This window comes from Panthera pardus, unplaced genomic scaffold (assembly GCF_024362965.1).
Source record: "Panthera pardus isolate Hobbes unplaced genomic scaffold, ASM2436296v1 HiC_scaffold_25, whole genome shotgun sequence".
NCBI classification, from domain to species: domain Eukaryota; kingdom Metazoa; phylum Chordata; class Mammalia; order Carnivora; family Felidae; genus Panthera; species Panthera pardus.
In genome coordinates this window covers 80,976,925-81,188,097 of record NW_026526821.1, presented here as the reverse complement: position 1 = coordinate 81,188,097, position 211,173 = coordinate 80,976,925, and the positions used below count along the sequence as shown (strand labels likewise).

At 37.2% G+C, this 211,173-nt stretch overlaps 2 protein-coding genes and 2 long non-coding RNA genes across 9 annotated transcripts; 1 reads left to right on the top strand and 3 right to left on the bottom strand.

Annotated features, from left to right (window-relative positions):
• Window positions 1-30,780: 30,780 nt before the first annotated feature.
• On the bottom strand, window positions 30,781-44,966 carry LOC109272912 (uncharacterized). The gene is made up of 4 exons (XR_008417867.1): window positions 44,761-44,966; window positions 39,446-39,576; window positions 35,584-35,645; window positions 30,781-31,034 (listed from the first exon to the last, which is right to left on the bottom strand). It is a non-coding gene; the product is annotated as an uncharacterized LOC109272912 (long non-coding RNA).
• VPS54 (VPS54 subunit of GARP complex) lies at window positions 44,413-182,262 on the top strand. 6 transcript variants are annotated; one of them, XM_053890732.1, is made up of 23 exons: window positions 44,419-44,656; window positions 62,649-62,804; window positions 64,542-64,783; window positions 73,390-73,468; window positions 75,402-75,436; window positions 77,869-78,000; window positions 81,325-81,710; window positions 91,757-91,883; window positions 92,773-92,880; window positions 95,312-95,367; window positions 96,601-96,697; window positions 100,201-100,541; window positions 105,681-105,810; window positions 106,732-106,913; window positions 107,605-107,717; window positions 111,369-111,432; window positions 113,998-114,103; window positions 115,050-115,137; window positions 115,688-115,809; window positions 115,916-115,996; window positions 126,309-126,416; window positions 128,940-129,034; window positions 182,151-182,262. In XM_053890732.1, the coding sequence occupies exons 2-23, from the start codon at window positions 62,669-62,671 to the stop codon at window positions 182,173-182,175; spliced, it is 2,853 nt and encodes a 950-aa protein (XP_053746707.1). In that variant the 5' UTR covers window positions 44,419-44,656; window positions 62,649-62,668; the 3' UTR covers window positions 182,176-182,262. The 6 variants fall into 6 exon arrangements, 5 of the variants coding, with proteins under 5 accessions (XP_053746707.1, XP_053746708.1, XP_019290661.2 ...); XM_053890733.1 differs by lacking the exon at window positions 182,151-182,262 and adding an exon at window positions 129,132-129,230; XM_019435116.2 differs by lacking the exon at window positions 182,151-182,262 and adding an exon at window positions 132,889-134,294 and having other exon boundaries at window positions 44,440-44,656.
• LOC109258905 (uncharacterized) lies at window positions 100,728-110,016 on the bottom strand. The gene is made up of 2 exons (XR_002076511.2): window positions 109,875-110,016; window positions 100,728-101,200 (listed from the first exon to the last, which is right to left on the bottom strand). It is a non-coding gene; the product is annotated as an uncharacterized LOC109258905 (long non-coding RNA).
• Window positions 134,889-198,525, bottom strand: UGP2 (UDP-glucose pyrophosphorylase 2). The gene is made up of 10 exons (XM_019435490.2): window positions 198,169-198,525; window positions 182,226-182,353; window positions 181,298-181,405; window positions 146,156-146,341; window positions 144,860-144,993; window positions 142,698-142,995; window positions 141,349-141,546; window positions 140,527-140,769; window positions 136,855-136,959; window positions 134,889-135,339 (listed from the first exon to the last, which is right to left on the bottom strand). Exons 1-10 carry the CDS (start codon window positions 198,185-198,187, stop codon window positions 135,232-135,234), a joined length of 1,527 nt encoding a protein of 508 aa, XP_019291035.1. The 5' UTR covers window positions 198,188-198,525; the 3' UTR covers window positions 134,889-135,231.
• Between the last annotated feature and the right edge of the window lie 12,648 nt (window positions 198,526-211,173).

The window sequence follows — 211,173 nt, the reverse complement described above, 5'->3', positions numbered from 1 at the left end:
TTTTAAATTAAAAGCTTGAGCCCAGACCATAGGAGATACTAATAGGGTTTATCAAGGTAGGTACAATAGAATGGGGGTAGGAAGTCAGTGGCACCCCTAGTTGTAACATTTCCAAACATAACATTTCCAATACTGTTCATAGTTGAGAACTACTGGTCTAAATTAATCATGGAGATCCCAGCTCCCTTGCCACTGTGATTGGCTCAGGGGTGGACAGTTTAGTATAATCTAGAGCTAACTGAATTGGCACATGAAAATTCACACACATTGTCACCACGATTGGCTCATTCTGTTCCAATTAATACAAAGTCAGGATTGTTATTTGATGGTTAGAGACTTACTCCCTTTCAGTACCCCCCACCCTCCCCCAAAGGGACATAATGAGGAGGTATGTGGGCCCAATTGCTGCTAACATTCTGCCTATAACCAGTAGGGGACCCAGTCCCAGAATGAAGCTGATGCTAAGGGTGGTGGAAGAGAAAGAAGGAAATAGAGTCCTTGGGAACTGGACTGCAACCAACCCCAAGTCCCCTGAATTTTGAGGTACTGATGAATTTTCAGGTACTTGAGCCAATAAACGCCCTTAATGTTTAAACCAGTTAGACTTAAGGTGCCTGTTACTTGCAAATTAAAACATTAATAAGAGAGAGAAGCAGAGGAAGATTGGGTCAAGGGAGTAAAAGTACAGGAAGGATGTAAATGAGAGGAAGGGATATGACAGATGAATGGAGGGGTTTATGTTTTAGGTAAAAACCAAGAAAAATGGGGAGAAGAGGTATGCAGAGTCTAGTTAGATGCAAGATTTTTCAAAAATGAGCCTCTGTTCTCTTGGACTGGGGTTTGGGAGTAATCAGAACGGTTCTAGCATTGTGTTAGGATAGCCCAATGAGGTTTGCATTAACTCCACTGTATGGAAGAAGAAAATCGAGACTTACCCAAGAAACCAAAGCTGGCAGAGCTAACTCCTGGAGAGTTTGACTCCAGAGCCCAAGTTCTTTGCATCATTTCTCCATGCTCTTTGATGCCAAAGGGGTAGAAATGTCCAGAATGGGACAAATACCCCTCCTCAACCCTTTCCATGCCTCATTCCAGGATGACAGGCAAGACTGGGTCAGTAGGATTGTGTTCCCCTTTATTAGTGATGGCCTACCTACAGGATGTATGGTGTGTGTTTGGGGTACAAAGCAAAGATGGCATAGGCTAGCTGGAGAGGTAAGGTGGACAGCTTACAAAACCAACAGCAGTGCAAGTGAACAGAGAAGATTCCTGGCGAGATAAAAAATATTAAATGTTAATTGTCAAGCATTCACTGTCAGATTCTGTGCATCTGCGTTTTTTTTAAGTTTATATTTAAGTAATCTCAGGGCGCCTGGGTGACTCGGTCTGTTAAGGGTCTAACTCTTGGTTTCGGCTTGGGTCATGGTCTTGGGGTTTGTGTGTTTGAGCCCCATGTTGGGCTCTGTGCTGACAGTGTGGAGCCTGCTGGAGATATCTCTCTCCCTCTCTGCCCCTCCCCGTTCACTCTCTCTGTCTCTCTTGAAATAAATAAATAAACTTAAAAAAAAATTTTTTTTAAGTAATCTCTGCACTCAACACAGGGCTCTAACTCACAACCCAGAGATCAAGAGTCGCAAGCTCTTCCAACTGAGCCAGTCAGGCTCCCCTGCATTTTTTTTCATTTCAGAAACTTCTCTTTATCCCACTTTAATTTATTTTTTGAAAGTCAGTGCTTATGCCTTGTAAAAATGCAAAAGGTATAAAAGGTCTACAGTAAAAAATGTGTCTTTCTCCCTTCTCTGTCCCCCAGTTACCTTTCCTGGAGGCAACCGATGTTGACAGTCAACCTCTGCCTTCTTTCGTTTTTCCCCCATCTACCCATTACAGGCTGAGGTATATCAAGCTGAGTTTGCTTCTTCAGTAAAGATACAAACTTTCCTAATGTAGCAATCTTGAAATGTATGCACTAAAAATCAGATACACCAACAAAACAAAACACTTTATTGTCTATAATGACTTCTTGCTGAAAAGCCCCCATTCCTGGTATAGGTGGAAAGCACTTGCTGTTGCCAGTTAAGGATATCTCAGTTTCTTTATGTTTAAAACAGTCCCCCCTTGGAAAACCACTCAGTCTTTCAGGGTTTGTGCTTCATCTGAGGGTTCTCTTTTCCCCTCCCCAGGTAGAATGGAGGCCGCAGGAAAGGTGCAGGGAAAGTCTGTCTGCCAGTATCCAGGCCTTCCTGGCTTCCTTTGGTGAGGAAATTTTTCTCTCCAGGCTTTAAGCCTACATTGATTCTAGCTATTGACAGCCACAGTCCCCACCACAGCCCTCAGGGGTAAAGACGCTTGTACCTTCTTGGTCCAAAGCCAGGCCTCCTCAAGCCCATTCATCCTGTTAGCCTTCGTCACTCTTTCCTACAGAAAACACAACAGGCCACTAGGACCTGGAAGCACTGTCTCAAGGCCTTTTGTTGCTTAACCATAGCATTTTCACTTCTGTGCAGTTGGCCACGTTCCAAATGGAAAGCAGGGTACATACTCTTCTGCTTGAGGACCCCCACTCGCCTGGGCAATACTGTGCTTCTACCCTCTGAATCATCCAACTTCCTTCCTGCTGCTTAAATTTGATTTTCTTCTCATGGGAAAATATCTCTGACATCATATCCTGTGTTCTTCCTGGAACTATCTATGATCTGTTCAGGGGCACTCCTCCAAGCTCTCATTGGTTATGCAATTATATATTTCTTTCTTTCAACACAGTCTGGCTTTTCCGAATCAAAAGCACTTGATTTCAAACTATTGTCTTACTACAAATTTTTTTTAAAATCCTACTTTGAAACTCAAAGCTAAATGATGAGTTATCCATTCTTGGCTGTTGTTGTTGTTTTTTTTTTTTTTTTTCTCTCCCTGTGACTCAATGCATGCCATTGACTCAATGGGTGGGGAAGTCATGGGGACAAGGGTTTACTGGGAAGCCAACATACATTGGTTGGATATCTCACAAACGCTATTTCCATTACATCAGCACAAGGTTTCCGGTGCTGGTCGAAGTGAGACCAACGTCAGTGTGGTCAATGCTACTAAGTTTGCATTTTGTGAAATGAGTACACCCACTTCAGGGTCCTGTGAGTGAACATGACCAAAACTGAACTACTGATTCCACCACTGTCCGCCCAGTTATGCATGGGCAAACCTGAATCATCGGGGCTCCTCTCTTCTCCACACCCCACGTTTCATCCACCTGATATTCAGGGCCAATAAAGGGAAGGGGAGACTTTCTAATGTTCACAAGAACACTGTATGGGCCAGCATGTCCTCTTTGCTGAAAGCCTAGGCCAAGCTGCCAGCATCTGCCAGTGTCTCCTCCCTGCCCTTGTCTGCCCACTTCTATGTTTGACCTCCTACACAGTCCATTCTCCACAAAGCAGCAGACTTATCTTTTTAAACTATAAATTAGCTTATATCACTTGCCACCTTCCCTGCTTTAAATCCTCCAGTAGTTTCCCTTCAGTCTTTGACCCGGCTGTGCCTCCCTCTTCAGCCCCATCTCCTCACGCCTTTCCAAGCCGTCCCTCTTACTCTGCTCCAGCCACACTGTCCATCTCTCTGCCCTCAAACACACCAGGTTCATTTCTACCCCAGATCCTTTGCACTCACTATTTATTTGCTAGCAGATCTTCTCCCTAGGTGGCCCCACTGCTGCCCCCTTCTCAGCCTTTAGGTCTCAACCTAGATGTCACCAAGTAACTATATCACAGCTCAGGTCCCATCTGTCATATTACCCTATTTTATCTTCTTCACGGCACTTAGTGTGGAAATTGTATGTTTATTACCTATCTCCCCCTCACTTGGAATGCAACCACCATGGACAGGGACTGAGTTTGCCTTCTTTAGCACTGTTATTTTGCTCAATAAATAGTGCCTGGCACATAGTGAACACTCAGTAAATATTTGTGGACTGAAACCAACTAATTTCAATCAGATGGGAAAAGAAGGTAGACAATACTTCAACTCCACAAGCACTAGTAGATACCTTTTATTAGTTTACCATTTGGAAGAAATCATCCAGGGGCACCTGGGTGGCTCAGTCGGTTAAGCATCTGACTTAGGATCAGATCATGATCTCGCGATTCGTGGGTTTGAGCCTCGCATCAGGCTCTGCACTGACAGTGCAGAGCCTACTTGGGATTCTCTCTCTCCCTCTCTCTCTGCCCCTGTCCTGCTCTATCTCTCCCTCTCAAAATAAACAAATAAACTTAAAAGAGAAACAAGAAAACTAGAAGAAATCATCCAATTCTATTAGTTTCTTTGCAAGGGAATCATAAGATTAATGTGGCTTTCTAGTGAGAAACTTGGCTGCAAGACAGAACTGGCATCTGTATTTATGCCACAGAAACGCAGCTTTTCCAAATAATCAAGTCAGATCAAAGTATAAATTGTCAGCCTTATTTGCCAGGTACAAAATTTGAATGATTGCATGTGTGTTAGTGTGTGCTTAACCTGCTGTGGGCTGCCTGCTATTTTAGGGTCCCCTGATTGCTAAAAGTTGTTTACTTGATTTCTTTCATTTTAAGTATGGCTGAAGAGTCTGGGCTGATCAGAGGCAAGATGTAGAAAGAGAGGCAACATGAATGATTTTTCTGGCACACTATGAAACAATTACCAACAATCTTTAGGTATTCTTTGTACTTGCAAAACTGAAAACTAGGCTCTCCTTGATATATGCTGCGAATTTTGAAAAACTGATATACTGGAACGTCTTGAACAGCTGCAAAGAACCTGAAGCAGGGACTTCAAAATTCTGCTCTAGTTGACATGTGTTAGAACAAAGATGGAAGAAAATTAGGTCTCATCTTGGTCAGAGTAGATGAAGTCAAACATCCTTCTCCCACCCTAATGTTACAGAGTCTGAAATTTCTACCTGTAGGGCTTCTGTTTTTATCCTGGAGTTCTCTTTCAAAATACATATATTCCTGGAAATACAGTAGACTGATTCATGAAGTTAATGACACTAATTAGATCCATGTTCCTTTCCCTGGGAGAGATTACCAGTAAGAGAGTCTAAAAGAAATAGGAAGACAGGCATGGGAGGAGACTAGAAGCACCAAGTCTGGCTTTTCTGAACATAGAATGGACCCAATGCAGTATCGTAGTTGTTGAACTACTCTGGATGATAATATTGTGGGGCAAGTTATTTAAGAGTGAGTTTTATGATGTGAGTTAATGTGAGAAAATGGGTTTTTTAGACTTTGGGTGTTGCTATGCAATGTGAATTTTGATGGATTTTTTTCCAGTTAGGGTCCCAGCAGGAAACAGATGGCACACTTAAATTAGGATAATTTGACAAAGAGTTTCTTTTCAAAGAGACTACTTACAAAGGACTGCTGGGGTATAATGAAAATCAAAGGGATAGTCTAGGAAGTGGACGTTAGAATCTGCAGAGCGATTGACAGCCTTTGGCCCTAAGAGAGTGATTTTCAGAACTTGGAAAGGGAGAGTTATTTGTAACAGACCACAGTAAGAGGAACAATGACCTTGATGCAGCCAACTAGAGGTAAACCCATTGGGTTGAGCCCTATGGATGAACACTTTGACCTTTCTCTTCTCCCTTCCTCTGGTCTTCTGCCAGGGTTCCCCATTGGCCAAACCCAACTGGAAGCTAAAGGGAAAGGGAATATTCATACGGGCCAGCCTCCCTGGGCAGAGAGGAAGGTAGAGAGTGGGTCTCGGGAGCAAATGGAAGATATCCAGCATAATGATGTTTCCATTCACTTGACAAGAGGTTCTGAAAAAGAGCCATCCAACATCTCTCCCCTTTCCCACTGCAAACTTTCAGAGTGAAGCTGCCATGGAGAGGAAAGGATGTGTCTTTAAAATCAGTTTTGATTAGCATCTTAGATTTATCTAATTTCTGCATGGAGACTGTGTATATAACTGAAGTTGATAGTCCATGACATCAGAGTGACCAGAAATCTAAGAGCCTACCGGAATTTTCATCCTAGAGCAGAGAAAGATGACCTCACTCTACCTTTCAACTACCACCCGACTTTATATACATGTAAAGTAACAGTGGGGACAAAAATAAATAAGGTTGCATTTTGGTTAGGTTAGAGAATTGTGCTTATTCAACGTACCACTCACAAAATCTTTACCAACTTTTTTACTTTATAGGTCTTGAAATTGCATTCCAGAGAGCTTGATTCACATGCCCCAGTTCAGCAAGCCATTTCACACTGAAATTCAAACTAGAGGTATGACTTGAGACATCCAAAGGATATTCAGCTATAGGCTTACACAGGCAGTTAGCACTGGGGCAAATTTCAAACAAGGTCAAAGATGTTGATTAGCTATCTTTGCTATCTTTTGGCTGCAAGTAGCGACGTCTAAATGGCTAGGCCAGGCTTCCTTGTTACAATGATTTGTACCTCTGCTCTGAGGTTTAGACCTTAGTTTTGTGATTCAGAAACTCAATTTCATCTTTTCACTTAAGAATAATCTGTTCCTGATGAATTGATGTATTTGCCAACCTCGCAACAGATTTAAATCAAAACGTTCATTGAATTACCCTAAGAAATATTGTCAAAAAGACAAGACTGATGTCAGCAGATCAATATCCCATGGCTGAATTATTTGGAGAAAGAAAATAGACACATCAGACATTCATTTTTATTCTGAAGAAAATAAAGTCTAAATCCCACTGATTGTGGGTCAAAAGCACAAATTCACATGTAAACGACAATGTATAATATTAATAAGTTGCTTTACGGATGATATGCCCTGCATTTTTACAAATTCCTGAGTGGTTTTGATGTGTATATACCTCCACATAGTAAAACCCTGGCATCATAAAACTTTAATTAGCCAGAACTTAATTAGAACACTTAACCTAAAAGAAATTCTTTTGGGGGCACCTGGCTGGCTTGGTTGGTACAGCATATGACTCTTGACCTTGAGGTCGCGAGTTTGAGCCCAGTTTGGAGGTAGAGATTACTTAATAAATGAGTTTTTTTAAAAAAGAATTTCTTTTGATACATGTTCTAGTTAACTATTTCTTCTCGGCCCCAAATCCATCTTTCACTGCCCTACTTTGTGATGCTGCCGCTGAACCCTGTAAACATTTCTCCTTTGTAGCTGGCATGATGCTATGTCAGTAAAGAGCATTGGAGGGCCACTGCAGGGGGAAAGTGCTTTTCTTCCTTGTTCTGGCATGGTTTTCCTTCTCCTGCAGTGCATGGCAGCCATGGATGCCAGAATTCCAGCTGCGTCCAGCCCCCCAGCAGGTCTCACAGGCACCCTAGTAGGTGATTTCTTGCTTCCCCATCCAACTTCTAACACCTAGGTGAACCTCTCTAACATCGAGTAGGTGAGCCCTATACCCTCTCCAGTGAGGTCAGCATCCCAGTCTTGCGGGAGAAAGGGCTCTTCCCAATGTGTTCCTTCCTTAGGTATGCAGCCTTAGCCCTGAAGCAGGCATCTTCTGTGGGAGGGGCCTGATAAGTGGTGCTGGGGGGTTGGTGTGAAATAATGTCAGGTATTACAATGGTGTGTGTGGCCCTCCTAAGGGCCACAGAACATAAAAACATATACAGTGTATCTGCAGTAGTGAAATTTAATGGAGGGGAGGTACAAAGGAAAAAATGGTCTAAAAAAATCTCCTCAGGGGAGGAATAATGAAAAAAAAAATTAACATTGCCCTAGAAGCAGCAGTGGCTCCCATACCCACTATTACTATATTCTTTACTCTTCTTTACTCCCTGGTAGTTAATCCCATTTTTAGTTGATATAATTTATATTAAACTTTCCCTGTTAAGTTATTGTATGATTTCTGTCATCTAACTGGACTGTGATACAGTGCACTTGACTTCAAAAAAAAGGCAAATAATAATGGAAAATATGCTAAAATCAGAGTTAAAAAAATTTTTAAGACATTTTCAAGAACCTGTAGAGATTAATCTGCAGCTATTCATATCTTGTACGGTAGGAATATATGTTCAGGATGATGATCTTGGGACCATAATGGATGCTGAATGACCAAAGAGACTCTGTTAGTCTAAACTTAGTGAAGCAAAAGACTGATAAAAACTAGGGTTGAAGCAATAGCATTTAAGTAGTACGATACATACTATCGTACTGACCACGTTTCCCACTTGTAACTATTTTATTAAGTGTAATCATGTGATGATGATGATGATGATAATGATAGCCAACACTCACTGGGTACTTACTTTGTACCAGCACTGTTCTAAGCTCTGCCACTCTGACAAGAAGTTTGAGAATGGATAGGAAAAATCCCAGAGAAAGGAGGCCAGTTAGGAGACTACTACAGGCATGAGGTGATGGTGGCTGGGACAAGGGAGACAGAGGGCATGCGGTTGACTCACTGATGTCCAGAGCAGAAAGGACTGTCTAGCCAGTTCAGCCACCAAACATTCTGCACCAGAGTAATCATTCAGTTAACCACCAGAGAAGCAGGACTTGGGATGGAAAAAGAATCTTTTCTTTCTTTGTTAAGCTCCTATCATGTGGCCAGCACTGTGTTACCCAATATAAGGGGTACTGTATAACAATAACACATTCTTCAGTACTTTGTGACCTCATAGAAAGCTATAAAATGATAATGCTAATAGAAGAACATGTAGAGTATACTTGAGACTTTGGGATGGGGAAGAACTTTGTAAATCAGACCAAAAGAAGCACAAGCCATAACACAAAATTTTGGCAGATTTGACCACACCAAAATGAAGGATTTCTGTTCAGTGAAGGCTATTATAGGCAAACTTATGCAGACAGAGGACAAATGGAAAGAAAATATTTAGAAGATATTTCAAACCAATAAAAAATTAAAACCTAGCACATATATGATATCACTCATATGTGGAATTTAAGAAAACAAATGAGCAAAGGGGAAAAAAGAGAGAGAGAGGCAAACTAAGAAACAGACTCTTAACTATGGAGAACAAACTGATGGTTACCAGAGGGGAGGTTGGTGGGGAAATAGGTGATGGGGATTAAGGAGTACACTTACTGTGATGAGCACAGGGTGAAGATGCATGGAAGTGTTGAATCACTATATTGTACACCTGAAACTGATATAACACTGTATGTTAACCAACTGGAATTTAAATAAAAACTTTTTAAGAACTAGCATTTATAAGGAGTTCCAGGAAATCAAATAAAGCAGCCACTAGAAACTATTAAAGAGGTGCCTGCGTGGCTCAGTTGGTTGAGTGTCAGACTCTTGGTTTCAGCTCAGGTCATGATCCCACGGTTCATGGGTTCATGCCCCATGTCGGGCTCTGTGCGGACAGCGTGGAGCCTGCTTAGGATTCTCTCTCTCTCCCTCTCCCTCTCCCCCTTCCCTCCTCACGCATTCTCTCTCTCTCAAAATAAATAAACTTTCAAAAAAAAAGAAACTTAAAAAAAATACTCAGTGACACTTGTTAAAGACGGTGAGGCAGACTTTATTCAGAACCACTGCTATGGGGTTTTACAGTAGAGGGGATTGGGGTCAACTCAGAATACAACGTGGGCAAGTTGGGGGTGGGAGGGGTCGGTGAATGGAAAATTACTAGGAGGAAACATCAGGGGTAAGAAGGCATCTGGCTAAATCCATCTCATAGGATTCTTGCTGAAGGCAGGCCAGGGTGACCAGACATCACCTGGGGGCAGAGGAGGATGAGGAACCTGATCAGATATCAAGGATGATCAGAAAACCGGGGGGAGGGTGGTGGTGGTTCTTGCTAAAACTAGATTTTACAAGGAAGTGTACATATCCCTCAGAGAAGGTTTAGAAGACTGAGAAGTTTGGTCAAGCAAAGAATTTTGTCAAAACATCAACAGAGCATATGAATAACCAGTTCTCAGAAGTGGAAAGCCAAATGACTAAGAAGGGTTGAAGAGAAGTTCAGTGTCACATGTAAACAGAGAAATGCATATTAAGACTAATTACTGGGGCCTCCTGAGTGGTTTAGTCGGTTAAGCATCGGACTCATGATTTCCACTCAGGTCATGATCTCACGGGTTCGTGAGATCAGGCCTTGAGTCAGGCTCTGCATTGACAGTGCGTAGCCTGCTTGGGATTCTCTCTCTCCCTTTCCCTCTGCCCGGCTCGCATGCTCTTTCTCTCTGAAAAGAAAAGAAAAGAGAAAAGAAAAGAAAAGAAAAGAAAAGAAAAGAAAAGAAAAGAAAAGAGAAAAGGCTAATTACTCACACCTGATAGATTTGTAAAATTAAAAGGTGGCAATGAATTGGCAGTCTTAGCAAAGATGTGGGGAAGCAAGAATCCTCATGTGCTGCTGGCATGACTCATTAGATCCGAGATTCTGTGTGCACATGTACTCTCTCATACACATACACATGCAGTGGATGACTCAGGAATCCTTCTTCACACGGTTCGCAAGGAGACGTGTATGAAGGTGTTTATCACAGGTTGTTTGTGGTACTGGAGGCAGTCTGGGGATCTATCACTAGAAGAATGGATATGGTAAAAGTATTGGACACATACTATGGAACCTTATGCAGCAGTTCAAAGAAATAAGCTAGATGTGCATAAAGGAACATGAAGAGACTTGAAAACAGCATTGTGTGAAAAAGCAATAAACAGTAAGAGCCGTCAAACAATACAGATTGAAAACACATACGTTCATGAAACAACATGATAAAATTCAACTCGGGGATACATGGATATCCAGGCACATGTTAAATACATTAGAGTGGCTGCTGACACTGGAGATGAAGTGGGGAAATGAAAAAATAAAATAAGAAAGGGGCACCTAGGTGGCTCAGTCAGATAAGCATTTGACTCTTGATTTTGGCTCAGGTCATCATCTCACAGTTTGTGGGTTTGAGCCCCGCCTCAGGTTCTGCACTGACAGCGTGGACCTGCTTGGGATTCTCTCTCACCTTCTCTCTCTGACCCTCCCTCACACACACACACTCTCTCTCTCTCAAAATTAATACAAAATCTTAAAAAATAAAATAATAAAATAAAACAAGAAAAGGCCTCACATGGATGGTTGTGTACCATGAACTGCAGAGGGCGATTAACTCAAAATTTTGCACTTAAAGTCTAAAAGGAAAAAAAAAAAGGACCTGAATCCTACAATTCTTGAAGTTTTTTCATTCCACAAATGAGATGTGATGTTTGCTTTTTTAGGTAATGCATGTAAACAGCTATGTGAGTAACTCGTCCATCTATCCAGTCCTTCCAGGTCTCAGGGGACATTTGAGCAAAGCACACATCCATGAAAAGCCAGTGGGTGAGAATGGTGTGGAGGATACACCTGTAAACTGAATTCTATAAACCAAAGCCTAAATGCAGCTTTATTTATGAAACTAAAAATACAGTGTGAGACCCATAATAAACATGTTGTAGGATCAGATCAGTGAGCCTAGCTTGGTTATTTTCATTCAGCAAATAGAAAAATTATTTGAGATATTATTTAACTCTGAAAAACAGAATAGAAGAGACAAGTAGCTTCAAGACATCTGCAAAAGCAATTCAGTTGGCAAAGGTAGATTATTTGGCCCCAGCAAGCACTGTAAAATGCATATACATACATATATGTGTGTGTATATATAAACGTTTTAAGTGAATTGATCTCAGGATTCTGTTTGCTTCAAAATCCCTTCAGTCAAACAGGAAACACAAAGGAGCCTGGTTTGATTCCAGGGCTCATCCTTTTTAAGCTGTCAGATCTGTCCTGAAGGGAATGAGAGCCAACAAGCCAAGTATTTCCCTGTTTCTGAGAAGGACTGCATACACCACCTGCGGAATGAATCTATTGACCTTTTTCAGTTTATTCTTTCTCATTTTCAACTGTCTCCCCAGACAGCTGATTGCTGGGAATTCACATGCCTTTTGGTTTTTGTTAGCTTTAAAACTGTAGCCACCTATCTTAAATTACACTCTAAAGTTAGCAGGGTCTGCTTGCCAATGGACGCCTGAGAGATGGGGAAGTGAGGGAAAGAGGGGTGAATTCTTTATTCTTGGGTGCTACATCATCACTTGATCCTGCCTCTGAGTTATCGTTTGTACTTAAAAATCCCTTTATTTGCCATTAGAGGGAATAATTCTATAAAATGTATTCAATCAGGACACTTAAACACTTGACAACATTTTTGGCTACCATTTCATTTGGCTATCGTTACACAGTGGACTCACCTGCAGGTTTAACTAAGAGCATATCAAGATAGCCTTTAGCAGCACACCAAGTGTAATTAAAGAAAATTAACTTTAAAATGTGTATACATGTGAAAGAATATAAGTTTTTTAAAGTATATGAAGATCTACTACTAAAGTACAATTATCACAGATTCTTAGAACTTTGTAGAAGAAAGGAACCTTAGCAATTAATGACCTCTTCTCAGCCTCTTTATTTATTTATTTAATTTCTGACTCCATTGCAACATACTCAGTAACAATAGTTTGATGTAAGGAGTCTCACCTGGGAGGGACAAACATATGTACCATAGCTTAAAAAGATTCCCTTTCTCATTCTTTCTTCACAGCAAGCTCATTCATTTTTAGAGACCATTTAGTGCTAATGGTTGATAAAAGTGATAGTGTGATTTATGGACTTTGTTTTTGTTTTTTTAAATGATTTATTTGTTTTATTTTAGAGAGACTGAGTGAAGGAGAGGAGTAGAGGGAGAGAGAGAATCTTAAGCAGGCTCCACACTCAGTGTGGACCCCAATGCGGGTTGATCCCACAACACTGGATGGTGACCTGAGCTGAAATCAAGAATCAGACGCTCAGCCGATTGAACCACCCAGGTGCCCCAAGACTTCTCTTGTTTTATTGACCAGACTATTGCTTCATCTTGATCTGAATGACAGAAGGCAGCCATCTACAGGGCCATGGAATACAAAACAAGTCCCCATCTGCAGAGAAATTGTGAGTACCTGTACATTGTTGAGTATCATTTTCAACCCTATAATTAAATCCCACACTTCCTCTGCTATTATTATTTAGCATTCAATTAAAAGGTTTTTATTGCCTATTAGTATTAAAGTATTTGCAATATTATCAAAAGTCTAATGGGGCACCTGACTAGCTCAGTCGGTAGAGCATGTGACTCTTGATCTCAGGGTTATAAGTTAGAGCCCCACATTGAGTGGAGAGATTACTTAAAAAAAAAAAAAAAGCCTAAAATACTGTTAATCAATTAACAATTTTTACAATACGGTATCTGACTTTGATTGTTCAAAAGCTACTATCTGGGCTTTTGGTTTTTTAATTTTTTTAAAATATTTATTTTTGAGAGAGAGAGAGAGAGAGCAGGGGAGTGACAGAGAGAGACACACACACAGAATCTGAAGCAGGCTCGAGACTCTGAGCTGTCAGCACAGAGCTCGACCTGGGGCTCAGACTGACGAACCGTGAGATCATGACCTCTTAACATACTGAGCCACACAGACTCTTAACATACTGAGCCACACAGGCGCCCTGTAATTTTCTTTTTCTTTTTTTTTTTAATTTTTTTTTAACGTTTATTTATTTTTGAGACAGAGAGAGACAGAGCATGAACGGGGGAGGGGCAGAGAGAGAGGGAGACAGAATCGGAAGCAGGCTCCAGGCTCTGAGCCATCAGCCCAGAGCCCGACGCGGGGCTCGAACTCACGGACTGTGAGATTGTGACCTGAGCTGAAGTCAGACGCTTAACTGACTGAGCCACCCAGGCGCCCTTTCTTTTTCTTTTTAAAAAATGTTTAGTTATTTATTTTGAGAGAGAGATATCGAGCAAGGGAGGGACAGAGAGAGAGGCAGAGAATCCCAAGCAGGCTCCACACTGTCAGTGCAGAGCCCAACGAGTGGCTCAACAAGGGGCTCAAACTCACAAATGGTGAGATCATGACCTGAGCCAAAATCAAGAGTTGGATGCTTAACCGACTGAGCCACCCAGGCACCCCTGGTTTTTTAAATTTTATCACACATATTCATGTAGAAAAGTTGCAAAATACAGCTGAACAAAAAGAGACAACAATTTTTCATAATCTCATCACCTATAGAAAATAGCATTTTCCCGTATATACTGCTCGTATTCATTTTTGTCTTAAATAAGAATACTTTATTTTAAAATTTTTACCCAAATAGACTTGTTTCTACAAAGGTGAGCTTCTGAGAAACCAGCTTCCTTTGTGCAGACAGCAGATTCCGCACTAGAGGGAAGGAAGTGGCTCATATCCTGGCTAACAGGGGATCATTGTTTCTCTATCAGAACTGGCATAAAGCCTTCTTCAGCCAGAAAGACAATTATGTGACAGAATCCAAGAGTTGGGCCTGCCTTAGGAGAAAATGGCTTAAAGACAAATTTTACTCACATATGGAGTTTGTTTGGTATTTTCCATGCCTTCTTTCTAATTATTAAAAGCCAGAAAAACTTGAGTTTAAATCCCAGCTATTCCTTACAAGCCAGGTAATGGTAGATAAGTTATGAAGCCCCTTTGCCACAGTTTCTTCATCTGTTAAACAGGGACAGTAATAGTACCAACCTCACTGGGTTCTTGTAAAGACCAATGAGCTTACAGAGGTCTTACTGCCTGGCCTGCTGTAAGGTTTCAACAAATGTCGACAGCATTATTGTTGTAGTTGTGGATTGCCATGAGGATTATATGAAATACTCTATTTGAAATTCCTGCCACACTTAGGAATTATTATTACAATCCTTAGTATTGCAGGGAGGACTTGTTTTTAACCACCCACATTTCTTTGGGCAGCACCCTGGTTTTTTACTATACTCTGGTGCTATTCAATAGAACTTTCTATGATCACAGAAATGCTCCATAATCTGTGCTGTCCATTATAGCAGCCATTAGCCAAATGTAGCCATTGAGCTCTTGAAATGTGGCTAGTGCAACTGAGGGTTGAATTTTTAGTTTTAATTTTATTTAACTTTAATTTAAATAGCCACCCTAGCCTCCTGTTTCTCTCTGTTCCTACTCCTGTCTAATCACTTCAATTGCCTTTAGGCACAAAGCAAATCCATCTGTAGGGACTCTAGTGAATGTCTCCACAGTCATATTAAATTTTGAATAACGTCATTTTCTACATAGTGTGTTCTTGATAAATGATAAATTATACTCCCACCATTAATAATGTAAAAACAAACTGGATATGTTTGCAATGTCAAGCTTCTCCACTAAGTCTGGCTTTCCACAGCATTTTGTAAACTTGCATGAGAAGAATTTAATAATCTTTTCAAAAAACATTTGGCAGCTTAGTTTAAAAGGCTGCTTTATCAAGCCCCATGTTGAGCATAGAGCTTACTTTAAAATGAATGAATGAATGAATGAATGAATGAATAGCTGCTTTACAGATCTGGAATGAAAAGGGAGTACTTCTCCCTCACAGTACACAACAGGGTAATTCTTGATCTGTTCTGATTCTGTGTTGTTGTGTCAATTCTGTACTTTCCTGTGGACTTTTGCTCATAGTCACCTCTGAGCCTCAGGCTGACACCCTTCACCCACCACACCTGTTTGGTGTTGAGTCAAAACTTGACTAGGCTCCCTGAGAGCAGCCACTGAGTAACTCAGAGCCAATGGCTCACCCAGAGGTGAGTCCATAACTCATTTTCCAGGTTTCAGGGTCCCTGCTTCTCTTCCCTGTTATAAGGCCAATCTTAACTTCAGGTTCTAGATAAATCACCTGACCCTTAATCAAAGTAAAGCTATAAAACCAAAACCAGTTTTGGTTAGGTAAGCCTGGCTCTTCCCTCTCCTGGGGAAAGGCTGCCACCTGCTGTAATACATCAGCATTGGGCTTTTCCAAGGTCACTGAACAACTACTTCCTCTATTCAAATGAATGTATGCACAACCACACCTGCCTTCCCCTCTGGTGTGTCAAGAATGCAAAGAGGAGGGCAAACCATTAGGCATTCCAAAACTGAAGGGCAACAAAGCAAACTCATCCATATGAATGGTGCCCAGAAGGAATTGGCATCTCTCTCTGAATGTGAGAGCGTTCATTCCTCACCACTCAGCAACACTATTTTTTCAAATTAGCTCATAGCAACCTTCATAAAATCTCTGTTGTTAAGAGCCTTATTATTTCCTCGATCCTTCCAGTTCTATGTATCTTTATCTATTCTTCACAGCCCTAGAAAGTCGTTGGTAGGAGAAAGGATGAGAAGAGAATAAAAATTGATAGTTTACAGGGCAGTATCCCTGAGCCTTGTACTCTTTCTTCAAAAACCCTAAAACTCAATGAAATACTCTGTAGTCACGAGAACTGCTGCTGCTATACATGACATGGTTGAATCTTAGAAGCATAGTGTTAAGTGAAGTAAGCCAGACACCAAACAATAGAATAGATATTTATTATTTATTTGTATATAAACATATATATTTGTATGTAAATAAATATATATTTATATTATATATATATTTATATATAAAGTTTGCAATGTAATTTTATGTATATAAAGTTCAAAAACAGGCAAAATTAAATGAAGCTGATAGTGGTTAACTATGGGGGTGGGGTAGTGGTGGGATTTAGGACACGCTACCCAGAAATGTGGCATCTTGGCGTAATGAATATTTTAAAAGCTGAAAGAATTCGAGAAAAAGACAGAGCAGGAAGGTCACTCTGACCTCCCCCTCATCGCTCCCCCCTTCTCCACTGAAACAGGTCATAAAACTCATGTGACAAGTGCCCTCCCTATACCCGGAGGAAAGATTCATCCTTATCTAGGAAGACAAGGAGATGCCAAGAAGAATTCTAAGAAATAGGCCTTGCTAAGTTTCTCCCAGTTCACTGTAATTACCTCATACTCCTTAACCTATCATAGTCCTCCATAACTGTCCAGTCTTCAGCAAACCCAGCATAAAAATACATAGCTCTGTTTCCTTGGGTCTTTACTTCCTTATGAAGGCTTCAATAAGTCATGTAAAACTTCTATTAAATAAATTTTTATGTTTTTCTCCTGTTAATCTGTCCTTATAAGTTTATCTTTTTTTAATATTTATTCATTTTTGAGAGACACAGTGTGAGCGGGGGAGAGGCAGAAAGAGAGGCAGACACAGAATCAAAGCAGGCTCCAGGCTCTGAGCTGTCAGCACAGAGCCTGACATGGGGCTCTAACTCACAAACCATGAGATCATGCCTTGAGCCCAAGTCAGATGCTTAACAGACTGAGTCACCCAGGCGCCCCTGTCTTTTTAAGTTTAATTTTCAGACCCAGTCAGGTACCCTACTTCTTCACCTTCAGCAGTAATCTGGAAAGGACATAAAGGGACTCCTGGAGTATTTGTAATGTTCTATTTTTTGACATGAGATATAGTTACATGTTTTCATTTTGTGAAAATTAGTTGAGCAATGAATTTTAAGGCATGTATGATACACATCAATAAAAAAATCCTTACTTGTTAAAGAAACTAAAGTATTCATGAGTAAAATAATATGATACCTGAGATTTTTTTTTTCCTTAGAAAACTTCAGAAAAATAACTGGGTATGGGATAGATGAAACAAAAATATAGAATTTAAAAAAAAATTTTTTTTTACATTTATTTATTTTTGAGAAACAGAGTGAGACAAAGCGTGAGTAGCGGAGGGGCAGAGAGAGAAGGAGACACAGAATCTGAAGCAGGCTCCAGGCTCTGAGCTGTCAGCGCAGAGCCTGATGCGGGGCTCGAACCCATGAACTGTGAGATCATGACCTGAGCCAAAGTCGGACGCTCAACCGACTGAGCCACCAGGTGCCCCAAAAGTATAGAATTTAATAATTTGTTAAGCTGTAGGATAGATACATGAAAGTACATTATTCTATTTTCTCTCCTTTTGTGTATTTGAATGTTTTTATAATAAAAAGGTTTTAAAAATCATGGGTGAAATTTTAATCTTAATGTAGAGAACAACATAAAACCCAAAGTCATAAATGGGAAAAAACGATGAGGCTTCCACATCCATTCCAGCCCCTTCCTTCCATTGTAAAGGCTGTAAAATAAAATTCTGGCTTTGCTAACCCCCTGGCATTGAGCCCCTCTGTGACCTAATGCTAGTAACCGAGGTGCAGGCAGAAATCATACATTATAGCTACATAAATAAATAATACAAATCAAAATAACAGTGAGGTATCTTTTTTCACCTGTTGGATTGATAAAGATCAAAGAGATTGTTAATACAAAATATCGACAGTTTGAGAACACAGTAGTTGTTTTTCACTATTGGTGGAAATCTAAGTTTATATAAAATATTATGAAAGGGTAATTTGGAAATATTTATCAAAATTCTCCTGAAAGCAAAAGCAACATTTAAGTGGTAAGAGTGGGCATGGATTTGTCGTGATGACCATCGGATGATATATGGAAGTGTTGAATCACTATTTTGTACACCTGAAACTAATATAACACTGTATGTTAACTAACTGGAATTAAAATAAAAACCGAAACTAAAAAAAAATTTTTTTAAGTGGGCAGAGAGGGGTGCCTGCGTGGCTCAGTTGGTTAAGCTTCCGACCTTTGATTTCAGCTCAGGTCATGATCTCAAAGTTCATGAGATCAAGCTCCATGTCGTGATGACAGCATGAAGCCTGCTTGGGATCCTCTTTCTCTCTCTCTCTCTCTCTCTCTCTCTCTGCCCCTCCCCCTGCTCATATGCACACATGTGTGCATCCTCTCTCTCTCTCTCTCTCTCTCTCTCTCAAAATAAATAAATAAACTTAAAAAGAGTGGGCATGGAAAGGAGGCAACAGTTATAAGAGTGTATGTAGAATCAAAGTTAGTTAATTATATGACTGACTAACTATGGAGAAAAGGCTCCAAAATTCCTAAGGATAGTAACAGAAATAGGGAGTCAGGAGGAGACACTTGTGTGGTGGAGGAGATAAACTTTCTTTTTCTCCTACCTACTGGCAAAGATTTTTTTTTAATTTTTTTATGTTTATTTATTTTTGAAAGAGAGAGAGACAAAGTGCAAGTAGGGTAGGGGCAGAGAGAGAGGGAGGCGCAGAATCCGAAGCAGGCTCCAGGCTCTGAGCTGTCAGCACAGAGCCTGACATGGGGCTCGAACTCACGAACTGCAAGATCATGACCTGAGCCAAAGTTGGACGCGTAACTGACTGAGCCACCCAGGTGCCCCGAAGATTTTCAAAAATAACTTAGTTTGGCAAAGTTGTAGAGAAATGGATACTTGTCATATGGTGTCCATATAAGTGATTACAACTTCTGGAAGACAATTTTACAGTATATAGCAAAAACCTAAAAAATGTTAGGCTTATTAAGCCATCAATTCCAATTCTACCTGAAGAATGTACATAAACATTTCTTACTTTTTTCCCATCAAAGTCCTATATGGACATGCTACTAAAAAAATTAATTATTTTAAAAGACATATAAGGATGCAATGGGACCTCTGCTCCATCTCGTATCCATGCTGCTTTTGAGAGGCTACCACTTTCAACCTCTAGCTACTTTATCTATCATTGATCTCTTTGTGTTTAAATAATTTGTTAGCTCAGCTATTTCTTCTTTCCTTCCTTTTCTTTCCTTCCTTCTTTTTTTGGGGGGGGGGGGAGGATAGTTGATGCACAATGTTTCTTTAGTTTCAGATGTATAACATAGTGATCCAACAAGTTTATACATTATGCTGTGCTCACAAGTGTCCCTGCTATCTGTCACCATACAACACTATTACAGTATCATTGATATATTCCTTATGCTGTGCCTTTTATTCCTTTTACTTTTTCATTCCATAACTGGGAGCCTGTATCTCCTATTCCCCTTCACCCATTTTGTCTGACCCCCTCCACACCTCCCCTCTGCTAACCATGAGTTTGTTCTCTGTATTTATAGGTCTGATTCTGCTTTTGTTTGTTTATGTGTTTGTTGGTTGTTTTAGATTCCACTTGAGTGAAGTCACATGGTATTTGTTTTTCTCATATGACCTATTTTCACTTAACATAATACCCTCTAGGTTCATCGATGTTGTCTCAAATGGCACAATCTCATCCTTTCTTAAGGCTACATAATGTTCCATTTTGTGTATGTATGTGTATATATATACACCATATCTCCCTTATCTATTCGTCTATTCAATGGACACTTAGGTTGCTCCCATATGTTGGCTATTGTAAATACTGCTACAATAAATATAGGGGTGAATATATCTTTTCAAGTTAGTGTTTTTATTTCCTTCAGGTAAATGCCCAATAGTGGAATTATTGGATCATATAGTATTTCTAGTTTTAATGTTTTGAGGAAACTTTATACAGTTTTCAACAGAGGCTGTACCTATTTACATTCCCACCTGTAGTGCCTGAGGATTCCTTTTTGTCTATATCTCTATATCTCTATCTCTATATCCTATATCTCTATATCCTCTCTATATCTCTATCTATATATATAGATATATATCTATATCTCTATATTCTCTATATCCTCTCTATATCCTTTTTCTCTATATCCTCACCAACGCTTGTTTTTTCTTGTGTTTTTTATTTTAGTCATTCTGATAGGTGTGAGGTGATATCTCGTTGTGGTTTTGATTTGTGTTTCCCTAATGACTAGTGATGTTGAACATCTTTTCATGTGTCTGTTGGCCATCTGTATGTCTTCTTTGGAAAAATTTCTGCTCAAGTCCTCTGCCCACTTTTTAATTGTATTGCTTATTGTTGGTGGTGGTGTTGGTGGTGTTTTGGTGTTGAGTTGTATAAGTTCTTTATATATTTTGGATATTAACCCCTTATTGGATATGCCACTTGCAAATATCATCTCCCATTCAGAAGTTTACCTTTTGTTTTGTTGATGGTTTCCTTTGCTGTGCAAAAGCTTTTTATTTTGATGTAGTCCCAATAGTTTATTTTTGCTTTTGTTTCCCTTGCCTTAGGAGACATGTCTAGTAAAATGTTGCTATGGCTAATGTCAGAGAAGTTACTGCTGTTTTTTCCTAGGATTTTTATGGTTTCAGATCTCTCATTTAGGTCTTTACTGTTCAGCTATTTTTTGATTTATCAACTGAAAACATCCTGTTATGATAGTTGAGGATTTAGCTCTTTCCCACCTCCTCCCACTATGGTTTTATCGTAATCTTTAAATGTCACATAGCAAAACTTTTTGGCAAAATCATCTTAAGGTAAAAATGTGATTAATTCAGTAGTCAATATTTACATAATTATGAATATAAAGACTTCCAAGTGTCAAATGGCTAGCAATATATTTTTTCAAACCTACAAACACAAAACCAGGAAACCATTTATTGGTTCTTTTTTTTTTTTTTTTTTCAAAAAAAAAAATCCCTGTCCTCTTTTTTTTTTATTTTATTAAAGTATAGTTAATGCATAATGTTACATCACGTTACAGCAGAGTGATTTGACAAGTCTATGCTATGCTCACCACAAGTGTGATGATGCTCACCATCTGTCCCTCTGTCCCCTTGATCTATCTAATCAGCACTGGCTGTGCCCTTGGCTTTGAGGCTCCAGGACTTCATCTCTCATCCTCTAGCTCAGCTCTCCCATTTTCTGCACTCTGTCTTCTTTCTCAGCTGACTCTTATATCTCTTAAAGGTCTTTATTCCTCCTTCACTCTGTATTAGCGGTTGGATATAAAATTCTTAGCAAAACACAATTTCACTTCAGAATGTTGAAGATAGTATTCCATCATGTTTCTAGAATGGAATGATCCTGTTGAGAACCCTAAAGTTATTGTTTCTCCTTCTTCTTTTTTTTAATGGTTTGTTTCCCCTTCATTTTGATGCGATCATTTTCCCGCCTTTAGAAGCTTTAATGATCCTTAATCTCAGTGCTCTGATATTTCATCATCATGTCCATGTAATAGGCCTTTTTCATTCATTGGGCTGGATATTTCAACCTAGAGATTCATGTTCTTCAGATCAGATCAGTTTTCTTGGATTTTGTCTGTAATTTTTTCCTCCTTCATTTTTGTTCTATACTCTCTGGAACTCTGGATGAAAAATGGAATTTCTGCTTGATGTTTGTTAAGTTTCTTACATTTTTCCCTTATTTTCCATCTCTTTGTCTTCTTGTTTGACTTTCTGGGAGGTATCTTCAGTGTTCTCCTAAACTTCTTTTGGATTTTTTTTTATTTCAGTGGTTATATTTTTAATTTTCTTTTCTTTCTTTCTTTCTTTAGGTAATCTCTATGCCCAATACAGGGCTTGAACTCACAACCCCAAGGTCAAGAGTTGTACTCCCTACCCACTGAGCCAGCCAGGTGTCCTTATATTTTTCATTTTCAAATGCTTTTTTAAAAAGGGTTTTTTTCTTCTACGTCTCACATCATGTCTGTTTCCTCTGAGTTCTTTTTTTTGTTTGTTTGTTTGTTACCTCTGACACTGTAGAGTTTTCTTAAATTTTCTGGTGATTCTTGGGTCTCTGTTCTTTTTGTGCATGAGAAAAATCAACTAAGAAAGTAAATTGAAAGCCCTTGCCAGGATGAGGAGGCAGGTCGAATGGTGGGCTTCTGTGGCTGATCATTTGGTACACTAGCCTTTTTACTGGCTGATTACCAAATGTCAGTATGTGAAAATATTTTTTTCTGAGGGTATTTAGTTTCTCCATTAAAGAATTCTCCATTCTCCTGTCTTAAACATTTTGTGAGCAAAGTATAGAAATGGACTTGAGTAACATTGACGTTATTACTACATACCGAATTTGTTTATATATTTAGGTTGGCGCAACCAAGGAAATTCAGGTTACATGTGTGTAACATGTATACCCACATTAAATAAATCATCTGGAAATCATATACCAAAAATTTAAAATTGTTATCTTAGTGTGGGTTCATAAGTGATTTTCATTTTCTTCTTTCTACAAAATTAAAATGTAATTTTTAAGATTATTTAAGTTAAACTAAATCATAAGAAACAAGCCAAGTTTTAATGTTTATTTATTTTTAAGAGAGAGAGACAGAGCACAAACAAAGGAGGGGCAGAGAGAGAGAAGGAGACACAGAATCTGAAGCAGGTTCCAGGCTCTGAGCTGTCCGCACAGAGCCCAACACAGGGCCCGAACCCATGAACTGTGAAATCATGACCTGAGCTGAAGTCAGATGCTTTACCAACTGAGCCACCAGGCACCCAAAACAAGCCAATTTTTTAAAAGGACAAAACATTTCAACAGATATTTTACCAAAGAAGATATATAGATAGCAAATAAGTACATGCAAAGATACACAATATCTTTGGTCATTAGGGAAATACAAATTAAAACTACAGTGAAAAACCACTACGCACTCACTAGAATGGCTTTTGAAAACTAAACTTACAGTAGGGGCATCTGGTTGGTTCAGTCAGTAGAGTATACAACTCTTGATCTCAGGGTCGTGAGTTTGAGCCCCATGTTGGGTATAGAGTTTATTTAAAAATAAATAGATGCTCGTGAGTGGCTCAGTTGGTTAAGCGACCAACTCTTGATTTTGACTCAGGTCATGATTTCATTGTTCATGAGTTCAAGCCCTACGGTGGGCTCTGTGCTGACAGCGTGGAGCCTGCTTGGGATTCTCTCTCTCTCTCTCTCTCTCTCTCTCTCTCTGCCCCTCCCCCACTCATGCTCTCTTTCTCTCTCACTCTCAAAATAAATAAATAAACATAAATAAAAATAAAAACAAAGCTTACATTACCTAGTGCTGGTTAGGATGCTAGTTAGAGCAGTTCTTTTTTTTTTTTTCTTTTTTTTTTAATGTTTATTTTTGAGAGAGAAAGAGACAGAGTGCGAGTGGGGGAGGGGCAGAGAGAGGGAGATACAGAATCTGAAGCAGGTTTCAGGCTCTGAGATGTCAGCGCAGAGCCTGACACGGGGCTCGAACCCATGAACTATATAAGATCATGACCTGAGCCAAAGCCGGATGCTTAACTGACTAAGCCACCTAGGTGCCCCTAGAACAATTCTTATACATTATAAATGGGGATGCAAATGCAGCAACTTTGGAATGCAGTTTGGCAGTTTTTATGAAGTTACACACTTACCATATGACCACCATAATCCCACTCCTAGCTAGATATTTATCCAAGATAAATAAAAGTATATGTTCACACAAAAATCTGTTCGTGAGTATTTATAACAGGTTTATTCACAATAGCCCAAACCTGGAAACAACCCAAATCTCCTTCAACTGTAATACTTCTATACCGTGGAATGAAACTCAGCAATCAAAACAAGTGAACTATTGATACCTCAACAATATGGATGAATCTCAAATGCATTATGCTAAGTGAAAGATGCCAGACTCAAAAGGCTTTATATTTTCTGATTCCCGTTAGATGACATTCTGGAAAAGGCAAAACTATAGGAACAGAGAACAGATTGGTGGTTACCAAGGATTTGGGGCAAGGGGATGGAATAACAAAGGGACAGCATGAGGGAATTTTCTGAATGATGGCACTGTTCTGTCTCTTGATTATGTGACTCTCTGCTTTTGTCAAAATTTATAATGCTATGCATCGAAAGAGTGACTTTTATTGTGTGTAAATAAATATTTTAAATATATTAAACTATCCCTTTGTGTTGACACCAAAACAAAATAAATAAGGAGGAGTTAAGCATTTCAAAAGGATCCTATACATGCTTCCACTAAATAGCAAGACTCCTCTGGCATTAAAATATAATTAAATGTATAGGGGCACCTAGGTGGCTCAGTTGATTAAGCATCCAACTTTGTCTCAAGTCATGATCTAGTGGTTTGTGAGTTTAAGCCCCACATCCTGCTTGCTGCTGTCGGCTTCAGATCCTCTGCTCCTCTCTCTCTGCCTCTCTCCTGCTCTAAATACATACATACATATATAACAACATACATACATTAAAAAATAAAATATAATTAAATTTATAAAATTAATTCATATGAAGATTTTAGAACATATCTATAGTATGTTGTCTGAATATTAGCAATTCTTAGCCCATGAAGCCGTAAAAATTGCATCTTTTGCCCTTGAAAAGATAAGACGTTGGTCAAAGAGAATCTGGATAAGACACAGTTACATCAATGCAACTCCATCCCTACTCTCTCATTCATTAAATATATGTTTATATGGGGCACCTGGGTGGCTCGATCAGTTAAGTGTTCTACTTCAGCTCAGGTCACGATCTTATGGTTCGTGAGTTCAAGCCCGGCATCATGCTCTGTGCTGACAGCTCAGAGCCTGGAGCCTGTTTCAGATTCTGTGTCTCCCTCTCTCTCTGCCCCTCCCCTACTCATGCTCTGTCTCTCTCTCTCTCTCAAAAAATAAACATTAAAAAATTAAAAACACATGTTTATAATTATTTACAAATATTTGTTGGTTGCTTACTAATAAGGAAGAGATGATAATGTAGAAAATACAGAGACAAATCATAAGTCTTATGCTTAAGGTCCAGTAGGGGAAACAAACCACGTAATGTATACCTATATTACAAAGCAGAAAATGACTAGTGTGGCATGAAGTGTGGAAGAGGGATAAAGAGTAGAGGTTTGTTTTTTCTTAGTAGTGAGGTCAGAGATCACTTCTGGAGTTTGTATATATAGAGCTGGGGGTGGGGAGTGTTAGAAAGGGCCCAGGGAAGGTAAATCAAAGAATGGAGAAAAACAAAACAAAATTAAAAGAAACCCAGAGATTTTTTTTTTTACAAATATGAGAAATAGCTGTGAACACACCAGCTATCATCCTTATCATTGTCATCATCATCTAAACAGATTTGTCATATTAACTGTTTTGCTCACCACACTAATTTGCTGCCAACCTTATTTATTATAATAGCTATTCTTGTATTCTTCCAGTGGAATTTTCAGTGTTAGCTGCAAGTTCCTGTGTTCTAATCACTGGAAACTTGGTTTTGTTGAGTTTGTCATTAAATGTTAATAAGTATGATTACTCAGTTTAAAATAATACATCTTACTTCAGCCTTTTTCTCCATTCCTGCCTTTGCCATTGCAAATGGTACCCCTTAAAAATGCTGCATGAAATCATTTATTTCTCTGGTATTTCCATTATTATTAAACTTCATTTTAAATTATGTTGTTCCTGTCTCTTTCAACCAGATTAAAAGGATGAGCAGATCAATTTTCACATGCCCTCTGTAACTGGAATTTTTAGTACTTCAATCATGTCCCTTTATATTCTTTTCACTTTTGCAGGCTAAGTAATCACATTGTGTCAGTTGCTGCAGTGAAACTTGAAACCTGATCAGTGAAGAAGCTTGCAATTTAACAGAAAACAAGGCATACCAGGATCTTCTGCTCCAGATATACTTTGAGGATTCTAGTCTCTTTTTGAAAATGCCCTGACATTCCTGGTTAGTTTAGTTGTTACAATTCTTGCCCTAAACAAGTTTGTAAAGTTGTTGTTTTTTAAGGAATATTATACTTAACAACTCCTAGGCAACTCACTGTATAGTCTTATAACACTGCTTAACCATACATAATTTGTGGAAAATGACATGTGCTGGGTAAATGACTTTTCTGGTTAAGCCCTTTTATCTTTCTCTTTGCATGACTCGGAATTTTGAGTTGCTTCATTTCTAGAAATGATGCCATTACTGAGAGGAAGACACATGCTGCTAGTTGCTGTTTTGAACACACCCTTGACAATGTTTTGGTATTGTTGTCATTTGTCTTTTTTTACTAAGGACAAATAAGGACAAGTTCCCCCCCCCCCCGCCCCCTGCCCTGTGTGTGTGTGTGTGTGTATATGTGTGTGTGTGTGTGATTGGAAATGGCAGTTAATGCCAGTTAATTGGGTCTGGTTAATTTGAGGTTTCACTGTTAGCAGACCAAATTATCTCAGCTCTAGAAACACCCGAAATAAATTCCCTTATTTTTCTTCTCATAGTCACTAGTCCTTCTAAACTAAATATTATTCACAAAGCTGTATCTTTCAACTCTTTGTGAAACCATGCCATTAACAGCTATCAAAAGCCTCTTCTATACTTCAGTTTGCCAATTCAATAGCTGGTGGTTCTGAATGCGTAAAGTCCCCTTGAATGTCAAGAGAGAACACAGGCTATGGGATATGAGGAGGATATGGGATATGAGGGCACATTTGATAGCGATTTGCACAGTCATAAGCCCTAGACAGTAAGGAAAATGGGTGGCATACCAAAAAGGCACCAGTATCAGCATTAATTCCTCAAAATTCTTTTAAGTTTACCATGCACAAGCCACGGAGAAGACATACCATCATGTAGTAGTCTACTATGGAAACTAAGAGGTCCACTAAAAGGGGTGCCTATCTGGCTCAGTCAGAAGAGCTGTGACTCCTGATCTTGGGGTTGTGGGTTCAAGCCCCACATTGGGTGTAGAGATTACCTAAAAAAAAAATTAAAAAAAAGAAGAAGAAGAGGTCCACTAATAGCTTGAATGGGAGCTAGTATGTCATAAATACCATGTTCATGGTTCAGGAAATAAATGATATGACATTTAATAAAAGAGATGACATCTGAGTTGATTTTTGAAGAAGGGATAAGATTTGAATAGATGAAGGAAAACCAAGTCTGTTCAGGGGTAGTAAGGAAAGATGCATGAGGTGAATAATGACACAAAGGCTTAGACAGGCAGGTAGGATCAAATTAGGGAAAACTTTTGCAAGTCACAGTTTGAACCTCATTCCAAATAAATGAACGTTTTCAACCAAGTCATTGGCCAAGAGCCCAGACTTTGGCATTAGATAGATTGAAGCCCAAATCCTGATTCCACTTACTTTGTGTGATCTTGAGCAAGTCACTTACCCTGCCTCTCCAAGCAGCAGGTTAATAATCTCTATCTCACAAGGCTGTTATCAGGATTAAATGCAATTGAAACATGAAACACTCATTCATTCAGAAAATATTTATTGACCCTCCACCATGTATGTCCCAGACAATGAGCTTTGTACTGGTGATACAGAGATAATGGCCAAAACCCTGTCCTCAAGGAACTCATGAGGCAATGGAAAAGACAGATAAATAAACAGAAAATTACAATACAGTGTAAGTGAGCAAAATTAGAGGAACTAAGTAACTCAGATCAGAGAAGAGGATGGTAAAGAAAGCTTACAGGGGAAGCTGTCCCTTAGGCACCTGAAAGTAGCCTCTTAGAGGTGAACTGAAATACAAGTCATTTTGCAAGGTCTGATTATTTTTATTAATGACATTACATTGTAGTTTCTATCAAAAACAAACAAAACTCTAAATGGATTTTTGTTATTTTTTGTTTAGTTGGTTGTTTTGGGCTTATTTCTTTTCTTCTTTTTGTTATTTAATTTAATTTAATTTAATTTAATTTAATTTAATTTAATTTTATTTTAATCCCAGTATAATGAACATACGGTACTATATTAATTTCAGGTATACAATATGGTGATTCAACGATTCCATACATTACCCAGTGCTCATCACAAGTGAACTCCTTAGTCCCTATCACCTGTTCTATCCATCCCCCCTCCACCTCCCCTCTGGTAACCATCAGTTTGTTCTCTGTAGCTAAAGGTCTGTTTCTTGGTTTGTCTCTCTCTTTCTCTTTATTTCCTTTGCTCATTTTGTTTGTTTCTTGAATTCCACCTATGAGTGAAATAATTTGGTATTTGTCTTTCTCTGACTGACTTATTTCACTTAGCATTATACTCTGTGGTTCCATCCCTGTTGTTGCAAATGGCAGGATTTCATTCTCTTTCATGGCTGAATAATATCCCATTGTATATACATACCACATCTCCTTTATCCATTTATCTGTTGGTGGATACTTGGGCTGCTTCCATAATTTGGTTTTTATAAATAATATTGCTATAAACATAGGATATTTACCCAAAAAATACAAAACCAGTGATTTAAAGGGATATTTTTTGGGCTTATTACCACAGAAAAGTGGTAAGGGAGAGTACCCTATTTCTCAGCTAACAAAAGGTAAGAACAGAGTCCATTTGAATCACATTAGCAGTGCAAGAAACAAGCCTGAAGCATGTGTGATAAAATTAAAGAGATTAAGGGGAAGTTGACCTAACACAAAGTAGCAAATCTGGGCTTTCACTTTTAGGAGACCCATTGTGGAAATTTGCTGGGTTTTCAGCCTATATTTATTTCCTCTTCTGAAATGGTGCCCCAGTTGTTTTTTTTTTTTTTTTTTCTTTCTGGGGAACCACATCTTTGCTCATTCTTATTTTATGTGTTCTGGTTAAATGGACTCCATTTCATTCTGGCTTCAGGATTGGCTATGATTCAGGTCCAGCCAGTTAGAGCCTCACACTGGTCACGGTGTTTGAATGGATGTATCATCACCCAATCAGAGCCAAAGGGAGGCAATCTGGGACTTTTGCTGAGCTAGTGAAAATGTGCCTTGGCTTCTACCGGTTTGAAGGTTGTGGACTGGGAGCTGCCGGCAGTCATCTTCCTATCACTGCTCACCACTCGAAGCCTGAGACTGAAGCCAGATAACATTAGAGAGCAGAGATCCTCACAGTAGAGTATAAAGTCCATGAGGGCAAGAAGCTTGGCTTTATTTTTAAATCTTTTTCATTGATACATGACTCACATGGGGAGCAGGGAGGCACAAAACAAATGTTTGAGTAAAAAATTCTTGTAAAGTGAATACACATATTTACTCCTCCCAATCACTACCCCCTCTCTCCTCTTGACCAATAGCACCATAGATCTGAGTTTTTGGATTTTATATAAATGGAATTATATAGTATACATTCTTGAGTGGTTTCTGTCACTCAACTTTACTGTAAATGTCTTTGCTGAACATACATATACACACCTTTTTTTTTTAACACATGCATTTCTATTGGATATACTTCTAAGAGCAGAATTGCTAGGTTACAGAGTGCACATATGTTTCACTCTAGAAGATATTGCCAAACTATATTCCATGGTAATTGCAACAACTTACTCTTCTACCCTTATATGTACTTGTTGCTCCATATCCTAGGCATCGTTTGGTATTTTCAGTCTTTTAAATGTGAATATGTAGTATATCATATTGCGTTTTTCTAACCAATGAGGTTGAATACATTTTCTTATGGCTATTTGGATATCCTTTTTTGTGAAATGTCTGTTCATCTGGCCATTTTTCTATTGAGTTTAGTGTCTTTTCTTTTTTAATTTGTAGGAAGTTAAAAATTTTTTTATATTTAGTTACTACACCTATACCATACCATATTATACTGGAGTCTTATAATAAAACCTGGTAACTGGTAGAGTATGTGCTCCTACCGTGTTCTTTATAAAAGTGTTTATCTATTTTTGGCCTTTTGCATTTCCACATATATTTAAATTTTTTTAATGTTTATTTATTTTTTGAGAGACAGAGAGACAGAGCATGAGTTGGGGAGGGGCAGAGAGAGGGAGACACAGAATCCAAAGCAGGCTCCAGGCTCTGAGCTTTCAGCACAGAGCCCAATGAGGAGCTGGAACTCATAAACTGGGAGATCATAACCCGACCCGAAGTCAGATGCTTAACCAACTGAGCCACCCAGGAGCCCCTCCATGTACATTTTAGAATCAGTTTACTATTTTCTGCAAATGCACCTATTGGGATTTTCATTGGAATTGCATTGAATCTATAAGTTGATTTGGAGAGATTGACATACTTTACAACACTGAAACTTCTAATCCATGAGCAATGTACAAATTTCCATTTATTTATCTTTAATTTCTCTCAATAAATTTCTCTACTTTTCTGTGCAGGGGTTGGTCTTGCATACTTTCATTAGATTTATTCCTCGGTATTTGGTATTTTTGGGCAATTGTAAATGGTAATATATTTTTTTAATTTTCTGCTTGTTACTCATATATAGAAAAACTATGGAATTTTTGTATAATGACTATATATATTGGTTTTCTATGGCTGCATAAGAAAGTACCATAAATTTCAAAATATCTTAGAAAACAAATTTATTATCTTACAGTTTCCACGAAGCAGTAGTCGAAATGCTAGTTAGCTAGATCTTCTGCTCAGAATCTCATTAGGCTAAAATCAAGGTGTCTGCAGGGCCTATGATCTCATTGGAGGCTGAGGGTCCTCTTCCAAGCTCCCTGATTATTGTTGTGAGGTTCCTCTTTCATGCTGGCTGTCATCTAGCAGCCACTCTGACTCCGGGAGGCCACTGCAATTTCCTGTCATGTAGCCCTCTCTCTCTGAAAAATGGCATTTTAGTTTCTTTAAAGCAGGAGACCAGTTGTTTTGTATCAAGTATCTCTGATTTATGACATCTTTGACCTCTAAACTCTTTTAAAAGTACTTACCTGACTATGTAGGGCCATTAGGATGATCTCCCTTTTAATGAATTCAGGTTCAACTGATCTTTTTTTTTTTTTTTAATTTTTTTTTTTTAACGTTTATTTATTTTTGAGACAGAGAGAGAGCATGAACAGGGGAGGGGCAGAGAGAGAGGGAGACACAGAATCGGAAGCAGGCTCCAGGCTCTGAGCCATCAGCCCAGAGCCCGACACGGGGCTCGAACTCACGGACCGAGAGATCGTGACCTGAGCTGAAGTCGGATGCTTAACCGACTGAGCCACCCAGGCGCCCCAGGTTCAACTGATCTTAATTATATCTGCAAAATTCCTTCACCATTGCCATATACCATAACACAATCATGCAAGTGAAATCTTATCATATTCACAAGTCCACCCACACTTAGAGGGAGGGGATTACATAGGGCATGTACATCAGGGGGCAGGAATCTTGGGGGATGCCTTAGAATTCTACCTACCACATTTTGTATCCAGCAGCCTTACTGGTTAATTAATTCTACTAATATATGTTAGTACACAGTTATATTATCTAAACATTATAACGGTTTTATTTCTTCCCAATTTTTATACTGTTAAAATTTCTTCTTCTTAACTTACTGCACTGGCTAGAACCTCCAGTACAATGCTAAAAAGAAGTAGTGAAAGTGAATTTGCTCATATTTTATATCATTATATTTCCAGCGCTTAAAATAGAGTATGAGGCATGGTAGCTTTTCAATAAATATTCTTAAATGAATAAATGGATGACAGCAAAGCTGGTTGTAGGGGCGGGGGAGAAGAATTGGTTCTTACTTGATCATTTGAGCCTTTAAATCTCATGTCCTAAGTCATCCTTAACCACAGACTTTTTAATGGCATGATGGCAATAAATGGCAATAAATTACTCCCTCCTCTTTTTATTGTTGCCCAAGTCAGATTTTTTGGTCAAGTTCAACCAAAATTTTAATTTATATCAGATCTCTCGGGGAGCCTGGGTGGCTCAGTCGGTTAAGCGTCTGACTTCAGCTCAGGTCATGATCTCCCGGTTTGTGAGTTTGAGCCCTGAATTCAGCTCTGTGCTGACAGCTCAGAGCCTGGAGCCTGTTTCAGATTCTGTGTCTCCCTCTCTCTCTGCCCCTCCCCCACTCATGCTCTGTCTCTCTTTATATTTAGATCTTTATATTAGATCTTTTGATCCACAGAATAACATGAACAAACAAACATTTGGGAGAAAAACAATGATCATGCTTGGAGAAGTTAATTATTATTATTTTTTTGAAGAGCACTTATGGAAAGTCAAACATGTTCATGTATCTACCATATTAAGAAAGTCCTCCCGGGGTGTCTGGGTGGCTTAGTCAGTTGAGCATCTGACTCTTGATTTTGGCTCAGGTCATGGAATCGAGCCCCAACATTGGGCTCCATGCTGAGCATGGAACCTGCTTGAGAGTCTCTCTCTCCTCTCTCTCAAACAAAATAAAAATTAAAAGAAAATCCTCTCTCACATCCACTTCTACCTACCACTTCATCTACCCCCACCTTTTTTTTTTTTTAACAACTAAGCTTCTAGCAACGGTTTATTCATCTTTTATTTTTCTCCATATAACAGTCCTCAACTCATCACAATCTGCTTCCAATTCCACCATCTACCAAATTTATCTTGCTAGGATTAGTAGTGACCTTCATGCTGCTAAATCTAATGGACAGCACACATCTTGTTTGCCATAGTTGACCATTCCTAGCTTAAAAAAAAAAAATACTTCTTTTCTTTTCTGTGACCTTATAGTCTCCTGGCTTTCTTCTTATTTCTCTGGCTCCTTTTTCTAGTTTTCCTTGGTTACTTTTCCTTCTCTCAGAATCTAATCTGTTAACCAGAGAAATATGATGACCACTTGGAATCAAACCAGCACTCACTGACACACATTAGTGAACTAGTTTAATTATAAAGACAAAGCCATTTACAGAAACATGTTGTTTCCTCACTGATTTGATATATGCTGGTATATGCTTATTGTACAGATTTGTGGCCAGTTGCAGGCCCCTTTTCTTTCCATTCTCTTCCCTTCCTTTCCTTTCTCTTTTCTTCTTCTGTCTTTATACTTTCAGGAATCTCATATACATCCATCCTTTCAGTTATTAACTACATGTTGACAGCTTCTGAATTTATATCCTTGGGCCTCCCTTCTGAGGTTCCAGACTCATCTATATGTCTCCTTGATATTTCCAGGTAGCTATTACACAGACATCCCAAGTTGGACATGTCAATTACTGAGCTTATGGTGCCAAATCTTTTTATCTTCCAAGGTTTCCTAACTCATTAAATGGTTCCACCACCCTCCCTGTTGCTAATGTTAGGAACCAAAAATCATCCCTAATATCCACCTATTTCTTAGCCCCTTTGTCCAACCAATCACCAAGTGCTTTCAATTCTGTTTCCTGGGATACTGCTCAAATCTGTCTACTGTCCTTTGTCTTCAGCACTACTACCTTCACCGAACACCTGGACCTCTTGGACACTGTCTTAGTCAGCTTGGGCTGCCGGGCTGCTATAGCACAATCCATAGACTGGGTAGCTCAAAAAACAGACGTTTATCTTGCAGTGAGGGAATCTGAGAAGTGCAAGATCAAGCTGTCAGCAGATTCAGTTCCTAATAAGAGCCTTCTTCCTGGCTTACAGACAGCTGCCTTCTTGCTGTGTCCTCACATGGTAGAGAGAGAGTGACCTCTTTCTTCCTCTTCTTATAAGAACACTAATCTCATCATGGGGGTTTCACCCTCATGATCCCATCCAAACCTAATTATTGCCTAAAGGTTCCACCTCCAAATACCATCACACTTGGGATTAAGGTTTCAGCCTATGAATTGGGGGCAGAGGGATACAAATATTCGGTCCATTAGAGATACATTCCAACTGCTCATGCCACCTTCTCTTGGTTACCTCCAGAAACTCATTCTCCACCCAGTGATCAAACTGATCTTTTAAATCTATACTTGTGTCATCTCCTTGCTCAAAGCCCTATCATAGCTTGCAATAAAATTCAAACTCCAAAATGACCAATAACTCCCTCTATGATCTGACTTTGTTCTACTTTTGTCTCATTGCATACCAGCCATATTGGCCTTTTCTCTGTTACCTAGCTCCATCATGCCTACTTTCTTCTGGCCATTTCCACAACATGGGACTCTTCATGACCACTATTCCCTTTCGCTGGCCAACTCCTATTCATTTTTCAGTTTATTTATTTTATTTTTTTAATTTTCTTAACGGTTTTTTAATTTATTTTTGAGACAGGGAGAGACAGAGCATGAACAGGGGAGGGTCAGAGAGAGGGAGACACAGAATCCGAAACAGGCTCCAGGCTCTGAGCGGTCAGCACAGAGCCCGACGCGGGGCTCGAACTCACGGACCGCGAGATCATAACCTGAGCCAAAGTCGGCCGCTTAACCGACTGAGCCACCCAGGCGCCCCTCATTTTTCAGTTTAAATCCTGCTTCCTTGGACAAGGATTCTCTGTTCACCTAATATTAAATTACATTCACCTTTACAAGCTCTCATAAGCTTCATTTACCTTTCCATGACACGTATTCCAACTCTTGTTGAACAATTCCTGTAATTATTTGCTTAATGTCTCTCTTCTGTACTCCCTCTCCACCCCAACCCAGATTGTCAGTGCTATGAGAACATGAACTGAATCAGTCTTACTTAAGGCTAGCATCTAGGACCCAGAAACATCCTTGATAAAAATTCACTGAGTGTGAATGGTTGTCTACTTGAGAATGAGGATGAGTGCAGGAGTTTAGGTAGTATTGGTATAGAAACATTTTTCGTACCTCTTCATTATAATAAAAAAATTAGTTTTTAAAATTATATTTTAGAGAGAGAGAGGGAGAGAGAGAGGGAGTGGGGGTAGGGCAGAAGGAGAGTGAGAATCTCAGGCAGGCTCCATGCTCAGTGTGGGGCTTGATCCCACAATACTAGGATCATGACTTGAGCCTAAATCAAGAGTTGGACGCTTAATCAACTGAGCTACCCAGGTGCCCCCATAATAAGAAACTGAGAATCAGAATCAGAATATTGGGCCTACCATTAAAAGTAATTATGATTTTGACAAAAATTAACCTCATTCTGGGGGCAAGTAGTGAGTAACTGAGGTAGCCTTTAACTTACTAGGGCAAAACACAGGCAGCACAGGCAGGCAGTAAGGAATCAACCAGAGAGGAGAGCAATTTCCCTCTGGATTCCATTAACCAGAGAGATATGCTGACCACCTGGAATCAAACCAGCACTCAATGGCATGCATCAGTGAGCAAGTTTAATCATAAAGACAAAGACATTTATACAAGCTTTTCGTTTGCTCACTGGTTTGATATACGCTTGTTGTAGGGCTCTATGGAAAAATACCTATCAGTAGTCTGACTTTCAATTTGTAATAGACACAAAAATACTTATGTTTTGCAAATGTGTCCTTTATGCTCACTTTACCATTTCTTTTGCTGTGTAGACTGAACTGCAAAGTAAAGTTAATATAAACTTAGAAGAATGGAAATAGGCTTTTGCATATTTATAAGGGAGGAAAATACAAAAATAAGCTATACATTGTCTAAAATACTGCATTCTTGCAAGCAAATATGGGAACTGTCTCTTGGGGTTGGGAACTAATAATGAATACTTAAAATAATAAATTAATCTACATTGATTATTTCCTAAGTTATTAAATACTTATCACCAGGCAAAACCTTTTATACAAGATGCTTTTTTTTTTCTTACAAGTAATAAGAACCTTCATATTCCATACATTAGAAAAAGTCTTAACTTTTCTTTGGAGGAGAAAGAGAATCTGATATCTTTTGGATTCAAATAATAAGTAATTTCACTTAATGTAAATTTTCACTTTTATGGTACTTTGTTGCTGTGCCATTCCCATGAAACAGTGTGGGACAAAGAGCATGAGACTAGAAGTCTCTGAACCTGGCTTCTGATTTGAATTTGCTACTATTTGAATTCTATTTTGCTACTACTAAACCATGATCTCTTTCAGCCCTTTGGATCTTCATTTCCTCGTCTGTCAAGTGAGAGGCCTCTTCAATTCCAAAAATCCTTTATTTCAACTATGTTTTCTTTCTTTGAGTGTATTTTTTTTTGTAAGTTTATTTATTTTGAGAGAGACAGAGTGGGTGCATGTGTGCATGAGCCCGTGAGTGGAGGAGGAGCAGAGAGAGAAAATCCCAAGCAGGCTCCTCACTGTCAGGGCGCAGAGCCCGATGCAGGGCTCAAACTCAGGAACCATGTGATCATGACCTAAGCTGAAGTCAGAGGTTTAACTGACTGAGCCACCCAGGCACCCAAAGTTTGTTTTTGTTTCATATAGAAACTTAAAACCATGGAAGGGAAAATGGCTTTTCTAAACCTAGAGTTAGATTTTTGGAAATAAGTTTTCCAGATTGAAATCAGATTCTGATTGAGAACTTTTTATTAACATTCAGGAATTCATAGAAGAGAATAGGTGAGAAAACATATATATTTTATTTCCTGATAGAATGGGAACCAGAATGACCAGACAGTGGCATGGGAATGCAATGGCTGTTCTAATATATTTTGGTATTCAAGAAACTCCATTATATAATTGCAATCCATTGTTATGTTAATCTTTTACTTTGGATTATATTGTGAAATTGTCCTGGTTTCATAATACTCGTTTTTTTTTCCTCTCTCTGTTTATTTTGCTTGTAAAATATCTCCTTACTGTTTTTTTTTCCTTTCTATTTAAAAATATTACATAGTGGTGTAATAATGTATATTCCTATTGCTTAAGGGGTTCCTTCTGTGTTGGCTGGTGTTGAGACACAAACCCACTTAATGGAGAAAATGGTTCTTGAGGAAACCTTTGAGAGGCCAAGTATGGCTTCTGTTTCTCTGGAAATGTATGGCTTTTTTTTTTTTTAAATGTTTACTTATTTTTGAGAAAGAGGGTGAGTGTGAGCAGGGAAGGGGCGGAGAGAGAGAAAGACAGAGGATCCAAAGCAGGCTCCATGATGACAGTAGACAGCCGGATGTGGGGCTCCAACTCACAGACCATGAGATCAAGACCTGAGCTCAAGTTAGCTTAACCTCCTGAGCTACCCAGGTGCCCCTGGAAATGTATAGCTTTAAAATGGCCTGTAATATTATGAGAAAGTTTTTAGGTAGAATTTCTCCTTTTCCTAGAGAAATTTTAAATAAATGGTTTTTTCCCTAATAGATGTTTAACCATCTGTCCTTATAGTTCTACTTCATTATATAATTGCATATTTTAAAAATAATTTCATATAGTTATTACTTAAAGTATTCCAATTATAAAATAAGCTAAGACCATCATCTTTATAAATCTAACAAATTAATGTGGCTTACAAAAATCTTGAGTCCTATAACATATTGGTGGCAAATTGTTTTTAAGACATTAGACTAATTGGTTACTGATTCTGCTTAGTGTATAGAAAAAGTGGTTTATGTGTATAAGTACTAGTCTGTCTTCATCTTTTATTCATTATGTCAACAAGTGTTTATTGAATTCTCAACTTGCACCAGGCACTGTACCAGGTGTTGGGGGGTAATGTGGTAAAAAAAAAAACAAAAAAAAACAAAAAAACAAAAAAAACAGACAAAACTCTCTGCCCTCATGGAGCTTACATGCCTGTGGGGGAAAGATAGACGATAAATAAATAAAATGTGTGTGTGTGTGTGGGGGGGGTGTTAGATGATAATAAAGACTAAGGTGAAGAATAAGGCAGAAAAGTATATTGGGCAGGGTGTTGCGATGAGAAATATGGGTGTCATGGAATGTCTTCTTGAGAAGGTAAAATCTGAATAAAGACCTGAAGGACGTGAGAGCGTTAGGTATTTGGACATTTGGGGAAGAAAAGCATTCCAGGCAGAGGAAAGAGCAAGTGCAAATGCTGTGAGCCAGGAGCATGCCTGCCATGTCCCAGAAGGAGCCCAATATGACTAGAGGAGAATAAGATATGGGGAGAGCAGAAGGAGATAAAGTCAGAGAGGAAAGCCTGGGATGACATCATCTATGACCTTGTAAGGACTTTATCTTTTACTATGAATGAGACAGAACCACTGGAGAGTTTCAAGCAGAAGAATGATATGATCTGACTTATGTTTTAGGAGGATCAAGCTCACTATTATGTTGAGAATAGATTGGTAGGGGACAAAGGCTAGGAGACCTTGGGCATGATCCAGGCAGGTGGGATCATTGCATTAAACACTACAGAACTCCAAGAAACATCATTCACACTGCGGTCTCTGAATGGTGCTTCCTATAACGAGCGGTGTATAGTGTAGTTAGGGGCCCCGTGGGCAAGATGGCTTGGGCCAGGGTGGATGCAATGTGAGTGGAAAAAAAATGTTCAGTCAAGATGTATTTTGAAGGTAGAACTAATAAGATTTGCTGACACAGTAGATATGGGATATGAAAGACTCAAGTATGATTTCAAGGTCATCCATTAATTTCATGAATTATTCATATTCATTATGCCAAATACCATTTACTAAGGGGAAGTAATTCACATTTCTTTTTTAATTCAGCAAGCATTTTGTTGAAAGCCTACTACATAGTATATCATCCCAGATTCTGCAGGAATATTTTTTAAGGTACAATTGCAGCAACAACAGAAAATCCTGCTCTGGAAATATTGTAACTTAGTTTGTTAGACAAGGCCTCTATAGTTAAAAGAACCAAATAAAACAATGGAGGAACCAATACTGTATACAGCAACATAAGAAAAAATATGACCATGGGATTAATAAAATGGTATGTGTATATGTGTATGTCTACGTGTGTGTGTATGTGTATATATATATATATACATATAACTACATATAACTATATGTAACTACATAGAACCGTAACTATGACTATAGCTGTACACACACACACACACACACATACACACACACACATATAATTCGCCTCTAGGGAAACTGCCCAATTTGAAAATAATTTTACATTTGTCAGGATATGCCCATTTCTGATTGCTATACTCCTCTAATCTATTCAACAACGTTCACTATTTTCTGATAGTAACATGGCTCATGTGTTTCCTATTCAAAATGCTGGACTAGGTATGCTGTGTAGTTGACTCCTGTTGCAGGAGGAAGTATATAAAAGGCTTCATGTGTAAGATAGGAATTACCTGTTTCATGTGCTCTTCTCTTGCTGATGTCTCTTGCTGTTGCATTACTCATAGTTTGATTGAAAATTCACAATCTTACCTTGGCCCCTAGTTCCTATTTGTCCAATTTCTGACTTGCACATTTTCTTACCTTCTCACCACTAATCTTATTTGTGGCCCTTTGGTTTATGAGGATTTTTTAGATCTTGTGGTTTCTTGTGCCTCACCTCCTCCACCTCATTCAAAGCTATGTCTGGCCATGTTTCCTGTTCTGTGGTTTTCCTAAAAATAATGAGATAGTGAAAATTATAATAATGAGTATGATAGTTAACATTTTTAATATTGATTATGAGCTACATACTAAGCTATACTATTCAAGTACACTTAAATGTAATCCTCACAACACATCTATAATGTGGGTACTATCATTATCCCCATAAGGAACTGAGCTTTAGAGAACTTAACATGCCTGAGGTTACTCATCTGGAAGTGGCAGAGCTAGGAGGCAAACCCAGAACCTATGAATACTATTATGCTACAATATGTCCTTTTGTACCATATGCATATTAAACATACAGAAGGAGAGAAAAGCCAATCCCAACAAAGTTCTCTATGTCTAATAATTATCTTTCTAATGTTACGGATTTATCATTTAAAAACTTTCCCCAGTTCAAGTTGGAGATAACATTTGTAATGTAGTCCTATTTTATTATTTTTTTTTTAATTTTTTTTTAACGTTTATTTATTTTTGAGACAGAGAGAGACAGAGCATGAACAGGGGAGGGGCAGAGAGAGAGGGAGAGACAGAATCGGAAGCAGGCTCCAGGCTCCGAGCCATCAGCCCAGAGCCCGACGCGGGGCTCGAACTCACGGACTCACAGACCGTGAGATCGTGACCTGAGCTGAAGTCAGACGCTTAACCGACTGAGCCACCCAGGCGCCCCTGTAGTCCTATTTTAAAAGGCATTGATACTAGAGTTGGTTTTACATGGCCCTAGACCCAGGTACACACACACACACACACACACACACACACACACACACACACATGCTGGACACAAGCCAAAAAAGTAGTCGTTGAAAGTAGAAATGCCAATGTGACTCAAAATAAAAAAGAGAGGAGGGAAAAGGAAGAAAAGTAACAGTGCTTATTGAGCATTTCATGTTATCAGTTATTGCATTAAAATGCTTATTTAATCCTTACAACAACTCTGCTATTACCCTGGGAGAAAAATAAAAGGTGAAGAGGTTATTACGGTTATTACTCCTATTTGGCAGATGAAGAAATAAAGGACTAGAAACTGAGATCAAAATCATAGCTGAAGTGTCAAAGCTGAGTTTAAAACCCAGAGTTAGCTGAATTCCAAAGCCTATGGAAATAATTACTACAGGTGGAAGATAGATTCTAGGGTAACCATCATGATTTCTACCTCCTGGTACTTACATCTTTGTGTAATGCCCTCTCTCTGAGTGTGGGTAAACCTTGTGACTTGCTTCTAAACAACAGAATGTGGCAAAGATGATAGAATATCACTTTCTTGCTAGCAAACTCATTTTAGAGAGTATAGAGACACTCTTCACTGCTTTGATGAAGTAAGCAGCCATATTGTGAAAACATACATGACAATGAACTGCAGGTGGAGCTGAAGGCAGCCTCCAGCCAGCAAGAAACTAGGGCTCTCAGTCCTACAACTGCAAGAAAAGGAATTCTGCTAACAATCTGAATGACCTTGAAAGCAGATTGTTCCCCAGTCAAGCTTCCAGATGAGAACATAGCCTGACTCATGCTTTAATTGAAGACTTATGAAGCAGAAGACCAAGCTAAGCTGTACTCAAACTACTGACTCACAGAAAATGTAACATAAAAAATATGTGTTATTTTAAACTGCTAAGTTTTGCTAATTTTTACACAGTAATAGAAAACTAATACACCACACTACCTTGGTTTTCCCTGTGCTTGCAGCACAGTAAATTCTTAGTAAATGGTAGTTGCTATTATTATGATAATCAAAATGGAAATTTGGAGTATCAGAGTCAAAGAAAAATGTAACAGGAAAATATAACAAAGTTAATTGTTTCCAATGTAATTATGCAACTGATTTAGGAGATACAAATGATGGTATGTCAAAAACTTGTATATTACTCCCAACAATTATTGAATGTATTCTTATCACATGAAATATAAAATTTCTAGTGGTGCTTATATCCATGCATAGTTTTAATGTCTTACACCATACTCAAAGTAAATTGGGAAGTTTCCTACATTAAGATAGTCCTACTAGATATGAAGACATAGTAAAACCTAGTTTAAGATTCCAGCAATATTGTTATAAATTGTGATTTTTAAACATCTAACATTTAAAAAATGTTTATTTATTTTGGGAGAGAGAGAGAGAGCACATAAGTGAGGAAGGGGCAGAGAGGGAATCTGAAGCAGGCTCCAGTCTCTGAGCTGTCAGCACAGAGCCCAACACAGGGCTCAAACCCATGCACAAACTGCAAGATCATGTTGGACTCAAACCCACGAACTGTGAGATCATGACCTGAGCTGAAGTCGGTTGCTCAACCAACTGAGCCACCCAGGTGCCCCTAAACATTATAACATTTTTAAATAATTTAAATATGATAGAGAAAATAATTCAGGGCATTCGATCAAAAACCTAAACCATAATGAAACAAACTACTATCAGCATAATACTTTCAGTTCATGAGTGCATGTGGATTTTGCTTACCAAGGATAAAATATACTAAACCTATGATGTAATTATACATATTTAACTATAGAGTAGGTTAGAGGACTTGAATGGGTTTCTATTTGATAGATTTAAGGTTTGCCATTGTGGGGAATAAAGAGAGGCTAGTGCTCATATCTAACTAAAATGCAAAATGATTTTTCTGATTGTTCCTTCTACCAATGCCCTCTTTCCCTTCTGTATTTATATTGGCATGTGAATGTATAGTTTCTGTCAAACATGTCATTAAAAATGGTGTTCACTGATTGAATAGACATGTTAACCTCACTACTGCTACACACACAAATATGCACTGAACATATAGTTAACATAAACATAAGCCTTTTATAGGTGTTACAGCAATAGAAAATTTTCTCACTCTCCCTTTAATGAGAATATATGACCCTAATGAACATAATAACTATTCATAAACCTTTTTAAGAAAATTTTTAAAAATTTAAAATTTAATTTTAGAAAGAGAAAGAGAAAAATCTTGCAAGTGGGGGAGGGGGCAGAGGGAAAGAGGCAAAGGGAGAGAGAGAGAATCTTAAGCAGACTTCACACTCAGTGTAGAGCCAAATGTGGGGCTCGATCCCACAACCCTGGGATCATGACCTGAGCTGAAATCAAGAGTCTGCTGCTCAACTGACTGAGCTACCCAGGAGCCTCCATAATTCTTAATGGGTTTAATAACTACTGTGCTAAATATAGTGTTAGTAATATAGCAGCTAAATCTTTCTTCATCTTTTGAGGGCAATCATGATTTCTATCAGTTTTTCTTAATTTTCTGTCATCTGTGTTTTCTGGAAATGAACACTAATAATGCATCTATACACATTTATTATTTTTTTTTTGTTTATTTTTTTAGCATTTATTTATTCTTGAGAGAGAGAGAGAGAGAGAGAGAGAGACAGAGCATGTGCAGGGGAGGGGCAGAGAGAGAGGGAGACACAGACTCCAAAGCAGGCTCCAGGCTTGGAGCTGTCAGCACAGAGCCAGACATGGGGCTCAGACTCAGAGACCTTGAGATCATGACCTGAGCTGAAGTCGGATGCTTAACCGACTGAGCCACCCAGGCGCCCCTATACACATTTATGTGATTTGGCTTTTCTAATAATTGATTCAATGAAATCAATCATTTATAATGAATTGATTCAGTGAAATCATTTATTATGAATTGATTCAAGAGACAAGTGAATATATTAATTTGAAATTTATCTAACTTTAAATTACTGGTCCAGTTAACAGGTTATTTTCTTTTTGTTTTCTTTTGTTTTTGGCAAAGTTTATCATCAGCATTTACTTTTCTGTTTAGATTCATGATTATGAATTGTTCTGTGGCAAGGTAAAAGTCTTGTTAGATCCCTAAAAGAACTTAAGGACAATACTGAATGTGTATTTTCTTCCTATGGCATGTTATCTACAGATGGATAATGAGGAAAGCAAACCAGTTTGTCTTGTTCCAGTGTCTGGGAGACAACTCACGATTATTATTTAATCCAAGTGCCATCATGAGCAGCTTAGAATCTTTTTTGGAACAAAGTGGAGTATAATCGCAAATATTTTTTAAAAGACCAAACTGCCAGGTTTAAGGCAGCTTTTGAACTGTTGTTGACTTCCTGAAACAGGTTCAAAATATGGGAAATTGCTAAATCCATTTCTTAGTATAATCTATGAATCGACTCTAGATTTAAACTGAAATTCTTTTCCTCTCTGGCGTTGGATGAAATTTGAAGCTTTCCTTAATATTTAATAATAAAAACTCATCTGGTTTTATAGGAGATTGGGGATTTAGAAGGATTTATTACTTTCTAGTTAAACTTATTTCACATTGGGGATTGATTTCTTACTCTCTTTACAAAATTGTAGGGAACTGAATTTAGAAAAACATAAGGTAAGAATTTCCTCTTAACTATTTTTGTTGCATCCTTCTCTTTTTTCCTGCCTCCCCCAACTTTATCTATTTAGTGGGTTAAATATTTCACAAAGTTATTTTTGCAGTTTTCAAAGTGACTTCTTGGAAATGAAACTTGCATCGACTTCTTTTTTCAATCCCCAACTGTAAGAGCTACATTTTCACTTTTCATTTGTTAAAACAGACTGTCTTTTAAATGCCTGAAACTTTGGTAGATATTTTTAGGCAAGCAATAGTTTCAAACTGGAAAGAAATCCTCCTAACACTAAGACATAAACACAAATGACTGAGGGCCCTTTTTTCTCTTTTTAAAAATATTCTAAAGCATTTCCTTTCTTGCAGATTTTTTTTTTTTTGATTAAAATTGCAAGTCCTCAGATACCAGGTTGAATTGCATTATTGTTAAGAATCACAGTGAGAAGGTATTAATACACACGCACTTCCAGTATCTCAAAGAGCAGAAATAACCGGCTTAAATGCCAGAATAGTGTGATAGATGTCTGGTAGGAAGGCCAGGAACTAGGGGAAAACTTAGAGAAGTACGCGGTGGGGGAGGCATCAATGGAGAGACAATGCGCTGTTTTCAGAGTCCAGCGTGTCGTGGCGGAGAGGATGACCTTTAACCTTTAAAGGACATTTATTTGGGAAACTCTGAACAGCGTTCACTTTGAGGGGGCGAAAGGCGAGGTGGAATGTTGTGGCAGTATCTACTTTAGTAGGTCCAGGGTGGTTTAGGGATGTTTGGAGTCGGTCCGGGGGTTGGGCGAGGGCCATGTTGAGGGAACGCGGGCCAGTCCCAGGGAAGGCGGAAGCCGCCACCTGGATGCTCCGGAGAACAACTCGGGTGGGGGAAGGGTCGTGGAGAAAAGTAGAGTTCAGCGTTGGTTTCTGTCTTCGCTTGTAGGACGATCAGAAGAGGCGCAGAGGAGCCGCGCGGGGTGTTTCCCACTCCGGGGGAACGCCGGCAGCGCCCGCGGCGCCCGCGCCGTGGCCCCTCTCCCGAGGCGGCGAGCGCTCCCCCCGGCCCGGGCCGCGGCCCTCCCGCCCCGGCGGAGGCGCGCGGTGGATTGTGGGCTGGGGGCTGCGGCGGCCTCGCGGCGGCCTCCGGCGCTGTCTCCCGGACCTAGCCCGGCCGAGCCGGGCCGGCGGGGTGAGGGGAAGCAGTGGAGCAGGGAGCAGAAGCGCTAGGGGTAGTGGTCGCGGCGCGGCGGCGGTGGCGGCGGCGGCGGCTCCTCTGGAGGCCGGGGATGTGGGAGAGGCGGTGGCAGCAGCGGCGGAGGCGGCGCTGCGGACCCGGGGGAAACTGCTGGCTGACAGGACACCCGGGAGAGACGTGAGGGAGCCGCCGCTGCCGCCTCTCACCCGCGAGCGGAGCTGGGCTCGGGAGGGCGGCCCTGTGCTCCCCCGGCCGACGGGCCTGCCGGCGCGGGGCGGGGGCGGGAGGCCGGGCTCCGGCCCGGCGGGGCTCCGGGCGGCGGCGGCCGCGGAGCAGCCTCGGCGCGACGTGGAGGGCTGGAGGCGGCGGCGATGCACTAGGCCTCGCTCTGGGGCGGCTGCCCGGGACCCGCAGGTAGGTGTCGGGCCGGCCCCACTTGACCCCCCCGGCGCTTCGCGGCCCACCCTCACCCCGACCTCCTGTGGAGAGAGGGCCTGAGACCCCACCCCCTGTGTCACCTCCCCGGCCCGAAGCGGACAGAGTTTCGGTCACAACTGACGGGCGCTGAAGCTTCCATTCTCTTCTCCGCCACCACCTCCTCTTCCTTTTCGCTCCCGCTCTGGGATCGGGGCGGTAGCTGCTCTCCCCACTTCAGTCGGCGGCCGCAAACGCCGCTGTCCCCCCTCTCGCCCCTCTCTGGGATCCGGGCTTTGGAACTTCCATCACCCTCCTTAGATGCTGCCCCGAAACTTTCCCTTTCTTTTCTCAGTAGGGCCTTTCAGCCTCCTTTTGAGCCTACTGGAATAATTTAAATATTAAAAAATTGTTTTTCTTCCTGGGGAAGGCTACCCCCCTTCCCCCATTAACTCGGTGTTTTGCAGTTTGGCGATTTAGCTCGCAGTAGTTTGTTCAGTAATTAATTTTCTTCAGTTCTGCTTCTTAACATCTGTGCATTGATACAAAAGCAGGCCTCCCCTGCCCTCCCATCGTTGACAAGGGAACTTTCGGCTGTACATTATAATTAACTACTTGGTCTGTCCATGTGTTGTGAGTTCAGGACGATATTTTTAGAATTTTGACTGACCTGGGGTTGCAAGTTTTGTTTTGTTTTAACTCGCCTTTAACCAGCTTTATTTTTTGTCCTTTATTGAGTGAGACCCTCCTTACTTTCGAATAATTAAATTGTTTGCACTGTTTGTTTTTTTGTTTTTAATTGGCTCTATTTCTGATTTGTCAAACCCCAGGGCGATCAATAGTAAATGATTACAAGGCAGATGATATCATGATATAGTATGCTGAGGAATGCATTATTGTGGTTAACTTAAACTGCAGATTTTGATGGACATTCGAGTTGACTTTTATAAATCTGATAGTTCTAATTGGAAAAGTACTTTGAGAGCCTTGATGATTTCTAAGCAGTTTTGATGGAACAGATGGAATGATTGGGATTTGACTATATTTGTATTGCAGTCAGAGTCTGATTTCCTAGAAATGAGTATTACTTGATGGTTCATAGTGGTCATCATTGCTCATGATAGGTTTTGGTAAGAATGATCAATATGTGCAAATTTTGGGTGGTTGATAGTTGTGGTTTGGGGGATTAAATGTTTGCAGTTTTATTGTGATTTGGCTATTTTAAAATTATAATCTGGTAACTTAAGAATTACTACACTATGAGGACAGACCTTACAGTTGGAGGATCATTTTTAAAAGAAGTGAAAAATGTGTTGATTTTCTTTGTAAAGAACGTATCACAGAACTGTAAAGACTTCACATTTTGTTGATATTTATATATTTTGTTTTTGTTACTTAGCATTTGGCTTTCTGAAATGTTTTCATTGTTTTTAAATTATCCAAAGTTTACTAGAAAAAGATTAAATTTTCATGTTTTTCTGGAAAAGTTAAAATTTATTTCTGGGTAGGTATTAAGTTTTTATGTCAGAATTAAAATCAAATATAACTCATGAAATGGCAAACTTCGCAGAATTTGTTCTTAATCACGTTCCTTTTTCTATCCATAAAAGTTGATTAAAATTCCTTTTTCCTGCTTCTGGCCTTTTACATCTTTGAGTAACACTCATTTAAAGGATGAAATTAAATGATTTATAGTATATTTACAGAGTTGTGAAACCATCATCATAATAAATTTTAGAACATTTTCATCACCCCAGAAAGAAACCTGGTCATTAACAGTACTCCCCATTCCTCCTACCCCACCCCCAGACCTAGGCAACCACTAATCTTTCCATCTCAATATTTGCCTATTGTGATTCATTCATATAAGTAGGTTTTTGAAGTTTTTCTCTGAAAATCAACTTACATGTTTAAAATATTTTGAGTCCGAGAATAAGCAGCTGATCACTGGTGTTAATAACTGATGTTCTAAACAACTATTTGGTTGTATTCAGCATGAAGTATAGAGAAAGAAAAAAGCATAAATGGTTTTTAGTGATCTCAAGAGGTGATCTGGTCAGCTGGGAGTCACGTAAAAGTTAAAGGAGTATTTTTGCCATTGAATATTAGGATATCAGGGTTAGGAAAAAAACGTAAATGTCATCAGCTTGCTTCCTACTTGTTTCACAAATAGATGGCAGGAACCATATGAGGAAATCTGAAGAGTGGAAGCTTGAATCTCTAAGATTGTGGCTAAAGAACCACAGTGTGGCCATGTAAAGCAAGAAATGGGGATTTGCTAGTTAGAATTGTTTAGGTTCTTTTATGTATGCATGTATTTGACATTTTACTAGCATTTACTCATTTTGGGATGGAGGGTTGTCAGGAGACTAATGCATCTGCAGAGATGAAATCCCTCTTACAAAATCCTCTAAAAATGCTTTAACCTAAAGGAGGATGGCATATACTATAAGGTATCTTCTTGTACTTTTACCGTCTTATTTTTAAAAAATTCTATTTTAAAAACAAAATTAATTAAAAATAAATTAAGATTGGGGTGCCTAAGTGGTTCAGTCGGTTGAGCATCTGACTTTTGATTTCCACTTGGGTCTTGATCCCAGGATGGTGGAGTCAAGCCTCACTTCCCCTCAGTTGGGGATTCTCTCCCTCTGCCTCCTTCCTCTGCTGTCTTGCTCATATGTGCTCTCTCTTGCTCTTTCTCAAAAACAAATTAAGATTAACAAGCCTGGTTGGAGGCCTTCTTTTTCAAAGACCTGGGGCCCTAACATCTAAACTAATGGTTCTCAAAAGAGGGTAAATTTACCCTCCAAGGGACATTTGACAGTGTCTGGAAATGTTTTTCATTGTCACAACTGAAGGTGTGGTGCCATTGGCATATAGCCAGGAATGTTGCTAAATTTATAAATGCACAGGATACATCCTATGTTATCCTGCACACCCCTCTCCCCCAACAAAGAACAAAGAATAGCCACCCAAATGTCAGTAATGTTTTAAACCTGTGGTTTGTATTATTCTGGCTAGTGTTCTCAACTCCTGCCAGGTGGGAAAATAACTCTCATTGGGTATATTAGATTAGCCCTTTAGGTCCTCTAGCAACTCTCTCTTTGCAGTTGAGGGCATATGAGGGAAAAATAAAAGGACATCTAACTATGACACAGTGCAGATATTCTTTAGTAAAATTAGTAATTAGAAATAATTAGAATTAGATATTCTACAGTAAAAATTTTTTTACTGGAAATGGCAGATTTGTTTTACTGCAGATCTGAACTATTATGTTTTGAATTGTTCGTTACTGGTGCATAAGTTTTTGAGGGGTAGATTGGGCCCAGGTTGTGGAGTTTTTGAATGTGATAAACTTGATATATACCACTATCAAAGAATACATAAGGAGAGTGACCTATCGTATCTGAATTTTAGAAACATGATTCTAAAATTGAGTGAGGTTAGAACCAAAGAAGCTTTTGCTAGGAGATTCTCACAGCAGTCTAATCTGCAAATAAAATCCTGAACTAGATTACTCGCAATTAGAATGGAGAGCAAGGGATGGATGTGTGATGAATTTTGGAGGTAGAATCCATAGGACAGTCCACACTGGTATAGAAATTAAAGAATGTAGAGAGGTCAGGGAGTCAAGTTGGCTGTAGGGTTTCTAGTTTAGGAAGCTAATAGATTATTGTGCCATTAACGGAGCTAGAGAAGGAATAAACTTTTGGCAGGTGGTGGCAGATAAAGATGGCATAAATAATAAATTTAAGTTTTGGCTATATTGAATTTTAGGTATCTTTGAGACTTGTAGGTGAAGATGCCTAGTAGGCAGTTAGAAATGTGGGTGTGAGACACTGAAAAGAGCTTATAACTGGAGAAAGATCTGAAATCTGTCTAGTTTTCTCTATCTCCACTACCATTATCAGAGTTCAGGCTATGGGCATCTCTCAGTGAGATTAAGCAAGTTTCCTATCTGGACTCTTCTAGTCTTAGTCTTCTCCATTGCATTCTCTGTGCTATAATCAGTGATTTTTCTGAAGGGAAAATCTGATTATATCATTTCTCATCATAAATTATTTCTGTGACTATTTTATCCTCATGATAAAATCCATATTCCTTATTCTTTTAATAGATTTGTAATTTCATTTAAGTTATTTTCCCAACTTACCTCTCTAGCCTTGTGACTCTCCCCAATTCCCTCCTCCCCCTGAATATATAATTTTCTCAGACATGTTGAATTATTTCTGGTTTCTGGCAGAAGGCTTCTTTTCCTGTCCAAGCCTTTGCAACATACTATTCCCTATTCCTGGAGTATTCTCCTTTTCTCATACTTCCTCCCCTCCGTTTATTTGGTCACTTCTACTTACCTTCACTTCTTTGTAAACTTTCATTGATTCATTATTTTTTATTATTATTGAAAAATTTTAAACCTACAGAAAAGTCAAGAATAGTGAACACCTACACACACATAAACACTCGCCCCCCCCCCCAATTTCTTTTGCCAAGTCTGAAAGTAGGCTGTAGATTTCATTACATTTCACCCCTAAATACTTAAGCATGCATCTCCCAATTACAGGGACATTCCCCTATATGATCACAATGCTGTTATGATACCTAAAAATATCAACACTCAACAAGCTTATTAAACATACAGTCCATACCTAAATTTCTCCATTTGTCCCAAAATTTTTTATAGCTGTTTTTTTCTCTACACTATTACAAGATTCAGTTAAGGTTCATGTATTGCATTTGGCTGGTATGTCTCTTTAGTCTCCTCCAATCCAGACTAGGCCCAGTGCCTCCCTCTTCTTTTTTGGTTTATCCTTTGAAAAATAGAGGCATTTGTGCTCGAGTTTATTCCATATTCTGAATTACTCTGTTTCTTCATGATTAGATTCTGGTCAGATATTTCTGGCAAGAATACCACACAGATGATAGGTATTCCTACCACTTTATCACATCAGGAGGCACATAATAGTAGTCTGTCCCCCTGTTGGTGATTCCAGCTTTGATCATTTGGTAAGGGTAGGAACTGACAGATCTCTCTATTATTTTTTTAATAAATAACTGATAGGGTGGTACTTCATGGCTATGTAAATATCCTTTTCCTAACATCCTTTTAAACCAATGGTTTTATCATCCATTAATGATCCTTCCTTGAGTCAATCATTGCATTTGAGGATTACAAATGGTGATTTTTCTATTTCTCTTATTCTGTCTGCATTTATTACTTTTATTGGCTTTTGAGGGCAGTGAGGTCAGATTTGATGAAGACTGAATATAGGCAATTGAATTTAGAAATCAGGTCATTCCTCACCATTTCCAGAGCAGTGAGTGGTAAAGATGGAAGATTGTGCAGGAGGTAGACCCAAGAGAGAATAGAGGTTTGCCAATGAAGGGGAGGCAAGAAGTAGCTCAAGGAGATAGAGCTGAGGGAAAAAACTTTAATTTAGCTCTTGAACTTTTTTTTTTTTTTTTTTTTTGATGGGCTGATGAGATAGGAGAGTCAGGGAATAATTAATAGAACAGGGCTGGGATGAAGTGGGAAGAGGTGAAATCAAGAACAGTTGGTTGGAGAATTAACTCTGGACAAGAGTACACACCTGTATTGTCTATCAGAAGTTAGGAGTTGTGAGAATTAGGTACATTTGAATGTGGAGGGTAGAAGTCCTATCTGAGGCTTTTTTTTTTTTTTTTTTTTTTTTTTGGTATGAAGTAAAAAGAAAATTACTTTTTAAGCATGAGATACATGCAGGTAGGTAAACTAGGGGATATGAAGAGAGTGATGAAAGTTTTTTATAAATACTGTGGGGATTGGGGAAGATCAGTGTTTCAGTATAAATGAGTGAAAGGACTGCTGAGCAGGGTCATATCTGAGATAGGAGTTTATACATTTATAATCTGCATGTTTTATCTAAATTTTCTCCATTGTTTTGCAGCCAGGAACAAAGCAAAGATAGATTGAAGATGGATGAGGGAGGAAAGAATTAAACCTGCAAGGGACACTGTTGAAGTAATTGACAGGGGATAAATCCAAGTCATTTTTGTTCCTTTTAAGAATATATTAATATATAATTTCTTTTAACAGATATTTTTAAGGTAGGGTAAATTATACAGATTTTATTTTCAATTTACTCTTCTTGTGTAGGCATTTTAATGTCTTATGGTTTACACATTTAAGGTATATGCATTACCCAGTAACTTTAAATTAGTGATTTTAGAATTTATTTGCTAATCTTTGGCTGAGACACCAAGAACAGAATACCAACATTTTAATCTGATTCACTTTGACAAAAATTTCACTAGTAATATAGTCATATCAATGGCCCAAAGGAGTAAAATAAGGCATCTAAGTTATATTTGGTTCCCACTGAATTTTTTACATGCTAGAGGCAGATTTTATCACAGTACAGTTTTATCATTCAATTCCAGGCCTGTGATGCTTAGTTAGTTTCAGTGGCTGCCCTATTACGTTTTTTGGTGAATGTGTGAGGGAAAAAAGACATTGCTTTCATTTTGAGTAACATCTAGACTTAAAAAATATATATAGTTTTTTGAGGATATTTATGATTTTTATTCCAGATAAGGATGTCATACATGAAATATCACTTATTTTTTAAATATTTAAATTTAATATTACAAATAGTTATAGTTTTTATCGTTGTAGTCATGATTATCTCTTATTGTTCCTTCTTGTCACTAGATCGAAAGTAAATGAGGAACATAAGGAAGCACATGTATTCAGTTTCCTCCAAGACACGGCCTTATAAATGTCAAATGGGAATATAAGGAAAAAGCAGATTAGTGCAACTTTGTTCTTATTTTCTGGGTTCACTTTGGCTTCTTCCATGCTCCTTTAATACCCAAAATGGGTAGACAAGTACTTATTTATGAGGGAGCCTTAATTTGTTAATTATTTCTTGAAAGCCCACATCTTTCTGTTTAAATTTTAGCTTTATTGTTGAGATCGTTGTGGTTAAAAAATTTTAAGTACTTTAAAAAACTATGATTAAACTAGATTTGGTCAGGTGACGAATCGTATACTTAAATAGTGTAGAAGTATATTGTCATTTGTGTCTAGGTTGTATGAAAGAAGACTATCTATAACATTTAGCAGAAATTGGCTCCTAAAATTCCAAAAGTGTTGTGGAAAATATTTCTTAGAATGTGAGATATTTGAGATATTTTAGATTACTATGATTTAAAAAATAGTCTGTACTGATTTCTGTCATTGATCTTTGGTAGGACATTACAGTATTTTTTTTTTTTCCTTGTTTGTGTCAGTACATCTAAATTTAGGGAAATCAAGTTTGCTATTTTTTTGTTTGCTTTTAGAAAAAATAGGATTGAGTATAGATTTTTTTTTCTTTTTTACTAAACTCAAACCCAAAATTGTATCACAAAATACTACCTCTGTCCAGCTCCAGTGTAAAAAAACTTCCCACTATATCTTCTCAAATTACAAATAGACATTTTATAAACGTTAATTAATAAGTTCATTTATTACTTAGAATTCACAACACATTTCTTGTTGAAAGTGTTGAAATGATGGTCTATAGTAGATTATGTATCCCAAGTTGCAGCTCCAGAATTATCCCTTTGCTAAGAAAAATATAGTGAATTATATGATGAAAATGTGTCTTTTTCCTTAAGGAACTGTTTTCTAGTAGTGCCAGTTTTATAAAGTTCTTTGAACCTAAAACTGCTGTAAAAAGTCAAGCCTTTAAAAAAATGTTATCACAAACAGATGTTAACTATTGCTATCATTTTTAATATAAGATGGATATAAATATTTGTTAGTGTAAGTAATTTTTATTGGATCAATATTGATAGATCAGATAAGGAAAAAAAGAAGAAAGTACTGGGTGCATGAAATAGATGAGAGGCAGTAGTGAAAGAATTTAGGTTTTGTTTGTTTTGTTTTTGGAGAAGCAGTATGGTTTAGAGATAGAGGCATGGAATTTAGAATCAGATCTGAGTGCAAATCCCATATTCACAATTAACTAGCTAAATGGACTGAAACCAATTATTCTTGAACCTGTTCATCCACATAATGGGTATTCATTCATTCACTGATTCATTCAGACATGTTTTTCTAGCAAGCAGTTATGGACTATATAGTGTCTAGTCAAATATTAGTGATAATATAATTCTTTCTTTCCATTGCTTCCCTCTCCCTTCTTTCATTGATAACTAGTGGTGGGAGTGAGGCATTCCAGGTTTGCCCAAGTCCCAGCTGATTCTGCTCCTCCCACCTCTGCTTAAGGGCATTAGGTAGAGGAGTAGGATGCAGTGCAATTTTTCTGGATCAGCTTGCTCATTTTCTCACTGTTGCCTGACAAAGTCCTGCCTTTCTCAAGGTGGGGCATAGTGTAAAGTGCCTCATAGTCCCTGGGAGTGATTTTTGTCTGTGCCTTCACCGCCACACCCCTAATCCCTGTGTTTATCTAACTCTTCTTTCTCCCTCCATCTTCTTGCCCTAGTACCTTTTCTTGTTCCTTTTTAATCTCACCCTTCAGTTGGTTTCTTGCTGTTTGCCTACATATATGCTCAGGTCTCCGGGACCTAAAAAAATTCGTGTTCAACATTTAGTTTGTTTTCTTTCACCACCAAAAAGATGTTGATCTTGTTGCCTTTAGTACTTCATTACTTACTTAACCTTTTGTGGTATGGCATCTGCCCCAACCACTGTCCTAATATTATTCTAATTCAGTATCCTTTCTTTCTAAAAATTTTTTAATGTTTATTTACTTCTGAGAGAAAGAGAGAGAGAGAGAGAGAGAGAGACAGACAGAGCTTGAGCGGGGGAGGGGCAGAGAGAGAGAGGGAGACAGAATCTGAAGCAGGCTCCAGGCTCTGAGATGTCAGTACAGAGCCCCATGTGGGGCTCAAATCCACGAACTGTGAGGGCATCACCTGAGCCCAAGTCGGTCGCTCAAGCTCAACTGACTGAGCCACCCAGGCACCCCTAATTCAGTATCCTTTCTGAAGTTAGTAACCTTGACCCCTCTCTCTGCATCATGTTGACACTACTGTTCACACTTTGCTATTGGACACTTCTCCCTTGTTTCTGTAAGGATGGTATTTCTGATTGCTTTCTTCCTTTCCTTATAAATGTATTTGGTCTACCCCTTTCTACCCATTTCTCTGAGCTCTCATTAGCCATCTTTTTTTTTTTTTTTTTTTTTTTTGTATTTTGTGATATTACTTTCTTATGACTAGAAGTATTTTCTCTTACTCCTGTAATGTAATTGAACTGGAGACAGCAATGGAAAATTCATGGAGGCAGGGTTCTGTACACTACATGAAAGAATTTTCTTCCTAAAGCAATCATAATTATTTTACAGTAATAATCTGCTTTTGAAGTAGTCGCTTCTCCACTATTGAAGGTTTTCAAGTGAAGGCAAGACCCCATGTAGAAAAGATTCCTATATTAGGTAAAAGTTGAGCTAGATGGTCTTTCAAAGTCCCCTCCAACTCAGAGATTGTAATTTTTATCTCATCCACTCTACTCCCATAGATTCAACTTTGACCTTTATTCAGATGTCTTCTAAATCATTATTTCTAGCCTCTCTGCCTTCTCTCCCTCATCTTTCCTCTCTTGAACAGTTTTTGTCATCAAACTTGTTGTTTCTGTTCTAGGCCACACCTTTTCTAGTTTCAACATCATTTTCCAATATTATTTTTTCTCTCTTTTTACTAGCATAGCTTTGAGGATCACTGTTCTATTGTTTAGTTTAGTTTAGTTATTATTGTTTACTTTTCTGATAGTAAATTATATCTGCTCATATTATTTTGCTGCCTCCTCTCCCCCTAAACTAGGGACACTCAAGCAAAGGACACCAATAGGGGAGGCTCAGGGTCCTAAAGTTTAAATTGGTTATAAAACTTTGTATGACACAGTCCAAATATTAATACTTAAGATGTTTGTAATAATAAATAGTAGTAAAGTTGTTTATTGAATGTCTACTGTGTGCCAAGTATTGTGCCATGAGCTTACATAGGTTATGTAAGTTATATTCCATTTAAATTTTATAACATTGCTATGTGGAAGATACTGTTGCTGTTCCATTTTAAAAATGAGAAAACTAAGGTCACACAACTAATAAGTGATAGATCCCTAACTCACTTTATGGCCAGTTTTCTTAAGTATATTATATATACTATGTTTCAAGAATATAGAGAATCTAGAATAAAATTTTAGAAAGTCACATAATGTATGCAAAGAAGAGAATGTATTTTTGATTTTGTATGTTTTTAGATTGTTGAAATGAATATGAACTTATATGAGACATTGTTAGCGGCTTATTTGTGCTTATTACTTCTTTATCCATGATATTGTTCATTCATTCATAGAATATTCATGCATTTTACTGATTGCCTAGACTCTGCTGAGTGTGGCATAGGAAGGTGAATGAAACAAGTAAGTTTTCAGTATAGTGGGGGAGACAAAATTAACAGGTAAATAATCGGTTATAATTGGAGCAAGTACTAAAAAGATCACGCTATAATGCTAGTGATCGAGAATAATGGAGTGTGTGTGTGTGTGTGTGTGTGTGTGTGTGTGTGTGTGTGTGTGTGTTTGGATGGGGGAAGAGAAGGGAGAGGATGTGCTTAGATACAGTGGTCAGGAAAGGCTTGTTATAATAACCACTGTTAATGTTTTGTTGTATACCTTTTTATACATTATGTGTATGTAGAGAAAGTTATGTAAAGTTTTTATATCAAATGTGATTATATATTCTGTTTTGTAATCTCATAATTAAGTCTCTTGAAACAATAGCCATTGTTTTTTAATTTCCCCTCCTGTTCCACTCCAGCTTCTGCAGTCTGGCTTCTGTGCCCACTGTTGAACTTGACATTGTTTCTGATGTAACTGGTCGCTGCCTAATTGCCAAATCTAAATGATGGTTTTTTCCCCCTTATTTATTTGTGAATTCTCAATTGATATTTCCCCCACCTTCTTGGATGTTCCTTCTTTATCACAAGCTTTCCTTTATATCTTTCATTTCTTTCTTCAGAAATGTTCAAGTCCTCTTAGGTTCTGTACTTGGCCCTCCTTACTGATATCTTATAGAGTGATGGATTTAACACCAGTGTCTTTAAGTCTGTAATGACTCACTAGTCTTGTGGATCAAGTCCAAAATCCTTTGTAAGGTTTCACCCAGCCTAAGGATTCTTCATTTTTTTTGATAGAAGGAAAAAAGAAATGAACCTTTATTAATACTTATTGTAAGAATTGATATTAGCACCTTCAGTCAGTTCATATGTTCATTTATCTTATGATCATCTTTATTTTAACTCAGTGGTTATCACTTGGGGTGATTTTGTTTTCTCCCTTCTTTCCCCCACCTCAGCATATTTGGCTTTGTCTAGACACATTTTTGGTTGTCATAACTGTATATGTGGCAGGGGAAGGTACTATTGGCATCAAGTGAATAGAGGCCAAGGATACATCTAAAGATCCTAAAATGCATAGACGGAAAACACCCAATAACAAAGAATTACTCAGCTCAAAATGTCAATAGTGCCAAGGATCAAAAGAAACCTCCTTTAACTGGATTTTAAGTGTTTCCTTTAATTATGAATGTAGATAACCCTTCATAGGGATATTAGGACTGCCTGTAACTTTGTCACTAGTAGAAATTTCAAATATTTTCATGTCACATTAATGTGTTGCAGATACCTTGAAATATTTAAGCTCAATTATTGCTTAGAAATTAAGATAGATTTGCATTAAGTGAGAAGCAAGAAATTACTGTATTACGTTTTAAAAAGTTTATCTCAGTATAGTTGTCCATTGTAATCTAATGTATTTTATGCATTATAAACTAAATTATTCTGGGAAGGGGTCTGTAGACTTCACCAGACTGCCAAGGAATCCATAGGATAGAAAAGCTTAACTCCTGGTGCAGAGGCTTAAATATTTTTGGTGAGAATGCTTCAGAGGTGATGATGTTTATTTTATATTGTCATTTCATGACTCATTAAGTTGTCATACTATTGTCAATGATGCCAAGTTTGATGACTTAGTTAAGGTAGTGACAACCAGATTTTAAAGATACATTTTCCCCTTTGCATTGCTTAGTAATCTGTGGGGTAATACTTTGGCACAAGATGAGTGTTCTGAATCTGAACAACCTTTCACCTAGTAGCTTTAGCATACATCGATGATTTTTGCCTGAATTGGTTTATACCTTAGGGTTACAACTAATTCAGTTCTTCCTTCTACATTTATTACTGGCTTTGTTCTGTAAAGAAGAGATTTCCTTTCTTCATCCCACTCCACCCACTTTTCCTCATGTCTTTTTCTTTCCCTAAGTATCACTGTATATTCATTAATTTTTATTTAGCCAATATGTTACACTCAAGTAAGTTTCTTTTCCTTTTTTTTTTTTTTTTTGGAGTGCTCAAATTGTCCCGCAAGTGGCATTTGAGCACCCTTTTTACTTGGTCCTTTGTCCTTTTGACAGATCCTTCTGGTCTTTGAGCATTTACTTGCTTTCTGACGCAAGAGTTCTCAGGATCCACTTTTTTTTTTTTTTTTTCTTCCCCTGTGCTCCAGGTCTGAACTCAGATATTTCGTCAGTAAACCGTGGTTTCTTTGTGGAGATGGTATAGTTTTCACTTATTCCTTGAAAGTAGAGCATACCTGTGAAATCTTTTGTAAAACTGAAATAGTGTAAAGCAGAGAAACACTTACCATTAATTTATAGGGAAAATGTTTGAACGTTCCCAGACCCCCAAAATGACATGTTTTAGGCTTCTCCTATTTCTTAAGACACGTATTACCAATGGTTGCCTAGAATAAATTGAGAAAAAGCACAGATACTAAGATACATGGTTCAAAGCTACAGTAGCTTGTTGCTGAGGTGCTGAGTGTAATTTCAGGGAGGTAGTTTGGCAGTGCTACACTTGCTGCTTTGGGTGTGTCCTGCCTCTGTGATGGCTTGCTGCAAATGCTGAATGCGGTTTTTGCCTCTCACCTTTTTAAAGAAAAGCAACAATCCTCTTTGGATTTCTTTTGGTTAGTGAAAACAGGTGCTAATGTAGGTCTTTAGTAAAAGCAGACTGGCATAATGCAAACTTTGGAAAAACAGTGTGTACCTACATTTAGAAACCAGTCCGAGCTGTTGGTATGCTGGTGCTTCTGGAGTGACATTGTTTTAGGAACTTTTAATAGAAGCTTTTAACCTAACTTGTAACATAAAAAGATACTTTGAGACATAAAAGAAAGACAATCACATGTTTCTTTTTTTTTTTTAATATGAAATTTATTGTCAAATTGGTTTCTATACTACACCCAGTGCTCATCCCAACAGGTGCCCTCCTCAATTCCCATCATCCACTTTCCCCTCCTCCCACCCCCCATCAACCCTCAGTTTATTCTCAGTTTTTAAGAGTCTCTTCTGGTTTGCCTCCTTCCCTCTGTAACTTTTTTTTTTCCCCTTCCCCTCCCCCATGGTCTTCTGTTAAGTTTCTCAGGATCCACATAAGAGTGAAAATATATGGTATCTGTCTTTCTCTCTATGACTTGTTTCACTTAGCATAACACTCTCCAGTTCCATACACGTTGCTACAAAAGGCCATATTTTATTCTTTCTCATTGCCACATAGTATTCCATTGTGTACATAAACCACAACTTCTTTATCCATTCATCAGTTGATGGACATTTACGCTCTTTCCATAATTTGGGTATTATTGAAAGTGCTGCTGTAAACATTGGGGTACAAGTGCTCCTATGCATCAGCACTCCTGTACACATGTTTCTGATCTTACTCATCCTTACAAATTCTTTTGGAATGAATGAGACTGTTTCTTTCCTTAACTCATACCCATGCTCTTATCTATTCACTTAAGGATTATCAGTAGCTGTCTAACTAACATCTCTCTTCTGATCTGTTCTACATATTACCCATTTAATCCATCTCTAAAGTATTTATTATATATCTATCTGTGTGCCAGGAATTGTGTGAGGCACATAGAATACACAGGAAAATGGAAACATCAAGAGGTTCATAGTCTGAGAAGACCTATATAAAGACCAAATTTTCAGTATGGTTGTTGCAAAAATAGAAATACATAAAGGGTGACTTAAGTGTGAGAAACCGAAGAAGGCTTCAAGAGAATATAATAGTTGAGTATGGTATTGATATAATTATGAAAAGATGATTGTGTAAAGAATGGTGGAGTGATTTACAGATTCTCATTGTAGGTGACCGCTGATTAAATGCCAAATTTGTTTCTAGATGTAAAGTGGAAGTATTAGAAATCAGAGGTTACCTGCATTTAGTGCATAGAGCTTTCTTTTTCCCTGTATTCTGTGTTTTTTGTTATTATTTTTGCTAGTTTTTTTTTTTTTTTTTTTTTTCTGGATAGACAAACTATTCTTAGGTTACACTGAAACTTTCTTACTAGGATGCCTCATCATTTCTGTTCTTTAGCTTTTCAATGAAAGATTATTTTTTTTGCTGAAGTTGTTTGGTTTAGAGGCCACAGGGATTTGGTGTATTTGTTTATGCATCCATGCCTTATGAATAAATCCACAATATTTTATTACTAGTGATTGCACATACTAAGTATCTGCATCATACTTATGTGGCCATTAATACAACGTTTGGTTCTTACTGTGCGGAAATCTTAATAAACTCAGGATGATTGAAAGAAATGGAGAGACAAATGGTTTGAAATTGGGACTCCCCTATATAGGCAGTCCCCTAATTTTACATACTCTCTTTATAGTTAGAGATGTTCCCCCATTTCATAAGAAGAACAAACAAAACCTATATATGTGTCCCAGTTCAGAATCTTTAAAGAGTAAATAAGGTACCACTCCCCCACCACCTCAGATACTGAAATAACTTATAGGAGTCTAGAAATTTTTTCTAGACTAGTTTAGTCTCCATCTCCTCAAGTATTTCTGGCTTCCTGAGATGGCGCTTAGGATTTCTTTTTGCTGTTGAAACAACATGATGGTAAATAGTATAAATTGAAATAGTAGTGTGCTATCAATCAGTATTTGATTTATCTGACACCAAGCAATGGGCAATCAATATAAATACATTTTCCATATATTTGTAGCTTACCTCTACAAATGTCAAAATGTCTTTAATTTAGCCATTTTATTTGATGAAATTAATAAAGTTAAATAGACTTTATGTTAAATTTGGAATTATCCTTACTAAATACTTAATATACAGGATTATGTATTATATACTTTCCTTTAGATTATCTTTTCTCTCTCAAATATGTTTTATATATATATACATATACGTATATATATATATACACATATATACATATATATATGTATATATATATATATAAAACCATACACTTAATGTGTATGGCTATATATGCAACAGGCCAGTGATCCCTTTCAAACCAAGACCCTGATTAATTCATCTGGCCATGTTCTGTGTGTGTGTGTGTGTGTGTGTGTGTGTATTTAAGTATGATTTATTTTTCAGTACTTCCCAATACAAGTGTTTTACTCTAGCCATGTCAGTTTCCACATAGTCTTATGATTATTCCATGTCCCTTAACCTTTGTTCATGTTATTGTTTGCTTTCTGTTCAGGGACCCTAAGGAAGTTATTTATCTTTGTGCATTTTCTTAACAGTTTGTTTCTTACGGTCTTAGTGGTGTAATTGGATTTGTTTCTTTTGCATTAGGAGGACTGTGACAGATAATCAAAGAAGTCTGGGGGGGCGCCTGGGTGGCTCAGTCAGTTGAACGTCCAACTTTGGCTCAGGTCATGATCTCATGGTTCGTGAGTTCGGGCCCTGCATCAGGCTCTGTCTGTGCTGACAGCTCAGAGCCTGGAGCCTGCTTCCAATTCTGTGTCTCCCTCTCTCTCTGCCCCTCCCCCCCACATGCTTTGTCTCTCTCTGTCTCTCAAAAATAAAGAAAACTAATTAAAAATAAAAAAAAAAACCAAAGAAGTTTGGGAAATGTCAGTTTTAGCTTTCCACTAAACTAGGGGAGAGTTAGAGTAGATTAATTTTTTGTCACCATTCTCAGCTTTGTCTCTGCTCTTTATTTCTTACCCTTGGTATATTCACCAGATTTCCTGAGTAGGCTTTTTTTTTTTTTTTTATTTGTTAAAACCCATGTGTCTTTGTAAACCCCCTAGTCTTTCTGAGCCTTGCTATACTTATCTCCAGTATGAGGGAACTTAGACTAGATGATCTCTCTAAGTTCCCTTTCAGCTGTAAACTTCTGTTTATGTTCATTTATTTATTCCTTCATTGAAAAATGTTTATTGAATACCTGTTATTTGATATGTATACTCTGAACTATAAGATTATCTACTCTCCAGTAATAAAATAATACATGTTCTTCAGTATCCAGGTTATGTACTGCTTCATTTGTAAAGTTTTACCTGAAACTGTAGCCTATGTTATGTTGTCTTGCCCCACAAATTCTTTTAGGACCTAGTGAACAATGTAGACATAGGTTAACCTGTGTTTTACTTAGTGTTTTGATTGTTGTCATTACTTAATGTAATTGCAGACACCTTGGAGAGTAATACTTCTTTTATAATTGATAACGGTTGTCACTTGGTCGTAATAATCATGATGGTAACTAACATTTATAAACACTAACTTTTGAGACGAACGTTGTTTTATATGCTTTATATGCTTTATATATATATCCATTCCTTTTACTCTTACAAAATGTTTGTGAAATGGGAGCTCTTTTCATGTCCATTTTTACAAATGAGGTAAGGTACACAAAGGTTAAGTACATTTCCTTGAGGTTATACTGCTGGTAAGTGAAGAATTTCTGCAGTCAGACTTCAAAAACCCATTTGCTTATAATGCGTAATTACTGTATGCTTGCTGAATGAATGGATGTTTTCATCTTTAATATATAATTGGTCACAGCTTTGGTATCTATTTTGCACTTTGGATAAAAGACTGAAGATATTTCACTTCCGGGAGAATACTTTTCAAACAAGGACAAATAACTTTCTTAGTAACTAATTATGAGTGACACAGTTAATAGTATTCAAATTGTATACTTATACCTTGAGGGATTTTTGGATAATGTATCCTTTTCAGAGAAAGTGTGAGACATGCATAATACTTACAGATGAATTTTGATTTGTGTTAAGTATCTTGATTATTACTTGTTACTTATTTTCAGTTGAGTGGTGATTTTATGCAATGGCTTCAAGCCACAGTTCTTCACCAGTGCCTCAAGGAAGCAGCAGAGATGTTTTCTTTAAAAAAGAGGTAGATCCAACAAAACACATTCGACCTGTGCAGTCACTGCCAGATGTATGTCCCAAGGAGCCCACAGGTAAGGCCTTTTTCTGTTTGTTGGTTTGAAGATTTTTACTGAGGATTTGTATTCTCTTTAAATGAGTAGTCAGATTCTGTATACAGTTGACCCTTGAACAACATGGGGTTTGAACTACATGAGTCCACTTATATGTAGCTTTTTTTTTTATAAATACAGTACAGTACTATAACTATATTTTCTCCTTATAGATTTCTTAGTAATATTTTCTTTCCTCTAGCTTACTTTATTTGTAAGGATGTAGTATATAATATATATAACATACAGAATATGTTAATTGACTATTTATGTTATCTGTAGGGCTTCCAATCAACAGTAGGCTATTAGTAAAGTTTGGCAGAGTTGAAGTTAGATGTGGATTTTTGACTACATGGGGAGGGGAGTGGTCTGTACCCCTAATCCTTCCATTGTTCAAAGGTCAGCTATACTTAAAAGAATAAATTTTATAGTGTTAAAACTAAAGAGATAGATAATTTGGAAGTTGATTGGAAAATTGGAATATAGTTCTTTTCATGCATTTCCATAGAAGAAATTACTTGCATAAATGGAAAAAAAAAGTTTTGAAAATGGAAGCTAGAGATTTGAAGCTTTTTAGTTAAACATAGTATAGTCAATTCTTATTATTTGTGGATTCTGTGTTTGTAAGTTTGCCTGATCCCTGAAATTTATTTGTAACCCTAAAATCAATACTTGTGGTACTTTTGTCATTATTTGCAGCCATTTGCAGAGGAATGAAAAATTTGAATTGCCTGATGCACATGTACCTACCTAAGGTTGAACAAGGCAACACTTTGCCTTCTTGTTTTAGCTCTCATGCTATAAACAAGTATCTTTTTTTGTGGTCTAAACAGTGCCACATTTTTTGCATTTTTGAGCTTTTTATTGGTGCTTTTGCTGTTTAAAAATGGTTACCACATGTAGGGCTGAAGTGCTTTCTAGTGTTTCTAAGCACAAAAAGACTGCAATGTATGCACTAATGAAGAAAATTCATTCAGGTATGAATTACAGTGGTGTGAGCCATGAGTTCAGTGTTAATGAATGAACAATATATATTAAATAAGGTGTCTTTAAACAGAAACAGAATAAGATTATTTATTGATTGGTTGATGAAAATTTTGTGACCAGAGGCTTGGAGGTACCTACCCCTGTATTTCCCCTAGGAATAGTGGTTCAGTATTTGCTAATTGTTACCATGACTTTATAGAACAAAACTACCATGAATAACAAGAATTGACTATATATATATTTTTGTTTCCTCTATGATTAATGCCACAGCAGCATTTCTGGCATCTAATCATAAGCCAAACAAAGGATATTAGAACCAGGTGTGTCTGCCATAATACAACAGAAAAGAGGTAAACCTGTGAAAAATATGGAGTATTAAAGGATAGAATATATATAATAAAAAGGTAGAAGAGTTTTGATGTTGAAAAAAGAGAAATTGTACATTAAGGAAAGGAACTAATGAAAGACTTTCTTTATGATCCACCCCACGATGCAAATACAACTCTCAAATTTTGCGTATTCTTTATCTTTTACATGCTTTTCCTTCCCTTGGCAATTGATGCTGAAAGCTGAAGTTTATTTAATCAGATTGATTTTCGTTAAAACGTTTGTTATAAAAGAGAGATTTTGGTGCCTTGGCATAGAGCAGAAACTAAGCAATTTTTATTTTTCTAGGATGTACTTTCAAATGTAGAACTTAGTTTACAGAGTTTTCTTGTTTACTTTTTGCAGGTGATTCAAATAGTTTATGTGTTACCCCATCTCTAGTTACAGATCAACATAGATGGACTATATATCATTCCAAAGTAAACCTCCCAGCAGCATTAAATGATCCTAGATTAGCAAAAAGAGAATCTGACTTCTTCACAAAAACATGGGGATTGGACTTTGTGGACACTGAAGTCATACCTTCATTCTACCTCCCACAGATCAGCAAGGAACATTTTACAGTGTATCAACAGGAAATCTCTCAGGTAATATCTAATCTTGAAGTCAGGTCGAAAGGGATAGAAAGATCTTTAGTTTGATTTATTATAGATTTTTGACCAATAATCTTTGATGAGCTTACAGTATTCTTTTCTGTCTATATTCATTCTACTGTCCTGGGTTGTATTTAATTCTTTGCTTAGATATATGTAAATATATTTCTCTTACTGGAGTGATTTTTCACATTTATACTTTTCTAATAGTACTAAGATTCAACATGCAACCCACCCTGCCTCCCAAGGAGAAAATTGTTCTGTTAGGCCAGTAAAACCCAGATGATTTGTGAAGTTTAAGAAATGAGCAGAATAGAACTGTTTCTTTGTTTCTTATTTACCACAAAGAATTTAATAGAGCATGCTAGCTCTGGCAGATAGTCTTGATACCTTTAGACATAATATATTGCTCTACATTCAGTTCTGAGCGAGTGGTCCTAAGTTTGAGATGGCTTGTTATTCATTTTTAGTGAGTATTTTCAATATAATTTTGGTTACCATTTTAGTCTTTTAAGAAACTCACTTTTAAAATGGAACAGGGGATATTAAAACTTCTTTCTTTACTGAAATATAATTGCCATATAACATTATAATAGTTTCAAGTGTACAACATAATGATTTGATATTTATATATATTGCAAAATGGTCACCATAAGTCTAGTTAACCTCTGTCACCATACATAGTTACAAATTTTTTTTTTTTCGTGATGAGGATTTTAAAAATCTTTCCTAGGAACTTTCAAATATGCAATACAGTGTTATTAACTATAGTGATCACGTTTTATATTACATGTAGAAGAGGGGATATTTATATTTTTATAATATCCTTTTTTATACTTTTTTCATTAGCAAGCCTAATTTGCATTTAGCTGACTTCATTTCACTTGATACTTTGTTCTTTTTATGATTTGGAAATAGGCTAAATATTATTACATTATTGGCATTAGTACTATACAGTATCTGGTTAATTTTTAGTACTACCTACTATTTTTGTACAGCACCTGTAAATATTATTTACTTTTATATAATGTATATTCACATATGGTGTCTAGAGTTTTTGTGTTCCTCTTTTTTTTTTTAAAGTAGGCTCCATGCCTACCTAGTGTGGAGTGCAACATGGGGCTTGAACTCATGACCCTGAGATCAAGACCTGGGCTGAGACAAGAGTCTGATGCTTAATCAACTGAGCCACCCAGGTGCCCCAAGTTTCTGTGTTGTTTTCAACAATCATAGCTGTCTGGATGTTGTTAAGTGGATGAGCTTTAATATGCCTTCTTTTTGATGGTTTGTAATCTCATGCCTTATAACCTACCATTTGGCTTCTCTATTTATCCATTTATTGATCAAATATTTATTGAATGCCTTCCATGTGCCAGGCACTGTTCTAAACACTAGGGATACAACACAGACCAAAACACACTATTTCTCTCCATTAAAAAGTTTACATTTCTAACAAGGATTATGAACAATAAACCCTTAAGCAACCACTAAAATAACAAAACAAAGTATAGCTAATAAGCCAACAGAAGAGATAACATGAAATGAAAAAAATTCTCAATCCAAACAAAGGCAGAAAAAGGGTAAAAAGGGAGCAAAGAATGGATGAGAAAAAAAGAAAAACTTCAAGATGATAGACCTAAACCTAACCCTGTCAATAATCATATTAAATGTAAATGTTTAAGCACCCTGATTACAAGTCAGAGGTTGTGAGATTGGATGAAAAAGCAAGACCCAACTGTATGCTGCCTATAAGAAGTGTACTTTAAATACAGAGACACAGAACATTTGAAAAGTAAAACGATGGAAAAAGATATACCATGCTAACACCAGTCAAAAGAAAGCTGGAATGGCTATATTAATACCAACCAAAGCAGATTTCCAAGCAAAGACTATCCTAGGGGTAGCGATTATTTTATAATGATAAAAGTGTTAAGTTAATCAAGAGGATATATTTCTAAACATTTAGTCTGTAAAAACAGAGCTTCAAAATATATGAAACAAAAAGTAGGAATTTTATGGGGGAAATGGATGAATTCACAATTCTGGTTTTTATGGGGGAAATGGATGAATTCACAGTTCTGGTTGGGGATTTTAATACTTGTCTCTCAATAACAAGTGCTCAATGACAGCACTGTCAATCAACCTGAATTGACTTTGAAAGAACACATTGAAACAACATTCCACCCAACACAGAAGAATACATTTTCTTCTGAAGTGTTCCTGGAACATTTATCAACATAATCTGAACCATAAAACAAATATTAATACATTTAAAAGTCTTCAAGTCATACAAAGTATATTCTTTGACCACAATAGAATTAAATTAGAAATTATTGACAGAAAAGTGTGTGGAAAATCCACAAATACTTGGAAACCAAAATTAACACTTCTAAATAAAAATGTGGGTCGAAGAGGAAAAGGAAATTAGAACCATTGATCCTTGAACAACTTGGTTTGAACCATGCAGATCCACTTATATGCAGATTTTTTTGATAAGTACAGTCACAGTACTGTAAATGTATTTTCTCTTCCTTATGATTTTCTTTTTTTAAAAACAAACTTTTTTTTTTTTTAATGTTTATCTTTGAGAGAGAGAGAGAGAGAGAGACAGAGACAGCATGAGCCAGGGGAGGGACAGAGAAAGAGGGAGACACAGAATCCAAAGCAGACTCTAGGCTCCGAGCTGCCAGCACAGAGCCCAACCCAGGGCTCAAACTCAGGAACCACAAGATCATGACCTGAGCCAAAATTGGATGCCCAACTGACTGAGCCACTCAGGCGCTCCTTCCTTATGATTTTCTTAATAACATTTTTTTTCTAGATTATTTTAAGAAATAATATGTAATGTGTAATATACAAAATATGTGTTAATTGACTTTTTGTTACTGTTAAGGCTTCTGGTCCACAGTAGTTGGTAGTTAAGTGTTTGGAGAGTTAAAAGTTATACTTGGATTTTTGATTATTGGACATTGGTGTCCCTAACCCCTACGTTGTTCCAAAGGCAGCTGTTGTTTGAACTGAGTGGAAATAAAAACACAACATATCAAATTTGTGGCATGCTACTCTGGTGGTACTTAGGGAACAATTTATAGCAGTAGATGCATATATTAGACAAGAAGAATAGTCTCAAATTAGTGACCTCAACTTCCACCTTAAAAAGCTACCACAAGAACAAATTTAAACCAAAATAAGCAGAAGAAAGAAACATCAAAGTCAAAATCAGTGAACTAGAAAGTAGAGAAACAGTAGAGAAAAATCAGTGAAACCCTAAGCTGATTCTTTGAGATCGATAAAATTGGCAGACCTGGGTGCCTGGGTGGCTCAGTCGGTTTAGTGTCCGACTTCAGCTCAGGTCAGGATCTCGCAGTTCGTGAGTTCGAGCCCTGCGTCAGGCTCTGGGCTGACAGCTCAGAGCCTGGAGCCTGTTTCAAATTCTGTGTCTCCCTCTCTCTGCCCCTCCCCTGCTCACACTCTGTCTCTCTCTGTCTCTCAAAAATGAATAAACGTTAAAAAAAAAAAAACTTAAAAATTGGCAGACCTATAAGCAATGCTGATCCAGGAAGAAAAAACATAATCACCAATAACAAGAATGAGAGTGATGACATCACTACAGATTCTACAGTGGTTACAAGACTAATTTGAACAATTTTATGCCAATAAACTTAACAAGTTAGAGTAACTGACATATTTGTTGAATGACACAAATGACCAAATCTCACTCAAGAAGAAATAGATAACCTGAATAGCCTTATACTTATTAAAGAAATTGATGTTAAATACCTTTTCAAGAAGCAAACTCAAGCGCTCATGGCTTCACTGTTGATTTCTACCAAATATTTAAAGAAAAAACAATACCATGTCTACACATATTCTTTCATATTTTCGTGAAGATATGAAGGATAGGGTGAGTATTAGGATGAGGCTGGCAAGGTTCCTGAGATGTAAAATATGAAGGGGCATGAGAATCTAAGAGTAGGTACCTCTTTAAATATTGTACCCTAGGCTCCTTGCTTGCCTCACCCTATTGCCAGCCCTGGTGGAGTAACTCTCACATACTGTTGGTGGGAATTTAGAGTGGTACAAACCCTTTTGGAAAACAGTTTAGCCATTTCTTAAAAAGTTAAAAATACTTCTGGTTCAGCTTAGAAGGAGCTTGGAAGCTTCTACTCCTGTTCTCACAAGAAAAAATCTGAAAAAACTGAAAATCAACAACTTAGAGGCTTTTTGAAGGTAACAGCCCAGGGGCGCAAACTCACTAAAAGACAAAGGCCTAATCACAGAACTCTGGAATGCTTCCCTTCCTCCCACATCTTCCCACCATATCAATAGGGCACCTGTATAATAAGGGAATACAACTAAAAGACTTAATATTGTCTTAATAATGTCTCAGACTTAATATTTAAGAAATCTGTAAAGGCAGCAAGGGAGGGGCACCTGGGTGGCTCAGGTTGTTAAGTGTCCAGGTCTCTCAGGTCATGATCTCATGATTTGTGAGTTCGAGCCCCGTGTCAAGCTCTGTGCTGACAGCACGGAACCTGTTTGGGATTCTCTCTCTGCTCCTCCCCCATTTGCTCTCTCTCTGTCTCAAAGTAAATAAATAAACATTAAACAACAACAACAAAAAAGATAGCAAGGGAGACAAAAACAAGGACACCAGAGGAAATTTTAGCCTCTAACATCTGCAGCTACAGCAAACAGTAAATACAGCCTCATTCCTAGCCAGATAAACAGAAATCTCACACAGAATGCCTGTTTACCTCAGTTCCTTTTATCCAGTACATCATATCTGGCATTCAACAGAGAATTATAGTATATACTAAAGATAAGAAGAAGAAAACCCCACAGTTTAAAGAGCAAGTACTAGAATGAGACTCAGATGGCAACAATGTTGGAATTCTCAGACTGGGAATTTAAAACAACTATGGTTAATATACTAAGACCTTAATGGAAAAGGTAGATAACATGTAAGAATAGATGGGTAATGTAAGCAGAGAGATGCAAACAGTAAGAATCAAAAGGAAATTCTAGAAATAGAAAACAGCAGACATGAAGAATGCCTTTGATGGATTCATCACTAGACTTGAAACGTCAGAGAAAAGAATCAGTGAGCTTAAGGAAAAGTTGATAGAAATGTATCAAAATGTGTGGGTTAGTGAAAGCATTGCTTAGAGGGAAATTTAATAGTTTTGAATGCGTATATTAGTGAAGAAAAAAATCTAAAATTAATAATCTAAGCTTTTACCACAGGAGACAAAAAGAACAAATGATATTCAAAGTTAGCAGAAGGTGAATCACTGTGTTCGTACCTGAAACTAATGACCTCATGTGTCAAGTATCTTACAATAAAACAAGAGAAGAAAAGAAATAATAAAAATTAGACCAGAAATCAGTGAAATTGAAAAATGGAAATCAACAGAATCAATAAAACTGAAAGCTGTTTCTTTGAGAAGATCAATAAACTTGATAATTGTCTGGCCAAGTTAATTAAAAAAAAAAGACATAAATTATTAGTACTAGAAATGAAAGAGGTCATATCACTAATGATCTCATGGACATTAAAAAGATAGTAAAATAATATTATGAACAAACTGTATGCCCACAAATTCTGTCTGAATAAATCTATACTTATTAAAGAAATTGAATCAATAATAATTTTTCAAAATAGAAAACACCAGGGCCAGATGAGTTCACTGGTGAACTGTACCAACCATTAAAGCAAGAAGTTATACCAGTTCTTTATGATCTATTCCAGGAAATGGAAGCAAAGGGGATACTTTCTAACTTATTTATGCAGCATTAACCTAATATTGAAATTAGACAAAAACATTATGAAAAAGGAAAACTACAGACCACTGTCTCTCATGAACATAGTTGCAAAAGTCCTTAACAAAATATTGGAAAATCAAACCCAACAACGTATAAAAAGAATTCTATACCATAACTAAGTGGGATTTATTCCACATATGTAAGGTTGATCCAATATTCAAAAAGCAATTAGTGTAATCCATAAATTAACAGGCTGAAGAAGAAAAGTCGTATGTTCATATCAATAGATATAGAGAAAACATTTGATAAAACTCAGTACCCATTCATGATAAAAATGCAGCAAACTGGGAATATAGGGGAACTTTTTATTTATTTTTTTAATTTTTTTAATGTTTATTTTTGAGAGAGAGAGCGCAAGCAGGGGAGAGCAGGGAGAGAGGGAGACACAGAATCCAAAGCAGGCTCCAGGCTTTGAGCTGTCAGCACAGAGCCTGACGTGGGGTTCAAACTCATCAACTGTGAGATCATGGCCTGAGCTAGTCAGACGCTTAACTGACTGAGCCACCTAGGTGCCCCAAGGGAAACAAATTCAACTTGATAGTATCTACAAAAACCCTACAACTAATAGTGAGAAACTAGATGCTTTCCTACTTAAGATCAGGAACAAGCTAAGGATGTCTGTTCTCACCACTCCTTTTGACATCATACTGGAAACTCTACACAATGAGACAAGAAAAGGAAATAAAAGGTATATAAACTGGGAATGAAGAAATAAAACTGTCTTTATTCACAGATATCATGATTGTCTATGTAGAAAATCCCAAAGAGTCAGTAAAGAAACTCCTGGAACTAATAAGCGATTATACCGAAGTTGCAGGATACAAGGTTAATATTACAAAAGTAAATTGCTTTCTTATATGCTACTGATGGACAATTAGAATTTGAAATTAGCACAGCACCATTTACATTAGCACCAAAGAAAATGAAATACTTAGGTATAAATCTAACAGAATATGATCTATATGAGGATAACTACAAAACTGATGAAAGGAATCAGTGAAGATCTAAATAGAGATTCCATGTACGTGGATAGGAAGACTCAGTATTGTCAAAATGTTCTTCCCAACTTGGCCTATAGATTCAACGCAATCTCAGTTAAAATTCCAGCAATTTATTTTGTAGATACCAAGAAACAAATTCCAAAGTTTATAAAGAAAGGGAAAAGAGAATAGCTAACAAAGTATTGAAGAACCAAGTTGGAAGACTGACACTAATTGACTTCAAGACTTACCGTGAAGATATAGTAATATAGACAGTGTAGTATTTGTGAAAGGATAGATATACAGACCAAAGGAACAGAAGAGAGCTCAGAAATAGACCTACACAAATATAGTCAACTGATTTTTGATAGAGGTGCAAAGGCAGTTCCATAGTCTTTTGAATAAATGGTGCTGGAACACCTAGATATCCACATGCAAAAAATTATTAAATAAATAAATAAATAAATAAATAAATAAATAAAAAGAATCTAGACACAGACTACCCACACCTTTCACAGAAATTAGCACAAAATGGATCATAGACCTAAATGTAAAATGCAAAACTGTAAAACTAGAAGATTACATAGGAGAAAAATACATGACTTTGAGTTTGGTGATGACTTTTTAGATAATGGCATCAAAAGTACAATCCATGAAAGAAAAAATTGACAAGTTGGACTTAGTTAAAATTTAAAACTTCCATCTGTGCAAGACCATTAAAAGAAAGAATACAAGCTAGACACTGGGAGAAAATATTTTCAAAACACATATATGATAAAGGATCGCTATCCAAAATGTACAAATAACTCTTAAAACTCAACAATAAGAAACAACCCAACTGAAAAATGGGAAAAGGACTTGAATGAACATTTCTACAAATGACCAATAAGCATGTGAAAAGATAGTCAATATCACTAATAATCAAATTTAAATGATAAGTTTTATGTATATTTTGCCACAATAAAAAAAATGGGTGAAAGATCTGAACAGGCATCTCATAAAAGAATACATATAGATGTCAAATAAGCATATGAAAAGATGCTCATATGTCATTAGGGAATGGCAAATTAAAATAACAATGAGATGCCACTACACATCTATCAGAATTTGAAATTGAAATCTATGAGAACTGAAATCTATCAGAAATTGAAACACTGATAGCACCAAATGCTGGCAAGAATATAGACTAATAGGAACTCTTATTCGTTGTGGGTAGGACTGCAAAATGGTATAGCCATGTTTGAAGACAATCCTGTAGTTTCTGCCACAGTTGCTATCAGAGCTCTGAACACTACCAGCTCAGTATTTTTTCCTTACCATACTCCACTTCCCTATGGGTGTCTTCCACTATTTATGGTGTCTCTGAAAAGATAGAATTGTTAGTGCTCATCTAATCTAAAGTCAGTGAGGTTTCTTTTCCTTTGAGTCAGAAAGGGTTAACTGATACCTATCTTTCTATCTTAGGTATATAGGTTTTCACATTTTCTTCCTTGTTTTAAAAAGTTATTCTCAATTGATTTATGTTATGTAAATAAGGATCTTTCATTTGTACCCCCACTTCATTCCAAATTTATGGAGGTTTTACTATAATTATATAAAATGGGATGGGTGTAAATAAGCATATAGGTGTTCATAGAGTTCATATTTGGTTTATTAAGCATACTTGTTTAAGTTCAAGAGGTTAGTGATTTCATATTAAAATTTGTACAACTAATTTGGTATATTCTTTTGTGAAATATTTTGATGCTTTCATATTGCTACATAGCATTTATTTTGTTATTTGTCTTTTTATAGAAAGAGAAGACTCATGAGAGATGCAAGAATATTTGTCCTCCTAAAGATACTTTTGACAGGACTCTCTTACATACTCATGGTATGAATATGTGCTATTTGTAGACAATATATAGATGAATATGTGGTATTTGTAGCACAGTGTAAATATCAACAAACAAAATCTTAATTTGGGGATCTTTTATTTCAGTGAAATTTTTATAGCCTGTGATCATAATCTTTTTCAAAAGTTTTTGAGAAAGAAAAATCATGGGTCTCATAGTGTTATCCTTCACTTCAACAAATATTTATTTAACATCTGGGTGCTTGGTACTTTGCTTGTTGCTTAATAATAGTTGAATAAGAAAGAACACTTGTCCTCAAGAAGCTGAAAGTCTCCTGAGTAAGGTTGCAATACTGTATATCAAGCAGTAAGTTCAGTGTGGTAAGATTGTATAGAGCTCCTGATTTGTTAAGCCTTAGAAAACTTCCTAGAGTTGATGATTGCCTGTGTTTTAAAGTAGGTGTTAAGAAAGATTTATGTGGAGAAGAGGCCTTCTAGGAAGAGGGAACAGTAAAAGCAAAGCAGTAGAGTCAAGAGAGAACAGAGCATCTTCAAGAAACTACAAGAGTTGGGTATATTGGCTCTTCTGGGAGCAAGATATGAGGCTGAAGAAGTGGGCAGGGGAGTTGGCCCTAATATGAAGTGCCTTATATGCCATGTTAAGGAATTTTTCTTTTCTAAAAGCAGTACAGAGCCACAAAATATCTTTAACCAGACATGATCAGATTTATGATTATACATTTCACTGTGAAAATAGTTGTAGAAGATAAATTTAAGGAAGATGGTAAAATTGGAGACAAAGAGATAGTAAAAGGCTATTGAAGTAATACAAGTGAGAAATCATGTGGCCCCAAAAGCAGTTAAAATGAAGATGGAAAGGAATTTAGGCATTTGAGAGATAAGTTAGAGATCAAAGCACAGGTTTTGGTCATCAGTTAGTTGTTGGTAATGATAGATCAGTTTGCACACTGAGAAGTTTCTTTGGATTTCGCAATTTAGGAGATCTTGAGGACATTCAGACTTGAAGTGATAGTTACAGAAAACACAATACTATATGTTAAGGAGTGAGTACAAGAGAAAGAAATGGAGACTACCAATGTGGATATGACTTTAGGGTTTGAGATACAGGATATTGGCTATCTAGAACAGAGTGGAAGAATGTTTTTGCATGGTCAACACTAGATGAGGCGGGAGAGGCATTTGCATAACCCTGAGAGTATGTGCTTTCTTAAATTTTGTACTGGAGGTCCTCCCTTGCCTCAGCCTACTCCAGGCCCTGGGTTTTAGCTTTATCTTTATTTGTTTGTTTTAATGGGAGAGAGCTGAGCATGTTTGTATGCAGACAGGAAGAGCTATTAGAAGGCAACAGGTTGAAGATACAGAAAGAGGCAGGGTAATTGAGGATGAAGCAAGCTCATGAAAGAGGCAGGAAGGCATGGAGTCCAACCCAGAAAGGTTACTTTTGAAAGGGTATGTCCTCTGAGATCTAGTTGGTGAGATGAAGGTAAAGTAGGTTCCTTTGCAGGTTTGTTGTTGATGCAAACTAAATGTCTAAGAAGAAAATTAATATGGTGTTAAAATCTTGATCATAAGTTCTGGATGGGATGGTGGGTATTTTGAACAATAAAAACAGTATTCCTATATTAGTATTGAATTCATTTTTTAACTGTATGCCAAACTTAATTTCACCAAAACTTAATAAGATATCAACAAGCTTTCTGTGTCCATTTAAAAAAGACTTGAAATATATTTAGTTGTTTTATTGATACCATGCAATTGATTAAAATTATTCGAAACCTAGGATTTATTCAGTGTTTTGTCTACTACTAGGCATACAGGAAGTACCTGATAGATGTTTGTTGAGGGAATTTAAGTGGTTATATAGTGGCATAGTACAGAATCTAGTCAAAATGTATTTTATGGAATGAAGTGAAAACAAGTTTAAAAAATCATATTTTCCCCTTTTTCATAGATAAATCCAGGACAGATCTGGAGCAAGTACCTAAGGTAACAAAGCTTTAATAAATGAGAATACTGCTTTTTAATATCTTTAATTTTTTATAATCTTAAATATCTTTAATTTTGCCTTATAAGAAGCTTTCATTTGACTTTCTCACACTTTAACCACTTTGCGTCTTCTGGGACTTTGTGCATCATTTTTCTTCTCTCTTGTACATCATCAGTTTCTTCTTCGTTGCTGAAACTTACAAATATAATTAAGTCTCTCCATTCTAAAAAAGAATTTTATTGATCTTACTGCCCCTTCACATTATTAGGAGATCTTTCCTTTGTGTGAAAAATTTTGTAGAGGTATGTAGTAGATGTCCTCCTGTTCCCCCGGGGGAAAGAGTCCATTGCATTAATCAGATTCTCCAAGAGGTCTGTGATAACTGCTCTCTAGGGTGAGAAGACAGAGAAAGACAAGACAGAAGCAAAAAGAAGAGGGCAGTCATTTCTAAAGTTCTTTGATTCCTACAAAATAAAATTCAAACTCTGTCATTTAAGACCCTTAATTATTCATTTCCATCATAATCACTCTCTTAACTTTTGCTTACTAATCTTTACACATTCTTTATTTCAGCCAAACTTTTTTGCTGGCTCTGTGCTTTACTTGTACTGTTCCTTTAGCTGGAAGACTTTTCCCTCAACTCCTCATATCTGATCCTTTCTTTACATTCTCTTGCTGAAATGGCAACCTTATATAAATACATTTCTTTCCAACTGAAGATAATTGGCCCCTGTGCTAAATTTCCATAGCATTTTATGTAGACCTGTGCCTTCCTTTTTAAGGCATTTGTCACTTTTTATAAGATATTTATGTGTGTATTTTATCACATCTAGTGGACTGAAGATCCTTAAGATTAAGACCTATGTAATAATTTATCTTTGTTTCCCCTTTAGTGCCTAGCATAAGAGTTAGATTATCAGTAAATATTTATTGAATTAATAAGTACTTTAAAATATACTAAAGCGGGACTAGAAAATACACTCATGTCCCTAGTTAGATTTTCCCTATCCCTTTATACTAGTTTTTGGATATAGGTAAAATCAATCAGTAAAAATAAAATATAGAAATTAATTAGGTAAGTAGTTAAGTTAAACTGTGTTTCAAGCCTTATGCTAGGTAGTAGAGATACAAAGATTAATTAGCTGTAAATCCAGGAGCATATGGTCTCCAGGGGGCAATACATATATTAAATAAATAATTTTTGTAAAGTATGAGATACATAAATATATGTGGTATATGTACTTGTGTTCAAAGATGGGGTAATGTGTTCAGAGATCGAGTAAGTAATCACACGGAGATAAATTTGTCCTTTTGTTTGGGTTGTATTCTCTAGGAAAATAGGAAAGAGCATTCTAGGCTGAAAGTGCATACAAAGATAACAGCACGAGGGTATGGAAGATTGTTGAGCATTACTACAATGTAACTTCTAAGTAGTGGGAGTGGCAAGATACAAATCACTGAGGGGGTTAAAAAAAAAAAAAAAAAGGCTTTTGATGCCTTTCTAAAAAGTTTGGTCCTGAGGTCATGGGAATCCATTGAGAGATTAAAACAGAGAAATTAATTCAGTTATACTTGTATTTTAAAAGTATATCTGATGGGATGCCTGGGTGGCTCAGTCGGTTAAGCATCCAACCTCTGCTCAGGTCATGGTCTAGTGGTTTGTGAGTTTGAGCCCTGTGTCAGGCTCTATGCTGACAGCGCAGAGCCTGCTTCAGATCCTCTTTCTTTCCCTCTCTCAAAAATATATAAACATTAAAAAGTATATCTGACATTAGTATAGGGGATAGATTGAGGAAGCATATCATTAAATAGCCATGTCTGTAATCCAGAGGTAATGAGGGGCTGCACTGATGAAATGCTATAGACTTAGAAGAGAGAGAGGATTCAAGTATTATTTAGAAAATATAGTGGGTAGGACTTAGTGCCCAGATGAATGCAGTATGTAAAGGAAAAAGAGTAGTCTTTCATAAAATTGAATTTGTTTTGGTTTTAAAATTCAGTATATATCTAATCTACAAAGTAATTTTGAAAGCATTTTAAGCAGGAGAAAATAGAAATATAGAGAAATTGACATTTGGGTTTTTTTAAAAACTACTATCAATGGGGGAAATAATATAGAAATTTTTGGATAAAGAGGATGTCTCCCTTTGGTATAAGCTTAGTGGGACTATATTAGTGAATTTGATCACATAATAATGGAATGATTATCTCCATTGGTAAAGACAAAAAACATTTTTCTGTCTTTTATGAGTATTTTAAACTTGATGAAACTATACATGTTTATACAGATTCTTGTGTAAATCAGCATATCACTTGCTTTTCTGTTTATGCTTGAGATCCAAGTTTATTATTAATGGTCTTATGATGTTTGAAGGGATAATGGATGTAAAAGAAATGTTTATCTAATCGAGGAAAATACATTTTTTAATAGATTTTTATGAAACCAGATTTTGCCTTGGACGATTCCTTAACTTTTAATTCAGTTTTACCATGGTCTCATTTTAATACTGCTGGTGGAAAAGGAAATCGTGATGCAGCTTCCTCAAAGTTGCTACAAGAAAAGGTAATTTCTTTTTTACTTTTCCCATGTAGAAAACTTTATTATAGTTAAGTAGTACCTTTTGTGTGGGTTCAGATTTAGTTATTTAGTAAGGGCTAATTTAATTTCATTTTTATTGTTACTGCCTTCAAATTTTAACTGATAAAAGTAAAAACATTTGATTCAATGGAAAACAAGTTGTACTGGTGAAAAAGGAAAAACTAATTGTTTGAGTGCTTCTTATCCAAAATAGCAGTTGCTAGAATTTAGGTTGGAAGGTTATATTAGACAACACAATTAATTGCTTTACATTTATCTCCAAAAATACATTGGCAAATTTTATATTCTTTATGATTTAAGGCATGGAAAATCAACTTTTGCAAAGGTGCTATTTTTCCTTATTTATACATAGTAAGGATGATTATTTTGAAGCAAAAGTATAGTTAAAAAATATAGTATTTTTAGCTTTGCAAAGCCTGATCTTTTACATATTAGTAGTCAGCAGTTTTTAAAAATTTTTACAGTGTTCTCTAAGGGAGAAATCAGCATCTTGAAAGTCATTTAAAATGTAGAATTTTAAACACATCTTAACTCCTATATCAAGAATCTTTTAAAACTTGAATAGGAAGTAAAGGTCTTTGATTCCTATTCTTTCTCAGCATTCAGTTTAGAGCATTTCTAAAACTGGTTCTTAAACTGAGAAGAAAGCATTTTGTTTCAGGTTAGTGACATCTCTTGGCAGTCTGGAAACTTGTCTCAGGACTATTATTCAATAAATGAGGTCCAGTAACTGAAGAGGAAACTAGTTTGGGGAGAAGAGGAGAAGACATGTAAGGAAAGAATCATGAGTATTCTTTTTCTTACAGTTGAAAATAAAAATGAAGTAATTTTTCCTTTGGCAACATTTTCACATATAAAGGTTTTCCTTGAGTAGGAACAAATTCATAAATCCAATGAAAAAGATGGGTTTATGGACACAGGCTCATTCTCAAGACTGCTTTTTTTCACATTCCAATATATGCCCTGCTAGACTAGTCACCTTAAAAAACAACAAAAGCTAATGAAAATCTCTTCCTAAATACTAATACTTCCTAAATACTTTTAGGAAGACTAAAAATTGTTCCCTTTATAGAATTTTAATAGGAAATGAATTATGAAAATATTATGCTGTTGAAAAGAATAGATCAAAGGAATATTGATAACTTGCAGAAATCTTTGAAATTCAAATGAAAGAATTTTCTCATGGTAAATGTATAAAGTGACTAAAGTAATGGAATTTTATTTTTTGGTAAGTTGCAGAATTAAGATCATTATATTTACATTTGGGCTTCATCTTATTCTACTCTTGTCTTAGAAAAGGAGTGGAAGAAAGGATCCCAAGAGAACGCTTTCAAACTCACTTTACGATTGACAAACAGCTGTTTATATCTTGCTATGTTTTAAGAGAGGGAATGCTACAGCCAGGGTTAGATAATTTGTATTTTATTGTAATGCTACCCAAAGTGCTGGTTTGTGATAAAACCTAGTGGTTTGCACTAGAATGTAAATCATTGCAGTGCTTCCTTTATTAAGAAAGTCTTTCTATGAAAAAACAGTTTAGTAGACTTAGTGATATAGTTGATTTACTTTCCAGCAAAGTTCCTTATTTTATCATGGACCTCTTAAATAGTTCACAGACTGGCAGCAGCATATAAACTGAATTCTGAGTAGCACTCTCCTAAAGGAGTTACTCATTCTCCATTTACTATTCTGAAAATTGAGTCTACTTTAGCTTGCGATGTACCCAAGTACCTTTGTCCCCATATTGCTTTTTAGGTAAATAAGTGCACAGACGTGTTGAAGATGAAAAGAACAACAGTAAAAGGGTATAAACTCAAGAGATTTAAACTATGGAAAATTTTCTTGTTTGTAACCTATTATATATTATGATAGATTACTGAAGGAGCTTTGTTGAAGATATGTGTGATCTTGCATGGTTTTAAGGAAACAATCTTGGTGACCAAATAATCTCTTCTAATTTTATGAGTCCTACATGTTGAAAGCCCATTAACCTTTTAGCACTGTGAATTCTTGTGAGATGTTGAGAGAGAATGCCTAGAGCTTGAGCTATAGGTTGAAGAATCTAAAAGTTAAAAAGTGGGAGAGAAGTAGAAGATAATGTAGCCCAAAAAAGCATATGCAATTAGAAAGGAAGAAAAGACAACTCAAGTGTTAGAAGCCCATATTTGAAATTAGAAAGTATTTTTAAATATATGTTACTCTAGGAATTAATCTTGGTTGTGTTACAAATAAAATGTGAATCCATTTAAGGCATATTTTAAAAGGAAAATATATTGGCAATAAACTGAGTTTTACAAATTGATAAAAGAATAATCTTTTAAAATATTTTTAATGTTTATTTATTTCTGAGAGAGAGACAGAGCATGAGTGGGGGAAGAGCAGAGAGAGAGGGAGACACAGAATCCAAAGCAGGCTCCAGGCTCTGAGCTGTCAGCACAGAGCCAGATGCGGGGCTTGAACTTGTGAACTGTGAGATTATGACCTGAGCCGAAGTCGGACGCCCGACTGACTGAGCCACCCAAGTGCCCCAAGAATAATTTTTGAAATGTAAGATAAGCAGCCTTGAAAAAAATGTCCCAGTGAATTCTACTACTTTCCATAATTTGTGACTGGATCATGAATTCTTTAGTATTTTGCGGAAGTGTGGTATAATAGAAAGAGCTTCAGTTTTTGAGTCAGGTCTGGATTCAAATTTTAGTTTTGCCACTTACTAACCACATGACTTTATTCAAATTATTTAATGTCTCTGAGCCTCAGTTTCCTCATCTGTAAAAATAAGAATACAAATAATACTTGTACTCTAAGATTGTTAGAACTAGAAAATTATGTGTATAAAATATCAGTGCCCAGTATATAGAAGGAGGAGGTCAATAAACAGTAACTATAATAAGCTTTTAGTCAGATAAGTGATGTGTGATGGTGTGGGGGTTAAGGAGATCATTCTGTCTCAGATCTTAGAACTTCTAAAACTAGATAATGATCTCAGATGACTCTTACTTTCTAGAAAGTAGTTGGCATTTGGAGGGCAGTAATAGCAGGAGCAGAGGAAGAAGGTAAATCAGCTTCTTCTACTCTTTTGTCTTAAATTTATTAATATTTGGGCTGTTACCTTTTGTCTCCCTTCTGTTCTGTTATGCTCAATATCAAGAATTCCATAATCAAATAGCTCACACAATGGGATTTAAAATACATATAGAAATCTTGTATCATTTTCAGAAAGTATGTGGATAGTCAAAGAAGGTATACTTACAATACTCTTATGATTTTTTTTTTTTCTTCCCTCTTAAGCTGAGCCATTATCTGGATATTGTGGAAGTAAACATTGCTCACCAGATCTCTCTACGTTCAGAAGCATTTTTTCATGCTATGACCTCTCAACACGAATTGCAGGACTACCTCAAGAAAACTTCCCAGGCTGTAAAAATGCTTCGAGATAAAATTGCACAGATTGATAAAGTAATGTGTGAAGGATCACTACACATTTTAAGACTGGCACTTACCAGAAATAATTGTGTTAAAGTGTACAATAAACTCAAGTTAATGGCCACTGTACACCAAACTCAGCCTACAGTACAGGTGTTGTTATCCACTTCTGAATTTGTTGGAGCATTGGACTTAATAGCAACAACACAAGAGGTTCTACAGCAGGAACTTCAGGGCATTCACAGCTTCCGGTATGTCCTTTAAATAAGCTATTGGAAATAATGTTAGAAATTTAAAAATTTTAAAGCTGAAGAAGTGTGAATGTATTTAGTTACATGAATAGTTTTTCTTCTAGACTGATCTGCTTAGTAATGTTATCATTGTGCTGTTTTAGTCTTAGCAAATCATAAGGACTAATATTTACAGAAACATTTGGATGGAGAAACAAAATTAAATTTTCCGGTAGAGGATGCCAGTCAATGAAAGGCCAGTCATAGCTTTGAAAATAACATTTTGAAAATGTTAAAATAGTTTTGTGTCAAGGTAGTAGATCAAGGTGCAGAAGGAATACCAGTATATCTCAGAATAAGTTCATTTTATGGTCCCTGGCTGGCTCAGTTGGTGGACCATGTGGCTCTTGATCTGGGGGTTTAGCCCCACATTGGGTGTAGAAATTACTTAAAATCTTTGGTATGGTCCTGGGTGTTTGTGAGTTAAGATGGTGGAGTAGTAGAGGGACCCTATGCTTGCCTTGTCCCTCAAGCACAGCTAGATAAATACTATATCATTCTGAACATTCAAGGAATTGATCTGAAGACTGAGCGAACAAACTGCACATCTAGAGAGAAAAACAGGCACATCGTGGAAGGTAGGAGCTGTGGAGAGTTGACTTGGGGGAGAAAAGAACTGCAGGTGCTGTGGAGGGGAGGGAGCCCTGGTCACAGAGACAGTGAGAGAAAGCAGTGCACAGGGTTGCACAAGAAAGTCTTCCCCAAAACCCTTGACTGGGAGGAGGTGAGGGGCTGATTATTGTAAGTGCATACAAGCATGAAGCTCAAAATCTGAAGTTTTAGAATTCTGCACCATTGTTCGGGTCATGCCTGGCAGACTTAGGGGTGCTCCTGTGGGAAAGGAGGGCAGAGGCCCCGGAGTGGACAGAATGGTCTGAGGATCTCCTGGGTCTCACTAGGAGAAACAGTTCCCCTTCTTGGAGTGTATTTGGGAGAGGTGGTACTGCCTCTCAGGGGACAAAAGAGATGGCAGACACCATTGAGCCACCTCAGTAATTAGCATTGCAGTAGAGGTACCTGCTGAAGGCAGCTAGCCAAGAAACCAGCTTTTGGCTGTGTTTTACCATGAATTCCAAGCCCCCTGCGTGGGCATGTGACTGCTTTTCTGGAACAAACTGGCACCAACTGTAGCGTGGCGAGACCCTTTTCCAGAGGATCAGCATAGATTTGTGCTGTGCTGGGTCCCTAAAATTTGGAGTTTTTGAAACCCAGCTGCATGCCTGAGATAAAACACAGGAGGTCTGTGCCACCAGACAGGCAGATGGCTTGGGCACCAGATGAAAGCAGAGTTCTGACAGAAGCCTGGGACATAAGAGAGGAGATTGTTTGCTCTTCTGTGAAGCCTTCTTGAACAGCAGCAGATGCGAACTCCCCTTTTTGGGGATGAGAGAGTGGGATGACCCATTTCCCCCCCTGCCCATCGGCACAGAGAAACTTCAGTGAGCAACACACTGCCCCCAGTGGAGGCTGGAGCTGCTTACACCAGGCCCCACCCCACTGTGCCCTGTGGGTGCATTTTTACTATAGCAAGTTGGCCTGAGAACCAGCACAACAGGCTCCTTCCCCCAAAGACCAGCACAAATCCTCCACACGTATCAATTCTTCTGAACTTGATAGAGTGTGGCAAAGTTTCAGCTCTAGTGGAAATAGGATCAGGCTTATTTTAACAAGCAGACCAAAGCACACCTAGTTAAAATGCCACACACTGGACAAGGTCCCAACACTCCCCAATGCAGGCAAGGAGAAACACTGCAAAGAACTGACCTGAGGGAAAGAGCAGCCAAAACACAGCTGCAGAGTGCACACTCTGAAATACTTTCTGACGTGCCAGGCCCTGAACAGTATAGGACCTCTTCTTAATACAGCCATTACACTCAGCAGGACATATAAGTCTTTCCTAACACATACACAAAAACAGTGGCCTAGTCAAAATGACAAGATGGAGGAATTTGCCCCAAAAGAAACAAGAAGAGGTCATGGCCAGGGATTTACTCAAAACAAATATAAGTAATATGCCTGAATTAGAATTTAAAACAACAATCATAAGGATACTAGCTGAGCTTGAGAAAAACATAGAAGACATTAGAGAAGCCCTTACTGCAGAGATAAAAGAGCTAAAAACTAGTCAGGCTGAAATAAAAAATGCTATAACAAAGATGCAAAACAGACTGGATGTAATGAAGTAAGGATAGATGAAGCAGAGGAATGAATCTGATATAGAAGCTATGGAAAATAATGAAGCTGAAGAGAAGAAAGAAAAGTATTGGATCATGAATGTAGACTTAGGGAACTCAGCAACTCCATAAAGTGTAATAACATTTGTATCATAGGAGTTCCAGAAGAAGATAGGGGAAAGGGGGCAGAAGGTTTATTTGAGCAAATTATAGCTTCCAACTTCCCTAATCTGGGGAAGGAGCCAGACATCCAAATCCAGGAGGTACAGGTAACTCCCATCAAATACAACAAAAGCCAGCCAACACCAAGACATCATAGTGAAATTTTTTAAATATAGAGGTAAGGAAAGAATGCTGAAAACAGCAAGGGAAAAGAAATCCCTAACCTACAAGAGAAGGCAAATCAGGTTTGCAGCAGATGTCTCCACAGAAACCTGCAGGCCAGAATGGAGTGGTAGGATATCATCAGCATGTGCAATGGGAAAAATCTGCAGCCAAGAATACTTTATCCAATAAGGTTGTCATTCAGAATAGAAGGGGAGATAAAGAGTTTCCCAGATAAACAAAACCTAAAGGAGTTTGTGAACACTAAATCAGCCCTTCAAGAAATGTTACAGGGGACCCTTTGAGTGGGAAAGAAAGATCAAAAGCAACAAAGAATAGAAAGGAATAGAGAAAATCTCCATAATCAGCAACTTTATTGGTAATACAATGGCACCGAATTTTTATCTATCAGTAATTACTCTGAATGTAAATGGACTAAGTGCTCCAATCAAAAGACATAGGATATCAGAATGGATTGAATAAATAAATAAAATAAATAAAGCCCATCTATATGCTGCTTAAAAGATTCATTTTGGTCCTAAAGACACATGCAGATTGAAAGTGAGGGATGGAGAAACATTTATCATGCAAATGGATGTCAAAAGTAAGCTGGAGTAGCAATACTTATATAAGATGAGCTAGATTTTAAACCAAAGACAAGATGAAGAAGATCACTGTATGATAATAAAGGAGTCTGTCCATCAAGAAGATCTAACAATCATAAATATTTATTCCCCCAACTTGGTAGCACCCAAATATATAAATCAATGAATAACGTAAAGAAACTCATTGATAACAATACAACAATAGTAAGGAACTTTAACACTCCACTTATAGCAATGGATAGATCATCTAAGCAGAGAATCAACGAGGAGACAAGGGCTTTGAGTGACACACTGAGCCAGAAGGACTTAACAGATATGTTCAGAACATTTCATCCTACAGCAGCAGAATACACATTCTTTTCGAGTGCCCGTGGAACATTCTCCCAAATAGATCACATACTGTGGTCACAAATCAGGCCTCCACAGAGTATGAAAAAACTGAGATCATACCATGCATATTTTCAGATCACAACACTATGAAACTTGAAGTCAACCACAAGAAGAAATTTGGAAAGACCACAAATACATGGTTAAAGAACCTCCTACTAAAGAATGAGTGGGTTAACCCGGAAATTAAACAAGAAATTAAAAAAAAAAAAATGCATGGAAGCAAATGAAAATGAAAACATGACAGTCCAAAACCTTTGGGATGCAGCAAATGTGGTCACAGGAGGGAAGTATATCGTAATACAGGCCTATCTCAAGAAGCAAGAAAAGTCTCAAATATACAACCTGAGCTTACACTTAGAAAAGGAACAGCAGGGGTGCCTGGGTGGCTCAGTCGGTTGAGCGGCTGACTTCAGCTCAGGTCATGATCTCACGGTCTGTGGGTTCGAGCCCCGCGCCAGGCTCTGTGCGGACAGCTGTGCTGACAGCTCAGAGCCTGGAGCCTGTTTCGGATTCTGTGTCTCCCTCTCTCTGACCCTCCTCCGTTCATGCTCTGTCTCTCTCTGTCTCAAAAATAAATAAACGTTAAAAAAAAAAAATTAAAAAAAAAAAAACCTGAAGCCTCAAAAGAAAAGGAACAGCAAATAAAGCCTAAAGCCAGCAGAAGGGGAATAATAAAGATTAGAGCAGAAATAAATGATATGGAAACATACAAACCAAAAAGGCACAGTAGAACAGATCAATGAAACTAAGAGCTGGTTCTTTGAAAGAATTAATAAAATTGATGAACCCCTAGCCAGACTTACCAAAAAGAAAAGAGTAAGAACTCAGATAAATAAAATCACGAATGAAAGAGGAGAGATCACAGCCAACACCAAAGAAATACAAACAACTATAAGAGGATATGATGAAAAATTATATGCCAACAAACTGGGCAATCTGGAAGAAATGGATAGATTCCTGGAAATATACAAACTACCAAAAGCGAAACAGGAAGAAGTAGAAAATTTGAACAGACCCATAACCAGCAATGAAATTGAATCAGTAATCAAAAATTTCCCAACAAACAGAAGTCCAGGGCCAGATGGCTTCACAGGGGAATTCTACCAAACATTTAAAAAAGAGTTAATACCTATTCGTCTCAAACTGTTCCAAAAACAAGAAATGGAAGGAAAACTTCCAAATTCATTGTATGAGGCCAACATTACCTTGATTCCCAAACCAGATAAAAACCCCCACTAAAAAGGAGAATTGGAGGCCACTATCCCTGAGGAACATGGATGCAGAAATTCTCAACAAGACACTTGCAAATTGAATCCAACAGTACATTAAAAGAATCATTCACCACTATCAACTGGGATTCATTCCTGGGTTCAGTATTCACAAATCAATCAATATGATGCACCACATTAATAAAAGAAAGGATAAGAGCCATATGATCTTCTCAATAGATGGAGAAAAAGCACTTGACAAAATACAGCATCCATTCTTGATAAAAAATCTTCAACAAAGAAGGATAGAAGGAATGTACTTCATCATCATGAAGGCCAAAACGGAAGACATACATCTAATATCATCCTCAATAGGTAAAAATTGAGAGCTTTTCCTCTACAGTCGGGAACAAGACGGGGACGTCCAGGCTCAACATGATTATTTAACAGAGTACTGGAAGTCCTAGCCTCAGCAATCAGACAACAAAAAGAAATAAAATACATTCAAATTGTCAAGGAAGAAGTCAAACTTTCATTGTTCACAGACAACGTGATACTCTATGTAGAAAATCGAAAAGACTCCACCAAAAAATTATTGGAACTGATACATGAATTCAGCTAAGTCATAGGATATAAAATCAACATGCAGAAATCTGTTGCATTTTTATACACCAGTAATGAAGCAGCAGAAAGAGAAATCGAGGAATCAATCCCATTTACAATTGCACCAAAAACCGTAAGATACCTAGGAATATAGAGGTAAAAAGATCTGCACTCTGAAAATTATAGAACACTTATGAAAGAAATTGAAGAGAACACAAAGAAATGGAAAAAACATTCCATGCTCATGTATTAGAAGAACAAATATTGTTAAAATGTCCTTATTACTCAAAGCAGTCTACACAATTAATGTAATCTCTATCAAAATACCACCAGTAGTTTTCATAGAGCTGGAACAAACAATCCAAAAATTTGGAACCAGAAAAGAGCTGGAATAGCCAAAGCAATCTTGAAAAAGCAAAGTAAAGCTGGAAGCATCACAATTCCAAACTTCAAGTTATATTACAAAGCTGTCATGATCAAGACAGTATGATACTAGCACAAAAACAGGCACAAGGATCAATAGAACAGAATAGAAAACTCAGTAATGGACCTACAACTATATGGTCAACTAATCTTTGACAAAGCAGGAAAGAATGGCCAATGGAAAAAAAGCCTCTTCAACAAATGGTGTTGGAGAAACTGGACAATAACATGTAAAAGAATGAAACTGGACCACTTTCTTATATCGTACACAAAATGAATTCAGAATAGATGAAGCACCTAGATGTGAGACAGGAAACCATCAAAATCCTAGAAGAGAACACATGCAGTAACCTCTCTGACTTCAGTTGTAGCAACTTCTTACTGGAATCATCTCCTGAGGCAAGGGACACAAAAGCTAAAATAAACGATAGGGACACATCAAAATAAAAGTCTGCACAGTGAAGGAAGCAATCAACAAAACTAAAAGGCAGCCTTTGGAATGGGAGAAGATATTTGTAAGTGACATATGTGATAAAAGGTTTGTATCCAAAATGTATAAAGAGTTATCAAACTCAACATCCCCCAAACAAATAATCCAGTGAAGACATGGGCAGAAGACATGAATAGACACTTTTCCAAAGAAGACATCCAGATGGCTAACAGACAAATGAAAAGATGCTCAATATCGCTTATCATCAGGAGAATACAAATCAAAACCACATTGAGATACCACCTCATTCCGGTCAGAGTGGCTAAAATTAACTCAGGAAACAACAGATGTTTGTGAAGATGTGGAGAAAGGGAAACCCTCTTGCACTGTTGGTGGGAATGCAGACTGGTACAGCCACTCTGGAAAACAGTATGGAGATTCCTCAAAAAGTTAAACATTGAACTATATTATGATTCAGCATCTCATGGGTTACCTATAATGATATTATGATTCTGTACTTCCTTATTCATTTTAATCAGAATGTTTCTGTAAGTGATATTTCTCCGTAATTATTTGGTAAATCTGAAGGACAGCTCTTATAAGGAGAGGCAGAATAAATTCTAGATTCCTTTATTTTTTTCATTTAGCTGTTTTAAAAGTAACAAATTGAAAATCTTGTATCTTCCAAAGTTAACTGATGATTTAAAAATATTTTTGTAAGCATGTGGATTTGTATATATTTAAGATTTTTGCTGTTTTTATTCTTGTCAGTGTTCATAATGTTCTGTCTTTTGTAGAAATCTCCTCAGGTTCATTCTTGTGGCCTTTTACATAATTCCATGAGCTTTTGCTTAATAGTTTTCTTACTTTGTGTTATGATTAGATGTTCATATCATACATTTTTTCCCCCAGACTTATAATCCACTATATTTCTAGGGAGCACTAGTTTCTTTTAGTAGGAAATGGTATTGAGAAATTATGCTCTGGATACCAGAGATATTCCTTGCTACTGGATTGGTCATTATCTCTAGACCTTTGTAGTGGACAGAGCTAGAAAATAGATTTTTCTTTTTAAAGAAAAAGTAGGAGTTCATATTGATAGTCCTAATTTAAATTCAGGACCATAAAGATTTTACTTTTTTAATCTTATATATGTAAGTCCTTTAAAACAGGCTGAAGGTGAAAACTGTGGCTCTCGATGACACTAACATAATTACTCATTTATTTCATCCCACAGTATACATAGAATGCTCTCAGAACTAACAGTATTATTACTACAAACATGGAGGATTTCTTTCTCTTCTTTAAGCTATATCCTGGTGGGATGAATAGGTACATTACGTTTTAAAGTCACTTGAAATAATTCTTCTTTGTGTACATTTGCTGCTAACTTGATGTGTATTTAAATTCATTTGTTTCATTGCTTTTGATATTTAAGGATTGAATTTATTAAATGTAATCTTGTACTATAACTATGTTAAGTAGTTATGTGGTTCTGAGTCAAATCTCTGAAACAAATGATATTCAGAAAAATTTAATTTCTATCTTGTTCCTTCCTTCCTTCCTACCTACCCTATAAGTCACCCTTTTAAAATGTTTTAGTTTGTATTTATCCATCATCCATCCAGCCATTTCTGTCTTTGTTCTTCATCTTAGATAAGCATTAGTAAATTGTATATACTTTTCTCCACCTTGCTGTTTTAACCTTACAGTATACCCTGGAGATCACTCTACAGTGTGTATTCTCAATGGGAGGCTATCACCTTAAGGGGGCAAAAGTTGTTCTTGAGGGTGAAAGAAAAACTTGGATATTATAATGACTTGTGACCCTCCAGGGGGCCAAGGTATATAAACAGATAATACAGTATATATGTGATATTAGTGTGTGGGGGTTGGTGGTGGTGATTAGGAATTAAAAGGTCTAAAAGGACTTCTTGGGACAATACTGAAAAAAAGAAGACTGAGAAACTGTAGCAGTATATAGTATATTACTTGGTATTCCTCAATTATTTTAAAAGTGTATAGTGTCTATTACGATACAGTCAACTAACCCTCTGTTTTTTAGCATTTGAGTAGTTTGTATTCCTTTGCAGTTATGAACAGTGCTGCAATGAATGTATATGTTCTTTTGTATTTTTAAGAGTGTATCTTTGAGACAGATACTGAGAAGTGAGATTCCCAGGTCAAAGGTTAATTGCCTATGTAATTTGCTAGACATTGCCAAACTTCCTTATGGCAGTGTTTTAGTTTGTACTAGTGAATATGTTCTAAGTTAGCTTATTGTGAGACACTGGTGTCATTTATGAGAATCTTACTATCTTCTAATTGGCTCTGAGAAATATAATTTTCATATTACAAAATGCAAATATATACATTATTTCACCATTGGATTTTTTTCAAAATTATCACTACACTGCTTACCATATGTTGTTTAGATGAGAAAAATGGATCTATCTAAAAGGTCACATAGTTTATTTTATTTAAAAATTTTTTAATGTTTATTTTTGAGAGAGAGAGAAAGACAGAGCACATATGGGGGAGGGGCAGAGAGAGAGGGAGACACAGAATCCGAAGCAGGCTCCAGGCTCTGAGCTGTCAGCACAGAGCCCTACATGGGGCTAGAACTCAGGAACCATGAGATGATAACCTGAGCCATAGTTGGATGCTTAACCACCTGAACCACCCAGGCGCCCCAAAGGTCACATAGTTTAAACTAGTTTTTAAAAAATGTGCTGTATCTGGTCTTAATAAAGATAGTTGCTGACATTAGTTTTTCAAGTAAATGGTGAGTATATGTATTTTTAAATGTTTGTTTTTTATTCAATAACAAATGTCTAAATTTAAGGTAAATTTTAAATTTAGACATTTAAATATACATATTTTGAAATTATACCAAAAATAGAGCTTAAATTTTTTTATATAATATATAAACATTTCTCGTTGGCCCATTTCACTTAATTTTTGAAATACTTTGGCCAACTACATCACCTAGTTTTCTTTAATCCATTGTTTTTGTGAAGCTTTTAGTTTGTATAGTAAAGATCTCTTTGTATGTGAAGGTAGTGATCCTTAGTTCCCTGGTGAGCAGACTGCATGCATCAATCTTGTCATTTGGTTACTGCATGCTTTCTTTAGGGAATTGGTTCCAAATCCTGTTTGCAGTATTTGCCTTCACCATCCCCACAACTGCTCATCTGATTAGAGTCCTTCTCGCTCTAATCCTATGTAGGATCTATCAATATTAGAGGTAGATTAAAAAGGAACATTATATTTTATGAGAAAAAGTTCCATGGATATACTATTTCTTAGTAGTTTTGTTTTTTCAGTTTTGTGTTCTAATGACTTTCAGTATAATGACCTGGGGGAGATTGCACAGTAACTCAGACTATTCATAACAGAGATTGAATTGAGTCAGTCTGTCCATGTGATCCGTTAGGTATTTATATCTCCCTGACAGGGCTGTAGTAGGCACTTGTATTTGTATTTGTGGAATAAATGAATGGCTGGGGAGCTACTGGCATTGCCATGCAGTAAATGGTTAATTAGGAAAGGACTTAGAATAGCTGAATATTTTGTCTGTGAAAAGCGGACAAAAAAAGCAGTCATGAAATTTCTAGAACTATGTGTCCTACAACACATTTAAGTGTTTGGAGGTTAAACATGTAAGAAGAAAAGAATATGGGAGATGATGTGAAACTGTTGCAGTTATTTTTGTTAAAGGATTCCATTTTACATTACATTGTTGCACAAAATACTGCTGCTAGAAAAGTTTTGCCTACTAGTTTCCTTGACTGTGGAGCGAATTTGGGTTTTTAAAGAATATATGTCACATTTTCCTCTTCCTTTGTAGGCATTTGGGATCACAACTTTGTGAATTGGAAAAACTGATAGATAAAATGATGATTGCAGAGTTTTCTACTTATTCTCATAGTGACTTAAACAGACCACTGGATGATGACTGTCAAATTTTAGAAGAGGTATGTGTCTTAAACTGTGGATGAAATTGGTGTCATTGCTTAGTGTTAATTCCTAATAGTATTAGTTTAGAACACATTCTTCTCAGATTATAATGAGCAGAAAAAAATTTCAAGCTCAGTCAGTCCTCTGTGAAGTCCTTCCCTAACTATGTGATTTTAGCAAACACCGTAATTGTTCATTATCCTATGAAGTTAGAGAATAAAGTAACTTTATAACTTAATTAGAAATTGGATTTAAAATGAGGTCTTATATATATCTTATAAACCAAGCTTAAAATATAGATATAGGATGAATTAACATATATCCATGTGTATGCATGTACTGGAGTATGTTTGTTATAAAAGTGATCATTATTATATAGTAACTTATCAGTCATTAACAGTCACTGAACCCCTGTTATGAACATGTTTTATGCATATGCTTATACATAAGATCCAGGCTTCACTTATCTGCTGACTTTTCAATGCTGATTACCACCAAGAACTAGGAAAGGATCCAGAAGCCCTGATAGCAGCCTAAGTAAAGAGATTTTTGTATGTGTTAGCAGTTAATTCCCCACAAATAGTCCAGGTCATCAGGATTTGAGAAGGATACTTTCTACCTACTTGTTAAAACTATGCTAAAATGTACTCATACTGTTTTGTCCCCAAGACAGCTTCATTTGATCCACTGTAGTGCATTAGGATTTATCTGTTTTTAAAACTATGACTCCAATAATCTGATGACAAGATTGCTGTAGAAGGGGTTTTTGGGGGCTTCTAGAAAATACCACGTGCAGGATAGAGATCTGAGGATCAAATAATGAAACGCTTGATGTTGAATATTTCTACTTCTGAGTGACATTATTCTGTATTTAAATTGTAAAATTCCATACTTTTATTTTAATAGGAAAGACTTGTATCTCTTGTATTTGGACTTTTAAAACAAAGAAAACTTAATTTTTTAGAAATCTATAGTGAAGAAATGATTATTACAGCAAAGAATATCATTAAACAGGTAAATGTACATTTTTATTTGATATATTTTGGTCTAGAATCTTTTTTTTAAATTTTTTTAATGTTTATTTTTCGAGAGTGAGAAAGCATGAGTGGGGGAGGGGCAGAGAGCAAAGGAGACAGAATCCGAAGCAGGCTCCACACTGTCAGTGCAGAGCCCTATGTGGGGCTTGAACTCATGAATTGCAAGACCATGAAGTCAAGAGTCGATGCTTAACTGACTGAGCCACCCAGGTGCCCCTAGAATCTTTTTATCAAATTTATTTTTACATGATCTAGTAATATATATGCAGTATAATAGTAACATTTTCTCATTTATTTAAAAACTTAGAATATAGAAAAATAGAAGAAAAAATAGACCTACTAGCCAAAAGATTATCACTTTAAGAATATTTCTAAGTGTAGGGGGATCTGGGTCGCTCAGTCGGTTGAACATCTGACTCTTGATTTCGGCTCATGTCGTGTGATCCCAGGACATTGAGATCAAGCCCCAGGGTCATGGAATCAAGCCCCACATTGGGATCTGTGCTGAGTGTGGAACATGCTTAAGATTTTCTCTGTCTCCCTCTGCCCCTCCCCTCAGCTCGTGTGTGTGTGTGTGTGTGTGTGTGTGTTCTCTCTCTCTCTTAAAAAAAATGTATTTTTAAGTGTAATTCTAAGTGTAAATTGTTACTGATGTTTTTCATTGTTGCTATCATACTGTATATATGATTGTGAATTGTACATACATTTCAGAATCATAACATAAGCATTTTCTCTTATAAGCCTTCAGACACATCATTTTTGATGGTTGTATAAAATCCTATCCACATTTTATTAGTTATGCCTTTCCTCTGTGTTGAATATTTACATTTTTTCAGTTCGGTACTGTAGAACACTGTGACACACATATTTGGTGTAAAGTTTTGTTGGGTTTTTCCATAGTTAAGACTATTTTCTTATAGCTGATTTCTAGATGTGGAATTATTGGTCAGAGAGTGAAAAGTATTTTTAAAGCTATTTGATAGAGTTGAATTGCTTTCTAAAAAGATTTTACCAAATACATTCTCACCTGCAGTAAGTAAATGTTTATTTCCTCTTATCCTTATCTTTAAGAAATTATTATTGTAAACTAAAACCTTTTTCAGTCTCATCTTTGTTTTGCTGTTTTACTCTGATAAATATCATTAAACATTAAACTTCAGTTTTTCTAAATATGAGAAACAATAATTTTAAATATACTTATTAGGCTTAATGATCATCATCAGGTTGAATGTACATTTCTGAGTTTTTAATGTTTAAATAAAACAAGCAAAAAAAGATTAGTAATCATACCACCTTTTTTACTTCTTTTGAATACTAAAACACTATATTTTAAAATTGTTATGACCACTTTCAAAAATTGTTGGCAATAGCTACTAGCACTAAATGTACACATATATTGTAACTCAGCAATTCTACTGCCAGGTATTTATCAGCAGAAATGCATACATAAATTTACCAAGACAGCATAATATTTCATGGCAGCACTATTTGTAATAAAAACTGGAAAAACCCAAAGTTTTCTTTTTTTTTCTTTGAAAAACCCAAATTCTGTCATCAGTAAAAAAAAAAAAAAAAATGATCGAGTTGTGGTATATTTGTATGAATACTGTACAGCAATGAGAATGAATAAATCACATGGAACAAATGGATGAATATCACATATATAATGTGGAGCCAAATAAACCAGACACAAAGGAGTCACAAAGGAGACACACTTTTGTAATTAATCTATGATATTAGAATTAATCTGTGGTATTAAAAATGAAGATAGTATCTTTTCGGAGAAAGTAGTGACTAGAAGGGAAGCAAGAGAGGTGCTTACTGGCAGTGTTTAATTTCATGATCTGAGTTTTCATTACACAAGTGTACTCCATTTGTAAAAATAGATTTGAACATAATTTGCGTAATTTTATGTATGTATGTGATACTTCTAAACAAATTTTATGAAACTGCTGTGTTGTAATTCCCAGGATTCTCCTGAAGTCTAAGCATTTTTTTAACTTAATCTGTTACATATATTGCAAGAAAACATAACCTCCAAAATGAACTTTTTTTTGGAATTTTAATATGGGGCTTATACCTTATTCCTAAGAATTATGGTTCTGGGTGTTGTTCTGTTTGTTTGGTGTGTGGTTTTGAATAGTTTTAAATAGTAGGGGATTTTAGTTAATATAACAGTTCAAGCATATCCTGGAATAATTATTTAATAGGGTAAGGATATAATGCTACAGTGTTTTATACACCTTGACGTGTGTATAAAAGACATAAGAGACGTCTGGTAAAATGATCGTAGTCATTGAGGTCATTTTTTTTTTTTTTCCGTGGAAGCCATTTTTAATATGTAAATGAACCACAAAGTACTTAGAATTCTAAAGATGTTAACTGAATTTTTTTCTTAAAATTTGCAGTGTGTGATTAATAAAGTTTCACAAATAGAAGAAATTGACACAGATGTTATTGTGAAGTAAGTATAAATATTACGTTGGGAGTTATCAGTTAGGGAAAAGATGACACATTAGAATAATCTGAGGAGGATTTAATTAAGGAATTATTTACTAAGGTATGGGCAGAGTGTAGAAAAATCACAAGTGACAGTGCAGTACCTTTAAGGGCCAAGAGAAGAGAACAGTAGGATTCAGGAGAAGGCCACTTAGTAGTAGGGAAAAAAAAGGCCTGTAGTAGTTGAAGTGATCTGCAGTGCTGGAGGCAGTCTTCCTGAGACAACCTCTCAGGGAGGGAGGTGGAGCTATCAGTACCTTTCTTCCTTCCAGTGTTTTGTAAGGGCTCCTCCTTGGCCACGCCCAGCAGGTCAGCCTCCCAGGGCAAGAGGCTACAACGTAGGTATGGAGGAGAGACATTGAAGATGGTCCATTTCAGAGGAATCACAGTGTTATGTTTAAATTATTTAGCTATCTGATTAAAACCCAGCTTCTAATTGACTTTGAGGAATTTGAGTACATGATTTTGAATTGCCTCATGTCTGTAATTTTTTGTTTTTGCCCTTTAAATTCCTATTTTTTTTCATTTTGAGATTAGTGATAAATATTTTATAACTGAATTTCTAGTTCATATAGATATCTAAACTCTATTTATTTATTTATTTTTTAATTTTTTTTTTCAACTTTTTAAATTTATTTTTGGGACAGAGAGAGACAGAGCATGAACGGGGGAGGGGCAGAGAGAGAGGGAGACACAGAATCGGAAACAGGCTCCAGGCTCCGAACCATCAGCCCAGAGCCTGACGCGGGGCTCGAACTCACGGACCGCGAGATCGTGACCTGGCTGAAGTCGGACGCTTAACCGACTGCGCCACCCAGGCACCCCTAAACTCTATTTATTAAGTAGCCCAAGATATGAATAGCAATATGAATCACTGTGAAATTTTTCCAGGCCAAATTCATAGAATAAGGATTGAGAGGTTTTAATTTCTACACTATTACCTAGTGAAAACTCTGTTTCAGAATTAGTTGAAGCAACCGTAACAATGCAGGAATCACTAGTAGTTGGAAAAATTAAGTTACTGGTATTCTGTTAAAAGCTCTATGGACCTGGAGAGTCACTTCTTTTAAATTTTATTCCCTAGGAAATTTTCTCAAATAGAAAAATTCCAGTATTGCAAATATAGAAGTATCTTTTGAGAATAAACTCCTAAGTGCCCAAAGACAAATATTTTTTTCTTTGAATTTTTTTTTTCTAGGCTTGCAGATCAGATGAGAATGTTGAATTTTCCTCAGTGGTTTGATTTGCTGAAGGACATTTTCTCTAAGTTTACAATTTTCCTACAAAGAGTTAAGGTAAGTTTATGTGATTTTCAGTTTATCCAGAATATCGCTAAAATTAAGTCCACTTTCTAGATATATACATATAGAATCGGATTAGAAAAACATAATTTCTTTGTTTTTTGTAATTTTTTTACTGTTCGTTTATTTTGACAGGGGGTGGGGAAGGGGCAGAGAGAGAGAGAGGGAATCCCAAGCAGGCTCCATGCTGTCAGCACACAGCCCAATGCAGAGCTCAGTCTCACGAACTGTGGTATCATGACCTGAGCCAAAATCAAGAATGAGCCATTGAACTGACTGACCACCCAGGCACCCCTGTTTTTGTAATTTCTCTAAAGAGCCTTGGTTTCAAATAAGATTTGAAGTGCTTCAGAGTATTTTAATACTCAATAATTTAGGATAAGTTTTGTATTAAAAAATATAGTGCTTACTTGGCATTAAATATTATAAAAATAATACTTCCTCTTATGATTTTGTGATTTTTGAATCGCTCTAGATTATCTAGAGGCACAGTATGTGAAACACTCAAAAATCTGTTCTAAACCACTAATGTTTTCTAGAAATATTTAATCCTGATATAATGGTATTTTTAAAAAAAAATTTTAATGTTTATTTATTTTTGAGAGAGAGGGAGAGACAGTGTGAGAGCAGGGGCGGGGGCAGAGAGAGAGGGAGACACAGAATCTGAAGCAGGCTCCAGGCTCTGAGCTGTCAGCACAGATCCCAACGTGGGGCTTGAACTCACGAACTGTGAGATCATGACCTGAGCCAAAGTCAGAGGCTTAACCGACTGAGCCACCCAGCTGCCCCAATGGCATTTTTTAACATATAATTCATATTTAAATTGCTCTACTAATGGCCTTTATTGCAGGCTTTTATTTCACTTTTTAATCTGAGGTCCAATCAAGGATTATGCATTTACATTTAATTATTCTGTCTCTTCGGTATAATCACTTAATTTTAAACCAGTCAATATAAAGAAAAGAACATATGCCACAGAGCATTTTTCAGAAGAAAAGATGTCACAGACTAATGCATTGTAGTTAGAATCATTAACATGTCACAGCCGTGTTTTAATAAGACAATGCTTAGGAATTACTGAATGTAACAGTTTGTGAAATTTGCTATTCTTTGAATTATCAGATGTCAGTATTGTGTTACCTGTGCTAGTTAACATCCCTGGCATCTCCTTAGTATTCTGTTAAATGGCCCAGGGGACTTTGGTACTTAATCTGTGACATGACTTTATCAACATTGGAGTGATGCTAAGTCATGTGTATAACCTTTCTGAGTGGGAAAAGTTTTTAAAAATGTGATTCACTGTACTTTAGGCTCCTACCAAAATGTTGGTCCCACTCATTTGTAGTGACGATAGCAAACCTATAGATGTGGATTGCTCAAATAACTAAGCCATGTTTTTACTTTTTCTCATATTCCCGCCATGACTTCATCACACATACTTCTATTATTGTATGTCTGGATGTATATAACTCTTACACTGCAGATTGTAGAATTGACCAACTTTTTGCCAGTATTCTTTTTTATTTAAGTATAATTAATATACAGTGTTCTAGGGGCGCCTGGGTGGTTCAGTTGGTTAAGCGTCCGACTTTGGCTTAGGTCATGATTGATGTCACAGTTTGTGAGTTCGAGCCCTGCATCAGGCTCTGTGTTGACAGCTCAGAGCCTGGAGCCTGTTTTGGATTCTGTCTCCCTCTTTTTCTGCCCTTTCCCCACTAGTGCTCTCTCTCTCTCTCAAAAATAAATAAATATTAAAAAATTAAAATACACTGTTCTGTTAGTTTCCAGTGTATAATATAATGATTCAGCAGTTCTATAAATTACTCAGTGCTCATTACAATAAGTGTACTCTTAATCCCCTTCACCTATTTCACCCTTCTTCCCACCTCTCTCCTGTTTGGCAACCACCAGTTGTCTATATGTATGAGTCTGTTTTTTTCTCTTTTTTTCTCTGTTTGTTTTGTTTTTTATATTCCACATATGAATGAAATCGTATGGTATTTGTCTTTCTCTGACTTACTTCATTTAGCATTATACCCTCTAGATTCTTCCATGTTGTTGCAGATGGCAAGATTTCATTCTTTTTTTATGGTTGAGTAATGTTCCGTTGTATATATATACCACATCTTTATCCATTCATCTATGAATGAACACTTGGGTTGCTTTCATATCTTTTACCAGTAATTTTTTTATAGCTATTTCACTTTTAGGTTCTCTATCAGTTAAACTAAGTCAAATCTTTATTTGATATATATACAATATGGGAACAGTGATTTATCATAGTTGTAGTTTCTCATTTTCACATTTAGACCCCTTAAGCTAATACTTCTGTAAAACATCTTTGAAGATGATATATAACCTATAAATATGGTACTTTTTTCTTTGAAAAAAGTTTATGATTCTGTAAGGGTATGATTTCATTGAAAAATAATGTTAATTACAAGCTGTTCATTTTTAATTGAGAATTTTCAAATAACTGCAAATTGGAAAGAACCCAGATGTCTAACAGTAGAGGGAAGGGTGAAGTAAATTATGCCTGGTATATTCATTACCATGGAATATCATGCATCTGAGGATTTTTAATGTTGAAGAAAATGCATAGATTATAACATTAAGTGAAGGGACAGTATAGGCCTATTTATATAGTATGTTCTCAGCTATGTTAAAAAGATTTATTATCTCTTCATCTTCATACAATAAAGAGACATTTTGTCTTTTTGGTGGTTATCTTTTGGCAGTATAATTTAAATTCATTATTCATTTCTTTGTTTTTCCTAAATATTTCTACAAAGAGAGGTATTACTTTTATAATCAGAAAAGGTTGTTTTGGCTTTTACTAGTGTTTACCACATTATAGAATAAACTATTTGAAGTTCATAATTTAATTTACCAGTACACAAAAGCTCCAGTTTCTTCATATTCTAATACTTGTTTTTCTTGTTTTGTTTTTTGTTTTTGTTTTTGATAGTAGCCATTTGAATGGGTGTGAGGTGGGATCTCATTTTGGTTTTGATTTGTATTTTTCTAATGATTAGTGATGTTGAGCATCCTTTCATATGCTCATTGGCCATTAGTATGTCTTCTTTGGAGAAATACTTTCTTTGCTCATTTTTTAATCAGATTTTTTTGTTGAGTTGTAAGAGTTCTTTGTATATTGTGGCTATTTAACCCCTTACTAGATATATGGTAGGCAAGTTATGTTTAGTGTAACCTATTTAAGATACTTAGAATATATGCAATGTACTCTCAGGAGATTGCTACTTAAATCAGTGAAAATACAGAACTCCATTCTTAAGCTTTAGGGAACCCATTTCTCTTGAGTAGTTCTTTTTCACAAAGTCACCTTTACTGTGATAAAAGATTGGTATAATTATGACATGCATGACCTTGACACTCATTTATAAGATTTTAAAAAGTACATATCCAGAATTCACTTTTGGGGACTTTAGATACATGTTATTTTAAATCCTTTAAAAATATATCCTGTTTTCTTATAGGCAACGTTAAATATCATTCACAGCGTTGTTCTCTCAGTTCTTGACAAAAACCGAAGGACCAGGGAATTGGAAGAGATTTCACAACAGAAGAATGCTGCAAAAGACAATTCACTGGACACAGAAGTGGCTTATTTAATCCATGAAGGCTTGTTTATAAGTGATGCATTCAATGAGAGTGAATTAACACCTATAGCAATCGACACTACCTCTCAAAGAAATGCATCTCCAAATAGTGAGCCCTGCAGCAGTGATTCGGTATCCGAACCAGAATGTACTACTGATTCTTCATCCAGCAAAGAGCAGACATCATCATCTGCTACTCCAGGAGGTGTGGATATGATGTGAGTATGCTGACTGCTGCCAACTTTATATGATTTTGAGTAAGACTGATTTTTTCAATTTATTGAAAAACCATATGAACTTTGGTCTTGGAATTTAATTTAACAAAAATAAATTAATTTTACAAAACACATATCTTTTTGAAAATGTAAGGAGGTGAGCATTGGAAGTAATTGAAAATTACAGAATTTTAAAGCTGGAAAGGAACCATTTAATTAAATGCTCTTATTTCAGAGCATTTATTTGACTTATTTAAAGTCTCTAGTGGCAGAACTTGTCCTGAAAATCAGGTCAGCATTACCTTGTTTATTTTTCTTTCTTTTCCTATAACGCCTTTGTATTTTGTATATAGTGAAGATCTGTTTGATTTAGTTTTTCAAAGGCATGAATTTCCAAGCGGATCATACCATTTTTTCAAACATGACTTTTTAAAACTTACTTTGAGATAATTTCAGATTTACAGAAAAGTTGCCAGAATTGTACGAAAAAGTCATTTGTTGACAGTTTACCACGTTGCCTTCTTTCTCCCTTTCTTCCTTTTTCTCTTTCTTGCTCCCTTCTTCTTTCTTTGTCTCTCATGATAATATTTTTTTCTGAATCATTTGGCAAAAGGTTGCAGACATGATGTCCCATTATTTCCGTATTCTTAAGTGTATATTTCCTAAAATACAAGAATACTCTCTTAAATAACTACAGTTAACCAATTATAATGAAGAAAACATTGATACATTACCTTGCAATCCATACATCCCATTCACAGTTCACCAGTTGTCCCAATAATCTCTTGTGTGGAAAAAACAAAACAAGGCCAATAAAATCTTTCTGACCCAAGAACGTAGTATGGATTTAATTATTGTTAAGAATAATAACTCAGCATGTACTTTTATTTTTACACAAGTCAGCCTATGGCCAAGGAGTTTATGTAGGTTGCAGTTACAGCATAAAGTCAACTGTAATACCTTCCTCTTCACCAAAAAGAAAACCCTGAACTACATATTAATAAAAATATTTTTTCTCTGTTCAGGCTAACATTTCACATTTACTGGTTAGGGTGCAGTCTAAAACTTACAAGGGGTGTACAAATCCTATAGCTCAAACAGCGTAGAATTTTGTTTCTGTCATGTAACAGTTCAGAGATGAGAGGTCCACAGTGGAGAAGGCAGCTCTGCTGTCCTCATTTTCCAGCTTTCATCTGTAAAGAGGCTGCTTCAGCTTTTATCATCAAATCCGCATCTTTAGCAGCAGGATGGAAAGGACAAAGGGTGGTACCTTCCTTAATTTTTTGTTTTAACTTTTTACTTGGAGTATAATGCACATATAGGCCAATATATCGATTGTACGTGTTCACCTCCATGATTGTAAAGTGAGTACGCTGGTGTAATCACCACCCAAATTAAGAAATAGAACATTACCAGCTCTCTGGAAACCTTCCTTGCAACTGTGTTTTCACTCTTTCCCAAGGAAAACCACAAAAACTGTTGGTTTTTCTGGTTTTTAAACTATATAAATGGAACCATAAATGGAATCATGTTCTTTTGTCTCAAATTTCTTTCCCTCAAAATTATATTTGTGCTATTCTTCTAAGTTGTTGCATGTAGCAGTAATTTTATTTGTGTACAGTATTCCCCTTTCTGACTACACCATTATGTATTCTACTGTAAATGAAATTTGTGTTATTTCCATTTTGATTGTTGTCATCATTCTTCTAGGTGTCTTTTGTATACGTGTTAAAAGCATAATATATACCTAAGAATGATTGAGGTATATGAATGGTCAGTTTAGCTAATAAGAGTTTCCCATAGTGATTGTACTTTTTTATAGTCCCATCAGCAATGTGAAAGAGTTCCTGTTTTTCTACATCTTCATTCAGTCTTGGTGTTTACATGTTAGCCATTGTGGTGGGTATGTTGCAGGTATATTAGTTTTACTTTTTATTTCCCTGATCATTGGTAAGAGATCACTTTTCATATATTCATTGACTATTTGGATGTTCTCTTTTGTGAAGTGCCTATTCAAGTTCTTTGCCCACTTCTCTGCTTGGCTGTGTTCATTTCTTACTGATTTATGGGAGTTCTTTATGTAGTCTCAGCACAAGCCTTTGTAAGGTAACTGCAGTGCAGATATGGGCACAAAAGAAGAAATAATTTCCCAGGCAGGAAATGGGAAAAGAAAAATAATGGAAAGAATTAGACAGTTTTGTGGTTTTTTTAAACATTTATTTTAAATTGTGGTGAAAAACACATAACAAAATATACCATCTTAACCATTTCTAAATGCACAGTCCAGTAGTAGTAAGTATATTTATATTGTTGTGCACCCAATCTCCAAGACCTTTTTCATCTTGCAAAACTAAAACTCTATACCCATTTAGCAACAACTCCCCATTTCTTCCTCTACCTGTCCCCTAGAAGCCACCCTTCTACTTTTGGTCTTCGTGAGTTCAACTACTTTAGGTACTTCATATAAGTGGAATTATACAGTATTTGTCCTTTTGTTATTGGCTCAATTCACTTAGTATACTGTCTTCAAAGTTCATCCATGTTGTAGTATGTGTGAGAATTTCCTTCCTTTTTAAGGCCAAGTAATATTCCATTGTATGTATACATCACATGTTTTTATCCATTCATCTGTTGGTGTACTTTTGGATTACTTCCATCTTTTGGCTATTGTGAATAGTGCTACTGTGAACGTGGGTATGCAAATCTCTTTGAGATCCTGCTTTTAGTTCTTTTCTGTATGTACCCAAAAGCAGAAATGCTACATCATCTTTATAAAGTTTTTGTTTTTGTTTTTTTTCCTGTGAATGTGAAAGAGATCCAATTAAACTTAAAAAATTAAAATTCTTTTTAGGGGCACCTGGGTGGCTCAGTCAGTTAAGCATCTGACTTTTGAATTTGGCTCAGGTCATGATCTCATGGTTGGTGAGTTTGAGCCCTGTGTTGGGCTGTGCTTTGACAGCTTGGAGTCTGCTTGGGATTCTGTCTCTTTTTCTCTCTCTGTCCTTCCCTCCCTGCTGTCTCTCTCTCTCTCTCTCTAAATAAATAGACTTAAAAAAAAATTCTTTGTAAAAAGCAACATTACAAATAACTAAGTTAAATGATTTTCTTAAAACACCAAACTTCCCATCTTTTTGGATGGTCACCCTACTTAAAGATATGAGAGTTGTTTTTATCTGCTATTTTTTGTTTTTAAAAAAAATTTTTTTTTAATGTTTATTTACTTTTGAGAGAGAAAGAGAAAGAGCGGCGTGAGTGAGGAAGGGGCAGAGAGAGGGAGACACAGAATCCCAAGCAGGCTTCAGGCTCTGAGCTGTCAGCACAGAGCCTGACGTGGAGCTCGAACCCACGAACCATGAGATCGTGACCTGAGCCGAAGTCAGACGCTCAACTGACTGAGCCACCCAGGCACCCCTGTTTTTTTTAATCTTTGTGAATTGCTAGCATATTGCCAAGAGTTTCATGTTCTTAATCTTTCTATTACATGGGGGCAAATTTTAAACATCCTTCACAAAATACAGTTTTATTTCAGTAGTAAATTTGAACTGTATTTAAAAAAATTTTTTTTTTAATGTTTACTTATTTTTGAGAGAGAGAGAGTGTGAACAGGGAGGAGCAGAGAGAGAAGGAAACACAGAATCTGAGGAAGGATTCAGGCTCTGAGCTGTCAGCACAGAGCCCCACATGGGGCTGAAACCCACAAACTGCGAGATCATGACCTGAACCCAAGTCGGACACTCAACCGACTGAGCCACCCAGGCGCCTTGTAAATTTGACCTTTAAAATTTAAGCAAACAGTTTTGTGGGAGTTGGTATTGAAATAGCATTGGACTATTTATATAGAAGTAAATGTTGGAGTGGAGGAAGCTTAGCAGATTAGAAACGGAATTAGACTGATTCTAGGTTCTAGTCCTTTAACCTGTAACCTTGGGTAGGTCATTTAAACTTTCAAAGATTCAGTGTCCTCATCCTTAAAGTAGATATTTATTTACCTGTCTTGGGAGTGTGAGAACCAAATGAGTTGCTTTTTCTGAGAGTAAGAATATTAATCCTTTATTTTATTATTTAATTTTAATTTTAATTTTATTTTTTATTTATTGTGAGAGAGAGTGAGCATGAGTTGGGGAGGAGCAGAGGGAGACAGGGAGAGAGAACCCTAAGTAGGTTCTGCTGCTGTCAGTGTGGAGCCTAAGGCATGCTTCAGTCTCATGAACCATGAGATCATGACCGGAGCTGAAATCAAGAGTCAAATGTTAACTGACTTAGCCAGGCGTTCCTCCCTCTATTACTTTAAAACATCGGTAAATAAATTTAATGATATTATAATTTTGAAGGATAGCAGGCAATAACTTCCCTTAATACCTTAACCCAGTTAGGGTAGTGGTTTGCCTCAAATTAACATACATCAGATTCTCTTTGTAAGACCTTTGAAAATTATTTTAATTCTATTGAAAGGGAGAGAAATGATGCAAAGGCACTTAAACTTGGTTCATAATAGCACTGCATTGAATTGTTGGTATGGAATCAGTGGTCTTTATACATGCCTCAAGAAAAACAAATGTTTAGAAACAGGAAGTCTTCTCAAAACTGGAAAAAAATACAGTTCATCTTATACATATTTCTGTTTGTCAGTTCTTTGAGGACAGCAACCTGTTGTGTCCTCTCTAGTACAGTGCTCAGGAAATATTAGTTCAGTTGAACTGAATATTAACTATCATTCATAATTATAAGTAAAAAAAAAAAAAGTGCCTATTTGTCATGAAATAATCTTCCTTCTTCCTCCTTCCAGTGTGTCATTTTAAGCACCCTGTGTCCAGCCTGCCAAAGCTACCACCTTGTACCTAACTAGAATTTTTTATTTTTGCTGTAGTTTTTGCAGAATTTCCACTTGGAGTCTGAAATAAGTATGGAACATGCTACAGCAGAGAGAGAAAATTATTTCTATATAAGATAAGGATAAAATATTTGTATTATCCAAGCTTATTTAAGTAATGATTCACCACACACAAAAAAAGCATTTGATACGTTACAGAATTCTTCCTCAAATGCAAATTTTATAGCTTTTTGTTTTTTATTGATATGCTACCTGTGGAGACAGTGTACTCACAATTTCCCCTGACTTGATCTCTTCTTTATCATTTTCAGGGTCAATGAAGACATGAAATTAACTGATTTAGAGCTAGAAAAACTGGCAAATAATATCCAGGAGTTATTGTATAGTGCCTCAGATATATGCCATGATCGAGCCGTCAAGTTTCTCATGTCAAGAGCAAAGGTTAATTGTTTGATAAAGCTTTAGATATTTTATATATAGTATAATTATTTTGAAGATCTAGAATCATATCCTTGCTTGTGTCCCTATGTTCCCCATAATGCATATTATGTATTTATTTATATATATATACATATATATGTATATATATATATATTTTTTTTTTTTTTTTTTTTTTTTTGAGAGAGAGAGAGTGAGCACAAGCATGAGCAGGGGAGGGACGGAGGGAGAGGGAGAGAGAATCTTAAGCAGGTTCCATTCCCAGTGCAGAGCCTGATAGTGGGACTCGATCTCATGACTGTGAGATCATGATCTGAGCCAAAAATCAAGAGTCGGATGGTTAACTGAGCCACCTAGGTGCCCTGTCATATTATATTTTAAATACTTAATAAAGTTAATGGTACTGGTATGGCCTATTAGGGAGATGTTGAAATGTAAAATAATCCAAATGAAAGAAATAGGAAAATTTATTATTCTTTGAAAAAAATTATTAAAAGACTTAATTTTGAAATATGATACCTTAATTTGACGTTAATATGCTATTTTATATGTATATATATATATGTGTATATACACATCCACACACACCATATATGTGTGTATAACTGGCCAATATGTTAATAAAATTAGTTGAATTCCAATATTGTGAAAATTTTATAGTATGACCTGAATTCATTTGAGCTACTGTATTATAAAGGAATCAGAGTAAAATTTGGACATTTTAAGCTTTTAATGTTGAATTTCTGGGACTAGGGTATTGAGAAATTTCATTAAAAATAATGTTAAGATAATATTCATGAATTAATATATATTATTAAAATAATTAATAGTAACATATCAAACTAAGTTTGTTTTATACCTTGTTCATATTTGATGTTATTCCTAATTCTCTGTCATGATTTTTGTGTTATCTTTAAAATTTAGGATGGTTTTCTTGAGAAGCTAAATTCCACGGAATTCATAACACTTTCTAGATTAATGGAAACATTCATTTTAGATACTGAACACATCTGTGGAAGAAAAAGCATGTCATTACTTGGAGCACTTCAGAGCCAAGCTAATAAATTTGTAAACAGGTTTCATGAAGAGAGAAAAACTAAGCTGAGGTATCATTACCATGTTCATTCTGCTTTTCAGTTTTTTCCCTTTCCTTTACAAAACATGATTATATTTAATTGATTGGTTAACCAAAACCCCTAAAAAACTTATTTTCCACTAAAGGCAGACTGTGGAATTAAAATCCCATCTCTCAGCTTTCCAAAGTGGAATTAGAATGTTTATTTACTTGTCACAAAGATCCTCAATAGATTGGCTTTTCTTTTCCCACTCAGTGGTGAAGTTAATTATGTTTCATTACTCTTCTTGGATAGGCTAAGAGATATAAAAAGAAATATTTTCTGAAAGTACTCATTATGAATGATTTCAGTTTATTAAGGTATACATATATTTTAAAAATCTTAGTACTAACAACAGCTAGTGGCCATTACTGTTTAAAAGTCAATGCCTTGTTTACATGAGATCTACTTGAATTTAACTAAGATACATATAGTGTCTTTATTATTACTAAAAGATATGAGAACAAAAGTCTTACATACACACTCAACTCTTTTCTTTTTAACCAAAGAAGTTCGTGTTGAAATATCAGCACAGAGCCTGACACAGGGCTCAATCTCACAAAACGTGAGATCATGACCTGAGCTAAAATCAAGAGTTGGATGCTCATTCGACTGAGTCAACCAAGTGCCTTGTTGAAATATTGTTAAAGTTTATCTTCCTTTTTTCTCCCCCTTTGAATAGTCTCCTCTTAGACAATGAGCGCTGGAAGCAAGCTGATGTTCCTGCAGAATTTCAGGATCTTGTTGATTCTATATCAGATGGAAAGATTGCTTTACCTGAAAAAAAGTCAGGGGGTATGTGTATTCTTTCACATGCTATCTTCCAGTTTTACACTGTTTATTCATTTTATAGGAATGCTTAACATTTCTTTAATTGACACTGCCTCAATTGACTGGAAAAGTTATGTATGATAATTTGTAATAATAATTTCAGATATTTATTGATTGCTAACCATATGCCAGACCCTGGGCCAGGTGCTTTTACATGTAGTATTCTAGTATATCCCCATAACAACCTTTGATGAAGATGCTATTGTTACCTTGTTTAACAGCAAGGAGGCATAAGGCTTCCAGGGGTTAAAGAATTCTGTACAAATGATGAGCTGAGATTTGAAACCTGCCTTATAATAATTTCATAGCTATGTTCTTAACCACTGTACTGTATTGTTTAAAGACACGTATTCATTCACTGAATACTAATAAGCTTCTACTCTGTGTTAGATATTGAGACCGAGATAACAGTTATAATTCTACTTTCAAAGGACTAAGTCTAGGGACACCTGGGTGGCTCAGTCTGTTAAGCATCTGATTCTTGATCTCAGCTCAGGTCTTAATCTTGTTGTTGTGAGTTAAAGCCCCATATTAGGCTCTTTGCTGGGCCTGAAGCCTACTTAAAAAATAAAAATAAAAGGGCTGAGTCTAATAAAAAAAAATGTGGATTAGCAATCACAATTAATGCAGTAGTGATATGATAGAGAAAACCAAAATGTAAAAAACCGTAGAAAAAGAAAACTATGCAGGAGACTCAGAAGGAAAGGCCAGAGAAGTAGGAAGAAATCCAGAAGAACATAGAAGTAAAAAAATTAGAGTTTCAAGAAGAGAATTTTCATTGGTATCAATGCCTGTTGGGTTTCATCTAAAAGAAATACAATAGCTGGAAGAAACTTTTGTATGCCAGTTAAAGTAGAGCTGTCCTGTGATAATAATGTAGGTAAACTTAAGTACAACTTATCCTATAATACCATATTTAAAATTGTGAGACTATCAAATATTTTTTTTTCTAATTTAAAAAAAAATTTTAAGTAGATTCCATACGCAGCATGGGGCTTGAATTTACTACCCTGAGATGAAGATTACATGCTCTACTGACTGAGCCATCCAGGCTCCCCAGTTGTTGAATATTTTTAATGTTTGTTTATTTTTGAGAGAGGGAGAGACAGCACGAGCAGGGGAGGGGCAGAGAGAGAGGGAGACACAGAATCCAAAGCAGGCTCCGGGCTCTGAGCTGTCAGCACAGAGCCTGATAAGGGACAGCTCGAACCCACAGACTGCGAGATCATGACCTGAGCTGAAGTCAGATGCTTAACTGACTGAGCCACTCAGGCACCCCCCAATTGTTGAATATTTTAAATGGAGGAGGCAGATGCATTTTCAAATTTTATGCATTTCATGAAATTTTAATATTTTTACATAGAAATATTTTTAAATTGTGTATTTCACATTTGCACCAAATGTGACTGCACTACAAGAGAAAGACTGAGTAAAATACAGACAGTGACCACTAGTTTGACATGGTGGAGGTCATTTGCAATTTTAGTAATTCAGTAGAGTGACAGAATCAGACTGTAGTTCAGTGCTAAATAATTTGAAAGGTGAGGACCTGTACACAAATGTAGCCTCCTTTTTCGACAGGTTTGTTTGTGAAGGGCAAGTGCATGATGAAGTAGCACTAGAAACCTAGGAGAATAATTAGATTATTATTTTAATCCACTCAGGGAGTTGAGAGAAGAGTTTTAAGGTAGGAGAAGCTGAATTATATTTTTGTGCTTAACAGAAAGAGAAAGAATGTTAAAGATAAGAGTGGAAGAGTGGCGCAGAGTGATTGTAAGGCAGGGCCTCTGGAATTAAATCCAGAGTTGAGGAGAAAGGCTATCTCTTCTCACACTGTGACAGGAGAGGAGGGGTTAAGGACTGGTGTAAAATAGAGTAGTTCATTTAGAGCAGAGACAAGAATTGAATGAATTAACTAGATTTCTGTTGCCTAGTGACCATTTTTTAGTCGGTAACAGTGTTGGGTGGCGGTCATAATCTTAATTGATTTTAAGATATTAGCAAAGCAAAAGTATTCAGGTAGCAAAGATTGAAAGAAAAACACCGATTATTCTAAATCACGATTTAAAATTATAAGATTTATCTCTCATTTATTCTTTCAAGCTATATTTGATGACTTACCACTTTGTGAGTTGCTGTGCTAGATGACAGTGACGGTTTTTGTCCTGAACAGCTCAAAGTTTTACAATCCATTCTCATGCGAGCATAACAATTTTTGAACTAAAATGATAGATATAGAGTGATTGAATTAACCATGTGTCTTTTTTTTACCCCCAAAGTGAACTGTTTATTTTCACTTTCTCTTTGGAGGATACTAACGATAAGAGGTTTCTTTTATAACTCTATTTCTGTCCCAGACTTTTATTTTTTCCTCTGAGTGAGAAAGTACATGCTATTAAGAAGTCCATCACCATTTTACTTGTTCTTACCAAGTTAAGGATCCTTGGTTATTATTCATTCGTTGACCACCATTCATTAATGAGTTACTAGCTACTTGTCTAGGCATTGGGGAAATGAAGGTTAATGGATAGCAATTAATATTAATTGAATGCTTACCTAAGGCTAGACAGTTTGTTCTCAGCACATTGCGTTCTTATTTATAGGCCCGTGAACTAGATACTGTTAGTATTCACAGTTAACAAATATGGAAAGTGAGGTGCAAAGAAATTAGGCAACTTGCCTAAGGTTACAGAGCTAGGAAGTGGTAGAGCTGAGTTCCAGATACAGGCAGACTGACTTTAGGGCCCTTTCTTTTCACTACTGTGCTCTGCCGTTTTCTCTGTAATGTAGAGAATTGGTTAAGACACAGTCCCTATCTTCAAAAATTTAATCTGGTGTACAGATTAGAAATTTGAAATTGTGTCACACTGAATTTCTTTCCTTGAAGGAAATGAGGAAGTAGATATTTAATGTCAAGTCAAAGGGACTTGAGGCTTGGGGAAGCATAATAATGGGCCCATGATAATCTAAATAATTTGGGTGATTAAGAACAATAATCCAGTCTACTCTACTTTTCACTTCAACATGCTGAGTTTTGTTTTATAACGGTAAGAAATACCACATGCTGAAAATAATTTCTGGACTGAAGTCTTGAAAATTATATCTCTCTATTGAGTATAGGAATTAGTTTATAATCTAAGAATTATAACATAGACAACCAGTTGAAATTCTAGTTCTGCCTTTCCAAACTAATATATTATTTTTTTTTACTCACTGATCATCTACCAGAGGGCAGACCTAGGATCGGCGGTTTGTAGTCATGATCTCTGTTGTTAACAAAAACACTGAAAGATAGATTCCGTTATCCATGTTTAATGGATACAGACGTTGACACTGAAAGAAGTTAACTAATTGGCACAAGTTCTTGCATCCCATGATTGGCAGTACTGGAACTCAAATCCATATTTCTCTGATTCCAAACCCAATATACTTTATTCCGTGCCAAATTGCTTCCTAAGAAGTAGACATTTGTTTTTGAATATAAGATAGTTTCCAGCCCTACCAGCCCTAAATTGGAACTATCTTCTTCATTTTTTTCCTAGTTTAAATTTTTACTTTAATAATTTGTTTAGTCTTGTTCCTGTGTCTCTCTTTGTTACTTGCTTTACTCTCTAGTTACGGAAGAAAGAAAACCAGCTGAAGTTCTCATTGTAGAGGGACAACAATATGCTGTCGTTGGGTGAGTGACACATTTTTCTTTATTAGTTGAGTCAGTTATTTAAAACATAGGTCTTCTAGTTCCCCCTTGATGTGAATTGGAAATTTTAGATTAATAATCTTATTTATTAATTTTTTAACATTTTTTTTTCATTTACTTATTTTGAGACAGAGAATGTGTGTAAGTCGGGGAGGGACAGAGAGAGGGAGAGACAGAGAATCCCAAGCAGGCTCTGCACTCTCAGCACAGAGCCTGACGTGAGGCTTGAATCTAGAAACTGTGAGATCATGACCTGAGCCAAAATCAAGAGTTAGATGCTCAACCACCTGAGCCACCCACGTGCCCCATAGATTAACAGTTTTAAATTTTAAAAGTAATTTAAAGGATATTTTATGGATTCCTCTCCATTTTCTATATTTTGTAGTATTCTATATCTATTAGGGACTACACTGCTGGCTTTACAAGAAATGGGTTGATAAATTTTTTCGTATAATAAGAAATGTGGAGGTATACAACCCAAGGGTGGAATACTGGCTTTATGCTGTTATTAATATTTCAGGCTCTTTCTGTCTTCTTTTTCTGAAGCTTTGTTAGTGTTATAGCATATAATTGAAGTTGTGCAGGCTTTGGAGTGCAGGCTTTGGAGTCACATTGTTTAGGTTTGAATCCCAGAAGCTCTCTTACTCTTTGTGACATTGGGCAGGTTACTCTGTGTGCCTCAGTTCTCTTATCTGTAAATCAAAACGTGAAAATAGTACTAAGAATTATTACAGAATTAAACATATAACTCATATAAGGCATTTGGCATAGTTCTAGCACCTAATAAGTTGATAGTTGTTATCACTTATTTCTGTTATCATTTGTCATTAGGTCTTTTTTACCAATGACAGTGTTTCAAATTCCAGTTAACTAAGGAAAATATAAATTCCAGTTTTGTTTGTCTAGTACTACATGCCATTTTTTAAATGGGTAGTTAAAATAATATCTTAATATTCTTTAATAGCACTTCATAATTTAAGTATTTTCATAGCAACAATCTTGTTTAATCTCTACAACCACATTGTGAAATAAACACTTCAGGGATTATTGTTCCCTTTCTACAGTTAAGAGAATTGATCCTCAGAAGTTTAAGTGGTTGATATAAAATGACCCAAATGGAGTCAGGATTAGAGTCAAGGTCTAGCTCCCAAGATCAAGACCAAGATTCTTTTTCCCTTTTGTTTCTTATCACTGTATAAATCTTTTCTGAAATACACACCCCCTCCAGGAGGAATGATTGATCTTTTCCTTGAGACTCCATGTGCCTCTAAAATAGCACTTTTCTCAGTATATTAAAATTATTTATGTATATATCTCCCTGGTTAGTTTTGAGTTCCTTAAAGATGGTGATGTCTTACCATTTATATTTTACTTTGTACCCAATAAATAATCAAAAAGTATGTATTGAATTGATGCGTTTTCTCAGTCTGTATTATCCAGAAATCTGACACTATACCCTTCATGAATGAAAGCTTCCTTTTTTTTCCTCCTCTGGAGTTCTTTTCTGCTTCTAGTAGGGCAAAGATTTTTTCAACCTTATAATCTTATCCCTTCAATCTAATTATGATTTCTCTCCTTAATTACCCATTATCTTGTTATTCTTGCTTGATGGCAGTGGTCACCTCTGGCTTTCTGGCTCTTTAGGCAAAGAGACCGCTCCCCAAAATTTAACTCCCTGGCTAAAGGGAAAATATTTTATCTTCTGAGAGAAGACTACAAAAGATAAATAGTGAACCCCTGCCCGGTAAAGCAGATACTAGAAATATGCATGGAGAATAATATGGAGAATAATTAAGCTGTTATAAAGGCTAGACTCCTTCTTGAATCACTACTTCCTGGTATCCTTCAGACTTTCATAAAACATTATTTTATATGGATCACTCATTTCTAAGCTTCTCATTGAACTTAGATGTCCTATAATGAATGGCTCTATTTACCTTAACCTCAATCTTATTTAAGCTCCTAGTAGTGTCTCTCTTTAATCTATGACATGCCCAGCTAATGAGCTGGTAACTTTCTCATCTTTGGAAAACCTTTTGTGACTTACCGATAAACTTCTTAGGAGATACCATTGTTCTTAGAAGCCACAGTTTCTTGTTCATCTCACTAAGAAAGTCATGATTAGGTGCCTGTCATTAATTCAGCACTTAGGATTGAGTGCCTACTATTATTATGATTATTCAGAAATCCTGGGTAGGACTTTTGTCAGTGTTTCTGAATTGGCCAAGGAATGGGATATCTGCCTTATTGAAGAGACTTAATAGGAATGTGACATAAGAGAGTGATGTGCCAAAGCACAAAACTTAAGGAAGTACTCATTCTCAGTGTCATGCAAGTGCTGGCCCTGCAATTGTGTGACCCTTAAAGTGAGTTCCTCCTTAATTTTGCACCCTAGAAATCTCTCTTGCCTCACTCAATCCCTCTCTGCTGTGCTTATATGTAAAACACATAATTTCAGTTACCAAGATCAGTATTGATTTTTATGTGCTGAATCCTTTTAACTCTCTTGTTTTGACTGCGTGTTGGGTCATCTTTCTTTTCTTATAGAACTGTATTGCTGTTGATAAGAATTATCCTTGAATATTGCCAGTGTGTGGATAATATCCCATCTGTTACTACTGACATGCTTACTCGTCTGTCAGATTTATTGAAGGTGTGTATGATTTCACTGTGATGGAAAAATAGTTGGAAGAAGTAATTCATTAGAGTATGACTAATCTTCAAATTCTGAGACATTTCAAGGTTAAGTTTTCTTTAAGACATTAATTTTGTACATTTGATTGTGGTTGAATCACAACATGTTACTGGAAGAAGGCCACCTACTTCCTTCTCACTTCGCATTTAGTGATTCCTCATTATACCCATAGAGTTGTTAATGACATTGGAGACAGGAGATGATTTGTTCGTTAGGTGCTGAACATGACTGAGGCCACTTAGGTCAAAAAACCTGGACTGGTTTCAAATGTGCATGGAAGGAATTCACTGAACTTTACAAAATTCATCTCACTAAGGTTAGAGATTTTTCTTAAATCATTCTTTCAGAACCATTGATGTAAAATGAAAATGTGGTGATAATCTTATTCAGCCATTTCATTTTAACAGATTTTTTTAACTGCTAGCATAAAGAAAAGGCTTCTTTTCAAATGTCTAATCAGTTAATTCTTCCCCCAAATTGAGTTGTCCTATTTTAGTCCAGAAAGATTTTGTTACCCTTTTGAAAATAGGACCCTCCGATAAGAATGCAGAAACTGAGCTAGTTTTTTTTTTAATTGAAGTATAATTAACATATAGTGTTATGTTAGTTTCAGTGAAACTGAGCTAGTTTTATGAATGCAGACTAAAGAATTTCTGAACAATTTATTTTTAGAATTTTACTTTTTTCCTACCGGACAATAAATATTATCGTTTAGGAACACCCCTCGCCTCTTTTTTGTCATTACATAAATAGATCCTAGTTGCTCCTACTAGAAAATTCATTTGGTCCTTGAATGAGAGGAAAGAGGAATGTAGTTTTAGAACTGTAAATAAACACATTGCCAGCATATACAGAACAGTTTTTAATAAATTGTCGGGCTTTTTCTTTCTCCTTCCTTTGTTAGTACTTCAATTCAAGAAGTTGCCAGTTAGTTCTTGGAGCTGGTGCACTGCAAGTTGTTGGATTAAAAACAATAACTACAAAAAATTTGGGTATGGATTCTTGTTTTTAATTCACATGTTGAGATTTTACGATGATGTTGCTATACTCATTGTGTTTTTAGTACACCTGATGTTTTTATGACTCTAATTTAAAGACTCTAAAGTTATTTCACTGTTCGATGTATTACCATGATTGAAAAATTGGCTTCTGGGGAAATGTTATGAGGAATTTCCACTCTAATGAGTATAAGTTATTTGGAAGTTGCACCACTATAGAAAATGTTAAGATGTAATGTATATGAGGTGCTTTGAGGTGAAAGATATCTGAATGTCACAAGAGAATCCGTTGTCCCATTAGCTTCCTCATGTCAGTAATACTAACAACTTGAGGTCATTGGGAAAAGCAGCATGTTTACTACATTATTCAGTACCAAATTATTTAAGTGAAATAATGTTGCTTTCTGCCACTGTGTTCTTCATTTATGAAATAAACTGGGGTCTGTATGAAATTGACATTTTAAAATTTATTTTGATATATAATTAAAGTAAACTAATTCTCTTTTTTGTTTCTCCGTGATGTATCCACTGCCTGGATCTTCAGCTCTATCTTCACGTTGTTTGCAGTTAATTGTGCACTACATTCCTGTTATCCGGGCTCATTTTGAAGCTCGACTACAGCCTAAGCAGTATAGCATGCTTAGGCATTTTGATCACATCACTAAGGTACTTTTCCTTGTATTTTCTACTGAAGTTTCATAAATTTAATTCCTTAATTGGCAAATATTTTTTAGATGTATTCCAGGGACTTTAATATTCTGTCTCATTACAGGACTACCATGACCACATCGCTGAAATATCAGCTAAGCTTGTAGCGATAATGGATAGCTTATTTGACAAGCTGTTATCCAAGGTAATGATTTATGGAAACTATTAGGCAATGTTTAAAGGCATTGTGCCTTTTCATAGTTGTCTAGCCAATCAGATTCCTCAGGGTTTAGAAAAACTCAATAAATTGTTCAGATTGCCCAATAGTGGATAGTCATCTCCTAGGGGGTTGGGAGGGGACAGGAGGGAGATTATTTTAAGAATGATAGAAACTCTCTACAGAAGTGATTTTATGTTAGCTACATTGACAAATATGTAGCTTCTTCAAACTAGATTTTAGTCTGAAAGCCTTCCAGAGATAGAATTGGGAGAACAAAGTTCAAAATAGAGAAAAAAGTAAATACGTTATTTGTGGGAAGGTATATTCTTTATTTTCCAGACTGAAATGGCAAAGTCTGAGGTGCTGTATTATTTCCCTCATAGATAATCAATTTCAATATCCGTTTCTTGTTTGCTTCCCATTCCTAATAGATCATTAAAAGAAGTATTGGTTTCCAATGAATCCTGTATTACACTGGAGAGTATTTCCAGAAAAATGTTACTTAATCAGCCCTAGTCACTTTTGCTCTATCCTTCACTCTTTTCTTTTCCTAAGTTCCTTAACATCTGTTTTAGCGACAAAGCAGAAATTTCATAACTTGAAATTTTGAAGGTCTATTTAGTTTATATGTTTTGCCCAAGAGTATGTTTAGGGTAATCATCAGACGAGGCACTTTGGTATGCTTTTCTGCTATTTGCATTCTTCAGGATTCTGAGATGGTAGGAGCAGCAGGCACATGAAAATCATAAAAGTGCAAGATAAAATGGCATCCATTCACAGATACAGATGTACTCGCACCTTTGAAGGTGACAGTGGGGAAAGAGTGCTTGGAAAATAAGATTGCATTTAATAGGTCTCAAATGCTTTGGTTGTAAGACCCCTCTTTACACTCTTAAAAATAATCAACGGGGACGCCTGGGTGGCTTTGTCGGTTAAGCGTCCGACTTCAGCTCAGGTCAAGGTCCGTGAGTTCAAGCCCCGCGTCGGGCTCTGTGCTGACAGCTCAGAGCCTGGAGCCTGTTTCAGATTCTGTGTCTTCCTCTCTCTCTGCCCCTCCCCTGTTCATGCTCTGTCTCTCTCTGTCTCAAAAATAAATAAACGTTAAAAAAAATTAAAAAAAAAATAAAAATAATCAACGACCTCAAACAGCTTTTATTTATACAAATTGTACCAATCAGTAAGTACCATATTAGACGTTAAAACTAAGAAAAATTTAAAACACAAAAATATACAAACATGCATTCCATTGGCCATCAGAATGATGACATTGTTTCAACTCCTCTAAAAATCCCTACTCTGCAATCATGAGAGAATGAGAGTGAAAAAGTTAGTAACATTTTAGTATTATTATGAAAATGGATTTTAGTCCACAGTTACCTAGAAAGAGTATCTGACTCCCAGGTGTCCCCAGACTGCACTTTGAGAATGTCTGAGGTGGCTGATAGATAACCTAGATGTTTTATGCTTTTAAGAAGCTTAAAGAATTTATAGTCATGTGCAAACATACCTGTATTATGTTCTACCTGTTAAATTAGTTTCTAGTTTTGTATGGAGAAGAAATATTGTTTAGGAATTCTCTGATTTTCTTTATGGTTGCCAAGTAGTAACTAAATTCAAAAGCAGTTCTGTTTCACCAGTTTTGCTTTTTGATACTTGTCATTCTTCTGTCTACCAAAAGTCAATAAATAACAATGTGACTACTCTCAAGAAGTTTACCATCTGTTACCAGAGAGGAGGTGGGCAGGGGATGGGTTAATAGGTGATGGGTATTAAGGAGGGCACTTGTGATGAGCCCTGGGTGTTGTATGTAAGTGACGAATCACTAAATTCTACACCTGAAACTAATATTACGCAGTATGTTAACTAAATGGAATTTAAATAAAAACCTGGGGGAAAAATAATTTTTAACAAAAAGTTTACCATCTAACAAGGCAGAGGACTGCAAACACCTAACAATGTTAAATAGTGGAATTAGGAATAAGCTGTGGAATATAATGAAGCAAACCCAAAAAGTGCCAGTACTCTTAAAACCTTGACTTTATTCTATCATTTTGGTCATACAGAGTTTTGTTTGTTTTTTTGTTTTGTTTGTTTGTTTTTACCAAGAATTGGGACTGTGGCTAGACATTTTCCTGTGGCAATTAGTTTTATTCATTTTTTAATTTTTAATTTTTTGATAAAAAATAAAGAATTATTTAATGAGCTTTGCAAATATTTATCACCTCTATTTAATAGTCATATCTTGCTTTTTTTGCTAAAATAAATGTGAGGCATTACGATACTTCATCCCTACATAGTATGTATTTCTAAAACCAAAGGACCCTTTGTTAAATATTCATGCTACCATATCATACCTAACAAAATTAGCAATAATTCCTTAATATCATCTAATATTTATTCTTATCTAAAATTTATCAGTTGTCTCAAAATGTCTTTTTTCAATAACTTGTTTGAACAGAGGCTTCTCTACATAGTCTACACAGTACATTTAGTTACTGTTTCCTACGTCTTTTATAAAGTTTAAATATCCTGCTCCTCATTATTTTTAATGTTAAGAATGTGCCTAGACTTTTGCAACTTAGTATTTTCACTACTATCTTTCCTACTAACTACTTCTCCCATTACCTTGACCTGTTACATTCTCTCTGTACTAACATGTCTCTCTGCCCTTCCCTGCTGTATTTGCTTCATGTGTTGTCCAGGAGTTTAGCTCTGTTTTTAATTCATACTGAAATACCAAACAATGTTTGAGTTGGGTTAGCCTCTTAATTTTAGCTTTTTATTTTCTTATCTGAAAATTTTATTTGGAGAAAGAAGGATAACACAGTAATATAGGCTCTTTCTAAGAAGCTAATAAGTAGTGGTACCATTGCTTGGGTAGAATGAATCATTAATATGTAATTGTACTACTGACTAAACTAATGTCCCAGCCTTCACTTATTCATTCATTCAGGAAGTTAAATTGTGTTAAGTAACCAGGATACATAAGGGTTAGGAAGTCTTCAGCATTGTCCCTCAAATAGTAAAATATCCAATAGGAAAAGTATATTGATAATTTTAACAGGAAATAGAATATGTAAAGTGCCACAAGTAAGGAATCGACTTTGTGCTATTGAAACTTTTAATGCTTTGGAAGAGATGGTTGCCAGCTGAGGAGGGAGATCTGGGAAAGCTTTAGGGATGTGGCATGCATCTAAGTTTTGCTCGTAAAGATAGGCATGGTTAGGGCAAATGAAGTTGAGGTAAAGAGATACTCTGAGGTAACAGCATGTAGGTAAGAATCATAAGGAGGAAGTTTAGTGTCAGGGTTTTGGAGTCAGGTAGACCTAAGTTCAAATTCAATGTTTGTCACATATTTGCCATTGAAGCACCTTGGAAAAATTATTAATTTCCTTAACTTCAGTTTCTATCTTTAAATTGGGAAAATAATAGAGCCTCATAAGGTTATAGTGAGGATTAATGAGATAATATACATGGGGTGCTTTTCTTTTATCATGTGTCTGACTATAGCAAGTTTCCAGTAAATGTTGAATGCTAATGCTTTTGCTATTGTTGTTAATAACAACAAAATTAAGTTACTCTATTTAGCCAATGAATCAGGGTGAGTGAACTGATTGTTAGGTGAACTGAGATATGTTAGGAAGATAGTGAAGAGTTTTGACTACCAGTGGAAAGCTAAACAGTTTCAGTCAGGTTTACGGGGCTATAACACGTTCAATAAAATTCACCCTTTTTCTTAAAAAAAGAAACTCTCATTTGAGAGACACAGAGAGTGTGGGAGAGGCAGAGAGAGAGAGAGAGAGAGAGAGAGAGAGAGAGAGAGAGAGAGAATCTTAAGCAGGCTCCATGCTCAGCACAGAGCCCAATACAGGGCTCCCTCCCACTACCCTGGGGTCATGACCTGAGCTGAAATCAAGAATAAGACGCTCAACCAACTAAACCACCCAAGCACCCCTAAAATTCACCCTAAGTATATGATGACTTTAATAATAGAACTACCACAATCAAGATATTGACCAGTTCCATCACTGTTAAACATTGTCTCCAGCAGTCAGTTCTCTTCCCATATCCCAAAACCTTGACACCACTGATCTGATGTTCATCTGTATAGTTTTGCTTTTTCCAAAATGTCCTATAAATGGAATTTTACAGAATGTAGCTGTTGTCCCAGGCTCCTTTCATTTAATATAATGCTTTTGAAATTTATAGCATATGTTAGTGGTTTGTTCTTTTTATTAGAGAGTAGTATCAATTGTACGGATGCATCACTTTGTTTATTCATCCATTTATCAGTGAATAGACCTTTGAGTTGTCTCCAGTCTTTGCCTGTTACAATAATGCTGCTATAAACATTCATGTGCACATCTTTATGTGGGCATGTATTCTATTTCTTTTGTGTAAATACAAAACTTTTGTACATAAATGCAAAACTTTATAATATCTTTACAAAAAACTGCCAAATTGTTTTCTGAAGTGATTGTACCATTTTGTCTTCCTACTTTTGATATATCAGAGTTCGGGGTGCTCTTCATCTTCACCCGCACTTTATATTGTCTGTATGGGTTTTTTTGTTTTTGTTTTGTTTAACTTTTTTAATGTTTATTTTTTGGAGAGTTTTTAAGTATTTTCTCCCAGTCTATCGCTTATCTTTTCATTTTCTTGACAGTGTCATACAAAAGCAGTTTTAAATTCTGATGAATTCCAGTTTATCATTTCTTTCTTTTATTGTTCATGCTTGTGTCCTATCCTAAGAAGTTTTTGTATAACCCAAGTTACACAGATAATTTCCAGTGTTTTCTTATATCTGTGATCCATTTCTAGTTGATTTTTGTATGTAGTGCAAAGTATGAGTCAGTGTTCATTTTTCTGGATAGTTCCAGCACCTTTTGTTGAAGGCTATCCTTTCTCCATTGGCATCTTTGTTGAAAATCAATTGGCTATTTTTGTGTGGGCCTTTTTTTGAACTGTCTAATCTGTTCCTTTGATCTGTAAGTCCATCTTACACCAATACCACACTGTCTTAACTACTGTAGCATTACTAGAAGTCTTGGAATCAGGTAATGTAAGTCCTGGGATGTGAAGCCTTCTCAGTAGCCCCACCCCTCCTCCAGTGGTAACCAATTTGGTTTATGATCCTAGGCTTAAAGGTATTTTCTGTTTCTGTTCCTCACACAGTGGCCCTGGGGATGAAAGAGTTTGGTGCCCTTTCTCAGTGACTTAAGGCTTTTGCTTGGTATAAGAGGAGGGTGCAGGGAATTCGTCGGCATTGGTTCCTTTTCTCTAGTGGCAGCCATTCGCCTCCTGCTTGTCTGTGCTGCTACTGAGAGTGACTCTGTGACTCTGTGGTCTCCTGCTCTGATCTCAGTGTTGCTTCCGAGTACCGAGTTCCGAGAGTGTGAATGAGTGCACACTCTCCTTATAGCTAGAGTTCTCATTTATTGTAAACATGTACTAGTTCATATTTGGCCTTTGGGATTTTGTTAAAATGTTAGTTGTTTTCTTTCTTTTTTGCTTCTGTGGTAGTCACCTCTTCTTCCTATGCTCTGCCATAATGAGACATTTCGTGTGTCCCATCTCCTCAGAAGGGCTTGTGACTCTTTGGAATTCGTTCCCGTGGTTCTGGGGACCTTTGTTCTCTGATGGGTTGAAGAAAAGTTATGATTTTGTAAATTATTATGGTTTTTCTTGTGGTTAAGGTAGTAGAACATTGTCTTACAGCTTTCTAAATTTTAAACAGAAGTAGAACCCCAAGATTTTTAAACTAACAAATCACCTGATTAGAATTGCACTTCAGAAGGACTTATCAGATAGTATGTAGAATGGATTTGAGGTGATATGAAATGTCTTCTGTTTGAAATAGTTTCACTTAATTGTTATCATTTGAAGACTCAGCAGCCCAGGTGTGCTGCTCAGGAAGCCACCTCCACTATTGCCTAAATGTCCTTCGTCCGTGTTCTGTAGCATGCAATGTCCACTTTCTGGAACACCAGCCAGCTTTTAGGGAGCTCCCCAAAGCTCCCTGTCTCTGATTCATCTTTGTACACTCCCACTATTGTAGTATCTGACACATTCATTCCAGCATACGTATTCTCATATGTAGGTCCATATACTCATATACATACATATGTACATATATACATACATATATGTACATATACATACACATCTAAGAAAATACTTATCCAGAAGTTACTGTGTACCAAGCAGCTTTATTTAATGTTTGTTGACCTTATAATTGGACTCATTAAAATGCTAGTATATTTTTTCACATAAGAAGTATTGAAGACCTCACCTAGGGCAATGTTTCTCAACTGAGACAGTTTTGTTCCCAGAGGATATTCAGAAATGTTGGGATATTTTTGGTTGTCGGAGTTTGGGGAGTGGGCTGATACTGGTACTGAACATCCTATAATACACAGGACAGCCCTTGCAACAATGAATGATGTAGCCAAAATGTCAGTAGTGTAGAGGTTGAGAAACTCTGACCTAGAGTATTAATGTGCAAAATACTCTGAAAGTACATTTGATGGCACTTAGTCACCAATTCAATATAAGGAACCAAGGAGAAGGAGGAATAAAAACTGAGCTGGAGATTTCCAGGCTGTGTGAGCAGGAGGATTGTAATAACAGCAATAGTAATTGAAACAGGAAAGAGGCAGGTTTGGGAAAGCTTATAGTAAACTCAGTTATGGTATGGAACATTTAGGAAATGTGTGACTTAATAAAGTGGTTCTGGATTAGAGATAAATTAGAAGCTGTTAGATTGAATGAGATTGATAGGAGAGAAAGAAGGGAAAATGAGGGGGGTTAACACGGAAGAAGCTTTGCACTTAGGAGATAGGAGACGTCTTTTTCCTCCAGGAGGGGGAGGAAGGAACCAGGAAAGCATTGTGTCACACAAGGACTGTGTTTCAAGCGTGAAGGTATGTGAATACTGCAGAGTAGTGAGGAAGCAGAAGTAGAAAAGTTACTAAATTTGGAAGTTTGGATGTCTTTAGTGATTTTGGCAGAAAGAAATTTCAGAAGATTGTTAATAGTGGAAGAAGGTGGTTTGGGTGGTGGCAAGAATCAAATTTTAAGGGTTGAGAATAAAGAATATGGTATCAAGTTTCAGTGACTGAAGAAATATGATGGTGAAGGTTAGATGGAAAGAATAGTATCTTTAGGGGGGCGCCTGGTTGCTCAGTTGGTTAAGCGTCCGACTTCGGTTCAGGTCATGATCTCGCGGTCCATGAGTTCGAGCCCTGCTTCGACCTCGTGTTTTGTGGGTTCGAGGCTCGCATTGGGCTCCGTGCTGACAGCTTAGAGCCTGGAGCCTGTTTAGATTCTGTCTGTCTGTCTGTCTGTCTCTCTCTCCTCTCTCTCTCTCTCTCTCTCTCTCACTCACTCACCCTCCCCTGTTCATGCTCTGTCTCTGTCTCAAAAATAAATAAACATTTTTAAAAAAATTAAAAAAAAAAGAATGGTATCTTTAGGGAAAGCAAGGTTCATCTTTAGGTGTGAAGGAAGGTTTTGGGGGTGTACTAGGTTCCCAGAGCTGCCAAAACAAATTACCACAGACCAAGTGGCTTAAAACCACAGAAATTTATTCTTTCATAATTCTAAAAGCTAGAAGTCCTATATCAAAGTGTTGTCGGCCATGCTTCCTCTGAAGGTTCTAGCAAAGAGTCTTTCCCTGCCTCTTTCTAGTTTCTGGTGCCTGCTGTCATTCTCTGTTGGCATTCTTTGGCTTATAGATGCACGATTTCAGTCTCTACCTCTGTCTTCATGTGGCCATTTTCCTTCTGTGTGTCTTTCTAAATTTCCTTAATTTTTTTTATTAAAAATTTTTTAATGTTTATTTATTTTGAGAGAGAGAGAGAGAGAGAGACAGACCGTGAACAGGTGAGGGGCAGAGAGAGAGAGGGAGACAGGGGCAGAGAGAGAGACAATCTGAAGCAGGCTCCAGGCCCTGAGCAGTCAGCACAGAGCCCTACGTGGGGCTTGAACTCACAAACTGTGAGATCATGACCTGAGCCGAAGTAGGACTCTTAACCAATTGAGCCACCCAAGTGCCTCTCCTTTCTTTTATAAGGACATCAGTCAGTGGATTTAGTGCCCACTCTAATCCAGTATGACCTTATAAAGTTCAGAGTAAACATGAATTTGGGCAGATACTATTCAGTACAGGGTGGTAGTTAAAATAAGGGGATGTTACCATAACGAGGTAACTACTTCATAACTACTAGGATGCCTAAATAAAAGGACAGTAACAAGTGTTGGTGAGGATATGGAGATATTGGAACCCTCGTACACTGCTGGGTAGGGTTTTAAAAAAAATTTGGCATTTTCTAAGAAGATTAAATATAAAGTTACCATATGACCCAGTAATTCCACTTCTAGGTATACACCTAAAAGAATTGAAAACATTTGTCCACACAAAAACCAGTACATGAATGTTCATAGCATCATTACTGATAGCCAAAAAGTAGAAAGAAACCAAATGTCCATCAATAGATGATTGGATAAACTGTGATATATTCATTCAATAGAATATCATGCAGCCATTTAAAAGATGAAGTATTGATGCATGTCAACAACATGGATGAATCTTGAAAGCATTATGCTAAGTGAAAAAAGCTAGTCACAAAAAGCCATGTGTTATAGGAGTACATTTATAGAGATTAGTGGTTGTCAGGAGCAACCTCAGGGAGGGAGGAATGGGAGTGACTGTGAAAGGTTATGGGTTTCTTTTGGGGTGAGGAGAATGTTCGGAAGTTAGTGGTAATGGTTTTATAACTATGAGTTTACTAAAAACCAGTTAATTGTACACTTGAAAAGGGTGAATTTTATTGTGTGTGAATTATATCGCTATTATTAATAAAAAAAATAGAAGATAAGGGGATTTTTATATTTCTAGGCTGAAGAAAGGTAAACCATTAGGTTGGTCACAACTTTGCTGATCTTGGTCCAGTCACGTGGTGACTTCTGCATGGTTCTTTTAAGAGCAATATATTGGAACTTATCATTTTAATAACTATGTAAGATTAGTACATTAGATTATTTAGCCCAGATTTGTCTTATAAATAAAAATAGTATATAATTTAAGCTGTGAATTACAAGATACGGGCCAAAGATGGCTGTTTGAATGATACCAGTATATTGTTCCAAATGTAAGAATAGTTAAAATGAATTTACCTAAGTTTAAATTTTCAGTATAGGTCATTGCTGAAAAAGTCTTCCTTTACAACATCTTTAAAGTAAATACGATTGGGGCGCCTGGGTGGCTCAGTCGGTTAAGCGTCCGACTTCAGCTCAGGTCACGATCTCGCGGTCAGTGAGTTCGAGCCCCGCGTCGGGCTCTGGGCTGATGGCTCAGAGCCTGGAGCCTGCTTCCGGTTCTGTGTCTCCCTCTCTCTCTGCCCCTCCCCCGTTCATGCTCTGTCTCTCTCTGTCTCAAAAATAAATAAACGTTAAAAAAAAAAAAAAATTAAAGTAAATACGATTACTTTATTGGCTTACCTATAAAAGAAAAAGAAAACTTTGATACCAGAGTCCTGTTGGTTTTGGATATGATCATGTTGACACATTCTTAAAATCATCTTTAAAAAATAATCTCTTAATTTGGAAGGCCTACTTTATTATTTTTATTTATTTTTTTAATTTTTTTTAACGTTTATTTATTTTTGAGACAGAGAGAGACAGAGCATGAACGGGGGAGGGGCAGAGAGAGAGGGAGACACAGAATCCGAAGCAGGCCATCAGCCCAGAGCCCGACGCGGGGCTCGAACTCACGGACCACGAGATCATGACCTGAACTGAAGTCAGACGCTTAACCGACTGAGCCACCCAGGCGCCCCTGGAAGGCCTACTTTAAAGATTCACGTCATTGTATATTGAGCCAGATTGGTAGCTAACATTTTTTGAGCACTTACTTTGTATTAAGCACTGTTTTGTGTTCTTATGAGTCATCTTTTTAAGTCCTCACAGAAAGCCCTTTGAGATAGAAATGAAGTAACTTGCCCAGCATTAGCTAACCATCTAAAGAGATAGGATTTGAACCCAAACAGTCTATCTTAAGAAAGGAAGCAGCCTGTGTTCTTAGCCACTAAATTATGATGGCTTTCTTAGATTAGGATAGTTAATGAAAAGTTCTTGAGATATGCCTGAGTAGCACAGATCATGGTTGAAGTGTAAGTTTCAACTATACCAGAGTTGGACATGTAACATGGGCCAAAAACATATGTTTTAGGAAACACTGGAGACAATTAACAATCCAGAGGACATGAACATAATTCTCATTGTTTTTCTCTGCCAGTATGAGGTGAAAGCTCCCGTTCCTTCTGCCTGTTTCAGGAATATTTGTAAGCAAATGGCAAAAATGCATGAAGCTATATTTGATCTTCTTCCAGAAGAACAAACACAAGTGAGTAGTAATTCCTAAAACTACTTTTTTTATACATATGCATACAGAATTGGAGTGTTTTTTATATACTTTTGGTACAGTTAAGCCTAGTTCATTTTTCCGATATGATTATTTTTTCAGCTGTTATATTAACCTGTGAAATGTGGATACAAATGTCTGATTTCAAAGTGCCTCTAGCTCTAACAGGCCAGAGCAATAATTGCTCTGCTATATGGTCAGCATTATAAAAAGCAGATATTTTGTTTGTCCGTTGAGTATAGAGATCCTAGATTCTACTTACGTCATTCATTATAGTATCAGTTTGAAAATCAGAGTTGGCATTTATCAATAGTAAAATACGTTGCTGTTATTATAATCCAAGTGGGATATGAAGGAATTAGTGATAGAATTAATAATGAGAGGACACATGAAATAACTCAGTCAGTATACCTTATTTTTGTTAGATCAACATAAATGATCTTAGTGTGCATAAACCAGGAAAATAGTAAAATTTGGCACCTCTCACCTGTGAAATATCCACTCCTTGTCCCTACTGTCTTCCCCTACAAAAGTGTTATCAGAGTTTTCTCCATTGTTCACCTACACTTCTACCCCATCCCCTCTACTTGCTTTGTTTCCCTCTCCTGATACTTTAAAGATTCCAGTATTTTTTTCCCAATCTTTTTTTTTTTTAATGTATATTTATTTTTGAGAGAGAGTGTGAGTGAGCTGGGGAGAGACAGAGAAAGAGGAGGACAGAGGATCCCAAGCAGGCTTTGCACTGATAGCAGTGAGCCTGATGTGGGGCTTGAACCCACAAACCATGAGATCATGACCTGAGCTGAAGTCAGATGCTTAACTGACTGAGCCACCCAGACGCCCCTCCAGTCTTCTTTACCCACCTTAGCTTGTTCCCTCTGTACAAGGCTATCTCATTTGAGCCCAGTTGTAGAATGATACAGTGTTGGAATACAAGCTTAGTTGTATGACTAATGAGCTTAACTTTCACTGGAATTTTTGCTCTTCAAACAAGTTTCTTATTTGAGTTTGCCTCTAAATGTTTGAGTATATAGAAATGGTATCTGGGAGCAAATACTTTTGCTGTTCTTTCTCCTGGTGGTTTCCTTTCCCATACCACCTCAGACTTCCATCTGCATGCTTCCCTAGGTTTTCATTAATCATTCCAAAGCCATGATTAAATATCATCCAACTCCTTTGAGGCCCACTGAGGATTGAGGAGGAGCCATAAGATATGGAGCACCCACTTGGGTCTCTCTTTTTTTTCCTTATTTCTTCCTAGCCAAGCCATCCTTCTCATTCCAAGTATAAGATCTCACCTCTGACATTCTCACTTTTTGGATTTGTCAATCTGAGTTCTAATTATGGCCAGGTCAAGGAGCTGGGCATACAGGTATTTCATGTTTTTGTTTTTGTTTTTTTTTTAATCTCCATCATAATTTAAAGGGAACTCTTATCAAAGCTGGGCAAGAATTAGATTTTTATGTCAGTATTGTCACATGAATACCAGTAATTCCACAAAATTCCATAGGTGCCTTTATATATATTTCCTCCCATAGAAAACATGTTACTCCACAAAATCATTTTTTTTAAAATTTTTTTTTTTTAACATTTATTTATTTTTGAGACAGAGAGAGACAGAGCATGAACAGGGGAGGGGCAGAGAGAGAGGGAGACACAGAATCTGAAACAGGCTCCAGGCTCTGAGCAGTCAGCACAGAGCCCGACGTGGGGCTTGAACCCACGGACAGTGAGATCGTGACCTGAGCCAAAGTCGGACGCTCAACCGACTGAGCCACCCAGGTGCCCCCACAAAAGCATTTCCAAAGATTAACTGTATATAATTTCAGGTCAGGTATTTCCCACAGAAGTATTGGGCCATTGAATCAAAACTCTGCATGCAGGAGCAATAAAATACTTTGAAGTAATTTTATCAATTTAGAAGGATGAAAGTATCTTTGCCTCTACCATTGTTGTTTTGTCTTGAAGTTCTTATTTAATATACTGCAGAATTCTCCATTTCTTTATACCTGGCTTGGTTGATCCCAGTTATATATCCCAGAGGACTTCAAAGGAGCAGAAAGGCAGTGATAAATCATATCACTAAAAGAAGTACTGCTGATAAGAAGAAAAAGAGGTTTTATCCAGCTATAGAGAAAACTGTACTAAAATAGCAACTAAATACCTTCAGAGTAGCATCTTAAAAGTATATGCCAAAGCAAAGATTTTTAAAAAGTATTTTCTCCTGGGTGGCTCAGTTGGTTAAGCGTCCAGCTTTTGATTTTGGCTGAGGTCGTGATCTCGAGTTTCAGGAGTTCGAGCCCCATGTCAGGCTCCGCACTGATAGTACCGAGCCTGCTTGGGATTCTCTCTCCCCGTCTCTGCCCCTCGTCTGCTCGTGCTCTCTCTCAAAATAAATAAATAAATAGATTTTTTCCAAATAATATTGATTTGATACTGATGACTCAGATGCTTATGTCTTCTATTTCAAAAGAGCTTTAAGAAACCATATTACTTCTTTTCCAGATGTTATTTTTAAGAATTAATGCAAGTTATAAACTCCACTTGAAAAAACAGTTATCTCATTTAAATGTGATAAATGATGGAGGACCTCAAAATGGGTATGTTTTCAACATATTTTTACTACATGCTCCAGTATTGGATTGCCTGATTGGTTTTTATTCATTACGCTGTCCTTTTCCATTATAATCTTGCCAGATCTGCACCATGGTAAAATCAGCAACTTTTTCCTCTGTGGAGAGGACATCTATATTAACTTGTCTATCTACATTAAAGTGTTTTATAAGTGGTCAATTACTTACACGTCTGTTTTGAGGTAGTGTGGGTCAGTAGCACATCCTTATGTTATGCAGTAGTCTCCCTGTATCCAGACAGGACTCGAAGTCCTAGTTTGTAGCTGTGTGACCATGAGAAGGTCCACTTAACTTCTGCCTTATTTATAAAATGAGAAGGATAAAATCTTCTGTAACTTTCGTAAGGTTACAAAAAAATGTGTGTGTATGTACATTTTTATTGTAAGCTTTTGAACAAATTATATGTACTATCAGTGAAATATTTTAGTTATACAAAACAATTTAGAATCAGAAAACTTGGGTTAAGTTCTGCCACTTACTAGTTGTGTCACGTTAGGTAAATCACTTTTATTTTTGCACTTTTATTTTCTTGGATTTGAAAATAGGGATGATGGTAAAAAGTACCATCACAAAATTTTTGTGAAGAACATAAAGATATGGGGAAAAATTATATAAAATACAAAAGCACTGATCATGAAGCTACATCCTAATATGATTTTCTCAGTGTGCTATCCGTTCTGTGGATTTTAGGAATAAAACATTAAGTTTTGGGCTTCAATTTCAAACTTAGAGGAACAAATGAAAAAATGCATTTTAGAGTCAGAAATTGGCCCTGTCCAACAAAACACGTACACTGAATTGATTTTGCAAAAAATATTTGGGAGCTTCATAATACTGAATGTGTTGGCCACGCCGAGTTAGTTTTATGCAACAATCTGATTCTCTCCCTTAATTATTACCTGGTTCTTCTTTTTCTTTTTTTTTTAAGAATTGTTATTTTCAAAAGTTTCAGAGCCACAGAAAAGTTCAAGGACAGTTTAATGAATACCAAATACGTCTCAGAGACTATTTTTAAAAAACTAGTATTTTTAAGCCTACTCGACCCATAACCTTCTAAGTCTGGGTTGGTTCGTTCATGGGTTTTTCTGACCAGTAGTTCTGAAGCATTGAAGCTAACTCATTACCTATTATTTTCTCTGTTAATATAGCTATTTGGGGGTCTTACCAACCTAGAGATCTTCACTGTCATACACTTTTAAAGACACTAATTCTGTGTAAGTCAATTTATGTCTTGTGAGTGATTCCTTGAAAGATAGAATTCCCTGAAAATCGACCTCTAGACTCTAGCAAAAGACATAATAAACTACCTGCTTATAAGTAATTTTTGTTCCTGGAATGGCTTTAAAAATGTACTTTTTTTTTTCAAGATGAAATTCACATAAAATTAACCATTTTGCAGTTAACAATTCAGTAGCAGTTAGTGCATTCACAAGTGTGTTCTAGTTCCTGTTGTCTAGTTGTCCAGTCAGATAATAAAATAAGATCAAAGCTTAAAAAAAAAAAACCAAGAAGAAACCCTGTACCCATTAAGCAGTTACTTGCTACCTTCCTTCTCCCCAGCCCTGTTTTTTAAATGGATTTTTTTTTTTATTTAAGACATTTTAAAAATACAGACGTAAAGAAAATATTTGTATTGCTGCTACTTAATCATTAACATTTATCATTTCGCTTGGAAAAATGTTCATGTTTAAAAAAAATGGCATTCCAAATGAAATTGAAGTATCCCTGGCTCCCATCTCCAATCCCAATCTCTTTCTCCAACCTTAGTCAATATTTCTAATAAATTTGGCCTACATTTTTAAGTCCTTCTCCTTATCTCTAGATCTTAAAAAAATATGTAGCACTGTTTTATAAACTTACATGGTATATTGTACATGTGCTGCTTACTTTATTCCACTCAGCATTGTTACTGGTTTATCTATTTGATAGGAGTTGTCCATTTTTTGACATTTCTCCCACTTGAATCCACTATATTTAATGCAGCCATTTCCCCAAGAGAGATTTCTAAGTTACTACTTTTTTCCATTACAACTATGCCACAGTGAAGATCTATATGCATGTCTAGTGGTGTAATCATTTCTTTAGAGTATACTCTAAAGTATTTCTTTAGAGTAACTTGTACAAGTTAATACAAGCATATGTACATTTTCATTCGGCTAGGTTTTGCCAGAATACTCTTCAAAGTAGCTGCACCATGTTGTCAACATTTGCTATTAGATTTAATAATTGCAGGTGGTATCTTGTTTTGATTTGCATTTCCTAATGTTTGTCATCTTTTCATATATTCATTAGTCATTCAGGTGTTCTCATTTCACTTTTCCTGTTCATTTTCTTTGTCCATTTTTCTCTTGGGTATTATCTTTTTCTTGTCGATTTTAGATTTTTGCATATGCTCTCAAACTAATCTTTTGTTGGTTATATGTGTTTGCCGATATTTCCTTTTATGTTAAACAATAATTTTCAACTTTGATAGGATTATGGAAATATTTTTAAATGGAGATTTATGTTAATTTTACGTTTAGTTTTGAATGTGGGGGACCTTGCCTTAGAAAGGTTTTGTTCTGTTTTGAGCTGTTGCTGTTAGTTTCAGTGCACTTACCATATTATCACAAGTATAATTTCAAATCTTTTTAAAGCATCTTAATTAGATGAGTTTTAAATGAAAAATATGGTCCTTGTTAAATTCTGCCATGTGATGAAAGGTCAAACATTAAGCACGTAAGTCCAAAAGCATTTATAAATTAGACTGTAGTACAAACATTAAGGGTGCTTCTAATACCTCTGTCCCCGTGTAGTCCAGCGATCCAGAACTTACGTGTTCATTAAAATACTAAAGCTGGATTTCTTCTTCTCTTTTACAAACTACTAAATTAAGGTCTCCTATTCTTCCATGGGCTATATTTGTCAAAATATATGTCTACTCAGACCAGTCCCTGTTTTACATGCATGGAGCTTTGATATGTATCTGAGTGTTATTTCCTGGAATGTTCTTTCAAGTGTAGACATTAATGTGACAGCTCAATGCTCAAAAGTGTTAACACTTTCTTTTCTCATCTCGTGTTGCTATATATCAGTATCTAGTTTTATATGTAGTAATATATATGCATGAATCCCAGCCTTCATTAGCTTCTTTGGATGTTACTCAGGAAACCTTGTCTTTCACCTGATTTCATTAGTCATATATATGTACAGTTGATCCTTGAACAATGCAGGAGTTAGGGGCACCAAACTACTCTCAAGTAGAAAACCCACATGTAGCTTTTGATTCCCCAGAAACTGAAGTACCAGTACCCACTGTTGACCGGAAGCTTTACTGTTAATATCAACAGCTGATTGACACATACTTTGTAGGTTATATACTATATTCTTATAATAAAGTAAGCTGGAGAAAATGTTTTGAAAATCATAAGAGAAAGTACATTTAGTGCTGTACTATGTCAAAAAAAATCTAATTAGATCCACGCAGTTCAAAGCTGTGTTGTTCAAGGGTCAACTGTATAGTCTAGTGACAACTGATTACAAAAAAACATCTTATTATTTTTCTATTTTGTTTCATGCTTTTTAGAGATCTTTTTTATTGGGCAGAATTATGAAACCAATTTCAACCTGCACTGGTTTATTCCTTTTCAAGATATTTATTGTTGAAATAGAGGGCTCTATATGATGGCAGGAATCTTGCTAAGAGAAATCTATTGACATTTGGTCCCTAGGAAATCTGAATTTTAATAGTCTAGCAGCTAGGAATAAGACTGACTCTGTGAGCATTGCTACTTTATCGTAGAGAGTGTGAGATTAAAAATAGTTTTCTCTCCAATGTTTAGGTTGGTCACAGCAGATGTAGCTTTTTACACTGGAAATCTTCAAGCCTTAAAAGGCCTTAAAGATTTGGACCTAAATATGTCCGAGATCTGGGAACAGAAGAGGTGATGACATACTGGAAAACTGGGTAGCTCATCTGACCATGGGATGTGTATGTTTGTGAAGAAAATATGGATGCCTGTGATTCAAGAACTGAACCTGGAACCCAGAGTGAACGGGATAGGGGAAGGGGGAAAGGAAAGTATCAGTGTTGGGAAACTGGGATTCAGTGGGATCTACAAGGAATGCCATTTTTATGCTTCCTTCAGTGAGGAGTAACTGATCAGGTGTCTATAACATTTTTCATTCTCTCTGGAAACAGACTCAGGTTTCTTTGGACCAAATCCAAAAGAACACATAGCTGTAACACAGCTGTAGTTGACTAGAATGCTCTGTATACTTTATATTAAAAAATGCTTTGCATTTCTTCCAGTGCAATGAAATTCATATGGTGTCCCACCTTATTTAATGATGGTACAATTTAAAATATTAAAATCTTAGTCAACCTCTGTAGAAAGTTTTCTCTATGAAAGTAAAGCTGTTTGAAAAATTATTTTTTTACACAGATCTTTCTATGAAAAATAAACATCTTTTGATTGCTTGGATTTAGGAACTCAATTTTTGTTTTAGTGACCAATGTCAAGTTTCAGGCCTCGTGTGTCACGTATTTAATCTTTCTACCACCACTGTATGTCATCTGAGTAAAGCCTTCCAGAATAGTCTAAATACTTGAAAGTCTGATCACAGTAATAATTAAAGAAAAAGATATTGGCATTTATTTATGCAACTACTAATTTAAATACTTTTCAGAAGGGGTATGTGAAAGGCTGCAGTTTAATAGCTGTATTTTTATACAAGTATCTATGAAGGGTTTGGTTTGTGGGTTTTTTTGCCTTTTTATTTCTAGCAAATGGTTAGAATACATTTTCATATATTCTGAGTATTTATGAGTTCTCATTTTAACATTTAGATAACAGATGAAGTATGGCCCCCTTGGGTTTTTGTTTTTGAGTTACTTTTGACATGTATTTGAACAAAGACCAGGGAGAAATGGAACTTTTAAAATATAGGCTGCTGTTCTGCGGCCAGAAATATAAGGTGATGAGTAAGTTATTTAAAGATTTTATAATACCTACCTTCAAAATTAGAATCAGCAGCACTCCACAAATGAAAGTGCCTGTGCCTCACCTCACACCGGGAGTCTTGCCTAACCCCGTCAGAGTGCCTAATCTTGTTGTGATTATGTACAATGAAATAATAGTCTTATTTTGTGCTCTTCCATTTCCTAAAAGGAAAGCCTGTTTTCTTTATCATTACTAAGGTATGTCATTGGTTCTTAAACTGTCTAAAATAAAGCTGTAAAAAATTACCAGACTTTATAAGGCAACTTTTTTTTTAATACTGTACAAGTAAATTTTAAGTTACAAGCAGCCTACTTAAAAACAAGAATGGAAGAATTAGAAAATGTAATTAATCCTTAGAGAAAAGCCACAAATTCAACTACCAGCAGAGCTGATTTGGAAGGTTATTCATGAATATTTTCAGTGACAACAAGAAAGCTTCAAGGAAAGGGAACTTGTTATAAAGTTCTACCTCCACCCCACCATACTGGAGAACAAGTATGTAAGTGAAAAACCCTACCTCTACCCACCCTATCCCTTCACCTGGGAAAAGAAACATTACTTTGTGTTCATAAGTGGAGAGTCTGTGGAAAGCATGGCAGGCATCCCAGCTTTAGAACTAGATGAAAGGTATGGAATACCTTCAGGTTTAATTCCTATGGAAAGAATGATGTGGTTAAGGTTCTTAGAAATTCAAAAACTAGATGTGTCAGGTAGCTGGCCAGTGAATACTTAAATATTTCAAGACTAAATCTTCCAAACGAAATAGCAACTTTCCCAAGAGTCAACTGTTTTTCTTCATTTCATAAAGTTAGCATTGAAAGTATACATGTACACATGGATTGCCTCACAGCTTTATTTTTTAAATCACAAGCAATTCAAAGTGACCATCATTGAGGCCTCTGTTCAAAGATGTTCCAGCAGAGCTGCCCCAGTTTTAAGATTAAACAATATTGCACTTTAAGATGAACTTTCAGGATCCTCATTAAAGAAAAGTATTGCTTCCAACTGTGCTTTTCTTGGACTAAAAGCATATTGCAAACTCTACTTTAAAAATTAACACTGCAGGGTACAGTAGCATAGTAAAGTACCTGCCGATTTTAGAATCCTAGAGAACATTTCATCGTTAAGAAACTTTTTAGCCCATAATTAGTATGAAGTGTACACAGTATTTTTTTTTTCATTTCAGTGGTCCAAGATCCGAAGGTTCCCAGATACAATCTTGTTCTCTAATACTGCTCCAGGTGGGATGTCAATTCGGTCACCATGATTTGCAATGATGATAACTGTTCCCTATGTGACAGGGAAAACAAAACAGAAGAGAGTGTACTTGAAACTGCAGCCGAAATGCAACTGATTTCCTTACAATCACCGAATTTATGCAGAATTCCATTTACAATGGAACAGTTGTATTTCTAAGCAATATTAACCATGAAAAAATATGTTAAGGAAAATTGTATAATGTGTCCCTCTAACAATCCTGGCAGTAGTTCCAGATGCCCTGCCTCTGTATCAGAGGTGGTACCAGGAGTGAGAAGTGGACCCAGTGCCACAGCATAACTGGCCCTTTCGAAGAACCACTTGCAATGTCACCAGCATTACCTACCTTCGTAAAGATACCGAGGTGCTTGGTTTATATTTACATATAGGTTTGGATTTGTTTTGTTGTTAAAACCAGTTTACTAATTTATTTTTCATGTCTTAGGGGAGACTGTTTAGATGAGGCAGTCTCAGCAATAAAGTTCCGTGTACATATATGCATATGTATATATACACACACGTATGTATGTCTGTATAGTTGACCCTGGAACAACATGTGTTTGTGCAAGTCCATTTGCATGCATTTTTTCGATACAGTACTATAAATGTCTTTTCCTTATGATTTCCTTAACATTTTCTTTTCTCTAGCTTGCTTTGTTATAAGAATACAGTACATAATAAAAACACCTACTAAAATATGTGTTAATCAACTATTATCAGTAAGGCTTCCACTCAGTAATAGACTATTAGTCTGGGGGAATCAAAAGTTAGATGGGGATTTTCAGCTGCATGGGGCTCAGCACCCCAAATCCCCCATGTTGTTCAGGGGTCAACTGTATATACATCTAGACACACACATATATATATACATACACATATATCCTTGTTTTTTTTCAAGATCTTCATTTAGTTTTACTAAGAATGCCACATGTAATCTAGGCATAGGATTTTTAAAAAAATAATTAGGAAAAAGCTGTGGTATCTTTGGTTCTGCGCTTTAATATTTATATCCATAGTCCTTCCTATTTCTTAAGCTAGAAGAATACTCAAAGTACCCAAGTACTATGGTGTAGTATCTTTACTATCAGTAAGATCAGTATCTTTAGACTGATGACAACAGATTACCTTAACAGGAATAGATTATGTTCAGTATAACTGAAGTTGCCATTTTTTCTACTTTCATTAAGATTCAGATTTGGTGAGCTAATGCTAATTTAACAGTGATTCTATTTTAAAGACTCCGATTTTCAGTAAAATAGTACCAGTTAAATTACTTCATGGTATTTGCTTTCCATTTGAATGCTATATTCCATAAAGTTCATATATACAACAATTATGATTGTATTTTAACTATGTTGTATATCTACGGAAGATAGTATTAATACTAAATATTGTGGTAAGCTATTTCATTTTTTAAATGTATTTGTCTTAGAAACAAACATCTGGTATAGACTAAGAAGTATTCCTTAAAATAAAGGTAAATTTAGGACTAGAAAATTAAACTTGTTTTGTAAAGCTAGCAGAACTAAAAATTTCATCTTAACACACCTTTAGTGAAACATTCTTGCCAAATGTCACATCTCCTGAAACTGTGAGGTGATCCAATTCAAGCATATCTGGTATACTTTCAAATCTCCTTAGATAATCCTGAACCTGAAAGAAAAGAGAAGAAGAAATTGTTTCAAAAATGGGTTAACAGAAAAAGCAGGTATTCAATTTACAAGTTAGTTTAACTGAACTGTGAAAACATTATTTATGGCCAAGCTCAGACCCTCTATGGGAAGAACCAATTTAAGCACTTTCTATATGCTAGATCCTGTGCAGGAGAGACCAGGAGATATGAACAACGTCCTTACAATCAAGCAATTTATAACACCACTGAGCAGATCAGACAATAAATTAAAAGATAGGGGTGCCTGGGTGGCTCAGTTGGTTGAGCAGCAAGTGACTCTTGACTTTGACTCAGGTCATGATCTCATGGTTCTTGAGTTCAAGCCCCATGTTGGGTTCTGCACTGACAGGCTCTGAGATTCCTTCTCTCTCTCTGCCCCCCCCCCCAAATAAACAAACATTAAATACATACACACATACATACATAAAAAGGTAACCAGGGTGCCTAGATGGCTCAGTCAGTTAAGCATCTGACTTTGGCTCAGGTCATGATCTCATGGCTTGTGGGTTTGAGCCCCGCATTGGGTTCTATGCGACAGCTAAGAGCCTGCTTTGGATTCTGTATCTCCCTATCTCTCTGTTCCTCCCCCATTTGTTCTCGCTAGCTCTCTCAAAAATGAATGAATTAATCAAAACATAACCAACATGATAAGAGCCCAATGAGTAATTCAAATAATCTGGAGTTTAGCTGGAAAGAGAAAGAGAGATCATCACTGTTTGAAGCAAGCTAGACTGGAGCTGGGCTTTATGGGATGGGTAGGATTCAGAAGAAATGGAGTATTTCATGAACAGCAGCACAGATTATCATTATAAATGATCACTATCTTTACCGCCTCTTGTTTCCTTAGATTTATAGGCACTAGAAATTGTCTGTCTTATATGGCCTCATTTCCTGTTTTGCTAAGAAAATTAGAAGCAACCTGAAAAGTTTCACTGGCTTCTACTATCACTCAGTTGCTCCCTAGCCCATTACTCTGTCCCTCTTGTTACTGGGGTGGGACTCTTTACTCCAACTTAAGGCCAGTCCTTCTTATGGCCTAATTCAAGGGTATTATCCAGTGATCATTTCTCCTTCCATGTTTTCTCCCTCTGACTGCATCAATTCTGATCAATGTATAAACGTGCCATAAATTCTCCCATCTTTAAAAAGCAAACGAAATATCTCAAATCCTATATCCCTTTCTATCTATGGCTGCTTTTTGTTGTTGCTTCCTGTAAAACCAATTTCTTGAATTAGTTGTCCAAATTCATCTAATTTCTCTTCTATTAAATCCATTCCAGTCAGGCTCCAGAACCTCTATATTGATAAATCTGGTGGTGAATTCTCCTTGATCTTACTGGAACCATTCATCTTACTTGAATCAGCAGCAACACCTGACACAGGTGATTTCTTTCTTTCTTTCTTTCTTTCTTTCTTTCTTTCTTTCTTTCTTTCTTTCAACATTTTCTTAATTTGGCTTTCAGGACATACACATTCATGGTTTTCCATGCAGTTCCTCACCTGTAACTCGTCAGTCACCTTTACTGCTTCCTTCACCTCATCCCCATCCTCTAAGCCTTGACTACCTTAGGGCTCAGTTCTTGGGACACCTCCTCCTAGGTGATCCCTATCTCATGGCTTTAAATACCAGCTGTACATGGAGGACATGTACCTATATCTTCTAGATCTCTCCTCTGATCTAAAAAGAATCTAATAAATTTGAAGGTCTAATAAATTCAGTATCTCCAAAACTCAACTCCCCATCCTGCTTTCCCTACATCTGTTCCCCTAAACCTACTTCCCCCATTTCTGTAAGTGGCTGGCAATTCCATGCTTCCAATTGCACAAGCTAAAAACCTTGGCGTCTTTCCTAATCTTTTCTCTTACACTCCCCATCTAGTCCAACGGCAAATCCTGTAGCTACAACTTTCAAAATATCTCAGCACGTCAACTATTTCCACTGCCATCACCCTGGTCAAAGCCACCATTTCCTCTTGCCAGGATTCCTGCAATAGCCTGTTCCCTGGTTTCCCTGATTCCACCCTTGCTCACCAGATCAGTCACTTCACCCCTCAGCTCACAACTCTGATGGTTTTTCATCCACCAGAAGGGAAAAAAAAAAAAAAGCCACCTACATTCCCAATATTCAATGACAAGGTTCTACATATTGGGCTTGTTCCCTCTTTGACCAACTCCTCCCCCCATCTCTCACTTGCTCTGCCCCAGGCAGATTGTGTTCTGTCCCTAAAACACATTCATCCTCTGAGTAGCCATTAACCACTCAGCCCATATTCTCAAATTAGAGCAGCTCAAGTTCTTATCTCCTGCAGGGTATGGAAGAGGCTAGGAAGAGTGAGGGGAAAGTGAAGGCAGGGTGAGGCTGGGCAGAAAAATGGCTGGCAATACCTTTTCAGAATGTGGGAAAATGGTGAGTATTTGTACCACCAGGATTTTCCCAGCTCAGCCAGGCTGATGAGAGGCACCCAAAACAGGGACTGATGCTATCCTGGGAAATGCAGCATAGCCACAAGACCCAGAATCATCTGCCATCAATATATGAGGCAGTACATACCTCCACACCAGGTGGCACTTAAACCACAACCAGGACTAGAACAGGCCTGGAGGGCATAACAGGACTCCAGGCCAGCCTCAAAGGCTCACCCTGTCACCTTCATTAACCTCACAATATTTTATGTGATGAAATTTTTTTAAATGTTAATTTATGAGAGAGAAACAGAAAGAGAGCAAGAGCAGGGGAAAGAGGGAGAGGTAGAGAAGCCCAAGCAGGCCCCTCACTGTCAGCACAGAGCCCTATATGGGGCTCAATCCAACGAACCATGAGATCACGACCCAAGCTGAAACCAAGAGTCAGACACTTAAGTGACTGAGCCACCTGGGAACCTCCATGATGAAATTTTTTGAATTCCATTTATCATGTTAGGGTGAGGTTTTACTATACTTGCTACTGCCCTTGCCCGGCATGCTTTTCACCCCAGATACTTGCATTATATACTTCATTTCTCAGTGAGACCGTCTCTCTGGCCACCCAGTATAAAATTATACCAACACCACCCCACCCACACATTTCCTACTCCTGCTTTATTCTCCTTCATACTATTTCCCATCACTTGACATATATACATTTAGTTGCTTATTATCATTCTTACCTCACCAGAATATTCACGAAGGCAAGGATTTTAGTCCATTTTATTTGCTGCTAAATATCCAGCACTTAGATCACTGCCCAGCACATGGTAGGGGCTCAATATTTGTTAAACAATTAACATTCTCCCACTGATGAAAACAGTAAATGGTTTTACAAGAGACATAAAGTAAAATGTCCCAAAATGTAAACATTCTTTTCTACTCTATAGCAATCATCAGATTTCAAAAGTGAATTACATGTTTATCTTCAACAGCTGATTCCTTTTAAAAGACATCAAAGACAGAGGACTATAATAGGTTAGCAGCTGAGACTAATTAGACCCCAATTCATATCTGTATCATTTTTATACTTACACATTTAAGAAATACAAATGCACATGTATATCGTATTTATAATTACGTACCTTTGTAAAAGAACTGCCTAATTTAACCAAGGGTACTGTAGGAAATTCCCTCTTTTCACTCATTGTCAAAGATCCTGCATTAAGGCTATAGAGGTTTGACATCACAAGCAAGAGATCTGATGTGGTTTTGACAGGTAGAAAACGGCTCCTAGGAACATTAATACCTAGAGAGTTCTCAAAACTTTTAATGGCAGCCCCTACTGCAGTTTCTAACTGAATGACATTCAGGCCTCCATCCAAAGTCTGTAAGAAAAAAAAGGGGTCAGGGGGAGAGGAGAAACAGGTTTTAGCAACTTTGTTTCGTGGAGGCAGGTTAATATTTGGGGAGTGGTTTCAGAGACCCATTGAAGGAAACAAGAATTTTGAGAACTGATATTTAGCAAGCACATACCATATGCCAGGTGCTTATACATACGTGGTCTTTTTTTGGCGTCATAACTCCTCTCTTTATTAATATTTCTATTTTACAATAAGGAACCAAATGTTCACAGAAAACTCATGCAAGGTGCCTGTCTGTGGCCAAAAGACCTTTACGTGTCAGAGCAACAAGTAAGACCGAGGTCGGTTGCTCTCTTTTTGGGCCCTGTGCTCTTGCTGCTACCACAGCCCCAGGTGAAGTGAGGGTACCAGGGCTTGGCACACTAAAGAGATGGATGGGTGTAGACTCGGAAGGACAGGGCCAGAAACTGGAGAGACTGACTAGGCAAAAAGGAGGAACCAATGAATAGATGGACCAGACAGAGTGGGGGCAGCAGGTCTGCGTGCAGCCCACCTATTATGATCTTAGGAACCAGGGAGACCAGGGCTGCACCTGTGGCTTACCTTTGGATTCACGATGATTTCCATATCAATAGCATTTTGCTCTTGCAGTCTTTTAACTGCCGCAAGAGAGATCCATAGGTTGTTTGTGTTAAATATTTTGAATTTTGATACAGACTTGAACTCATCAACGTGTGCTTTCGGCACTTGAGCGATTTCCACCAGTCTCAGTTTGCCTTCATACTGAGTGAGGGTCCCACCCTAGAAAGGCAGACAGGAGTGTGTGAGTGCCTCCACATCTCTCCCAGTCACAGCCATACCACACTATTTTCTAGTCTGTGAAAGGACATTGATGATAAAGTCCCCCAGAAATCAAACGCTTTCGCACTGATTCAATCTGTAATACGCAGCAACATACATATTATAGTAGTGAACCAAAAAAAATATTCAGGTTGTGTGTCATTTTATACTGTGTACCCACCCTCTCATCCATAATAAAAGCCGTGGGAGTGTATCCGAGTCTTCCTCACTTTTCGAAGGCCTGCTACTGGAACGGCCATTCCTCTTATTCCCAAACCACAGTCCATCACAAACAACTAGTCCTACCACCTCAGACCCTGCTCTGACTGGCTGCAGGATCAGCGGAGAAGAGGGAAGACAGAGGCACAACTGGATGAGAAGTGACCCCCAGAGTGGCCTCCGCTTAGAGCTGTTCTTAAAGTCATGAGGTGACAGCAGTGTAAGGAGAGGGGAACGTTCACTCACCTATCAGGGGGCATTTGCAAGAAGCATAGAACCCAGCCCAGGAACTGACCATTTTAGTATTTACACACTGTCTGCTTCTCTTACTCCCTGTGGCTAAGTAGTAAAACCTTGTGTACCATTTCATCAAATGCCAAGTGTCATCACCACTAAACATGCAAAATTATAAAAAAATTTGTGCCAAACAACTGCATTTTTTTCCAATTACAGAGACATTACAGTGATAAAAAAATATATTGAAGTGCATAAGTAAAAACAGAAATAGTAAATTTTCACTAAAGGAACAATGAAATAAATACACTTAAGCACCAAACTAGAAGAATATTAAAGGTATGAACAAACGTTGAAACTGTTTTCACTTAGGATTCAGATTTATCCTACAAATATATGTGAAATTGTTTTCAGTTAGAATCATCCCTATAGATTACTCAACAATACTGTTAACTCTTGATTTATACCCACACAGTTATGTCAGGTGAAACTTGGAGTGAGATAGTATACTATAGAGCACTCTATCTTACAGTGATGTTATCAAGTGGATACATGTGTTTTGCTTCACACAAAAAATTCTGCAAATAAAAATAGCTTGAGCTACATAACCTGTGAAATGTGAGATCTGAATCCCCAAACTGCTTCCTCTCAGTATTTACCTTTACATCTGCACGTGTTTTATTTGTGACTTCCATGACAAATTCACAGGGTTTCCCATTGGGTGGGTTCATTAGATGATTAAGAATATAAAGATCCACAGTGGCACCCAGATTATCTATGTTGGACACAAAAATATACTCTTTGCCTTCTCCTATAAGGGTGTCAAGCAAACCAGAGTTGTAGAAACTGGCGTAAATATCACCGTGACCTGGAGGGTACCAAGCTTCTGTATTTTCCCCTGAGTACGAGACATCCTTTGCTACAGGCAGTAAAGATTCCTTATTAATCCTCGGGTACCTTTAAAAAAAAAAAAGTCTTTTTCAATATCAGTTCGGAGAGTATTCCAGACCTTCAAGTAAAACAGTGCATTTAAAGTTAAATAAAACTGGGGCACCTAAGTGGCTCAGTTAGTTAAGCATCCAACTTGGTTTCAACTCAGGTCATTATCTCAAGGTTTGTGGGTTCGAGCCATGCATCGGGGTCCGGAGTTCTCTCTCCCTCTGTCTCTGCTCCTCCCCCTACCCCATGTGTGCACACGTGTGCATGTTCTCTCAAAAATAAAACTTTCAAAACACCCACAAAGTTAAATAAAACTTTTCAGTCTATTAAAAGTAATCAGGTAAATCCATTTAAGAAAATCTCTTTAAAAAAAAAATCTCTTATCTGTGTTGTTCAATAATCAGTTAACTTCATCATAATATTTGCTGCAAAAAAATTTCCATCATCATACAAATGGGAGGACACTGCATATTCTTAAGATACTAATATATTTTGTAACTCTAAAATAGTCATAGATTAGAGTACTCTAATGAATTTACATGAAGTCAATTTCTCAAACTTACTTGGCCTATCTGGGAAATCTATCTGGGAGAATCTGTCCATTCTTACAAAGACATCTATTCAGGGGCAGTGCTGTTTCTTTCCCAGAAAAATCAACAGCAGATTAGTGCTCAGGGACATGTGCTTCCTACCACTAGTGAGAACATGTACCGGGGCTGGCAGTGGGGGAAGGGGGGACAGAGGAGCTAGCACTGTAACAGACCAAGGACCAACCAGAAAACAGAGGAAGAGCACCTGCAACATACAAAATGTCCATGAAAAAGTAGATTAAAAACAAAAACAACTGATGATACAATTTTATAAATACCCATTCTGTACCAGTTCACATAGCCCCATATCCATCCTTAAATGGAAGACTTCTTTTCCCACTTGCCTGGGCTTTATCAAAATTCATCATCTGAATTCCTTTCTATGGGCACACCTTGGAGATACTGCAGTTTCTGTTCCAGACCACAGCAATAAAACAAATGCCGCGATAAAGCGAGTCAAAGTTTTTTTGGCTTTCCAGTGCATATAAAAGTTATGTTTACACTATACTATAGTAAGTGTGCAGTAGTAGCATTATGTCTTAAAAAAAACCAAAAAACGATGTACATACCATAATTAAAAAGACACTTCATTGCTAAAAAATGATAACCATCCTGTGGGCTTTCAGCAAGTCATAATGACTGATCACAGGTCACAACAAATATAATAATAAAGAAAAAATCTGAAATATCGTGAGAATACCAAAACGTGTGACACAGACACAAAGTGAGCAAAATGCAGCTGGAAAAGTGGCACCAATACCAACAGACTTACTTGTTCAATGCAAGGTCACCACAAACCTTCAACTTGTGAAAAACTACAGTATCTGCAAAGCACAACAAAGTGGAAGGCAATCTAACAAGGTGTGACTGTGCTTCCCTTCCCCAAAGATTTTTTCCAGAAGTTATTAAATTCCCCCCAATCCTATTCAGGATGTTGAATAAATGTCTTCCCATATGAAAGAAAGTTATCAACACGGTAGACTATAAAAGATTTTCATAGACCCATGTGGATCCCAAATATGCCCTCAGAAAGCCAAGACCTATAAGCCAGCCTCAAATATTCTGAACATGGAACAAGCAGGTTCTCTCTTAAGAATTAAGGTTATAGAATCGCAGAGTGACTGTATCACCTATCTATGAACAAGTGTGCAGCCTCTAAAGGCACTAAGCATTTGCAAACACGAGTTTGTGGCACTGCACATCTTGATGTTGCTCTGTTTCAACAAGAAAAAAGTCTGTTTCCCAGGAATAACATTCCTCAGACTTATTTTTTTTAACTTATCTTATCGTACCTGCTTTGATTAAAAGTGTAGATTTTCACACGACAATGATTGTACTTCTGTAGTATTTTTTTTGTATCTTCATCCGTGTTAAAAGAGTTCATTAGAACAAGAGGAACATCTGTATTGTAGGTTTTGTTCAAATGCTAGGAGGGACGAAAATAACAGATTACTCGGATTTACTTTACTTTCACTTAAAAGTGTAAAACCCTTAATGTTTAATCACAAAGTATCCAAGACATTACCTATATGCAGCCAAATATAAATATTTAGCATAAGCCAGACATTTTGCTAAATAGTTCACCACGTACTTGCTCATTAAATCACAATCCTATGAAAGAGAAACTCTTGTCTGTGTTATATGGATGGCTAAACTGAGGCCCAGAGAGGCAGAGTCCAATTCCGGAGTTGTGTGCCCAGCCAGTGCCCTGTGGCCTTACTGGATAGGCAAATGCTGACTACGCATTTATTTACTCTCTCTAGAGCACAGTGGGGATGAAAGTACAAATCTTACAAAGACACAGCTCCCTACTCTCAGGATTCATGTTAAGAACTGTGAATCACTCCCCAACTGAAATCTTTTCAATCTCTAGGAAGAGTTAAGGGGCAACACAGAATGAGAAGAAAACAGGTTCTCAGAAGTCAGACTACCATCTCGGGCAAGTAAATCAACCTCTCTGTGCCTTGGCTTCCTCATCTGTAAAATGGGGATGAGAATAAAGAGTACTTAGCTGTTGAGTCAATTCATGAAAAGAGCTCAGAGTGATACTTAGTTTACAGTACATGCTGCTGCTGAGCTGCTGCTACTGCTAGTCTTGTAGTTGCCAGCATCGTATTAGACACTAGAGATAAGAGATTCTTTTTTGCAAAACACAGGCCACTGCCTCTGAAGAATTTAAGGTCTGTGATTAACAACTTTATCCTAAGAGACACAGTTCTTAGCATCCACGGCACCCAACCAAATCTGAAAATTCTCCCTGGCCTCCCAAAAGGGGTTAATAAAGCCAGATCATCCCAACTGGGAGGAAGGCTGCCACTAGAAAGAAATTTGGCAGAGGAGTGGGGGAGATCAAAGGAGACTCCAAAAAGATCCAGAATTGCAACAACCACAAGGGCTATTTAAAGATCAAAAGCTTTTACATCACCCTAAGGATTTGCCCTTGGGATCACCAAACCTTCTTATGTACTAATAAAAAAACTAAAGATAGCAAATTCCTTGCTATCCACATCTGTTATTTCATAAGATAACATTTATAATAACCTAAAACTGACTTCAGTAGTTCATGAGAAAGGCTGAATGTTACTCACTTCAATTTGCTGAACGGTCAGGTCCAAAAAGGTATTCTCATTCCTCACACCAATCAGACTTTTCGGACCTTTGCAGCCCATGCTGGTTCCCAAACCACCATTGAGTTTCACCACCACCAGCTTATTTAGTACAGAAGATATATTATCAGGTAAGCCTCTGGCCTTTATCTTTTCATAGGGCTGAATCTGAAATTGAAAAAATAGAATTCAAGTAGGTTTTTTTTAATGTTTATTCATTTTTGAGCTAGAGAGAGACAGAGCATGAGCAGGGGTGGGACAGAGAGAGAGGGAGACACAGAATCCAAAGCAGCTCCATGCTCTGAGCGGTCAGCACAGAGCCTGACATGGGGCTCAAACTCACAAGCCGTGAGATTATGACCATAGCCAAAGTCGGATGCTTAACTGAGCCACCTAGGCACTCCTAAAATTCAAATTGTTTTATGAGAGGTTAAATCCAGTCAATCTCAGGGTTATTTCCATGTTTCCTTAAAGAGTTTGCTTTCTTCACAGAAAGTTTCAACTGCATTTCCTTTAATGTCACAAGTCCTTCTGGTACAAAATCAAGTACTTACTTGCAACTTCTCTTGCACAAAGTAGTAGTTCAGTGGCTCATTTACATTTGATGGAGTACAAGAAGGGGGAAAAGTTACAGTCTACAAATATTTGCCTGGCTGGTAAGAACATGTTAAGTCTCTTGAACTGCCTTCATAAACTCAGAATTACTAATTTGCTTCAATATAGTAAATGGGATATACAAAACTCACCAAATCTTCAAACATTTCTGGTACAGAATGGATCTACTTCAATTCTGGAGAAGTACATATGTGATCACACATTATCCCTTCTCCCAAAGGAGGCAAAAACAAAAACCAAAATGTTCCTTGCAATTCTCCTCCATTCAACAGTTAAGTCTGCCCTTCAGAGAAAGGTGGTGTAGGGTTTTTGTCATACTTCTAAGTTAGAATTTAACTGTCAGGCATCATTTTATAGAGCTTGTATTGGAAAATTCAGTGTGTTCTCTCTGCTCCAATAAATACTCTGATGGGGTGGGAAAGGCAAGAGCTGGGGCTGGAGAGAATCTCCTTGTCTGTTTCTGGGAGCACAGAGCATTTCTCTTCAACTTCTCCCTCCTAGAACAAGAACAACCACACAGTGGGTTTTCTTCAAGGCAGAGGCACAGCCAAGTCTAAATATGTTATAGTAAGAATAAAGTTTTTACAAAGGTCATAGAATATTCTCTAACCAGTTGCAGGACTTTGTTATTCTTTATTGGAATACATCATCAAATGTACTCTTCAGTTACACACATCATCATGGTGTGGGACAGTTAACACTTGAGGGGGCTGAAGAAATAAAACCATAAAGTGCTCACTTACTATGAGTTGAGCTATTTTTGTTTTGCTACCTGTAGAGCGTGTGTAGGTGGGTGGTGGATGAAGTCTGTAACTGGGAAAGGAGTTCATGGGTTCACACTCCAGTGATTAGGTTGTGGAGGCAAAAATCCCTTTATACTTGGTCAAACATACATATGTGTCCTATGTCGATTCCTGACCACACAATTTCTACTGTTAGCAGCTCTTTCCACACAAACTAGTCTGGGACTCTTATTTCCTCTACCTTGCAAGACACTCTGCTAACTGCCAACTGCAGACAAATGCACTTTTGCTTGGTGTAAATAGTGAGAAACAAGAAACACTCTTCTCCAAGACTCTCTGCTGGTTACCACCCCAGTTATCACTAGTGCCACTAAGTAGTCTTCTGCAGTCATTCATATTTAAAAGGGCTGGTGACAGAGAAAGACCAAAGGAGAAGACAGGCTTGTGGGCACCATGGCCTTCAGTGGATGCTACCCCAATACTAGGATGCTAACCACCAAGGAAAAGAAGGGTAGGGAAGCAGGAAAGAACATGGACTATACTGGTTGCTTCCCTGACAGTACCTGGTCCAGTTGAGGACAACACATGGATGAAAACAACTTGGATACCCAACACACACCCCCTCCCCTCCCAGGGCCCAAGTAACTGACATTCCTTGAAGGATGTTTTGACTCCACTGCCATCAACATTGTTTCTTCAGCATGTCAGAGAAACTGGTAATATTGTTGGGGAGAAAAAGCCCAATTTAAGTGCTATACTACTAGAAAAAAATAAGAGGAGATGACAAAGCTGGAACTTGTCACCCTAATAAAACATGGCAGTTTATAATCCTTTCAAAAGCCCAGCTGTTGAAATCAACCAGTCAGTGAAAGGAATGCCACTGTGATATAATGCCTTCAAACAGTCTATTATTAGGTTAGGAGAATTTCTTGGGCACATTACATTTACTCAAAGAGTTATAAAATGGAACCAAGCCAATTAGTTTCCAATTATCTTTTAAAAGCCAAGAATTTCCATTCAGCAGTTACTTTTGACTTCCCAAAAAAGACTTACTTACGGAGGTCTCAAAAGCGTGTGAAAATCAGTTTAACTAAAACTCCCTAGTTCATGCATTCATTTTAAGTAACATTATCAGTTCAGAAATATTTTTACCTATTTAATGCTTCCTTTAATATATTTTTAAAAAATACATAAAAGCAATTTTTTTTCTACATATGGTAGACAGGCCTACATTTTCCAATTTCACCTAAAAAATTTTCATTATGAAACAGCATAATACAAGTTCATAAAATATATACAGTTGAAAGTCAAAGAACCTAAATAAATAAGAATATTACCACAAGTTATAAGTCTCCTTGAGTTTGTCCCTGATCATATTCCTCTTCCACCCCTAGTGGTAACCACCATCTTGACTTTTACTTTATTTTTACCACCTATGTATATATCCATAATGATAATATTTTACTTAATTTCATCTCTAAACTTTCGACTTGCTGGTTTAATTCATTGTTATACTTAAGAATAATTCACATTAATGCCTAAAGCTATAGTATATTCAGTTTTCACTGCCATATGGTACTCATTTTATATATCCATTAAAAGAATCCATTAAAAGAATGGCTGTCACTATTCACAGATGATATGATTCTATATAGAGGAAATCCAAAGACCCTACAAGTAAGTTATTAGAATAATGTGAGCATAGCAACATTGAAGATACATGATCAATATTTTAAAAAACAACTGTTTTTAGAGCCCTGTACTCTGTGGTGAGAATGTAAAAAGGTGTCCAGCTGTTAAGAAAAAAAGTATTGTGGCTCCTAAAAAAACTTTAAATAGAATACCATATGATCTACCAAATCCACTTCTGGGTATACACTCCAAAGAATTGAAAGCAAGTTCTCAAAGAGATGTTTGCACACTTACCTTCATTATTCACGATAGCCAAAAAGTGGAAGCAACTCAAATGTCCATCAACAGATGAATGGATAAAACAAAATATGGCACATACACGCAATGGAATAGCATTCGGCTTTAACAAGGGAAAGAAATTCTGATACATAGTACAATATGAACGAAGTATTAGGTTAAAGTGAAATAAGCCAGTCATAAAAAACAAATACCTGTATGATTCAACTTATATGGGGCACCTAGAGTAGTCAGACTCCTATAGACAGAAAGCAGAAGGGTGGTTACCAAGGACTGGGGAAGGGAGGAATGGGGGAGTTGTTTAATGGGAACAGTTTTAGTTTTGCAAGATCAAAGATTCTGGAGGTTGGCTGCATAACAATGTGAATGTACTAATGAATTTTATGTTTAGAAATGTTTAAAAATGATTTAAAGAAGATTAACTCTCTCTCTCTCTCTCTCTCTATATATATATATGAAGAATTAGAAAACAGGATTAAAAATAGCAAATATTTAGGAATAAATCTAACAAAAGATATGCAAGACTTCTCTACACTGAACACTATAAAACATTTCTGAGAAAAATTAAGACTTAAATAAATTCAAGGATGTATTTATCATGTTTATAAACTCGTAAACTTACAAATGTAAAGATGCCAATTCTTCCCAAACTGATCACTGCAATCCTAACCAAAATCACAACAGTTTTTTTGTGTGTGTGGAAACTGACAAGCCTATTTAAAAGTGTATGAAATGCCCTATGACCCAGCAATAGCACTGTTAGGAATTTACCCAAGGGATACAGGAGTACTGATGCATAGGGACACTTGTACCCCAATGTTTATAGCAGCACTCTCAACAATAGCCAAATTATGGAAAGAGCCGAAATGTCCATCAACTGATGAATGGATAAAGAAGTTGTGGTTTATATACACAATGGAATACTACGTGTCAATGAGAAAGAATGAAATATGGCCTTTTGTAGCAACGTGGATAGAACTAGAGAGTGTGATGCTAAGTGAAATAAGTCATACAGAGAAAGACAGATACCATATGTTTTCACTCTTATGTGGATCCTGAGAAACTTAACAGAAGTCTATGGGGGAGGGGAAGAAAAAAAAAAAGAGGTTAGAGAGGGAGAGAGCCAAAGCATAAGAGACTCTTAAAAACTGAGAAAAAACTGAGGGTTGATGGGGGGTGGGAGGGAGTGAAGGGTGAGTGATGGGTATCGAGGAGGGCACCTTTTGGGATGAGCACTGGGTGTTGTATGGAAACCAATTTGACAATAAATTTCATATTAAAAAAAGTGTATGAAAATACAAAGGGCAACGAATAGATAAGACACTCTGAAAGAAAACCATCAAGTTGGGAGAACCAACTTCGTGACAGTCTTTTCTAATTGTAGTAGCATAAAATTTGCCAACCTAGCCATTTTAAGTGTACAGTTCAACAGTATTAAGTATATTCACACTGTTGAGCAACCAATCTCCAGAATTATTTTTGACTTGCGAAACTGGAACTATACTCTTTACAAAACATGTCCCCATTCCCTCCTCCACCCAGCTCCTGGCAACCACCCTTCTGTCTTCTGCCTCTAGGAGTCTGACTACTCTAGAAACCTCATACAAGTGGAATGATACAGTGTTTGTTTGTGATGGACTTATTTCACTTTGCCTAACATCCTCAAGATTCATTTAGCATTCTTTCTTAAAGGTGGCTTGTATGTTTGAGGATATTCCAAATTATTGGAGATTTTCCCAGAAAAAGTCCATATTTAAAGTTTCTTTGTGTGTATGAAACATACCTGGGAAAAGGAGGGCTGGTATGAAGGACTGGAATACAGGTACAGCTTGGCAAATCTATGATAAATTGAGTACTATAAAACTTACGTGTAAGTTATAAAACTTAATATTTACAGATATTAAAAATGGAATAGAATACAAGTTCTGAAGTCTCAGTTTAGTAATCAGACAATGGGTTCTTTTTATTTGAGTTTAGCAAATACACCCTAACTTTGAATTAAAAAAAATTAAAGGATGAAAAGAAAATTACAAGCATAACCACAGTTCTAAAAGTATAAACCGAAGAAAATGCTGTGCTTCAGATACATGTGAGAACAATGCAGAATGGCAGGCTGTGGATTTCAAACATCATTCAATACCTGTGTTCTGAATTTCCTCTTATCTCTAAAGGATAGGCAGCCTGTCATTTCAAGGGAAAAACCACAGAAATACAAACAATATAAAAAGATTTCTTCATATTTAAGTATATTACAATCAAAACATTAACAGGATGTCACTTTTTTCACTGTCACTCTCTAGACATAGTGTCCACTAGAACTTTATGCAACTATGGAAGTGTTTTATTTGTAATGGCCACGTGTGGCTATTGAGCATTAAATGTGGCTAATGCAACTAAGGAACTGAAGTTTTCATTTAATATTAATGTAAATCAACACACACGGCTAATGGTATGTGCAATTCTATATGGTCTATTTAAAAAAAAAAAATCAACCAAGGAATCAGAGTTATGTTTTTCATTTTAATATAACTGCTCAGATCTTTTTTTGTTCACTATAACCTTTTTCCACTTCAATACCACTGACATCACAAGACACTCGACTCAACACATAAAAAGATGAGCTAAAACCTAATTCTTTCTTGTCTTCAGTAATCAACATTCCATTTCTACAACAATGCACAATAGTGAGCTTTTTACTAAGGATAAACCGATACTCAACTTCAGCATTAGAATCTGACCAAATTATCTGTATTCAGTCTCAGCTTAACCCTCTCGAAGGCTGAATGCCAACTCCCACAGCTACATACCAATTCAGGAGTCCCAGAACCTATGATGATGTAGGTATTATCATATTTTACCGTTACTGCAACCTCAGCAATTCAAACAAGGCATACCATTAGAATTAGTTGTCAATATCTGACTAATCTGCTTCAAATTGAGGTAAACATTCTAGATGTAACTTGGGGTGAGAAATTTCAGGTAACAATGTTCTAACCAATCTAATATAAATGATTACTACAAGAGTAAAAATGCTACATTCTAAAAGCTATTCATGTTATGTACAATGTTTGCAAATATTTCAGTTAAATTTAAATTGGGAAACTGACAATAAACATAAAAATTGAGTATGTAGGGTATCTTTAGGAAGAATATAATTTCCATTATGAACTGACAAATGTTTGTACAGATATACATAGTAATACCAAGTGAATAATGTAAATTGGATATCTTAATTTTAACCTTTAAAGAAATGCTTGGTATACTAACATGAATAGCATTAAAGTGAGCTTTAGGAACCATGTTTAATTTTTAGCTATTTAATTTCCTTTAGGTCATGAATCTTTAGGAAAAAACACTAACAGGAATTTTTCACTTCCTGTGAAGATGAATTAAAAACCAAAATGTCAACCTTATGCCTAAAGTTTCACCAAGAGAAGAAACAAACGTCCAAAATCATACATATTCAAGATAAATCATCTTTGACCCACACACCATAAAAAATACAAAGTCCATGAAAAGTATTTAGAGAAAAAGTACATTCTGTTCACACCAATGAAACTTTGAAACATGGAGTTAGGACATTTGGCTCTCAGCCAAAAGATATATCAGGTATACTTGTAGTTTTAATTCAAATCCCCCCAAGATTGGTATCTTAAGAACTTGAGTTTAATTTTTAATTTTTTTAATGTTTGTTTAGTTTTGAGAGAGAGACAGAACGCAAGCAGGGGAGAGGCAGAAAGAGAGAGGAAGACATAGAATCTGAAGCCGCTCCAGGCTCTGAACTGTCAGCACAGAGCCCGACACGGGGCTTGAACCCATGAACCATGAGATCATAACCTGAGCTGAAATTGAATGCTCAACCGACTGAGCCACCCAAGCACCCCTAAAAATTTTTTAGCATTTATTTATTGTGAGAGAGAGAGAGCAGGGGAGGGGCAGAAAGAGGGGGCGAAAGAGAGAATCCCAAGCAGGCTCTGCCCTGTCAGCACAGAGCCTGACGTGGGACTCAATTTCATGAACCGTGAGATCATGACCTGAGTCAAAATTAAGAGTTGGATGCCTAACCGACTGAGCCACCAAGGTGTCCCAAGAACTTGAGTTTAACTTTTAAATGTAATTCTGAATTATTTTTCAAATATTTGGGATGAAATAAAATGATCTGATTGAAGCATAACATTGAGTTCCAAAACAGAGTTAAAGACTTTTGGGTACAAGCCCAGGCAACTACCAGTTGAGTGGACAGAACTCTGTGAAATGCCACATTTAAAACCCTCCACCCTAAGCTGAGTGGACAAGGAGTCTCACCTTATCTGTACAAATGTCAAGGAACCAGGGTTCTTTATATGGTGCTTTCAGTAATACCCACTCATCTTGCTATATCTAATCTTTAAAGCAGCTAATTAAAAAAAAAAAAAAAAAGGCTTCACTGAGGAACTTGACTGTTAACACGAAAAAGGACTGACCAGAACTATGGTGGGGAAGGGAGGAAGAGCCACAAGGTGCGAAGTAACAGTTGTGACTAGGAGAGAGATGTCCAAAATGGGCAGGTTGGTGCTGCTGGAAGCCTTCCCTGGACATTTTTCACTTACGTTTCATGACTTATAACCCACCCCACTCCCCAACAGAAATAGACACAGACACACACATATGCAAAGAAAGGTACCAATCATTTGATTCCAGGAAGCCAGGACACTTTCCGTCTAAAGTTTATTACAGGTTAAATTAGGCGGTAAGCTTTCCATCACATAAGCCACCTTATGTGAGAACACAAGTTCTCTCTGTTGCTGATGCTGTCCACACCCTCACCAGGGACCTCACCAAGCAATCCCACAGAGCTCAGTTTAGTTCCACAAACTAAGGGGATCTGTGTTAGAGAGTTGCTTCGCAACAGCTGAAGTGACACCAGACACACCTAAGTCACAGAGACATTTTTAGACTTGCCCTTCACTTTCCTTTTCTCAGCTGCCTCAGGAGAATGCACAAAGACATCTACTCATGCAAAGAAGGATGGGATTTGGAGACAACAGGGGGTACCACGCACTGCCGGACACGACCTCGATATTACTCTGACTCAATCACTTTAGTCAACCACTAGTGCGATCTTTATGTCCTCAATCCTGATCATCCCGTTTCTCTTTATCCAAAACATGAAGAGAATTCAGTGTTGTGAGACCTCCACCACAAATAAATACACAATAGGGCAACCACTACATGTGAAGTGGGGCAAACCCCATGAGGCTCCCTGCAAGATGCACACAGAAGGCTAGGCCACTCACGTTCCCTCCTCCTGGGAGAAAAGAACTGTTCGAATACCCAACTTCCTCTGGCAGTGAACAAAACAAAGTATTTGGCAATGTACTAAACAACATGATTTAAACAAGATTCTGCCCTCTAGAGTGTCAATCTAGTTTCTCTGCAGAAACTGAAAGATTTTTAAGAAGATCTTTTAAAAACTATCTACCATGATCTGTACCTTGCCAAGTCTGTTCACAACTTAGTTTCCAGTTAGAAGAAAAGCTGAATTCATCACACAGTCATGGACACACTGTTCCCATTAGCAATAGTATAACCCAGTTCTTGGTAGCATATTTGTGCTATTCCTGGAGACAGCGCCAAATGCCCAAAACAAGCTAACAGTACCTGCCCTGTTATGGTTCACAAGGGTATGATTATTGCAATCTGAAAGATCTTTTTTTCAACAAAAGCAAGTTTGCCTGAAAGAAAATGAACTATGTAAACAGTAAAACAAGTTTGAAACGACGCTCCATATGTGCAGGAAGTATTCCAAGAACATAAGCTTATTCACAAAACCCTTACTGCATGGTCTGTGTGCCAAGTTCAGTGCCAGGCACTTTCACATACTGTCTCTCCATTTCACATTTCTAAAGGTAATGACTAAGTTCAGGGTCATTTGAAAGCTCCTACACATTAATGACATACCTAGATCAGAGATTTTTTTTTTCCACTAAGCCCCTCAGCCACCGAGATGAACTCAACCCCTATTTCACAGGCCAAAAAAAAAAAAAAAAATCATCATTTATGGGAACACTCTCAACTTTCCACCACCAGATGCTCAGAACCTTCCTGCATCTCCATCCTTGTTTCTTTCCCCCATCCTTCTGGTCACAGGAGGAGTTGTCCTCCACCCTAAGGCAATCTCTCCACCAGTGCCCATCTCAAAAATCCATTTCATCAATCATCCAGTCTCATTGGCAGACTCCCCCTCTTGATTCCTTTCCATCAACATGAACACATTCAACATTTGCCATCTAAAAACCAAGAAAGAAAATAGGAGTGCATACACTCACTTTCCTTTTCTACACCTACATCCCTCTTCTTAGAGGCAGGGCTTCTGGAAAAAGTTGCTATGCTCACTTCTGCTTCCTCACCTCCCATTCATTCACTCATTCACTGCAATTCGGTCTTCTCTACAGTTCAGCAAACTGCTCATCCATATCCTCCTAACTGTGAAATCCTATCAGTGACATCGATTTTTCTCTTGCACGCTCAGCTACATTCGATATAACTTAACATTCATTCTATCTTGAAATGCTCTATTCTCCTTGGCTTCTGAAGCCCCACATTCTATTTTCCTCCTCTTTCTGCCTGTTCCTTTTTTAAGCCCATTTTAGGTAGACCTCCTCTTCCCAGGCAATCTGCTCCAATCCATGGCTTCATTCATTCACTCTTGTCTCTACGGTACCAAGACAAACACAGCTGCTCAGCCAGAAGACTGTTCCCATTTGATCAATGACCAAGACTTGAGTCTCGTGGAATTGTCTCTGCTTCCAGTCAGCATCCTGGCTCACCTCTCACCTGTTTTACTACAATGGTCCCTATGGTCTCCTACCTGCCTCCAAGCCACCTCACCTCACAGGTGGCAATCTTTTAGAAAAGAACATTTGAACATGTTTTTCTCATTACATCATTCGCAAAATAAAGCACTGACATGCATGGAAGAGGTTATTAGCTGCCTACCTCAACACCATTTTTTCCCTTCCACTTTAAAACTCTGACTTTCAGCTGGACATACCACCATCCCAAGAAAGATAACATTTCCCGGCTTCCCTTGCAATTATTTGTGCCAAGGTTGTGATTAAGTGGAAGGGAAAGATTTCCAGGAAGTCTCTGTGACAGGGAAGGGGCCTTGCCCTTCTTCCTCCTTCCTGCTGTTTGGAATGGAGACATGATGACTGGAGTTGATTCAAGCAGCCATCTGGGTCGCTGAGGAGACAGGCCAAGGATGGCAGAGTAGCGGACAGAGAAGCCCAGGTTCCTGATGACCACCATGCTGCCATACTAGCTTTGGATTGCCTCTCTCTAGATTTGTTATTCTGAGTTTCACTATTACATGTAGCTGAATCTAATCCTAACTGGAAGATATGGTTTGCAAAGGTGTTTGATGATTTGGCCCTTTTATCCTTGCACTTTCTCCTCTCCTATTCTCCCTGGCACACTGTACTCCAGGAACATGGAGGAGGGGGGCTCTCTAATGTGCCCTATCTCTTGCTTGTAGGCCCTTGCACTTTCCCCCTCATGCAACTTCATCAATTGCCTTTTCTTCATCTTCCACATCTCAGTTCAGACCAGCAACTCTCAGACTTTATGAGCTATCAGGCATGGGGTCTCTTTCAGAAAAATGCAAATACTAGCCTCTGCAAAAACAAAACTTTTTGCATATTAATTTGCTACGTTACTGTGGAAATTTCATTCACTGAATATAAAAATAATCTTTATAGGAGATGCTATTTCCTATGAAAGTTATTATGCATATAAAGCAAAAAATAAACCCTCTCCCCAAACTGAATTTCAATGAGAAGGCTTCTGTTTGGCTTGAATAAGAAGTTTGATACTGTGATAGTGTGAGAAGGTTACATGCATCCCTCTTTAACTGCCATTCTATTCTGACTTTTCTTTTTATGATCCCAAGTACTGAAAACCTCAACTCTCTCCAAGGAAAGTTCTCACAACCTGCTGTCAGTTGAATGTAGGCTTGTGATAGGAACACCTGAATTCTCCAAGGCAGAAAGCTCAATGGCTCATAGATTTCCTTTGTCTTCGAAAGTCAGTAAGTTCATCTTGGTGAAGACTGCATCATCCATGCAGGATCACGCCACCTTCGATACAAATCTCAGAGATGTAGAAGAGAATGAGTGACAGTGACATGTGGTGCTCACTCTCCTCTGTAGCAGCAGGACGAGAAGTGCTCTTTGGCATCACAGATATTACCTGTGCACAGAGCACTAGGACTTCTCTTCCAGCACAAGTTTTGCTTAGCTTCTTGGAAACCTGATCATTTTAAAAAGGTTTTAGGATTCATACTAATTCTCGTGTGAGGGCACCAGAAGACACATAATGTATGAAAACCAGTAGATAGCTGCCCTGAGAAATGTGTGAAATTGCAAGGACATGATGTAGCTGCTGTTTCCTCCATGACTGAATCAAATCCTTCTAATAAACTATAACAATTCCAGCACGAATGGTAGCATCTGACAAAAAAACTGCTGAACTAAATGAGGCAGTATAGTACAGTAGCTGAAGGCACAGGCTTTAATGTCAGAATGCTGGGGTCTGAATCTCAGACTCCACTGTTTATTATGGCAAGTAGTTTAGCTCCTCTAAACTTTCTTCATCTACTTCATTGATCTGTTATGAGGATAAATGAGATAATGCATGTCAAGTGCCAAGCAGAGTGTATGGCCCACAGTACGAGCACAAATGTTGTTGGCTGGTATAATCACTGCACATGGACCCAGACACACGCTGCACTCCCACTCCACATTTTAACATTTCTGAGACAAGGATTCAGCATATAATCGATGGGATCTTACAATCAATTGGTTGCACTATTTTTCTTTCTTAGTGGTACACAAAAGGTGCAACTTACAGCCAATGGCACAAATTTGATAAAATATGGTATTGAATTTCTCTTTCTGCTCCAAGTCACAAACCAGCTTAATGATCTCCCAGATATAGGTTTCACCCAAAGTCTCTCTCCAGTGATGCATAATTTAAGAACAGTTGAAGACAGGGGTCAAAAACTACAGCCCTTGAGACAATCAGGTCTGCCACTTGTTTTCATAAATTGTTACCAGAACACAGCCACTCTCATTAGTTTCCATATCTATGGATATGGATATGGATATGGCTGCTTTCATTCAACCACAGCTGAGCTGAGTAATCATGATAGAGAATGCAAAGCCTACAAAGCCTAAAATACTTATAATCTGGCCCTTTACAGAAAGGATCTGCCAAAACCTGGTTTAAGACAAGTCTTCTAAGGTGGAAAAAATACAGTTTTTGATAATATTTCTGCCTTGTTAAACTTTGCTTTCCCTAAAATGGTTCCATACTGCCTGACAACTTCTCAGGATGGTTAGACACCACAGGATCTCCTTTAGGCTATGTTGGCTCTGTGCTTCCACTGGCAAGAACATCACTATGTAACAATCCCTCCCCCCTCCCCGGCTTTTGTATCTATTTGTCCTGGAAAGCAAAAGCAAAAATACATCATTGGTAGGAGAATGCAGGCAATTTTCAAAATAACAGAAAGAAAATCCAAGATTAAAAAAGTCTTTTACCACTTACATGAAGTAGTAGAGACAGAAAACAAAATAATGGTTGCCACGGATTGGGGGAAGGAGAGAATGGGGATATTGTTTAATTGGTAGAGTTTCAGTTTTACAAGATGAAAAAGCCGTGGAGATTGGTTGCACAACAATGTGAATATATTTAACACTACTGAAGCGAACCCTTAGAAATAATCAAGATAAATGGTACATTTTATGTGTACTTTATAATTAAAAGCATTAAAAAAATTTAAGTGTTTTGTATGGGTGTATATGGGCGGGCACACATGTATGCCCCATCAAGCTGTCTAAGGACCACATAGCAAAAATATCACTTCCTTTAAAAGCCTTTTATGACCCTCACACTCCTAGGAGTGGATCTGGTGCAACCCCCACTTCTGGCTTCAGCTACTACCAACTTCTATCATAGCAATTATTACACTGTCTCCAAACTGTCTATTCAGTGCTCCATACGTGTTCCGTGTTCCGTGACTATAAACTCCGTGAGGATAGGAACTGCCATGTGGTTCTCCCTCTACCGTATCTGTCACCTTTAACTGTCAGGCTCACTGGTGGCATTCACATATTTGTTGAATAAATGAGTAAATGAGTGGCGCAAATAGAGATTAATATTAATAAATTAAATGAAGTTAACTTATTAATAAATCAAATCTATTAATAAATGAAATCCGTTCTCTAGAATTTTTTTGTCTTCTTAAACTCTAAGTTTAAAACAAAACTGGTTTCATCATTAATTAGAAACCAGTTTACAAACACCCATCACTTTAATTCAAGAAAAAAGTACTGGGATCAGCACACATTACATAGAAGTTTGATAAAGAAAACCTAAATCTAAGACTTTGTATAAAAAATGCTTATAGCCCATATTAAAGTATAAAACAATCCCTGTGATTAAGCAAACAGGATGAACAATCACATAATAAACATTCTGGGGAAGTACATTCTCTAAGAAAATTATTTTGTCTTCTTCTGCTTATAAATTATAACAAGGAAAACAAATCAAGGACACAATTTAATTTTGCTGGCTATTGGTAATATTAACTCCTACATGTTTGGGGTTTTAAAAAATTATTTTTATTTATTCTAAAGTAAATATTAACTAAAACTGTGGAAAAGAAAACACAAAGGCAATTTTTCCAGTGGTAGAGGGAATCAGCTCTCCTATTCATACACTGAATCCTCATGTCCAGAGGCAAAAAATTTTAAGAGGAGGTATGCAAACAGGTCTTTTCAAAGATCAAGTCAGAAATCTTGGCACTGGCACTGTTTTCTAAACAATTACTCTCATCAGCACTGACCCAATAACTCATGCTCAGTATCCTTCACTACAATCTGCTACCTCAGTTACTAATGTCAGCCTTAGTAAAAATCTCAGCAAGAACTATTATCAGAAGCAAGAATCATAAAAATCATTTATCTTCACCTTTAAGTCTCATGTTGACCAAACTTAAATACCATGACCCTTTGTTATATAAAGGTAAGAATCATAGCAGTTTAAAGTCTAATAACCAATTACTGTAAATAAAAGGATAGTTCTATATTAAATATTCCAAGCAACATTACAAATAGCCAATGGAAAACTTAAACCTAATAAATAAAAATTTTAAGATATTTTTCATCTTAACCAGCAAATATATTTTGCATCAATAATACTCAATGTTTTAATAACTAGTGAAACTGACAATAGGTGATCTTAATGTTAATTCAAAGAGGCCTTTCCTATCTCTGCCTACCCTACCTAAAATATTACTTCTAGTGCTCATTCTTTGTGCCCTTTCCCTTTATTTTTCTTCATATCACTTATCACTACTGGAAATTACGTTATATATCTTTTATTGTCTATTCCTCCACTAGACTGTAAACTAGAAACTAGATGAGGGTAGGGCTCTGTCAGTATGGTCCTTTTATAAACAGTTTATGTTCCAAAAATTGCTGTTGAACCAATAAATTAATATGAATGGGAGCAAACTGGTATACTCTTTCTGGAAAGCAATTTGAAATATGTAACATGAAACTTTAACTTTTTATAGTAAGAAACTTTAAAAAGTTCATATCCTCTGGGGGGAAAAAGCACCATTTCTCATTATTCTTAGAAATAATTCAGAGATGCAAAGATTTAGGTATAAATATATTCATCACAAGATTTTTATACTAGAGAAAGTTAGCATCAACCTACATGTCCAACCAGAGGAAAATCTCCAGAAATAACACAAACTGATACAATTGTACAAAGTCCCAACCCTCACACTCCTGTCAACTGTTCCTACTTATATATTTCCTTTAAGTGATGAGTTGGAGTCATTATTTCCATAAAAAAAAAAAAAAATAAGAAGAAAATACATTTGATTTCCAAAGTGGAAAAAGCCACACTCAAGTGGATAGATGGTTAAAGAACTAATCCTACAATGGTCATCAGCCATCCTTCCTAGTATTTCACCTAAGCTTTGACAATCCAATGCCAGTAACACTCTGCAAAGCCTCCCCAGCTCACTAAATTTTACATCCCACAATGAACAAACACACCCTTTTAGGTACCTACAGTTTCACACAGTATGAGAATGGGCATATGATTCTTTTAATAGCTCTGATAGTCCTCTGAGATAAGGCCGACCCCTCACATATATCTTGAGTTTAGTAGATAAAAAGTCTATAAACATGGACGGAGTTGCTGGTTACACACAATTCCACATATACCCTAGGGCTTTCACTATGTAGATCTTCAATAAAACTCATCAAGTAGAATGGTACAGCTAATTATCTTCATTATGGAGGGCATTATGTTGTTTATTCTCACTGGCATGACAGACTACACACCTCCTCCAATCCTCAAGATTAAAGAAGAAAGTTATAGAATTTTAAAAAGGAGTACTATCTGTAATCTTAATACAATTCTGTTGTTTTTACTGTATCCAGGATAACACCTGATATCTAGAGACTGGGATTTAAAACTCTGGAGTCTGTGTTCTTGACTTCACTGCCATTACTGGTAAACTGGGGGAAAAAAAAAGTTAAATATGCTGAGAGAATAAATTCAGTATACACATATAGGTGGGTTTGTAATGGTGGAATATATTAGTGATTAACACTGAGCATGAGGTAAACTGCTCAGCTACTTGTTGACTTACCATATGAATGAGAACATTATAGCCCAAGATCATGAGATTAGATATTTTAACTATAAGTTTGCTCAATTACACATCATCAATGTATAGAAACTAAACTGCAAGAAGGTCAGTAAGCCCTAATAAAAGTAGCTAAAAACAAAAAATAGCAAAAATTAAAAGTAACCATTTCAGTGATGGTGACCAAGAACTTTAAGTAATCTGAATTTCCTATGTAACTTGGAGTTTAGGATATACGAAGTTAAAGGACAGCTACCCTTCACTTGCCTCCTAAAAATAGATTCCAACTAGACTGCCATAAGGCTAAGGACCTATCTCCTGTATTTTCCATCATCTTCTTAGCACAGCCAAAATGATCCCTCCTGACAATTCATTGAGGACATGGTCACTATTTGCATTGTCTACCTTCATCTCCCACTCATTTCCATTCTTACTCTCCAGCAGTGCTAAAAAAAAAAACCCTGCGGTTCTTAGAGCACTTTCCCCTCTCTTGTGCCTTTACACACTTAGTTGTCTTAAACCTGAAATATCTACCTGACTTTTTGGGCCAACTCTTACTTACTCACACTTCAAGTCTCAGTTCTAATGTCACCTTTTCATCCGTTACCTTGCTTAGGATTTCCCAACTGCTCCCCAGCTCCTTTTCCTGATACACTTGGTACAAATACCTGAAATCCATTTATTTAAAACATTCTGGAGAGGTTTAAAAATTTTTTTAATTTAAAAAAATAAGTTCAAACATAGAATCATGAAAAAAATTTAAATACATAAACTATTATCAACTTTTTACAAAAAAATGTACATTCATTCATAAAGATATTTTCCTTAGGTATGGTATGGATCTGTTGACCAGAGTTATTCATCTTATGTAAACCACACCAAAAATATATCATCTATGATTTCCAATTTCAGTTCTTCAAAGTGGACCAAGAACTTAGTCATTGTAAAACAATCTGCATGCAGAGGGATCGTTCTACATTTATGCAATTTTCTTAATCTTTCATACTCGTCTCACCCAATTTAACAATTGCTTTTTTCCCCAAAACATTCAATTCAATTTTAAGTAACTACTTTAAACCCATTTCACTGGTTTACACAAAATTTAATTACATTATGCCTTTACAACAAATTTAATTGGTATGAACAGGTTTGGGGATAAACACAATTAACTTCTAGTGAATAAGCTATTCTGCTAGTGAGAAAAGAAAATAAAGGATAGACCCAAGTATTCAAAGAAAATGGAGAACCTCAGTTAATCTCTCTAGTTGATTAGGTAGAAACTGGTTAGTGAAGTGTCTTCAGAACTATCCTCAAAGCCATTATCCCATTGTACTACAAACATCTTTGTGCAAACATCTCCCCACTAAACCAAAAATTCAAAACTAGTTTGCTAACGCATGCCTGTGTTGTTGACTCCCTTAGCCCTGAAGGCAGTTGGGCAGAGCCCAAGGCAGCAAAAGTGCCCCCCTCCCAGCTAAAGGGAGTTAAAGAGCTGTACAAAGTTGTCAGCTCTTTAAAAGAAGTGACTGTCTTTATTTTTTCATTCCTAATAGTTAAAATAGTACACGTTTGATAAATTTGTATAATAAAAGTAATGAGAAAAGGAGACATTCACAGCCTCACATAGGGACTATAGGTAAACCAGACAAAGACTTCAGCCAGGGAGATGTGACTGCTAAGGGTAAACCTGGGCCAGGAAAAGGAGCAATGGGAAATTAGTCTTTACATGTAGACATTCATGTTTTCTCTCTCCCATTAGAATGAAGTTAGATGAGTGTTAGGCCCTTGTCTATCTTGTTCACTTATATCCCAGTGCCTAGATAAATGCCCACCACACAGTAGCTCTTCAAAAAGTATTTGTTAACTGTGTAGCTGGGAGAACCTCAGAAAGAAATGAAGGTATTTTAAGCTCCAAGAAAAGGAGTGGAACCTACTCAACAGTTCTACTCAAGGAATGGTGATTGCTCTGTAACATATCACAGTGGTTAAGAGTCTGGGCTCAGACAGACCTGGACCTAAATTCTGGTTCTGTCAACTTATTAACTAAATAAAGTTGTGTGGACAACTCAATCCCTTTTATTCTCAGAGCCTTCCATTGTGAGACAAAGATAATGGGCTCCCAGAGTTATCTGAGAATCAAGTAAAGAGCTGAGAACAATGTTTGGCACATTAGTGCCGAATAAATGTTTGCATTGTTGCTATTATCTCTCTTGTTGATAAGCACATAAAGTACGGCACATTCTGTGCTCTAAAGATAAAGACTTCTGTGCTCTAGAGATTATGTATTTCTTGAAGAGCTACATTACTGTTACTAAAGTATACTAAAGGACCAGGTCGTTGACTACCTGGTTCATATCAGGGTTCTTCCTCTTAGGCAAGTTACTAATTCTGAAGTTCTGTTTCCTCTTTTGTAAAATGAACATGATAATAGTGGCCTGTCTTCCATGTCCATTGTGAATATTAAAGGAGATTACAAACAAAGGATTCAGTACGTGTTACTTATAAGCCCCCCAACATTGACAACAAATATTAACTATATAGAGCTTTGAGTATATAGGTTTTTATGAATTTTTTAAAAATGAAAAATGCTTAAAGCTTTGACTCATTAAAAAACAAAAACTATTGGGTTGGTGTTTGTTTCATGCTCTTTTGAAATAGCAGAAAACTTTCCAATCTCGTGAAGGCTTTAGGACTATGTACAATGAAGACACTTATCTTAAACAAGCCCATCTATAAATAGGTATTTTTGTTTAATGGTTTACTTCCACCATTTTCCATATTTAGTCTAGTCATAGACTAGACCTCTGGCATTTCCATGTTTCTTCTCAGCTATCTTTTATTTATTTTCCGTTTTAAGCTTGGGATAAAAATTCCATCAGCACTTTCAGCAATTATTTTGTGCTTCTTTTGACTCAGCAGGAAATTTAAAAATAGGATATAGGTAACAAAACAAGCCTGGATAGCTATATAATGTTTCTAGTTAAAAACTGTTTCTTTCCAACTTTTCTATAAATCAAACTTTTAAAATTAAGTTATTTAAAAACACGTATTATAAATTACTTCTCACTAATTCAATTTGTATGTATTTATCTACTTATAGTATTGTTTGTTACTTATGATAATTTTGCCTCTTAGGTAGTCTCATACCTAATGACCGCCCATTAAAAACTGCAGCAACTTCCAAAACGCTGTAAGAGATGTAAAGTTGTAATACTCTCATTACAACTGTGTACTTTGAACCCAGTAAACTAAAGAAGAAATGACAGTAACAAGAAACAAACAAAAACAGGGTAGTTTCAGAAAGCCAAGTGATCCCATGAAGTAGGAGGTAACTATGAAGAGAAAGTGGCAACTAAAATTTACCGTAATCTACAATTTTTTATAAAAAGTCTAGGAAGTTCCAAGACTTTTGTGTATTTTTTAACTGCAAAAGGCAAAACTAATACATACAGGCAGAGGGAGCTAAGATGGTGACATAGCAGGAGGACCCTAGGCTTGCCTCATCCCTCGAACACAGCTAGATAACTATCCAATCATTCCGAACACCCAAGAAATCAACCTGAGGACTGATAGAACAAACTGCACAACTAGAGGGAGAGAAAAGAACACATCAAGGAATGTAGTAAGCATGGAGACATGGTTTGCGGGGGAAACAGACTGTGGGTGCTGCAGAGATGATGGAGCCCTGGTGGCAGAGAAAGGTGAGAGAGAGTACAACACACAGGGAAATGCACAAGGAGAACACTACCCCAAAGCCACTGGCTGGGAAAATAAGAGGGGCTGATTTTTGTGAGTTTTGCAACCAGCAGGACTCAAAGACTGGAGTTTTGGAGGTCTATGGGCTTGGCTGGAATAGAGGGACCTGAGGGAACTGCTCTACTCCTTCAGAAAAGGCAGGCAAGCAACTCAGGCAGACTGCATGATCTGAGGATCACCTAGCTCACATGGGGGGAGACTGCTGACTGTTCTTGGAACGCATCTGTGAGAAGTGGCATTGCCTCTCTGGGCACAAAGGAAACGGCCAGTGCCATTTCCCTCCCCTGCCCTTCAGCATAGGCACAGAGACATCTGGCAAGGGTGGCTAACCCAGACACTGGCTGTTTAGGCTGCTTTGCTCCAAATCCCACGCTCCTGCACTCTGGCATGGTTGCCTGTCTGGGTCGCACCTGCATTAGTCCCAGCTCGGCGAGATCCTTTCCCAGAGGACTAACACAGGTCCCGGCCACACCAGGTCCCTAAAGTGTGGAGTTTTAAAGTCAACAGGCTTGGCCACAGTAGATCCCAAAGTGCAGAGTGATGCTCTAGGCAGGCAAGCAACCCAGAGACAGACACTGTGAAAACAGCAATCTGCAAAATGCCTAGGATCCATGAGGAGGAATTATTCAATTATTTGCTCTTCTTGGAGGGCTTCCCTGAAAGCAAGCATGAACTCCCCTCTCCAAGGACAAAGGAGCAGGCTAGAACCATCTCCTTTCCCTGCCCTTAGCATACACCAGCTTCAGTTAATAGCACAGCGTCAACAATGGCTGCCTAACCTGCTTACACTAGGTTCCTACCCCCTGAGCTCTGCCGGTACTGATTTTCTCAGGCAGGTATACCTAAGGACAAGTGAAGCAGGCCCCTTCCCCAGAAGACCAGCACAAACCCCCCACCCGCACCACATCTATTGACCAGAGTTCCACAAAGCTTCAGTTCTAGTGGAAATAGCATCAGGTCTCATTTAACAAGCAGACCAGAGCATACCTAGTTAAAACTTGCCACGCTCTGGCCAAGGTCCAAATGCTGTCCACTGCAGACAAGAAAAGCCTCTGTAGACAACTGACCTGAGGGATAGAGCAGCCAAAACACAGCAGCAGAGTGCATGCAACACACACCAAAGACACTTCCTGAGGCACCAGACCCTGGACATTATATGACCTCTTCTTCATAAAGCCAATACTCACAGAAGCAGGAAACATAAGACTTTCTAACATACAGAAGAAGACAGACACCTAGACAAAATGCCAAAATGGAGAAATTCATCCCAAAGAAAGAACAAGATAAGGTCACAGCCAGAGATCTAATTGAAACAGATATAAGTAACATGCCCAATGGAGAATTTAAAGCAACAATCATAAGGATACTTGCTGGGCTTGAGAAGAGCATGGAAGAAATCAGGGAGACCCTTACTGCAGAGATAAAGAGCCAAAAAAAAAAAAAAAAAAAAAAAATCAGGGAGAAATGAAAAATGCAATAACTGAGATTTGAAACTGGATGTAATGACTACAGGATGGAAGAAGCAGAAGAATGGATAAGTAATACAGAAGACAAAATTATAGGAAATAATGAAGCTGAACAAAAGAGAGAAAGAAAAATGATCATGAGAGTTGACTTAGGAAACTCAGTGACTCCATCAAATGCAATAATATTCGTATCATAGGATTCCCAGAAGAAGAAGAGAGAGAAAAGGGGGCAGAAGGTTTATTTGAGGAAGTAATAGGCGAACACTTCCTTTTTCTGGGGAAGGAAACAGATCTCCAAATTCAGGAGGCACAGAGAACTCCCATCAAACAACACCAAGATTTATTGTAGTTAAATTTGCAAAACACAGTGATAAAGAAAAAATGCTAAAAACAGCAAGACAAAGGGAGTCCCTAACTTACGATACAAGACCCATAAAGTTAGCAGCAGATCTTTCCACAGACACTTGGCAAGCCAGAAGGGAGTGGCATGATATATTCAATGTGCTGAATGGGAAAAATCTGTAGCCAAGAATACTCTATCCAGCAAGGCTGTCATTCAGAATAGTAGAGGAGATAAAGAGTTTCCCAGACAAACAAAAACTAAAGGAGTTTGTGACCACTAATCCAGCCTTGCATAAAATATTAAAGGAGACTCTTTGAGTGGGAAGGAAAGACCAAAAGTGAAAAAGATTAAAAATGAACAGAAAAAATATCCAGAAATAATGTAAAATAAGTAATAAAATGGCAATAAATACGTATATATCAATAATTACCCTGAATGTAAATGAGCTAAATCCTCACAATCAAAAGACACAGAATGTCAGAATGGATAAGAAAAACAAAACAAAACCCATTAATATGTTGCCTATAAGAAATTCATTTTAGACCTAAAGACACCTGCAGATTGAAAATGAGGGGATGGAGGGGCATCTGGGTGGCTCAGTTGTTTGAGTTGGTTGAGCGTCCAACTCTTGATTTCAGCTCAGGTCGTGATCCCAGGGTTGTGGAATCAAGCCCTGCATTGGGCTCCACGCTGAGCATGGAGCCTGTTTAAGATTCTCTCTCTCCTTCTGACCCTCTCCCCTGCTCATGTGCACTCTCTCACTAAAATAAAAAATAAAATAAATAAAGTAAGGGGATGGAGAAACATTTATCATGCAAATGAAAGTTGAAAGAAAGCCAGAGTAGCCATACTTATATCAGACAAACTAGATTTTAAAACAAAGACTGTAACAAAAGATGAAGAAGGGCACTATATCATAATAAAGAGACCTATCCTGCAAGATTTAGCAATTGTAAATATTTATGCCCCCAAGTTAAGAGCACCCAAATATGTAACACAATTAATAACAAACATAAAGGAACTCATTGATAATAATACAATAATAGTAGGGGGGGGGACTTTAACATCCCATATACATCAATGCACAGATAACCTAAAAAGAAAAACAACAAGGAACCAATGGCTTCCCTGCCCCCACAATGTTTGTTTATTTTTGAGAGAGAGAGAGAGAGAGAGCGCGTGCATGCGCATGAGTGGGCAAGGGGCACAGAGACAGAGAGAGAGAGCGAGCGAGCATGTGCATGAGTGGGCAAGGGGCACAGAGACAGAATCTGAAGCAGACTCCAGGCTCTGAGCTGTCAGCACAGAGCCCGATGCGGGGCTCAAACCCACAAACTGTGAGATCATGGCCTGAGCTGATGTCAGACACTTAACTGACTGGGCCACCCGGGCACACCGGAACCAATGGCTTTGAATGACACACTGTACCAGATGGACTTAACAGATATATTCAGAACATTTTATCCCAAAGCAGAATACACATTCTTTTCAAGTACACATGGGGCATTCTCCAGAATACATCATATACTAGGTCACAAATGAGGTCTCCACAAGTATGAAAAGACTGAGACCATACCATGCATCTTTTCTGACTACAACACTATGAAGCTTGAAGTCAACAACAAGAAAATTTTGGAAAGACCACAAATACATGGAGGTTAAAGAACATCCTACTAAACAATGAATGGGTTAACTAGGAAATGGAAGAAATTTAAAAAAAATACATGGAGGGGCGCCTGGGTGGCTCAGTCGGCTGAGCGTCTGACTTCGGCTCAGGTCATGATCTCACGGTCTGTGAGTTCGAGCCCCATGTCGGGTTCTGTGCTGACAGCTCAGAGCCTGGAGCCTGCTTCAGATTCTGTGTCTCCCTCTCTCTCTCTGCCCCTCCCCTGCTCATGCTGTGTCTCTCTCTGTCAAAAATAAATAAACATTAAAAAAAAAATTAAAAAAAAAATACATGGAAACAAATGACAATGAAAACAAAGGTCCAAAACCTTTGAGATATGGCAAAAGAGAGAAAAATATAGCAATACAGGCCTACCTCAAGAAGCAACAAAGTCTCAAATAAACAACCTAACCTGGGGTGCCTGGGTGGCTCAGTTGGTTTAGCATACGACTTCAGCTCAGGTCATGATTTGAGCCCTGTGTCAGACTTTGCACTGATAGCACGGAGCCTAGAGCCTGCTTTGAGTTCTGTGTCTCCCTCTTTCCCTGCCCCTCCCTACTCACACTCTCTCTCTCTCTCTCTCAAAAATGAATAAACATTAAAAAAAAAAAAAATTAACAACCTCAACTAGGCCTAACTGAGCTAGAAAAAGAAGGAAAACCTAAAGCCAGCAGGAGAAGGGACTAAAGAACAGAGTAGAAATAAATGATATAGAAACTAAAAACAACTACAAAACAGAATAGATCGATGAAACTAAGAGCTGGTTCTTTTAAAGAATAAAATTGATAAATCCCTTAGCCAGACATATAAAAAAGAAAATAGAAAGCACACATATAAATAAAATCACAAGTGAGAGAGGAGAAATAATAACACCAGAAATAAAAAGATTTATAAGAGAATATTATGAAAAATTATACACCAACAAATCGGACAATCTGGAAAGAATCAATAAATTCCTAGAAACATATGAAGTAGAAAGAAATAGAAAACTTGAACAGACTGATAACCAGCAAAGAAATGCAATCAGTAATCAAAATCTTCCAACAAATAAAAGTCCAGGGCCAGAGGGCTTCACAGAGGAATTCTATCAAACATTTAAAGAAGAGTTAATACCTGTTCTCTTCAAACTATTCCAAAAAATAGAAAAGGAAACAAAACTTCCAAACTTATTCTATGAGGCTAGCATTACCCTGATTCTAAAACCAGACAAAGACTCCACTATAAAAGAGAACTATAAGCCAGTGTCCCTGATGAACATGGATGCAAAAATTCTGAACCAAATATTAGCAAATCAAATCCAACAGTATGTTGAAGAATCATTCACCACAATCAAGTGTGAGTTATTCCTGGGCTGCAAGGGTACCAATATCATAAATCAATCAACATGATACATCACATTAATAAAAGAAAGGTTAAAAACCCTATGATCCTCTCAATGGATCCAGAAAAAGCATTTGACAAAGTACAACATCCATTCATGATAAAAACCCTCAGTGAAGTAGTTTTAGAGGGAACATACCTCAACATAATAAAGATCATATAAAAAACCCACAGTTAATACCATTGTCAATAAGGAAAAACTGAGAGCTTTTCCTCTATGGTCAGGAACAAGGCAGGGATGTCCACTATCACCACTGTTATTTAACAAACTACCAGGAATCCTAGCTTCAGCTATCAGACAACAAGAAGAAATTAAAAGCATCCAAATCAGCAAGGAGGAAGCCAAACTTTCATTATTTGCAGATGACATGATACTCTATGCAGAAAACCCAAAGACTTCACCAAAAAATTGCCAGAACCAATACAGGAATTCACTAAAGTTTCAGGATGCAAAAATCAATGTATAGAATCTGTTGCATTTCTATACACCAAAAATGCAGCAGCAGAAAGAGAAATCAAGGAATTGATCCCATTTACAATTGTACCAAAAACCATAAGATACCTATGAATAAACCTAACAAAAGAGGTAAAAAAACCTGCACTATGAAAACTATAAAACACTGATGAAAGAAATTGAAGAAGGCACAAAGAAATGGAAAAATAGTCCATATTTATGGATTGAAAAAACAAATATTGTTAAAATGTCCATACTACCCAAAGCAATCTATACATTTAATGCAATTCCTATCAAAATACCACCAACATTTTTCACACAGCTAGAACAAACAATCCTAAAATTTGTATGGAACCACAAAAGACCCCAAATAGACAAAGCAATCTGGAAAAACAAAGGCAAAGCTGGAGGCATCACAATTCCAAACTTCAAGTTATATTACAAAGCTGTCAGGATCAAGACAATATGTTACCAGCACAAAAACAGACATATAGATCAATAGAACAGAGTAGAAAACCCAGAAATGAACCCACAACTATATGGTCAACTAATCTTCAGCAAAGCAGGAAAGAAGAGCCAATGGAAAAAAGTCTTCTTCAACAAATGGTGTTGGGGAAACTGGACAATAACATCCAAAAGAATGAAAATGGGCCACTTTCTTATATCATACACAAAAATAAATTCAAAATGGATGAAAGACCTAAATGTGAGACAGGAAACCATCAAAATCATACAGGAAAACACAGGCAGTAGCACCTTTCCTCAGTCTTAGCAAATTCCCTTCCCTGAGGCAAGGAAAACAAAAACAAAAATAAACTATCAGGATATCATTAAGATAAAAATCTGCACAAAGAAGTAAACAATTAACAAAAATAAAAGGCAATCTTTGGAATGAGAGAAGGTATTTGTAAATGACATGTGATAAAGCATTAGCATCCAAAATATATTAAGAACTTATCATACTCAACACCCAAAAAACCAAATAATTCAGTTAAAAAATGAGCAGAAGACATGAATGGACATTATTCCAAAGAAGACATAAAGATGGCTAACACACATGAAGAGATGCTCAACACCACTCATCATCAAAATTACAATGAACTATCACCTCACACAAGTCATAATGGCTAAAATTAACAACAAAGGAAACAACAGGTGTTGTGGAGGATGTGGAGAAAGGGGAACCCTTTTGCACTGTTGGTGGGAATGCAACCTAGTGCAGCCACTCTGGAAAATACTATGGAGGTTCCTCAAAAGGTTAAAAATAGAACTACCCTACAACCCAGCAATTGCATACTGGATATTTACCCAAAGGATACAAAAATACTGATTTAAATGGATATATGCACCCCAATGATTATGGCATCAACAATTGCCAAATTATGGAAAGAGTCCAAATGCCCGTTGATGAATAAACATGAGGTGGTGTATATACTTACAATGGAATATTCTCAGCCATCAAAAAGAATGAAATCTTACCATTTGCAACAATGTGCATGGAGCTACAGAGTATTGTGCTAAGCAAAATAAGTCAGAGAAAGACAAATACAATATGATTTCACTCATATGTGGAATTTAAGAAACAAAACAGATGAACATGGATAAAAAAACCCCAAAGAGGCAAACCAGAAAACTGAGGGTTACTGGAGGAGAGATAGGCGGTGGGATGGGTTAAATGGGTCATGGGTATTAAAGAGGGCACTTCTGATGAGCACTGGGTGTTGCATGTATGTGATGAATCACTAAATTCTAAACGTGAAACTAACAGTACACTACAGGTTAACTAACTGGAGTTTAAATAAAAACTTGGGGAACAAAAGTAATATATACAGATAGTAAAAGAAAAATTCAAACACTACAAACAGGTATGTATTCATCACTCGTTTATAGAAGTTAGCTGAAGTAATAAAAGTAGTAGTTAACCTTGTGGGTCATTTGGCCCATATCCTTATCAGCTAAAGTGGTAGCTTTCAAAGAACTTTCCACTTTAGCATGGATTAGAAAAGAGAAAGGTAGATGACCTTTGTTGAAAAGGAGTTGGGAAAAAGCTGGAGTTGGAAAAAAGTTCTAATAGAAGAGATAAGAGGTCCAAAATCCAACCTAACCTGCTTATGTGACCGAACTGCTCATTACTAAAATCAAACTTGTATATTCCCTATAAGCCAACCCTCCTATAGTATGTGGACAAAAATTCTTTCAAAATAACCGTGATAATCCCAAATTCCCTAAAAAATGAAACTGAAGCCTCTTGACGTCATCCTGTTTATGCTGTGTATTAGCTTTAAACTCTGCAGTACTAAATAGCCAGTGATTAAAGAAGTATAGAGTACACTTCATTTATGTAATTCACATCGTTGAAGCAGCCCTGGAAGAATGAAGGTGGGGAAGGGGGAAAAGGCCAGAGGCTATAAAAAGAAATCTTTATAGAAGATTAGACCGCAGGTGTGAGTGGGTGGATAAAGGCTAAGAGAAAGGCTAGCTGAGGGTGGAGCGAGGCCCACCTCTTCCTTGAGAGAAGTCTGAATGAAGGAAAAAATAATATTTTAGAAAGATACGTATTTGTTCAGCTTGTGTATTTAAGGGAAAAGGTAAAGTGGGAACCAGAGCCCTGCAAGGGTTTAAGAAGAAACATATTTTAAAGTGGCACAATGGACCTTCTGGGGATGATGGAAAAGTTCTAATTCTTGATTTTGGTGGTGCAAAAACCAAATGCATTTGGATGCATTTGCCAAAACTCATAACACGGAACAAGGGTATCATTTATTATATGTTAATTACCTCAATAAACCTGACATTCAAAGATAAAAGCCATTAACAGCTAAAATGCTGATTAACCTTATAAGGTTTGTTAATCAAAATTACAAAAAAAAACCCAAACAGAATAAGCACCTAATTTTAATCTATTTGGGTTATGTTTTACAATGTTGAAAACTCTGAACAAATTGTGTGAGGTAGTTGGTGAAGCATGGTTTTTAAAATCTGTTCCAATTTCCCACCATTAAGGTCTCTCTTAAATGGAAACTGCAGTTTCTGACATCTCGGCCAGTGAGCAGGTGCCAAAATGGCAGGTAAAGAGACTCAGCTCTAGACTTGGAAAAGTAGCCTTATCCACCATATGCTCCACAACCAGCAAACAAGCTACATGCTATAAGCCTATTATTTTTATACTACTACTATTCTCAAAGCCTTTTTTTCTCTTTATTTTTCCTCCCATAATCAGAGAAGTCTTGTCTCAAATTCACTCCAGGAGATCACCTTAACACCACGATGTCTTTCCTAAGCCCCCATGGGAGTTAGATGCTTGCGCAGCATCCTATGGACTGCTTATTGCAGTCTTCCGTAGTTAGCCATTTCTGGGTCCATCTCCTCCACAAACTTGAGGCCAAAATGCCAGAGGGAAGAATACTTATTTTTGTAGCCCCAACTAGTGACTGGCAGAGAGGAGGCCCATAAGAGTTCCTTGAATGAGATGCAAGAGAGTAGCAAAGGGAGAGAAAGAGAAAGAGAACCTTTCATTAACCTTTACAGGTAATGAACCTCTTTGAGAATCTGATGAAAGGAAATCTAACCTGAAAAAATGTATATTTATACACAGTTTTACTTGTAGTTTCAAGAAATCTATGAAGGGCCTACAATCCCTAAAAAGACCTCCCAGGTTGAGATGCCTGGTATAGACCTTCCAGTCTCATCTTGACTACACAATGGGACAAGCACAGAGTCTGCTGTTCACATCTCATCTAAAATAAGGAAAAGGAATTAGAGTTGACCCTTAAATAATGTGAGAGGTTGGAGCAACAACCCCCCACGCAGTCAAAATCTACATATTAACTTCTGACTCTCCCAAAACTTAACTACTAATAGCCTAGTCTTTTTTTTTTTTTTAATTTTTTTTTTTAACGTTTTATTTATTTTTGGGACAGAGAGAGACAGAGCATGAATGGGGGAGGGGCAGAGAGAGAGGGAGACACAGAATCAGAAGCAGGCTCCAGGCTCTGAGCCATCAGCCCAGAGCCCGACGCGGGGCTCGAACTCACGAACCGCGAGATTGTGACCTGAGCCGAAGTCGGAGGCTTAACCGACTGAGCCACTCAGGCGCCCCGAAATAATAGCCTAGTCTTAAATGGAAGCCTTACCAATAATGTAAACAGATTAACATATATTTTGTATATGTAATATATACTGTATTCTATCAAGAAAGTAAGTTAGAGAAAAGAATACCATAAGGAAGAGAAAATATATTTACAGTATTATAAAAAAAACCTCATGTATATCTGGATCCACACAGTTCAAACTCATGTTGTTCAAGGGTCAACTGTAGTAAAATATCCCCAAGGAATTAGCGGGCAGAAAGGATCATAGGTATGTTTGAGCCATCCATCTTGTTTTATATAAAAATTCTCCCAGAACCAATCTTGTAGGCTCAGGGCTATCACATAGTTAATAAGCGTAAATTCCCTTATAGTTACACCACAGTTGAAGATGTAAGATAGGAGAACCTCGCAGATCTATTTTTCTTATCTGATTATAAGACATAAAATGCCTACATAAAAGATAAATTTGGAGATTGTAATAAATAAAATTATCCATATTAGGTCTTGAAAAGCATGAGCCACGGTCCAAAAAGAATCTCTGTGGATAGGGACTGGGCAGGGGGCAACGGCATGTTCAAGGAGTGCTACTACCATCTATACCTATGTTATGATTTTCCCAAGGAACTCAGGTCTGTGGGAGTGGATTGCCCTCTGCTCTACACACAAGGGTAGTAGTTAGAGACCCTGGTCCAACACTATTACCTCAAGTCTCTCAAAGCCAATCATGGAACTGACATTAAAGTGGCCACATATTTACCATTACTATTTCTGTAGAGAAACAAATTAAGTAACCAAAATGGAATTAAGGATCACAGGCCCAAGATCAGCCTCCTTAGTCCCATCCCCTTCCAGAAATTAAGGGCCCTGTATATAAAGGCATGTGAAGGAAGACAGTTCTGGGAAAAAATTAAAGACTGTTAATTTCATCGTGGAATCAAAAGGTAGAGAATTAGAGCTTTGGCAATATTTGCTAAATTAGTATAAATATATTTGCTTAGATTAGTAGTTCTATATATTACCATTTTAAAACTTTACATCAAGGAAAAGATGAGACTCTTTGGTAGCCAGCCAGCTATATCCTCACAGCCAGTTTCTTAAATGTCACTATTTCCTTTTGTGTGGAATGCTTTTTTATGTACTTATTTTGAGACAGAGAGAGACAGAGAGAGAGAGAGAGAGAGAGAGAGAGAGAGAGAGAGAGAGAGAGGAGGCCAATAAGAGTTTCTTGAATGAGATTCAAGCATGAGTGAGCATGAGTGAGCATGAGTGGAGGGAGGGAGAGAGAAGAGAAAGAATCTCAAGCAGGCTCTGTGCTGTCAGCACGAGCCCCATGCAGGGATCACTCTCAGGAACACCATGAAATCACGATCTGAGCCAAAATCAAGAGTTAGATGCTTAACCAACTGAACCACCCAGGCGTTCTGGCTTTTGTGTAGCACGTTTACATTCAAGATCTTTTTTATCTATGTACACACCCAAAACAAATCTCTAATGGCTATACCATTAGCTGACTGAAGTTGGAAAATTTTCACCCAACAGGGGATGCTCAAAGCAAACCATCCTGTGTCACATCATGTCAAATCCTTGACCAAACTGCCTCTAGTGAGTCTTTCAAAAAAAATATGTGCAAACATTAGTTGCACAATAGACTATGGTTCATCTTAAAAAAAAAAAAAAACAAAAAACAAACTGTATTTTTACTCTGCACACATACACTAACTTTCTCAGAATGCCTTACCATTTAAACACACACATTTTAGGGGCACCTGGGTGGCTCAGTCGGTTAAGCGTCCACCTTCGGCTCAGGTCACGATCTCATGGTCCGTGAGTTCGAGCCCCGCGTCGGGCTCTGGGCTGATGGCCCAGAGCCTGGAGCCTGCTTCCGATTCTGTGTCTCCCTCTCTCCCTGCCCCTCCCCGTTCATGCTCTGCCTCTCTCTGTCTCAAAAATAAACGTTAAAAAAAAAAATTAAAAAAAAATACACACACACATTTTAATGTTTTGTACTGACAGACTAAGAAAAACTCTCAATTATTTTATGGGGCAAAACAAAAAATGTGAAGCTAAAATATCACATTATATGATATTCTTCATGCCAATTCTCTGCATTTAAAAAAAAAAAAAAAAAAAAAAAAAAGAGTTGACCCTATATAAATCTTCCCCATTCATGTAGAAACAAGAACAATGACAATCAAATCAAGACCTTGGTTCCTCTAAATGAAAAAGCCTTTTTTAGAGAACATTTTCACATAAATGAGAATGCACCTTAAACAGGTTTTAAGTTAGAGCTCAAAACAATCTGTCAGCTACAGTACTACCTTCTTGAGCAGACTCTGTATCTCCTTGTTTCTTTTATCTAATTCCCATCCCTCTACATCCAAAATATAAACTTAAACATTAAGTTTGTTCAGGAACAAGTCACTAACAGCCTCTCTAGAAAAGAATGAAGTGGTCAAATGAAGTTGTACATGCTGACTGGTCCTTCCTTGCTCTAATCCAAAACATGTACTTTAATACAGTTTTTAAAAATTTATTAACATAGCTAAATATCAAGACATACCTCGATTACAACATTTATGTAGTTAACTTCCACAAAATTGGAACAAACATTATCCATACCATAACTCCATAAATTGAGTTTTTTTCGTTTAGCCAGAATTCAATAAAATATGGACTCAATAGGCTTTTCAAACAACATGTATGTGCAGAACAAACTCATGGTTACCAGAGGGGAGGGGGGATTGGCAAATTGGGGGAAAGGGAATGGGAAATACAGTCTTCCAGATATAGAATAAGTTATAGGAATAAAAGGTATGTACAGCACAGGGAATATATGCAATGCTATTGTAATAGTGCTGTATGGGGACAGATGGTAACACTTGTAGTGAGCAAAGCATAATGTATAAAATTATCAAGAATCATTATATTATACACCTGAAACTAATGTAACATTATGTGTCAACTACACTTAGACAACAACAAATTTTTTTACAAATGTATATGCTTACTGACAGAGGACAGAGTTAAGATGAAGTATTCAACACAAGAGTAAAACATAAAATTTCAATGCCTATAAGTATATCCTTCAATCTAGTATTTATACAAATATTTTTATTTAAAAAGTAATCATCTGAATGAAAAAGGCATTTAAATTCAGTTTTCTGAGGGCCAAAGAAGAAAAAAGTATACTAAAATGGGGTCAGCAAAATTTTTCCATAAAGGGCCAAGAAGGAAATATGTTAGGTTGGGTAGGCTACATGGTCTCAGTTCTAACTATTCAACTCTGCCATTGTCTCATGACAGTAGCTACAGGCTGTGTTCCAATAAAACTTTATTTATAAAACAAGGTGGCCAACTGGTAGTCTGCCAACTCCTATACAAAAACAGATATTCTATCATGACAATGTTTATGTGCATAGCTTTGATGCAAGGCTGATGTGAGACATGTTACTCTAAATGACTATTCTCCCACAATAATTTCTTTTTGGTTAGGAGGCTAAAGTATCACCTGCATTTAAAAAACAGAAACCAGAGGTGCCTGCGTGCTCAATTGGTTAAGTGTTCCACTCTTGATTTCAGCTCAGGCCATGATCTCAGTTTGTGGGATCGAGCCCCACATCAGGCTCCAGGCCAACAGCACGGAGCCTTCTTGGGATTCTCTCTCCCCCCCATTCTCTGCTCCTCCCCCACTCCTTCCCCCCACCAAAATAAATAAACTTAAAAAAAAAATCTAAAAAACAAAAACCTATGTGTGCTAAAAAAAGTTATGATTTGAGAGAAAAACTGATCTCTGTATAATCTCTATGACAAGAGACAGAAAATCTACAGGAAAGGGGGGAGGGAGGAAGGGAGCTGGAAGAATGTAGAGAAGCAAGGTGAACAATATTGTCCCATAATCTGTATTCTCATAATTCTTTGCAAAAGTTTTTAACATTCAGAGTGTAACATTTGTGGCCTCAAGAAGCTCAGGACATAAAAGAACAAACTTATCTTTTGCCTCTGTACTTTGAAACCTTCAACATTAAGGGCAGATGGGATTATAACCATGTATTTTAAAAGATGCTCAAAACCTAGGCTTCAACATTTTTAATGAAGACTTACACTTTTACAAACAGAAAAGACTTCACAAAATAAAATTCTATCCAAAATTCTATTTTTTGTATTCTTTTTCTGTATCAACTCTGCATTCCTATCAGTAACTATGGCTTACTATGGGCACACAGTGTCTTGAAAGTATTTGTCAGAACCTTGTTGGGGATGGTAGTTCTGAACTGGAAAAATCCTTAGATGGTTCTGATTCCTCCCTCCCTTCCTTCCCCACCCTGCAATCCATATTCCAAGAAACCCTTCTTTATAGCACAATCTTCTCTCAAAATACACAAAGGCAGATTTCTCACTGACAAAGCAGAATCCTGAACCTTACAATATACTAAAAGTAATGAATCTGTGTGCCTTCCTACACGGTAGGCTCTATCATCAAAAGGTTAAGTTTGTGTAGAAAAAAAAAAAGTCCATGTATGCAAGCAAGAATTAACTACACCTTTATGCCCAGGTCCAGGTCTATGATTAATTAGAAAAATGAATTTACTTCAATAAGGAATAAACTTCTAGGCAAAATTATAGTTATTTAAACTTTAACAAGTTTAAGAACTAAAAAGCATGTTCCACATTCTGGAAATAAAAGCACTCCTAACCAGGAACTATATTTAAGATTTTCTCAAGAAAAAATCCAAGGGACTCCATTAGCTTAAGTCACCATAGATGGTATATAAATGTATGTGTACAGTTATGTTCCCATAAAACTTTACAAACATAGTCAATATAGAACTTTGCCTTCAGGCAGAACTTTGCCAAAACCCTGCTCAAAACAGCCTTGTTTTAAAACCAGTATTAATTAGATACTAGAAGACTGCAGACATTCAAGAGCTAAACTATCTACATACAATTGCTCCGCTCTATCAAGTTTCTTCTACCTGCCATGAAAAGTGCTACAAACAGTGAGATGTCAAAACTGCTGACAGGAAAGAGAAGAAAGGTCAATATGTTAACAAAACCTATTTCCTAGACAATCAACTGCATTTAGATCATTCATTCAACAAACATTTGTTTAGGACACATGGTTCCCTGGCCTTCAAGGTCTCTCAGGAAGACAACACATGCATACAAACAACTACTACTCATGCCAGCTAAGTGCTACATGATGGTAGAACTACTAGTATCTGAAAAATGCTTCATGGTTTAACATGTTTCCATATATGCTTCTTAATGAAGCCTCATAGCCCTGTAAAGTACATACGTCACTTGGTATTTTTCTCATTTTACATAAACCTCCTAAGTAGTAAAACTAGGATTTGTACCTCTGACACTACTGCACTACACTTCTTCAGAGCAGCTTTATGCTAGGGGTCAATGACAGAGGTGGAGGCATTTGGACTGAGCCTCAAAGAATGAGCAGGATTTTGACAGGTGAAGAGACCAAAGTATTCTAAAGAAATGATATACACAGAAGTCTAGAAGCAGGGAAATACAACATGTGAAAAACAGGCAAGGGAAATATGGCTAAAGACGGGTTGAAAGCATGAGGAGAGCTTTAAGTAGGTGATTTAGCATCTGTACAAGACACTATAGGCTATCAGAAATCGGATGGTTTGGGAGAGAGAAGGAAGAAAAGAACATAAAGGAAGCTCTTACTATGTGTTTGGTACTTTGCAAAAGAATTGCCTCATATGCAGGGATTTTTAAGTTATGAGGTAGTGTTATAGGGAGATTAGACTTTCCTAAATCCTCTGCAGGACTGAAAAGATGGGACTAACAGAGGGGAAAGCAGTAGGCTATCTCTGTAGTTTTGGCATGAGGAACAGAGAATGTAAAGTGATGGTTCTTACAGGTCCCCCACAGTACCTCACCCCCAAATTTAAACCCAGGTCTTGAATTACCTTAAATTTTCATACATTTTATCTAAAACTTACCGAATCTTCTGGAGGTCTCTGGATTTTCCCCCAATCCACAGAAGGTCCCTTTTCTTGCAAAAATCGATGGAATAGCTTCCGAAATCCATCAAGGTCTTTTTTAGTGTGCTATGAAAATAGAAGTTCTTGTTACAATGAGCAGAATGCTTAATTTTAACATAGATATGTATTATACATTTAAAACACCTTTCAATTAAATTATTACACTATTAGAACATGGAGTACAGCAGAGACTTTTTTATGCCCCCAACTTAAAAGTGAAGAGGAAGAAAAGCTAATAGGAACCACACTTAAAGGAATATAAGCAAATAATCCCCAAATCTTCCAGCAGTTATATGTAAACTCAACACCATTTGGTCCATGGGAATTTCAATTGGTTCTCTACATTTATTTGCCAGTACTTTTTTTCTACTTCTTTTAAGTGAAAATTCACTTTCACTGAAAGAAAAAGGAACAAAACACAGTTAACCTCAAAACATTAAGTATGAACTGAAATTTGAAAATGAAAAGGATGATCTATTGATTTATAAACAGAAAAGTAAAAATACCTGTCTACACTGGGAAATCTCTACACAGCTGACAAAGTAGCATGGTTCTATTAGAACTGGCTCTCTGGAAAAAGGCATGCAGGTTGTATGGTTGATAATTCTAACTGAGTACTGTTACCCATTTTTTTACCCAACGATACTAGAACACAAAAAAAATAATTTTTTGTTCTGATTCTTTAGACTTTAGAAACTTCCTAGAATTAAAAAAAAAAGACAATGGTTTAACAATGGGAAAATGTTGAAAATCCTTAATTGTTAAGCAATCCTACTTTTTTTAATGCTATTATATTTTGTGCTTATTTCAGGCTGGATGATCAACAGCAGCAATAACAACTCAGCATGTAGATGGATGGAAGCAAGAAACACTGCAGAGTCCTTACCTCAAACTCATGTGATGGCGCTGTGGTAAGTATTTTTTCTAGTTCCTTCTTCACAGATAATTCTAGCTCTTGTCGAATGACTTCTTGGAACTGAGAAGCACCATCCTGAGACATGGCTTTGCTAAGATCTTAAAAATATAAAATCGCCAACAGAAAAAAAATCAGACAGCCATTCAAATAGCTGGTAAGCTATAACTGATTTATTTTTAGTTTATCAGAACATGAAAAGGGTTCACTCCTTTAGTCCCATTATCCTCTCGAAGGATATCAGTAGTGTCAACTAATTAGAGCTATATAATCACATGGCCTCAAATTTGTTACATCTACCTGCATTACTAGTATATCTGAGACACTAATAAATGCTTTTGGGAAGATGGGGCAGGTGGGAATAAAAGGATTAATCTTCATTTGGGCATTTAGTTCTATCTCTACTAATGTTTCCCTCTTAGCCATCAAAGCTGGAGAAAAATGAGAGGTGGAATAATGTTAATAAAGGTATGTTTTATGGTACATGCTCTTATGGAACTGCTGCCAGATAAAAGAACCGAAAGGGCTTAGCAATTTCACAGAAGCAAAAAAAAAAAAAAAAAGGTTCCCTTCCAGGCCAGCTGAAAAAAATTAAGGAATTCTTTCCATTTTAGAAGTGAAGCCCTCCAGTTTCACATTCCTTATTAAAGAAAAACCTGTTGAGAGATACTGGCAATTCCCGGGTGCCTCTATGTGTCTGGCATCAAAATTTTCACTTAAAAGGAGAACACAGGGCTCCCTGCCCACTTATTGCCCTCAGTTTTAGCCTAGACTCTTCAGTGCTTATCTGTGTCAGACAATACTATCAGGGCTTTTGGCATAGATGGCCATCTCTGGCCACAGACGGATCTCACTACAGGTGACTCACTAAAGGTAACAGAAATGCCTGATGGACGTAAACAAGTAAAAACAGAAAAATATGCAACAAGAAAACATCCCAAGCCTAAGCACCTTGGGAGAAATATGCCAACACAAGTTGTTTTACATGCTCAGCTATCTAATTATCTTGTCTTTTACTTATGAAATAAGGAACAGTCAGACTACTGTTCATATCACCTTTTCTCTTCAATATGTAACTCAAACTTATTTTATAAATGTAGTTTTGAAGCTTATGTTCAAACATTTTGTTTGATAACTAGTTCTACAAATGGTGATTAATTTACCAGAATCATTTCAGTGAAACTAAAAATACTCACACATACCATAAATTCTTTTATTTGTTATCTGGGCAGAAGAAAACATTTATTCACACAGAATTAAAGCCAACATAACCAATAAGATACTTGTGAGAGCAGAAATTAGTAAATTATGTAACTCCTGAAGCAATTTATTTAATGTAGACAGCTTCTCCTCCTAAATACCTACAAATGTTAACAAATGAGATATTTAACATTGCTCTTCAAAAACTTTTTAAAATACATTTCCTGTAATATTAAAATCCAAGGGAGGGGAAAAACAAGGAAATTAGGTGAGAACACACAATCTAATCCTAAAATAGCTGTTTTCTAATTGTGGTGTTTTTTTTTTTTTTTTTTTTTTTTGAGAGAGAGAGAGAGAGAGAGAGAGAGAGAATGAATGAGCAGGGGAGGGGCAGTGAGAGAGGGAGACAGAGAATCCCAAGCAGGCTCCCTGCTATCAGTGCAGAGCCCCCGACGCCCATGAACTGCAAGATCATGACCTGAGTCAAAATCAAGAAGTCAGACGCTTAACCAACCGAGCCACCCCAGCACTCCTAACTATGCTCTTTTCCTAGGCATAAACCAGAACACAACTAAGTTTATGGACTCCAGTAAAACTTTAAAGTGACCCAAATAGTGGTTCATAAATAACTTCTTTGTGAGCTAAGAAACACACATGTGTGTTTCATAAACAACCTAAATGTATGTTTCCACTAGTAAGTAGCAACTTGATTATCATCTGTTCACAGCTCCTAACAATGGATGAGTAGGTTTACATAACTATGATAGGTAACTAAAAAACTCCTGTAGAACATTTTAAACTAGAGTTAGTGTGACGTCAACTATACACATTCACCTCTTGGTTGACTTAATTGCAATTTAAAATTTATCACAGGTTAAGTATCCCCCAACCCTGCTGCCCCAGCAGTTAAATGAGTTATCCAAGGTTACAGAACCAGCATACCTGGGATATCTCTCCCACAATCTTTAAGCCAACTCCCATGTTAATGTTTAAGAAATAATTTGCAAGAAAATTCTACTAAACATAAGCATAAAACCTCTAAATTAAGGAACACATGAATTCTTTGATTCTGTGTCACTGATGGATTAAAATAGATCAAGAAATTTATAAGGATTTTTAAAATAAGGGTTTTTTTGTTGGACTCAAAGGCAGCTAACAACAGACTTGCTGCTTTGTTGCTGAAGTTATATCCTGAAAGCCAGTATTCAGTCACATTCCTAAAAAATTAGTGATGGAAACATTTAACCTATATTCTAGGCAAATGCCAAAATGAGATAATTATAAGTGTAACCGTAAAGTTCAAAAATAATTATTAATAGCTGTTTGAGATTTGTCTACATGAGAACAGGAAAACCAAACAAAACACCAAACAAAAAACCCCACCAAACTTTGGAGACTCCCTCTACAGAACAACAGCCTATCAATCTACATGATTTAAGGCCAAAACACACAGAACCCATGTCACTATCCTCCCTATGAAGCCAAGGTAAGAAAGGTTGGCTGAAAGACATTTAATAGTACATGTGATCTTTGCCAGGTGCAGCAGGTCCAAACTTAAGATATGGATTCAAAAAAAACCCAGATTCAAACTCAAATTGTAACAAATGTCTGTAAGAGTTATTCCTCCCTATTCTTCCATTTCTTTGATATAGCACCAAACACAAAGAACAATTTGTATTCCCTCCAGTCACTCTACAGATATGAACAGCTTACACAACAAAAGAATATTCTAAGGAGGCTATCACCTCTTCCACCCTGTTCCACTGCGTTTCCAACACCATCCTCTGGGCAGTGCTACCAATGAAGTTTTGTTTTTTAGTGACTAAAGAATAAAGAAGGACTTGGGAATGCAAGCTGGTGCAGCCACTCTGGAAAACAGTATGGAGGTTCCTCAAAAAACTAAAAATAGAACTACCCTATGACCCACTAATTGCACTACTAGGCATTTACCCACGGGATACAGGTGTGCTATTTCAAAGGGACACGTGCACCCCCATGTTTATAGCAGCACTATCAACAATAGCCAAAGTATGGAAAGAGCCCAAATGTCCATCGATGGATGAATGGATAAAGAAGATGTGGTATATATACAATGGAGTATTACTCGGCAATCAAAAAGAATGAAATCTTGCCATTTGCAACTACGTGGATAGAACTGGAGGGTACGATGCTAAGTGAAATTAGTCACAGAAAGACAAAAATCATATGACTGCACTCATATGAGGACTTTAAGAGACAAAACAGATGAACATAAGGGAAGGGAAACAAAAATAATATAAAAACAGGGATGGGGACAAAACAGAAGAGACTCATAAATAGGGAGAACAAACTGAGGGTTACCGGAGGGGTGGTGGGAGGGGGGAAGGGCTAAATGGTAAGGGGCACTAAGGAATCTACTCCTGAAATCACTGTTGCACTATATGCTAATTTGGATGTAAATTAAAAAATAATAATAGGGGCGCCTGGGTGGTTCAGTCGGGTAAGCGTCTGACTTCGGCTCAGGTCGTGATCTCGTGGTTCGTGGGTTCAAGCCCCGTGTCAGGCTCTGTGCTGACAGCTCAGAACCTGGAGCTGCTTCAGATTCTGTGTCTCCCTCTCTCTCTGCCCCTCCCCTTCTTGCACTCTGTCTCTCTCAAAAATAAACAAACATTAAAATAAATAAATACATTTAAAAAAATAAAAAAAGAATAAAGAAGGACTTTTAAGGATTAAAGAATATGCAAGAATAAGGACACATGCTTAATCAAGAAGAGTATCTACCTTAAAGACATGACACAGATCGGGAGACACATAGCTAGAAACCATTTCTCTTTGCAGTGACTTCCTTATCTATCCTGAATTTTTTAAGAAAGGTCTGGAATTTGGGGTAGGAAAAGAAGTACAGACCTTAAAAGCTTTCTTGGACTTCTCAGGTTACACTTCCAGCAATCATAGTTGTATTTCTAATTGAAAGTCAATTAAAGAATCCTCTGAATAATGCAAGATTTCTAACCTCCCAAATGTTTTATCCCTCCTTACTTTCTAGCAATAGAAAATGGATCATCCTCAACGTTAGAGAGTGGATTAGGAATCAAACATTTCATTACGATGGTGATAACTCAAAACATTTTTAGAGAGGAGAGGGAGAATTTAATCTACCCTCAACATTTTACAGATGAGGAAACTGCGGCTGAAATAGTTAAATGAGTTATCCAAAGTTACAGAACCAGCTAATGGTGGAGGTCAGAAGCAAAGCCCCATCCCACCACAATGAGGCAGAACATCCTGCTCATTTTTTCCTCCTACTCTGACTCTCTTTAATCCCTGGCACAAAATTCATAAGTACTCTCCTCCAAAAGCATTTCTATCAGAATGTCTTCTTATACCCAGTGGAACTCACAGGAAACTCATCTCCACATGGGCTTACTAGAATGGTCCTGGTTGATTTAATTATAATTTAGTCAATTTGGGATATAACAGGCAGTAACTATTTTTTTTAAGAAGTTTTCCTGCCACCTCAATTTCCTAATTCTTCCTTGTTCACAAGAATTAAAATTTCAACATCATGGACTTTCCCCTATCCAACTGGAGCAAAAAAAAAAAAAAAAAAAAAAAAAAAAAAGGGAGTGGGGGAAGAGGAAAGCAATAGAATCAAGAGGTAGGAGACATTCAATCTAACATTTATTTTCATTTAATTCAGGTATTTCATTTCATCCATTTCATCAACTAAGAGGTATACATAATACCCTTCCCTGACATCCTGATACTGGCACAAACAAAACAACTTCACGTTCTAAAGGAGAAAGCCAGCTTCACAATGCACAGGCCACGGAAAGGGTATAGAAAGAATACCAAGAGCAACAAAGAGGTTAGGAGCTCTCCCCAGGCCACCTCCCACCCACTACTCATTAGCTCTATCAGTCCCAACCTTCCTTGGAAACTCATATTGAGAGGAACCCAAAGTCAGAGAATTAGAGAGCTCACTTAATCTTTAACCTGGAAATGGCTTGCAATCCACGTATAGTAGTTCCCCCTCATCTATGGGGGCTGTGTTCCAAGACTCCCAGTGGATGACCTAAACCACAGATAATACCAAACTCTATATTTACTATGTTTTTTCTTATACATACATAGCTATGATAAAGTTTAATTTACAAATTAGGCACAATAGGAGATTAACAATAAAAAGATAACTATAGTATAATAGTTATGAGAATGCGGTCTCAAAATATTGTAATGTACTCAGCCTTCTTGTGATGCTGTGAGAAAATAAAATGCCTAAATGATGAGATGAAGCGAGGTGAATGATGTAGGCACTGTGATATAGTATTAGGCTACGGCAGGCATGTCTCGTTTTATTGCACTTTGCTCTTCTTGCACTTTGCAGATATTGCATTCATTTTTGTTCTTCTTTCCCCCCAAAGCTGAAGGTCTGTGGTAACCCTGAATTGAGTAAGTATATCAACCCCATTTTTACAACAGCATTTACTCACTTTGTGTCTCTGTGTCACATTTTGGTAATCTTGCAATATTTCAAATTTTTTCATTATTGTTATATTTGTTATGGTTATCTGTGACCAGTGATTATGACTCGCTGAAAGCTTAGATGATGATTAGCATTTTTTAGCAATAAAAAATTTTTAATTAAGGTACATACACTTAGACATAATGCTATTACATGCTTAATAGCTTATATTATAGTATAAATATAACTTTTAAATGTGCTAGGAAACAAACAAAAAAATACTCATTTGACTCCCTTTATTGCAATATTTGCTTAATACTGTGGTCTAGAACCAAACCTGAAGTATCTCTGGGGTATGGCAGTATTGACCTTCTGACAATATGTCAGGAGGAGGAACATCTGCTTCTAGACCTCAGTTGACTGCATGTGAGTGAAACGGTGGATAATGGGGGCTACTGTCAGTATAGAACTCCCAAGAATGTATTGGCAACTGTAAATATAACCATGGATGAAACTAAAGACATATATTGACTAGATTTATGACCAATTAAAGCTAATCATCCTCTTTTGGGCTCTCATTGCAGTCCTTAAACTCAGTTATTTGTGAGTATTCCTCCTAGAAAATCTTTTCTTGTTTGAATTCCATTACTCAATATTACTCTGTATCTTTTCCACCTCTGTGACCAGGCCTCAGTTTCCCTAACTGGCTCTTTCTTCTCCTACTCCCTGGGTTTCCTTAAGATTCTGTCCCCAGACCACTTTTCCCTTCAATAGTACCCTTACCAGTATCCCAGTATCCTTATTGATAACTCCCAAATATATGCCTCGTATCCTCATCTTTTTTCCTGAGCTCCAGACTCACCTTCCCTACAGCCTTCTAGACCTTTCCCACCTGGATACCAGGGCTGGATACCTCACACTGAACATGTCCAAATTGTCTAAACTAAACTCACCTCCCTGCCCCCCAATATATGAACATTGTCCCACTCAGTCCTAGATGACCTAGAAACCTCACTCACAGAAGGCTCTTCCCTCCTTTCCCCTCACATTACATCCAATCCGATACTATACACTTCAGTTGCCACAATTCTCCTTCATCGCTTTCCATTCCCACTGCTGCTACCTTAATTTTCCTCTCATTTTCAATCTCCTGGTCATGACAACAACAGTTTTCAAACCAGTCTGCCCATTTGTCACTTTAATCTGGTGGTACCAGGCAGAATGGATTGGTCTCCCTAAGCTGCAACCCCAATCATATCACTTCTCTTCTTCATTGATGGGATTTGCATTTGATGGGAAATAAATACAAATTCCTTAGCCAGACATGTTTTAATAGCCAAGCTGAAGTAACTTTTTGAGTAGACAACGCTAATGAAAGTGCTAGAGCAGAACATCTAAAGGTTGCAATTTCTTAATTCATTTGTGATATCTCAATAGAGCTTCTAAAACTTTAATGTGTACACAAATTACCTGAAGGGCTTGTTAAAACAGATTCCTGGGCAAGCTCCTGGGATCCTGACTCTGGGAGTAGGTATGGTGTAGGAAGAATATGCATTTCTAATAAGTGAATGCTACCTGTATTGCTTTGAGTAGCTCTGATATAGATTATACTCCATTTTTCTTAATACATTTATAGCAGCCATACACATCATTCTTCTCTCCACACCCATGCTGTTCTGTCACCTATTGTCTGCCCCAAGGCCAGATGCTTCAGAGACAGCACGGGGCCCAGACTGGTCTAAAGCCTTCCCAGAGATTGGTTTAAGCATGAAACATAATATGATTCTGACCAGTGAGCCATAGGGTATAGTTTGCCAAAAGACTTAAGAGAAAGGTGCTCTTCACTGAAAAAAGAGACACATGGAAAGAAATAGAACCTTTTCCTCCCCTGTACATATGTGTCCACCACTTACCTCCTGTTTCTTCTGCCATTTAGTGACCTTAAGGGAAGCTGACCCAAGAATGAGAAAGATAGGCTTAAGAAAGCAGAGGAGAGGGGAGCCTGGGGGGCTGAGTCGGCTAACTGTCCGACTCTCGGTTTCAGATCAGGTCATGATCTCACAGTTTCATGGATTTCAGCCTGTATCAGGATCTGCGCTCGTGGCACAAAGCCTGATTGGGATTCTCCCTCTCCCTCTCTCTGCCCCTGCCCCATTTACACTGTCCCTGTCTCTCTTAAAGAAAATAAAATAAAAAACTTAAAATATTAAAAAAAGCAAGCAAGCAAGCAGAGAAGGAAGGAAAGATTGATGCAGTCTCTATACTCAATTAGCCAACTCTGGAACATGCTACTTCAGAATTCATGTGATAGAAGTCCCTCATTTTTTTAAGACAAAAGTTGGTATTTTCTGCTCCATGAAATTAACAGCAAACTAATTATTATAAGATTGTTCCAAAACATACATCTCAAGTGTCATTCAACATATTTAGAGGAAGGTAGGCAAAAATGAGGAAGAAAAAATTAGAAATTAGTGGCTCAGCATGAATTCCCAAATCATAAAAATCATCATAACCTCCAGGAAACCTCCCTGATACTTAACCCCGCCCCCCCAAAGGTTTAAACTCTGCAATTGAGTAGCTTCTGCTATTTTGGGGGTGGCATTCTGTGTTCTTGGTGGTAGCTTCTGAATATTCAAAAAGGCCTTCCTTTCAATAACTCCTTTAATGTGGAGGTTTTAATCACTCCTACCTCTGTATTATATCAAACACTCCTTAAATTTTAATTCTTTGCTTAGATGCCTGTCTGCAACACTTTAAGGGCACTAGCCATATTATGTTATTAAAAACATTTTTTTCCCAACACCTGACTCAGCACCTGACACAGCGCAGGCACCTGACAATGTGGAAATAGAGATCAAAACTCATATTCTCATATTAGTGAACCTGAGCAACCACTAATATATACCACTTGTCAGAGTTCAGTTTAAATGTAATCTCCTCCTAGAAATCTTTCTAAACTAAGCATGGCTACCCACTACATGCTCACATGGTAGATTCTTCTACCTCTCCTTTATACCATCGTGCTTTTTAAAATTTATTCAATGTCTCCCTTACCCAACCGGTTATAATCTCTGTAAGAATGTACCATGTCTATTTTGTTCAGGCTGTATTCCCTGCTGTTAGTTCAGAGCCCAAGGCAGGGCTCGATCCCACAAATCATGAGGTCATGACCTGGGGCGAAATCAAGAGTCCAACACTTAAGTGACTGAGCCACCTAGGCTCCCCTTCACTAACTTTAGAGATTAAATAAAATTGGGCAATTTATATATTTAGATTTAGCTTAATGTAGGAAAAATATAACCCATGTCATTCAATCATAAGAAAACTATCAGTTGATTTTGCATGATCTTTTAGTATTAAATTCAATGTTATTTCAGATTGCAAACTATAGGACTATTTACATTTACATAGATTTTTAAATGACCCAGTTCTATATACATATGATGCTTAATAAATGCTTTTTTGATAAAAAATAAAAGGTACCAGTCTTCTGAGAACTGTTCTAGCACTGAATATGCAGACCTACTTGCTAATCAAAATTTTTGCTAATCATGCACTGCTTACTTAAAAAATTATTTGTAACTATTAGAATTTACACATAAACCAGATTTCTCATTAATAATTGACATTAACTCTGCTCTCATACAAGAGTAGCTCTTAAAATCTTAAGGGAAAAAAATAAAATATCATTTCCAAAAAACAGAACTTTCAGAAGAGATGTGTCAACTAGTTAAATAATATCACCTTGCATTAAGTTGAACAGATATAAGAAGGCCATGTCAAGGGGCCTAGAACACTAATTTGCTGAGTGGAGGAAAAAGAAATACAACATCAAATCCTCATCATTAATCCTCATCATCAAGCACAAAAAATGATTTGGCAGGCTGGTCCTGTAATTTGATAGATGTGTATTTAGTTAAAACTTCTAAGCTTGTTAAAGCTTTAAGGTCAGTGAGTCCTATTCCCTTATCTTTGAGATGAAACAGGGCCTCAGAGATGCTGAATTGCCTAAGGACACAGTAGCACTGCCAAGCTGGAATTCAAACCCTGGAGCCCTGCTTCTCCTTCCTGGAGGAAGGTCTTCCCTTTCTTGGTTACAGTGCATTTACTTGGTTTGTCATCTCCAGGTGGAAGCCTGAATTAAAACATGCAAAAATCCAACTATGTCTATAACGTGAGGTTATTGGGGGGGTTAAAATTATATAACAGAATAAGCATCCTTTTATGCTCTTCACCTTTTCCCTCTATACTGTTTGTTTTCTGGGGAATGAAAAATCGAAGTTTTTTATGCACTCTCTAAATATTTTATTACGAGGCCAAGCATTTTATCATTGGCATAAGTGAATCTAAGACAGTGCATAGGACTGTGTTATTCCATTTTCCTGCACTCTTTGGAAGTTTTAAAATTCTAGGAAGGGTTTAAACATAAATGAAACATCACATCATGCTTTGCCAGGACAGCAACTAGAGGAAAGCAAACTCAAAACACCTTGTCTGCAGGCTTTTGTGGCCAAGGAGCAATGGAGCTACTATTAAAGGAAATATCCCCTAGAACAGTATTTTTTACTTTGGTGACTAATAATTCCAAAGTGGACTAAGCATAATGTGACTATTTTATGTACAAGAATACAGTGAATATTTTTTAAAAGATACAAGTGAAATCACAGAAAAACAGGGAACTCTCTTGATTTACACAGGAAAAATTAATATCTAGAAATATTTTGGAAAACAAAATATTTTTTTGTTCATGTAAGTTAACTTAGACAACATAGCCAATTTCTCCACAGTTCTCAAAAACAACCCTTAATTGTCAAAATGATTTGGGGCACAATCAATTTCATTTGGCAATGACTGAGAGAAATAAACAATGGGACTGTTGGCAGAGAAAAAAACTGAGGCTTAAACAATTACTTTGCAACAAACTAAAGGGGATGCCTGCATCACCAACAGAAAACTGGGAAATAGCTTTCAAATGGAGTATTATCCCCTTTCCCCCACTTAAAGCCCAATTAAACACATAGCTTAATTTTCTTTTGATAGCTCAGCAAGCCAACTTTGAAAGAATTCAGTAAGTTATTCATAGAAAGATGCATGCCTGGTAGAAGAATTTTAGAGATCTAAGACACATGGTTTTAATTAATTGTCATTGTGCCTGTAACAATCCATCAAATCACCCAAGATGAAGATGTCCACAATTCAAACACTATTTACACCAAGTTCAAAATTTGATAGTTTAGAAAATATAGGCTGTGTCAAAAGGACACCAGTCTTTAGAAAAAGTCAAGCTTCTAAAGAGATTCCAAGCAATCAAAATGGTGGTAAGTGAATCATAATACTTCCTCATTCACTAAATCCCAAACCCTCAGAGGCTCTCCGCCCCTAAATTTTATTCTAATAATTCTGGGATTTTCTCCACTGGCATAAATTCTGGATATCAAGAAAAATCACATTATGGAAAGTTAGTACAGTTAACTCTTAATTACTTGTTTTTTTATATATAATCCACAGTGTAACTTTGAAATATTTGTTTATATTAACTTTTTAAAAATGGATATATCTGACTTTCTGAGAACTCCTAATACCTGCACTTAGGCATAAAAGTTCCAAATACAATTTGGTGGAAAATAAAAAACTACAGTATATTATTTCTTTTATCAGGAACATTTTCATTATTGGGCCAACTAATGTTATTAAGTATCCTATTATTAAGTCTCCCATTATTTTAAAGTTACTACAATTCATAAAATTACAACTTTCTACGAAAAAAAAAATCACACACACAGAAGGGTCTCTATGAAGCAATATTACAAGAAAACACCTACTATCCAAAATTAACATTTTAGAGTAATTTCCTTTTAAAGTTATTTTTCAATTTATCTTCAGAATATTAAGATGGCACTTCTGAGAAGTGTACCAGTTAATATTTCTTATTTCTCTAACGTTCCCTATCAATTTCTTTTTTCAGTAGGCTTTCACAAATTAAAACCATCCATCTTACTGGAAGAAAGACCTAGTTATCAAGAACAAAGGGAATTTAACCACAGAGATTACAAAGTCCGTGGTGGAAAACAAAGTTTTCGTCAGCTCAACTCTTTATTCTGAGTTTCTTTTAATTTTCCACTTAGAACTGTGATTCTGAATGTAACTAAGTCCCCTCTCTTTCTAGCAACATAATGAATCCTAAGCCGCATCTTTAAAAAATGAGGAGTGGTCTTTAGTCACTACTTTGTCCCCTCTACTACTGCCTCAAATCCATGTCACAATCCCCTTGGGCTAAAAACATCCTAGTCCTCTAAATAATCAGCAATAAGCTAAATTTAGTTTGAGGATTTGAGAAGAAACAGGCCAAGGCCCAACCTCCACAACCAGGCCCCACACTGCATCTCATCCGTATATTCATCTGAGACCCCTCCGGTTAAAATTAGCTCAGCTAATCCTCCCTGGCTAGCTGCCATCTACCAAGCAGGAATCATAAAAATAAAGTCATAAAGAGAGAATTCCAACAAATGGGAAAGTCGATAGGCCTCAAATGTTTTTTAAGTGACACACAGATACTCAAATGGCTTCCCCTGAAATATAAGAAAGCACCTCAATTTATGAATATTAAAGGACATTTTTACATAATTTAGATAATGGCCTATTAAAAACAGTTCAAAAAAGTTCCTTTAATATTACAGTATAAGCACATAACATGTCCTTAGCAGGCTAGATAACAATAGTTCCTGAACCATTTATAAATTCCAAATCATGTAGAGAGATTATCCTATAACTCTTAGAACTTTTAAAAAAGCTTAATCCCAAATGACACTTACTGACAAACCTGGCAAAAAGTCACAGCTGCTGAGGACCCCTAGCACCTCCGACTATTATGCAGAGTCCCTTCTCAACTCCGCTAGTACTCACATTTATTTAGAGTAACTGGGGGCCCTGCAACAACCCCTGGGGTGGAGAAAACCAGCAAATGGGAAGTAATTTTCGGGCAGGCAGAAGGTGACCTGAGGGCAGAACACAACAGCTAGGGAATTAGGGCTTATCTTCAGGAAAGGAGAGTCTTCCTATAAGAAAGATACTTAAGTGCCAGAAGAACACAGACTTGAGAGATGGCCAAATAAAGTTGAACCTTCTTTCAGCCAAGGAGTGTATACTGAGAATACTCTTGCCTAAGCATTTTCATTAACTGAACATTTCTACCTAATGACAGGTCAAAGTGCTTGAGAATGGAGATGCCCAGCCTTCCTGCAAAGCACGTTGCCTAGATCTGGGAGAAGAAATTCAAGCCAAGTATAGAAACCCCAAGTCCTGACCAGGCATTCAAAAACCTGTGTACACAACACGCAGTTATAATACCTAGATGTTCTGAATTTCAAGTGCCCACTATAAGGGATACACATGTAAACGCTCAAAATATTTTTGTTGACTCTGAAACAAAAACTGTCATCAACTATGTATTCATATCACAATTCAAACTTCTCCTCTCCCACTCCTGCACTTTTTTTTTTTTTTTTTTTAAATAGATCAACTCCCAAGTCCTGGGGACCTAAACACCAAACTTAGAATAGGAAAATAAAGAACAGTGATACCTGCTTTGTCTCTGTTCATTGCTGTTGATGACATAAGGCTCTATTTATGGTGGCAATGCTATCTGAATGGACACCATCATTTCAAGAAAGAAAAGCAAAACTCACTGGCCATCTATTTTATGACTAGGACCTTCATATAATTCATCTCATTTCGGGTTCTCAATAACCCTGTGGCAAAGTATTAATACCCAATGTTTATGTAAGTAGAAACTGAGCCTCAGAAAAGTTATGTATCTAAGATCACCTGTCAGGAGAATTCAAACCTAAATCTAAACCCTTCTATCTTTCACAACATTTATGTAATCTAAGTGGTGTTATTAAAAAAAAAAACTGTAACTGAAAATAAAAAATGTAAACTATCCTACTAAAAAGTACATGGAAAATGCTGAGTTTCTCATTTGTCATCCATGACAAATTCTTTTAGAGCATCCATCACTTCAAGACACTATTTCCCATAGGGATATATTATCTTTGCCCACAGGGAACTGACAGTCTAGTTAGAGAAACAAGCCATCTAGGTAGGTTTTTAATGTAAGAGGCAACAAAAAGTACTGGAAATGACAAGGGTTTTAGAAACGTTTATATAGTAATTTGAATGCTTACTAGTTGTGAACTTTGGACAGGCTCCTTAAATTTCCTCAGCTGTAAGGTCCTAATTAAAATCCACCTCTTAGGAGCTCTTGTGAAGCTTAAATGAGACAACAGGTGAAAACCGTTAGGAGCCCAATAATTGTTCTATCTCTCTCCTATGGCACAAGCTAAGTGTCAATGAGTGGAAATATCAGTAAGTGATATAGCAAAGATCAATTTGATCTGGTACAAAAAAATTCAAAGACAAAAATCCCAGTCCTTACACTTGAAAACTTATCTGTGGAGACAGCTGAGTTAATAGCCAATTAGGTTTATCATTTGTAACAGTAGCAAAGTTAATTAAACACAGAGTGTTTATACTTAAAGTACAAAATTTAAACAATAATGAACGGAACACAATCATGTTAAATTTGGGGGGAGGGGGGGGAGAGGTATCATTTTTTGGTGCCAAACTGCTAATTTAAAAGGAAAACTACCATTTAAACCAAAAGTGGATGGCAACTAAATGCAATGTTGGGTTGAATCATGGAACAGTAGCCTGACTCTTCAGTTAACACTGATGTACCAATGGTAATTCCTTAGTTTTGACAAATGTGTTACTTTCCATAAATCTAAAAGTATTCCAAGATAAAAAGCAGATGACAAGGGAAAGGAATATACATAGCAACAATTAGGTATTGCCACTTGATTTTGGGTTTCCTGAAGATAGTTAGCCATGAATAGCAAAGGCTTTGAAATCAGTCAACACACACCATCCCAGCAAGCTACTCTAAGCATAACTACTAGGAATACCTGAAGTGTAATATTCTTAACGTTTAAAGAAAAGTGACTTGTCCACTTTTTCCTAGCATACTCTTGCAAAAAGCAGCTTTCTGGTAATTTTGCTGTTGCTGTTACAAAACCAGCAAATTAAGTTACCTCTGCTTTTGCATTCTTGACTAAGACATTTATTCAATCAGAATATAAACTGCCTCTCTCACCACATACATAAATTTGAAAGTCTAATAACAAGTGACATTTCTGAGCTTAGTGCTAAAGGCAAGCATAACTGTCTCATCTGTTTCCATAAATAAGGCAGTCAAATACTCTTAATCTATTATACAAAACTCAAAGAAGAGTTAATAAAATGATATAAAAGTTACTAGGGCATTTTTATTCCCAGGGTCAAATAATGGCCGTAACTGACAATTTGTTTTTTAAAGCTCATCCACTGGGAGTCACATTAAGTGGTTGTGAACTTTCACTACCTGTGTGTTCAGAAGACAGCTGAAGCTTTTAAACTCTGGGGTATGCAAGAAAAGAATTTACTTGCATACCAGAATGCAAATCCTATGCTAAAAACTAGCGACAGGTTTAAGGTATCACAAATTTCAACGTGTACAAACTACACACAAACACACACACATTCAAACATACAAGCAATGTTAACACTTAGTTCAGAGGCATTCACTAACCCTTTTAAAATACGCATGGAGAATTTAAAGGGCAATTTTCAAATTTCAAGGAAACCTTAACAATCTTTCCAAATTTCAAAGAAGGAAAAAATAAACAGCAATGCAGCAAAGTCATTTCTCCTGCTGAAATGACCTCCAGCTTCTATGAGCTACTCCCGGTTTCGCAATAACTGAATCTGAGACTCCAACCACGTACACACAAAACGGAGTAGAAGCAGAGAACACTAAAGCTTCCCCAACAGTCCTGGCAAAACCCACCTCCGTTCCCTCGGTCCTCACGGTTCCCCTTCCCTTCCGCGCACACATCTTTACCTTGACTTCCACCAGGAAAAGAGAACAGGGTTAATCAGCAACCAAAATCCTGTTTTATCATCAGTTAACAGCCACTAACCTGGCGAGCCAGAGTGCTACTAACCTATTTCAGGGAGGCAGAACTAAACCCAGCAGAGCACAGGGATATAAATTATACGTATCCGAAATGCCAACCCAGCAGCTCAATACAGCTCAAATGTCAATTTAAGGAAAAGGCTTTTGCAAACAGTATCTCAAATGAACATTTACACTTCCAAACCACCCACCAACCTCCCGCCTGCCAGGACCCAAATTCGGCTGAAGCAACCCGGGAAACAAAAAGAAAAGTGTCTTACCTTGTACATATCTCGACATTTTAGGGATTTATTAAAATACTGTGATGTGTATATATTAATTTCTAGAGGAGTTACGCTATAGGGCAGATATCTCTTCCTCCCCTGCTTTAACAACCGACGTGTTCTTTCTCCCCTTCCTATGTTTAGCCACTTAAGAGAGTATTCAAAGCTATTAAAACTGCCTTAAAAAAAAAACAAAACAAACAAACAAAAAAAAAACAGGAAAACCTCCCCCACTTCCAAAGAGAAGAAACTTAGTGAGACTGAGTCTACTTAGAACTCCTGTCTACACTGCGCTCCTGACACAAACCAGGGCCAGCTAGAGACTCCCGGAAAAGGTAAAATCACACGAACTTAAATTTCATCAATGAAAGAGGAGGATCTACAACGGCTATTTCACCGCCCCCCGGGTCCCCACGCCCTCCCGGGTTGGACGACAGCAAACACTGGCCGGCCGCACCCCCCGATCCCCTCCCCCTCGCTGCCGTCCAGCCTCCGGCCGGTTCCCCAGGAAACCCCGGTCAACAGCGGCCCGCGCCCCAGCGGGGTCGGGGAGGCGGGCAAGGCCGGCAAAGAGGGGCAACGCAACCGTTTTTACCAGCCCATAAACACCCTGGGACTAGGAGGCGGTAAGAATTCCGCGCGCCCGCCGGCGGGCTGGGGCCTCCAGCTCGCCCCCTTCCAGCAGCGAGGCGAAACCATGTCGTGGCTTTTTCTCGGGAGGGGCCGAAGACCACATCGCCCCTCCCCCACAGCAAACACTGAGGGGCCTTCCGCGAGGAGAGAATCCGCAGGCAGCCGCGAGCCCAAGGGACTGGAACGCGGGAGGGCCCCGAACCCCAAATTCGGCCTCCGGGGCAACACAGCGGGTGGGGCAGAGGAGCTCTACACATCTCCCTGAGGGACGCACACCCGCCCAAAGGGTCGTGGGAAGCCCGTCCCCGCCTCTCTCCAAACCACCACCGAGACCCACCTTCCTCCTCTTCCTTTAGCAGCTGGGAAATTGGGGGCGTTTATGGCGCCCCGGGAAGAAGGCTCGCAGGCTGAGAGAATGTCACCTCTGAGACACCCTTCTCTCTCCCCCTCTTCCCTCACACATGCACAACTTGAACTCCTCGCCAGCGGTTGCAGCCCAGCTGCTGACCCCCTGCGCCCACCAGGCTGCGGGCTTCTGACACCCCAAGCCCCCACTTTCTCCTAAACACCTCCCCTCCCCCTCCATTTGGAGCAGCCCCCCTCAATGCGGAAATGTCCCCGCCGCGCAGACAGACAGGAACAACCGCCAGTCAGGAGCCGAGGCGGATGCAGGGCCTAGCCAATGAGACGCGCGGAGGTGGCAGGAGGCGGGGCGTCTGAGGCTGAGGGGACGCCCCCCCCTCCGGGAGGTGGGCGCAAACAGGACCCTGGGATCCGCTTGTAGAAGCAGCACCTGCTGCGGCGGGGCAAGGGGTGTTTCACCAGTAAAACTCCCCGGCTTCTACGGATACTTTAGCAAGGGCGAGAACCTGAAGCACGAGTGGTTATTTTTGCAGTCCATAAAAGTGTTCCGGTTTACCAGGGATTGAAGATAGCTAAACAGCGGATAGAGCCAGAACGCTCCACGGCTACTACCTGAGAGAGCCTTTCTCAGTAGATACAAACTCTCCTCACTACATCTGGTCTGGGGAGGGTGAAGGTGCGTTCAGGAGTAAGCAGTAGGAAGTGTGGAGTCCACCAACAGAAGGAGGGATTTAGGGTGTGGAAAAAAAGTGCCAGGTGAAGGCTCTGCCACCAGAACCAGCACGGCCAGTCCCTATTCCTGTAGAGAGTTATGCTGTGATAGACATTTACTTTAATGACCAAAGTGGCAATGGCTTGTTACCCCTCGAGATGCATACCTTTACCATTCTTGAAGTCCACAAGGAAAGAGGATGTTGCAAGAACGTTGGCAGTGGCGTGTGAACTGCGAGAGGGCCAGCCCAGCGCCCACTAAATCACACCTGATATTGCCAACACCTGTAAAACTCAGTGGGTGTATCTCAGACTTCACTTCGTGACTCAGTCAAACTATGTCAGGACAGATGAATTGTCAGCACTCTCTTAGAGGCCTGCAATAAACCAAGTAATTCTAGAAGAGTTTGAGGCTTTGGACAACCCTAATCAACCAAGGTAAAGTGAGAATTTTTTAATGATTCACCTGTAAACAAAATTTTTTAGTGCCACATATTCGTATGGAAATGTTATTAGATAGGTAGCAGAGAAAAGGCCAGTGATTAATTTGTCACGCTAGACAGCAACAATCCTTGGTGATATATTTATTATGTGAAATCCAAAAAGATTGACCTCTCAGCTATAAAAGTAATTTCCCCAAATAAAAACCAAAGAAGTGTCTAAAACCCAGGTGTCTACATTTTAATAATGGCATTTGGAGACAGGATCTTAATCAGAATCTCCACATTCTTTGTGTGAGGTAGAGAAATTATAGCAGCAGTAAATAAGAGTATTAATCAATCAGTGTTAACACGAAAATAAGATGCCACCAAAACATTTGGGCCCCATAGGTTTGCTTTGCCTGCAAAAGATAAAGGGCAATGAAGAGTCTTTAATTATACAAGATATATTGTAAGAAAGATGATCAGTTATTTTCTACCTTTACAGAAGGTTAAGGAAGAGAAAATGAGTTTTAATTGCAGCAAGAGCATTTGGTAATACCTAAGAGTGACATCTTGATTTATGAATAATTAAATATTCAGACATCATACCAAAGGATGTTGTACATTTGCTGCCTCAAGAGATCTCCAAAAAGTAACTACCTGTCTTCAACAGTTAAGTTCACAACCACCCAAAGTCTGACTCTTAGAGAAGTAGTACTCTAGTAGCTATATTCCCATATATTATTTACAAATAGTGCCCTGTAAAATGGAATTTCTTTAGAGAGTGATTTAAGTTTAAGTTTTGAGCCCCCAAACATTTTGTAAAAGAGCCTCCCACTTCTTCAGAGCCACTAGAAACAACCTCACTTGGCAGATCACGTGGGGATGGGGAGAAAGATCATGGCCACGGAGCAGTTTCAAGTCTTCTTAGAAGGCAATTGCCTATCTCTCTGTATATTTATACATTTTAGTACCTGAAAAATCACTTTCTGTGGTGTGTGTGTGTGTGTATGTATGTATTTAATCCTTTTTCTCATGATACACTACTGTGAACTTCCCTTCAAGGTACATGATGTTGGTACATCTATCGTTAGATATCTGTAACATGGATAGATAGATTTACAGATTAAACCTTTGCAGAAACTTTGGGGGACCTAAAGGAGGATGAAGAGTGTGTATTCAGAGGTAAGTTAGAATTAGATGCCTTTTTAGATTTAGTTCTTGGCAAATGTCTGGTACGTAGCAAGTACTCAGTAAGCGTATACTGAATGACCAGTTTAGTGCCACAAGTAAATAAGATTTTAAAATTTAATTTGTACTTAGAGGTAAGGAATTTTTAATTTTTAGTTTGTCTACCTAGAATGTGAACTTGGGCCAGAATATAAGAAAAATAGCAGCAAATGCAATGTCTTGATGACTTTACAGTAAGCTTTGCTAACTCCCAACATGAGCATTATCCAATAAGAGGTGGTTTAGAAATTGCTAAAGTATGAAATAAGTGTACAGATCAGCAATGTGTGTGGTCTTCTATTTTTTTCTTGTCTATCCTACATCTATCCCCTAAACACAATACAATAAAGCAGAGCAGTTTTGGAGAACATGTCAGAGACATAAAAATTTCTGTGTCATGCCCAAAGTGTTTAGCCAAGAAACCAGGCAGCAATTATACACTAGACTGTTGCCCACATTCAATATTGGCTCCCATCTGTACCTATCTAAATTCTTGGCCACCCACATAAAAAAAGGAAAAAGGGGGCTACTGTTAGCCAGAAATTGCCAGTTACTGACTAGATCTAACAATAGGGCATTTCACTTGAGTTGAAAGGTAACCAAACAGGGTTAACTAGAAAAAGATATCAAATAATATCTGTGAGACAAACTACTAATGAATGAGTAGTCTAAAAAATGAATAGTGTTTCCAATTACTTGAGGAAGAGAAAGACTTCATTCTTTCCTGTTGCCAACACCCTGTTGTTAATGAATCAGGAAGTTTGCTGAAACAAGTGGTGAATTTAAATTATGACATATCCTTCCATTTGTTCATAGTATGATTTTTAAATTAAATTTGAAGGTTATTTAACTTTTACATCCCAAAAGTAGCAATGATTTCAAATAACTAAGATCCTTTAAAAAAAAAAAAAAGAGTTGTCTCACATTACAGATAATTATCTAAGATTGATAAGAGTTGATAAATCTTCTAAGTAGTTTTAAAAGTCATTAGGCTCAGAAGAATGCAGTTGAACTGCAACATGCATTATCTTGTTCACATTTATCAATAATTCCCCTCTAGATTCACCTTTGAAAGTTGCATAGAGGGCAAGTCCTTAGTATGTGTCTCCTGTTTCTCCTTTTCTGCGTGTTGCCCAAAGGAGAGTGTTGCTGAGAAATGGTGATGCCCGTGAAGTTTTTGTATTTCACTCATGTGCCAAACTGTATCTCCAGATTCCACCTTGATGATAGAAGCAGAGGAGTCATTTCCTTTAATGAGTAGCCTAGGAATAACCATTAAAAAAACATCCTGTGTTCTCTCAGGGTTTTTAATAAACATAGATCATTATGTAATCATGATTTGAAAATATAAAAAGACTCCCTAAGAAATAACACATCTCTTCTAAACTCATAAGATAAACATTCTTGCTTTTCTGTAGTGATATATGTGTAGATGATGAGACTACTTACTGACTTTGAAATCCTCATGGAGAAGAGCTGTGAAATAGAAAACTATTCAGTTTAACCCTATTTTTTCTTCCATATTTCTTTCAGCCATATTAAAGATTCCCTGTTGTGCATCCCATCAATGTCTTTTGATGGTTTTCCAAACATCTCTGCCTCTGGTCTAGCTTATTAAATTTCCTGCCAGTGCCACCACTGGGAAGGAAAGGATAAAGAACTTCTGTTCCCTAACTTAGTCTCTAGGAATTTATTTTAAGCATTTCACACCCACCACTCTAAGTATTAAAGAGAAGATCCTGAGGACTGTTCTTTGGATGAGGCCTAAATAATTGGGTAATTATATGTCATTAAATGGGTAATATGATTAGGGAATAAAAAGTAACAGTGTTTTTCCCTCTCTATAGTGGAAAGGAGGAATGTCATAGAGAAAAGACCACAGAAAAAATGTGGTATATTAATGTTAAGTTCTGGTACCATTTTTAATTGAACTTAAAAAAAATCCAATAATGATGCACATCTTTAAAAAAAAAATCTAGTACCAAAATGTCCATAATGAGTAGCAACAGATAGCTAGCTATCTCTCCTTACTCCAACATTGCACCCCAGAGGCAACCATTTTTTTTTCTGACAGTTCTATAATTGTTCTGACAATTCTATATATCTGATAGTTATTTCTAAGTGTTTATATTGCTTTTGTTGTTGTTGTTGTTTTTATTTTCTAGATTTTAGGCATTATGTGTTTGACTTCCTATTATTACAAATACAGACTTTGTTCACTTAAAACCCTGGCCTTGTTTTCTCCATTGTATTAGTTTCCTGAACTTTGTAGAGCTATATTTCCCAACCTTTTCTGCATCACAGCACAAAAAGAAAATGATAATATTTGCGTGGCATCTGGGATAACCTAGAGTGTGTGGGGATCTATATTGGACTTGGTGATAAGTTAATTGCTTTTTAAATAATAAAAACATGAGAATAAAAATAAATGCAAAGTAATAGGGGCATTATTAGATACTGAACTTGTATAAAACTCTGAGCAAAAATCTTTTCAAATTTTTGAATGAGATAATTGAACTTGTCTGCGTGAACATAACCTTTTGAATCAGGTTTTATTCTTGAAAAAGCTACACATAGTTTCTGATCAAGACTTTCAAATTATAATCTCTTCACATTCTTGACAGTTACTATAGTAGACTGAATAATGGCCCTCAAAGATAACCAGTTTTTAATTCCTGGGACCTGTGAATGTAACCCTGTGTGGTAACAGGGATTTCAATAGTGTGACTGCATTCATGATTTTCAGATCGAGAGATTATCCTGGATTATTTGGTTGGGCCCTAAATGTAATCACTAGTGTCCTTATAAAATGTAAGCAGAAGGGGGTGCCTGGCTGTAGAGCATGTGACTTGATCTCAGGATCAAGCTCATGAATTTGAGCCCCACATTGGGGGTAGAGATTACATAAAAAAATAAAATAAGTATAATAAAAAAAATAATAAGATGTAGGCAGAGGGAGATTTGAAGACAGGGAAGAAAAAAGTGATGTGATCATGATAGAGGCAGGGGAGAAAAGGCAACGTGATTCAAGGCCATGAGCTAAGCAATGAAGACAGCCTGCAGAAGCTAGGAAAAGCAAGGAAATGATTTCCCCCTAGAGCCTCTAGAAGTAGTTTGGACTTGCTGACACCTTGATGTTAGCCCAGAGAAGCCCATTTCAGATTCCAGACTTCCAGAACTATAAGAGAATAAGTATATATATGTTATAAAGCATCCAGTTTATGCTCACTTGTTTCAGCAGCCATAGGAAATGAATACAGTCACCATTCATGAGGAATGTTGCACAGATTTAAAAAACTTATAAACCATTCTTTAGAAGCCATTAAAAAATGTGTAATGGTTGAAATCATATTCAAGGAATCTAACAACTCTTTTTATTGATAAACACAATGATGAAATTTAATGTGATAAGGCAAATGGATTTTTAATTCAACTAGACTTTTTTCTAGTAAATATTTATGGAGAATGATGAAGATTTAATTTGTAAAACACACGTTGTTGGATCAGTAAGACAAAAACTAGTTTGGATGCCATTAAAAGGGTATATCAGCTGCAAACAGCCAGAAGCACCTGATGTCTGTGAAGTCAGAGTTTCAGAGCCACCAAAGTTGCACCATCCAGGAGCTCAATGCTGGCTGCGATGTGCTGAACACAGCCAAGGAGGTATTCTGCCATCTGGACATCTAGTTCAGCAGCCAGCTGTTGAGCTGCTATTCCCTTTAAGTGGCCAGTGGAACTACTGAATGTTTTTCATCATCTACTCCACCTGTAGAGACTCTGTTCCTCTTGAGCCACCCACTGATAAAGGCTGCGAGCAGCTGGAGGCAACCATCCCTGGGGGTCCCAACTGCCTACCCCAGGCCTTAAAGGCTCAATGTCATGCTTCACAGCTGTAAGGCATTCAAAGCATTGAATTAGAAAATTCTGGTCTATATTATCTCTCCCACCACTGCTGGGCAGCACACCAAGAAAATGAGAATTTGGAGCACACACCAGTGCTGGGAGAGACAGGCCATTCTCAAATATCAGTGACTTTCAACCAGAGTTTTACATAGAAAACATTAGAGGTTTGTAAACCCACTGAAGTCCTGGCTTTGCATGGATTTGTACAGTAACAAAACTGAGATTATTGGAATAATAGAAATAAATTTATTGGAAACTACTGTCTGGATTTGGAGCATCACAGATAGATTCAGAAACTTTAAGCTGTTTGATACCTTTCTAACACAGATCAGCATGGGATGGAGACCAGATAAAGCCACAAATGGAGTACCAGGATAATGAAAGAAAATAAGGATCCCAGGGCACCTGGGTGGCTCAGTCAGTTAAGCGCCTGACTTCAGCTCAGGTCATGATCTCACGGTTCCTGAGTCTGAGCCCCGTATCTGGCTCTGTGCTGACAGCTCAGAGTCTGGAGCCTGCTTTGGATTCTGTGTCTCCCTCTCTCTCTGCCCCTCCTCTGTTCTGTCTCTGTCTCTCTCTCAAAAATGAGTAAAACATTAAAATAAGTAAATAAATGAGGATCCAGATAGACCAAAACTTTTTTAAAGCCATGTTAGCTTGAGAATTTTACCAGTTTCCTAATGAGGAATAAAACAATGCAAAAATTAGCTGAAAGTGTGTGTGTGTATGCATATATATATATGCACATATATATATATGTGTGTGTGTGTGCATTTGTATATATTACATATGTCTGTATATTTATTTGTAAAAAAATAATTTGAGGCTGAGATGTATATGTTCCTGATTAAGTTCATTGCTTAGTAAGCTGGATATAGTATAGTTCATTCTATAGTGGTAATTCAGTTTAGTCATTCTCATCTAATCCTTTTTGTTGTTTTTAGATAGTCATATTAAAGAACCCCTTCAGGTATTATTTTTAAAAAGGCCTTTTCTCAACCTGGTACACCCAAATGATAACAGCCTGGGGTCCAGAGAGATTTAGGAAACAAGCAGAATTGCTTGTTGTTTAGGTAGGTGTACTAGATTAAGTGTCTTACACATTACATGATCAACCCTAAAGCTGTACACACTGAAGTCCCTGCAGAAGAGTCCATACAAAATATGTACCATCATTTAAGGTTTTTGTTTGTTTATTTTAATTTATTGGTATTTTTTCCATTTCAGGTACTCATATGTCAGTACCATGACATACTGGTTTCTAGGGAGGCAGAAGTGTATATTGGAAAAAAACAGATTTTGGAAAATAGTCTGTTTTTATCTTGAGTACTGTCACTTAGAACCTGAAAAGCTTGGATAAATTACTTGGTTAGCTCTATGATGCTTAGTTTTATCATTTAAAAATGAGAATAACAACTAATAACCTGTCTTGCCTCTTACAGACTTACAAAGATCATTTCACTCAGTGTTGGCACAGAGTATGAGTGATGGTAATGATTTCAATTAATGATTTCCTGTCTTGCCTTGCCATAACATTAATCTCAAGTTATTATTACTTAATTGTTATTACATGTTAAATATCTATATTTCCTCCATAGAGCATAAGCTCTTTGTGAGCAAGAAGCTTATCTGTCTTGTATCTCCAGAGCATATCACAGTGCTTGGTACTCAAAAGAAATTTGTTGAATGAATTATCAAGTGAAATATTTATGAATGAACTCCCATTATTTCCTTAGGAATCATGTTTTGGATGGCAAGCGGTCAACTTATAAATTTACTTTTAGAACACTAAAGGGAGCACTTCAAACAAATTCTGTTTTGGAGCACCTGCATGACTCAGTTAGTTCAGCGTCCAACTCTTGATTTCAGCTCAGGTCGTGGTCATGCATGGTTCATGAGATCTAGCTCTGCATCGGGCTCCGCACTAACAGTGTGGAGCCTGCTTGGGATCCTCTCTCTCTCTCTCTCTCTCTCTGCCCCTCCCTCAGTTTCTTTCAAAATAAATAAAAAATAAACATAAAAAAACAAATTTTGTTATGATAGAGTGTTGGCAAATATGGCCATCCTGTGTCCCACTCCTTTGCAATATGACTTTGTCACTCCTCCCATTAAGACTCCCATTTGGAGTCTTTTCCTCCCAACACACCTTGAGTCTGGGTTGGCCCAGTGATTTGTTTTGACCAATAGAATGAAGCTGAAGTAATATTGTGTGACATCCAAGCCTTAGCCCCAAGAAGCTTTTCAACTTTTAGTCTCCCCTTTGGAATGCTGCCCTGAGACCACTGTATGAAGAAGCCAGTTCTAACCTACTGGAAAGTGGCAGGTCACATGTAGTAGAATTTTGCCAGTTTAGGCCCCCTAGACCAACCAGCAGCAACTGGTGAAATTGGTAATGAGGCAAGCTGGTCATATAAGTGACTGAGATAGGACCATAGAAGAATCAGTAGCCCAGCTGAGCCAAATGCAATACTGTATATTGTAGCACGGTACAGATGACTGACAGACCCATTAATGTAGAGTCAAAGAAAAATCAAACCACACTCATTTACTCTTTGTTTATCCCACAACTGCCCTTAATATACGCACACTGGGGTTTTATTTTTCAGCCCACTCATTTCTCACCTCTAAACTGTATTCTCCAAACCCTTCTGAGGAAGAGATTTCTTTTTAAAAAAAATTTTTTTTAATGTTTATTTATTTTTGAGAGACAGAGAGACAGAACGTTAGTCAGGGAGGGGCAGAAAGAGAGGAAGACGCGGAATCTGAAGCAGGCTCCAGGCTCCCAGCAGTCAGCACAGAGCTCGATTTAGGGCTTGAATCTACGAACTGTGAGATCATGACCTGAGCTGAAGTCAGATGCTTAACCGACTGAACCACCCAGGCACCCCGGAAGAGATTTCTTCTAATCACTTTCCTGGTTTAATCAATATCCCTAAACTTATAGATCTGCTTTTCAGATAGAGCTTTTGAGATTCCTTAAAATTTTTTCTTTCATTTTTAAAATTTATTTTAGGGAGAAAGAAAGCACAAGTGGGAGAGACGGGTAGAAGGAGAGAGAGAAAATCTTAAGCAGGCTCCATGCTTAGCACGGACCCCAGTGTGGAGCTCAGTCCCGTGACCTTGGCATCATGACCTGAGCCAAAATCAAGAGCCCAGACGCTCAACCAACTGAACCACCCAGGCACCCCTGAGATTCTTTAAGTGGAATAAGATAGGTTTTGAGTTTAAAATATATTTTAAACATAATTTAAAACATATTGTTTTAAAGATACATTAGATACTTTCAAGTTTCCAAGGATGTTTCTTGCATTGCTTTAATGATAAAAATGAAGATACAACTCATGCCACTAACAGGGGAATAGTTAAATTATGATAACTACATTTGGTAGTATATATATTGACATGGAAAGATACTCTTTATATTCTAAGTAAGGAAAAACAACCAGGCTAAAAAATATATATATTAGGCCAGTTTTTACAAACTTTTGTAGAAGAAAAAAGTTTGCTTGCTTGTTATCTAAGACTAGATAAAAATACACCAAAATGTTAATGGTTACATCTGAGTGGTAAGACCATGGGTGAATTTTCTTTTCTTTCTTTTTAAAATTATGTTATGTACTATTCTACTATGAATATTTGTACAGTAAAAATAAAAGTCATGTTTAAAGCATAGATCAACCTAACAACAAAGAAAACCCATATTCCAGCACCAATATTCATCAACCTAGTCCCTCATTCATTAATATGGAAAATCAAGAATTACTAAATATTTGAAGAAAACCAACTGCACCAAAGATAGGGACAATGATAAAACAAGCCTAAATATGAAAGACATGAAGATTGATTCAGAGAATTAAAGAAACTATAATAAAATAAGCTATAGAAAAACAACATTCAGAGTACAAGAGATAATGCTTGGGAATTAAAAATGTGATTACTGTGATTAAATGATTTGACAGAAGGAATGAAAGGTAAAGTTCAAGGAATTCTTGGAACATAGGGCAAAGAGACAAAAAGGAAATATGAGAGAAAATTATGATATGTTGTGTATCAATCTGGAAATTTCAGCATCCACCCATGTTCATTCTATTAAACTGTTGAAATTAGTGTCACAAACATAAAACTTTTCTTTTTTCTTAAACACTTTCTTCAGTCATGACCTGTCAAATTGCCCTTTCCTGCCTCTTGACAACACTGCTTACTTTCAGCTTTCAGGTCTCTAGTATTTCAGTTCCAATTTCATATCCCATTTAAATCTCATCTCCCCATTCCCCAATCATTTTGTCTCAGGCTTTACCTATTGCTCCAGGAACCTGTGGTGGAGAGGGAAGTATGTCTGCATTTTCACTCTTCCCTCTCCTTAAAAAACACCCAACAGTTGAGGTTGGTGTTGGTGTCCCCTTCTTTTGAGAAGTAATTTCCAGTCTTCACACCTCACTTGGTTTAGAAAGTAGGAAACACATTCCCCTGCTCCCCTTGAAAAAGATGCTGCCCTCTTGCTTACAACAAGGCTGACAGTTTCTTTTTTCACTATCCCTCCTCAATCATCTAGTTATAGACATGGGATAGCTGGGGAAGGGTGATTAGGGTACTGGTTGGAAGTAGCAAAGCTCTAACTGCTGAGCCTTTCTCTTTAAAATGAGAGATACTTAACACCTCTTGGTACTCAGCTTGACATATCAGCAACTCTAGGGCAATGGAATAAATCCCACTCAAATCCTATGGTGTGTCAAAAAGAGGTTCCAGGGAACAGAGAACAGAAAAATTGAAAGGGTAGAAATAATAGTAAAAGAAAATGTGAAGAGAAACAAGTTTTTAGATGAAACGTGTTCATGAAAAACTAAACTGGATGACCCACACCATTTTCTTTTTCACCTTTTTGAGAATTTTCAGAGCATGGTTTCATTCACTTACTCATTCAACAAACGTTCATTGAACACTACCAAAAACCAGACACTAGTGGGCTGTAGGTTTCTAATAGTGAACTTAACAGGGAAATTTACTAAGTGGGAGTGATAGACTGGAAACAAATAAATAAAATAATAAATAATTGCAGACTGAATGAAAAGCTATGAATGAAATTGAGAATAACAGCATCAATATGGTAAGGTGGTCAAGAAAAACCTCTCTTAGAGAGAGCAGTAAGACTACTGACTCTGGGGGCTGAATTCCAAACTACACTATGCCTTTTCCTAGTTTACATAGAATCCATGTGTGGGTTAACATGGAAGCCCTGAGCATTTAAGCTAAAATCTGAAGGATAAAAAAATCAACCACATAAAGACCTGTGAAGAATGTATGCCAGATAGTACAGCAAGTATGGCAACTCTGAGATAGAAGGAACTTTGTGTATTCTAGGAGATAACAGGAGGCTGGAGTGAGGAAATAGGGAGTAGAAAATGGCACGAGACAGGAAATGAGTTTGGAGAAGTAGGAAGGAATCAGATGTGTAGAGCTGGCTGTATAGGTTTTGGATTTATCCTAAATGCAATGGAAAGCAATTCACTCATTTAAAGCAGGGAATTGACACGGTCTAATTTACGTTTTTAAAAGAGTTTGGAGATATATTTTGAAGGTGGAAGTAACAGGAATTTGTGACGGATTCATTGAGGAGGGAGGAGTCATAAGGAGTAAATGAACAGGAAGGGTCAAGGAGCACAATTTACACAGGACCATTTATTGAGGTGGTAAAGGCTGAGGGAGATCTAGATTTAGAGAGAGAACCATTTTGGTCATGTTA

Excerpts from the sequence above, each read along its gene's own strand:
- UGP2 (XM_019435490.2), bottom strand. Across the intron at positions 142,996-144,859 it reads TACACTTTTAATCAAAGCAG|GTACCCGAGGATTAATAAGG; the intron begins GTACGATAAGAT and ends TTTTTTTTAAAG. Across the intron at positions 135,340-136,854 it reads GCAAGAATGTTTCACTAAAG|GGAACAGTTATCATCATTGC; the intron begins GTGTGTTAAGAT and ends CCTGTCACATAG.
- VPS54 (XM_019435116.2), top strand. The coding sequence starts at position 62,669 with ATGGCTTCAAGCCACAGTTCTTCACCAGTGCCTCAAGGAAGCAGCAGA. Across the intron at positions 75,437-77,868 it reads ATCTGGAGCAAGTACCTAAG|ATTTTTATGAAACCAGATTT; the intron begins GTAACAAAGCTT and ends ATTTTTTAATAG. Across the intron at positions 126,417-128,939 it reads TTCCAGAAGAACAAACACAA|ATGTTATTTTTAAGAATTAA; the intron begins GTGAGTAGTAAT and ends CTTCTTTTCCAG.